At 41.7% G+C, this 288,358-nt stretch overlaps 8 protein-coding genes and 1 long non-coding RNA gene across 9 annotated transcripts; all 9 read left to right on the top strand.

The window, feature by feature from the left end:
* Positions 1 to 7,347: 7,347 nt before the first annotated feature.
* On the top strand, positions 7,348 to 43,043 carry LOC308292374 (1-phosphatidylinositol 4,5-bisphosphate phosphodiesterase gamma-2-like; the record flags this gene model as incomplete). Its single annotated transcript, XM_080734687.1, has 29 exons — positions 7,348 to 7,383; positions 9,021 to 9,122; positions 9,459 to 9,577; positions 9,804 to 9,889; positions 10,502 to 10,622; positions 10,849 to 11,017; positions 11,488 to 11,502; positions 11,862 to 11,945; positions 12,512 to 12,595; positions 15,140 to 15,288; positions 16,286 to 16,480; positions 16,958 to 17,080; positions 17,980 to 18,178; positions 19,918 to 20,033; positions 21,609 to 21,693; positions 21,841 to 21,956; positions 22,283 to 22,376; positions 22,586 to 22,664; positions 23,118 to 23,248; positions 23,675 to 23,734; positions 25,164 to 25,227; positions 25,368 to 25,574; positions 26,364 to 26,512; positions 26,701 to 26,848; positions 27,432 to 27,599; positions 28,875 to 29,056; positions 29,814 to 29,824; positions 40,482 to 40,617; positions 42,753 to 43,043. The coding sequence occupies exons 1-29, from the start codon at positions 7,363 to 7,365 to the stop codon at positions 43,041 to 43,043; spliced, it is 3,504 nt and encodes a 1,167-aa protein (XP_080590813.1). The 5' UTR covers positions 7,348 to 7,362.
* Positions 43,044 to 50,375: 7,332 nt separating this feature from the next.
* Positions 50,376 to 253,139, top strand: LOC308292373 (protein NLRC3-like; the record flags this gene model as incomplete). The annotated part of the gene is made up of 6 exons (XM_080734686.1): positions 50,376 to 50,462; positions 227,746 to 227,840; positions 228,308 to 229,990; positions 247,996 to 248,254; positions 252,098 to 252,274; positions 253,109 to 253,139. Exons 1-6 carry the CDS (start codon positions 50,398 to 50,400, stop codon positions 253,137 to 253,139), a joined length of 2,310 nt encoding a protein of 769 aa, XP_080590812.1. The 5' UTR covers positions 50,376 to 50,397.
* Positions 58,947 to 95,236, top strand: LOC308292270 (protein NLRC3-like; the record flags this gene model as incomplete). The annotated part of the gene is made up of 8 exons (XM_080734585.1): positions 58,947 to 58,957; positions 59,426 to 60,667; positions 60,812 to 61,240; positions 62,674 to 62,850; positions 63,888 to 64,046; positions 65,665 to 65,796; positions 92,870 to 92,909; positions 95,117 to 95,236. 8 exons carry the CDS (start codon positions 58,947 to 58,949, stop codon positions 95,234 to 95,236), a joined length of 2,310 nt encoding a protein of 769 aa, XP_080590711.1.
* LOC308292269 (protein NLRC3-like) lies at positions 95,549 to 136,589 on the top strand (the record flags this gene model as incomplete). Its single annotated transcript, XM_080734584.1, has 4 exons — positions 95,549 to 95,602; positions 121,299 to 121,494; positions 135,321 to 136,344; positions 136,562 to 136,589. 4 exons carry the CDS (start codon positions 95,549 to 95,551, stop codon positions 136,587 to 136,589), a joined length of 1,302 nt encoding a protein of 433 aa, XP_080590710.1.
* LOC308292268 (NLR family CARD domain-containing protein 3) lies at positions 136,646 to 140,366 on the top strand (the record flags this gene model as incomplete). Its single annotated transcript, XM_080734583.1, has 2 exons — positions 136,646 to 137,160; positions 140,186 to 140,366. 2 exons carry the CDS (start codon positions 136,646 to 136,648, stop codon positions 140,364 to 140,366), a joined length of 696 nt encoding a protein of 231 aa, XP_080590709.1.
* LOC308292267 (neoverrucotoxin subunit alpha-like) lies at positions 142,883 to 153,262 on the top strand (the record flags this gene model as incomplete). The annotated part of the gene is made up of 5 exons (XM_080734582.1): positions 142,883 to 142,892; positions 146,015 to 146,093; positions 147,009 to 147,055; positions 148,913 to 149,420; positions 152,977 to 153,262. 5 exons carry the CDS (start codon positions 142,883 to 142,885, stop codon positions 153,260 to 153,262), a joined length of 930 nt encoding a protein of 309 aa, XP_080590708.1.
* On the top strand, positions 182,857 to 196,766 carry LOC308292266 (collagenase 3-like; the record flags this gene model as incomplete). The annotated part of the gene is made up of 9 exons (XM_080734581.1): positions 182,857 to 182,950; positions 183,450 to 183,534; positions 184,582 to 184,656; positions 185,294 to 185,519; positions 186,657 to 186,879; positions 187,613 to 187,990; positions 188,383 to 188,769; positions 194,762 to 195,142; positions 196,372 to 196,766. 9 exons carry the CDS (start codon positions 182,857 to 182,859, stop codon positions 196,764 to 196,766), a joined length of 2,244 nt encoding a protein of 747 aa, XP_080590707.1.
* LOC308292756 lies at positions 243,683 to 247,940 on the top strand. Its single transcript, XR_013962430.1, has 3 exons — positions 243,683 to 243,803; positions 245,038 to 245,087; positions 247,768 to 247,940. It is a non-coding gene; the product is annotated as an uncharacterized lncRNA (long non-coding RNA).
* A 1,142-nt stretch (positions 253,140 to 254,281) lies between the features above and the next one.
* LOC308292372 (neoverrucotoxin subunit beta-like) lies at positions 254,282 to 256,899 on the top strand (the record flags this gene model as incomplete). The annotated part of the gene is made up of 2 exons (XM_080734685.1): positions 254,282 to 254,300; positions 256,301 to 256,899. The coding sequence occupies 2 exons, from the start codon at positions 254,282 to 254,284 to the stop codon at positions 256,897 to 256,899; spliced, it is 618 nt and encodes a 205-aa protein (XP_080590811.1).
* Between the last annotated feature and the right edge of the window lie 31,459 nt (positions 256,900 to 288,358).

Genomic DNA, 288,358 nt, shown 5'->3' with positions numbered 1-288,358 from the left:
TTCATCAGTGCATGAGGAGTGAGCAGGCCACTTCTTTTCACCTGACAGGGGGGAGCCCGGTTGGATGTAGTGCAGGGGTGGGCAACTTTGATAATGGCAAGGGCCACTATATTTCCACCTTCACTCCAGAGGGCCACATATACATACACAGTATATATACATATATACATATTGTCGTACTTTGTCATTCTAGTATCTCATGCAAAAGAAGCAAAAATAGCCGATCTACAAGCTCAAAAGCATCGCGCTGCGATGCGTTTTGAGCTTGTAGATCGACTATTTTTGCTTCTTTTGAATTGGAATCCTGAATTCTTTTTTGTTAATTTTGAATTGGAATCCTGAAATGTAACATTTGGATTTAATTTCAAATGCATTTAGTTATATAACTCATGTTAACTTTATGAACCTAAATACAAATACATTGGACATAAAGAAATACCTATACTATACTAATCATTAAGGTACTAATATAGACTGATGGAATTAAAGCAGGTCATGTTTGGAATTGTAGCTGAAATCAATAATATATCAGTATTCCGGTATTAACCTGCGGGCTGCATTAAGTGAAGGTGGGGGCCACATGTGGCCCCCGGGCCGCCAGTTGCCCATGTATGATGTAGTGCGTGGAAGGAACACGTTATTCCAACCAGTTCCTTTCCCCTCCATCAGGCTTTACTGCATGTTTTTTGTGAGGGTATCTACCCTATGAGACACAGGGAGAACATGCAAAATCCACACAGAAAGGCCCCTTTGCCAAACCCACCTAGGGTGTGGGCACTGATGACGCTGTGTAGAGAACACGCCCCCAGCGTCCCCGGTGGGCTGCTCCTGATACATGCGTTATCATGTGAACATACTACTCTACTGTACGTAAGAAAGAAGTAGGCCAGCATGCAGAAAGTTGTGATAGATTCATAATGAAACAGTTACAAACCCTACTGTCCCTCCGTCCGTCCGTCCGTCCGTCCGTCTGCCTGCCTGCAGCTACTTATGCCAAACTTTGCACACACACAGGCTGGCAAATCACAACATCCACCCCTGATTTTTCACATGGCCCTCTTCTAGCGCCACCATCAGGCCGATTTTTACGAAACACATTTTTGGACACCTACAGATTTTGGCCTAAAATCACGCAAAGCGGTTCACAGTATCTCTAAAGTCATGTCATCAACATGGATCTGTCCCATTTCCCATATTCCCTCCTGATTGGCTATACGGTCGCTTATCTCCCGATTAGGGAGTCTTACTGGTTAAATAGTTAAATAGTTTATATTTACTGTAGGCCTATATGACATAGAGTACTGCTTCTCTGTAATAAAACGCACAGGAAACGTTTCTATGGTGATGGCTGTGTGAGACGGATGTGGCCATGTGGGCTTGTGTGTGTGCGTGTGTGTTTGTGTGTGTACACATGCATTTCCTCCTCATTGTCTACCCCATGACCACAATCCAGCTGTCACATATTCTGAACGACTGCTACCGTATGTATAAGGGAATGTAGGCCTGTGTGTGTGTGTGTGTGTGTGTGTGTGTGTGTGTGTGTGTGTGTGTGTGTGTGCGTGCGTGCGTGCGTGCGTGCGTGCGTGCGTGCGTGCATGTGTGTGGCTGGCGTGGCTGATGTCCATGTGAAGCTTGAGGGTCTTTTTCACAAGAGACGAGAAGAGTATAACGCACAGCTGTATCGATACAGTGGCAGCAGGTGAGAATTTAAACCATTTAAAATATTCAGAATCATTATGTGTTTTATATTTGTGATGTGACAGCATTAAAATTGCTGTAATCCATACTCCCTTATAGTTTGGTAACAATTGAGTACCTGAGACAAAAAAACAGAATTTGTTTTTTTTTACTTTTCACTTTTAACTCATATAGGCCTATATTAGGAATTGTAAGACATAATACTTATGGAAAGTGGATGAAGCAATATTCAGCAGACAAAGGGAGCAGATAACATTAAAACAGACAATTGAACAAAATGAGTGGGGAGAGCATTAACAATTTAACAGATTAAAAATGACTAGTTTGTGGTTTACAGTCTGGTAAATCAAAATAATATCTATATTAAAAAAATAAGTGACTTAGACTGTTATTCGTCTCAGGTACTCAATTACTAAATCTGGTACTCTAGTTGGAGGTATACAGTAAGTACAGTCGGATACAGTGCTGTAATGTTATAATACCAATCTAATTTTTGTAAATTTTTACTTCCAAAATGCTAGAGTATGTTAAATTAAGAGCTGTTTATAACCACAATCTGGACATTGCTGTACATTTCAAGTTTACATTTTGTTTGGATTATCTGTCTGTTTTTTCTGTTTTATTTACTATTCTTTCAACTATTTGTTCATATACTGTACAGTACTTATTTGTGTTATGTCTTGTTCTATCTGTCTTTTTGTTTTATTATGACCTTGGTGGGGGGAGGGGGATGGGGGTGGGGAAATAATATGCTGAATACAGTATGCTGTACACAGCAGTGAATATACACAGGCAATACCTGCTGAAAAAGAAGTGGGGTAGGGGAGAACGGGGTAAGATGAACCTGTGGGTAAGATGAACCACCCCCTTTATCTTTAAAACTATACACATGAGTTGTCATTTGACCTTCAAAAAAGAACACACCCATCATGTCCACCTGGCTGTAGAGTTGACAGACATGGGCAAAGTGGCAAACATGTATTTCTACACAAAAAAGTGTACATTTTTTACTTTTATATAATGATTTTTATGTTAAAGCAAATGTACCCAGGTCTAAACGTATATACCATGCATGTTGTTGATATTCCAATTTATACAACTATGTGAATCATTAAATATCAGCCTGAAGCATTAAGCTAGCCAGGTTTTGTCAAAATGTTGGCCGTGGGGCAAGATGAACCAAATGCCTTGGGGTAAATTGAACTGTGAATCACCATTAATATTTTATTAGGTCTTTACTACTCAAATTATGCTGAATGATCTTTCATTTTGATGAATACACTCATTTGAGAGGTTTTCAATATTATGTTAATAATTGCAAACATTAAAAGGTTCTGAATAACACATTTTATTTAATTGGTTTTATATGTTTTCTTACGCTTTAAATAACCGTAAGAGTTCAAGTTTAAACTGTTAAAGTTAAGAATATCATGTGGGTCAACCCCTAACCTGGGGCAAGTTGAGCCAAATGACCACTTATTTTTAATAAGTCATATTTTTATGGTCCTTTATCATAGATGCTAACTCATAATTTCAAATGATAGAAGACATCCTGAAATATGTCTTGATGTTACTGCCATCTCACTTTTTCTTGCATGCTTCCACAGCAACTTAAGCAAAAAGTGGTTCATCTTACCCTGTTCTCCCCTATACAGCATATTCTTTCATAATTCAAAATATATCCACGGCTTTCCAACGCCCCATAGTGCATTGCGCAGACGTTGTACCGAGCTTCCGGCGCCGAAGCCGAGTGTGATTTACAAGCTCACAACGGGTTGCGTCTGCTGTTAAACCGGAAGTGTGGTCCAAATAATCTCCAGTAAACTCCCGCGGAAACAGGTGGATAGGGTTTAAAATAAAAGGTTAATCGTATTATACGTTAAGATATATGAAAGGGGAAAAGCACATTCCACTATCCATCTCTTTTTGCCTCCCTCCTTCTCATCATGTCTTACTCTTTCTGTCTTCATTCTTCAGTCCCCCCCTCTCTCCTGACCTCCTCCTCCTGATACAGCAGAGATGGAGGCTTATCGGGGCCAGCAGGAGAACCTGACAGAAGAAGACAAGAAGGCTGTGATCATGGAGTGCCTGGAGAAGGGTACTGTGGTAGCTTCACTCTAGAGAGTAACACACTCACGCTTTAGTGTCATTGGTTGTAGCTCCATCTACAGGCAATAATAATAATACAAAAATTGTGTTACACTACAGGTACTGGCATGACCGTGTTACACCAGAACAAGACAGAGTTTCTCAATGTGAAGGTGATCATGGAGACCAGACAGGTGGCCAGGAGACTCACCAAAGACAAGTTCCTAGTATTTAGTGAGTAAAATAAATGTTCACACATTATTGTGGGCATGAGAGAATGAAAAAAAATATTGATCTAATGAAAGTTACACAAACCCCAAGTGTTATCATAATTTAAAAATGTTAGATGTTTGCCCATATTGACATGCCCAAACTAGAAGCAGTGCTCTTCCGAGCACAGGTCTCTAAGTTATTGTGGCCTCCTGGTGGCGCTATAATTGGCCAATGTGAAAAGGGTGCCATTTCGTCTTCGGCCTTTCACGGCAATCGGACGCTGCATGCATGATTTTGTTCCAAAAATGTGTTTTACAAAAGTCTACATGCTGGTGGCGCTATAACATGCCAATGTGAAAAGGGTGGCAATTGTTCCTTGACCTAGTGGGAATGTGCTTGCAAAATCTTACGCAAATCGCAGGCAGCGTTCATGATTTGAGGCATTTTGTGGGACAGAGCAGAGGTTCTGAATTGGCATCCAGGGAGTGTGTGTGCAGAGTTTGGCAGCGACCAGACCGGGACCGGTTCACAGACGAAAGGACAGACACACGAACGGACATACATGGGGTGCAAAACATAGTCTCTTGTACCTTTACCATACCTTTCGGCCTGGTGGAGACAATAAACTAAAGGATAAGCAACGGCCTTTCTACATGGTAATTGGCAGAGCAGAGACTCTGTGCCCTTGGCTTTGCAGATACAAAATGTATTGTGTAAAAGACTTATTGTGTAAAAGAATATTCATTTACTAATGACCCGAATGCCCCTGCCCCAATTTAAAAAATCACTATAACGATAGAAAGCAACACTCATCTTTTAATTATTATTATTATTACAAACTAATAAAAGAACACTTGTAGTAAAAGAAAACTTCAACCCACTTTCTATTATTCTTCCATCATACTGGTATCTATCTAAAAAGTTATATTTAGATTAAATGTATCTTCTGTTTCAGTGGACGTGTTTGAGATCAGAGAGATTCGTCGAGGAAAGAACTCAAAAGACTTTCAAGACAACAAGGACGAATCCACCAAGGAATGGGATGAGAATACCTGTTTCACAATCCTCTATGGCTCAGAGTTTGTACTGAACACACTGAGTATTGCCGGTGGGTATACAGTACATACTGAATGTTCATTTATCCCTAGCTGTGATGTGATGTGATGTGATGTGATGTGATGTGTTGTGTTGTGTTGTGTTGTGTTGTGTTGTGTTGTGTTGTGTTGTGTTGTGTTGTGTTGTGTTGTGTTGTGATGTGATGCGTGAGGCTGTAGATTTGGGGGGGCGGGGGGTAGGTTGCCTTTATTTTTATAGCACAGTGAGTAAAGACAGGAGAGAGTCAGGGACTTGGGAATCGAATCGAAGGGCCATATTTGCCAGGCTGGCTTGAGGTGGAAATTTTTTGTCAAAATTCTATTTTTGCCATGGACATGAAGTTGTGAAGTTGTCTAGTGGACTCCTATGCCATAGTAAATCACTGTATATTCTAAATAAACCTGGAGACTGACATTTTGGGGTCTTGTGATGAAAATAGGAACATTATAATGTTATGTGAATACAAAATCTAGAATTTGCCAGAGAGGCCATATCTTGCCACGGACACACACAAGGACATGTCTTTTCTATTCATCAACATAGTATATAGGGCTTTACATTTTTACCAAACTAATATGATTTGAAATGCTTTTGAAACATCTATGGATTTTTGCAGCCGATTCGGTGCAGGATGCTGACACATGGGTGACAGGACTGGAGTTACTGAGACAAGAGACACTGGTGGCCCCTACTCCACACATCATAAAGAGGTACTCATGTAGCCTACACATAATGCTAATGAACATGCATGGATGCCTTTGTTATCTTGCAAAACACTTACAGTATTTCTGTACTTCTAGATGGTTGAGGAAACACATGTATTCTATCAGTAAGACCCAGAAGAACAGGTAGAGTACATTTTGTATAAGTCACAGCTTCACATATATTGTTTGTCTATATGGATCCGTATTCATAAGAGTAGAGCTTTTATTTTATCTTTATTGTCTATTTTTGCAATTTAAAAAAATCTTTGCATGGATAATAAAGTCACGGATGTTTGAATTTAATTTGAAAATCATCTTTCAGATCAATTTCACAAATCAGATTTTTTTGCCTATTCAAATTGGAATCAGATTGTTTTTGTTTGTTTTTTTCATTTTAAGTCTGAACAGCAAATCAAAATGTAATTATATTTCTCAGCCTTGTTCAGACTGCATAAAACCAGGAAATCATGGTGGATTTGGGCTGCCAGTCAATCCATATGAATCAAGCATGAATCAGGCCTCTGTCAAGTCTTCACTCTATCCTATTTAATCTCTGTTTATTCCTACTAGAGCCTACTAGAGAGAGTTATTAACAAAAACATTCTTTCCACCTGTCACTACAGCTTCAGCTCGAAGGAGCTGAAGTCACTGTTCCTTCAGCTTAACTACAAGGTTCCTAGTGTACCATCCCTCGAAGACAGGCTCCAGGTACTGTCTTCCTTTGTTTTCACCTCACTGAATTGTTCAGTTCAGACTCAGGGAGGCTTAATCATGGACAGATATTCCTCACCAAATAATATTATATAATTGGGAGTTAAGGTAGATGTCTCACATTGGTCAAATAATGCTCAATGAATCTATCGTAAACCTTTTTGGTTATGCTATGGTGTATGACAATTATTTAGTTTTCGCCCGGTTGCTTTCACAGGAAGTGGGAGCAACAAACGACACAATGGACATTGAGCAGTTTCATGAGTTGTACAACCTCATGATGTTTTCAGATCAGAAGAAAGTGAGTCAGCGCTGATGTTTTAAGAAAGCATTGAATATCTATTCCAATGCTTTTTATTGTAGAATTAATTGTTGTCATCATCATACATGCATCATTCTCCAATCTCAGATCCTGGAGGAATTCGAATTCATCAAGGGGTAAGCTTCTATTCTTTGAATTGTAGTTCATGTTTAATTAAAGATTAATTAATTAATTAAATAAAATAATTAAATTAAAGAATATTATTCTTTAATTGTCTCTGCCAGGCCAAAGCATGTCTATGTTTTCTTGCCCCTGTGTGTGTGTGTGTGTGTGTGTGTAGAGACTTGCATTGCATGTCTTAGCACCACCCCCAAGTCCTCAGCTTTCTGTCTATTAGTGTCCCGCACTCTAGCTTATAATTCGGTGGTGAATAATAATATTTATTTATCTTGAATTGGACATGTCCGTAGCATCTATTCTTGTGTGTCCGTGTGCTGTCACTGTGTATTGGATCTTCTGTCTTGCAGTAGCACAGATGATTCTGATTCCGAAGTTTATCCTGATTCCGAAGTGTTGCTCCATGACTTCCAAATGTTTCTCCGTCAGCAGGGGGTAAAGTAACCATTTATTCTGCTTTACCTTAAATATATCAATAGACACTGAAGTCGTCACTGCCGCTAGAGCAGGGGTAGGCAGCCCTAGGCACGGGTGCAAACATTGGAACAGCCAGGGGAGGGTGATCAACGGCACAGTGGCAGAAGTTTGACAGAGAGGATTTTTATTTTTAAAACAAATCTTTTTTTAAACTTGGTCAATTAAATGAAAGTTTGCTCGTTTATAGCAATTACATCTTGCACAAAATTCTAAATTCATTAAAACTCTGAACTCTGACTTGGGAGGGAGGGAGTCGGGGAGAGCAATATGGATTATTGCTCTGGGTCTAATGATCGTTACAACAATGTCCTGCCAATCAAAATATGTCAAAATATTTGTCATTAAAATGTATGTTGACATATGGCACACTGACACTCTAGAAAATAAAAACATGCCATTTCATTTCAAAAAGGTTGCTGACCCCTGCGCTAGAGGGTTCCCATTGTTATTTTTTGTGATCCCCATTGTGGAATCTTAGATTGGCTCTGTGTTCGAAAAGTAAACAAATCCCCCCGGCGATTGTATTCATATGGATATGAAGCATCGACTGAAAGAATAACACAATAAATGTTAGAAATTAGTCAAACAAAACCCAACGACTTTCCCATGAACGCAATAGGGTCATAGCCTGGTAAAAACCAGACCGCACAACACCACCCCCTGGCTGTAGTACGAAGTGTGTGAAAGAGGCTGGCCTGCCAGGCTAGTAGGGACAGGGATCTCAGCCCTGGAACTGTCCCAGAAAGTTTCTACTTTTAAGGCAGAATTAACTAAATTTTCTCCTGAAACGGGCTATAACAAATATGAATGGACATCATAAACAATGCAGAGCCACCCCAATGACAGAAATGCCTAGATGATTTGTTTATTTTTGAGTGATTTATGTAATCTAAGATTCCTCACTGGGGATTTCACACAAAAAATACGGAGGGATAGCACCGTCTAGTGTCAGTGATGTGCAAGATGTTCAATATATGAGTTCAATTTTTTTTAAATATGACACTATAAATAAGTACAGAGAGCAGTATTATTTATCATATTTACGGCAATATAGTAGGTATGTAATTGATAATATATTATGATCATATATTGGTCTTTTTGTGGCTGTGTATATGTATAAACATAATGTGTTTATTTATACATATAGCCACAAAAACACCAATATATGATATGATGACTTATATTATAAGTATACATTATTATCTTTGTAAAGATAATAAATATAGCCTGGAACCAGACCAATTCCCCTGGGCAAAAAAAAACTTGCCCTGCTGTGAGGAATTAGTATAAGCAACGCCAGGCTAGGCAAAATAAGCCATGGGCTCCAGCCTATACCTTTTTGCTCAAATTATGGGAAATTCGTATGAAAATGAAATGAATGTATTGTACATTTTCAAATATTGACCAAAACAAACTACTGAAATGAAGTGAAAGATTTCAGGACTTCGGTTAGTTGACCGGATTCCCAAGGACTGCCCCAGAATATGGGTGCCAGGGTTCAATTGGTTAGTGTAAAGATGCATTCTCATACTATTTTAGGAACATAAAGACACAATATCTCTCATTATTGTTTCCTTTCCTCTCTCATCCTTCAGGAGTCGTGGGCCAGAGATAAGAACAAAGTCAGAGAGCTGATGAAGACTTTCATAGACGACACCGTGAGGAAAACCAGTGGCCCCAGGTTCACTGTCAGTGAGGTGATGCTTTTTAGTTATGTTATGTTAAGAGCTTGTGTGTGTGTGTGTGTGTGTGTGTGTGTGTGTGTGTGTGTGTGTGTGTGTGTGTGTGTGTGTGTGTGTGTGTGTGTGTGTGTGACACTCATTCACTACTCATTCATTTTAAGCAATGAATGAGTAGTACCTGTTGGCAGTGTACATAAAAAGTATGATGCTAATTGGTATACAACTTTGTAGTCGTTTGTAATTAGCCACACACAGTTGAATGGATGTGCACGCACACACACGGGCATGAGCTCACTCACTCTGTCACTGTCAAAGTTGACTCCAGTCTTGTCTTCTCTGTATCACTCACAGTTTTTAAGTTTCCTGTTTTCCAAGGAGAACTCCATTTGGGACGAGAAGTTCTCAGAGACCAACCACCAGGACATGAACGATCCTCTGTCTCATTACTGGATAAACTCCTCGCACAACACGTCAGTACAGTGACACACACGCACACACGCACGCACACACACACACGCACGCACGCACGCACGCACGCACACACGCACGCACGCACACACAAACACACACACACACACACACACACACACACACACACACACACTAGATGCTTTCTCCGATTCACTCCATTCAGCTGACTTCTTTTTCACTTCACTCAAAAAATGATGTGTTCTCTGTGTTGATGTTGTCTTCAAGGTACCTGACAGGAGGTCAGCTTCGTAGCAAATCATCAACAGAAGCCTACATACGCTGCCTGCGCCTCGGGTGTCGCTGCGTTGAGTGTCAGTGGCATGGTCAAAATATCTCCTTGGAAATTATTTGTATTACTTTCCAATCAAACAGTTATACCATTACGTACCAAGTAAATATTGTTTGTTTTCCGCTTCAATCTGTAAGATGTATATGAGGTGTCCAGCCTTAATGGAAGGTCAGTTTGGGCAGCCGAGATCTTCCTAATTCAAAGAGTAAAATCAACATGAAGCTCACAATTTACTTCAATTTAATGCTGTATCGGTTTCATATTGTTATACCTTGACAAAATCTGATACGCCACTCCACGCCTCGCCACTAGGTACAAAATAATCTCCAACACAGTCACTCCACTTCTCAATTGGATTTATTTGCAAAGGTCAACATGACACGGATACAGGAAATCAAGTTGGCCAGCCTTCATTCAATCTTTATTTATTCTCGAAAAGACATGGAACTTTCGTGCCACACCAGAGAGTTTTAATCAGATCATGTTCATGTTTCTTACCATACACCAAACCAAATATCAAACCAATTATTTTTAAATGTATTTATGTCAGTATTTCTGCTACAGAATAATGTTTTATAAACAAGCCATCAGCAGAGCGCATGATTTGTAATAAGTACCCATTGTATAATTCCAGTGGACTGCTGGGATGGCCCTGGTGGGGAGCCAATCATCTATCACGGACGGACCATGACGACTAAAATCAAGTTTACAGACGTGGTCAAAGCCATCAAAAAGCATGCCTTCATCACCTCAAAGTTAGTGTCAGCATAAGCCTGTCTCAACTTCTGATATTGCACAATAACGCGCACACGCACGCGCGCACACACACACACACACACACACACACACACACACACACACACACACACACACACACACACACACACACACACACACACACACACACACACTAACCCTAACCCTAACCCTAACACACAGTTTTTTTTGTATTGGTTGTTCATTCTGTTTGTTATTCCACAGTTATCCAGTGATCCTGTCCATTGAGCAGCACTGCAACAAAGATCAGCAGATTAAAATGGCTGCTGTCTTTAAGGAGGTTTTCGATGACAAGCTGCTGACCAAACCTGTGGAAAAAAACGCTGAACAACTTCCGTCTCCAACACAACTCATGGGCAAGATTATCATCAAGGTACAGTTACTATGTTATGTCCGCGGGAGCAAAATCCAGAGGATGAGGGGAGTAAAGTAGACTAAACATAAATATTAATCAAGGGAAACATTCACTTTGGACAAAGTCTGAACGAGTAATACAAAGAAATGTGTTTTACATAAGTCTGCCTCCTGGTGGCACTATAAAAGGCAGATTTGAAAAATGCAGGGCAAAGGTTTTTCCTTGGCCTCTAGAGAGTGCACATACAACGTTGTACACTGATCGGTGGAGGAGTTATAGGTAAAAACACAAATCAGCCTTGTGTAAAAACACAAGGTTCGCTGACCTGGCATTGTGGCCTATAGATGGCAAGAGATACAAGAATACAACCAAATCATTTCTGTTCTCTTCTCTTCTCTTCTCTTCTCTTCTCTTCTCTTCTCTTCTCTTCTCTTCTATTCGATTATATTCGATTATATTCGATTGATGTTATTTTTCTTGTCTTGCAGCACAAGAAGCTAAAGGTAAGTCCAACAGTGAGGTGGCAGTGGTTCAGGCTCCTGATGAGCAGGTTGGTGTCTTGCATGGTTTCAACTGCTGTGAATGAATGGGTGAACGTGAAATACACTGTAGGCACTTTTACAGTAAATGCAATCCATTTACTGTAGTCCCGCTAGTCCCGCTGTCGTGGAAGGATAAAGCTTAGGCCTGTTCTGTTGTCAACACACGTCCTTCACAGAGTATAGTTCTACCGGACCACACATTCTGCTTTGCTCATTGCAAAAACTGAGCTTGTGAGATTTGGACTGGCTTTGCAACATTATGGTGTTTTTTCTTCTTCAATGAACTCGAGTATAGATTCTATTCTGTTGTTCTCTTGCAGCACAACACACAGACCATGGAGTCTGGGACATCAAGGGCTCTAGACAAACAGGGCTACCTGCATATCTGGGATCCCATAGACCAGGTACTATAAAGCAGTGGTTCCAAAACGTTTTAGCTGAAGACCCAAAAGAGAGATTTAGGGCAACAGTGCCAAGGTTTTTTCTTGAATTTTCTTTTTTTTTTCAATAAATAAAAATCACACCCAATGTGAAGTGAGCGGTGGTCGTGCTTGCATAACGTCTTCAGACTAGGATTTAGGTCTAGGATGTACAGGCTATGCTACACACACAAAATGCTATGGCAAAACGCTGAGGAAAAAGTGGCTACAGACACACGCACAGCCACTCTATGGAGCGGATTACCACCACTCAAAGATAGCCGCTCTACATATAAATGAATTGGCTATTAAATGTATTTTGTCATTTCCAATATATTAGGGGTAATAATCTCCTAATATATGATCCCCCCTCACAGCAGTACAGGCCCCTTTTGATCTGAAAACCCATGCGGAACAACAAATAAGGTCTAATTCCGTCCCTGTAATTGCCCGGGACCCAAACTGGTGTAAATAGCAGATCTAGAAGCGTTGCTTTGTGTCCTTTGAGTAAATGTTTCTGTATTTTAATCTCTGTTGTAATTTCTCTGCAGTGTTGGAACACACACTACTGTATGATCTCAAATGGAAAACTGTATTATGCAGAGGAGGAGGACAAACAGGAAGACCCCAGAGAGGTAAAACAGTGAGGGGAATGACTCATCTATCATCATATGTGATCAATTATCAATAGGCTCTATGCACAGCAGCCATTTTGGAGAGAAGTTGGATGGTCGTCTTACTTCCTTCAAAGGTGTTACCAATGATACTAATGAAGGCTCTGTTCCATTTCATGTAGCACAGTGGTTCTCAAACCTTTTACGGCTGCATTTGGTTCCATATTTGAAAACTCTCAAGAGTAACACCTTCAAAGGGGTCATTTGAAACCCCCAAGGAACCATGAGGGTCCTGGACCACACTTTGAGACCCACTGGTGTAGCAGAGTGTTTCTAGTGAGCCAACATGCACAATACCAGCACCCTGACTCTGTTTGACCAGAATGGAACAGAGCCTTCATTAGTATTATTGGCACCTCTGAAGTGAGAATTCCATCCAACTTCTCTCCAAAATGACTGCTGTGCATATAGCCTATTATCTTTTCATCACAGCAAATGTTATTATAAGTGTTATTATGCTCTCAGGAATTCAGAATAAAACAAACTCAGCTGTTTTCAGTGTTAGCTTCTGCTTGATGTTGGGTTTCTCTAGCCTGGAATGACCAGACCAATATCACTGCATACATATTAGTCTGGAACCTGCATTCCCAAGGGGCTAATTTAAAAAAAATGCCTCTGGTGATAAACCCGCCCCATATTTGCATACTGGACCCTGATCAGTGCCAATCACAACTTTGTGGGCAGGGAAATCCAGTCACATGAGTCTGTCTGGCCCCGCCAGGCTAAAAACCTTCTTCCACACAGCTGTTTTTCTCTCTTTCCCAAACCTGTTTTAACTTGTTATGAGCCGTAAGTCACAGTTAACTATGAAACCCGGCAGATCCTGTCCGTCCGTAGATGGGTAACGCTTCAATGTCTATATAGCTGACCTGTTGTGACATCACATACAGCCTGTTCTGCAATCATATATGGAGATCCCTGATGTCATCAATATTAAGCCCATATTTGGCAATGCCCATATATGGACGCTCCATATGGCCAATACTGAATTCATTTGCAAATCAAGACAGCTGACTATCATCACAGGATATCCATATATGAAGATCACAACACTGACCTCATCAAACCCTGGTTATCCATATATGGAGACGACTGGATCATCACCTAGATCTCCATATATGGAGCTGACCTACAACTGATTCCCAGATGATGCCCTGTTAGGGCAACCACACAAATAAAATCCCTTTTATGCCCACCAATATTAACCCCATATCTGGGAATGCCCATACACTAGAATCCCTTTTATGCCCATCAATATTAAGCCCATATCTGGAAATGCCCATATATGGACATATTGAGTCTAACCAATGGTGGTTAATGTGACACGAGTCACACTTGCAAATGAATTCTGTCCTTGTCCCTTTTATGCCCATATATGGAGATCCCTGTCCCGTTGTCATCAATATTAACAATTTTGCTGCCATTTTAAACATAGCTGTAGTAAGCAGCTGCCAAATTGTCCTTACCTTTTAACGTGGGCATGTGCACGCATAGTGCATGATCTGTGCACGAGTCATGTAGTAGACCGGTAGACAAGATGACAGCTTTCGAATTAAAAAAAATCCATTGGAATAGACAAATCCGTTGCCAGGCTGTTACTCCTGCTGTATCCGCCAGTGTTACATAAGAAAACATTGGAAACGGCCAGCTGTGCGCTATGGTAACACGTGGACACGTTTGCGCACATAGCAGACGATATGTGAGCGGATCATATGCCAGGCGGGCACAAGAATCAAACAGCTATCAAATAAAAATAAAAAAACGCGTGAAAAAAGACGATGAAATGACCGTGCTGCTCCTTCCTCTGTTTACAATGTAAACAGATGGGACGGAAGCTACGATTGGGCCTTGGACAGGATACGGAAACCTAGATCCGGTCAGAACCGGAAATACGGCAGGATACAGTAGGAGGCGGGCCTAAGACTCCGAAACGGCTATATACAGCGATCATACTTTTAATTGTTTCATAATGATTAAAGCTAATTACATTTCCGGGATCTACGGGCATCGCAGTGTGGTACAGCGGGAAATCAACGGTTTCGACGGGGATCGCGGGAAACGAGTTAAGCGCATATCTGTGAATGCCCATATTTGGCGATGCCCATATATGGACACTGAATGGACGCTTCATATATGGCCAAGACAGCTTTGCAAATAATGACTGCTGCACTATCATCACCTGGATCTTCATATATGAAAATCACAACACTGACCTCATCAAACCCTGGATATCCATACATGGAGATGACTGGACAGGTCAATATCTCTATATCTGACCTCACAGACTCCATATATGGATATAGCTTACCTGTTCTGACAGCTCAGCAGAAGGGTATACATGCCAACAGCGTGTTGGCACATGGGCACGTGCCCATGTGCACGCACTCATGTGTGCCACCTCTCGCCCTTAGGGCGTGTTACTGGTTATATTTCACTTTCTTTGTCTTTGCACCTCCTGTTCATATTCTGCCATTCTCCCCTCCCTGCCTCTCTTATAAATTTCAGCACCACCACTCGGAGCCATGGTTCCACGGCCGCGTACGAGAGGGCAGGCAGAGGGCTGAGAGGCTGCTCCATGAGTCTGGTGGCAGAGATGGAACCTTCTTGGTCCGAGAGAGTGACACATATGTCGGAGTCTACACTCTCTCCCTCTGGTACTAGTCCACTTGATTCTTATTAAAGGTCTTATGACATCAAATTGACTATTTTTTTCAGTTTTAACATTTTAATACACGTTTTAAGGACCAGGACTAAAGCCCTTTGCACACAGGCGCGTTTATCCGCACGGATAAAACGGACAATTTCATTTTTTTAAAAGAAAACAATGATTCTCTACGACCTCATGCACACCAGATCCGAATTAACCGTGCGACGAGTGGCTGCGGCCGTGCGTTTTTTTGCGATCGAACACAGTTCGATTCTTGCGGCCGATCTTGCACAATAAATCCAATGCGTTTTATTCAAGCAGCAAACGAAAAAAACACAACTGTCCTGTGTGCTAAAGAACTTTATTATTGGTAAAAGCAGCAGGTCATATTGCTTTAAGAGTGCAACTTGTCCTGAACATTTTAGTGCAAGCCATTCTAAATGTTTAACAAACTATTTTTAAGGCCAGTATTGCCAATACCGTTATGACAGGGGTCTTCAACGTTTTCAGGCCAAGGACCCCTTAGTTGAGAGAGAGATGAACCTGTTCATAGATTCCATACAGTTTTACCGTTTAATCATCAGTGTATTTTGGATTCATGTCAATTTGTGTTTTCAGATATTTAACCACTTGAACCGTCAATACTTAATGAACTTGACCTTTCACTCTGTACTTAGTCTGCTCTTTTCCCCCTCTACACCAAAGCTCTTTGCTGAAAATAGCCGATCTACAAGCTCACAACGCCTCGCGCTGCGAGGCGTTGTGAGCTTGTAGATCTGCTATTTTTGGCTAAAGTTCTCAGAATATGGACGCTAGTGTTCAAGTGGTTAATATAAAAAGGGTGAAAAAAAGTTTCTATCACTCAAAGAAAAGGACCCCCTGTAGTCACTCTGAGGACCCCCTAGGGGTCCCGGACCCCCTGTTGAAGACCCATGCGTTATGATGATTGATTAATTGTGAATCCCTACTAGTTCCATTTATACAGTATCTATTTATACATATAGGTGCAGTGGGCGTGTCCATCACATTCGTATTAACTCTGATTCAGAGGGTTACTACCTGTTGGATACACTCCACTACCCCGACATCTACACTCTGATCCAGCATCATCGAGACAGCCCCAGTAATATAATAGGGTCCGAACGGAATTTCACTCTCACAGATGCCATACTGCAGCCTGACCCACACCTGAAAGAGGGGTAAGTGTTAACAACACGCACGCACTGATCAATACCTCTACTCACACAGTCATATCTCCCAGCAGTGACACCGGCACATATGCACTCATAATCAACACATACAAACACACCCACAATGGCACAACGGATACAGTACAGTATGGACTAACTATCAGGGCCTTCTACCGAAGGACGATCGAGAGCCTGTGTTTCTTCTTAGAAATGTTTTTAGGGAAGTTATTTATGTATTGTTTATTTTTTATTTTTTATTGTGTATTACTTTGCGCAGCCCAACGAAATATTTTTCACAGTGCGTGTACCCGTCTTCATTGTGACAATAGATCTCTTGAATCTTCCACACATGTGTAGCCCCACTGTTAGTACCAGCCATGAACCAGCGACAACAGCCCTGCTAATCGGGCTCAGCCCTATTAGCACGACTGGTTGTGCGCTGGACTACAGGACTACAGACTCTGATATTATACCTGCGTTTTACAGTTGGTTCTACAGTAACCTGAGCAGAGATCTGGCAGAGCTATTCATAATGAAAATCCCCAGAGATGGAGCTTTCCTCATCAGACAGAGAGAGGGAGAGACAGACTCCTTCGCCATCACCTTCAGGTACAGTCAGTGGTATTATTATGACACAATACATTCAACCCTGAGAATCTTTTGAGTCTGTCAGTAGATTATTATTGAAGGCCTATTAACTGAAGGCCTATTCTATAGGGCTGTTCAAAACTAACTAACATCGCATTGAATTGCAGCACGTTGCAATGCAATGGTTACAGACCAGCTACTGCTCAAAATAATTAACTGTTGATCTGGAGGAGTAGTTCACCCCCAAAATGACTTTCTTTCTATTGATTACTCACGCCGTAGAGACTAGAGTTCAATAATGTGTATATATTTTTATGTTATTTTATTTGTCACATTCCTAAGACAATAATTTGATTAATTTACAATAAATGTACCCACATTGATTCCGGAAGGGAACCCAAATGCATTTGGGTCCCCATCCGGAATCGATGGGTGTAAATTTACTATATTCAATGTGTGTCTTAGGAATGCAACACATACAAAAATATATTATTGAACTCAAGTCTCCATGACGTGAGTAATCAATAGAAAAAATAAGTCATTTTGGGGGTGAACTACTCCTTTAATGTATGTTTTGTAATAATAATCAAAATCTACAAAGTAACTATAACTAAAGTTTTCAAATAATTGCTGTGGAGTAAAAGTTAAATATTTTGCTCTGAGATGTAGTGGAGTAAAAGTATAGAACATTGGAAATACTCCAGTAAAGTAGCCTATAAGTACCTAAAGATTGTACTGTACTTAAGTAAAGTAAACATACTTTGTTATTTTCCATCACTGTGTACCTATATAATGACATAGTGACATGCCCAAAATAGGTATGTCATGTCAGGATTAATGTGGCTAAATATCACAATTAGAATTGGACAACAAGTTTCTGCATTTGTTATACTTTTCCTCACTTGCTTGTTGTCCCTCAGAGGAGACTCTAAGGTGAAACACTGCCGCATCCAGAAAGAGGACTCCATTTACTGCAATTTAAGCATTTTCCGCCTGGGCTCCACCATGGAGTTTGACAGCCTGGTGGAGCTGGTCAACCATTTCAGGAAAAAGCCACTGTACCGCAAAACCAAACTACGTTACCCAGTCACCCCTGAGCTGGTGAAGCGCTTCAGCAAGGTAAGAGAGCATGCAGGTGTGCAGGGAATAGCTAGGCTAGTGACAATGGCCCTAAAAATCTGAGAAACCTCTACCGGAGAACACAACATAGTTATTTTCAACTCTAGGGTGGGGTGGAGATTGGTTTCCCTCAGCCAGGTTTGCTAAATAATTTGAGTTCTACTGAAGGCCCGCATTTCTCTCTGCACTATTGTTGAGGTTCCACAAAATGTCAAATTTTCTCAACTTGGGATATTTCATACATTTTAGGATCTTCTACTCAAGTGAATTTGTAAACATGCCCACCCTTGATAAGTGAACTGAAAATAAAACTAATCAGTGTGATATCATAGATTTGGGATGGTTTGAATTGAAATGTCCCCCATTTGGGACAGCATCCAGTATGTTTAGTGATATAGTATAACTCCATGAATATACAAGCTACCTTTACACAATTGGTATTAATTTGGTAGAACCACACCTTTCCAACAAGCCCCCATTATGTTGATATGGTTATCCATATGAGTCACTAGAAAGTAAAGCAAGCATTCTACATAGATTTACATTTCCGTATGTGTTCAAATGACTATATCTCCCATTTCAATTCAGATATTGACATTTGGTCTTTTCTAGACTGTAGTGGGATGTCCTGGCTTCCAACTATGCCAAGTTTCAAATCTCTCAGAGCTTCCATTGTGAATTCACATGAGTTTATATGCCTCAACCCCCAGACAGATAGGCTTTATTTTTTGTTTGGCGTGTATAACTTTATCAATTTCACCACTTTTGCAGTAAAATACTGTATTTTTACACTAAGCTCATGTACGGGAGACCTGAGAGATAATTATTTGGTCCTACCTCCGGTAGGACCAAAACTAAAGCACTAAACTAAAGCACTTTTTGACTGTTTGTTACTAGACTAGAAGATGACAGACAGTTAGACCTACCGGTACATACAGTACATACCCTCCTTTAATGATCCAGAGGGAAATTCAGTTGTTAGAGCAGCACCACAGTAAGGACGAAAGAAAATTTTTGGTAAGAATACAGAACAATATAACAATACCTCACAGAAAAGTACGAAAAATAGGATAATAACTTTCCCCTTGTTCTCCACACATCTGTGCCTGGGCTAGTCAGGTGTGCATAATTTGTGAGCCATCAGTTGATAGAAATAATAGAGCCAGAGGAGAGAGTGACTTAGTGAATGAGAGAGTAGTCTGCAATGTTTGCAGTGTGGCTGCTTGTTCTCCACAGGCTAATAAAACACTCAGTGTATGGAAGTGTCAAATGTTGCTGCTAACGTTTTAAACTAGCAGTTGTATATGTGAAATTAACAAAGGCTGAGCGACTACACAGGCTATTTCTTAGCTAAAAAGTATAAATAATTTATAAACAAGCCGCCAGATAGATACTTTGAGCCGCCTAGAGAAGCTGAGCTCTCGCTTATAACTTTGACATGCATATTTTATTGCAATTTGCTATAAAATGTATTCACTCCCATCTGCTGGTGTGTATTAATCAACATTAATCTGTCTCTATAGCTGAAGGACTGTGCTTCTATCTACAACCAAACATATGTGGCCCCCAATGAGACATCAATGGTATGTAGAGAACATAATACATATACTGTATGTATTCTCCTCTATGCTCTCCCTATATGATGATAGATGTGTGTGTGTGTGTGTGTGTGTGTGTGTGTGTGTGTGTGTGTGTGTGTGTGTGTGTGTGTGTGTGTGTGTGTGTGTGTGTTTTTCTAGCCTCCAAATACTTTCAGAGCCATGTACTCCTACGAGGCCAAGAGTCCAGATGATCTCAGCTTCAGGAAAGGAGATCTGCTACTCAACGTGTCCAAAGACACTGGATTTGAAGGATGGTGAGGCCATTCATACTGGCACAGTATTATAGTAAAGATCTATTAGAGACGTTTGATGACTGTCTCACGGTACTTATGCGTCATGACTGCCATTCATGGCACTTGCAGTGTTCGACCATTATGGCATTAGCCAGCGACTCATGAAAGTCGTCTATGACTTATCTATGATGTAAAACTCACAATTTGGACAATGTTTCAGCACAAACCTACAGTCTATAGTAGCCTAATTTTTTTTTAACCCTTTCCCCAAAATGTAGTTGTTACTGTATGTCAATTAATGGCGCTCAGTGCTTGCATCTGCTGTTGTACCCTTCTGGCTCACGTGCCAGTAAGAAGCCTTTGTCGAAATCACATATAGCCTTTATTCTACTTCTCCAGTTCAACATTCCCGTGCTGACAGGCCCAGCTCCCAGCCCGTAGGAGTACATGCACTGACAAATTTAACAGCACACCCGCACCCACACCCACTCAAACGACTGGCTTACACTTAAGGTTCCACATGGTTCAGTTTGAACTGTGAATATCGGCTTTCTGCTTTGATGCTCCAGTTTCAAGGAAAATCAATTTATGCCCCAAATCTCCCTACCTCGGTATGTTTTTAACTTACTGGTTTTCGGTTTGGGTCTCATTTTGTTATTTCTGTGTTTTATATACAGTACATAGTAGAAAACATTCTGAAGCACTTATGGCACTAGATATACCACATCATGAGTGACCTCCCTCACTTCTATGATGCAGCTAATACTGTCCTGGCTTCTCTCCCCGAACACAGGCCAGTTGTGTTTGTTCTGTAGCAATCTGCAGGGCCGCTGCAACCCATTGTGGTGCCCGACGCACAACTGGTCCGAGCAGAATCTAAGCCCGCCCTCTTATAGGCAGCTAGCCTGCTGTAGAGCCACGCCATGAATTATTTCTGCCTACATTGCTGTAGGCAGAAACCTCATATCTCCATACAGTATGTCGATTCCTATGCTTCCACCCACCACCCACGCCTCCCGTAAAATAATTAAAGGAGCTATAGTCAAATTTTTCTTGAAAAACCTGATGCTAAATTAAAAATAATGTTCGAAAATATGTGTTTCTGTTCAAATATGTTCACAAAAAGCGTTAAATTAATGATAAAATAATCATTTTGTCAATTGTCAGGCTTTGTTAGACCGACACTTTGTTTACATCCTATCAATCCATATAAAATAATAGACTAGGATGTAAACAAAGTGTCGGTCTGACAAAGGCCAAAATTATTATTTTATCATTATTTTACTCTTTTTTTGTGGACATTTTTGAACAGAAACACATGAAGCATATATTTTTTTATAAAATATTTTCGAAACATTATTTTTATTTTAGCGTCCGTTTTTCAAGAAAAAAGTTGACTATAGCTCCTTTAATGTCCTACTTCGCCTGTTTGCCCTAGTGTCACACAAAGGTAGCACAAATAGCCACCCTGCAAGCTCACAATGCACAACGTTGCAAACTTGTAGTTCTTCTACTTTCTTTCGCTTTTTGTTTTGTGTGTGATTATTGAATAAAACAAAATGTTGGCACTGTTCTCTGCTCTCCTACTCTCTGCAGGTGGAAAGGGGACTGTCAGGGAAAGCTGCAGCTGTTTTTCCCATCGAACCACGTTCAGGAAGTGTCCAACAATGAGACTAAAAAGGTATACATCAGAACTTAATTGATAGATTGATAAGAATATCCTCAACTAACGATGTCACATGAAAATATCGATGATATATGTTTTGTGTGTCTGTGTGCGTGCGTGCGTGCGTGCGTCTGTGTGTGCGTGTGTGTGTGCGTGTTGTAGCCTCGAATTACTGTCAGAGCCCTGGACTTCTACCAGGCAAAGGATCCAGATGAGCTCAGCTTCAGGAAAGGAGATCTGATACACAACGTATCCAAAGACACTGCATTTGACAGATGGTGAGGCCATGCACACTGTCATACACATGGCACAGTATTATAATTGTACCAAGATCTTTTAGAGATGTTTGCTGACTGTCTCATGATGATTGTGCATCATGACTGCCATTCATCGCAGCTTTACTGTGCAGTTATCGACAATTATGGAACTAGCGTTCGCTACTGCCATAATGGTTCGAACGTACTGTCGCTGTCATTGCCATATTATCTTGAAGCGAATTGCCCCTCGTGCACTTCATGAGTGACCGTTGTGATGTGCACTACTCAACATCTCTGCTTTTCTCCAGGATTCATCTCACTGTTCTCTACTCTCCTACAATCTGCAGGTGGAAAGGGGACTGTCACGGAAAGCTGCAGCTGATTTTTCCATCGAACCACGTAGAGGAAGTGTCCAACAATGCCATGCCTGAGACTCAACAGGTATACATTAGAACTTAATGGAGCTTCATTGATAGATTGATAAGAATGTATCTCCCTCACATAACTTTAACTACCTTCATACAACGATGTCGATGTCACATGAAAATATACGATCTACAATATGCATCGCGACCCGTTAAGCCTGTAGATCTGCTATTGGTTTTCCACTTTATTTATTTGATTGGGCTGTGTGCTGTGTAATGAAACAGGAAGATCACAACCCCTTGGGTGCAGACTGTCAAGGTGTGGTTGACATCACCCAGTGTAAGGTCCAACGTGTACCCAACGGTGAGTACTGTACATCTACTGTCTCAGTAGGTGAGGTATTCATCCCTCTGATCTGTTACCTCACACAGTGCAAATATTATCTTCTCTGGGTAACATACTGTCCTATAGCCCATGTCTATAATGCTTTATAAGTCAGAAAGAACCAAGTAGCACGCACATCTTTTGCCTGATGAAGACCCATATGGGGCCGAAACGTTGCTGAACAAATAAACTTACCTGGGAGCCCAAAACGGTGTGCGAGCCTCTCCTTCTCTTTCCTATAATGCTTTATAAACATGACCCTTAGGTGCATGTCTTGTATTGTGTGAAACAGATCGGAGGTCTGTGCGAATGATTCACACATGAACGTGCATTTGATTGTAATTTACCATTACAATCAAATGTAATCAAACCTTCCTGCCTTCCTTCCTTCCTTCCTTCCATTATTTTTCCCTCTTACTTCTCTCTCTCCAGTGAAGAAGGCCCATGTGATGACTGTACAGGACGTTCAGAATGACAGTCTGAAGTTTGACCTGGCAGCAGACTCAATGGAGGATTTTAATGAGTGGTTCCAGGTGGCCTGGTCCTATTCCTTCGACTCTCAGGCTAGTATCTTACATCCAGCCAGTGTTCATTTTGTCTAAAAGACTACAATATATATTTATATTTTGTCGATAAGAGTAGACTAAAACAATTTCGGAAGACTAAGACTAATACTATTCTATTATTCAAAAGACTCAAGACTAAATCTATAGAGACTACTAAGACTAATGGCTTTTATCTTTACATTTGAGAATGGCACTTATCTATCTAAGCCTAAATGGAGTGTTATTCAAATGATTAAGACTAAGACTAAATCTAAATTTGATGAAAAAAATAAAAAAAATAACACTGATTCTGAGACTCCTCAGAGACATTCAATCCCTCATATACTGTGCACTCATACATTATACTGTGCACACCCCCAGGCACAGGACTAATAGTTTTTGTATTATTTTCTTGTTTAATTGTTGTGCGTTTTGTTTTAACAGGACAAAGGGAGGAACACACTCCAGGATGACAGAGATGCTGAACTCAGTGAAAAATCAATGGTAAAGGAAAATCTCTCTTGTTCTCAACATAGCAGACAAAGTCATGCTTTTCTTTTACAAGATTTTCATAAACACGTCCCCTGGTGTGACTATTCTCATGGCAGCCCCCTGATCAGTGTTTGTGCAAAATTTGGTGCAGATCGAAGAAAAAGTGCACCTTGCAAGTCCTGAAGTTATGTTTTTTGACATCCAACCATTAGGCAATTTTAATATAGCATTATTGTGGTTCCCTCTTGGCAAGGGAAGCTGGGCTGGTAGGGAGATATTTGTCACTGCAAAATCGAAATAATTGGCTCTAAGCCACCACAGTCTCCTAAATCAGTGGTTCTCAACCTGTGGGTCGGGACCCCTAGGAGGGTCCCCAAATAATTTTGGGGGGTCCCCAGATGATTAACTTATTGAGAAACATTGTTTTCTCTCTCGACAGTAAACAAACCAACATGAAGTTTAAAGCTATACTGTGTAAGTTGCTAAACTAGTGGTCAGTAGCGGTATTGCTTTTTTTGGCCGTTTTTCGCCCGGAGTCGTCGCGGACCACCGCCACGGACCACCGGAGCGGCGCCGCAAACCACCGCGACGATACGAATCCGTAGAGGGGTAAAACGTAATTTTCTGGCCAGGATTTGGGGATTAAGAGGTTAAGAATCCTTCACCATGGTAAACACTGTAGCCGAGGGAAGCTACTTCCTGAGCCTGTGATTGGCCGGTAGTGTACCATGTGTTTATGATCCGCGATATGATTGGCCAACGTATACACAACGTATACAGATGATGCAGATGACGTCATTTTGCCGCAAAATTCTCCCCCCCTCACGGCTCATAGAAAACATATAAAGAGAAGGCTTTAGCGATTTAACAGTTAGGACAATTTTAAGATTTGTTTTATAAAAAAAGTTACATGGTATAACTTTAAGTGTATATATAATAAGGGTATCTGCATATTTCTAAAGTGACAATTTAAGGACTTTTCAATATCTCTAAAATGACAAGTAAAACATTGGCCAAATAGTCAAATATTAGAGGCAGAAATTGTGAAAATAGCGGATCTACATGCTCACAACGCCTCGAGGTGCTGTGATCTGCTATTTTCACAATAGAACCGTGTTATACAAAATGTAATGCCTCAACTCTAATGCTCGTCAGGGTCCCCAGTTAAAATATGATTATTTGGGGGGTCGCGACCTGAAAAGGTTGAGAACCACTGTCCTAAATCATGTTTTGGGGTGAGCATTCGATACAACTGCCAATCAAAGTCACTGTACTGGCCAATCAAGGCATATGGATGTGTGTACAACAATGAAAACTAATAACAGATTGATGGGGGGGGGGGGGGGGGGGTACTTTTGTAGACTGCTACATATGACTGCTACAGCTATGCTGTCAGAGTTATGCTGTAAGTAAGTGTTGGTTTTGTTCTGTCCAACTTCAGTGCAGTTCCAGTGATATGTCGGATCTGGTGGTCTATTGTCAGTCCCGCGGCAAAGAGAAGTTTGGTAAAGCTTTTGCACACGCACGCACGCACGCACGCACGCACGCACGCACGCACGCACGCACACACACACACACACAAATCATTCACAAAATACCCAATAACATAATCGCAAATAATACACGTGAATTGTCTCATCCATAGATAAAATGACCAGAGACACTCACAAAGAGGTCCGTTCTTTCGGGGAGAACAAGGTTCCGTTTCAGAGCCCAGGCTTCCTACAGTACAACCGTACAGGGCTGAGTAGGATCTACCCTAAAGGAGATCGTGTGGACTCCTCCAACTATGACCCTTACCCTATGTGGGCCGCTGGTTGCCACATGGTGGCGCTGAACTTCCAGACTGCAGGTCAGTCGACTGTTCACTTAAAGATGTGATGACACCCCCCGAAAATTTACATTATGAGACAGTAGGTCATGCTGTCTTTCTACAAGCGCTCTGAAAACGGAGCGAGTGACTGTGTAGTACTTCGTCCGTCCTACGGGACCGTGATCTACAAGCTCACAACGGGTTGCGTCCGCGATGCGTTGTGAGCTTGTAGCTGTAGCATGGCTATTTGTTTGTTGAAAATGTTTTTTTTGCGATAAATATGACATGAAGTTGCATCTCTTTATTTTTACACCTCTAAAGGCCAGTCTTAATTTTTGTCACAATTCACAATCTCACTGCAGTCAGCTTTCTCTGGGCGACAGACAGTAGAGGAGCTGCGTGACGTCATCAACAATATTAGCCAGACAGATTTTTTGCGTGTCATAACAGCTTTAAGCCTCATTTTATACTTTTCAAATCGGTTTCAAATCTACAAGCTCACAACGCATTGTCCTGATGCATTATGAGCTTGTACATTTTTTCTAAATTAAAAATGTCTTGTATTTACTCAAGGGCTTATGTGGAGAAAGGTCCCACATGTCCACATTTCTGAGCTATACTAGAGTCAACCTGAACAGAATTTACCTTTTGAATACAAAGCACCCAGTATTCAGCCCACTTTACAATGCAGGGTTTGGAGATCAATATGGTGACGCAACATGAACCAAAGATGTTCATACAATATTAGATCTGTCCTGTCAAAACTCATTGGATCGTAACTTTTGGGGTATTGGATAACAAATATAGGATCATTTGATGTTTGTCTAGACAAAGCCACCCAGCTGAACAGCGCCCTCTTCAGTCTGAATGAACGTACTGGATATGTTTTGCAACCGAAGTTGATGGATACAAAAGGCTACGACCCTAACCCCAACCCTCAGCACAAAAAGCTGGTCAAATACAACATGGTCGTCAGGGTAAGGTGCTGTTGTCATTAGGACCTTCTATCATCCACTTATCCTGCTGTAAATGTTACTCTAAAATTATAAGAGATAAAATTAGATCTGTTGACTTATGGTATAACCAAAACTAGGAACATATTGTCTGATTAAGAATAATTATGGACCTGCACCTTATTGTTTTGCTGTCTGCTGCCCCCTTGCAGGTGCTTGGAGCCCGGCACCTTCCTAAGCTAAACCGAAACATCACCTGCCCTTCTGTAGAGATTGAATTGTGTGGACACGGACAGACAGAGAAGAACTTCTTCAAGATCCACGAGGAGAGCAAAACCATCTTCAAGACTGCTGTCTTTCGTAAGTCAAATCTATGGTGATTCAGGATACACCATGTCAATACATCAGCATCACGCTCTGAATTTGACATGCTCCGCCGTGCGAAGGTGTTGTGTACAGAGAACGCAACCTGAACAGCAGACCTCCAAGCTCACACCGGTCGCATGCGCGACGCTATGTGAGCTTGCATGTCAGCTGTTCTCTGCGCACAATTCCGTTGCGGGGTGAAGTATACAAGTCTAGCCACAATAACACTGTCAACACCGGGCAAGCTGATAATGCTCCATGAAGCATGAAGCATCCTCCTTTCTACTTGTTTTAGAATGAAGCTGCTCTAATCTTAAAGATTTTTTTAAAATAGTTTTTCCCCTTTTTTTCCTGACTATATCTACTGCATAGTACTGTGTTCTATCAGTCTGTCATTCAATGTTATATGAGATACTTCAATGGTTTCCTATGGAAATAAGCTTAGTCTTTTCTAGGATCTCCTTTTAGTAGACCTTGTACCAGTGAACTGTACCGTCATGAAACTGTACTTTTTCCTATGCAAACTTCTAATAAAGTCTTCAGTCAATCAATCAAAAGGTTTTCTTGTGTTTCCCAGGTGATAACGGTCTGAATCCAGTGTGGGAGGCTCCTGCAGAGCCAGTGACCTTTGAAGTGTTTGAGCCAGAGCTGACCTTCCTACGTTTTTTGGTCAAAGAAGAGGATCTGTTCTTAGACCGCTACTTCCTCGCTCAGGCCACGTTTCCTTTTAGAGGCCTCCGCACAGGTAGAACACATTTTATGCACATAAAGCATGGAAGTGGTCGGGTCCTCTCCCGGGTCTACCCTCAGCAGCTGTTCACGGGAGGGACCGCCAAGTAGTGGTAACATCAGCGAGTAGTGCCTTCCGTCGCACACAGTGTCAGACAATGAAATAAAACCAGGGACATGCTGGGCCCCTGATTCAGTCCGGGAAAATGAGTTGTAGAGGCCCTCATTGCGCGCTATAGAGAGATCTCTCTCTATAGCGCTGCTGCTACTCAATGATTTGCCATTTCAGATCATGACAAGTGACAAGTGTCAAAGCCAGTGGGCCAATTACATGAGTTATATTTCGTCATTGTCGGGTGGAAACCTAGTATGTCCAAAACCATTTTAAAAATGATTTAAACTAGTGAAAACAGCTGATCTACCGGTACAAGCACACAACGCCTCGCACCGCGAGCCAACTTTATAACCGAAAATACCCGATTTCTTTCCTCAGGAGTATAATGAGGTGTCCCGTATTTGAAACTCTGGGAGTTGGCAACCCTAACCATAATTAACTGTAAAAGGTATTAAGATACTTGATGCAGGCGGATGAATATTTTTATCTGATGATAAAAAAACATGTAAGCAAGAAGCAGGAAGGGGATGGGTGTATCCTCTTCTCCCATGAGTTCAAGGAAGGTGCAGTCAGGCACATCTTGATAATGATAGCCACAGAAGTTACAATGCTCTATAATCTGCACTTACTACATTAATGCTCGTAGTTTGTGTGCTCGGGTTGGTTGTAGTTAGACAATTGCATCAAACCAGAAGGGCATGCCTCTCAGACTTACACACCTGTAAGGGTCGATTCATACTCCACTTTTAGAGCCTAATTTATTTATGTTCGGCTCTGTCTAAACTATGATATGGCGTCATTCAGAGGATCGGGGGCGGGTAACGTCATTAATTCGGCTCTGAATGACGCATCATAGTTTAGACTGAGCCGAACCGAAATAAATTATGCTCTAAAATTGGAGTATGAAACGACCGTAAGGGGCTATTTGGAACCCCCTCAAGGAACTGTGTAGCAGAGTGTTTCCAATGAGCTAACATGCACAATATCAGAACCCTGACTCTGTTTGACCAGAATGGAACCGACCCTTCATTAGTATCATTGGTAACACCTGTGAAGGAAGTAAGGAAGAGTCTAATAATGTATTTTTCCAATATGGCTGCTGTGCAGTCTTCTGTGTGTGCATGTGTGCTCAATGGTACAGTGTGTTTATTGCGTCGCATTACATGTTTTTGACAGGTTATCGCTCAGTGCCGCTGAAGAATGGCTACAGTGAAAGCTTAGAGCTGGCCTCTCTGTTGGTCCACATCCATATCAAGGACAACGCCATGGCAACGACCCCCGACCTTGACGCTGCACAGACTCAGACTCCTCCTACCAGTGCAGGAGTCCCGCCTCCAAAGTCCTGCAGGATAATAAAGGTATCCTTCTACCACTTTTTCGAGTCACGTGTTCAAATACTGGATTCTGATTGGCTAAATTCCGGAGGTTATCAGAGGACAACTGCCGCAAAGTTGTGTGTCCGAGATCAATGCGCCTCAGTGTACATCCGGGGACTTCAGGAGGTCCTTTCCCCCAACCAACAAATGACGGTGGCAACGGTCCTATGTTTACTAACGTGCATGCTATAGTCGCCGATTTATTTGGATCCAATGCAATCCGCCAACTTTAAAGCCCCTTTTCTCTGAACCTATGCCTTTCTGGAAGCGAACAGCCTCTATTTACGGCCGGAACGGTACTTCTAACTGACGTTAGCTTAGCTGTAAGCTAGACGCATGGATTAGTATGGAGTTGGCGCCATCTGTTGGTGAGTAGAAGATGTTGTTTGTGGAACTATCTGCTGTCTCGCGGAAGTTTTATAGGCAATAATGATTGTAACTTAAGATCCTTGCAAGTTACAACTATGTGTTTTCTTTCATGTATACGGGAAAAAGTGGTAGAAAAGCTATTTACCACTCGGGGTCGGACATTATGCTCTCATAATGTCCTGAGTGATGGTGTTATCGGACTCGGCTGCGCCTCGTCCGATAACACCATCACTGCGGACATTATGAGAGCATAATGTCCTCTCACTCGGGGTAAATTGCTTACATCTATGTATCTGTGTTCCAAAAACCTTAAGGGGAACTAGGCAAGTCTGTGTGTAAACAAACACATTCCCCCTCCCCTCTATGACAGGCATCAAACAGGTAGTTGTGTTTGATACTTCCATTGATAAGAGAGATCACTAACAAGCACTTGATATTTTTATGGCCCAATCAATAACCCTAGTGCACAACCTCTTTGCAGTTCAGAGGAAGCAATTAAGAGCTCTGGCCAGCTCCCCGACAAATACATACGTCCCTCCAAGGGAGAAATGCCAACATAAATAGTGGAACAGAACCAAAATACAGCCAGTGGGATGTGTCCTTCTGCAAGGAAACACAATAATATAGTGACCGATAAAGGGAAATGACTGCTAAAAAATGCATATACTAATATATTAAAAATATTTTAAAAAATAAAGTTACCTAGTTTCCCTTCATAAAATCTAAGTCATAATTATATGTTTTCTAGTGGGGCACGCAGACTACTGGTTTGATTTTTAGTACAACTTCAGCCCACTATTTGAGGATTTAGCATTGCGCAATTAAGGGGCATTCCCGTGGCCGAATTGCTATTTTGCGACACCAGCCTTATCCCTAAAACACCTGCGCCACCCCTTATGCATTGGTGTGGCTGGGGCGTTAAATTAATAAAACAAATCAGCGTGCCAGGTGCCTTTGCCTTTAAGAGGGAGCTGCATTATGCCTTGTGCCCAGCGCTAGCTTACGCTGTCTCGCTCTCTTTTTTTTTTTTTTCTGCCTTTATTGCTAGATTACAGTAGACCCTAGGAAATGGGGAGAGACACGCAGCAAAGGTCGTCGGGATCGAGAGTCGAACCCGCGACGCGCTGTCAGTCAGCCCAAGAGGGAGTCCGACAATGATTGCCTAAGAATACAATTATATTTGATTATTTGATTTGAGCAAACGCAGATGGCAACTTATTGTCACAAGGAATTACCAGTCACACTACAGTGAAATTGTAATGACCAACACATTTGCCTTTATTTCTATCTGCCTAACTCTACTCTCCTAACACTGCTGATTCACCCTGCCTTAATGCCTATCTTTCTAGCCTATCAGAATGCTTGGAACATTCAAAAATAACTTCTGCCTAAGACAAAAAGTTGACTTAAAAGCAATTTCTGCTTAAATCATTTTGGAATGGAACAAGCCTTCTGATATGCTGAGGACATAGGATGAGGGGAATATTAGGCACAATGAAGCAGCAGTATTAGGAGAGTGGAGTTATGCAGAAATGTCAATTCGGCCAAAAAAACTACTTGGGCATCTATGAAGCTAACAACATGTTACTGATTAGAGAATGGTATATTATTGTAATCCGTTCTTCATGTCCTGATTCCTGTGTGTGTGTGTGTGTGTGTGTGTGTGTGTGTGTGTGTGTGTGTGTGTGTGTGTGTGTGTGTGTGTGTGTGTGTGTGTGTGTGTGTGTGTGTGTGTGTGCGTGCGTGCGTGCGTGCGTGCGTGCGTGCGTGCGTGCGTGCGTGCGTGCGTGCGTGCGCGCGCGCTAGCCTCATAACAAGAAACCTTGTGAAATAAAATGTCGCCAACCAATCATCAAGGACGATGATACACGAAGGAAGAAGAAGAATACTATTGGAGCCCTGTATGACTACCAGGCCCTGGCACCAGATGAGCTCAGCTTCAGTGAAGGAGATCTGATATACAACGTGTTCAAAGAGAATGACATATGGTGAGGCCACACACACACACACACACACACACTCGGGACAGCTCCAATTCTTGGAAGCGAGTGTACAATTTCAATACAAATATTATAGTTTTATTTGCCCTCGGTATATTAAAGCTATACTGTGTAAGTTGCTAAACTATTTGTCAGTAGCGGTATTGCTTTTTTCGTCCGTTTTTCGCCCGGAGTCACCGCGGACCACCGCCGTTGACCACCGGAGCGGGGCCGCAAACCACCGCGACCGATACGAATCCGTAGAGGGGTAGAACGTAATTTTCTGACCAGGATTTGGGAAGTAAGTGGTTAAGAATCCTTCACCATCGTAAACACTGTTGCTGAGGGAGGCTACTTCCTGAAGAGACGGCAGACAAGCTGTGATTGGCCGGTAGTGTATCATGTGTGTCCCACTGAGCACGCCGTCTAAAAGTGGTCTAATAGACGTATAGATTTGGAAATTTATTAGTGGTCTAAACTTAGACTAGACGACTAATAGACTTCTAATAGTCGTCTAAATGTAGACCGTCTACATTTAGACGACTATTAGAAGTCTATTAGTCGTCTAGTCTAAGTTTAGACCACTAATAAATTTCCAAATCTATACGTCTATTAGACCACTTTTAGACGGCGTGCTCAGTGGGGTATGATCCGCGATGTGATTGGTCAACGTATACACAACGTATACAGATGATGCAGATGACGTAATTTTGCCGCGAAATTCTACCCCCCTCACGGCTCATAGAAAACATATAAAGAGAAGGCTTTAGAAGCTGAAAATAACGGAGTGGGTGTTCTAAAACTTTAGCGATTTAACAGTTAGGACAATTTTAAGATTTTTTTATAAAAAAAGTTACATAGTATAACTTTAAGTCTGGTGTCTTTGTGAGATGTCACAGTGGGGGCCACCTCTAGCCATAGCTCCACATCCAGACATAGATAATGTCATTGTTCACCATTTTTAGTGCTGTAAATTGAACAGGAAACGTGACCTGTAGCAACATGTTACACCAGTGGTTCTTAAACCTTTCAGCTTGTGACCCTAAAAGAGAAATTAGGCCTTTCAGGGAACCAAAACGAATGGAAACAGCAGATCAACATTACACAACATGTCGCTTCGCGCCACATTGTACCGCCTTGCGAACTTGTAGAACAGCTATTTTCACTACTTAATTAACATATTTTTTTTATTCATGGACTATCTTGGATTTGTTTTAAAATGCATACAATTCCATAATACAAAATATTGTCAGTGTCTGCCGCTAAGCAGCACATGCATGAGCGAGCTCGGCTTTCTTCCAGGATTCATCTCATTATTCTCTTCTCTCCGACGTTCTGCAGGTGGAAAGTGGACTGTCACGGAAAGCAGAAGATGTTTTTCCCAGCGAAAAACAAGGTGTACATTAGAACTGAAACCGCTTAAAGACCCTCCCCCCTCCTGTTCCATTGCCCTAGACTCCTGGAAGACGTATTGTTGATGTGAAGCGCAACACCTACCGCAGGCCGTGCTACTCATACGTTGAGTTGTTTTAGTTATTTTCACTATTTCAGAAATGTTTTGCCTATCTGTATATGCCTAATATACAGACGTCATGTTGAAGGTGGTCAAATAATTGCAGAACCAACCCAAAGTCTGTAGGGCTGGTCCTTCATAATTGGGCATCGGTTCCCAAAACAGTGATTTTGTTAGTGTCTATTCTCCCTTGAAGTCAATTCATTTCAATTCAATTCAAAGGAACTTTATAGGAGCTTTTTAGGAGCACACACCTGACAAAATACCATTATATTAAATATTGATGATGATAGTTAAATCAAATCGTTTAAATGCGTATGCATATGTATATGACTATGTTATGGTCAGACCGAAAGTACATAAGTCAATTGGTTAAAGTAACCATCAGGATTGTGCGTGTCTCTTTGAGGACTTTGGATGTACAGCAGTATATTTTATTTATATTTTTCTCTGGTGTTGACTGTGATGTGCTGTACCCAGAGTACTTTCTTTCTTTCCCTGTAAATCTGTATTCTTTAACTGCTGTGCTGTCCTTGGTGAGTGAATTCCCCTCGCGGCGGGATCAATAAAGGTCTCCCCTCTCTCTGCCACTGTCACTTGCTTTCGATCTTTGATTCTGGTGAATCTGGTCTACAGAGAATAATTTGTAAGAGATACCACTGCTAGTGCTGGGTACTAAAACTGATAAATGTGCATAGGCAGGTACATCTGGTATACATGTATTGGTAGTTGCAGACAGAAGGATAAATCAGGTTTGTCTCAGAATTAAGCAAGGAAACTAATTCAGTACAGTACATAACTTCCAATATCTGAAATAATATGTAGTGATAATAACGATGTCTGTTTAGCCTGTCATCTTTTCTTTATCATCTTTTTTATTAACTGAGTCTATAAACTGTGCTTGTGGTAACTTTTGTGTTGCATTGTTTCATTTGCTGATAGGTCAAGTGACATAATTATCATCTGAAATTCCAATATGTGGGATTTTTTCCCCCCAGGGCCTGATGTTGGACCCAGATTAAATTATCTCCAAAAGTCTAAATTATCTGTGTTTTAATAATTTACTGTAAATGCATAACAAGTAACCATTATTATTATTATTATCTACACTCCAAAAGGATATTGCATACTTTATAATATTTAGGCTACTCATTATTTGTCATTTATCAGATAAAATATGCCACGATTTGTACAATGTGTGTATTGCTCATGAAATTGTAAATCTGAATTTCTGCATGACTGTTACCAACAACAGCATTCATTATTCACAATCATTTAATATTTCCAACTAAATAACTTACACTGACCTGCCCCATCTCTTTGGCAATGACTCACACTAGGTGGCAGTGTTGTTCTATCTTCTAGTGAGCAAGATGGCCTTACAGAACAAGTAGTCCAGGCTAACTAGCTCATTTTTACCTAAAAGTAATTTTAACAGATTTGTTTCCCTTCACAGACCATTTCTATGAAGTCACCAGAATACTAAAAGTCATAATAGTTGCGGAAATGTTTAATTTGCATCAATCAAATTATTGTCAAAATTCCATGAAAAAAATGATGGTGAGTCAGAATTTGTTGTTAAAATTCATACCCATAATCCTGTTGTTCTGAATACCAACACACACTCGAGCCTCACCGGCTCTTCGTCTGATGAGGAAACTAATATTTTAAACTTTAGAGCTTGATCCAGACAGTGTGCAAACTCATTTTTTTTTTTACAGCAATTAAAGAGAATATCATTATTTTCAGGAATTGCTGTAAATTTGCTCTAAACAGCAAAGCCTCCTGGGCAGAAGACAGCAAAGTATTCTGGGTAAAGCATTTGTCTAGTTTTTAGGGGCATTTTCTAAGCTTCTGGGAGCCTAACCCTAACCCTAACCCTAACCCTAACCCTCCAAGTATTTGCCTAGGCAAGCTGACTGACATTATGTCAGAATTTGATTTGTCAGTATTTGAGCCTCAACCCTAACCCTAGCTGCTATCGCTAGGTTAGGGTTCAGCTCGCTCACCCCAGTGGTTGGAAAAGGAAAACTTCTATGAACTCTAACAGAGGTTGAGATTAGGACCACTCTTCTCTGTATTGTTTATAAGAATGTCACAGACATTGTTAAATCTGTGTTGTCCCAATTTTAACAATGTCAACATTCTGCAGAATCTGCACATACTATATATTTTATATATTTGATCATTCATTTACATGATATGAAACACATGTTGATGCTTTGATCATTCATTTACATTATATGAAACACATGTTGATGCTTTGATCATTCATTTACATTACATGGGGAGTCTTGGGGACATGTTTTAATTGGTGGTATTTTATATTCCATTTACAGAGTTCAGCAGGTGTGTTTTTAGGGCGGGGGAACTGTAGAGTAAAGGATAGGACAAGGATTCCCAAACTGTTTAGGCTGTGACTCTGTATGTTGGATTAATTACTGTTGAGTGAGAGAAAAAATAAATAAATGTTGAGCTACTTAAAGTAGTTCAACTCTACTCAGTGCGGTGCTTCTCAAACTGTGGTCCAGGGACCTCCAGGGTTCCTCCAGTGGGTTCTAAATGGACCCTTACAGGTCCATGTGTTTCCATTTATTCATTCTCCATAACCAACCGTCTCAGTTCAGTCAGGGTGTTTGCATGACTTTCATCATTGACTCATTATTGTTGTGGTAACTGAAGTGCAGTTACCCAATGTGAGCACAGGGTGGCATCTCAGTGCAGCATCATGTGGTAAAAAACAGACATTATAGACAATTCAAGTCAATTCAAGCCTGTCCATTACCATGTGTTATGCACGTGTCTGCTAGATGCATTTTCACGTGTGCAAGAAAATGCAAGTCACGTTGGGCTGGCAGACGGGACACGAGAGAGACGAGTGTCTGGCTCATGTCCTGGATGAAGTTCCTCTTCGTGAACGTAAGCACCTGGAGATGGAAGTGTCTTCATACTGTGGTTAGGGGGACTTCTTAACAGTCCTCAGCCTAATTTGGGCTTAAGAAAGGTGTTGCAAATGTTCCGTTCCAGTATGTTTCCATTCTACTGTTGAAAAGTGCATTGTCATTGTGAGAGAGGAAGTTTTCGAGTATAAAGACAGGTGGTTTGCCTGGCTTTGGCTTCTTCTCTTTTGGGGCGGATGGACGCGGTAGACCGTGGGAGACCCAACTTGCTCCTCCGGCTATATCCTTTGAAGAATTATCATAAGGGTATGAATTTGTAGGGGAGGTGTTAAGTGGATAGCCTTCACTTCCAGAGTACATTTTTTCAGCTGGAAAAGGCTTAGTTCTAAATGATGGGAGACCAAGTTTTAGTCGGAAATAAAATTCTAAAAGGAACGAGCGAGATAACACTTGGGAACCTTCTCTCTCGAATCTGTAGGATGATTTAACCTATAATGGGATAAATATTTTGTACTATACAATGTCTTTTTAAACCGGAAGAATCTTTTTGAAAACCCTTTTATGGAGAAATGAATTGAACTATCATCCACCGGAGAAGGCTTCTCCAAATCAACTACTTTTAGCCCCTGGGTAAGCAGGACACCAGCAGCTACACGCACTGACATCCAGAGTACAAACCTCATATAGGACCGATCACACGATAAACGTGTGCGAATGAGAATGTATTGTCGAATGGTGTAAGGAGATGCGGGTGTGCTTGAGTTAAAGAAGTGCATGAGTGTCGTTGGCAATGCAGATTATCATGAATTTTGATGATGTTACACTGTGCGGGGGCCGTCCTAGAGTAAGACGGCCGGCATCATATTGTGTGTCTCTCGTTAGTACATTTCTATGGTGTTGATCACAACGAGGGAATAATACAGGTTACCAATCTGGATAGTTGACCCAAAGGGCCTTAACCAAAGTGGGCTTAAAGGGTGGGTGCAGCTATCATTTGGTGGCCAGCGGGATGTAAGGAAGTTTAGTTCCCCTTCCTTCACGGAAGGTCAGAGCGCCTCTTTTCCTCTGCTCCCGCCGCAACAGGGGCAAACTCAAATGTGGTGAGGATAAGACTTTCTCATGGTTCTGCGGGTGGATTCCAGGCGTTCTTTTCTCTGTTAGGCCGACGGAGCCGCCCACCGGTGTAGATCCAAAATTGCCATAGGGGAACGGGCCATAAGTTGGCCTTTTCTGCCCTGCCACGGAGGACGTACAGTTTGGTAGACGCTTCTGTACTGATCCCGTAGTAAAAAGGCCCCTGAGATTTGGGGCCTCCTGTTAGCTGTTGGGGGTGCTTAATGTCCAATGATTTAACATATACTTTGGTTTCTCGCAATAAAACATGCATAGCCTACTGGCTGCTTTCAATCAATCAGTGAGGCACAGCCCTGTCTGTGTGTGTGCGTTGCGTAGACGCCACAGAACCTGCACAACTGTGCTGTGTTAACACTCAAATCAGGCTCCGTCACTTTGAAGTAGAGGACAAAACTAAAGTAAGATGCAGGATCTGGCTATGACCTACCACTCCACAACGAGCAACATGTCAGATCACTTGATAAAAGTAAGTTGGCTTAAGTCCCTTATGTAATGTCCATACTCCCAAAAGCGACGTGAAGCGGACGCTCACGTTTTGAGCTTGCAGATCGGAAATAAACCTATGCCATCAGGTTTCAAGCTCTCCTTTTCTCTTTCTCCCCGACGAGTGACGGGGTCTGTTTTGTAAAATCCAATCGCTGTCTCTCTGTCAGGCTCAGCGCAGCGTCTCGTGGATAGATGCATGCATGGAGGATGTTACACAGATATTGGTGTCAGGCAGAGCATACAGAAATGTGTGACCGGCGACCGCATCGCCTATACAGTAGTTGCATGGCTGTTACACACAGACATCGGAGTATGGGGCTTTAGCTTCTTAGTCAATAAACTTTACACCTGCTATAGGCCTACTTATTTTAGTATTTTGTTATTTGAATTCGCCTTATATTATTTAGTTACTTTATTTATTTTAGAGATATTATTTTGTTGTTGTTATTGCTGTATTATTCTGATTACTATTCTTATAATCACAATCCATCCAACAAGTTTTCCCATACATCTCCTCCATCTCTGCTGATCGTTGGTGACAGCATAGTCAAAAACATTCGCATTCCACACGCAATAACTCGCTGTTTCCCCGGAGCGACTGTTCCTTCACTTCTCGAGAAACTCCCAGCTGTTTTCAATGAACTCCCATTATCCATCACAACAGTCATAATCCACATAGGCACAAACGATGCAGCTCTCTGTACCTCTGAGCTGACCAAAGCGAACTTTTTGCGGCTCATTGACTTTTTAAACAGTTCCACAATGACTTATTTTATCTCTGGTCCAATCCCAACTTTTATTCCAAGCGACGACGAGCGTTTTAGCCGTATTGCCAGCCTGAACACCTGGCTCCTGAGGTTCTGCCGGGCCCACGATTTTAACTTCATTGACAATTTTAACCTGTTCTGGGGCCGTGCATTGCCTTTTAATCACGACGGTCTCCACTTAAACAGACTGGGAACCAAAATGTTAGCGGCCAACATTGTCCGTGTTGTTCAACACCACACTGCCCTGACCATAGATGCGTCCGGCAACTATTGACGTCCCCCTGGTCCCAGCTCCAAAATCATTGGTTCCACTCAGGATATTCCCCCCAACGAGCTTGGACCAAAATTTGCGCAATTTGCACTCGCCGCTTTTAACACTACTATAAACCCAGCATTTTACTCACCTCCTGTTTTTAATGTAATTAATGCACTTTATTCACCCCCTGGTTTTACTGTAATTAATGCATTTCCATCCCCTGTTTTTAATGGTCTTAACCCCCTTAATATTTCTTGTATTACTTTTAACAACATTATTCCTGTTATGATTACTTCATATCGTGCCAAACACAAATCGAAATGCTCCATAAACCCTTCCAACTTAATATCAATCAGACCTATTAAAACCCATTATAAATTGCCCCATTTCACTCCATCTGTCCCTAGCTCTGTTAACATGGGTCTTCTTAATATCAGATCTCTTAATGAGAAATCGACCATCTGTCAAGATTTCATTAAGTTGCATAACCTTGATTTCTTCTTCATCACTGAATCCTGGCTTAAAGTAGAGGACAACGTTCCTCTAATTGCCACTGCGCCCCCCAATTTTTCCTTTTTCAATCTGCCTAGAGGTGTGAAGAAGGGTGGTGGTGGACTAGCTGTCTTTTATAATAATGTTTTTAAATGTTCTCCTATAACTTTTGGCAATTTCACAACTTTTGAAGTTTTTAGCTTTTTAATTAATGGTAAAGATCCGGTACTGTGCGTTTTAATTTATAGACCCCCAAATGGAAATTCTGGTTTTATTACAGAATTCTCTGATTTTATATCCATTATCACTCAGCGTTTTCCAAATATTATATTGCTTGGAGACTACAATATTCATGTCTGCTGCCCCTCCCATCCTCTCTCTACTGCTTTCACAAATCTTATTGAATCATTTGACATCACCCAGTTTGTGAATCAACCCACTCACATTAAAGGTCATACACTTGACCTAGTGATGTCGTTAGGTCTCGCCATCCATAATCTGGAACTGTTCCATTTTACCATGTCCGACCACAAAGCTGTGGTTTTTAAAACTCCTCTCCCTTGTCCTACTCCTATATGCTCTGCTCCGGTGAGCGCTCGTATTTTTAACTCTAAGTCTGCCAGTGCTTTTAGTAGTGCTTTTACATCACTGCCCTCTACTCCTATTAGGCCTACTGAACAGCCCGACATTGATGAGTTGATCACTAATTTTAACAGTAACTGCACTTCTATACTAGATTCCATTGCTCCATTTAGAACTAGAACACCAAAGCTAAATACACAACCCTGGCTAACTGATCATACCCGTTCCCTCAGAAGAGAGTGTAGGCAAGCGGAACGCAGCTGGAGGGCAAACCACCTGCAACCATCTCTCTCTAGCCTCAAGGAGCTGATGGTGAGTTATCAGTTAGCTGTAAAACAAGCCAAATCCAGTTATTACTCTAACATCATATTGAACAATAGTAACAACCCCAGGACCTTATTCAAAATAATCAACTCTGTCATTTCACCCCCTGTTATTACAAATATTGATCCGTCCCCCGAAGATTTCCTAACATTTTTCATTAACAAGATTGACACAATTCGGCTCCATATTCCATCTTCTATTCCTGATAATTCAATCCCATCTGCCACTCCTTTTCCACTTAATCAGTTTGAACCCTCTACTGTCCCACTAATTATCAGCACAATCTTACAGATGAAATCCTCATCATCTCAACTAGATCTAATTCCCACATCTTTCCTTAAAGAGGTATCTAATTCACTTGCCCCCACTATCCTCTCTATAATAAACAGCTCCATAGTTTCTGGTTTCTTTCCCTCCTCATTTAAACATGCCCTAGTCCATCCCCTTCTTAAAAAACCCGGTCTTGACCCTCATCTTCCGTGCAGTTACCGACCCATCTCTAAATTATCCTTTCTGTCCAAACTATTAGAAAAAATTATTGTCACACAGCTCATTGATCACTTACAACACAATAATCTGTTTGAAACATTCCAATCTGGTTTCAGAGCCCTCCACAGCACTGAGACAGCACTAGTGAAAGTGACCAATGACCTCCTCATGACTCTAGATGGTGGTGACTCCTCCATCCTGGTCCTTTTGGATCTAAGTGCGGCTTTTGACACCGTGGATCATAATATTCTGGTACGACGTCTGGAGTCATGGGGGGGTCTTAGTGGTACTGCCCTTCAGCTGCTCCGTTCCTACCTCTCAGATAGAACTCTTTCCGTTGTCGTCAATAATGCCACTTCCTCATCAGCTCAGCTCACTTGTGGTGTCCCTCAAGGGTCCATTCTTGGACCTTTATTATTCTCTGTTTATATGCTACCCCTCGGTCACATCATTCGCAGACACAATATTTACTTTCACTGTTATGCTGATGACACCCAGCTCTATCTTCCACTCAAAACCTCTGACCCCAACTGTTTATCCTCCCTCAAAGCCTGCCTGACTGATATACACTCCTGGATGGCGCAAAACTTTTTACAGTTAAACTCAGACAAATCTGACATTATTCTTTTTGGTCCCCCCAGTTCTCACACTACCATCTTACACAGTTTAGGCCCCCTGGCAACCAACGTGACACCCATTGCAAGGAACCTGGGTGTCCAATTTGACTCAGAACTCCGTTTTGAAAACCAGGTAAAAAAGGTAGTACAAACTTGTTTTATTCACATTAGAAATATAAATAAAATTAAATCCTTCCTTTCAGCAAATAACCTTAAAACAGTCGTGAATGCCCTAGTGTATTCTCGCTTAGACTACTGTAATGCCCTATACTCTGGTCTCAATCAAGGTTTGCTACACCGGTTACAGCTGATACAAAATTCGGCAGCGAGACTTATCACTGGTACCAGGAGGTTTGATCACATAACTCCTGTTTTAGCTGCAATACACTGGTTGCCAGTCTCCTTCAGGATTGATTTTAAAATTTTACTTTTAACTTTTAAAGCTCTTAATGGCCTTGCTCCAAGCTATCTATGTGATCTAGTAGAACCATATGTGCCATCGCGTACCCTTAGATCAGCTGGTCGGGGTCTACTCAAGTAGAGCCATAAGGCTACCTTAGTGACCAGAGGAGATCGAGCCTTTATGGTAAAGGCTCCCAAACTCTGGAACAGCCTACCAGAAGTGCTCAGGTTGACCACCTCATTAACAACTTTTAAATCCCTTTTAAAAACCCATTTCTACCGTATGGCCTTTTTATCTCCTTGAGTTATATTGTTCTGTTATTCTGTTTTCACTGTTACTTTTTATTGTTGTTTTATCATTATTGTATTTCTGTTATGTAATTACTGTTTGAGTTTTTGATTGTTCAAGCACTTTGTAACTTTGTTTAGAAAAGTGCTATAGAAATAAAGCTTTATTATTATTATTATAAGGCCATGATAATAAACCTTGGTTTAAATAATGAGTTAATAATGAACAAAAGTCAAGAAGACATGCTATTTAAATGAGTGTTTCACCTCTGTTGTTTATACGCCATTGTAAAAGAAAGGGGTAAAAAAAAAACGAGAAAAGAAAACGGGGCCATTCGACTACCATTCGACTATCAACACAATGACTAAAATCATAGTCGACTATACAAATCCTTAGTCGGGGACAGCCCTACTCTTTAGTGACACACTGAGAGGGAGACAGTCCAAAGTGGCGTAAATATGGAGGTGCAGCTGGTGCGACCGCACCAGGGCCCAGGCACGCAGGGGCCCATGAAGGAGGAGAGAAAAAAATATAAAAAAAAAAATATGAAAAAAAAAAGAATTATGAAAGAAAATTATGAAAAAAAAAATGTGTGGGCCCGGGCCGGGGCCCCACCTGAGTGGGCCCCTGAGTGGGGTGGTGGTCGGTAAAGTAGTCTGAGAATGGGTTTAGGTAACTAGGCTAGGCCCTAGCTGGTGGAGTGCCGAGTGAATGATAATTTGTCCAATCATGCTTTGAGACCTGCCAGCTGTGTATCAATCAGTCAGGATGGTCGCGATGACATGACGTAAGTTGTTGTGGATGAAAGGCAGAAAAAAGGTTAGCAAGGCTAAGCAAGCATCATGTTTAGGAAAAACAAACACAAAAGCGGTTCTCAAAAGAGGACGGAAAGAGAGAAACGGGAAGAGATAAAAGCTAAAATGCCCAAATGTTTTTTACTGCCCAGGGCCAGGGGGCAGGTGATAGCTGTAGCACGTCTACAATTGAAGCAGCAGCCGCGACCCAAATGCAGCCGCTGAGACCCGCTTCTCCGGCCAGCAGTGAGAAAACTGTCTCCCATGGCTTGCCACCAGCTCCAGGTTTATCAGCTAGCTCTACAATTGAAGTGGCATCGATTCTACCGCCGCGTCCTGCTTCTCCGGGCGGCCAAGAGGAGACTGTCCCGCCGGAGGTCAGCGAGAGTGGCTTGCTGCCAGCTAGTTCCACAAGTGAAGCCGAAGTGGCATTGGCCCTACCCCCGCGTCCCATTTCCCCGGCCCCGCCACAGCTGCCTCAGGCTCAGAGGTCAGAGTCGGCGGACACTGGACCTGTTGCAGCAGGCTCTGACTCACAGTCACGGATGCCGACAGATAGAGGTCTCTATGACATGACTGATAAGGCTCCCGATGCCAAGACAAAAGGCTACATAATAGCCACTGGTTCATGTAGGCCAACTGGACCGTTCCCCAGAGACAAAAAGCAAGGAAACGGGTGCTTCTCTGAAAAGTACTACACCACCAATACCATGGCAGGTATCAAACTCCAGCGATCATGGCTGTGCTATTCACCCACATTAGACTGTGCATATTGTGAGCCGTGCTGGCTATTTGCGGACCGAGGCGCACCGTTCTATAGTGGTGGATGGGTCAGCGGAGTAAGAGATTGGCAACATCTGTCTAGGAATATTGACACACATTCATCATCGCAGATTCATACCGGGTCGTGTGCCGTTTATGAACAATGGAAAAGAAATGGTAGAATCGATGCAGATATGGAGAGAGATGTTAGAAATGCTGCCAATTACTGGAGACAGGTACTTGATCGTATTATCAATGTTACAATCACTCTGGCCACTTGTGATTTGGCTTTTAGAGGACACAGGGAGAGCATTGGACAGTATGACTCTAATAGCGGTAACTTTCTCAGTATTATAAACCTCTTGGCACGTTATGATCCTGTTCTGAAAGAACTTATTGAGCGGCCACAAGGTTCTGTTAAATACCTAAGTCCTGCTATTCAGAACGAAATCATCTTATTGCAAAACGGGTGCAGTGTGACATACAAGAGGAAATAAACAGTGCTCCTTTTTTCTCGGTTATTATGGACACCACCCAGGACATTTCTAAAAAAGACCAGCTGAGCCAGGTATACAGGTATGTAACAATTCAAAGGAATGAAAAGGGCATTGCCACAGATATCGTCATAAACGAAGCTTTTGTAGGTTTTGAGGAAACAGTGGACACAACAGCCGCGGAGCTGCAGAAGAAAATTCTAGAGAGCATACAGAGTAACGGATTTGATTTGAGCAAGTGTCGGGGGCAAGGATACGACGGCGCGGCTAACATGAGCGGAGTATATTCGGGTGTGCAGGCCAGGATCCGGGTGATCGAGCCGCTTGCCAAATATGTACACTGTGCTGCACACAATCTGAATTTAACACTGAACGATTCAGTAAAAGATATAACAGAGATGCGTACATTTTATGAAACTGTTGAGTGTCTTTATACTTTTTTCGGCCAAAGTATAAAGAGATGGTCGCTCCTTTCTAATATAGTTTCATCTGAACTCTCAGAGCATGCCAACGTTACTCTAAAACGCCTCGCTGCCTCTTTGAGCCCAGGTCAGGGCATGCATGCTGATAGATAGATTAGATATAAGTGTTGATATGGAGCTTTGGTTGTTGTCCATGGTACTGACAGGCTGGTTTACAGGATGAGTGTGTGTAAGTGATTACATGGTGACAATAGCGTGTGTGTGTGTGTGTGTGTGTGTGTGTGTGTGTGTGTGTGTGTGTGTGTGTGTGTGTGTGTGTGTGTGTGTGTGTGCGTGCTATTATAGGAAGCTGCTGGATTTGGAGGAGGCGGGTTGTTTCCTTTACCCATGATTGTTGTCTGCTGACAGATAGCAGACTGCTGTGTTCTGCCCTATACATTCACTTTGTAACTGGCTGTTCTCCTAATTATCTTACAGGCAATAACGAGACTGTGGTATAGAAGTGACTCCCCAACTTGTGAGCAGCGGCTGTGCATTGTGGAGGAAATCTAATCTAGGCATCATTTGGCAAAGGAGGAGAGTGGCTTCACTTCACATTTTTTAAGTTACATTTAGGAATAAATTAGTTCATTTTTTTATTTTTTTTTAGATCATTTTTAGTATGATCTCATCAGGGAATTATTGTTAATATCCTGCTCAATACTGAGTGTATTGATTTGTACTGATTGACTCTAGTGTAGTATAACACTCTGCTAAAGCTGTTTGGTACTCAATGATTGACTCTAGTGTAGTATAACACTCTGCTAAAGCTGTTTGGTACTCAATGCACTCTGTGTTTAACTGGGGCTGTTTGCATGCCTGCAGAGAGCTGTGTGTGTGTGTGTGTGTGTGTGTGTGTGTGTGTGTGTGTGTGTGTGTGTGTGTGTGCATGCGTGCGTGCGTGCGTGCGTGCGTGCGTGCGTGCGTGCGTGCGTGCGTGCGTGCGTGTGTGAGTGTGTGTACTTTCCCTCTGTCTCAGCTTTACCGCACGGTGAAAGCCGTTGCAAACAGGAAGTGGTAGAGTTTGTATCTTCTTTGCCTTTGAGGGGAAAATGGCAAATGATGCATTTATAAAGCGCCTTTATCAAGGCTCTTTACATAGATTGTACATTACATTCACCCATTCACACACACATTCATTACATTCACCCACCTGATAATTCAAGAATGAATACATTTATAAGATTTAGTCTAATAAGATTGGAAGTCAGATTGAATTATTGCATGTGTTTCGGCAGCACAAAGGTGGAGAGATCTTTAGATTTGCATCTCTTTGATCTCTCTCTCTCTCTCTCTCTCTCTCTCTCTCTCTCTCTCTCTCTCTCTCAGCGTCCTGGAGGCACTGCTAGCACCTGTTTAGAGGAAGCAGTGCACTTTATATTTTAGTTTTGTAGTCTTCAGTCATGTTGGGTTCAGACTAGAGGAATTAAACAGTGGAATGTCAGCAGTGTCCTAGACTGTGAGATTTCTACCTACAACACAACGTCACCGAATCTAAAAATCTGGGGTTCGGGAAAGCGGTGATCCACTCAACGTTGACCCGGGCCGTAAGAACAAGGCCCCGGTGCTGCTTTCAGGAGGTGTAGAGCTCAACCCGGGACCGTTCCCCACCGGGCAAACAGCGGCGGAAATGTTTCACGACGGTAAGGTTCGCTTTTTCACCTCCTCAGAGACCAAACTTGATGACTCATCAATAACAGACTCTGAGATTGACATAGAAAAATATTCAGTCATCAGAGGTGGTGTTTGCCCGTAATACATAAGAATGTCAAATGTATCACTAGTTTTTTTGACCTATGAATTGAATTTACACTCTAGTTTTTTTGACCTATGAATTGAATTTACACTTGGTGGTCTTTTCCTACTCAGCTAAAACCTGGTTGGTTTCCATAGTGAGTTAACAGTGTGATCCGGTCTAGAGCCCGCCTACTGTATCCTGTCTGTTGTTTGCACTCACACATGCATACATGCAGTGTTTCCTTTCCAGACCGGATCTGCAACATGCAAAGAGACTTTATTTTATATCCTCTATGGTGGAACTACTTCACCAGTTTACTGGAAACCACGTGGTTTAGAGGAGGATTGTGAAAGAGAAGTAGTTTTCAGTACTACTACTATTCTATACTAAAAGAAGTAAGGAGTCCGTGCTGGAGAACTGGTGATTTAATAAACTAAAATATATTCCACATAAATCATGTGAACAGCCAGGGTTCATCTTCAGTATGATCAGTAACAACAAAAAGTATCATTTCTCTGTCTCATGCGTGGCCTCACTCTCTCCACCTGAACATGAAGTAACAACAGCACCAAGCACATCCCATAATACTCCTCTGCAGCCCGCCAACTACTTAAAGACATATTTAAAGGCACATTCCCCTGGCCCTGTGTAGCATAGGGTTACAGTTCTAGGGTTTCAGTGTGGTTTCCTTTGAGTATTTAGTGTTTGTGAAATAAGTCAATTTACAATGAACAGTTTTAGGCTACTATAAAACTAATCTGATCAAGAAAATAATGGCTATTTTAATAAAGTGTTAAACCAGTCGACATCTCATTGCTGCAGTCCATAACTTAGTTTAGTGAATAAGACATTATTTTAACCATGGTAGAAGATGTTAATTAATAGTATTATTAACATGATATTCGTCTACCTCAGAGACCACTGCTGTTAGTCTCCCTGCTCCTCTGTTATTGCAGTCAAGTAGGACACCTGTTGTTTGACATGTGCTACTGCATGCATCTGCATCTACTGTAGTCTCAGCATTATGATGGTGATATTGTTGCCTCATAGCAGGTTCATAGTTAATATGTGAATGTAATCACATATATTACACAAATAGGCCTATTGATAATACAGAATGAAATTGAACATATTACTGACACTGTTCTAGAAACATGTTTTCTGCAAATATAAATTAATATTTTGTATTCTGAACTGTGTGTGTGTGTGTGTGTGTGTGTGTGTGTGTGTGTGTGTGTGTGTGTGTGTGTGTGTGTGTGTGTGTGTGTGTGTGTGTGTGTGTGTGTGTGTGTGCGTGTTAAAAGGCACTGGCTGAAAGGCCAAAAGATGCATCTCTAGCATGTTGTGTTTTCTGATTCTGTATTTTATTGACTGTAACCTTGACAGGTTTAATAAAGAGCAACATGGAGAGCAAGAAGGAGAAAGCTGACAAACATCACATCCACAGAGCAGAGTCTCCAACACCCAGCTGTGTGTCTGTGAAGAGTGACCGGTCTAAAGGAGAACCTCTTAACTTCAGTGGTGAACCTGGACCTCCACACACACAGTATGTCAATCCTCCTATACAATATACAACACTATAACATGACAAAGTGATCTCATGCATGTGCAAACTATGTAAGGATAATGTCTGGCTGCGCGGTCATTAGCCAGAAATAAAGGTCCTGACAGGCTGATAACCCCCGAGGCGAAGCGGTTCAACTGATCCTGATGGTAAACCCTGCACAAAAAGAAAGGAGACTTGACTTCAGTCCATTATATCTCCCCTTTGATAATACCAATTGGTATTGGGTTTTATATAATTCTTATCGTTGATTAGTCACCTTTACAACGAGGTACAGCTTGTAAGCATCGGGCATTCGTGGAATGAGCAACACAGCGTGTGGGTAGCGCCGACCCACGTTTTGCCAGAATGGCCCGTAATGGGGGGCCGCTCTCCATTCCGACATTGACTTCTAATCGTCTGAGTGGCAGCACTTCCATAGAGGTTAGGGTTAGGTATAGGGTTGGTGTCGGAATGGGGGGATGTCTGAATGGCAGCATGTCTGAATGGGGGGATGCACCCCCTGTAATGTTCTGTTGGTATTCACCTTTGTTGCTTGGAGCATTGAAGAGTGCACTCTCCCACGATAATAAGAACAAAGTAAAGAAATAAATAAACAAAATACCAATTGGTATTATTAAAGGAGAGATATAATGGACCTAAATCAAATCTCCTTACTTTTTGTGCACAATTTATATCGCACACTTTTGCTTGGGACCCCCCGGACCCCCCTCAAGGACCCCTGGGGGACCCCAACCCCCACTTTAAGAACCACTGATTTGTGTATAAAACTATCTAATATCTAAATGATAAGGGAATGATATCTATATATGCAACCAAATGAACCAACTTTGGAATATCTCTCTCTCTCTCTCTCTCTCTCTCTCTCTCTCTCTCTCTCTCTCTCCCCAACATCTTTCTTCTCCTTTTTATATATATATTTTTTTTTCCTTTTTTTTCAACATTGAAGAGCCAAAACAGATCTACTCTCTCATACTACTTACAAATAAAATGACATTTTCATTCACATGATAAATGTATAAACATTTGTATGATTCCAGAAGTCACAGAGCAGAGTCTCCAACACCCAGCTGTGTGTCTGTGAAGAGTGACCGGTCTAAAGGCATTCCTCCTAACTTCAGTGAACCTGGACCTCCACACACACAGTATGTCAATCCTCCTATATCAATATATAACACTATACAATATACATAACACTATAACACTATACAAGAAGAGAAGAGAAGAGAAGAGAAGAGAAGAGAAGAGAAGAGAAGAGAAGAGAAGAGAAAAGAAAGTGAATAATGGTCATCCTCTGTCTGCAACAGTGTTGGGAGTAACAAGTTACTTTTTTAGCAACAGAGTAACATACAGCGCCGGAGGAGACAGAAACGCCGCTGTAGGCAAGCACCGCTTGAGTGTCCTTCCTTCCTTCCTTCCTTCCGTATCCTTGTGACCGTCCGTATCCTCTGTGATGTCAGTGTGATGTCAGCGAGTTGTGACATCACTTCCTGTACAGGGTGGCTACACGAAATGTGGATAACACTATATATGGAGATAGTCCAGTCCATCATGTCATATGGGACTACCGTCATAGAAAGTAGCCATTGTTAGGCCGGAGTCATTGGCTGTCTAAACATGGAGATGTGGATAACACTATATATGGAGATAGTCTAGTCCAATATGTCATATGGGACTACCGTCATAGACAGTAGCCATTGTTAATCCGGAGTCAATGGCTGACTGTCTGTACAGGAAGTGATGTCACATGACATACTTTTTATGCCCATATATGAGTCCTAACATGGAGATGTGGATAACACTATATATGGAGATAGTCTAGTCCAATATGACATGATGGACTGGACTATCTTCATATATAGTGTTCTCCACATCTCCATGTTTAGGCCCTATCGCTCACACCCTAGGTGGGGTTGGCGATAGGGCCTTTCTGTGTGGAGTTTGCATGTTCTCCCCGTGTCTCCTAGGGTTGATACCCTCACAAAAACATGAACAAACTCCCCCCAGAATGATAACAACTAGAATCGTCAGAGAAACGCTGTGGTTGGCCAGATAGTCAAGAATTCGCATGTCACCCTGAGGTCGCATTCCACCCTCAGGTGTCTTACTAGTTCCTCTAACTCTGTGTGCCCTTCTCTGGTCCTGCCTGGTAGTGTATTCTCTCCAGCGCTGCTGTCATTGTCAACAGTTTCTTGAGCAGAACATGACGGTGGACACCGTGGACTCACAGCCTGATTATCTTTATAGTTAGTCTTTTTGACATGTTTGCTATTTATATTCATTCGCTATTACTACCTGTCAGTGCTTCGGCTGCTTCCTGTTTACTTTAGTTCAAACTTGGCGGTAGTTAAGTGGGTGTGTGTTTACCAGGGCAGGGCTGCTGCTTGGCCATTACGTGGGCGCCTCTCCCTCCCCCGAGGCGGCTTCAGAGGCAGTGATTGGCACATTTATTAGCTGCACGCAGGTTGGCCAACACTGACGCTGCCCGTTTTTCTTTTTTTTTTCCTTTCTTCCCTCCCTCGCTCGTCCCTCGCTCGCCCTCTCTCTCTCTCTCTCTCTCTCTCTCTCTCTCTTTTTTTTCCCCCGACGCATTTTCGCCACCTTTATAAAGTGCCACTCTAGGCAGCTGCCTAGTTCGCCTCTATATACGCGCCGGCCCTGGTAACATAACACGTTAGTTTTGCGATAGAGTAATTGCATACTAAGTTAACTAACTTAACCCTTTTTACTTTATATACTTAGTTACATTGAAGACCTACAATATATTTCCATGATCCTTCTGTTGCCACAAGGGAAAAGGAAAACAGAACAATTAAATTTGTCATTCTCATGATAAGTGGAAACTATTTTTTTGTATGATTCCAGAAGTGTTCACCACAGAGCAGAGTCTCCAACACCCAGCTGTGTGTCTATGAAGAGTGACCGGTCTAAAGGACATCCTCCTGATTTCAGTGAACCTGGACCTCCACACACACAGTATGTCAATCCTAAAAATATACACAACACCTCTAGAATAACATGGTTATGCAATCATTTGGCCAACGTTATTTTAAGGCTGAGATATTGCTACGACCCACACATCTATCAAACAAAATGGAAACAAATCAAAAGTCTAATCTATCTAAATCTATTTAATATTCAAATGGCATAGTGTGCCCACTTAATTATGTCTAGCCTGCCAAAGAAAACAACTGTCAGATTACAACTTTTAATTAACCAATCCAGTCTAAGCTTCACTAGACTGACTCATGGTTGTTTTTTGGATTGGTTGAAAAAAATATATTTGACTTGTTTATAAAGCTCTCAAAGGTCTTGCACCTTCGTACCTCCATGACTGTCTGACTAGATATGTTCCAAACCTTCACACCTCTATGACTGCCTGCCTAGATATGTTCCAATCCTTCATATCTCTATGACTGACTAGATATGTTCCAAACATTCACACCTCTATGACTGCCTAGATATGTTCCAAACCTCCCCTCAGGTCTTCTAGTGCCGATCTGAACCTTTTCATTCCCATGATAAATGTATAAACATTTGTATCATTCCAGAAGTCACAGAGCAGAGTCTCCAACACCCAGCTGTGTGTCTATGAAGAGTGATCGGTCTAAAGGATATCCTCCTGATTTCAGTGAACCTGGACCTCCACACACACAGTATGTCAATCCTCCTATACAATTTGTAATACTATACAAAAAACATAACACTATAACATAACACTATAACACTATAAAAGTAAAGAAAAGAAAAGAAAAGAAAGAAAAGAGAAGCAAAGAAAAGAGAAAAGAAAGTGAATAATGGTCAGTCTCTGTCTGCAGCAGTGTTAGGAGTAACAAGTTACAAGTAACGCTGTTACTATAATCACTTTTTTAGTAACAGAGTAACATAACATGTTAGTTTTGCAATAGAGTAATTGGATACAACTAACCTAACCCTTTTTACTTAACATACTTAGTTACATTGGATACCTACAGTACATTTTCATGTTCATTCTGTTGCCACAAGGGAAAAGGAAAACAGAACAATTGGCTTTTTCATTCTCATGATAAGTGGAAACTATTTTTTTGTGTGATTCCAGAAGTCTTCACCACAGAGCAGAGTCTCCAACACCCAGCTGTGTGTCTATGAAGAGTGACAATTCTAAAAGACTTCCTCCTGATTTCAGTGAACCTGGACCTCCACACACACTGTATGTCAATCCTAAAAATATACACAACACTAGAATAACATAGTTATGCAATCATTTGGCCAACGTTATTTGGTACATTAATGGTTATTAAGGCTGAGATATTGCTACGACCCACACGTCTATCTAACAAAATGGAAAACAAAACAAAGTCTAATCTATCTAAATCTATCCTATATTCAAATGGCATAGTGTGCCCACTTATTTCTAGCCTGCCAAATAAAACAACTGTCAGATAACTACTCCAGTCTAAGCTTCACTCGACATGCGGTGGTGTAAAGTAACGTTACGTTGCCTGCATTCTTCTTGACTCTTGTTACTTGTTTATTAAGCTCTCAAAGGTCTTGCACCTTCGTACCTCCATGACTGCCTGCCTAAATATGTTCCAAACCACCCCTCGGCTCTTCTAGTGCTGACCTGAACTTTTCCATTCACATGATAAATGTATAAACATGTGTATGATTCCAGAAGTCACAGAGCAGAGTCTCCAACACCCAGCTGTGTGTCTATGAAGAGTGACTGGTCTAAAGAATTAAATCCTCCTGTCTTCAGTGAACCTGGACCTCCACACACACAGTATGTCAATCCTCCTATACAATATATAACACTACTAGAATAACATACTTATGCAATCATTTGTCCAACGTCATTATTTAGTTCATTAATGGTTATTAAGGCTAAGATATTTAGGCTGATGTATAGATGTATGTATATGATGGTTATAGACACGTTTGTTTATCCAGAAACATATCTTTTATGGCTTTGTTTTATTTACGGTTTGGGAGATTCAAGGCCAACACAGCGGGGCGCACCGCGCTATTGATTATGCGGTGAAAGGCAAATCAAGCTTGTCGCTGACAGCTGCTGCTCTTCATATGTCCCGATTTTAATTTGTATTAGACAACTTACAAAACCAGCCAATGAATCACGTTTAGGTAATGTGATGTCCCGACATCACACACGCATGCATGCATGCATGCAGGGAGGGAGGGAAAGAGAAAGAAAGAGAGCGCTCTCGATAGTTAAATATATATAATAAAATAAGATCCATTTGAGAGAGAGAGAGAGAGAGAAAAAACAGCCTCGCCAAACGTTTGTCTGTAGAATGAAACCAAATGGACCCGTACGGTTCCATTTGGTTTCATTTGGCTCATTATATATGGTATATTGTATATATTATACTCAAGTCCTACAAATACCTCAAAACTGTAGGCCTACGTAACGTTACTTTACACCACCGCATGCCTGCATTCTCTATCGCAACGAAATGTGTGAACTTCTGCGTCTCTTTCTGCTTCTTCTGGAAAGGGAGAAATGGGAGAGAACGGTCTTTTCTGCCGATAAGTGCCGTCAGAGTGGTATAATTGTATTTTATTTCATAATTAGGAAACGTTTCAGAAGGGGAAAAAAACCGAGAACATATATCTTGAGTATTTAGGAAAAAGTCATGGAAGGGGAAATTTCTGAGACCTTCACAGGGAGAGTTATTGCACTTTGAAATCTCAAAATCGGCCTAAGGGACCGGTTAGTCACCAGTGTGTTAACCAGTCAACACAATTGACAAATGCACAAATTATATCTATGTTATTGCGACCGTAGGTCGCACTTACTACAGAAAGCTCCACCAGGTGTCCGTGCGTCAGTCAGTCAGTCAGTCAGTCAGTCCGTCCGTCACACGTCAGACGTCACACTTTTGCCCTGCTCATATCTCCGCAACCGTTGCCCCGATCCATGCCAGATTTTGCACACACACTCCTTACCTGCCAAACTACAACCTCCAAGGACCCCCAGAATTCCAGGGGGACCCCCAGGTCCCTGGGGGACCCCCAGGTGTAAAAAAAATACCAAATGTGCAAAAATGACCAAATGACCACCCCCACGGGGCTGCTCACGGGGAATTCCCGGGGACCACCCACTCCTGCTACTCCAGAACGGATGCAAAAGTGGTGGCGCCCCCAGTGGAGGACCCCCTCCACTGCAGCTCACATAAAATGCCCTAACTCGGCCTAGGAGCGTCCGGGAGAGCCGGGGCCGGTACCTATTCGTCCGCCAAGGCAACGCGGAGACCCCACCCCTCATTTCTCACATGGCCCTCTTCTAGCGAGACCTACGGTCGCTTATCTCCCGATTAGGGAGTCTTACTGGTATTTACAGTGATGGGCAGTAGCGAGCTACAAGTAGCGACGCCACATAGCTTAACTACATTTTTCAGTAGCGTCACGGTAGCGCCGATCCTTTTGAACCAAATAGCTTTTAGCGTAGCGTAGCTATTTTTAGACCCTAGTAGTGACGTAGCGTCCAACAAACGCTACACGTTACTATCCCGGCGAAAAATTACTGCTAAATAAAGTTTGTGAGGAAAAGAATTCCCAACAGATCCCCAAACATGTTGTCCTGCGCAGCGCTGCTTTCATTTCATTCAACGAACCTCCTCTGTGTGTTAGAGAAGCGACTAAAGTGAGGGATTTATGGCTCTTTGAAGTGAGCCCGAGCCAATGATCTGTCTCACTATGCGCTCTCTACTTCGCGCTCTCTACTGCGCGAACCGGATCCCATTGTTCACTTCAAAGAGCCGTTCAAAAGATTCGATTTGTTCACGGACGTCCCACCTCTACCCGCAGCGAAACAGGGAAGTGTTCAGAGAACGTCTGAATACAACTGAACTGACATACAAGCTCACATCGCGTTGCAAATGCTAACTGTGTGAGCTTGTAGATCTCGTGGGGTGGAGCATAATCTCCACCCCGCGAGTACTCAAGTACTCTACCCGAGTACTTGAGTAAGAGTACAGAGAGTACTCCTGTCACATTTACTCCTGTCCACACTAAAAGTAGCTCAGTCATAATGTTACAAGTAAGAGTAAAAAAAGACTTGCTTTTAAATGTACTTGAGTATTCAAGAGTACATACCGGTACATGCTTTTAAAAATAGGCTCCTTAAAGTACAAATAAAAGTAAAGGTACTCAAGTACATTTACTCAGTTACTGTCCACCGATCGACAGCAGACAAGTCAGTGCGCTATTTTGTCCACAGCTAACTAATGACAGTGAAGTGTCAATTTAAGGACCTTTTAGACATTTTTAATACCTAAAAAAATATATAAATACGACCAAAACTGCATCAGAAGTTATCAACTATAAAAACATGGTCAACATTGGCCAAATTGACAATATAGTAAAAGAGGCACAAATTGTGAAAATGGCAGATCTACAAGCTCGAAACACCTTGTTGTGTTCCGAAGGCGTTGTGAGCTTGTAGATCTGCTATTTTCACAATATTTATCGGTGGAACAGAGTGAAACTAAATGTAGGTCTAATGCCTCAACTCCTAATTCCAATTGCTTGTCAGGGTGGGGTCCCCAGTTCAAATAAGATTTTTTTTTTTTGGGGGGGGGGGGGGGGTCACAGCCTGAAAAGGTACTCATTTAATTTATAAACTAAATGAAAGGATGACACAAAAAGCCAGACATGAGAGCTTGTTTCCAGTTTTATAATAATCAATCGAACTGAGCATTTTTGCCTGCCTATTTGTTTGATGGAAGGTTGCACTTGATCATGAAGTTGATTAAAAAAAAAAAAAAAAAGTAGCTTTGTTGTAGAAATCTACTTTTGCTGTGTAGCTTGTAGCTTGCTTTGCTACATTTTCTGTGGGTAGCTTCGTTGTAGCTTAAGCTATATTTCATCAAGAGTAGCTTGTAGCTTAGCTTACTACATTTTCCAAGTAGCTTGCCCATCACTGGTTATTTATGAATGAAAGAGTTATGAATACAATAGTTCCATGACAGAGTGCAGATTATTATTATCAATGATGTTATATTTCATATTATAGTATATGTGCATGTTAACACATTGGCCGCCATTTTAACATTGACTGTATGGCTCTCCTGCCATTTTGTTTAATAAAAAAATGTATATATTTTTTTTATATTGACATTTTTCCTAAATTCTGTATTTTTTCGACAATGTCGTACAGTACCTGAAATGAAACAGGACAACCTCTTGTCTCACCAAAAAATAAAATAAATAAATAAAAAGCTTTTTTTCTATAGTTGCAGCCATCTCAAAATAGCCATTTTTGACCAAAATCCGGCTACAATTGAAAAAACTGGAGATATTGACCTTTTTGTGATCGATCGCTTTTCAAGTGGATAACTCACTTGATATTTGTCTTTATGGCTTCAGGCATTATCAGATAAGTGTACTAATGTAATTATGTAATAGGATTTCTTTTTTTTTTTTCTGTTTAGAAAAATGCAGAGAAACATATTTTTATTGGCTATGTCTGACCATACACTCAGCAATTTCACATACTGTTTTGCAGTATTTCTGTGAGTATTTATGTGAGCCCCCACTTGGGGGCGCTTTCTCTCTGTCTCTGTATGTCTGCTTTGGTCTCAGCTGGTTTTGGTTTTTTGTACAGGTGCACACACACAAATGACATCAAAGGGGGCATGAGTCTTTTTTCTAACATGTGCTAGAATGTGAAATAGCAGATCTACAAGCTCTACAAGCTCAACACATCGCTCTGTGACACATTGAGAGCTTGTAGAGCTTATAGATCTGCTATTTTCACATTCTAGGACATGTTAGAAAAATGTCTCCCCCTGCCCCTAAAAAATCCTCTGCACTGCCCTGCTCTTGAGCAGGGCAAAGAGCAGGGCAGACGCAGCGTCTTTGCTAACGAGGCTGTAGTTGATCGCTTGTTTTTTTTTTGGTGGAGCTTGGGCCACGGACCCCCACCTGGTTCCCTGAGAAGAAGTGTTGGCTGGAGACCAGGGGACCCCCTTTGTGAGACCCCATCGCCAGGCAGGGACCACTTGTCCCTGCAACTTACTGGATCGTGTGAACTTTATGTAACAAATGATCGGCTTATTGATTGATTTTACAACGTTATGTAACAGTTGATTATCGCACTGCTCTGCGGAGGTCGGCGAAGCGTTGGACCCGCGGACCCCCTATTAGAAAGGCGACCAGGGACCCCCGCCTTTGCAAAGGCGATCATGGCTTGTTTGTGGACTAAAGTTTGTGGACTAAATACCATTATAAAACTAATATTATAGCCTGGATATATGGATTATAAACCAGGGTGTGGATTCAAATCAACCATCATCATTATCAGGTATGTTTTAGAAGCATTTATATGGCGAATTGGCGATAATTGTGTGTTTTGTGTCTTGAGAGAGAGAGAGAGGCAGATCTCACTGATAACACTATTTTTTTTATGGGACTGAACGTAGCCTATATGTGCTGCTCAGGGGGTCCAACAGGCAGTGTTGTACCCGAACGCGTTCAAAGAACGATCGTTCATGAACACGTTCATATTTTGGGCGAACGTGAACTGAACGTAATTGTTTTCGCTTGATGAACGATATTGTCGAACGCGGTCATTCTGACGCCCGTGAACGACGTTCGTCGGCGTTCGTCGGCCGTTCATGCGGCGGTCCGCGCCTCCACGGTCGTCTGTCCTCTGCTCCTCTCGTCTCTCTTTTCATTCACATGCTCCAATAGTAGGCACTGCACGCAGCAGCACGCAGCACGGCAGCAGTGCCTACTGCATCTCGTGAACGTTCCGATATGCGGTGCTGTCTGCACTCTGCTGCTGCACTGTGAATCTCCTCCTCGTCTCGCAAGCCTGACTGACTATACTTTGTCCTATGTGTGTTGCACGGCGAAAATAGCTGATCTGCAAGCTCACAACGCGTCGCATCCACGAGACAACGTGAGCTTGTAGATCAGCTATTTTAACCAACGCGGAAACATGCTGTGCACGGTTTAGAAACGTCTGCCTTCTAGTGGGGTTCCTTGTACATGTCATTTTTTGTTTTTTTTCTAGTGAGGTTCCTTGTACATGTAATTTTTTGTTTTCATTTCAAATGTGTGTTAAAGTTTCTTTCACTTCCAATTCGTAGATTATGGTTTATAGAACAATTTTGGTTAGAGTGTCAAGACAGTAGATTGAAGAAAAATATATGTTTTGCCCTATTTCCAAAATGACCAAAATCGGAATTGTGTTTTTTGAACAATGTCTTAGTTTTCCCACAACTGCTGTGTAATATATATATTTTTTTATTGCTATATCAAGTCAATACTGTGTGGGGAATCAATTGGAGTCAAATATTTGTTTTGAATATTATGATATTTCACACAATGAGACAATAACATGGTTATTACATTCAGCCCTTCACAATAAGGGTGCAGGAAGACTGGGAACTAGGCAGTGGGCACATAAATATTGTGGGCACCTCAATGTTAAGTTGGATGAAATTATTGCTGTGTGTGGTTCTATATGGGCTGAGTCAATCATTTTGTCAAATAATAGCATGCAGCAACGTCTAAACATTTATATATATATAGACCTTTATATATATTTTTTTTCCTTTTTTTGAATAGCCAAAAGTATAAAAAAAATATGGTTAAAAAAAGAACTAAAAAAGAACTATGTAGTTCATTTTGGGGAACCATGAACTTTAGTTCATAATGGGGAATTATGAACTAAAAATGAACTAGTTCATTTTTGAAGTTCTGAACTTGAACTTGAACTAGTTCGTTTTTAAAGTGAACTTTCCCAACACTGCCAACAGGGACCACTGAAGACATACAGTGGTCCGTGACCAGCCAGCTAAGGGAAGCACACACACACACACACACACACACACACACACACACACACACACACACACACACACACACACACACACACACACACAGCTGTTCTCACACTTTTTTTTTCTTCTCTTTTTTTTCCGCCAGCCTTGTTTGCGCAAAATGCGTCACTGTGCCAGTTCACTGTGGGTTATGGGGAGATTTATACATTTGTATTGCAATTTATACATTATTACAGTCTTTTTTTCAAACACACTTACTTTGATGAGTGATATTGTTGGTTTCATGTATGAGAGAAGGCTAAAACGTTGTCACGAGCTGCAGAAGAGTGTAATTAAACATTACATTATATAAAAGCAAATTCTCGGGACTATCGGGCCTGGCGGGGAACGACATTGGGATTTTCTCGGGACTATCGGGGGAGGCGGTAAATGAGTTAAATACTATTATACAGTAATATAATGTCTTAATGTCTCCACAGAGAGAGGGAGAGGAGTGGCCGTGTTGTGACAGAGCAGGCGTCCAAGGGATCCAGAACCACACCTGGACTGAAGACACCCAGTCACACCAGCAGTGGACACAGTAAGACTGGACACAATGTACATTAATTAACACAGTTAATAACTGAAATGTTTGAAATGACAGAAGACATTGTCAGACTAAATGTCCACAATGTGTCATCAGTATCCATGTTTAAATAATGATGCTAAACATGTATCTACTCTGTATGAAAACCAGTGATCCGCTGTTGTTTCTTTTGCCTGTTTTTCTTAGTTTTGTTAACCCCTTATGTTGTTTAGTGGAGACCCTCAGGGCTCTATACTAGTGTATTTTCTTTTTGCCCTCGACATGAAATATCTTTGATGAAAATAGCAGATCTACAAGCGTACAGATCAGCTTGTAAGCTTGTAGATCTGCAATTTTCTGTCAAAGTTTTCCCCAGAATACAGAAGCTGGGGTTTAAGTGGTTAAATTAATGATTTGCATACACAGCTGTAAGGATGTAAAGTTATAAATTCAACTGAATGTTTAAAATGTCTTCATTGTCTTCTCATAGCAGGTGTCAGTCCACAGGAGGTTCTAAAGGTTTATAAGGTCGCTTTGAACCGTCTTGATCGTGTGACATACGTCACTGAAGTGCCCTCCCTCAGCAGCATCTACACAGAGCTCTACATCTCAGCGGGAGAGAGTGAAGGGGTTAATACCCAACATGAGGTCTGGCAGCTTGAGAAAGCTTCCAAGAAGAGGACCCTCCTTGACCAATCAATCAAATGCTGTGACATCTTTAAGCCCCTCCTCCTTGGCAGAGACAAACCCATCAGAAGAGGTCTGACCAAGGGCATCGCTGGCATTGGAAAAACATTCTCTGTGCGTAAGTTCACTCTGGACTGGGCAAGGGGTTTGGAAAATCAAGATGTCATTCTCCTGGTTCCCTTCTCATTCCGGGAGCTGAACTTGGTCAGAGATGAGCAGCACAGTCTTCTCTCACTGATCCATCGTTTCCACCCAGAATTAAAGAAGGTCACAGCAGAGCAGCTCGCTGTCTGGAAGGTTGGCTTCATCTTTGATGGTCTGCTGAAATTCGAGAACATTCGCATTGGTTCTTATGTCTTCCAAGAGAATGACATTGTTTCTGATGTCACAGTTACATCATCAGTGGGCTTGCTGTTGACAAACCTCATCGAGGGCAATCTGCTCCCCTCAGCCCTCCTCTGGATAACTATCAGACCTGCAGCAGCCAATCAGATCCCTCCTAGATGTTTTGAAATGGAGACAGAGGTACGGGGGTTTACAGACCCCCAGAAGGAGGAGTTCTTCAGGAAGAGATTCAGTGATGAGAAGCTGGCCAGCAAAATCATCTCACACATGAAGAGATCAAGGAGCCTCCACATCATGTGTCACATCCCAGTCTTCTGTTCGATCACCGCTACCGTTCTGGAGGACATGTTGAAGACAGACGAGACAGAACAGCTGCCCACGACCCAGACCCAGACTCAGATGTACAGTCACTTCCTCTCGGTCCAGACACAGAGGAAGTGGAAGAAGTATGATTACAGTCATGATGTGAATCAACAGCAGCTCATGGAGAAGGAGGGGGAGGTTCTCCTGAAGCTGGGCAGGCTGGCGTTTGAACATCTGGAGAAAGGCAGTGTCATGTTCTACCAAGAAGACCTGGAAGAGTGTGGCCTTGATGTGAAAGAAGCCTCGCTGTACTCAGGAGTGTGCACAGAGATCTTCAAAGAAGAGACTGTTCAATCTGAGAGAAAGGTCTACAGCTTTGTTCATCTGAGCATCCAGGAGTTTATGGCTGCAGTCTACCTGTTCCACTGTTTCACACAGAACATGAATGTACTGGAGACGTTCCTGGGAGAAGAAGACGAAAGGGAGAAGAGGCAACGGATGAGGAGGATGGGAGGAGGAGGAGGAGGAGAAGAAGAAGAAGAAGAAGAAGAAGAAGAAGAAGAATGGGATAAGTTCCGATGGAAAATGCTGGGAGCAGGAGAAGAGGAAATTACTCTGGAATACTTCCTGTACAGAGTCATGGTAAAATCCCAGCAGAGTAAAAATGGCCACCTGGACCTCTTTGTCCGCTTCCTTCATGGCCTCTTACTGGAGTCCAACCAGAGTCTGTTAGGAGGCCTACTGGTTCAGAAAGAGAACCGTCCAGAGACCATACAGAGAGTCATTAAGAACCTGAAGGAGATGACCACTGAAGATCAATCTCCCGAGAGAATGATCAACATCTTCCACTGTTTGATGGAAATGAACGACCACTCAGTACTTCAGGAGATCCAACAGTACCTGAAGTCAGGGGACAGTCTGTCTCCATCCCAGTGTTCAGCTCTGGCCGCCATGCTGCTGATGTCAGAGGAGGTTCTGGATGAGTTGGACCTGAACAAATACAACACATCAAAGGAGGGGCGAAGGAGACTGATCCCAGCTGTGAGGAACTGCAGAAAGGCTCGGTTAGTAGTCATGTGAATAGAAACATCCTAGAGTCAATCTACCATTACAGTTAATTAATAACACTATAATTAGAAACTAAGGTTGACACAAACGTTCCAATAATACTGACTGTGTAAAAGTGACTGGTGGTATTTTGTGTACGTACAAAGTCCACAATAAAGCAGAGTAAAAACTAGAAAAATTAAATTCATGGAAATTGCAAGTGTGGTTGCAGTGACACTGGTCACGAGGAATCCACTGGGAAATGAATTCCGTGATGTCATTTTTATTAGATAATGTGATGTCATGTATATTAGATACTGTGATGTCATTTATATTAGATACTGTGATGTCATGTGAAGCATGACCAAAAGCTTCACCTTTCTGTTGTTTAGCCGTCCAACCTGGATAACATTACTCAGAAAGTTTACAAAACACAGCTTCACTTTGCTGGGAAAACATTCTCTGAGTGAATACAATAGTGTGTTGTTATAGCAACCACACTAACTAAAATCCCTGCTGGTTGAACCCACCAGACCAGTGGTTTGAACCCACTGACACTCAGTAGTGGAACTTAAAATCTCAAAAAGGACCAGATCATTACTATTTTCAATGGGTCTCTTTCACTCAGCTCTTTACATTTCTGCTATATTCTTTACTATAGGTTTGCTTCTAAATAAAGAGCCACATCTGACAGGCTGTGAAAAAGCCTTGATTTGTGGATCTCAGGTTCATCAGATGAGGAATTCCACCAAATCAAATAGGCCTTCATGTGTTCATCATTTGCATTGTTCCCTGTTTAACGCCATAAAAGACAACCGGAATATCCAACGTTAAACCAGCTTACAAAAGCATAAGCTTACAATGCTTTGCATCACAACAACTTGACAGCTTGTAGATCTGCTTCATTTGGAAAGCGAGTCCCTCATACGATGTAAACAACAATAAGTAATATAAATAATAATAATAACAATAAATAATATATACGTAATAATATACATTTCCTGTTGATATCCCTAAAGATATGTTGTTTGGGTCCAAAGTGTTGTGCCTGGCGGCTGAATAAAATTGCCATTACCAATGCTGTAGTAAAGCTGAATATCTCTATGGACAACTTATAAACAATGTATGTGTCGGTGCTCCGCCTCGAAGCCAGATCAAAGCCTGCAGCTGTGGCCCAGCTTGAGGAGACAGGGATGAGAAATAGAGGGACTGAATGCTGGTCTCTAGCAGCTTGTTTGTAAAGCTTTCACACAGTATATGCAGTAAATATGCAATGTAGTTCAGTCTTCATTTCACACCTTTAACTGCTGGGTGAAATTTTTGATATAAAAATTGTTATCTTCCTCCGTATTCCACACTCTGCTCCACTAAATACTGTTTATTTAACTCCCATGACAGTGAACTGTGTATTATTTGTTTTGATAATCTCTTATTTAATCTGCATTTACAGACTTGTTGGCTATAACCTCAGAAAGAGAGAGGTTGAAGTTGTGGCTTCAGCTCTCAGCTCTAATCCTTCCCATTTGAGAGAATTGGACCTCAGTAAAAACGACCTGAACGACTCAGGACTAGTGGAGCTGCTCTGTGAAGGACTGAAGAGTCTGCACTGTAGACTGGAGATTCTACGGTAAGATACATTTACCTGATTTATTTTGATCACTTATGTTTTATTATGTACTGTATGAATATAATATGAATGCTGTGGTGAGAATGTATTAATCAGCTTGATATCATTGTAACCCAAGCCTTTGTACCTTAGTAGAATAGTTGATCTACAAGCTCACAACTCACTGAGGACGCAACACTTGTGAGCTTGTAGATCGGCTATTTTCGACGTGTTGTACAGATGTGCAATTTCACAACTTCACACATCCTGCCACTGGCAAGACAGTAGATTTTCAGGAAAATAGCAGTAAATACTGAAACAGCATATCTGTAGCTGTAGTTATCAAGCTTTACCGAGGTACGCAACAGATCAATGCATAATCAATGGCTTGCAGGCATGCAAACTTGTAGCTTTTCAGCGAAAATCGCCGTTTTGAATCCAAATTGGTCATTTGTGTGAATCGTGCAGATTCGTTAAAAAACAGTTTAGGGGGGTGGGGGGGTGTTGTATCGTCAGAGCAGCAGTGAGAAGAGGAGCGTTTATTTCTTTTTCTCTACTCCGTCCGTTTTTGGGAGCATCACTTGCATTTCCTGCTTCTGTCTCTTGTCTCTTCACATAACCTCCATATTGTAGCTTATGAAATGTTAGAATATTGGGGTAAATGCAAACTAACGTTGTGTCGGTGCGCCGCCTCGAAGCCAGATCAAAGCCTGCAGCTGTGGCCCAGCTTGAGGAGACAGGGATGAGAAATAGAGAGACTGAATGCTGGTCTCTAGCAGCTTGTTTGGAAAGCTTTTACACAGTTTAGGCAGTAAATATATGCAATGTAGTTCAGTCTTCATTTCACACCTTTAACTGCTGGGTGAAATATTTGATATCAAAATTATTATCTTCCTCCGTACAGTCATTCTGTGCTGTCAAGTAGTGTCGTCTATTCGCTCTGCTCCGCTAAATACTGTTTATGTCTGGATAACTAGATAGGAGATTTATTTAACTCCCATGACAGTGAACTATGTATACTGTGTTTTGATAATCTCTTATTTAATCTGCATGTACAGACTTGTTGGCTGTAGGCTCAGACAGACAGAGGTTGAAGTTGTGGCTTCAGCTCTCAGCTCTAATCCTTCCCATTTGAGAGAATTGGACCTCAGTGAAAACAACCTGAACGACTCAACTCTACTGCTCTTTGCTGGACTGAAGAGTCTGGAGATTCTACGGTAAGATACATTTACCTGATTAAATTTGATCACTTCTGTTTTATTATGTACTGTATTATATGAATGTAATATGAATGCTGTGGTGAGAGGTAATAAGCTTGATATCATGGTAACCCAAGCCTATGTGCCTGAGTAGACGTTAAAATGACCCCAAACATATTTGAAAGTGAAGGCTAATGTAAAGGCTACTTTGTCATGCAACAGGATTGCGCACCGTAAATAGCTGATCTACAAGCTCACAATGCAGCAAGGACACACTGCTTTTGAGCTTGTAGATCAGCTAGTTTAGACATGAAAACTGTTGTAGCTACGCCACATTTATCAAGCTTTACTGAGATACACAACAGATCAACAGATAAATAATATAGCCTGCTGCCTGCATCTACCTACTGTACCAATCAATTATCATTCTATTAGCCTAGGCTGAATGTTATAATATTGGGGGAAATGCAAACTAACGTTGTGTCGGTGCTCCGCCTCGAAGCCAGATCAAAGCCTGCAGCTGTGGCCCAGCTTGAGGAGACAGGGATGAGAAATAGAGAGACTGAATGCTGGTCTCTAGCAGCTTGTTTGTAAAGCTTTTACACAGTTTAGACAGTAAATATGCAATGTAGTTCAGTCTTCATTTCACACCTTTTACTGCTGGGTGAAATCTTTGATATCAATATTGTTATCATCCTCTGTACAGTCATTCTGTGCTGTCAAGTGGTGTCGTCTATTCCACACTCTGCTCCGCTAAATACTGTTTATGTCTGGGTAACTAGATAGGAGATCTTTTATTTAACTCTTCTCATCTTCTCATCTATTTCATCTGCATTTACAGACTTGTTGGCTGTGACCTCAGACAGACAGAGGTTGAAGTTGTGGCTTCAGCTCTCAGCTCTAATCCTTCCCATTTGAGAGAATTGGACCTCAGTAAAAACAACCTGAACGACTCAGGACTAGTGGAGCTGCTCTGTGAAGGACTGAAGAGTCTGAACTGTAGGCTGGAGATTCTACGGTAAGATACATTTACCTGATTTATATTGATCACTTCTGTTTTATCATGTACTGTAATATGTGAATATAATATGAATGCTGTGGTGAGAATGTATTAATAAGCTTGATATCATGGTAACCCAAGCCTATGTGTCTGAGTAGACGTTAAAATGACCCTAAACATGTTTGAAAGTGTAATATCCCTTTAAGGCAAATGTATAAGATACGTCATCATACAACAGGATTGCACATCTAAAATAGCTGATCTACAAGCTCACGGTGAGTTGAGGAAACAACACTTGTGAGCTTGTAGATCAGCTATTTTCAACATGTGACCCCAAGGGGGTCCCCAAATTATGTTGTGGGGTCCCCAGATGATTAGCTTAATGTGCAACATACAGTATAAGTCTATACAGGGTATATGCACATTTAAAGAGGTAAAATGTAATGGCTTATGTAATGACCATTTAAAAAACAAATGGCCAAATTGTCAAATATTACGGATGGAAAAGGCAAACAATGTCAAAATAGCAGATCTACAAGCTCACTGCGAGGCATTGTTCCAAGTGCTTCAGGGTGTAGGTCCCCAGTTCAAATATGATTATCAATCAATCAATCTGGTGTTTCATTCTTCATTCAGACTGGCTCACTGCTACTTGTCAGAGAGATGCTGTGAACTTCTGGTCTCAGCTGTAAGCTCTCATCCCTCCCTAAGAGAGCTGGACCTGAGCTCCAACATGATGGTGAATGTTCCAGTCCTGGAGAACTGCAAGTGAGTAGACTTGAGCTGTGTCCATGTTAGTGCACTGAATGTGCAGTGTTTCCCTCATGTGTCTCTGAACAGAATATTCACTCTGGTCACAAATAGATGTGTATGTATATAGTTGTGTATTTAGTAGAGGAGTCAAAGTTAATGCACATTCCTTTTAATAATTAATCTTCAAGCAAGAATTAGTCTACACCCATGTTGATAAGAGTATTTAAAAATGTAAAAAAGATCTGTTTAAAGTAGATTTAGAACACATACATTTTTTTGATTAATTTGTGATCAATCATAATCACAATCAAAATCACAATCTTGTGATTCATTGATTGATTGATTTAATATTTTATTAGATAAAAATGAAGAACAGTACAAGCGCAGTCAAAACAACAAAACGATAGTACCGCACAAGTCCAGTCAAACACCCTGCCTAAAAGGAACCCCAGAAAAGCCCTTGCGGTCTTGTTTCTGTTGGAGGTCTTGGTATTCAGATTAAATATGTTAATCAATTGACTTAGTATTTAGTATTCAGATTGAACAAAGATTCTCCTCACTAATGTTTCACTGGCCACCTATCCCATAATTCATTGCATTGAGAAAGATGGGAGGCAGTAGGAAATAAACTGATGATCATGCATTATTGTCATCTCCACATGTCAGTTTAATTAGTTCTGACATTCAGGAGAATAATTATGAATCTGTGTTTAACACATCTTTGATTTGCACAGTGTACAGTTTAGCAAAGTGTAAATGATCACTGAACTAGACTGCAGAGAGAACAGTTTAGTGCCTCAAAGAAACTAGAATATCAGCTAAACATTGAACCTACAGTAGCGTCTGTCTAAACAACATGCTATCTAAATAACATTCTGTACTGTATTTGTGGTAGAGAAATAACAAGACATATCCAAAATAAATCTGCATAGTAAAGTTGCATCAAGAAGGGATAAAAGGAGAGTGGAGTTCTCTAGAGGTTAAGGTGGAGTCTGAGGAGGAGATGAGATCCAAACTGGGCAGCAGTGAGTACTGTATGTCTGGATGGGCTGCAGGACCAAGATAATGATAGGAGAAACACTGTAGTGTCAGCTAGTGGAGACGTTGTGTTAGACACTGAGACATTGATGCATTGTTGTTCTACTTCCTGCAGAGTGAAACATGGAGGAGATCCTCAACTCATAACCAGATGTGAGTATCTGCCTGTCTGTGTCAATATTACACATTAACATTTTATACACTGTTGTATGCTTGGTTGGCTCCTCCCCAGATGCTGTTCTGAAAACTCTTCAGGAGAGCTTCCTGGGAATTCAGGTTTCTCTGCTCTTGGCCTGGTCCTTAACACCAGCAAGACTAAGTTTAATTCCATTATATGGACCAGAGGTAGATTGGCTATATTTCCAAAACAACCGATCTACAAGCTCACCATGCGTGGTGAGCTTTTAGATCGTCTATATTTGAAAGTTAGACAAAAATCACAGATCTAAAAGCTCAAAATGTGTAACATCCTGACGGGTTCTGAATTTGTAAAGTATGTTTGAAAAGTACTCAATCTACAAGCTCACAATGTGTAGCATTAAACATGTGAGCTTGAGGACAATTTATATTTCAAAAAGTATGTTGTGAACATTCTCTGTATGGCATGGTGGACTGTCTGACATCACACAGCACGCATCAGGAGAGCAACATTCCTGAAATATAAGAACACAGCAGACTCAGACAGTAGTGAAATATAAGAACACAGCAGACTCAGACAGTAGTGAAATATAAGAACACAGCAGACTCAGACAGTGAAATATAAGAACACAGTAGACTCAGACAGTAGTGAAATATAAGAACACAACAGACTCAGACAGTAGTGAAATATAAGAACACAGCAGACTCAGACAGTGAAATATAAGAACACAACAGACTCAGACAGTAGTGAAATATAAGAACACAGCAGACTCAGACAGTGAAATATAAGAACACAACAGACTCAGACAGTAGTGAAATATAAGAACCCAGCAGACTCAGACAGTAGTGAAATATAAGAACACAGCAGACTCAGACAGTGAAATATAAGAACACAGCAGACTCAGACAGTAGTGAAATATAAGAACACAGCAGACCCAGACAGTGAAATTTAAGAACACAGCAGACTCAGACAGTGAAATATAAGAACACAGCAGACTCAGACAGTAGTGAAATTTAAGAACACAGCAGACTCAGACAGTGAAATTTAAGAACACAGCAGACTCAGACAGTAGTGAAATTTAAGAACACAGCAGACTCAGACAGTAGTGAAATTTAAGAACACAGCAGACTCAGACAGTGAAATATAAGAACACAGCAGACTCAGACAGTGGTGAAATTTAAGAACACAGCAGACTCAGACAGTGAAATATAAGAACACAGCAGACTCAGACAGTGAAATATAAGAACACAGCAGACTCAGACAGTAGTGAAATTTAAGAACACAGCAGACTCAGACAGTAGTGAAATATAAGAACACAGCAGACTCAGACAGTAGTGCTGCAGTTCTTCATGAGTGACTGAAATGCCTCCCGAGATCAGTTCTATGGGACATGGTCTTATTTATCTGTGGTTTTATAAGATGTCATGTCAGCAGCAGCCTACATCTTGGCTACTGAGGTGGGCATAACAATTCTCCTTTTGCACAAAGTAGTGCATTGCAAGATAGAGGGCGCCAGATCCCTTTGAGTCACACCTTACCACTACTTCCTGTTCATCCACAGAGCTTTGATTCTAGTCGTTTTCTCCATTAGATTTCTTTTCACTTTTTTCAACTTTTATTACTTGGGGTGGTAAAAAGATGAGGCAGACAAATAAAATGTATTTTGACAAGTAATAAAAGTTGAAAAAAGTGAAAGGAAAGCATTTTAATCTAATGGAGAAAACAACTAGAATCAATGCTCTGTGGATGAACAGGAAGTAGTGGTAGGGTGTGACTCAAAGGGATCTGGCGCCCTCTATCTTGCAATGCACTACTTTGTGCAAAAGGAGAATGGGCCCGTGGAACGACCCCGAACGCATCCACCGACAGAGAACCTGTAGAAGACGCTATCACAGCGGTGGAAGTAGTCATCAAGGACGCGATCACAGCGGTGGCGATGTCTGTCAATCATTCCAAACCAGAAGCAGATGCTGTCATCGTCAGCGTTGAGAATGCGCACACATGCGCCAAAGAAACGCCGAAAAGGAGAGTGAATGACGACGACAAAGCCATAGAAATGGCGAGGGACTCTCTCATTTCTCCTATTCACTTCTTTTCCCTTCCATATTCCATATTCTCTTCTAACCCTATGCATATTAGGCCTAGACCGAATTGCACAAAAAGCTGCATGCAAATTGACATAACTAAATACATGCTTAAAAGCACGAAAAGACGAGCTCCACAACCACCACCGAACTATTCCAGAAATCAGATTGCGTGCTGCTGATTATGCCTGCAAATTGAAATAACAAAATGCAACATATTTAAAAAATGAGGGACTGATAGCTAGGATATTTTGGTTTAAACATGTAGCATTTTGTTTAATGTCAAAGTCTCTATAATGCCTTATTACGTCACAGCATCACCCTCTGTGAGTCACTGCTTCAATGCATATTCTCTCTCGGCCAGCTGTGGGTCTGGCAGCCTACAGGTGTCGTGAGGTCGCAGCTACAGTGTATATTGGAAGAGCTCAGACCAATCAGTCCTTTTGATGTCTTAAATGTACTGTAGACTTCTTCCTGTGTGATTTCCTATTTCCTGTCATTGCTTGTCAGATAACAGCTGTCTGTCTAGGCCATGTGATTTGTTTTATTCGTATGTAAAGCCAATGTATTCTTGAAGTTAAGGACAGAAACCTGCCTGTCGCACCGTGGAGGGGACAGGGCTCTGCTCATGGGCTCTCTATGCTGCGACTCTCTATACAGGCCTTTTGCTATGCTGTTTGTTACTGCCTTCTAAAATAAACACTTGGACATCTACACATCACCGTTCTGGAATCATATTCTTATTAGTTATAGTTTAGGATTTAGAGTGAAATTCTAACTTATCAGTCGCTGTTACAACATCTTATCTTTTCGACACCCGACTCTAACCCTCGCCCTAACCTTAACCTCCGTGGAGTGAGTCGCTAACCCTCCGGTCGAAATGATGGGCATTCGCAAAAGCGAGATTTCCCCGTATAAATTGGTCAAATTATGCTAAATAAAGTTGTTTTTCCTCTCCAAACGCTTGTCTCTCCTGCCGCCTATGCCCAGTGTATTTTCCACATTGATGTCATTTCAAATAAACTTCATGTAAACATATTTTCTCGCAGAATTAATGTCACTTCTCAACCTGGAGGCTTTAACACATCTTACTGTGTTGTCATCAGACACAGACCTGGTTGTGAGCTTGTAGATCTTACTGTGTTGTCATCAGGCACAGACCTGCTTGTGAGCTTGTAGATCTTACTGTGTTGTCGTCAGGCACAGACCTGCTTGTGAGCTTGTAGATCAGTTATTTTTTTCACTATTTTTAACCCCCAAAATGACTTTTTCTCTATTGATTAGTCACACCATGGAGACTTGAGTTCAATAATATTTTTTGTATTTGTTGCATTCCTAAGACAAAACATGTATTATAATAAATGTACCCCATTGATTCTGGATGGAGACTCAAATGCATTTGTGTGAGAACCAATGGGGGTACATTTATTTGACCCTTGACCCTAAGATCTGCTATTTTCAGAGACATTTCTTTTATTTCTACTGCATCTCTTCTCCACTAGTCCCTCCCTAACATTTTACTACTGCATCTCTTCTCCACTAGTCTCTCCCTAACATTTTACTACTGCATCTCTTCTCCACTAGTCCCTCCTAACATTTTACTACTGCATCTCTTCTCCACTAGTCTCTCCCTAACATTTTACTACTGCATCTCTTCTCCACTAGTCCCTCCTAACATTTTACTACTGCATCTCTTCTCCACTAGTCCCTCCTTAACATTTTACTACTGCATCTCTTCTCCACTAGTCCCTCCCTAACATTTTAGTCTAGTTTTTATTTGTTGACTAAATTGTCAATATATTTAGTTTTAGTTTTAGTCAGAGCTTAGTTTTTATTTAGTTTTCGTCAGTGAAAAAAAACGAGTCGATAAACATTTAGTCAACGAAATCAACACTAGAAGAAAGGTTACTAATACATGTGAGAGTGTGTGCGTGCATGTGTGTGAAAAAATAGCAGATAAACAAGCTCGTTGTGCCACGCTGCAAGCTTGTAGATCTGCTGTTTTAGAAAATTTGTGAACATTTGTGCAGGTATTTGAATATTTTTGACCCGATTCCATTCTAAACTGTTCTTCTAAATCAGTGGTTCTCGAACTTTTTCATGTCACGGACCCCCAAAATCACATGGCTTTGGCCGCGGACCCCCATCTCAAAATGTGTTGTTCCAGGGACCCCCGGAAGCAAAGTTGGCTTTGAAATATATACCATTCAAAGGTTTACACAAATGTTCATGCTTTTGCAAAAATAGCAGATCTACAAGCTCATGATCACTGGGTGCCAGAGTAGTGGACGGCGACATGCACCCGTCCGGGGACCCCACTGGGGTCCTTGGGGGCTTACCAAGGGGGGCCCCAGTAAACTAGTTCACGCCACATTTTATGCATTTTAACCATATTGATCTTTGTTACAGTACAGTACAGAAATTTTCGTCGCCACAGGTGGCAGTAGGTACCTCTGGCCACCCACCGGTCTCTCTGGAGATGGGTGTGTCTAAAAATAGGAGGCCGTCCTTTCAGCTTATCTTCTGCAATACAGTTAAGTGACACTAGATGGCATAGCAGAGCAATTAGTTTAACTATTTTGCTGGGGATTGAAATGAACTACAGAAGAGACTAGATACTAGAGAGTAATTATACTTTAAATGGTGTAAAAATACATTTTGGCATAGGACTTTTTCATTAAATGTTAATTAAATGTCTCATTTGTATTTGTAAGGGTCCATTTAAAAATAAACACTGGGTAATTTTTGTTCTACACAAATTCAAATCATTACCAATAATTTCATGAAGAAACTAAGATTTTATTATATTTTAACTCTTGCTTGGCAATGTAAAAATATGTTTTCTCATGTCAATAAGCCAATAAATCACCTTTGAATTGAAATTGAATTGTGTGCCATTACTTTTTGCATAGCTTTTCGGTGTAAGCCTTTCTCAGCGTGGGAGGAACTTATCAAGATAATATCAAATATAATAATAAAAGAAAGCTTTCAATTGTTTTGCTAATAGTCAGGGAATTTTAATAAAACCCTGGTAATAAATTCCTTACCAATTTACTGAAGTGATATCTTTCCTAATTAGTTTTTTGTCAGTGTTGTTGTTTTTCACTTTGTGAAAGGTGGTAGACTCCCCTTCCCCCTCTTCACACCTCATACAGACCGGGTCTCTCTTTGCATTGACCTATTTGCTTCAAAACATGGCGTGCTGTCTGTCAACAGTGTCAAACAACTGCACTGTTAAATGGCTATTTTACTTAAAAAGGCTCTTGTCTCACCCCAGATACCATGGTTGCATTTAGTCTTTGAGCACATACAGTTTCTTTATAAACTTTAAGGGATAACTTTACTTATAAAGTTATCTTTATACTCCTATTTTGGCTCAGTTTTGTGAGCTTGTAGATCAGCTGTTTTCACCAGTTTGTGTCCTGCATGGGAAATCATCTAATCAGAGTCAGTCAGAGTTAAGGGGAGACCTGGAAATTTGAAAGTTTGAGAAACACTGACATAGTTCATAAAAATGCAGTGCAAATAGGACTTAGTAGTACATTTTAGTATAGCCTCCTCATTGACCTCATATCACATTATTAAAGAAAACATTTGATAACCTTTCATTGAGTTCCTAAGATTATTTAGCCCATGTACCAGTATTACTATATTTTTCACGTGCCACTTGGGGAAATACTAAGCATCAAAACCTGCTGTAGTCACACCAGTAAATGCAAATACTTGGTAAAACAGGTTTCACTTATGTGCGGGGGAGAATTGGTTCACTGATTTGGCCTCATACCCAGTGGTGGAAAAAGTAATCACATTTTTTGTGGTGAGTGGGTTTTTCACAGAGAACACACCTAACCCTGTGCAGGGATAAAAGTATCAATACTGTAATGTAGAAATACTCTGTTAAAGTACATAATTCAAAAAGTATGAAAGTATTGGCATCAAAATACATTGTGAGCTTGTAGATAGGATGTGGTATTATAAAATGTGGAAATAATGTATTAATGTATGATTCACTACGAGCCGTGGGCCGGCAATTGTGCTTGCGTGAATTGAAAACAATCGGTTAGTCCAATATCTTCTTTTACGGAGATTGACGTTTAGTGAGCATGGAGTTGAGCAAGTAGATTTATCTCTCTGTTGCTTTGTTTGTGCATTCTAAAGTTGACAGAACTGGAAACAACAGATACATTCTGTATGTATTCACAGTCAGATAGCCATCTTCTCCTCTCTTTAAATAAATGCAAACAAGACATTCCCCTTATATTATCCTTTTGTTATTTATGCTATTCATCTGACACCTCACCTGGATGTGGTAGCATATACATTCAGTCTCTCTATCGATGGATGCATTGCCCTGCTTCATCTCTCTCTCAGCTAAGGGGTCCCTGCTTCATCTCTCTCTCAGCTAGGGGTCCTTGCTTTCTCTCTCTCTCAGCTAAGGGGTCCCTGCTACATCTCTCTCTCAGCTAAGGGGTCCCTGCTTCATCTCTCTCAGCTAAGGGGTCCCTGCTTTCTCATTGTCAAGTTGTAGATCTCCTGTTTTCACTAGTTTGGGTCCAGGGAAAACATCTAATTGTTCTTTTGGGTTTCAACCAAAAAGGTTTGGGAACCACTGTGCTAAACATGTACCCCCATAGGAGTCCTGGACCCTCTGTTGAAAACCCCTGGCTTAGGAAGCGAATGACCCCCTACCGGCCCTAGAGATAGCAACACTTTTATACTTTGACTAGTAAAAAGAGTAAATTCTGACCACTGCTCTACATCTGTGAGCCAATTGTAGTTTTACTTTAATTAGTTACTAGTTACTTTGCAGATATGGTTATATTGTGAAACATACATTAATCCACTATTTCCACATTTTAAGCCTAGGCTATTTCGAAATTGCCGATCTACAAGCTCACAATGCGTTGCGTTGGGACACATTTTGAACTTGTAGCTCTGCTTTTTTCAAACAATTTGTACTTTTACTTTTGGTACTTTAAGTATATTTTGAAGCCAATACTTTCATACTTTTGCTCAAGTACATTTTGAATTATGTACTTTAACAGAGTATTGCTACATTACAGTATTGATACTTTTACGTTTTCCACCACTGGGTATGAGGGCAAATCTATTTACTGCAGTGATTCAATCCCTCCCCCGCGCATAAGTGAAACCGGTTTTACCAAGTATTTGCATTTACTGGTGTGACTACAAGCAAGTCTTGACGCTTTGTATTTTCACAAGTGGCACATGAAACATCTGGTAGAATATAAATAATTTTAGGAGCACAATGAAACGTTATCAAATAATGTTTTCTTTAATCAAGTGATAAGAGGAGGCTATACAAAAAATGTATATTAAGTTTTTATTAACTATGTTCTACAGTAGTGCTTCTCAAAACTTCCAAATTTCAAGGTCTCTCTCCCCTTAACTCTGACTGTGTACAAATGACCACCCCCTAAATGAACCCACAGAGTCTCTGGAAATTAGACATTTTCCCAGGAAACAAACTGGTGAAAACAGCTGATCTACAAGCTCACAAAACTGAACCAAAATAGGAGTATAGGCTACGGTTGACCTGAAAGTTCTCTTAAAGTTTATAAAGAAAAGTGTATGTGCTCAGAGACTAAAAGCAAACATGATATCTGTGGTGAGACATGAGCCTTTTAAAGTGAAATAGACATTTAACAGTGTTGTTTGACACAGATAGACAGCATGTTGTGTTCTGAAGCAAATGAGTCAATGCAAAGAGAGAACCAGTCTGTATGAGGTGTGAAGAGGGGGAAGGGTAGTCTCCGGAGACACCTTAAGCTACTGTGGAATCATGTGGGGAAAAAAAGTTCAATAAGAAAAATACACTAATACAGGGGTCTTCAACGTTTTCAGATCAAGGACCCCTTAGTTGAGAGAGAGATGAAGCAGGGACCCCCACAACCTTTTGTACCTCAACCTCTGTGCTTACTGCTTAGTATGCTCTTTTTTCCCCTCCACACCTAAAGTATTTGCCGAAAATAGCCAATCTGCAAGCTCACAACACTTTGCAGTGTGAGGTGTTGTGAGCTTGTAGATCTGCTATTTTTTGAAAAATTGTGAAAATGAGTGCAAGTCTTTGAATATCTTTGACCCGATCTTTGACCCGACTTCTAAATCCTTCCTCTAAAATCGAAATCATGCTGTTCTCAAACCTTTTCATGTGAAGGACCCCCAAAATTACAGGTATTTGGCCACGGACCCCCCATCTCAAAATATGTTGTTCCAGGGACCCCCCAGAAGCAAATATTTGAGTTACAAATGTTCGCTTTTAAGTAGATATATTCAAAGACTTGCAAAAAAAATCATGATTTAAAAAAAATAGCAGATCTACATGTGAGCTTGTATATTTGCTATTTTTCAATAGTTAAAGCAGTCAATAATCCTAGGCCTAAATGGGTTAAACAAATAATTACAATTTGAGTGCAAAAATAACTCGAAAAGAAACTATTTACAAGCTCACAATGCAGGTAGAGATAACAAGTAACCAACAAGTAATAGACTCGAATAGTCGACTCATATTGAAGAATCGCCACCCCGTGGCTGAACAGCCACACTACACGTTGAAATAAAATATCACATTTCTAGGGGGCGCGGCTAAGAATTTGGAGGCGTGTTTGACAGAGGTACCTCTAGGTGGCGCGAGGTGTCTACTGGTGTCATTTTAGACTTGGCGACGCTAAATGTTGTACCCCACTGTAGCTATTCAAAAATACAGATCTACAAGCTCATAGGGCGTCATTTGGTCATTTGGTGCAAGAGTAGTTGGCGGGGATCCCTCCTGTGTCTGCGGACCCCCAGGGGTCACGGACTGTGAACTAGGGGGTCCCCAGTAAACTAGTTCACGCCACATTATGCACTTTAACCATACTGCTTTCTAATGGCTATACAAAAATACAGATCTACAAGCTCATAGGGCGTCATTTGGTCATTTGGTGCAAGAGTACTTTGCGGGGATCCCCCCTGCGTCCACGGACCGCCAGGGGTCATGGACTGAAACTAGTTTGTGCCACGTTGTATACTTTGAGCATATCTATTGGCTATTCTAAAAATATCAGATCTAAAAGCTCAAAGTGCGAGATTTGGTCACTGAGTGCCAGAGTAATGGGCGGCGACATCCACCTGTCCGGGGACCCCACAGGGGTCCTTGGGGGCTTACCAGGGGGTCCCCAGTAAACTAGATCACACCACATTTTATGCACTTTAACCATACTGCTTTCTATTGGCTATGCTAAAATAGCAGATCTACAAGCTCATAGGGCGTCATTTGGTCATTTGGTGCAAGAGTAGTTGGCGGGGATCCCTCCTGTGTCCGCGGACCCCCAGGGGTCACAGACTGTGCACCAGGGGGTCCCCAGTAAACTAGTTTGTGCAACATGTTATACTTTGAGCATTGTTCTCTATTGGCTATTCTAAAAATAGCAGATCTACAAACTCATAGTGTATCATTTGGTCACTGGGTGACAGACTAGGGTGCGAGGACCCCCATCCGTCCGCTTCACCCACAGGGGTCAAAATAGCAGACATACAAGCTCACAGCAATATTTTCATCCCATACTATAAATGTCTTCCAAATCAGTGCTTCTCAAACTGTTTCATGTCAAGGACCCACAAAATGACACGCGCTTGGCCAAGGACCCCGATCTACAAGCTCACCGCGCGGCACTCGGTGCCGCGCTGTGAGCTTGTAGATCTGCTATTTTTCAATACTTAAAGCATAAAATAACGGTTAAAGTGCTTCCATGTTTTATTTTAAGTGTGTGTCTGTGTGTGTGTGTGTGTGTGTGTGTGTGTGTGTGTGTGTGTGTGTGTGTGTGTGTGTGTGTGTGTGTGTGTGTGTGTGTGTGTGTGTGTGTGTGTGTTTTCTCATCAGATTTCCAGCGTCTCATTCTGGACAAAAACACAGCACACAGAGAACTCTCTCTGTCTGAGAACAACAGGAAGGTGACACGGGGAGAGGATCAATCATATCCTGAACATCGTGACAGGTTTGATGAATGGGAACAGGTTCTGTGTACAGAGGGTCTGACTGGACGCTCTTACTGGGAGGTAGAGTGCAGTGGAGGGGTTGGGATAGCAGTGACTTATAGAGGAATCAGCAGGAAAGGAAGTGGTGGTGACTGTTGGCTTGGACACAATAACATGTCCTGGAGACTGGACTGTGAAGGTCATAATGGTAACCGTTACAGAGTCACACACAATAATAAGCAGATTCCTGTCAGGCCCTCTAGGGGCTCCAACAGAGTAGCAGTGTTTGTGGACTGTCCTACTGGGACTCTGTCCTTCTACACAGTGTCCTCTGACTCACTGACACACCTGTGCACCTTCCACAACACATTCACTGAACCTCTCTATACTGGGTTCTGGTTATGGGGCTCCCCCTCCTCAGTGTGTCTGTGTGAGCAGTCTCTATGTGAGGGTGACATCAGGTCGCCATGGTTACTCAACAAGATTGAGTGAGTGCAGGTTGTCCTAGTGACTCATGGACTCAATATTTGGGCATGAGTGACTCACGGTGACATCACGGGGACATCATCATGATGATGTAATCAGCATCACAGTGACATCACACATTACAGCTCCTGTAGATTCAGTGTTTCTCTGACGTTGTCATGACAACACCCCCATGTGTTTGACCTTTGACCCCGGACCCCCATAAGACAAGATTTGTGTTGTTGAAAATGTTACAAATTATATGAAAGAAACACAAACATTTTACCTAAAATAGCAGATCTACAAGCTCACAGCTCGGCACTGAGTGCCGTGCTGTGAGCTTGTAGATCTGCTATTTTTTTTAATCGTAAACATTTGTGCAGGTATTAGAATATTTTTGACCCGATTCTTCTAAATCAGTAGTCCTCAAACCTTTTCTTGTCAAGGACCCCCAAAATTACATGGATTTGGCCAAGGACCCCCATGTCAAAATATGTTGTTCCAGGGACCCCTGGAAACAAAGTTGGCTTTGAAAAATACACCATTCAAAGGTTTGCAAAAAAGTTCATGCTTTAAAAAAAATAGCAGATCTACAAGCTCACAGCGCATCATTTGGTCATTGGGTGCCAGACTAGTGGGCGGCGACTTCCACCCGTCCGGAGACCCCACAGGGGTCCTTGGGGGCTTACCAGGGGGTCCCCAGTCAACTAGTTTGCGCCACATTTTATGAACTTTAACCATATTGCTCTCTATTGGCTATTCAAAAATACAGATCTAGAAGCTCATAGTCCGTCATTTGGTGCCAGAGTAGTTGGCAGGGATCCCCCCCACGTCCGCGGACCCCCAGGGGTAAAAGACTGTGCACCAGGGGGTCCCCAGTAAACTGATTTGTGACACATTTTATACCTTGAGCATTGTTCTCTAATGGGTATTCTAAAAATAGCAGATCTACAAGCTCATAGCGCATCATTTGGTCACTGGGTGCCAGACTAGTGGGCGGCAAACTCCACCCGTCCAGGGACCCCACAGGGGTCCTTGGAAGCTTACCAGGGGGTCCCCAGTAAACTAGTTCACGCCACATTATGCACTTTAACCATATTGTTCTCTATTGGCTATTCAAAAATAGCAGATCTACAAGCTCATAGTGTGTCATTTGGTCAATGGGTGCCAGACTAGGGTGCGAGGACCCCCATCCGTCCGCTTCACCCACAGGGGTCAAAACAGCAGACGTACAAGCTCACGGTACACTGCGAGCTTGTAGATCAGCTCTTTTTTTTAAATCCTGAAACGGTGTGAATATTTTCACCCCATTTTATAAACATCTTCCAAATCAGTGCTTCTCAAACTTTTTTCATTTCAAGGACCCCCAAAATGACCCGCATTTGGCCACGGACCCCCATCTACAAGCTCACAGCACGGCACCAAGTGCTGCGCTGTGAGCTTGAAGATCTGCTATTTTTTTTTAAATCGTGAACATTTGTGCAGGTCTTTGAATATTTTTGACCCAATTCTTCTAAATCAACTTTTTCTTGTCAAGGACGCATTTAGTCACAAAAAAAGTGAAACGTTCAGATGGGGGTCCCTGGTACAAATATGTTCAAATGGGGGTCCCTGGTCAAATGATTATTAATGTCAAACTATGGTATAAAATGAGTCATCACCACAGGGAGCTTTGGATCTTAGATTAGATCAGATAGAAGTGCACAAACCTCCACACATTTATAAATATGTATCATAAATACTGTACATCAATGATGACGATGTAAATATCAGTGTCATACTTGTGTCTCTTATGTAGATACAAACTCATATTTTATCTATATTCTATTTTTGATCTTTTCACACAACAGAGATAAAGTGTATATTTGATCATGTAATTGTCACAGTATCAATATTGTTTCTTGTATATAAACCTTTATACTGAACCACTTGAACCCCATGTACTTTATTGACTGGGGTTCCCCAGGGTTCTGTAATTGGTCCCCTGCTTTTCCCCACCTCTACACCAGATCTCTTGGGTGAAAATAGCAGATCTACAAGCTATCTAATAGCTAGGATCTAGGTCGTAAAGCAACACATTGTGAGCAGTGTTCATTTTCACAGCAGATTATGGTAATATTTTAGTCATTCTGTTTTTGGAGCTGTGTGCAGCTCCCTATACGTGGCTGTGTGGGTCTGTGTGTGTGTGTGTGTGTGTGTGTGTGTGTGTGTGTGTCTGTGTGTGTGTGTGTGTGTAGCCTGACTTCGGCGCATAACTAGTGCCGCACCATTTACGCCACTTGCGCAATATATACATCAAAATGTGCGGCTCGGCCGGGAATGGTGTTCTATTACCTTTCGTTCCGATCCGCCTTACCATGCCGACGTAATCGGCAAAAAACGACGCTTAATTGTCCCCATTGACTTATAATGGGACAATGCAAGAAATCACTTTCAAGTATTTTTCTCTCGTAAACCATAGGAGCTACAGTTTCAAACCTCGGAGAGGAGATTCATAATGATTTTAAGAATGAATCGAAAAATAATTACATCACTCGGCCTCATGGTGGCGCTATAACGGCCCACTTTACGTTTTGCCCCGTAACTCTTGAACCGTAGATCGGAAAATTTAAATTCTTTTTTCCCTGGATTCCTTGGGTCAAGACGCATCTCCCCATATAGGCCACGCCCATTTGCGCCAGGATAGATTTTCCGCCATCTTGAATTTTCTCCAAAACACACTTTTTGCTCCTTTTCCTACATATTTTCTTCAAATGTCACAAAAATCGGTACACATGATCTACACACACACACACACACACACACACACACACACACACACACACACACACACACACACACACACACACACACACACACACACAGCTCCACTTCACACGGGTGTTATTTTTTTTTATTTTTATTTTTTTAGTTGACTAAATGTCATAACATTTTAGTTGACTAAATCTACACTTTATTTAGTCGACTAAAATGTATTCTTGGAGGGCCGTGATGGTGTTGTAATGCCTGATTTATACTGAGCTCTGTGCCAGAAAATATCTGATCTACAAGCTCACAGCATGTCTGTGTAGCGTTGTTGTTAACTTGTAGATCGGCTATTTTCAGAGAGAGCTACACCCGAGCTCAACCAAACATAAAATGACTTGTCTTTTAGTTCTACTGGATCTCTTCTCCACCAGTCCCTCCCTGACATTTTAGTCTAGTTTTTATTTGTTGATGAAATTGTAAATATATTTTGTCAGAATGTTGTCAATCACTCTGGATTCAAACATCTACTGAATGTGTTGTTAATGAACTCAAATCAATCATTGTTTATTCATTGATTCATTATCAGATCATTGTTTCCTCACTCATTCTATTATTGTGCTTTCATTGAATATTAATGTGATGCTGTTCTCATTGTTCACATGTTATTGTATGATCATGTGTGGAAGTAATAATTGTTTAATAAATTGATTGTTGACAGTCTGTCGTTGTTCCTGTGTATTAATATTCATAGTGTTGTCATGACAACATGGCCACAGCTCATTGGTCATGTATAATAACTAGGTTGGATTTGTTTTTTCGTTTGTTTTTTGAAAACTTCTTCACTTCCAACACCGTATATACTTTGGATATTTGAAAATAGCAGATCTACAAGCTCACACCACTTGTAGATCTGCTATTTTCAAAAGATATCCATACATTTTTTGAAAACTTGTGAAATGACACACTTGTAATTGAGTGAAAACTGCTGTTTAGACGCCCTCTAGTGTCCGTTAGCAGAAGTACTTCATATGATGTCTGATCATGGATGTCATGTTGTTGTTTTTAGATTTTTAAATAGTTTTATTTTTACACTAGATTTAAATTCGTGGATGCACTGGCTGTCTGTGGCTCTGTTTTGGTCTTGTATGTATTGTATTGGTTTACTAATACGTTTAAGTAACTAAGTACATTTACTTAAGTACTGTGCTTAAGGATAATTATTAGGTATTTGTACTTTACTTGAGTATTTCCAACTTCCAACCGGCCTACTTTTACTTCTACTCCACAACATCTCAGACCCAAATATTGTACTTTTACTCCACTACATTTATATGAAAACTTTAGTTACTTTGTAGATTTGGATTATTATTATTACATCCATTGATAAGCACTTAATATTTAGTGTTCATATATTTTTGGAGATACAGGCCTTAAACAAGGAGCTCCAAACACTTTGTTGGGCTCAAAACAAAATGAGATCCAGGCTTTTTGCAATCAGAGCTCCGAACAAATCTCTCCTGAAACTCACAACCAGTGGTGGAAAAAGTAGAAAACTCACATTATTTACTTTAAGTAAAAATATCAATACCACAATGTAGACATAGAAACAGACTGTCAGTGATGCCAACATACATTAACAGTTTGCCAGCCAAAATAGAATGGTTGTTGGTAGATTAGCCGTTTATAAACATGAGCCCGCCACCACTCCTTCTTGGACCGCACCGTTGTTTTTTCTTTTTTCATTAGCTCACCGTGATTATCTGGATCTCCGTTGGGATAGAGTGGTAGTTTTGGCCGAGCATCGATCTCCCCGTGCGTTTCGCGTGCGCGATCCGTGCGCATAATAATCCATGCATATAATCCAAGAATGACTGAACAGTCGATGTGACCATTTTGGCTGGCTTAGCCCTTAGCACTCCAGCTATGCTAATGTTATCCTCCAGACAGTAAACAGACGGTGTCAAGGAAGCATGAAGAAGGAAAGGCAATGACGTCACCTCTGCTTCATGTCAGAGCAGCCATGAGCTATCGATGGACGAGCGGTGATTAGGGAAGGTTAGACGATCGCCGATTTTCGGATAAAAAACATTTATTTCATTTTTAATGGCCTAGTCCGGAAAAAGACAGCGCGGCTGAGACTCCTTGCTCAGATGTCCGGTATATTCCGGTTTTAATATTAAGGGGCTCCCCGTGGCTTGGAAAGGGTTAAGGAGCTCTTAATACATTAAAGGGATACTTCACTTTCCAAAAAAACTTTTGGTCATTTTATCATCTAATCAGGCTTTTATGAACACCCTGAACAGATTTATATATGTTTCATTCAATATTTAGATATTTGATGTAAATGTTATCATGAGGCTTAATTGATCCAGAGCCGCACCACATACACACCCATTGTAACTTTAAACTCCATTTTAACCATGCTAGATTCATCAAAAACACACATTATTTTTTTCTGTTGACTCATACTACCCTCCTAATACATTCGATAACGTTTTTCATTTATTTTTAATAATTCTTTGGGAAAATAGAACAAATGTAATACAACAATTAATTATTAAAAATAAATGAAAAAAAAAAGTCTGCCTGCTCACGTATTAGGAGGGTATTATGAATCTTTTTTTTTTTTTTTTTTTTTTTTTTTTATGAATCTAGCATGGTTAAAATGGAGTTTGAAGTTACAATGGGTGTGTATGTGGAGAGGCCATGGGCCTGGAGGGCCTGGTAACATTTAAATAAAATATCAAAATATTGAATGAAGCAAATTAAAATCTGTTTATGGTGTTCATAAAAGCCTGATCAGACGATAAAATGACCAAAAGTTTTTTTGAAAGTGGAATATCCCTTTAAATATGATTCTTTATTCATACTAAATTGAAACCATTTTATGTGTGTGTGTGTGTGTGTGTGTGTGTGTGTGTGTGTGTGTGTGTGTGTGTGTGTGTGTGTGTGTGTGTGTGTGTAAAAGTAAAAAGATGCAAATTGCAACTGTAGATCATTTTTCACATGTTGAATGTAGAGTTGCAACAGCAACCATTGCCAGCCCATGCATGTGTAGCACTGGCCCTTTAAGGGTAGTGCATATGAGGGGCAGCCATGTTTGAGGCCTCCTGTTTGGCCAGAAGCCATGAGACCACGGCAACAGCAATCAGGTAAATAAACATTCAACTTGCACTGTCAATTGTAACTTGTGTTGTGTTGTGCGATGGAGCCACGTTGGTGCGTGCTGCTTTAGCTGCAATATGCAAGGGATGGCCGGGCTTTGAGTTGTGTGTTAGCCTTACACATTAAGACATCTCCTAGTGAGACTTCTGCATTTGTTACCTTTACGACAATGCAGAAGTCTCTCTAGGAGATGTCTTAGGCGCACCACAGACATATGCGTGAAACATCTTCTCTGTATCGTCTGAGAATGGCCACTGGGGGCGCCGTCCTAATGCATTGTCAATGGAAGGTTGTTGGTGTTTTGTCGTTGCCGTGTCTCTTGGCCAAAAGACAGGCTGTGGTTGAGCTAGAGACACGGCAACGACAAAAAACCAAACAACCTTCCATTGACAATGCATTAGTACGGCGCCCCCAGTGGCCATTCTCAGACGATACGGAGAAGATGTTTCACGCATATGTGTGAGTCCAGCCTTAAAGGAGACATCCAGACCAAAACACATATAGGGTTAAATCTGCCTTTTATCATACCCCTTCATACCTGCTTTAGTCGATTTTTTTCATAGCTGCCCCTGTTGCTAGATTTCGGCTGCCCCTGTTGCTAGATTTCGCGGGCTCTCTCATAACTAACACAGTGGATTGTCCTTAGGCGAGTGGGGTTATTTCTTTAGCTTCAAAGTTAGTATTTTTTGATTTGATTGTGTTTACACAACATCCTGAGACCAACAAAACCGCTGTTTTGACCTCACAGGCACCCTTACTTGTCAAACAGACCCCTCCCTCCCCTCCCTTTCTTTAGCTTCAAAGTTAGTATTTTTTGATTTGATTGTGTTTACACAACATCCTGAGACCAACAAAACCGCTGTTTTGACCTCACAGGCACCCTTACTTGTCAAACAGACCCCTCCCTCCCCTCCCTTTCTAGCCTCTCCTCTTCCTGCTCTGGTGCAGAGCAGAAGCTGTTTGACAAGTAAGGGTGCCTGTGAGGTCAAAACAGCGGTTTGGTTGGTCTCAGGATGTTGTGTAAACACAATCCAATCAACAAATACTAACTTTGAAGCTAAAGAAATAACCGTACTAGCCTAAGGACAATCCACTGTGTTAGTTATGAGAGAGCCCACGAAATCTAGCAACAGGGGCAGCCGAAATCTAGCAACAGGGGCAACTATGAAAAAAATCGACTAAAGCAGGTATGAAGGGGTATTTAACCCTATATGTGTTTTGGTCTGGATGTCTCCTTTAATGTAAGGCTAAGCTGCGTGTCACGGCTGGACACTTCTACTGCTGCTGTTTTGTAATCTCTCATCACTCGCTGTCTGTGGCTGTAGTCTTCAGTGTCTCTTTCTCTGTGACCGTTGTCTGTGATTTGTTTCTGCTGTTGGTTGGTTTTGGTTGGGTTTGTTTGTTGTTGGTGCTGTGGGTTCTTGACGTGTGAGGTGTGTGCAGTGGTATAAAGTAACTAAGTACATTTACTTAAAAGTACTGTACTTTAGTACAATTGTGAGTTATTTGTTTTACTGCTACTTTACACCTCGGATCCAAATAGTGTAGGCTACTTTTACTCCACTAGTTATAGTTACTAGTTACTTTGCAGATATTTATTATGATATTATAAAACAAAGCACTCTTTAGCCCATTTTATGGGCAAATAGTAGATCTACAAGCTCGTAGATCTACTATTTAAATTTTTTATGCAAGCATATTGTAGCCTATAGGCTTATGTTTACCTTGTTGTCACTAGACCAATAAACCCTTTTGCAAATCCCGCCCCATTCTGCCCTGTTACTATGATGGGACATTAACCCTGGGCAGATTGTTTTTTATAGTGGAAGTGGATGGGTTTTTTTTTCCCTTCATAGCCTCATTACAGCTATATAAAGTACCAAAGGAAAAACACCTAGGTGATATTAATAAAAAGGGAAGACAAAGGTACAGTAGTTACATTGCAAAACAGGGGATTTACCCGAAAATATATGTTTTAATTTGTTTAATCCCAGTGGGACAGAATCCTCTTTGCAGATTCTTTTATAGTGGTAGTGGATGCGATTTTTTTTCCCTTCATAGCCTCATTACAGCTATATAAAGTACCACAAAAAACACATCTACGTGATATTAATAAAAAGGGAAGAAAAAGGTACAGTAATTACATAGCAAAACAGTAGTTTTCCCCCGAAAAATAAATGTTTTAATTAGTTTAATCCTCTGGATCAGAGATAGAAAGAGAAGCGCATTGCATCTTGGGTACTAGGAAGAGGACAGAGAGAATGTTTCTCCTCACATAATAGGCTGGCTTTTCGTAATTCTGCCCATTTAAATTATATGTACCCAATCGTGACTCTTAGACCATTGATAAGGTACATGTGAACTAGTTTGTTGAAGCTTATTCGTTATGATGAGCGAGATCGCTTGACGCTTGCCGTCGCTATCACCGTACCGGCCGATCTCCGTGTCGCGCACTGCGGACAGTTTTTGAAAGGCTGAAGCAACATTCTCCACTGCACAAACTCCACCCCCGATAGCAAAAAGTGAATGTTTTTTTCTGGTTGGCCAGTCAGGGAGTCTCAGGGACCAATCAGAAGGCTGACAAACGGTCTATTACAGAGCCATAAGGTGCTTGTATTTTTCTTATTGTATTTAATATTTGTGTTAATATTCACTTATTTTAAGATTACATTTCATACATTATATTCAATAAATAATGTTTAGTTTACATCTCCTTCTGTTCTGTATGTCTATTTACTCTGAAGATGGAGTCAAGATAACATTAGGTTTGGCTTACATGCAGTGATGCAGTATTAGTCAGTAGGATTTGCATTTTGCTTAAGCCATTTATGCCTAGAATAATGGAATGCTTTAGGTACTGAAAAATAGCGAGCTTGTAGATCTGCTATTTTAGAATTTTTCATTTTTTCTTTGAATATATCTTTTTTTAAAGCGAACATTTGTAACTCAAATATTTGCTTCTGGGGGGTACCTGGAACAACATCTTTTGAGATGGGGGTCTGCGGTCCAAATGCCTGTAATTTTGGTGGTCCTTGACGAGAAAAGATTTGAGAACCACTGATTTAGAGGAAGGATTTAGAAGTCGGGACAAAGATCGGGTCAAAGATATTCAAAGACTTGCACACATTTTCACGATTTTTAAGAAATAGCAGATCTACAAGCTCGCAGCGCGGCACTCGGTGCCGCGCTGTGAGCTTGTAGATCTGCTATTTTTCAATAGTGAAAGCATCAAATAATGGTTAAAGTGGTTAAAATCTAACGCGACGCAGAGAAGCTGTTTTGTTTAGATGCCAACTCTTATAAGTACAGTATATATACTTAGCACTACACCCCTGTGACTGTCATGACTACCCTACGCCACTGGACATCACAACAGTCTAATCCTAATGTTAATATTCCTCTAATTCTACCTTCAAACAACCCACGTCTGCACACCACCAATCAGAGGGCCCCAAAGCACAATGTCTTGCTTAGGACCCCACCAATCAGAGGGCCCCTTGCTTAGGACCCCACCAATCAGAGGGCCCCTTGCTTAGGACCCCTGTGGAGTCAGAACCTTGGTAAGAAAACCTGAAACACATGTTGATGCTTTGATCGTTCATTTACATTATATGAAACACATGTTGATGCTTTGATCGTTCATTTACATTATATGAAACACATGTTGATGCTTTGATCATTCATTTACATTACATGGCGACATGTTTTAATTGGTGGTATTTTATATTCCATTTCCAGAGTTCAGCAGGTGTGTTTTTAGGGCGGGGGAACTGAACACTGCTGGAGTCAGTAAAGGATAGGACAAGGGTTCCCAAACTGTTTGTTTAGGCCGTGACTCTGTATGTTGGATTAATTACTGTTGAGTGAGAAAAAAAAAGTTGAGCTACTTAAAGTAGCTCAACTCTACCTTTGAAATGAGCTCAGTGCGGTCCTTCTCAAACTGGGGTCCAGGGACCCCCAGGGTTCCTCCAGTGGGTTCTAAATGGACCCTTACAGGTCCATGTGTTTCCATTTATTCATTCTCCAGAACCAACCGTCTCAGTTCAGTCAGTGTGTTGGTGTTTGCATGACTTTCATCATTGACTGATTATTGTTGTGGTAACTGAAGTGCAGTTACCCGATGTGGCCACAGGGTGGCATCTCAGTGCAGCATCATGTGGTAAAAAACAGACAGTTATTGTAGAAGAGGCATTTTATCATCAGCAGTAATAACAGAGCGGTACAACATTTTCATTTGTATTTATTTTCTACTAAATAACTACTTTAGCATTGTTTTCATTGTTATTGTTGTTGCCTATATATTTAAAGATGGGTGCCATAGTTCTGTGCTTTTTTCTGTTTTGTATGTGTCTATGGAGTTAACATTACTCTTAACAGACCCCCAGATGTGGTTATAATATGTTTTGTATGTGTCTATGGAGTTAACATTACTTTAATAGAACCCCAGGTGTGGTTATAATATGTTTTGTATGTGTCTATGGAGTTAACATTACTCTTAACAGACCCCCAGGTGTGGTTATAATATGTTTTGTATGTGTCTATGGAGTTAACATTACTCTTAACAGACCCCCAGGTGTGGTTATAATATGTTTTGTATGTGTCTATGGAGGAAAACCCATTTCCTGCTATCCCCGTCGAAACCGGAGATTTCCCTCTGTACCGCGCTGACATGCCCGTAGATCCCGGAAATGTAATTAGCTTTAATCATTATGAATCAATTAAAAGTATGATTGCTCTTTATAGCCGATTCGGACTCTTTAGGCCTGCCTCCTAACTGTATCCGGCCGTATTTCCTGTTTTGACCGGATCTAGGTTTCCGTATCTGGTCTGAGGCCACGTCATAGCTCCGCTCCCATAGGTTTGTATTGTAAACAAAGGAAGGAGCTGCACGGCCATAACATAGTCTTTTTTCACACCGATTTTTTTATTTGGAAGCTGTTTGATTCTTTTACCCGCCTGGCATATGATCTGCGCACATATCGTCTGCTATGTGCGCGACGTGGACTCGCAGGAACGTTTTACACGGGTTTCTCTGTAAAAAGCGGCAGATACAGCCTGACAACGGATATTTCTTTTTCCAATGGGATTGTTTTTTTCGAAAGCTGTGGTCCGGTCTGCAACGCTGGTACATGTTACATGCACAGATCGTGCGCTTTGCGTGCACGTGCCCACGTTAAAAGGTAAGGACAATTTGGCAGTTGCTGAGTTCAGGCTATGTTTAAAATGGCAGAGAAAAAGCTAACATTACTCTAATAGAGAGAATAGAGGTGTGGCTATAATATGTTTTGTATGTGTCTATGGAGTTAACATTACTCTAACAGACCCCCAGGTGTGGTTATAATATGTTTTGTATGTGTCTATGGAGTTAACATTACTCTAATAGACCCCCAGGTGTGATTATAATTATGCAAATATGTCCCTGTTTATTTTTGGTTTCTTCCTGATAGCTGAAATCCTCAAAAGGACCAACCAAAGTACACCTCTTTAGTGACACACTGAGAGGGAGACAGTCCTTAAAGGTATATTCAGGACTTCGCTTTCATTCAAATAAAAATAAAATGTGTACATTTTCCACTAATGCACCTGACTATAATGTGCGCTGACCATATACGGACTTCCACCCTGTCCCCTGTTACGAGCATAGCTCGCTCGAAATTTTCCCGTTCGCCACAAAGATCTCCACCAATCAGGATAGAGTATGGCCTCAGTGCGCGTTCTAGTCTGTTCCTCTGCGCGTCCACCCTTAGTGAAGCGCGGGTGCACAGTTCCTCCATTCTGTAAACAATGGCACTGGAGCCACTACATTACATTCCGCGGCAGTTTTAACTGCTTTAACTTGCTATTTTTTAATTTACTCTTTCTATTTCAAGTCTCTGCTTGTATGTTTACTTTATTTCGCGTTTGTTTTTTATCGATTAGTGTCTTAGACAGTTTAACTTTTTACAAAGGGAAGAGTTTCAGGAAGCTGAATGTGGACAACAGGCTGAGAGATGCTGAACAAAGAAAGGAGGTAAATAAGAAATATTTTATAATTGTCAGAGTGCAGCAATCTATTTCCTAAGTAAACGTTTGTTAGGTGGGTTTGTCATTGGGATCTTTGAAGGGTTTGGGGCTATATTTCTTGTAAAAAGTTTCGTTTTAAAGTTAGCCACATTGTGGGTGAATCCGCCCTAAAAACAATACATTGATCTAATAAACAGGGGCCATTAAATGAGACATATGTCTTGTCTATAACTTGTAAATGATTTCAATGTCCACACAAAGGACAAATAGACTTTACTTGTAAGTTACTTCAGCCCATAGCTTCAGCCATGAATAAACACAACGTGAGTCACAACATACGGCTGACGTAAAACGCATCTACAGAACTACTTTTAGCATCGTAAGGTACATTCACAACATAGCCCATATTATCAAGTCATCCTATATTTTATACCTCTATGATATCAACGCTGCATTTGTTAGACCCACGCTTGCTATTCCAGAAAGATCTGAACGTTATTGGTGCATAGTGATGTTTGGAGGGGGTCGCTCAACACCTAGCTACTTACAGGAGGTCTATTGATATGCATAGGTACTGTGCAATGCTTGTTTCTTTGTTCAAACATCCCATTGTGATACTAAAGCCTTAGCGAGGTGCGAATTGGGGGGGTTTGCATGTCAATGCATACAAGTCTGTAACTCTGGACCCTGAAGGGTTCATTTGGTTCCATTTGTACACTGTCAGATATAAAGGGAGACCTTGAAATCTGCTTTGAGAAACACTGCACTAGGCCATTAGATCAATGTATTGTACTGTACTGTTTTATGACAAATTGTAAAATTTACTTTTGTGTCTATTTTAGTCTCACCAATCTAATCTAAGCATCATCTCCTTTATTTCTATACAGGCTGAAGAATTTGATGTCTGAAGAAGAGCAGCTGTACATCCGATCACACTACAATTATGACACCAATAAACGTTGAACATTTGAAAAATATATATGTATATATAATGAGGCAATCTATACACACAAATAGGGTAGGCTATTCTACAGTCTGGAAGATGCTAGACTCCACTCCACTTCCCATTTTCACCTGCAAACCGTTTCCTAAATAAACAAGTTTTGTCAACCTGAAACTTTTTTTTTTTATTACAAATGCCAGAAATGTTATGCAGCTAAACGATATGATATTGCATTTAAATGGGGTTTCATACCAAAATGCTTTAGTGTATGAAACAATACAATATAGCGTTTTCACAATGTTTACAACTTCCCATCATTGTAAGCTTTCAGAGGTCAGAACACATTCAAATAACTTACCACATACAAAAAACATTTACCATTGACTAGATCAAAATGAAATCGAGACATTACAGTTTATGTATATCAAAGCATCATTTTATTAATCATGTTTAGATCATGTCAGTCTTTCATGCAGATCATTAGTGATGGTAACGACTGCTCAGAAAATAAAAGCCTTTTAGTTAGCATTATGTATGCTTTCTTGTTGTGGTCTTCACGAGCGAAGATCAATCCAGATCAACAGTAACAGCGATGATGAAACAACGTACCTGTATGAAAAAAAGGGTAAAGAATGATTAGATTAGCAGTCATAATAAATGCCTCAGTCTATTGAATACTGCAGTGTTATTCATTTATCGTTAGACCCGCAGCATAGATCATTTAGCAGCTCCAAAATTATTAATCCAGATACAGGGTCGTCGTCATGTTGGCTTGTGTGGACATACTGTGTCAAAATATAGTTTTGCCCCAGACATAATTTACCAGACAGTATTATTTACCAGAGAGGCAGAGCGCTAGCCCTGAATGATCAAACAGGTCTGTAAATCAAAAGGACCGTAGTGTTCGGGTTAGTTATGATGGTCCAAATACAAGTTTTGAGTCTGCTAATCATTATGCTGATTGTAAACTACTGAACTAATAAAATGCCAGTGCCTGTCTCGTATAAATCAGTATCATACATATTCTAAAGCTGGAGAAGTAGGCCTACCGATACTCAGTAATTGTGTCTTGTGATCAAAATGAGAACATTATAATGGTGTAATAAAAAATATACATTTCCAAAGCTGTAAGGCCAGTAAGAGGACTATAACACGGCCGCATGCCAAGCGATACGGTAGCGTTAGTTAAATGTAATTGTTACATGTCTAAATATGTTTGCATTTGTAAATAAAGATGACTTTTTATTTCACTTACCGATTGGAATGTGTAGAGCTTAATCGATCCATGCTGTGTAGAGTAAAGATGTTAGTTTGTTTGTTTCAGTTTGTTTACATCTGGGCGCCATTACAGGAAACTGCTGGGCAAAGCGCGTTCTTGTGATGAGGCAAAAAACTCCTCTCCCGCGCCCTCTGCTGGAGAGGAGCCACATTTTCATTAAACCTGAATATGCCTTTAATTGGTCATTTGTGTGAATCGTGCAGATCCAATGAGAACATGTTTGGGGAGGGATCTATTTTTCTGAACCAATCAGATAGATAGATTAGATTAGATAGATAGTAGGCGCGATATAATTGATATGGCAATACATCGCGATTGTTTTTTCGTGTGTGTGTGCGCGTGTGTGCGTGTGCGTGTGCGTGTGCGTGCGTGCGTGCATGCGTGCGTGTGTGTGTGTGCGTGTGTGTGTGCATGTGTGCGTGATAACTTACGTCTCACACAAACACATAGAGCATGGGTGGTGTTACGTTGCAGCACACACTTGTGTTTGTCTTTCTCTCCTGATTTCCTCAAACCGGAGACACTCCTGTTTAGTTTAAATACATATCGTCTGTTCTGTTTAATTCACTATAGTCTAGTGCAGACAGTGGTTCTCAAATGTGGGTACGTGGGTGTACACCTAGGGGTACGCGGGGGTACTGCAGGGGGTATGTGAGAAAAACTAAGAAATGGCAATATGTATTTTATGGTCAATGACTTTATGTGAACCTGCTCATCTGTAACTTGTTAAACCAAATGACATCAATAACATGATTATACCACTACCACTGTCATTGAAAAGCAGTTATTTACCATTATGCTGTTGTATTTTGAACATAATGTCTTTGGAACTGGACTTTTCATGTAAATATTTCATAGCAAAATGCTGTAGTCAGGGGAACCACTGGTCTAGTGCAGTGGTTCTCACCCTGTGGGTCGGGGCATGAGGCGTTTTCACCCCTTCTTCCGGGTAGTAAAACGGTGACGTAGTGGGGCCTATGTGACGTGTTTTGCGTCATAGTTTGTGTTCATGGACGCACTGGGGCTCCAATTCATGAACGAGCACTTCCGGTATGAAGGCGCAGTCAATACAAAGAAGCCTAGATGCGCGTTCATGTTTCTGGCCCCAACTGCAGTACCTCAAAACGTCCATCATGTCCATGGTGCTTCAGAGCTCCCCCAAGGTTCTGGGGGCTTAAATGGAACCCTGAACCTTCTGCTTTGCATGTGGGCTCTCTGTTTCTACCCATTTATATATCACTGAGGAGGAGAGGAGAGGAGAGGAGAGGAGAGGAGAGGGTAATTGAGGTGAGAACAAGCATGGTGTCTTATCTTACCATGAGTCACACAATATGGTTAAACATTAACTGTGTGTGTGTGTGTGTGTGTGTGTGTGTGTGTGTGTGTGTGTGTGTGTGTGTGTGTGTGTGTGTGTGTGTTTTATGGCTGCAGGTCAATGTATACCACAGTACATTGAGTAGTAGTGCGTCCTCTAGGATTGAGAACAACACCCGTCAGTGAGTTGTTTCACCGTCAACTGAAGAGTCTGAACTCCATTTTGCGTCGCCTCGTTAAACGGATCAAAGCATAAAGATTATTGCAGGGTAAGTGATTTTAAACACTGTCTGGTGTTAAAGGGGTATTTCACCCCTAAAATTACCATTTTCCTATCGATTACTCACCCCATGGTGACTTGAATTCTTGGATTTATATATGTTGTATAATATGTTTTGTATGTGTCTATGGAGTTAACATTACTCTATTAGTCCCCAGGTGTGGTTATAATATGCAAATATGTCTTCCCTGTTTATGTTTGGTTTCTTCCTGATAGCTGAACGCAGGGGCGTCACAAGGCGGGTGGGGGGGGGGGGGGGGGGGGGGGGGGGTGGACTGAGTTACTAGGGCCCAAGGTGGAGGGGGCCTTAATTATTTTATACTTTAGCTATTGAAAAATAGCAGATATACAAGCTCACAGCGCAGCACTTGGTGCCGCGCTGTGAGCTTGTATATCTGCTATTTTCCAATAGCTAAAGCACAACATGTGAGTGAATCCTTGTACCCAGGGCCCAGAATTTGGTGTGACACCCCTGGCTGAAAGCCTCTGAGTCACAAGGCCCAATCAAAATACACCTCTTTAGTGACACACTGAGAGGGAGACAGTCCTTAAAGGAGACATCCAGACCAAAACACATATAGGGTTAAATCTGCCTTTTATCATACCCCTTCATACCTGCTTTGGTAAAAAAAAAATCATAGCTGCCCCTGTTGCTAGATTTCGGCTGCCCCTGTTGCTAGATTTCGGCTGTACTGTTGCTAGATTTCACAGGCTCTCTCATAACTAACACAGTGGATTGTCCTTAGGCTAGTGCGGTTATTTCTTTAGCTTCAAAGTTAGTATTTTTTTATTGGATTGTGTTTACACAACGTCCTGAGACCAACTAAACCGTTGTTTTGACCTCACAGGCACCCTTACTTGTCAAACGGCTTCTGCTCTGCACCAGAGCAGGGAGAGGAGAGCCTAGAAAGGGAGGGGAGGGAGGGGTCTGTTTGACAAGTAAGGGTGCCTGTGAGGTCAAAACAGCGGTTTGGTTGGTCTCAGGACGTTGTGTAACCACAATCCAATAGGGGGGGGGGGGGGGCTCTGAGGGCTGCTTGGTTCTGTCAGGGTTTTATAGGGAACTGGCTTTCGTGCCGTGACGTGCATCAGGGACTTGCTGGCCATTGGGAAAAGCAGGACAAATCCCTAAAAAAATTGGAAAAAATAAATAAATAAAATGTCAGCCGTCATTCCATTTTGGGGGCTGGGCACTGTGGGCAGTCAACAAAGTAAATCGTCACTGTCGGGTAGAAACCTTGTATCTCCAAGTTTCAAATTTGTAAAATTTTTCGCAACGCAAAGCCCTGCTTCATCATACAAGGCCGTGCACAAAAGTAGTGAAAACAGCAGATCTACAAGCACACAACGCCTCGCACCGCCTCGCATTTTAAAATGATAAATACAAAATAAACGGTTTTGGACATACAAGGTTTCCACCCAACAACGACGAAATATAACTCATGTTTTACTGGTTGTTGTCGGTTGTCAGGGAGATATCACAGCCAATCGGTTGACAGGCTCTGTCTCGCGTCCTGCAGGTTGCCGTGTTTGTGTGACAATTTAATATGAAAACAAAACTAAATGAATTGACCAAAACCCAGATCCCCTCCACCACTACACCCCATGCTGTGATTATTTAGGAGGATTCATCATGTAAGCAAACCTAGATTTTAGGTCTGTGATGGAAAGTGATTTGTAAAAAAAAGTGATTCTGTTAAAAAAAATAAAACATAAAACATTAAAAGCCTAGTGCGAGACCCCCCAGGCCTCCCAGGTGTGAGGTATAGATGATGCTGTGTGCGTCCAGGGCTGATCATTTGGGGTTGAACATGAGTTTGGCTTTGTACTGGTGTCACAGCCCCTGTAGTCGGCCTACTAGGGCCTGTGTGGTTGCTCTGTCTAACCTTTACTCCCACAGGTCCTGATTGCCAATCAGGTGCATTGGGAGCACCTGGCCAGTGTTCCCAGGGTGCTCTATAAAAGGCTGGGTGTGGCCACACTACCACACTACATCTTCCACACATCCACATACTGCTGACCCTACTGATTACACTGATTTACACATCCCATAAGTTTTGTTCATATTATTGTTTATAATGTAAATAAATATGTTTTGTACACTTTTAACAGCCGTGTCCCTCTCCATTTGTTATGGCCTAAGAGCCGTGGTCATAACATGGGGGCTCATCCAAAAAAAGAAAATGGAAATGATACGTTTTGGCCACATCTAAAGTTGTGGGCCCATTCGTATTGGGAATCTGTTTCGAAATCTGTGATTAACAAATGTTTGTTCCTGGCTTGCGTCGTCCCTTGTTGTCAGAAGGGTGTGTCCCCTTGGTTGATGGACGCGATGGACGTGAGGGACGTGATGGACGTGAAGGACATGAAATGTGAAGCGAGAAACGTGAAGCGAGAAGCGTGAAGGGTGAGGGGTGGGTAATTCCCTTGGTGACAACAGGTGGGAGATGTGCCGTTTGTTAAAAAATAGAACTAGTATTTTGCCATGACTTTTTGAGCAGGTAAAGTAAACTTCCTGTCTTGCTTTGAAGCCTGTTGACCGGCAGGGTTGTCATAGTCATAGGAGAAGGTGCACGGTAGTTAAAGTGTTTTGGTTGTACTTGTTAGTTCAGTTTTTGTTAAATATATAATGGTTTTGGGTTGTGCTGTAATTTAATTGGTATCACTGCAGTGTAGTGGTTAGCAGTCAGGATGGTTGTTAAAGGTGCGTTTTTTTCTTTTTTGTGTGGTGGTCCCCGCATAGGATTATAGTAGTATATTATAGTAGTATACGCTATTTTTGTTAAAGAAGTTCGCTTGGTGTTTTTGTTTTTTTTGTAAAATTAGGTGAGCATTTTTTTTTCAGTGTCACGCCGTTGTTGCCCATTTTCTTTGTGTAGTTCTGCTCTGTGTCAATATTGGCTAGTAGTAATGTTGGCATCAGTGGATAACGACTCCAGATCCAACAGCTGGCAGTAAAAACTGAGCTGGTTTGGCCATGATGGGGCATGTAAACAGTGGTTGGTAGCATGGTGGGTACACAGCAGTGGTGCAGAGGTGTATGCTTTTTGTAGGTGCAGCCAGTGAGTGGACATTATAGGGGCATCTGGGTGTTGGTCCACCTGACGGTGCGACCCTCCAGACGGTGCGACCCTCCTGACGAATGTGGTCCACCAGACGGAAGCTGGGAGGGGTTATGGGTGGCCGTAGTTCTGGCCCGTCTCAGAGAGGAGTAGGGTTGGGACTCGTTAGGATTTTAACGATTCCGAGTCCTTAGCGATTCCCTCTTAACGATTCCGGTTCCTAACGGTTCTCTTAACGGTTCCAATATATATATATTTTCATATTTTCTGACACTGACGCTTCTGTATGTCCTATAGAAAAATAAAACATGAACGATTGAGACCATTTAACAGTAGTTGTTTACATAAGCCTAATGGGCGTTCAAATAAATAATAATTTAGGTATAGTTGTTGTAATACAAATTTATATTGTAATATAATCACAGTTAAGGGTCAATTTGTTTCTTACCAATAGGGCTACCTTTGTGTAATTGAAAATGTAGATATATTCATGTGGTGTGGCGTGATGTGGTGTGGTACTAAAGCTGCAGTGGAAAAGGGGCTATTGTGAAGTCAGGTTTCTAAACGTCGCGCCCATCTGTATGTTTAAGGCTTTAAGCGTTGGTTAAAATAGCTGATCTACAAGCTCACGTTGTCTTGTGGATGCGACGTGTTGTGAGCTTGCAGATCAGCTATTTTCGGCATGCAACACAGCGAAGTAGTCAGGCTTTACTTGCGTTGCAACTTGCAAGACGTAACAAGGAAGAAGAGACGCACCCAGGCAGACGGCACAGAGGAGCGCCTCGGTCCGCTCACATATCAACTTTCGCGAGGTCTTCTGCAGCTGCGGGTGTTATTTGGAGCATAATGTGAAATGTGAATGAAAAGAAAGACGCGAGGACAGAAGACCGCGGACCGAACGAGCCGACGAGCGCCGCTCATGGACGTCAGAATGAACGCGCTTCCAGTGAGCTGAAGTAGCCTACAGCCAAACTTGGAAGACTTCTGTCTCTTCTGCACCATGCTGTTTGTTTATCACGCTGCTTGTTGGTGTGTTCAGTTGTCGTCGCTCTCACTCGCGCTGCTCAGTGACACGGACATTCCCAGCATTCTTTCTGTAGAGGTGGCCTGACGTCACCACAGCTGCTTGCAATGGAATGCACATTAAATGCGCGCTGATGAGACCCGTTAAGAGAATCGGACCGGCAAAAATGATTGACCCGGTTCTGGACCCGCTATCATGGAACCGGGTCCTAAAAAGAACCGGTTTCGGGTCCCAACCCTAGAGAGGAGGCGCTGAGGCGCATCGGTTGCAGGCTCGGTGCACTTCCCCCCAGCAGGCCCTGCTAAAATGGCTACACAGAAAGGCATACAAACCCTGTACCAGGGCATCACATTGATGCCACCATTAACCACCAAAGTCTATTTTAACGCTGGTATGCATATTGCTATATGGAGATGTATTGATCAGAGCATGAAGTAGGCCTACAAGGTTGTTAAAGTTACTGTTTCAAGCATATGATTTGGTGCCAGTGGCGTTTCGCTGAAATATTTGATTGGCTGAGAAAAGTGCTCACCAAAATATGTTATTTTCATTAGTTTTAGGTAAAGCAGCTGAGGTAGGGGGATCATCGCACCTGTAGGCGGACCTGTAGCAGCTGTCCTGGCTTTGGCAGGGTTTTAGAGAGAGCATTTGTTTTTTTGGTTAATGGTAATCTAAAAAGTCACTTGTCCTCAGTTTTGTCCTCATAGGTTTTCCCTTTCTGTCTGTATTGTTTGGTCCAGAATTGTTTCAGTACGAAGTTCTTGTGAGTTCCATGTATGGGAGCTGTAGTTATAATTGGTAATTTAAGGGCAGGAATTGTCTTCACCAGGCCGGTGCAGCTGGGAGGCAGTGTTGTATCTGCCAGGCTGCAGGTGGCTGGGAGGTGTAGATGTGGTTTTATCCTGTTAAGTTTGCGATTTGTCTTGCCAGTCCAGAATGGCTGGGAGACAGTGTTCGCTTGGTTTGGTTTATCATGTTCTAAGTTTGCGATTTGTCTCACCAGGCCGGAATGACTGGGGGACAGTGTTCACTTCCCCATGTCCTTCTGACATATGGGTCGGTTGGGATGGGGGGGTTAGGTTTGGGCAACGCTGGACCTATTGGTGTGGGGCTTTGTGCACACTCCCGGTGAGCTGGGAGGAGCCGCCACTCTGGGTTTTATTCAGGTTGGCCTAGCTGGTAAAATGTACTGAATGATTTGACTTTAGGTTATCTGGATCAGAAATTGTTTTGACGGGGTGACTTATGTTGTACAATGTGACATGTGTTTTGACCCATCTTGTGGTTCTGCCTATCTCACTGTTAATGGCTCTGTTCCTGTCCCTATCCTCTTAGATGCTTCAAGTAATTCCGGATGATCTTGTTTGCTGGGGATGGTGGGCTGGTATGCCATGTTCAGATTGGAGTGGTTAGAGTGACATTTATTTAAGTGGTATGGTACATTGTCAAAACATTGTTTGTGATATGCGTAGTGGTTTTGGGTATGCATATTGGCTATTATATGGGATACTTGGTGACTAATTGGTAGACTGAAATTAATTTCGGTTTGTGTCTTTACATTATAGGTAAAGTGTCTGATAGGTTCACATTTTGAAGAAAGTGTCTAGCTAAGGACAAAATGTTTAGTCCATTATGTTTTGATTCGCTGTTAGGTTCTCGGTCCCTTAAGGGTCCTCGTTTTGTAGGGGGAGGGTGTCACGGCCCCTGTCGGCCTACTAGGGCCTGTGTGGTTGCTCTGTCTAACCTTTACTCCCACAGGTCCTGATTGCCAATCAGGTGCATTGGGAGCACCTGGCCAGTGTTCCCAGGGTGCTCTATAAAAGGCTGGGTGTGGCCACACTCTCACTCTCTCTCTCCTGCCATGAGAGCAGCAGCACTTTTGGCTAACTAGCCTAGTTTTGGTTTGCACCATTCAACACCACCACACTACACCTTCCACACATCCACATACTGCTGACCCTACTGATTACACTGATTTACACATCCCATAAGTTTTGTTCATATTATTGTTTATAATGTAAATAAATATGTTTTGTACACTTTTAACAGCCGTGTCCCTCTCCATTTGTTATGGCCTAAGAGCCGTGGTCATAACACTGGTTAAGTGTGTGCTTCTAACTTGAACCTGTAATGAACAGATGAGTGAGGCATAATATAATAGTATAAATAAAGTGTGTGTACGTTACAAATATACAACAGATACAACAAAGGTTTACAAAGTTACAGAGAGAAAAGAAACACAAGTACCGTTGTGTACAGTAAAAAGAGCAAGGTACACCAGAAAAAGAGAAGAAGAAGAATATATACATAAAGTGTCAAAACAGTCAACGCTCATAAGTTTTAAGTCACACACAACTAGCTCACATGGTGTGCAGTGTTATTGTATGTGGGCTAAAGCCTGTAGCCAACATTGCATAAGCTGGCTAAGGAGGAGAGTGGCTTCACTTTAAGTTACATTTAGGAATAAATTAGCATCTGTAATTTTTAGTATGATCTCATCAGGGAACTAGAAAATATTGTTCCTTCGAAACAATTGTGGGCTCGCTTCAAGCCAGAAAACAATGGCTATAAAAGTACAAAATGTAAAGATCACAGGCAGTGCTCTCTTTGACGTTACTGACGTCAAAGATTGGTCCATTTTGTTCCAAAAATGTGTTGTGCAAAAGTTGACCCGCTGGTGGCGCTATAACAGGCCAATGTAAGAAGGGTGGTATCTGTTCCTTGACCTATTGGGAATGTGCTTGCAAGATTTCACGCACATTGCAGGCTGTGTTCATGATTTGAGGTGTTTTTGGCTTTGGCCACTTTATCGCTGCTTGCAGCTATATTTATTATTATTATTATTATTTTGTGTGTGCACTTCATAGGCATATTAGATAAAGGTCCTTAGATTGTGTGTAGAATGTTTCATGCAAATTGCTAAAAAAAATCCTAACGGGTTTAAGCGTTTCACAAACTGCTCAAAATGATATAGCACACCCCTTTGGTCAATTCTTCTGACCTTCGACAGAGACAGTCGCTTTTTCTCTCTCTCTCCCCCGGCCTACCCTGGCCCCGTTATCTCTATCTCCTCGGAGTCGAGATGGCGGGGCCTCCGATAATCTATCGCCTCCCCTCGGCTATATCTTGTGTCTCTTGTCCGCGTTTGCCTGCCTGCTCCTTGTGACTGCTCTGAGGGACCTGCCTGGCTATCGCTCTCTCTGCTATTCTGCACTTCGGAGCAAAGATGGAATTCATTAATTGGGGCCTGAGTGCGATCGATACCATATTCTCAACCAAGACATCGAATGATGGAGACTCACACTGTCCTGGCTCATCCTACCCAGCGGGATTTGTAAAAGATTCTTACGGGAAATGGCAACCACTATGCCTGTTTCCGTTAAGCATCGAAGATTCGGAAGACATAATTATATTTTGGAGCCTGGTGGCGGGTACCCTAATGCTTGGAACTGCAGCGGGGCTCGTATACCGAAAGATAAAGAAGATGGCAGGAGCTCAACAGAATGCCCAACGCCTGCCGGAGATGATAGCGGAGATCGGACGGGGTGTTCAGCTGATGTCGGGAAGGCTGGAGTTCATTGCAGCACGATTGGCTAAACCCTGAGACGGGTCGCACTGGGAAAGACTTTGAGGGGGGCTACAATCAAGCCGCCCCGAGCTAAAGTCTGTTTTCAAATGGATATGATTCGGACCCCCTGCCCGCAAACAATCAACCGAGAGCTGCGGTGGAGCAGAGGGGAGCTTGCTATGCTTTTCCCACGGAGCGTCCCCTGGAACTCACCCGCCCCAACCCCCCAACCCGTCCAGACCCCCCAACACCTGCGGGCAGCGCTGTCTCAACTTTCACACGGTGGGGGCTGCGTCGGCCCGTGGATTACACACACTCACACATTCATTGCCTGGCGCGCACAAGGGCATGGTGAACTCTCTCTGACTGTTGCTCGAACTTTCTCGAATTTATCGCATTCCAACGCGTGTTAAGTCAACAGCACGATACATCAAGAGACTCTATGTTCTGTGTGACCTTGTCAAACTGATAAACCCGACACAACATCTGTCTCTGATTTCCTCTGTCCCCTTTCCCTCCTGCAAGGCTTGAACATGTTTTGTCTAAGGAGTGTTTTTGCAAATGGTTATCCTGTTATGACTTATAATCAGAGCTCATGACCGTGATGAATATTTGATTTTTTTGACTCACCCTCATGTCCTTACCCCTCCCCTCCCCCCCCCCTCCTCTCCTGCTCTTTTTTCTTTTTTCCAGCCTTTTCTCTCTTCCCCTCCTGTGTGTTTGTTCGTCAACCTGTTTGTTTTGTTTTTGTCTTCATGTGGGGACTACGGATGAAATTTAGCATTCTTGCTAATTCCGGTGTATTTACATTGCATTCATGTAGTGTTCATTAATATGCATTGTCCCGTCTAAATAAATAAATACAATACAATACAATTGGAGTAAGATTGGTTTTAGTGATATTTGGACTAACACTCTACATCTTTGCCAAATGCCATGAACATGTTACTTTGCATGTATGATTTAGAGGCAGAAGAATAATTTGCATAAAACTGCAATATTCATTGAATTATTAAAAAAGCATGTTTAAATTAAAAAAAAAATCCCATCTGACAGATCTTTAGATATTGGTCCAAAGTTCATTTAAAAAAAGTTTTGTGGACGTGACGCGAAAATTCCAGAATAAAAGCGGGTTTAAGCGTTTTACAAACTGCTCAAAATGGCGGAGAATCTAATATACTTTAGCTATTGAAAAATAGCAGATATACAAGCTCACAGCGCAGCACTTGGTGCCGCGCTGTGAGCTTGTATATCTGCTATTTTCCAATAGCTAAAGCACAACATGTGAGTGAATCCTTGTACCCAGGGCCCAGAATTTGGTGTGACACCCCTGGCTGAAAGCCTCTGAGTCACAAGGCCCAATCAAAATACACCTCTTTAGTGACACACTGAGAGGGAGACAGTCCTTAAAGGAGACATCCAGACCAAAACACATATAGGGTTAAATCTGCCTTTTATCATACCCCTTCATACCTGCTTTGGTAAAAAAAAAATCATAGCTGCCCCTGTTGCTAGATTTCGGCTGCCCCTGTTGCTAGATTTCGGCTGTACTGTTGCTAGATTTCACAGGCTCTCTCATAACTAACACAGTGGATTGTCCTTAGGCTAGTGCGGTTATTTCTTTAGCTTCAAAGTTAGTATTTTTTTATTGGATTGTGTTTACACAACGCCCTGAGACCAACTAAACCGTTGTTTTGACCTCACAGGCACCCTTACTTGTCAAACGGCTTCTGCTCTGCACCAGAGCAGGGAGAGGAGAGCCTAGAAAGGGAGGGGAGGGAGGGGTCTGTTTGACAAGTAAGGGTGCCTGTGAGGTCAAAACAGCGGTTTGGTTGGTCTCAGGACGTTGTGTAACCACAATCCAATAGGGGGGGGGGGGGGCTCTGAGGGCTGCTTGGTTCTGTCAGGGTTTTATAGGGAACTGGCTTTTGTGCCGTGACGTGCATCAGGGACTTGCTGGCCATTGGGAAAAGCAGGACAAATCCCTAAAAAAATTGGAAAAAATAAATAAATAAAATGTCAGCCGTCATTCCATTTTGGGGGCTGGGCACTGTGGGCAGTCAACAAACCGCGAGGCGTTGTGTGCTTGTAGATCGGCTGTTTTCACTAGTTTAAATCATTTTTAAAATGATAAATACAAAATAAACGGTTTTGGACATACAAGGTTTCCACCCAACAACGACGAAATATAACTCATGTTTTACTGGTTGTTGTTGGTTGTCAGGGAGATATCACAGCCAATCGGTTGACAGGCTCTGTCTCGCGTCCTGCAGGTTGCCGTGTTTGTGTGACAATTTAATATGAAAACAAAACTAAATGAATTGACCAAAACCCAGATCCCCTCCACCACTACACCCCATGCTGTGATTATTTAGGAGGATTCATCATGTAAGCAAACCTAGATTTTAGGTCTGTGATGGAAAGTGATTTGTAAAAAAAAAAAAAACATAAAACATTAAAAGCCTAGTGCGAGACCCCCCAGGCCTCCCAGGTGTGAGGTATAGATGATGCTGTGTGCGTCCAGGGCTGATCATTTGCGGTTGAACATGAGTTTGGCTTTGTACTGGTGTCACAGCCCCTGTAGTCGGCCTACTAGGGCCTGTGTGGTTGCTCTGTCTAACCTTTACTCCCACAGGTCCTGATTGCCACACTACATCTTCCACACATCCACATACTGCTGACCCTACTGATTACACTGATTTACACATCCCATAAGTTTTGTTCATATTATTGTTTATAATGTAAATAAATATGTTTTGTACACTTTTAACAGCCGTGTCCCTCTCCATTTGTTATGGCCTAAGAGCCGTGGTCATAACATGGGGGCTCGTCCAAAAAAAGAAAATGGAAATGATACGTTTTGGCCACATCTAAAGTTGTGGGCCCATTCGTATTGGGAATCTGTTTCGAAATCTGTGATTAACAAATGTTTGTTACTGGCTTGCGTCGTCCCTTGTTGTCAGAAGGGTGTGTCCCCTTGGTTGATGGACGCGATGGACGTGAGGGACGTGATGGACGTGAAGGACATGAAATGTGAAGCGAGAAACGTGAAGCGAGAAGCGTGAAGGGTGAGGGGTGGGTAATTCCCTTGGTGACAACAGGTGGGAGATGTGCCGTTTGTTAAAAAATAGAACTAGTATTTTGCCATGACTTTTTGAGCAGGTAAAGTAAACTTCCTGTCTTGCTTTGAAGCCTGTTGACCGGCAGGGTTGTCATAGTCATAGGAGAAGGTGCACGGTAGTTAAAGTGTTTTGGTTGTACTTGTTAGTTCAGTTTTTGTTAAATATATAATGGTTTTGGGTTGTGCTGTAATTTAATTGGTATCACTGCAGTGTAGTGGTTAGCAGTCAGGATGGTTGTTAAAGGTGCGTTTTTTTCTTTTTTGTGTGGTGGTCCCCGCATAGGATTATAGTAGTATATTATAGTAGTATACGCTATTTTTGTTAAAGAAGTTCGCTTGGTGTTTTTTTTTTTTTTTGTAAAATTAGGTGAGCATTTTTTTTTCAGTGTCACGCCGTTGTTGCCCATTTTCTTTGTGTAGTTCTGCTCTGTGTCAATATTGGCTAGTAGTAATGTTGGCATCAGTGGATAACGACTCCAGATCCAACAGCTGGCAGTAAAAACTGAGCTGGTTTGGCCATGATGGGGCATGTAAACAGTGGTTGGTAGCATGGTGGGTACACAGCAGTGGTGCAGAGGTGTATGCTTTTTGTAGGTGCAGCCAGTGAGTGGACATTATAGGGGCATCTGGGTGTTGGTCCACCTGACGGTGCGACCCTCCAGACGGTGCGACCCTCCTGACGAATGTGGTCCACCAGACGGAAGCTGGGAGGGGTTATGGGTGGCCGTAGTTCTGGCCCGTCTCAGAGAGGAGTAGGGTTGGGACTCGTTAGGATTTTAACGATTCCGAGTCCTTAGCGATTCCCTCTTAACGATTCCGGTTCCTAACGGTTCTCTTAACGGTTCCAATATATATATATTTTCATATTTTCTGACACTGACGCTTCTGTATGTCCTATAGAAAAATAAAACATGAACGATTGAGACCATTTAACAGTAGTTGTTTACATAAGCCTAATGGGCGTTCAAATAAATAATAATTTAGGTATAGTTGTTGTAATACAAATTTATATTGTAATATAATCACAGTTAAGGGTCAATTTGTTTCTTACCAATAGGGCTACCTTTGTGTAATTGAAAATGTAGATATATTCATGTGGTGTGGTGTGATGTGGTGTGGTACTAAAGCTGCAGTGGAAAAGGGGCTATTGTGAAGTCAGGTTTCTAAACGTCGCGCCCATCTGTATGTTTAAGGCTTTAAGCGTTGGTTAAAATAGCTGATCTACAAGCTCACGTTGTCTTGTGGATGCGACGTGTTGTGAGCTTGCAGATCAGCTATTTTCGGCATGCAACACAGCGAAGTAGTCAGGCTTTACTTGCGTTGCAACTTGCAAGACGTAACAAGGAAGAAGAGACGCACCCAGGCAGACGGCACAGAGGAGCGCCTCGGTCCGCTCACATATCAACTTTCGCGAGGTCTTCTGCAGCTGCGGGTGTTATTTGGAGCATAATGTGAAATGTGAATGAAAAGAAAGACGCGAGGACAGAAGACCGCGGACCGAACGAGCCGACGAGCGCCGCTCATGGACGTCAGAATGAACGCGCTTCCAGTGAGCTGAAGTAGCCTACAGCCAAACTTGGAAGACTTCTGTCTCTTCTGCACCATGCTGTTTGTTTATCACGCTGCTTGTTGGTGTGTTCAGTTGTCGTCGCTCTCACTCGCGCTGCTCAGTGACACGGACATTCCCAGCATTCTTTCTGTAGAGGTGGCCTGACGTCACCACAGCTGCTTGCAATGGAATGCACATTAAATGCGCGCTGATGAGACCCGTTAAGAGAATCGGACCGGCAAAAATGATTGACCCGGTTCTGGACCCGCTATCATGGAACCGGGTCCTAAAAAGAACCGGTTTCGGGTCCCAACCCTAGAGAGGAGGCGCTGAGGCGCATCGGTTGCAGGCTCGGTGCACTTCCCCCCAGCAGGCCCTGCTAAAATGGCTACACAGAAAGGCATACAAACCCTGTACCAGGGCATCACATTGATGCCACCATTAACCACCAAAGTCTATTTTAACGCTGGTATGCATATTGCTATATGGAGATGTATTGATCAGAGCATGAAGTAGGCCTACAAGGTTGTTAAAGTTACTGTTTCAAGCATATGATTTGGTGCCAGTGGCGTTTCGCTGAAATATTTGATTGGCTGAGAAAAGTGCTCACCAAAATATGTTATTTTCATTAGTTTTAGGTAAAGCAGCTGAGGTAGGGGGATCATCGCACCTGTAGGCGGACCTGTAGCAGCTGTCCTGGCTTTGGCAGGGTTTTAGAGAGAGCATTTGTTTTTTTGGTTAATGGTAATCTAAAAAGTCACTTGTCCTCAGTTTTGTCCTCATAGGTTTTCCCTTTCTGTCTGTATTGTTTGGTCCAGAATTGTTTCAGTACGAAGTTCTTGTGAGTTCCATGTATGGGAGCTGTAGTTATAATTGGTAATTTAAGGGCAGGAATTGTCTTCACCAGGCCGGTGCAGCTGGGAGGCAGTGTTGTATCTGCCAGGCTGCAGGTGGCTGGGAGGTGTAGATGTGGTTTTATCCTGTTAAGTTTGCGATTTGTCTTGCCAGTCCAGAATGGCTGGGAGACAGTGTTCGCTTGGTTTGGTTTATCATGTTCTAAGTTCGCGATTTGTCTCACCAGGCCGGAATGACTGGGGGACAGTGTTCACTTCCCCATGTCCTTCTGACATATGGGTCGGTTGGGATGGGGGGGTTAGGTTTGGGCAACGCTGGACCTATTGGTGTGGGGCTTTGTGCACACTCCCGGTGAGCTGGGAGGAGCCGCCACTCTGGGTTTTATTCAGGTTGGCCTAGCTGGTAAAATGTACTGAATGATTTGACTTTAGGTTATCTGGATCAGAAATTGTTTTGACGGGGTGACTTATGTTGTACAATGTGACATGTGTTTTGACCCATCTTGTGGTTCTGCCTATCTCACTGTTAATGGCTCTGTTCCTGTCCCTATCCTCTTAGATGCTTCAAGTAATTCCGGATCTTGTTTGCTGGGGATGGTGGGCTGGTATGCCATGTTCAGATTGGAGTGGTTAGAGTGACATTTATTTAAGTGGTATGGTACATTGTCAAAACATTGTTTGTGATATGCGTAGTGGTTTTGGGTATGCATATTGGCTATTATATGGGATACTTGGTGACTAATTGGTAGACTGAAATTAATTTCGGTTTGTGTCTTTACATTATAGGTAAAGTGTCTGATAGGTTCACATTTTGAAGAAAGTGTCTAGCTAAGGACAAAATGTTTAGTCCATTATGTTTTGATTCGCTGTTAGGTTCTCGGTCCCTTAAGGGTCCTCGTTTTGTAGGGGGAGGGTGTCACGGCCCCTGTCGGCCTACTAGGGCCTGTGTGGTTGCTCTGTCTAACCTTTACTCCCACAGGTCCTGATTGCCAATCAGGTGCATTGGGAGCACCTGGCCAGTGTTCCCAGGGTGCTCTATAAAAGGCTGGGTGTGGCCACACTCTCACTCTCTCTCTCCTGCCATGAGAGCAGCAGCACTTTTGGCTAACTAGCCTAGTTTTGGTTTGCACCATTCAACACCACCACACTACATCTTCCACACATCCACATACTGCTGACCCTACTGATTACACTGATTTACACATCCCATAAGTTTTGTTCATATTATTGTTTATAATGTAAATAAATATGTTTTGTACACTTTTAACAGCCGTGTCCCTCTCCATTTGTTATGGCCTAAGAGCCGTGGTCATAACACTGGTTAAGTGTGTGCTTCTAACTTGAACCTGTAATGAACAGATGAGTGAGGCATAATATAATAGTATAAATAAAGTGTGTGCACGTTACAAATATACAACAGATACAACAAAGGTTTACAAAGTTACAGACAGAAAAGAAACACAAGTACCGTTGTGTACAGTAAAAAGAGCAAGGTACACCAGAAAAAGAGAAGAAGAAGAATATATACATAAAGTGTCAAAACAGTCAACGCTCATAAGTTTTAAGTCACACACAACTAGCTCACATGGTGTGCAGTGTTATTGTATGTGGGCTAAAGCCTGTAGCCAACATTGCATAAGCTGGCAAAGGAGGAGAGTGGCTTCACTTTAAGTTACATTTAGGAATAAATTAGCATCTGTAATTTTTAGTATGATCTCATCAGGGAACTAGAAAATATTGTTCCTTCGAAACAATTGTGGGCTCGCTTCAAGCCAGAAAACAATGGCTATAAAAGTACAAAATGTAAAGATCACAGGCAGTGCTCTCTTTGACGTTACTGACGTCAAAGATTGGTCCATTTTGTTCCAAAAATGTGTTGTGCAAAAGTTGACCCGCTGGTGGCGCTATAACAGGCCAATGTAAGAAGGGTGGTATCTGTTCCTTGACCTATTGGGAATGTGCTTGCAAGATTTCACGCACATTGCAGGCTGTGTTCATGATTTGAGGTGTTTTTGGCTTTGGCCACTTTATCGCTGCTTGCAGCTATATTTATTATTATTATTATTATTTTGTGTGTGCACTTCATAGGCATATTAGATAAAGGTCCTTAGATTGTGTGTAGAATGTTTCATGCAAATTGCTAAAAAAAATCCTAACGGGTTTAAGCGTTTCACAAACTGCTCAAAATGATATAGCACACCCCTTTGGTCAATTGGAGTAAGATTGGTTTTAGTGATATTTGGACTAACACTCTACATCTTTGCCAAATGCCATGAACATGTTACTTTGCATGTATGATTTAGAGGCAGAAGAATAATTTGCATAAAACTGCAATATTCATTGAATTATTAAAAAAGCATGTTTAAATTTTAAAAAAAATCCCATCTGACAGATCTTTAGATATTGGTCCAAAGTTCATTTAAAAAAAGTTTTGTGGACGTGACGCGAAAATTCCAGAATAAAAGCGGGTTTAAGCGTTTTACAAACTGCTCAAAATGGCGGAGAATCTAATATACTTTAGCTATTGAAAAATAGCAGATATACAAGCTCACAGCGCAGCACTTGGTGCCGCGCTGTGAGCTTGTATATCTGCTATTTTCCAATAGCTAAAGCACAACATGTGAGTGAATCCTTGTACCCAGGGCCCAGAATTTGGTGTGACACCCCTGGCTGAAAGCCTCTGAGTCACAAGGCCCAATCAAAATACACCTCTTTAGTGACACACTGAGAGGGAGACAGTCCTTAAAGGAGACATCCAGACCAAAACACATATAGGGTTAAATCTGCCTTTTATCATACCCCTTCATACCTGCTTTGGTAAAAAAAAAATCATAGCTGCCCCTGTTGCTAGATTTCGGCTGCCCCTGTTGCTAGATTTCGGCTGTACTGTTGCTAGATTTCACAGGCTCTCTCATAACTAACACAGTGGATTGTCCTTAGGCTAGTGCGGTTATTTCTTTAGCTTCAAAGTTAGTATTTTTTTATTGGATTGTGTTTACACAACGTCCTGAGACCAACTAAACCGTTGTTTTGACCTCACAGGCACCCTTACTTGTCAAACGGCTTCTGCTCTGCACCAGAGCAGGGAGAGGAGAGCCTAGAAAGGGAGGGGAGGGAGGGGTCTGTTTGACAAGTAAGGGTGCCTGTGAGGTCAAAACAGCGGTTTGGTTGGTCTCAGGACGTTGTGTAACCACAATCCAATAGGGGGGGGGGGGGGGGCTCTGAGGGCTGCTTGGTTCTGTCAGGGTTTTATAGGGAACTGGCTTTCGTGCCGTGACGTGCATCAGGGACTTGCTGGCCATTGGGAAAAGCAGGACAAATCCCTAAAAAAATTGGAAAAAATTAATAAATAAAATGTCAGCCGTCATTCCATTTTGGGGGCTGGGCACTGTGGGCAGTCAACAAAGTAAATCGTCACTGTCGGGTAGAAACCTTGTATCTCCAAGTTTCAAATTTGTAAAATTTTTCGCAACGCAAAGCCCTGCTTCATCATACAAGGCCGTGCACAAAAGTAGTGAAAACAGCAGATCTACAAGCACACAACGCCTCGCACCGCGAGGCGTTGTGTGCTTGTAGATCGGCTGTTTTCACTAGTTTAAATCATTTTTAAAATGATAAATACAAAATAAACGGTTTTGGACATACAAGGTTTCCACCCAACAACGACGAAATATAACTCATGTTTTACTGGTTGTTGTCGGTTGTCAGGGAGATATCACAGCCAATCGGTTGACAGGCTCTGTCTCGCGTCCTGCAGGTTGCCGTGTTTGTGTGACAATTTAATATGAAAACAAAACTAAATGAATTGACCAAAACCCAGATCCCCTCCACCACTACACCCCATGCTGTGATTATTTAGGAGGATTCATCATGTAAGCAAACCTAGATTTTAGGTCTGTGATGGAAAGTGATTTGTAAAAAAAAGTGATTCTGTTAAAAAAAACAAAACATAAAACATTAAAAGCCTAGTGCGAGACCCCCCAGGCCTCCCAGGTGTGAGGTATAGATGATGCTGTGTGCGTCCAGGGCTGATCATTTGGGGTTGAACATGAGTTTGGCTTTGTACTGGTGTCACAGCCCCTGTAGTCGGCCTACTAGGGCCTGTGTGGTTGCTCTGTCTAACCTTTACTCCCACAGGTCCTGATTGCCACACTACATCTTCCACACATCCACATACTGCTGACCCTACTGATTACACTGATTTACACATCCCATAAGTTTTGTTCATATTATTGTTTATAATGTAAATAAATATGTTTTGTACACTTTTAACAGCCGTGTCCCTCTCCATTTGTTATGGCCTAAGAGCCGTGGTCATAACATGGGGGCTCGTCCAAAAAAAGAAAATGGAAATGATACGTTTTGGCCACATCTAAAGTTGTGGGCCCATTCGTATTGGGAATCTGTTTCGAAATCTGTGATTAACAAATGTTTGTTCCTGGCTTGCGTCGTCCCTTGTTGTCAGAAGGGTGTGTCCTAGGGTGGATCTTAAATTACCTTTTTTAGATTTTCTTGAGTCTCACCCCCCAATTATGTTCCAACGTACAAAAAACTGCTTTGGTTAAAATTTGGTTGAATTTTGTACATTTTATTGGTCAAAATCGAATTGCACTGCAGGCACATTTAAGTTATACATTATACATTATTCTTATACTAAGCACAGCGATTATATTTTTTAAGCTTACAAATCTAAACACAAATCTGTTTGTCATATCAAACCAGAATTAATGTATTGTAGAAAATAGCAAAACAAAGAATGACAAATTGCTATTTTTCATTTAACGTGCACAATGACATGTCTTTATTGCACACTCTTCAATCATACTCACAACACACAACAAGCACACAGCCCCACTTCCTCGTTTACCCCCAAAACCCCCGAAAGTCACTGCAGTATAGCAATTCAGTAGTTACTGATCAATTAAAGTTTAATTACGGCTATCGGGATACTTGTGCCGATGGTTCTGCACATTTTGCAGCAAGTATTGGAGTTGGGACTCATCTTTAGTAATGAGACCACAATATTCTTGTATTAGGGCAACCCCACGCTCTGCATGATCATTGACAACATTCATCGCCTTCACTACAGCCAGAGCTTCTTGGTAGTCCACCCTGGGCTCCCACTCATCGGGATCAACGTCAAGGAAGTCATCTGGGAGATCCATCATTTTGAAAAGCACTTCAATGTTCTTCCTTGCAATTGTTCCAAGGTCAACAGTAATTATCTTCATATGCCCCTGTTCATGATCTTCATTTCCATCTTTCGTGGCTCTCACCATCAGCCTCTTCGTTTGCGCGCTCACTTGACTGTCAAACAATGCAAGTCCGACGATCTCTGGAGCCAAATACCATATGTGATTGGAAAACTTTTGAGAAGCAGCTTTAGACACCTCAGCATTTATTGATGAATATTCCAGGAACGATTTTAACAGCTGCCAAGTAATTTAGTGGAGCGCTGACAGCAACAGGTGCCATCATCCATGCCTTCACATAATTGCAAACTGCAAAAATGCACAAATCCATGCATGCTTTTTCTTCCCTGAAGGTCAGTTTGAATTGGCCATGAAACATCCAGATCTTCATACAATAATTAACCTTTGCCATCCAACGGGCATGATGGGCTCTGAACCGGGCAGCGAGGTATCCGGTTCAACAATAAATGCTGAGGTGTCTAAAGCTGCTTCTCAAAAGTTTTCCAGCTGCTTCTCAAAAGTTTTCCAATCACTTATGGTGAACAGGGGCATATGAAGAGAATTACTGTTGACCTTGAAACAATTGCAAGGAAGAACATTGAATTTTTTTTCCAAGGTGCTTTGAGAGGGAGCCCAGGGAGGACTACCAAGAAGCTCTGGCTATAGTGAAGGCGATGAATGTTGTCAATGATCATGCAGAGCGTGGGGTTGCCCTAATACAAGAATATTGTGGTCTCATTACTAAAGATGAGTCCCAACTCCAATACTTGCTGCAAATTGTGCAGGACTATCGGCACAAGTATCCCGATAGCCGTTAACAAACTTTAATTGATCAGTAACTACTGAATTGCTATACTGCAGTGACTTTCGGGGGTTTTGGGGGTAAACAAGGAAGTGGGGCTGTGTGCTTGTTGTGTGTTGTGAGTATGATTGAAGAGTGTGCAATAAAGACATGTCATTGTGCACATTAAATGAAAAATTGCAAATTGTCATTCTTTGCTTTGCTATTTCCAACAATACATTAATTCTGGTTTGACATATGACAAACATGTAATCAGATTTGTGTTTAGATTTGTAAGCTTAAAAAATATAATTTCTGTGCTTAGTATAAGAATAATGTGTAATGTATAACTTAAATGTGCCTGCAGTGCAATTCGATTTTGACCAATAAAATGTACAATCTTTGACTTGATTGAGCTACCTCTAAATATGCTTGAAATTCAACCAAATTTTAACCAAAGCAGTTTTTTGTACATTGGAACATAATTGGGGGGTGAGACTCAAGAAAATCAAAAAAAGGTAATTTAAGATCCACCCTAGTGTGTCCCCTTGGTTGATGGACGCGATGGACGTGAGGGACGTGATGGACGTGAAGGACATGAAATGTGAAGCGAGAAACGTGAAGCGAGAAGCGTGAAGGGTGAGGGGTGGGTAATTCCCTTGGTGACAACAGGTGGGAGATGTGCCGTTTGTTAAAAAATAGAACTAGTATTTTGCCATGACTTTTTGAGCAGGTAAAGTAAACTTCCTGTCTTGCTTTGAAGCCTGTTGACCGGCAGGGTTGTCATAGTCATAGGAGAAGGTGCACGGTAGTTAAAGTGTTTTGGTTGTACTTGTTAGTTCAGTTTTTGTTAAATATATAATGGTTTTGGGTTGTGCTGTAATTTAATTGGTATCACTGCAGTGTAGTGGTTAGCAGTCAGGATGGTTGTTAAAGGTGCGTTTTTTTCTTTTTTGTGTGGTGGTCCCCGCATAGGATTATAGTAGTATATTATAGTAGTATACGCTATTTTTGTTAAAGAAGTTCGCTTGGTGTTTTTGTTTTTTTTTGTAAAATTAGGTGAGCATTTTTTTTTCAGTGTCACGCCGTTGTTGCCCATTTTCTTTGTGTAGTTCTGCTCTGTGTCAATATTGGCTAGTAGTAATGTTGGCATCAGTGGATAACGACTCCAGATCCAACAGCTGGCAGTAAAAACTGAGCTGGTTTGGCCATGATGGGGCATGTAAACAGTGGTTGGTAGCATGGTGGGTACACAGCAGTGGTGCAGAGGTGTATGCTTTTTGTAGGTGCAGCCAGTGAGTGGACATTATAGGGGCATCTGGGTGTTGGTCCACCTGACGGTGCGACCCTCCAGACGGTGCGACCCTCCTGACGAATGTGGTCCACCAGACGGAAGCTGGGAGGGGTTATGGGTGGCCGTAGTTCTGGCCCGTCTCAGAGAGGAGTAGGGTTGGGACTCGTTAGGATTTTAACGATTCCGAGTCCTTAGCGATTCCCTCTTAACGATTCCGGTTCCTAACGGTTCTCTTAACGGTTCCAATATATATATATTTTCATATTTTCTGACACTGACGCTTCTGTATGTCCTATAGAAAAATAAAACATGAACGATTGAGACCATTTAACAGTAGTTGTTTACATAAGCCTAATGGGCGTTCAAATAAATAATAATTTAGGTATAGTTGTTGTAATACAAATTTATATTGTAATATAATCACAGTTAAGGGTCAATTTGTTTCTTACCAATAGGGCTACCTTTGTGTAATTGAAAATGTAGATATATTCATGTGGTGTGGTGTGATGTGGTGTGGTACTAAAGCTGCAGTGGAAAAGGGGCTATTGTGAAGTCAGGTTTCTAAACGTCGCGCCCATCTGTATGTTTAAGGCTTTAAGCGTTGGTTAAAATAGCTGATCTACAAGCTCACGTTGTCTTGTGGATGCGACGTGTTGTGAGCTTGCAGATCAGCTATTTTCGGCATGCAACACAGCGAAGTAGTCAGGCTTTACTTGCGTTGCAACTTGCAAGACGTAACAAGGAAGAAGAGACGCACCCAGGCAGACGGCACAGAGGAGCGCCTCGGTCCGCTCACATATCAACTTTCGCGAGGTCTTCTGCAGCTGCGGGTGTTATTTGGAGCATAATGTGAAATGTGAATGAAAAGAAAGACGCGAGGACAGAAGACCGCGGACCGAACGAGCCGACGAGCGCCGCTCATGGACGTCAGAATGAACGCGCTTCCAGTGAGCTGAAGTAGCCTACAGCCAAACTTGGAAGACTTCTGTCTCTTCTGCACCATGCTGTTTGTTTATCACGCTGCTTGTTGGTGTGTTCAGTTGTCGTCGCTCTCACTCGCGCTGCTCAGTGACACGGACATTCCCAGCATTCTTTCTGTAGAGGTGGCCTGACGTCACCACAGCTGCTTGCAATGGAATGCACATTAAATGCGCGCTGATGAGACCCGTTAAGAGAATCGGACCGGCAAAAATGATTGACCCGGTTCTGGACCCGCTATCATGGAACCGGGTCCTAAAAAGAACCGGTTTCGGGTCCCAACCCTAGAGAGGAGGCGCTGAGGCGCATCGGTTGCAGGCTCGGTGCACTTCCCCCCAGCAGGCCCTGCTAAAATGGCTACACAGAAAGGCATACAAACCCTGTACCAGGGCATCACATTGATGCCACCATTAACCACCAAAGTCTATTTTAACGCTGGTATGCATATTGCTATATGGAGATGTATTGATCAGAGCATGAAGTAGGCCTACAAGGTTGTTAAAGTTACTGTTTCAAGCATATGATTTGGTGCCAGTGGCGTTTCGCTGAAATATTTGATTGGCTGAGAAAAGTGCTCACCAAAATATGTTATTTTCATTAGTTTTAGGTAAAGCAGCTGAGGTAGGGGGATCATCGCACCTGTAGGCGGACCTGTAGCAGCTGTCCTGGCTTTGGCAGGGTTTTAGAGAGAGCATTTGTTTTTTTGGTTAATGGTAATCTAAAAAGTCACTTGTCCTCAGTTTTATTCCTCATAGGTTTTCCCTTTCTGTCTGTATTGTTTGGTCCAGAATTGTTTCAGTACGAAGTTCTTGTGAGTTCCATGTATGGGAGCTGTAGTTATAATTGGTAATTTAAGGGCAGGAATTGTCTTCACCAGGCCGGTGCAGCTGGGAGGCAGTGTTGTATCTGCCAGGCTGCAGGTGGCTGGGAGGTGTAGATGTGGTTTTATCCTGTTAAGTTTGCGATTTGTCTTGCCAGTCCAGAATGGCTGGGAGACAGTGTTCGCTTGGTTTGGTTTATCATGTTCTAAGTTTGCGATTTGTCTCACCAGGCCGGAATGACTGGGGGACAGTGTTCACTTCCCCATGTCCTTCTGACATATGGGTCGGTTGGGATGGGGGGGTTAGGTTTGGGCAACGCTGGACCTATTGGTGTGGGGCTTTGTGCACACTCCCGGTGAGCTGGGAGGAGCCGCCACTCTGGGTTTTATTCAGGTTGGCCTAGCTGGTAAAATGTACTGAATGATTTGACTTTAGGTTATCTGGATCAGAAATTGTTTTGACGGGGTGACTTATGTTGTACAATGTGACATGTGTTTTGACCCATCTTGTGGTTCTGCCTATCTCACTGTTAATGGCTCTGTTCCTGTCCCTATCCTCTTAGATGCTTCAAGTAATTCCGGATCTTGTTTGCTGGGGATGGTGGGCTGGTATGCCATGTTCAGATTGGAGTGGTTAGAGTGACATTTATTTAAGTGGTATGGTACATTGTCAAAACATTGTTTGTGATATGCGTAGTGGTTTTGGGTATGCATATTGGCTATTATATGGGATACTTGGTGACTAATTGGTAGACTGAAATTAATTTCGGTTTGTGTCTTTACATTATAGGTAAAGTGTCTGATAGGTTCACATTTTGAAGAAAGTGTCTAGCTAAGGACAAAATGTTTAGTCCATTATGTTTTGATTCGCTGTTAGGTTCTCGGTCCCTTAAGGGTCCTCGTTTTGTAGGGGGAGGGTGTCACGGCCCCTGTCGGCCTACTAGGGCCTGTGTGGTTGCTCTGTCTAACCTTTACTCCCACAGGTCCTGATTGCCAATCAGGTGCATTGGGAGCACCTGGCCAGTGTTCCCAGGGTGCTCTATAAAAGGCTGGGTGTGGCCACACTCTCACTCTCTCTCTCCTGCCATGAGAGCAGCAGCACTTTTGGCTAACTAGCCTAGTTTTGGTTTGCACCATTCAACACCACCACACTACATCTTCCACACATCCACATACTGCTGACCCTACTGATTACACTGATTTACACATCCCATAAGTTTTGTTCATATTATTGTTTATAATGTAAATAAATATGTTTTGTACACTTTTAACAGCCGTGTCCCTCTCCATTTGTTATGGCCTAAGAGCCGTGGTCATAACACTGGTTAAGTGTGTGCTTCTAACTTGAACCTGTAATGAACAGATGAGTGAGGCATAATATAATAGTATAAATAAAGTGTGTGTACGTTACAAATATACAACAGATACAACAAAGGTTTACAAAGTTACAGAGAGAAAAGAAACACAAGTACCGTTGTGTACAGTAAAAAGAGCAAGGTACACCAGAAAAAGAGAAGAAGAAGAATATATACATAAAGTGTCAAAACAGTCAACGCTCATAAGTTTTAAGTCACACACAACTAGCTCACATGGTGTACAGTGTTATTGTATGTGGGCTAAAGCCTGTAGCCAACATTGCATAAGCTGGCAAAGGAGGAGAGTGGCTTCACTTTAAGTTACATTTAGGAATAAATTAGCATCTGTAATTTTTAGTATGATCTCATCAGGGAACTAGAAAATATTGTTCCTTCGAAACAATTGTGGGCTCGCTTAAAGCCAGAAAACAATGGCTATAAAAGTACAAAATGTAAAGATCACAGGCAGTGCTCTCTTTGACGTTACTGACGTCAAAGATTGGTCCATTTTGTTCCAAAAATGTGTTGTGCAAAAGTTGACCCGCTGGTGGCGCTATAACAGGCCAATGTAAGAAGGGTGGTATCTGTTCCTTGACCTATTGGGAATGTGCTTGCAAGATTTCACGCACATTGCAGGCTGTGTTCATGATTTGAGGTGTTTTTGGCTTTGGCCACTTTATCGCTGCTTGCAGCTATATTTATTATTATTATTATTATTTTGTGTGTGCACTTCATAGGCATATTAGATAAAGGTCCTTAGATTGTGTGTAGAATGTTTCATGCAAATTGCTAAAAAAAAATCCTAACGGGTTTAAGCGTTTCACAAACTGCTCAAAATGATATAGCGCACCCATTTGGTCAATTGGAGTAAGATTGGTTTTAGTGATATTTGGACTAACACTCTACATCTTTGCCAAATGCCATGAACATGTTACTTTGCATGTATGATTTAGAGGCAGAAGAATAATTTGCATAAAACTGCAATATTCATTGAATTATTAAAAAAGCATGTTTAAATTTTAAAAAAAAAATCCCATCTGACAGATCTTTAGATATTGGTCCAAAGTTCATTTAAAAAAAGTTTTGTGGACGTGACGCGAAAATTCCAGAATAAAAGCGGGTTTAAGCGTTTTACAAACTGCTCAAAATGGCGGAGAATCTAAGGGCTGAGCTTACTCAACAAAGACACAGATGTCTTCCGCTTGAGTCAAAGCATGCGTGTAAGCAAGTTGCATGTCTTCAAACGAAACGAGGCATGACTTATGCCCGTTTAAAGTTTGAATTTTCAAACGCTTCGTATAGCGCCCCCCTTTGGCCGATTGGAATAAAATTGGTTTCCGTGATACTTTGACTAACCCTCTACATCTTTGCCAAATCCCATGAACGTGTAACTTTGCATGTATGATTTAGAGGCCGAAGAATAATTTGCATAAAACCGCAATATTGATTGAATTATTAAAAAAATATATTTCACTTTAAAAGAAATCCGACCAGACTAGTTTGACCGTATTGGTCCAAAGTTCATGTGAAAAAAGTGTCATGCGTGTAACGCGGAAATCCCAGGAGGAGATAGATTTTTACTGTTTTTCATATAATTCAAAATTTTGGGGGATCTAAAGGTCAGAGGTCAAAAGTTAGAGGGTAAAAGTTGTTCGACATGAGGAGACGCATACGTGTATACAGGTTTCATGGCTGTACGTATAACAGAGCATGAGCTATACCTGTTCAAAGTTCGCACTTTCGAAGGCTTCCTACAGCGCCACCATTTGGCCGATTGCTGTAAAAAATAATAGCACACTTCGCCACTGTAAGCTGAACACATTGATGTTTTTATTTTCATTTTCTGTCTAAGTATGTAGGAGTAGAAAGGAACCGAAGTTCCCGTCTACTGTTGATTGCCTGATAGATAAATAACGAGTCAATTTTGACAAGTGTGCCTGCAATGCACGACCTTGTGTAGTGGTTTGGACGGTGAGACCATCCGCCAAGTTGTCTGTGTTTCGTTGTGAGAGGGTCGGTCCCCGTGAAAAACGCGTTCCGGCACGAAACGGTTACGTTTCGCGCGTTTGTGACGCCCCCTAGGGGTCGAACTGGAAATGCTTTTGGGGATTCGTTGAGTATGCCACCCCCGACCTGTGGTTGAAATTCAGTGTTGACTCGACCTATTGTTTGTGATTTATGGCTATCGTTTGCGAAACGGGCCCCTCCCGCTAACTTTGGCAGCGCGTTACGAAGGTACGGTATGGACTATCGAAATATCCTTTGACTATGTTTATCGCATGGCTTCATAGATCACGTGTACCGGTTTTTAAGACATTTGAAGAAAATATGTAGGAAAAGGAGCAAAAAGTGTGTTTTGGAGAAAATTCAAGATGGCGGAAAATCTACCCATACGCAAATGGGCGTGGCCTATATGGGGAGATGCGTCATGACCCAAGGAATCCAGGGAAAAAATAATTTTAATTTTCCGACCTACGGTTCAACAGTTACAGGCCAAAACGTAAACTGGGCTGTTATAGTGCCACCATGAGGCCAAATGACACTATTATTTTTCATTTAATTCTTGAAATCATTATGAACCTCCTCTCCAAGTCTTGAAACTGTAGGCCCTATGGTTTGCGAGAGAAAAATAATTTAATGTGAGTTTTTGCGATTCCCATTATAAGTCAAAAGAGTTACAAGCCAAAACTTAAAGTCAGCCGTTATAGCGCCACCATGAGGTAGAGTGATGTAGTAATTTTTCAATTCATTCTTAAAATCATTATGAATCTCCTCTGCAAGGTTTGAAACTGTAGCCACTATGCTTTGCGAAAGAAAAATACTTGAATGTGAATTTTTGCTTTCTCCCATTATAAGTCAATGGGGACAATTACGTTTCGCGCGTTTGTGACGCCCCCTACAGGTCGAAGTGGAAATGCTTTTGGGGATTCGTTGAGTATGCCACCCCCGACCTGTGGTTGAAATTCGGTGTTGACTCGACCTATTGTTTGTGATTTATGGCTGTTGTTTGCGAAACGTGCCCCTCCCGCTAACTTTGGAAGCGCGTTACGAACGAACGGTACGAACTATCGAAATATCCTTTGACTATGTTTATCGCATGGCTTCATAGATCATGTGTACCGGTTTTTAAGACATTTGAAGAAAATATGTAGGAAAAGGAGCAAAAAGTGTGTTTTGGAGAAAATCCAAGATGGCGGAAAATCTATCCATACGCAAATGGGCGGGGCCTATATGGGGAGATGCGTCATGACCCAAGGAATCCAGGGAAAAAAATATTTTAATTTTCCGAGCGAGTATGTGGTGCAAAAACTGTGGGAGGAGTAGGCGGTCAAACTTTGGGGAAACGCCATGTCTGTCCGTCCGTCCGTCCGTCCGGCTTAAATATGAGCGAGAACAATAAGTGTCCCCATGCTATGCATAGGCACACTTAATGACAATATCTATAAAAGTGTGCTCGCCTTACAGGCGAGCCCACAATTAATGTTAATATCCTGCTCAATACTGAGCGTATAGATTTGTACTGATTGACCCTAGTGTAGTATAACACTCTGCTAAAGCTGTTTGGTACCAATGATTAACTCTAGTGTAGTATAACACTCTGCTAAAGCTGTTTGGTACTCAATGCACTCTGTGTTTAACTGGGGCTGTTTGCATGCCTGCAGAGAGCTGTGTGTGTGTGTGTGTGTGTGTGTGTGTGTGTGTGTGTGTGTGTGTGTGTGTGTGTGTGTGTGTGTGTGTGTGTGTGTGTGTGTGTGTGTGTGTGTGTGCGTGCGTGTGCTTCCCCTCTGTCTCGGCTTTACCGCACAGTAAGTGAAAACTGTTGCAAACAGGAAGTGGTAGAGTTTGTATCTTTGCCTTTGAGGGGAAAACGGCAAATGGTGCATTTATAAAGCACCTTTATCCAAGGCTCTTTACATAGATTGTACATTACATTCACCCATTCACACACACACATTCATTACATTCACCCACCTGATAATTCAAGAATGAATACATTTATAAGATTTAGTCTAATAAGATTGGAAGTCAGATTGAATTATTGCATGTGTTTCGGCAGCACAAAGGTGGAGAGATCTTTAGATTTGCATCTCTTTGATCTCTCTCTCTCTCTCTCTCTCTCTCTCTCTCTCTCTCTCTCTCTCTCTCTCTCTCTTTCTGTCTCTCTCTTACAGTAAATCACGTGACTTCAGTGGAAGTTGGCCGTTATTGAGTAGCAGCACTGCAACTTTAAATTTTGCGTCTTGTTGCGGCAGTTGAACTCGGTGGAAAGAGGAAACTCTCACACACAGACTGGATAGAAGAAAGAAAACAGGTCTTTATTAAACCATACAGAATATACGCGTCCTGGAGGCACTGCTAGCACCTGTTTAGAGGAAGCAGTGCACTTTATATTTTAGTTTTGTAGCCTTCAGTCATGTTGGGTTCAGAGAACTAGAGGAATTAAACAGTGGGATGTCAGAGTGTTTGGGTGGGCGGTGTCCTAGACTGTCAGAGATTTCTACCTACAACACAACGTCACCGAATCTAAACATCTGGGGTTCGGGAAAGCGGCGATCCACTCAACGTGGACATCAAACCCGGGCTGTAAGAACAAGGCCCCGCTGCTGCTTTCAGGAGACGTAGAGCTCAACCCGGGACCGTTCCCCACCGGGCAAACAACGGTGGAAATGTTTCACGACGGTAAGGTTCACTTTTTCACCTCCTCAGAAACCAAAGTTCATGACTCAATAACGGACTCTGAGATTGACATAGAAAACTATCAGTCATCAGAGGTGGTGTTTACCCGTAATACATAAGAATGTCAACTGTATCAGTCGTTCTGACCTATGAATTGAATTTACACTCGGCGGTCTTTTCCCACTCGGCTGAAAGCTGCTTGGTTTCCATAGTGAGTTAACAGTGTGATCCGGTCTAGAGCCCGCCTACTGTATCCTGTCGTTTGCACTCACACATGCATACACGCAGTGTTTCCTTTCCAGACCGGATCTGCAACATGCAAAGAGACTTTATTTTATATCCTCTATGGTGGAACTACTGCACCAGTTTACTGTAAACCACGTGGTTTAGAGGAAGATGGTCATGTGAAAAAGAAGTAGTTTTCAGTAGGGTGTGGTTTCTTTTGAGTATTTAGTGTTTGTGAATGTAATAAGTAAATTTACAAATAACAGTTTTAGGCTATAATAAAACTAATCTGATCATGAAAATAATGTCTATTTTAATAAAGGAATTGCTGAACCAGTGGACATCTCAAAGCTGCAGTTCATAACTTAGTTTAGTGAATAAAACATTATTTTAACCATGGTAGAGTATGTTAATTAATAGTATTATTAACATGATATTCCTCTACCTCAGAGAGACCACTGCTGTTAGTCTCCCTGCTCCTCTATTATTGCAGTCTAGTAGGACCCCTGTTGGTTGACATGAGCTACTGCATCTACTGTAGTTTCAACATTATGTTGGTGATATTGTTGCCTCATAGCAGGATCATAGTTAATATGTGAAGTTATTCACATATATTACGCATATATTGATAACTCTTCTAGAAACGTGTTGTCTGTAACTATAAAAGGTTTTTTTCTATATTCTATATTTTTCTAAGAGTCCAGGGAGGTGTCTGTATTAGAGATGGCAGCACCTTTGACCTTAGCCTAGAGGAAGCCTTTATGACCAAGGTCATTAAATATCAATCTCTGCTAAATACAGGGACGTGCTGGGCCCCTGATTCGGCCCGGGAAAAGGAGTTGGAGAGGCTCTCTTTGAGTGCGGCCGGGGGCTGTGCACCCGATGTTTCCGCCTTCCGGACAAGCTGCGAGGCCACAAATACTAACCGATGAACAGTTACTTTTAGGTCTCATCGTTGTTCGGGTATAAAGAGAGTCTAATGATGTTGTATGAGGACCATCTAGGAGTTGTCAAAGAAGCTAGGGAGTAGTGGGCTGGTATTCAGATGATAGACAAGCCAGTGGGGCCAATGTGATGGCTCTGTGGGCTGCTGCTACTCAAAGATTGGCCATTTCAGATTATGAGAGACAAGCCAGTGGGCCAATTACATGAGTTATATTTACTTTGAGGGCCGTCCATTTTTTTCTGGTCAGGCCGGGAATGGACTGGCCGTTCGGGAGTTGTCCCGCTTTTCCCAATGGCCTGCACGTCCCTGGCTAAATATCATCTCAGAGCTGATAGGTGCAGACTATCCATCCATCCATCCATCTTCAATCGCTTATCCGGAATCGGGTCGCGGGGGTAACAGTTCCAACTGAGACCTCCAGATTTCCTTGTCTTCATATTTGGCAACCTGGGACATACCGTTGAACATGATTAGTGGAGCTGCCTCTGGTGTTGTGATCGTGGACATCCTTGACCTTTAGGAAGTAGTTTGTCAGGTACATGGGTATCTTTGATGTGTAGTGTATCTTGTACACCAGGTCCATTAGTAGACTGGTCTTTAGGGTTTCAACAACTTGGGATTCCTGAAAAGAGGCAAAAAAGCTAGCAAAGTATTGTGCTGTGTCTGCCATAATTGTAAATGGCTGAAAGGCTAGAATAAAGGATTCTGATGGTTAATGCCATGCATCTCTAGCATGTTGTGTTTTCTGATGTATTTTATTGACTGTAACCTTGACAGGTTTAATAAAGAGCAACATGGAGAGCAAGAAGGAGGAACCTGTCAAACATCACATCCACAGAGCAGAGACTCCAACACCCAGCTGTGTGTCTGTGAAGAGTGACTGGCCTAAAGATTCTCCGCTTCTGTTCAGTGAACCTGGACCTGCACACACAGTATGTCAATCCTCCTGTACAACTCTTGAACTGTATTTCTAGTCCACTAACTCTACTGTTTATTATCATTAATGGTTATTATTTAGCCATTTATTCTGTTTTCTTATTGTTTTGTTCTGTATTATCTGCAATATTTTGAGGCGAAACAAAAAAAAATCCTTTAAGATTTACAATGAGACTTAAAAACAAATATTTAATAAATAAACGTCTTAATTTATATGAAATCCTAATTATAGAAACATTTATATCTTTCCAGAAGTCTTCACCACAGACCATGGTCTCCAACAGCCAGCTATGCTCAACCTGGACCTCCACACACACAGTATGTCAATCCTCCTATACATTACACAACACTATGAAACATAACGAACAGTACAGAGCTAGCTTGCTTTGGTACTGCAAAATTCAACACCAGAGCAAAAAAAAAAAAAACTTGTGGCCGGTGTGGAAGCTGGAAATTTGTGGCCGGTGTGGAAGCTTGCATTGACTTTATGAGGTTTTAAAAAAGCAAATTATTTGCTTCGCAAAATCGCCCTTGGTGTGTAAAGACCTTTAATGTGCCTTATTGTTTGTAAAATGTTACTGTTTCTATAATGTTAACATTTAGCTATTTTATTCTGTCTTCTTGTTACTGCAATGTTAAGAGGCAAAACTCAAAACATGTTCCCATTTATGTTTACAATGGTACTTAAAAATAGTAGAAAAACTAAAATAACAACATTGAATAAATGGACATTCATATGATAATTATAGAAACATTTTCCAGAAGTCTGTATTACAGACCAGAGACTCCAACAGTCAGCTATGTGTCTATGAAGAGTGACTGGTCTAGAAGAGAACCTCTTAACTTCAGTGATGAACCTGGACCTCCACACACAACGTACGTCAATCCTCCTATACAATATATAACACTATGAAGTATAACAGACAGTAGCGATACAGATATACAGTACAGTATATCAACCATGTTTGAAAATCATTGGGACGGCCTTGAATGTCTGAGAGCAAATCGAGAAGCTTAACTCATTCTGTGCCAATGACGGTTTATGACGGTTTTTGTGTTTTTTGTATAGAAAAAAAATCATTTTTTTTTTTCAAAATGACCTGAGATCAGAGAGATGCTTTTCTCTGTTTGTGTGTTCGCTCCCTCGTTTAGCTGATTGAGAAAATGTGTGTTCATGTGTGTTCATTCTAGTGGATGGACACTTTTTTTTCATTCAAACAGCTCTATCTCTGGAACCATTTGTCTGATTGACAACATTCTTTTTGCCACTGAATCACACCAACTGTGTCTGTTTCTTTTCATTGCATAGTAAAGAAAAACATACACAATCGTGGCACAGCTACCTTGGAGCCATTTTGGCATTTGGCACAGAATGAGTTTTTAAGATTGGATTTGTGAACCTCTCACGCTAGAGCAGTGGTTCTCAACCTGTGTGGTACATGAGCCCCCTCTGGTGGTACTCAAAGGAGTCTCCCAAAAATAAGAAAGAATACATAAGTGTAGTGAAATATTGATGTTATACTACAGGTAGTTGTTCTGACCAAGCAATGGGCTCTCCGGCCATGCTGAAATGAGGATGAAGACACACCTAGCCATTAATAAAGGATTAGAAATATCATCAGTTTGCACGGGAAGTTCACACATGTAGTTGCTAAATGTGTCTGATGACCCGGTCATCAAATGATTGGTTTAGGAATGCAACCAAAACAACTAAATGTCCATGAATTCAAGGAATAAATGGTCCTCCTGTGTTAACTGTGCATAACTGAATAGGATGTGGTGGGTCTATGCACCTGTATTTTAACATCAGTTATTATGGTGGTACTTGGAGAGAGACATATTTTCCAAGGTGGTGCTTTGCTTAGAAAGGTTGAAAACCACTGCACTAGAGGATAATCATGCTCTACATCTGTTCTTGATTTAGGCTGGGGAACAGAATACAACAATAATAGAATAACAATAACAAATATGAAACAACTTGTCCTCTTACATTCTTATGATAATTATAGAAACATTTATATATTTCCAGAAGTCTTCACCACAGAGCAGAGTCTTCAACAACCAGCTATGTGTCTATGAAGAGTGACGGGTCTAGAAGAGAACCTCTTAACTTCAGTGAACCTGGACCTCCACACACACAGTATGTCAATCCTCCTATACATTACACTACACTGTAAAGCTGCACTCACACTGCAAGATTTTAAAATCTCAAACGATTTGTATTTCTGGTAGCGTCACACACTACAGGAGTCAGAATCTTCCCCTGTTCTGATATGACTGCCTTGACCCGGCCATTGCCTTGTTTTCCACTCTTTGCTTCTACAATTTACAATTTAGGCATTTAGCAGACACTCTTAATCCAAAGCGATTTACAATTATGCAAGGACGGTGTGTCTTAAAATAACCATATTCCCAGATATTCTTTATAAACTGTAAAACTATATTCTGCACATCTTGCTAATCATGAGTTGATTCACTTGTCCGCCATCTGGATGTGAAAACACATGAGGACATCCTTGATTTCTAGGTTGGATAGAAGATAAGAGTCAGAGGTTTCTTACCTTGTAGGATGTGAACCAGTATTAGCATTGCTTTGTTAAAGGGATATTTCACTTTCAAAAACACTTTTGGTCATTTTATCGTCTGATCAGGCTTTTATGAACACCCTGAACAGTTTTGTGTTCTTAATGAATCTATCATGGTTAATAAAATGGAGTTTGAAGTTACAATGGGTGTGTATGTGGAGGGGCCCTGGATGGGCCCCGCCTGATAACATTTACATCAACTATCTAAATACTGAATCAAGCAAATAAAAAACTGTCGAGGGTGTTCATAAAAGCCTGATTAGATGATAAAATTACCAAAAGTGTTTTTGAAAGTTACATATCCCTTTAATCTATTATGTATCTCTCTATGTATATGTATATGTGTATGTATAACACTTTTGGAACAAATTGCAGCATTGTTTTTTCTCAATACAATTTAAAGTATAGTATATGAAAGAAAAATCAGATTTAAAAATAATTTAAAGGTAGCAGCTCTGTGTCATACTGTGCAGTAGGTAGAGATGTCAATCCATGGTTTGTAGTCCTTAGGGTGGTTGTGTTGCTACAAATCACAATCTGGTGTTCAGTGGTGAAGCTTCACTATACAGACTGACTGCTTGAAGCGACCTACGGTCGCTTATCTCCCGATTAGGGAGTCTTACTGGTGTATATGACCTATCTATGCAACACACTATGTTATATCTATCTATGTAAACACACTATGTTATATCTATCTATGTAACACACTATGTTATATCTATCTATGTAACACACTATGTTATATCTATCTATGTAACACACTAAGCTATATCTATCTGTTATATCTATCTAGGAAACCCCTTTTTATTGCTCTTTCTATTGTTATTGTTTTGTAGTTTTAGCTGTTGTCCAAAAAGTAATACACTTTCATACTAGATACAAATAAAACAACCTTTTCATTCACATGATAAATGTATAAACGTATGATTCCAGAAGTCACAGAGCAGAGTCTCCAACACCCAGCTGTGTGTCTATGAAGAGTGATTGGTCTAAAGATTATCCTCCCAACTTCAGTGATCAACCGAGACCTCCACACACACAGTACGTCAATTCTCCTGTACAATATCTAACACTATAACATGACCAGGGGCATCACAAAGGGGGTGGGGGGAGTTACTAGGGCCCAAGGTGGAGGCGCCTGGAATTATTTAATTTTTTAGCTATTGAAAAAATAGCAGATATACAAGCTCACAGCGCGGCACTGAGTGTAGGGGTGCTGATCACAGATATAAAAAGCTAGATGCCTCGTTCGCCTCTGCAGTTCATTGGAGCGACTGCAACAGTTGTAGTCCGGACTTCCTGGAAAAACCAAGGGATCGCTGTCAGTCAAAGTGACTACTGGCAAATCACATCGCGTTTTTTCCGGGACTTATCCAAGGACTACAATTCTCAGCTGTTCTTACAGGCTGCCTACGTAAAGACCCGCCCCCACCTGCCTCTGATTGGCCTAGCAACTTCCTATGTGTGACAAACGTGGAAGCGATGCACACAGATTCCCTTGGTCCCTCGATGCATTATGCACCAGTGCAGAAGGAGGTGTCTACCTTTCTATGTCTATGGTGCTGATCTCCATCACTGAGGCGATTCGATACGCATCTCGATACACTGCCAGCAATACGATATATTTGCGATACATTGAAATCCTGCCGATACGATGCATTACGAATCATACCTGACCCCGATACGATGCGATACGATTTACCGCTGTTCCGATACGATGCGATACACCCCTTTTCCTGATTTTATTGCGATTTGGACTTAACATCTGGTATACAATAACAATACCAGTGATTATCTAACATTTACATTTTAAGGACCATCATAACTCAGAGTACAAATGGAATCAAATGAACCTGTAACAAGATTGAAACTAAATGTAAAAATTACTGGCAGTCACAGCTGCAGTAGACGGTTCAAGACGCCTCGGAAACACAGGATAGAATAAAATACTACATGAAAAAACGATTCAGACATGCAGCAAACGATACATCACGATACGATACATCACGATACGATACATCACAATTTCAGATGTCAATTGTACCGATACACACTGAATGAACTGATTCACTCCTATCGCGCACATTTGTATAACGATTGCGATCCGTATCGATTAATCTCAGCATCCCTAACTGAGTGCCGTGCTGTGAGCTTGTAGATCTGCCATTTTTAAAAAGCTGTGAAAATGTGTGCAAATCTAAATATAAGTGAACATTTGTGACTCAAATTTTGCTTCTGAGGGGTCCCTGGAACAAATTAATTTGAGATGGGGGTCCGTGGCCAAATACATATCATTTTAGGTGTCCTTCATATGAAAAAGTTTGAGCACCACTGACATATCAGATCTACACGCTCTGCAGCGTGGCACTCGGTGCCGCGCTGTGAGCTTGTGTATCTGCTATTTTTCAATAGTTAAAGTACCCAGGGCCCAGAATTTGGTGTGACACCCCTGAACATGACAAAGTGATGCCATGCATGTTTAAACTACTACAAAACAATACATTAATAACAGTGTGTTCTCCCTGTTCAATCTGTATCTACTGTATATTATCAGTTAGTATGTGTGCAGTTTGTGAATGAAGTTGTACAAATCACAATGTGGTGTTCAGTGGTGAAGTTATATAGGTCATGTACACAAGCAAAACCCCCAAAATCACTGTTTCATTCACATGATAAATGTATACACGTTTGTATGATTACAGAAGTCACAGAGCAGAGTCTCCAACACCCAGCTGTGTGTCTATGAAGAGTGATTGGTCTAAAGATTATCCTCCCAACTTCAGTGATCAACCGAGACCTCCACACACACAGTATGTCAATCCTCCTGTACAATATCTAACACTATAACATGACCAGGGGCGTCACAAGGGGGGGAGTTACTAGGGCCCAAGGTGGAGGGGCCTGGAATTATTGTATACTTTAGTTATTGAAAAAATAGCAGATATACAAGCTCACAGCCCGGCACTGAGTGTAGGGGTGCTGATCACAGATATAAAAAGCTAGATGCCTCGTTCGCCTCTGCAGTTCATTGGAGCGACTGCAACAGTTGTAGTCCGGACTTCCTGGAAAAACCAAGGGATCGCTGTCAGTCAAGTGACTACTGGCAAATCACGTCGCGTTTTTTCCGGGACTTATCCAAGGACTACAATTCTCAGCTGTTCTTACAGGCTGCGTACGTAAAGACCCGCCCCCACCTGCCTCTGATTGGCCTAGCAACTTCCCTATGGGTGACAAACGTGGAAGCGATGCACACAAATTCCCTTGTTCCCTCGATGCATATGCGCCAGAGCTGATTTACCCCTGTTCCCGTTACGATGCGATACACCCCTTTTCCCAATTTTATTGCGATTTGGACTTAACATCACTACAATAACAATACCAGTGATTCTCTAACGTTTACATTTTAAGGACCATCATAACTCAGAGAGTATAAATGGAATCAAATGAAGCTGTAACAAGAGTAAAACTAAATGTCAAAATTACTGGCAGTCACAGCTGCAGTCGACGGTTCAAGATGCCTCGGAAACACAGGATAGAATGAAATACTATGTGAAAAACCCATTCAGACATGCAGCGAACGATACATCACAATACCATACATTACAATACGATACGATACGATACGATACATCACGATTTCAGATGTCAATTGTGCCAATACACACTGAATGAACTGATTCACTCCTATCGTGCACATTTGTATCGCGATTACGATCCGTATCGATTAATCTCAGCAACCCTAACCGAGTGCCGCACTGCGAGCTTGTAGATCTGCTATTTTTGAAAAGCTGTGAAAATGTGTGCAAATCTTTGAATATAAGTGAACATTTGTGACTCAAATTTTGCTTCTGCGGGGTCCCTGGAACAAAATAATTTGAGATGGGGGTCCGTGGCCAAATACATATCATTTTGGGGGTCCTTCACATGAAAAAGTTTGAGCACCACTGACATATCAGATCTACAAGCTCGCAGTGCGGCACTCGGTGCCGCGCTGTGAGCTTGTAGATCTGCTATTTTTCAATAGTTAAAGTACCCAGGGCCCAGAATTTGGTGCGACACCCCTGAACATGACCTAGTGATGTCATGCATGTTTAAACTACTATAAAACAATACATTAACAACAGTGTGTTCTCCCTGTTCAATCTGTATCAGTTACTATGTGTGCAGTTTGTGAATGAAGTTGTACAAATCACAATGTGGTTGAAGTTATACAGGTCATGTACACAAGCAAAACCCCCAAGAATTTCATTCACATGATAAATGTATACACGTTTGTATGATTCCAGAAGTCACAGAGCAGAGTCTCCAACACCCAGCTGTGTGTCTATGAAGAGTGATTGGTCTAAAGATTATCCTCCCAACTTCAGTGATCAACCGAGACCTCCACACACACAGTATGTCAATCCTCCTATACAATATATAACATTATAACATGATCTGTCTGCCTGGATGGACGTGTCTAATCTAGCAAGCTACTAGACAATTTTCTTGTACATTATGTTTATATTTTCATGGTGGCGATATACTAGCCCACTTTACATTTTGGCCTTTAAGTCTTGTGTCATCGGTCTTTGACCAAAATAAGTGGTACAAATCACTATCTATGTAACACACTATGGTGTATCTATATGTAATATCTATTTATGTAACACACTATTTTACATAGGTCATGTACACAAGCAAAACCACCAAAATAACTGTTTCATTCACATGGTAAATGTATAAACATTTGTATGATTCCAGAAGTCACAGAGCAGAGTCTCCAACACCCAGCTGTGTGTCTATGAAGAGTGACTGGTCTAAAGATATTCCCCCTGGCTTCAGTGATCAACCGAGACCTCCACACACACAGTATGTCAATCCTCCTATACAATATATAACACTATAACATGACCAGGGGCGTCACAAGGGGAGGGGGGGGGGGGAGTTACTAGGGCCCAAGGTGGAGGGGCCTGGAATTATTGTATACTTTAGTTATTGAAAAAATAGCAGATATACAAGCTCACAGCGCGGCACCAAGAGTAGGGGTGCTGATCACAGATATAAAAAGCTAGATGCCTCGTTCTCCTCTGCAGTTCATTGGAGCGACTGCAACAGTTGTAGCCCGGACTTCCTGGAAAAACCAAGGGATCGCTGTCAGTCAAGTGACTGACAAATCACAACAACTTCATTCATAAACTGCACACATAGTAACTGATAAAGATTGAACAGGGAGAACACACTGTTATTAATGTATTGTTTTATAGTAGTTTAAACATGCATGGCATCACTTTGTCATGTTCAGGGGTGTCGCACCAATGAACTGATTCACTCCTATCGTGCACATTTGTATCGCGATTATGATCTGTATCGATTAATCTCAGCATCCCTAACCGAGTGCCGCACAGCGAGCTTGTAGATCTGCTATTTTTGAAAAGCTGTGAAAATGTGTGCAAATCTTTGAATATAAGTGAACATTTGTGACTCAAATTTTGCTTCTGAGGGGTCCCTGGAACAAATTAATTTGAGACACGTATCATTTTGGGGGTCCTTCACATGAAAAAGTTTGAGCACCACTGACATAGCAGATCTACAAGCTCACAGTGTGGCACTCGGTGCCACGCTGTGAGCTTGTATATCTGCTATTTTTCAATAGTTAAAGTACCCAGGGCCCAGAATTTGGTGTGACAACCCTGAACATGACCTAGTGATGTCATGCATGTTTAAACTACAAAACAATACATTAATAACAGTGTGTCCTCCCTGTTCAATCTGTATCAGTTACTATGTGTACAGTTTGTGAATGAAGTTGTACAAATCACAATGTGGTGTTCAGTGGTGAAGTTATATAGGTCATGTACACAAGCAAAACCCCCAAAATCACTGTTTCATTCACATGATAAATGTATACACGTTTGTATGATTCCAGAAGTCACAGAGCAGAGTCTCCAACACCCAGCTGTGTGTCTATGAAGAGTGACTGGTCTAAAGATTATCCTCCCAACTTCAGTGATCAACCGAGACCTCCACACACACAGTATGTCAATCCTTCTATACAGTATATAACACTATAACATGACAAAGTGATCTGTCTGTCTGTCTGTCTGTCTGTCTGTCTGTCTGTCTGTCTGTCTGTCTGTCTGGATGGTGGATGGATGTGTCTATAGAGACACATTTCTTGTGCACACTGCCAATAGGCCAAGGAAGCCAATCCCTTCATTATATTTATATTTTAATGGTGGCGCTATACCAGCCCACTTATACGTCTTCAACCATCGGTCAAAGACTAAAACTGTATCCAACCCGGCCTGGTGGAGATATGCTCTCTGTTCTACTTATTCTCATGTCATTTTGGACAGTCATGGTGTCACATGTCATTTACATGTCATTTATATGTTCTGTTCCCAGTCTGGTTCTGTACAAACATTATGGACACAAGACATTAACTATCAGCATCCTTTATTGGAAACATTTCATCCCATTTGCACTGAGCCTATACAGTACACCAGGGGTCCTCAAATACAAATCTTGAAGGTCCAGAAATATTTTTTTGAAACAGGTCCGGGTCCGAAAAAAAAGGCGAAGGCGAAATAAGGCGGATACATTTATACAGTATGTACTGTATGTATGTATGTTTATTTTATAATCATTAGAATTGTTTATTTTAATTATTATTATTATTATTTGGAACTTTGGAAATCTCAGTTGGAACTGTTACCCCTGCTACCCGATGCTGGATAAGCGGTTGAAGATGGATGGATGTATGAATGGATAATTATTTATGCATGTAGAGTAGGCTACATTATTTACATTTATTGTGTAGCAATAAAACACTGGCTTATAGTTTAATTATTGGAAACTAAAGAGCATGAATGCAATATTAGGCTTGTCGTTCAGAATGGAAAATAAAGTGAAACTTAGCGTGAGGGGGAGAGGATTACTTGACATTCAGTTGACACACTACTGCACAAGCCAGACTGTGCTGGTTGCCTATGTCAAATGGCCAGTCAAATCAGGGTCAACGAGTCATAGTTATTAACCTAACACAGCCTAGGATAGCTGGCAATAATATGCGACGACACATCACATTGTTAAAGACGCATGATCACGCATCGCGAGTTTCGCGACCATTTCTCGTCTAATGCAAGCAGTTGGAGCCTTACATCGTGGATATTAATGTGTTGCTGTTGTCCTCTCCAATTGAACAGCCAAAGGTAGAAGATCTCTAAGTTATTAATCCAGTGGGAGCAATGGTTTCCAAGAGGTTTTAGCAACTTTTTCAGGCAGCGAGCGGCATGAGTGTGTGGAGAGGGGAGGGGAGGGGGGAGCAGCATGGAGAGCGCTGCTTCGGAGGGAAGGAAAACCTTTGATCTACAAGCCCACAGCACGTTGCACCCGCTACGCTTTGTGGGCTTGCAAATTGGCGTAGGGGTGTGTCTTGTGAGCCTGTGTATGTGTTTGAGCGAATGAGCACATACACACCCACGCACACACAAACACAAATCACACACAGTCAGTCCGATCGTCAGATACAACTGTGCGGAGATTTCTCAGAAATGTGCCGCGGTCCGGACGGAGGTGCGCCTGGGTCCGGACATGGACCGCGGTCCGCCTATTGAGGACCCCTGCAGTACACACACACACACACACACCCACACACACACACACACACACACACACACACACACACACACACACACGTGTGTACATTGCCAGATTTACACTGACTATTTTTTTAGGCCTGTTGTTTCCCCGCGCCCTGTGGTCGCTTCTCACCTTAAGGCGTCTTACTTGTAGATAGGCTAGTATTTTCCTGCACACGGATGAGTAATGGAATGATCGTTTAACGTTCACTGTTTTACTGAATATTATGAATGACTTCCATTTACATGATAAATGTATAAACATTTGTATGATTCCAGAAGTCACAGAGCAGAGTCTCCAACACCCAGCTGTGTGTCTATGAAGAGTGACTGGTCAATGGGACAACATCCTGCCTTCAGTGAACCTGGACCTCCACACACACAGTATGTCAATCCTCCTATACAATATATAACACTATAACATGACAATGTGATCTGTCTGACTGTCGTCATTATGGAAGCACATTTGGAAAGGGACCGTTTTGATGAAAAGGTCCATGAAAACAGGTTGCATGTTGACAATGTACAACTGGAGCGTTTGTTTGTATTATGCAAATCGGCTGCTGTTATTTTAGTTTGCACATTTATCACGACCGTAGGTCGCCTTTAGTATGAAATCAAGCATTCTTGGTGCAATTTTTATTTATATCAGTGCAACCTGATATAAATATCAGGGCGTGCTCTGCTGGCGCACAAGTAGGCCATACATGACCACCTCGACAGAGTGCAGTCTAGTTTTGGTCAAAGTTGATTCCATGCCAAAGCCCAACAGTCTGCTGTCACCCAGGTCCATGCCAGCTCCACATGGCCTGGCTGCCACCCAGCAGTCTGCCTGCATGCGCTGATGTGCGGAGGAGACAAGTCACACTTGCAAATTAATTCCGTCCTTGTCCCTTTTATGCCCATATATGGAGGTCCCTGATGTCATCAGTATTAATCCCATATATGGGAATGCCCATATATGGACGTATTGTGTCAGTTTCTTGTGGTCTTTGATGTCAGCCATCTCCATATTTGGGAAAATATGGCCACATTTTGTCCAACTTAAACAACCAACTTGGTCATTGTAAGTGCCAGCGCTCGCCCAGCAGTCTGCCATCACCCAGGCGGATGCGTGTACCTTAGGGTGAGGTCACTTCTCGGCCTTAGGGCGTCTTACTAGTATTACGTTCAGGGCCTTGGAGTGATATTGATATGTATTGATAAGTCATTGTTTATATTCATAAGTAAGTTGTCTATTCATCTCCACAGAGAGAGGAAGAGGAGTGGTTGTGTTGTGACAGAGCAGGCGTCCAAGAGATCCAGAACCACACCTGGACTGAAGACACCCAGTCACACCAGCAGTGGACACAGTAAGACTGGATATCATTTGCACTAATTACAAATTTCATATTAATAAATTGAATGCTTACATTTCAGAAATCATAGTCAGGCTAAATATTCATTTTATTATTATATAATTATATTAACCTGAATGTTTAAAACATGTATCTTTCGTATTTTCTCTCATTTCAGACGTCAGTCCGCAGGGTGACTTGAAGGATTATAAGGTCAGTTTGGAGAGTCTTGATGAAGTGAAAGACCACATGACGGAAGAGTCTGGAACCTCCCTCACCAGCACCTACACAGAGCTCTACATCTCACAGGGAGAGAGCGAAGGGGTAAATAGGCAACATGAGGTGATACAGCTTGAGACAGCTTCCAACATGACGACCTTCCATGACGAACCAATCAACTGCTGTGACATCTTTAAACCCCGCCCTGGCAGAGAGACACCCATCAGAAGAGTTCTGACCAAGGGCATCGCTGGCATTGGAAAAACATTCTCTGTGCGTAAGTTCATTCTGGACTGGGCAAGGGGTTTGGAAAATCAAGATATAGATCTCCTGATTCCCTTTTCATTCCGGGAGCTGAACTTGGTCAGAGATGAGCAGTACAGTCTTCTCTCACTGATCCATGATTTCCACCCAACTTTAAAGAAGGTCACAGCAGAACAGCTCGCTGTCTGGAAAGTTGGCTTCATCTTTGATGGTCTGGATGAAAGCAGGTCTTCATTCCATTTCCAAAAAAACATTGTTTCTGATGTCACAGTGACATCATCAATGGATGCTCTGTTGACAAACCTCATCGAGGGGAATCTGCTCCCCTCAGCCCTCCTCTGGATAACCACCAGACCTGCAGCAGCCAATCAGATCCCTCCTGAATATGTTGACCTGGTGACAGAAGTACGAGGCTTCACAGACCCCCAGAAGGAGACGTACTTCAGGAACAGATTCAGTGATGAGGAACAGACCAGCCCAGACCCCCAGAAGGAGGAGTCTTTAAAGAAAGGTGAAGAGAAGCTGGCCGACAGAATCCTCTCACACTTGAAGACATCAAGGACCCTCTACATCATGTGTCACATCCCACTCTTCTGTTGGATCATTGCTACCATTCTGTTGGACATGTTGATGACACACACGATAGGACAGCTGCCCAAGACCCTGACTGAGATGTGCTGCCACTTCCTGTTGGTTCAGACAAAGAGGAAGAAGCAGAAGTATGGTGAAACAGATGAGGTAAATCAACAGCACCTCACAGAGACTGACAGGGAAGTTCTTCTGAAGCTGGGAAGGCTGGCATTTGAACATCTGGAGAAAGGCAGCATCATGTTCTACCAAGAAGACCTGGAAGAGTGTGGTCTTGATGTGAAAGACGCCTCACTGTACTCAGGAGTGTGCACAAAGATCTTCAAAAGAGAGGGTGTGCTGTTCCAGAAAACGGTCTACAGCTTTGTTCATCTGATCATCCAGGAGTTTCTGGCTGCAGTCTACTTGTTCCACTGTTTCACACAGAAGAACATGAAGGTACTGAAGACATTCCTGGAAGACAATAAATACAAGAGTGACAGCTCCCTCTCAGACTTCCTGAAAGCTGCCAAGAAAAAATCCCTGAAGAGTAAAAATGGCCACCTGGACTTACTTGTTCGATTCCTTCATGGCCTTTCACTGGAGTCCAACCAGAGTCTGTTAGGAGGACTTTTGGGTCAGACAGAATTCAGTCCAGAAGAGATCCAGAAAGCCATCAAGAACCTGAAGAGGATGAACACTGATGATGCCTCCCCTGACAGATGTATCAACATCTTCCACTGTTTGATGGAGATGAACGACAACTCAGTACATCAGGAGATGCAAAAGTACCTGAAGTCAAAGAACGGATCAAAGAAGAAACTGACTGGGAGCCAATGTTCAGTTCTGGCCTTCATGCTGCAGATGTCTGAGGATGTTCTGGAAGAGTTTGACCTGAAGAAATACAACACAGCAGAGCAGTTTCGAAACAGACTGATCCCAGCTGTGAGGAACTGCAGAAAGGCGAGGTTAGTAGTCAAGTGAATAGAAACATCCTAGAGTCAATCTGCCATTACAGTTAACTTTTTAAACTATAAGGGTAGCAGTGGCTCAGGGGTAGAGAGACCGTTATTAGAACACAGAGGGTTCCCAGTTTGATCCCGGGCTTCCCCAGAGTTAGTGTCGAAGAGTCCTTGAGAAAGACTCTGAACCCCTATACTAGTTGCTCCCTATGAGCAGGTTGGTGCCTTGCATGGTTTCCTCCACCATCGGTGTATGAATGTGTGTGTGTCTGTGTGTTTGAATGGGTGAATGTAATGAATGTGTGTATGAATGGGTGAATGTAATGCACAATCTCTCTAAAATACCTTGGACCAAGGCACTATATAAATGCACCATTTACCATTTATAAAGATTTATTAGAATTTAGGGTAGATAAACGTTCCAATAATACTGTTAAACCCCCTTCTCCATGGTGAAAGCACTCTGTAGTACAAGTTCAAAGATGTCTCTTGTCAACTACAAGCTTACAATTTATTTTATATGGAAAGCCAGTCCCTCATGCGATGGATCAGTTGAGTGAGAATAAATGATTCTCTTAAGGTTTAATGCAATGTATAGGACACTGGAACACGGTTACCTGATAGATTATGATACTAGGATGTATAGGACACTGGAACACGGTTACCTGATAGATTATGATACTAGGATGTATAGGACACTGGAACACTGTTACCTGATAGATTATGATACTAGGATGTATAGGACACTGGAACACGGTTACCTGATAGATTATGATACTAGGATGTATAGGACACTGGAACACTGTTACCTGATAGATTATGATACTAGGATGTATAGGACACTGGAACACTGTTACCTGATAGATTATGATACTATAGGATGTATAGGACACTGGAACACTGTTACCTGATAGATTATGATACTATAGGATGTATAGGACACTGGAACACTGTTACCTGATAGATTATGATACTAGGATGTATAGGACACTGGAACACTGTTACCTGATAGATTATGATACTAGGATGTATAGGACACTGGAACACTGTTACCTGATATATTATGATACTAGGATGTATAGGACACTGGAACACTGTTACCTGATAGATTATGATACTAGGATGTATAGGACACTGGAACACTGTTACCTGATAGATTATGATACTATAGGATGTATAGGACACTGGAACACTGTTACCTGATAGATTATGATAGTGGGATGTATAGGACACTGGAACACTGTTACCTGATAGATTATGATACTATAGGATGTATAGGACACTGGAACACGGTTACCTGATAGATTATGATACTAGGATGTATAGGACACTGGAACACGGTTACCTGATAGATTATGATACTAGGATGTATAGGACACTGGAACACTGTTACCTGATAGATTATGATACTAGGATGTATAGGACACTGGAACACTGTTACCTGATATATTATGATACTAGGATGTATAGGACACTGGAACACTGTTACCTGATAGATTATGATACTAGGATGTATAGGACACTGGAACACTGTTACCTGATAGATTATGATACTAGGGTGTATAGGACACTGGAACACTGTTACCTGATAGATTATGATAGAGGGATGTATAGGACACTGGAACACTGTTACCTGATAGATTATGATACTGGGATGTATAGGACACTGGAACACTGTTACCTGATAGATTATGATACTAGGATGTATAGGACACTGGAACACTGTTACCTGATAGATTATGATACTAGGATGTATAGGACACTGGAACACTGTTACCTGATAGATTATGATAGAGGGATGTATAGGACACTGGAACACTGTTACCTGATAGATTATGATACTGGGATGTATAGGACACTGGGACACTGTTACCTGATAGATTATGATAGTAGGATGTATAGGACACTGGAACACTGTTACCTGATAGATTATGATAGTGGGATGTATCGGACACTGGAACACGGTTACCTGATAGATTATGATACTAGGGTGTATAGGACACTGGAACACTGTTACCTGATAGATTATGATACTAGGATGTATAGGACACTGGAACACTGTTACCTGATAGATTATGATACTAGGATGTATAGGACACTGGAACACTGTTGCCTGATAGATTATGATACTAGGATGTATAGGAGACTGGAACACTGTTACCTGATAGATTATGATACTAGGATGTATAGGACACTGGAACACTGTTACCTGATAGATTATGATAGAGGGATGTATAGGACACTGGAACACTGTTACCTGATAGATTATGATACTGGGATGTATAGGACACTGGAACACTGTTACCTGATAGATTATGATAGAGGGATGTATAGGAGACTGGAACACTGTTACCTGATAGATTATGATACTAGGATGTATAGGACACTGGAACACTGTTACCTGATAGATTATGATACTGGGATGTATAGGACACTGGAACACTGTTACCTGATAGATTATGATACCAGGATGTATAGGACACTGGAACACTGTTACCTGATAGATTATGATACTATAGGATGTATAGGACACTGGAACACTGTTGCCTGATAGATTATGATACTAGGATGTATAGGACACTGGAACACTGTTACCTGATAGATTATGATACTAGGATGTATAGGACACTGGAACACTGTTACCTGATAGATTATGATACTATAGTATGTATAGGACACTGGAACACTGTTACCTGATAGATTATGATACTATAGGATGTATAGGACACTGGAACACTGTTACCTGATAGATTATGGATTACTTTATATTCATCACCGAGAGGAAGGGAACATTTTAAAATAAAAGCTTATCCCAGAAAGAAATAATGGGTGTTTTAATGAATCTATCATGGTTAAAATGGAGTTTGAAGTTAAAATGGTGAAGGAAGACTGATAACATTTACATCAAATATCTAAATATTGAATCAAGCAAATTAAAAACTGTTCAGAGTGTTCATAAAAGCCTGATTAGATGATAAAATGACCAAAAGCTTTTTTGAAAGTGAAATGTCCCTTTAATCTGTATTTACAGACTTGTTGGCTGTGACCTCGGACAGACAGAGGTTGAAGTTGTGGCTTCAGCTCTCAGCTCTAATCCTTCCCATTTGAGAGAATTGGACCTCAGTAAAAACAACCTGCGGGACTCAAGACTAGTGGAGCTGCTCTGTGAAGGACTGAAGAGTCTGCACTGTAGGCTGGAGATTCTACGGTAAGATACATTACCCAATTTATTTTGATCACTTCTGTTTTATTATGTACTGTGTTATGTGAATATAATATGAATGCTGTGGTGAGAATGTATTAATAAGCTTGATATCATGGTAATCCAAAAAGCCTATGTGTCTGTGTAGACCTTACTGTACCAATCAATTATCGTTTGATTAGCCTATGCATGTGGTTCCAAACTGAGGGTCGGGAGCCCCAATGGGGTCCCCAGATGATTAGCTTAATGTCTACATAGTTGTTGTAAACAAACCAACATACATACATGTACACAGATTATCAGCACATTTCTAAAGGTACAATTCAATGACTTTTAAGACATTTTTTAAACCAAATTGGACAAATTGTCAAATATTACAGAAGAAAGGGGCAAAATTGTGAAAATAGCCGATATACAAGCTCATTGCGAGTTATTGTGAGTTTGTAGTTCAGCTATTTTCACAATAGGTATCTGTGGAACTTAGCCAAACTTAAAACAAAATGTTTGTCCAAGCTCCAGATTCAATCATTGTATTACATCTGCCACAGTTCACCAGGTGAGCTTCTTTACTCCGTTAAAGGGACATACAACACTAAAGTATATTTTTATGTTAATGATATACAGTTACAGAACAATAATACAAGACACTTCTAATATCCGTGCTTATGTTTGCTAAGATATTTGGAGTTGGCGTTTCCAATTTTCTGGGGTTGAAAAAAAATATATATTAGTAGCAAAAGGAAAAGAATTAAAATAAATATTACGTAGTCAGACTATATTTAATAGTCCCAACATTTATGGATGAGGAGTGGTTTCATCATTCTTATAACTCAACTGTCCAGCTGGTGGGAGCATCACTTGCATTTCCTGGTTTTGTCTCTTGTCTCTTCACATAACCTCCATATTGTAGCTTATGAAATGTTATAATATTGGGGGAAATGCAAACTAACGTTGTGTCGGTGCTTGTTTGTAACGCTTTTACAAAGTTTAGGCAGTAAATATACAATGTAGTTCAGTCTTCATTTCACACCTTTAACTGCTGGTTGAAAGCTTTAACATAAAAATTGTTATCTTCCTCCGTACAGTCATTCTGTGCTGTCAAGTGGTGTCGTCTATTCCACACTCTACTCCGCTAAATACTGTTTATGTCTGGATAACTAGATAGGAGATCTTTTATTTAACTTCCATGACAGTGAACTATGTATACTTTATGAATAATTTGTTTTGATAATCTCTTATTTAATCTGCACTTACAGACTTGTTGGCTGTAAACTCAGACAGACAGGGGTTGGAGTTGTGGCTTCAGCTCTCAGCTCTAATCCTTCCCATTTGAGAGAATTGGACCTCAGTGAAAACAACCTGAACGACTCAGGACTAGTGGAGCTGCTCTGTGAAGGACTGAAGAGTATGCACTGTAGACTGGAGATTCTACGGTAAGATACATTTACCCAATGCATCTGTTTTATTATGTGCTGTATTATGTGAATATAATATGAATGCTGTGGTGAGAATGTATTAATAAGCTTGATATCATGGTGACCCAAGCCTATGTGCCTGAGTAGAGATTGCACACCGAAAATAGCTGATCTACAAGATCACCGCGCGTTGAGGACGCAATGCTTGTGAGCTTGTAGATGTGCTATTTTCGATGTGTGACACTAAGGGGGTCCCCAACTTATTTTGTGCGGTCCCCAGATGATTAGCTTAATGTGCAACATACAGTATACGTGTATACAGGGTATCTGCACATTTATAGAGGTACAATTTAATGAATTAAGACCTTTAAAACCAAATTGTCAAATATTACGGAAGGAATAGGCAAACATTGTGAAAATAGACGATCTACAAGCTCACTGCGAGGCATTGTTCAAAGTGCTTGTCAGGGTGGGGGCCTCCAGTTCAAATATGATTATCAATCAATCAATCTGGTGTTTCATTCTTCATTCAGACTGGCTCACTGCTACTTGTCAGAGAGATGCTGTGAACTTCTGGTCTCAGCTGTAAGCTCTCATCCCTCCCTAAGAGAGCTGGACCTGAGCTCCAGCATGGTGAATGTTCCAGTCCTGGAGAACTGCAAGTGAGTAGACTTGAGCTGTGTCCATGTTATTGCACTGAATGTGCAGTGTTTCCCTCATGTGTCTCGGTGCAATTTGTTTTGATGTGCAATTAATGCACTGTGGTGTTTGAACTGTGGTCCATTCCAAACTCTGAGGTAAACATATTGTTGTAGTTTGATTAAACATAACATGCCACTGATAAAAAGGCTCATATAGCTTATTATCTCCCAAGTAAAGACACCTTCACAATAAAAGCCAGATCATTAGTAATCATTACTGCAATTTTAGTAAATAAATATGCCCATCTGTTATTTGTTGGGCTTGAGCTTTTTTCTCCCATTCAAACCTTTTGTTACTTGAAGATTCTGGACTGTAGTTGTCATTGTTCCAATAATAATTAACTTTAATTTGCATAAAGCAAGCATTTGTCTACTGATCATAATCATGTGATTAATTGTATTTAACAAAGATGAAGAACAGTAAAAGTGCAGTAAAAAAAAAATCCCTAAAAAGCCCTTGCTGTTTTGTTTCCGTTGGAGGTCTTGGTATTCAGATTTAAACATTTTAATCGATTGACAGCCCTAGTATTTGATTAATCAGATTGAACAAAATATGTTTTCCTCACTTAGAGTGAAACATGGAGGAGAAGATTGGCTTAATCCTCAACTCATTACCAGATGTGAGTATCTGTCTGTCTGTGTCAATATCACACATTAACATTTTATACACTGTTGTATGCTTGGTTGGCTCCTCCCCAGATGCTGTTCTGAAAATTCTTCAGGAGAGCTTCCAGGGAATTCAGGTTTCTCTGCTCTTGGCCTGGTCCTTAACACCAGCAAGACTAAGTTTAAACACACCACCAAATAACAGACTTAACAGTATAAATATGTTTTCTATTAAAGAATGCTCACATTTGACTGAGTTGACAAGCTCACCATGCGTTGGAGCTTTTAGATTGTCTATATTTGAAAGTTAGACAAAAATCGCAGATCTACAAGCTCAAAATGTGTAACATCCTGACAGGTTCTGAATTTGTAGTATGTATGTTTGAAAAGTACTCGATCTACAAGCTCAAAACGTGATGTAATTTGATGGACCTTGATGGTATCAAAATGGCAGATTTTACGCTTTGCTGCATGCTGAAAATAGCAGATCTACAAGCTCACAATGTGCCACAGCACAATGCGTTGTGAGCTTGTAGATCTGCTATTTTCAGCAACATTTCTTTTATTTCTACTGCATCTCTTCTCCACTAGTCCCTCCCTAACATTTTAGTCTAGTTTTTATTTGTTGACTAAATTGTCAATATATTTAGTTTTGTTTTAGTCAGAGTTTAGCTTTTATTTAGTTTTCGTCAGTGAAGTAAGCAAGTTGACAAACATTTAGTCAACAAAATCAACACTAGAAGAAAGGTTACTAATACGTGCGTGAGTCCATGTGTGGGGAAAAACAAGCTTGCGGTGCCATGCTGCGAGCTTGTGAATCTGCTATTTTTTTTAAGTCACGAATATTTGTGCAGGTCTTTGAATATTTTTCACCCGATTCCATTCTAAACCGTTCTTCTAAATCAGTGGTCCTCGAACCTTTTCATGTCAAGGACCCCCAAAATTACATGGATTTGGCCACGGACCCCCATCTCAAAATGTGTTGTTCCAGGGACCCCCGGAAGCAAAGTTGGCTTTGAAAAATATACCATTCAAAAGTTTACACAAATGTTCATGCTTTTAAAAAAATAGCAGATCTTCAAGCTCATAGCGCGTCATTTGGTCACTGGGTGCCAGAGTGGACGACGACTTCCACCCGTCCGGGGACCCCACAGGGGTCCTTGGGGGCTTACCAGGGGGTCCCCAGTAAACTAGTTCACGCCACATTATGCACTTTAACCTTATTGCTTTCTATTGGCTATTCAAAAATACAGATCTACAAGCTCATAGGGCGTCATTTGGTCAATTGGTGCCAGAGTAGTTGGCGGGGATCCCCCCTGTGTCCGCGGACCCCCAGGGGTCACAGACTGTGCACCAGGGGTCCCCAGTAAACTACTTTGTGTCACAGTTTATACTTAGAGCATTGTTCTCTATTGGCTATTCTAAAAATATCAGATCTACAAGCTCATAGCACGACATTTGGTCACTGAGTAATAGAGTAGTGGGCGGCGACATCCACCAGTCTGGGGACCCCATAGGGGTCCTTGGGGGCTTACCAGGGGCTCCCCAGTAAACTAGTTCACACCACATTTTTTGCACTTTAACCATATTAACTCATAATTCAACTATTTTGGCTATGCTAAAATAGCAGATCTACAAGCTCATAGTGTGTCATTTGGTCACTGGGTGTCAGACTAGGGTGCGAGGAACCCCATCCGTCCACTTCACCCACAGGTGTCAAAATAGCAGACGTACAAGCTCACAGCAATATTTTCATCCCATTCTATTAATGTCTTCCAAATCAGTGCTTCTCAAACTTTTTCATGTCAAGGACCCCCAAAATGACACACGTTTGGCCGCAGACCCCTATCTCAAAATATCTTGTTCCAGTCACAAATGTTTGCTTTTAAAAATATGTATTCAAATAAAATAAGAAATAGCAGACCTACAAGCTTGCAGCGTGGCACTCGGTGCCGCGCTGTGAGCTTGTAGATCAAGGTTCAAGGTTCAAGGTTGTACTTTATTGTTACGTCTTTTGTACAGGTACATAAGAGTAAAATTTGTTTTTGTTTGGCATCCTTCAGTCAATGCAGTCGTATATCAAAGAAGAAAAAAAACAATATAATAACATCAAACCACATCTAAAAATAATAATAATAATAATCTAAAAAGGAGTGCAAAATGCAAAAAGAGCAACAGGAAAAGAAAAGAGCATCCTCAGATGTACTTGTGCAAAAAGTTTGGCATATTCTATACGCCAACAGCATATTTTTCCAGTAGTTGCTACTGTACTGTACTTAACTTTTGTAAACATCTTCACAGAGTGTTCTATGTGCAACAGATTAATATATTCAACTTCACAGTATGCATTTATGTACAGTAGGTGCAATTCAGCTTCACAAGGAGGGAACGTAAGGGGTATGTACAGTAGGTGCAGTTCAACTTCACAAGGAGGGAACGTAAGGGGTTGGGGGCTGGGGGGGGGGGGGTGCTAGCGATTCCTTTTTCCCTGGATCTTTCTCGTTTTTGACAGTTCGTTCATGTGCCTGACTGTCCGTGGAAAGAAGCTCCTTTGCAGTCTGTTGCTGGTAGCTTTGAGACTGCGTAGACGTTTTCCATGAGGCAGCATCTTGAACAGACTGTGGTTGGGATGGTGAGAATCGTTCATGATTCCACAGGCTTTGTTGACACAGCGCTCATCGTACAAGGCTTGGATTGGGGGGAGATTGCATCCACTGATGCGTTCGGCTGTCCGCACAACCCTCTGCAGGGCCCTGCGATTGAGGTCAGTGCAGCTGCCATACCAGGCAGTGAAGCAGCCAGTCAAGATGCTCTCCGTGGTGCCCCTGTAGAAAGCCCGTAGGACTTTGGGACCCATCCCAGCTTTCTTCAGTTTCCTGAGGAAGTAGAGGCGCTGTTGGGCTTTCTTGACCACCTTTTCTGTCTGCACTGCCCAGGTCAGATCCTCAATGATGTGTACCCCCAGGAATTTGAACTCTTTGACTCTCTCCACTGCAGCACCCCCGATCTTGAGGGGTGAGTGGACTTTAGGAGGCCTCCTGTAGTCAAAGATAATCTCTTTTGTTTTCTCCACATTGAGAGATAGGTTGTTCTCTTGACACCATGCTTCCAGATTCTCCACTTCTCTCCTGTAGGCTGTTTCATCATCATTGGTGATCAGGCCTATGACTGTGGTGTCGTCCGCGAACTTGATCACTTGGTTGGAGCTGAACAGGGCCACGCAGTCGTGGGTGTACAGGGAGTAGAGGAGGGGGCTCAAAACGCATCCCTGGGGGGCACCTGTGCTGAGAGTCAGAGGGGCAGAGGTAATTTTTCCCATCTTCACCACTTGACGTCTTTGTGACAGAAAGTTGAGGATCCAGCCGCAAAGGCTTGAATTTAGACCCAGACTCTTCAACTTGGTGTCTAATTTGAGGGGAATTATGGTATTGAATGCTGAGCTGTAGTCAATAAACAGCATTCTCACATATGATTTTTTCTCCTCAAGGTGTGAGAGGGTCGTGTGTAGAGCTGTGGCAATGGCATCGTCTGTGGATCTGTTTTGACGATAGGCAAATTGCAGTGGGTCTAGTGTGGGTGGCAATTTGTCATAGATCATCTTCCTGACATGTTTTTCAAAGCATTTGCTCACTATTGGCGTGAGTGCAACCGGCCTCCAGTCATTCAGCCCAGTCACCTTGCCTTTCTTGGGAATCGGCACTATTATTGCCGATTTAAAGCAGGATGGGACTTTTTCCTCATGAAGGGACTGATTGAAGATGTCCGTGAACACACCAGCCAGTTGCGACGCACATGCTTTCAGGACACGGCCAGGGATCTGATCTGGGCCAGCAGCTTTTCGTGGATTAACACGGCGGAAGGAGAGACAAACATCCGCTTCTACAAGGGACATTGTGGTGATGCTCTCCCCAGTGTCACATTCTAACACAGAGGTGTGAAGGGCCTCTCCATTGTTGGGGTCCTGGAGAGTGCAGGGGGTAGGTGGGGGGGTGGGGGAGATAGCTGCTTGACTCTGTGCCTCAAAGCGGAAGTAGAATCTATTCAGCTCTTCAGGGAGTGAGGAGGAACTGTCCACTTGGGGGGAGGGGGGTTTAAAGTCAGTGAGAATTTTCAGTCCTTGCCACAAGTCTCTGCTGTTGTTTGATTCAGTGAAGTTCGACTCCACCTCTTTGGCATAATGCCTTTTAGCAGACCTCAGTGTTTTGCGAAGAGAATAATGTGTACGCTTAATTTCTCCTTCATCCCCAGATCTGAAAGCCTCGTCTCTCTCTTTAATGGCCAAGTGCACTGTACCATTTACCCAAGGCTTTTCGTTTGGGTAGACTTTAGTGGTTTTTGTTGGGACTACATCATCAATGCATTTCTTAATCACAGATAGCACAGTGTCAGCATATTCATCAATGTTGCCTCCTGCAGCCTCCTTAAAGATTGGCCAGTCCATCGATTCAAAACAGTCCTGTAACATAAAGTCAGACTCCTCTGACCAGAGCTGGACTGTTTTAATCACGGGAGGCGTCTGTTTGATCTTTTGTTTGTAGGCTGGCATGAGAAACACTGATGAATGATCTGATTTACCAAAAGCTGGGCGCACCAGTGATTTGTATGCATTTTTTATCGATGTGTAGCAGTGGTCCAGTGTTTTGTCAAGCCGAGTATTCACTGTAACATGCTGGTACATTTTTGGCATAACTTTCCTCAAAGATGCCTGGTTAAAATCACCCAAAACCACCAGTGACGCATGAGGATGACGATTTTCAGCATTGCATATAGCCGTGTATAGCTCTTTACACGCAAGCTATGTGTTAGCTTTAGGGTGAATGTACACAGCAAATAATATTACAGCTGAAAACTCTCTTGGCAAAAAGTATGGTCTACATAGCAGAGCAAGGAATTCAAGATCTGGGGAGCAAAACGACTGTAACTCGTGCACAGAGTTCTGATTACACCAATTGTCATTAATCATAAAACACACTCCCCCACCTTTGGATTTGTCCGTTATTCCATTATCTCTGTCCATACGAAACATGGAAAATCCGACGGGTGATGTTACCGAGTCGAGTGGCTTTAGGTGCGTTTCCGTCAAGCAAATCACGTTGCATTGTTTCGTTTCCTTGTATTTGATCCTAGCGCGGAGCAGATCCAGTTTGTTATCCAGGGAGTTAACGTTGGATAAAAGAATGCTGGGAAGAGGTGTTTTGTCTGGACGTCGGTCAAGACGCGTCTGTAAGCCGGCTCTCTTCCCCCGTCTTTTTTCCCATCTGCGCGCGCGTCTACGGGCCGTCGTTGCCTCGCAACCAGACGCTGTGGTCTGTGCGCGGTCCAGTGCTTTTTCCCTGTGCAAAAACTCCGGTTTTTGCTGCGCAATCCAGGAATCTCTTAGACTCAAAAGTGAGTCTCTGTCATAGCTTACTAAAGTAGCTGCAGTGAAGCTTATACAAATATATAAAATACATAAAATAAGTAAAAAACTGCATTGACTGTGAGGAGCGCAAGACGAAGCAGCCGTACGTGGCGCCATCTTGGATTATCTTGGATTATCTTGGAGTAGATCTGCTATTTTTTTTTTTTATATTTTTTTATATTTAACCCTACCCTAACCCTACCCTAACCCTAACCCTTTTTAGATATTTTTTCTGCTATTTCTTTTTTAGATCTGCTATTTTTCAATACTTATAGCATAAAATATTGGTTAAAGTGCTTCCATGTCTGATTTTAAGTATGTGTGTGCGTGCGTGCGTGCGTGCGTGCGTGCGTGCGTGCGTGCGTGCGTGTGTGTGTTGTGTGTCAGTTAGTGAATGATGTATTTAATGTTTACTGTGTTGTTTTCTCATCAGATTCCCAGCGTCTCACTCTGGACACAAACACAGCAAACATATACCTCTCTCTGTCTGAGAACAACAGGAAGGTGACACGTGAGGGGGAACAGAATCAATCATATCCTGAACATCCGGACAGGTTTGATAGACGGTCTCAGGTTCTGTGTACAGAGGGTCTGACTGGACGCTGTTACTGGGAGGTAGAGTGCAGTGGATACGTTGAGATAGCAGTCACTTATAGAGGAATCAGCAGGAAAGGAGGTGGTGAAGACTGTAGCCTTGGATGCAATAACATGTCCTGGAGACTGGACTATACTCATCGTGATGGTAACAGTAGTTACAGTGTCAGACACAATAATGAGCAGACTGTCCTCCCTGTCAAGTCCTCTTGGGGCTCCAACAGAGTAGCAGTTTTTGTGGACTGTCCTACTGGGACTCTGTCCTTCTACACAGTGTCCTCTGACTCACTGACACACCTGTACACCTTCCACAACACATTCACTGAACCTCTCTATGCTGGGTTCGGGTTAGGCTCCTCCTCCTCAGTGTGTCTGTGTGAGCAGAGATAGAGTCTCTATGTGAGGGTGACATCAGGTCGCCATGGTTACTCAACATGTTTGAGTGAGTGCAGGTTGTCATGGTGACTCATGGACTCCATATTTGGGCATGAGTGACTCACGGTGACGTAATCACGATGATGTAATCAGCATCACAGTGACATCACACATTCCAGCTCCTGTAGATTCAGTGTTTCTCTGACGTTGTCATGACAACACCCCCAAGTGTTTGACCTTTGACCCCGGACCCCCATAAGACAACATTTGTGTCGTTAAAAATGTTACAAATGATATAAAAGAAACACAAACATTTTCCCTAAAATAGCAGCTCTATAAAGCTTGTAGATCTGCTATTTTTGAAAAATCGTGAACATTTGTGCAGGTATTAGAATATTTTTTGACCCGATTCTATTCTAAACCGTTCTTCTAAATCAGAGGTCCTCAAACTTTTTCATGTCAAGGACCCCCAAAATTACATGTAATTGGTTGCGGACCCCCATCTCAAAATGCGTTGTTCCAGGGACCCCCAGAAGCAAAGTTTGCTTTGGAAAATATACATTCAAAGGTTTGTACAATGTTCATGGTTTAAAAAAATAGCAGATCTACAAGCTCATGGTGCGTATTTTGGTTGTTTCGTGTCAGAGTGGTGTTCGGTGACCTCCATGCGTCTGGGGACCCCACAAGGGTCATGGACTGCGTACCAGGGGGTCCCCAGTAAAAACAACATTTTAACCACTTTAAGATTATCGTTCGGGGGTGGGTGGGGGGTGGTGGCTGGCTATTAAAAAATACAGATCTACAAGCTCATGGCACGTCTTTTGTAGCCTGGCGTTGCTCATACTAATTCCTCACTGCGTGTCAGATATTACACAACACCACCACTACCAACAGGGGGTGGTGTTGTGCAGTCTGGTTTATTAACCAGGCTACGTCTTTTGGTTGTTTCGTGCCAGAGTGGTGTTCGGTGACCTCCATGCGTCTGGGGACCCCACAAGGTGAAGGGTCATGGACTGTGTACCAGGGGGTCCCCAGGAAAAGTAGTTAACATAGCATCACGATCATCTGAACCACTTTATCCATTTATATGTTGGCTATTCAAAAACAGCAGATCTACAAGTTCAAAACGCGTCGCAAAAAAAACGTGAAACGTTCAGATGGGGGTCCCTCGTACAAATATGTTCAAATGGGGGTCCCTGGTACAAATGTGTTCAAATGGGGGTCCCTGGTCAAATCCATGTTAATGTCAAACTCTATGGTATAAAATGAGTCATCACCACAGGGAGCTTTAGATCTTAGATTAGATCAGATAGAAGTGCACAAACCTCCACTCCACACATTTATAAATATGTATCATAAATACTGTCCATCAATGATGATGATGTAAATATCAGTGTCATACTTGTGTCTCTTATGTAGATACAAACTCATATTTTATGTATATTTTATTTTTGACATGTTTATACAATAGACAGAGATGAACTGTATATTTGTAATTTTCACAGTATCAATATTGTTTCTTGTGTATAAACCGTTATACTGAACCACTTGAACCCCATATACTTTATTGACTGGGGTTCCCCAGGGTTCTTTAATTGGTCCCCAACTTTTCCCTAATCTACACCAGATCTCTTGGGTGAAAATAGCAGATCTACAAGCTATCTAATAGCTAAGATCTACGTCACAAAGTGACATATTGTGAGCAGTGTTCATTTTGACACCAAATTATTGTCATATTTTAGTATTTTTTTCTAAATTTTAGTTTTCTAGTTTATTTGACTAAAATGACATAACATTGTAGTTCACTAAATCAACAGTTTGTCTGTGAACTTGTAGATCGGCTATTTTCAAAGAGAGCTACACCCGAGCTCAACCAAACATAAAATTACTTGTCTTTTACTTCTACTGGATCTCTTCTCCACCAGTCCCTCCCTGACATTTTAGTCTAGTTTTTATTTGTTGATGAAAATGTAAATATATTTTGTCAGAATGTTGTCAATCACTCTGGATTCAAACGTCTACTGAATGTGTTGTTAATGAACTCAAATCAATCATTGCTTATTCATTGATTCATTATCAGATCATTATTTCCTCACTCATTCCATTATTGTGCTTTCATTGAATATTAATGTGATGCTGTTCTCATTGTTCACATGTTATTGTATGATCATGTGTTGAAGTAATACTTGTTTAATAAATTGATTGTTGACAGTCTGTCGTTGTTCCTGTGTATTAATATTCATAGTGTTGTTATGACAACATGGCCACAGCTCATTGGTCATGTGTAATAACTAGGTTGGATCCGTTGGAAAAATGCCTTTTTGTTTGTTTGTTTTGAAAACTTTATACCAGTTACAGTTACCTTGTAGATTTTGATTATTATTACAAAACCTCTTCACTTTCAACACTTTATATACATTGGCTATTTGAAAATAGCAGATCTACAAGCTCACACCGCTTGTAGATCTGCTATTTTCAAAAGATATCCATACATTTTTGAAAACTTGTGAAATGAGACGTTCACTTGTAATTGAGTGAAAACTACTGTTTGGACGCCCTCTAGAGTCCGTTAGCAGAAGTACTTCATATGATGTCTGATCATGGATGTCATGTTGTTGTTTTTAGATGTTTGAATAGTTTTATTTTTACTCTAGATTTAAATTCATGGATGCACTGGCTGTCTGTGGCTCTGTTTTGGTCTCATATGTATTGCATTGTGTTTACTAATCATTTTAAGTAACTTAAAAGTAGTAAGTACATTTACTTAAGTACTGTGCTTAAGGATAATTATTAGGTAATTGTACTTTACTTGAGTATTTCCAATTTCCAACAGGCCTACTTTTACTTCTACTCCACAACATCCCAGACCCAAATATTGTACTTTTACTCCACTACATTTATATGGAAACTTTAGTTACTTTGTAGATTTGGATTATTATTACAAAACATTCATCTATTGATAAGCACTTAATATTTAGTGTTCATATATTTGTGGAAATACAGGCCTTAAACAAGGAGCTCCAAACACTTTGTTGGGCTCAAAACAAAACGAGATCCAGGCTTTTTGCAATCAGAGCTCCGAACAAATCTCTCCTGAAACTCACAACCAGTGGTGGAAAAAGTAGAAAACTCACATTATTTACTTGTTTACGTGTGTGTGTGTGTGTGTGTGTGTGTGTGTGTGTGTGTGTGTGTGTGTGTGTGTGTGTGTGTGTGTGTGTGTGTGTGTGTGTGTGTGTGTGCTAAGTAACGTAGTAACAGTAAAGAGACACAAATTGCAACTTTTATTATTTATCATGTTGAATATAGAGTTGCAACAGCAACCATTGCCAGCCCATGCATGTGTAGCACTGGCCCTTTAAGGGTAGTGCATATGAGGGGCAGCCATGTTTGAGGCCTCCTGTTTGGCCAGAAGCCTGATTTGAGTGTTTGCTGGAGGTGTGCAGCCTAGGCAGAGCCGCCGCTCCCTATACGCACACTACGCATTCTGCGTAAGGCCCCACCGCTCCCTATACGCACACTACGCAGTCTGCGTAAGGCCCCGCCGCTCCCTATACGCACACTACGCAGTCTGCGTAAGGCCCCGCCGCTCCCTATACGCACACTACGCAGTCTGCGTAAGGCCCCGCCGCTCCCTATACGCAAACTACGCAGTCTGCGTAAGGCCCCACCGCTCCATATACGCACACTACGCAGTCTGTGTAAGGCCCCGCCGCTCCCTATAAGCACACTACGCAGTCTGCGTAGGGCCCCGCAGACCAAAGAGGCCCCCACCGCCCCCCTCCTCTCTGCAGAAAAGAACGAACCGACCTGACTTTTCAAACCAGCGCTGCTGCCATCTTAGCCTGAATGAAACATCTCTGATTAACGCTGTGTAGCCAGGCTTAATCATGTCCCTGATTGGCTGTCACGGCTCTATGCTATCGTCCCATTGGCCAAAAAGAAACTAGAATTGAAATATTTCAATAATAAAGTTTTGTTGCTTGTCGCCGTATCTATCTATCTATAGAGAGGGAGAGAGAGAGGAAAGTACAGTAGTTTTGGAGAGAATATTTTAAACCCAATGAACTAGGATTGAGAAAAATGAAATATTTTTCACGCCCAAGCAGATTAAGGCTTGTTTCCATTGGGGTCCTTTGTACTCATGTGTGCCGTGTGCGCTTTTAAACTGTTACACCTTCATACAGGTGACCACTGAACTGAATTCATTCATTTAATTGCATTTCTGGTGTTGCATTTCTGGTGTCCTACCTCTGACAGTGTGCAAATGGAACCAAATGGACCCGTGGGCAGTATGGGGAAATGTTACCATTCTGAAGCCTCGCTCCACGTGGCGTTCCATTTCTCCCTGTGGCGTTCCATTTCTCGTGGCGTTCCAATTGTCCCAGTCGCGTTCCATTTCTGGCCCAACCAGCCTCGGTGCGTGTGGATGGGCGTATGGCATGAAAAATAGATTTGCTTTGATTAGACATTTCACGTTGAGAGTTTCTCACATTTTTGAATTCCTAGGCACAGAAAATTAGAGGCCATCACTGATAGTCAGTCAAATCTAAACCAGACAGGCCATCTTTCAAAAGGTGTCTGGAACTTTTTTGCAACACAATGGCCCCCCTGCCCTAGAAAGACAGAAGAGGTGTGAAAGACATCATCACACACATCAACCCACTCACCGATTTTATACAATTTTTAATGTGAAGTTATGCCACCTTTTAAATAGACGTTTTTTAGCACACAAGCTAACCCAGGCTAACAGATAGATTATATCACGGTTTCATTAAAACTGGAGCAAATGATCTAATTCCATGGTGGTTTTGCAGTCTAACCTTTAGCTACAGGACCATGACAACTTTGGTGGTTTTAATCCATTGTCCGATTTTGTCTTTGATGTTAAAAAGACGTCTTGAAAACATGACGGCCGTATGCTAACACGCTAGCTTAGTGCAGTTAGCCAAAGAGTTGTACACTATCATAACATCCATATTGATTTAAAACATCAATCCACTGTATTGCAACACACCATGACATCCTGATCTCATCACAACCTCGACTTGTCATCTAAGCCTTGCCAAATGGGAAATGTTAACTTTAACATGTTTAATCCACTCACCGATTTTATACAATTTTTTAATGTGAAGTTATGCCACCTTTTAAATAGACGTTTTTTAGCACACAAGCTAACCCAGGCTAACAGATAGATTATATCACGGTTTCATTCAAACTGGAGCAAATGATCTAATTCCATGGTGGTTTTGCAATCTAACCTCTAGCTACAGGACCATGACAACTTTGGTGGTTTTAATCCATTGGACGATTTTATGTATATATTTTTTATATTAAGCCTCCTCCTTTGTCTGGCCACAGAGCTAAGCAGCAGACCATTATCACCATAATAAACATATCAACCATTTCTCAAATGATCTCATCACAACCTCGACTTGTCATCTAAGCATTGCCAAATGGGACATGTTAACTTTAGCATGTTTAATAGAATACCAGTAGAGTCGCCGAAATGAAGCTCGCCGAGAAACGGGGGGTGCGCTCGGAAATGCACACCGGGTGGGGCAACGGTGCGCTTTTTCAGTCTGAACTCTGAAGGTAAACTTTCTGAAAAGCAGCAGTTGCTAACCTAACGTTGCTATTGATGTTTATAAACTAGGGTAAATTATAATAGAATATTAGAATATTAATACATGTTGATACTGAAGAAGGCATACTGTGATTGTGTGTCCTACTTTACATGTTTGTTGTTGCTAGCATTAACATTTATGATACTGTGAGATTAAGACTATATAGTAGAGTGTTAACACTGATGACGGCGTAGCCGAAACGCGTCTGTTTGTTTGCCTGCTGCTGCTGCTACTTCTACATTAAAAAGACTCTTAAACCTGATACTGTGAGTGCGGATTATAACTTGTCACTGAATTATACTTTGAATCTGCACCCGGAACCCCCTCAGACCACTTACTGAACTAGAGTTGAGCTGACCTGGCCCTGCTTGAAGATTAAGACTATAACCATAATTTACCCTAGTTTATAAACATCAATAGGTTAGCAACTGCTGCTTTTCAGAAAGTTTACCTTCAGAGTTCAGGCTGAAAAAGCGCACCGTTGCCACACCCGGTGTGCATTTCCGAACGCACCCCCCGTTTCTCGGCGAGCTTCATTTCGGCGACTCTACCTGTTACCTGTTTGATAAACTCACCGTTTTTTTTACAATTTTTAATGAGAAGTTTCCTCATCTGCTGCTATGAATCGCTCGCCTCTGCTCGCCTCTCCTCACTTCAGCCATTACTGAGTGTCCGGTGAAACTTGCTTGGAGCGTTAGTATAGAGAAAAAACGCGCTGTTGTTTCGAAAGACCATCAATTCGACCATCTGTAGTAAGTGTCGATACATGACTTGTGTCGAAACAGGGAAAAACGAGGGAGGGCTAGTGGGCAGTGGTGCTCGATTCCACATCTATGCTATGGCGAGGGCACTAAAATACGCTAAAATACGTGCAGACAGCCTGGCTCCGCCCGGCCAAATACCTTCCGACACATATATCGCCCTTCCCAAACCAAACAAGGGGGGCTACTTGGAGCGACTAGCAAAGGCCACTACAGGAGGAGCACCCGATTCGACATACTGTTGAAACTCAGGGGCGGGCCTCTATATGCAATACATGGAGGCAGCCTAGAGGCAGCCTAACGCCGCCCGCGTGGCCTAATCAGGGGACATTTATCACTTTCCCATGCCCACGTGACTTCCAAAGTGACATCCAAACCCTAGGTAAAGAGTTTTGTTTGTCAACAAAACTAAAAAGGAACCAACTTTTCTTGACTCGTGTCGTGCACTCTTTGGGAGTTTAAGCCCCCCCTTTCAGAAAGTGTTTGTTTACTTTCCGTTTGACAATGGAGCACGTTTATCTTCTGGACATGAGACTGTGGCAACAGCAATCAGGTACATAAACATTCAACTTGCACTGTCAATTGTAACTTGTGTTGTGTTGCATTGTGTTGTGCGATGGAGCCACGTTGGTGCGGGCTGCTTTAGCGGCGATATGCAAGGGATGGCCGGGCTTTGAGTTGTGTGTTAGCCTTACACATTAAGACATCTCCTAGTGAGACTTCTGCATTTGTTACCTTTACGGCAATGCGGAAGTCTCTCTATGGCGCACCACACACATATGCGTGAAACATCTTCTCCGTATCGTCTGAGAATGGCCACTGGGGGTGCCGTACTAATGCATTGTCAATGGAAGGTTGTTTGGTGTTTTGACGTTGCCGTGTCTCTTGGCCAAAAGACAGGCTGTGGTTGAGCTAGGCTGGGCTCACACATATGCGTGAAACATCTTCTCCGTATCGTCTGAGAATGGCCACTGGGGGCGCCGTACTAATGCATTGTCAATGGAAAGTTGTTTGTTTTTTTGTCGTTTTTGGCCAAGAGACACGGCAACGACAAAACACCAAACAACCTTCCATTGACAATGCATTAGTACGGCACCCCCAGTGGCCATTCTCAGACGATACGGAGAAGATGTTTCACGCATATGTGTGTGGCGCACACATATGTGACACTGTGCTAGCCCCACATTCTGTAGAAACAGAAACATTACTGGGGGAGCAGGGACCTGGAGAGATGGAGAGAACAAGTGGAGAGAAAACAAGGTTATTAGTGGCCAAGGCCACGAAGTGGCAAAAGGCCACTCATTGATATTGGACTTCATCATTACTATTATTCTTCCGCCACTTTTTCTCTAGCGGCTAGACCGTGCAGTCGCTTTTTACGAAACTCGGCAGTATGGCAGAGGACTATGCCAAACGGCTAAAACGCGAAGCTCGCAACAATTGGCCAAAGGGTGGCGCTGTAGGAAGCCTTTGAAGAATGCCAACTTTGAACTGGTGTAGCTCATGCCCTGTTTCAGGTACAGCAATGAAACCTGTATACACTTATGCGTCTCCTCATGCCGAACAACTTTTACGCTCTGACTTTTGACCTCTGACCTTTACTTCTCCCACAATTTTGAATTATATGAAAAACAGTCAAAATCTATCTCCTCCTGGGAGATAGCACGTAACGTGCGCAAAACTTTTTTTTACATGAACTTTGGAGCAATACGGTCAGATCTGTCTCGGCAGATTTCTTTTAAAGCGAAACATTATTTTTTAATAATTCACTCAATATTGCAGTTTTATGCAAATTATTCTTCTGCCTCTAAATCATACATGCAAAGTGACACGTTCATGGCATTTGGCAAATATGTAGAGGGTTAGTCCAAATATCACTGAAAGCAATCTTACTCCAATTGGCCAAAGGGGGGCGCTATACGAAGCGTTTGAAAACTCAAACTTTAAAGGGTCATAAGTCATGCCTCGTTTTGTTTGAAGACATGCAACTTGCTTACACGCGTGCCTTGACTCAAGCGGAAGACATCTGTGTCTTTGTTAAGTAAGCTCCGCCCTTAGATTTTCCGCCATTTTGAGCAGTTTGTAAAACACTTAAACCCACTTTTATTCCGGAACTTTCGCGTCACGTGCACGGAACTTTTTTTACATGAACTTTGGACCAATATCTAAAGATCTTTCAGATCGGATTTTTTTTAAATTGAAACATGCTTTTTTAATAATTCAATCAACATTGCAAGTTTTATGCAAATTATTCTTCTGCTTCTAAAACAAACATTTAAAGTAATATTTTCTCACTGTGCAGAGCTGTGTATAGCTCACCTGGTAAGGCCTTTGTCTATCATTCCAGAAGTCCCCTGTTCAAGCCTTACCTCATGCATTTAAAATACATTTTACAACATTTTGCCGTGAAAACCCTGGTACTGCAACTGAACATGGCAACCCGACCAAACATGGCAACCTTCTTAAGCAAGGGTATAAATAGTGGTTGAGTTGAGGCCACTTCCCCCCTCTCAAGCCGCATGGTGCTGGTGGTTGCTGCTACTCACTGCTACATTATGCAGCAGCTGCAGGTCTGTACACTGTTCATTATTCTAACAACTATTCCAATTTCTAACAGTTTCATTCATTATACTTACCCATACTATAATTTGGCTTTTAGATTTACCTCACCTGACCATACCTACCCGATCCACTCGATACACTAGCTGTGTGTGATGGAGGAACAATGTGACTTGGTAAGCTGACCATGTGCTCTGAAATGTTATGTTGTTTTTGGTTTTGGGATCTAAATGTTAAACGATTTCTTTTGGAATGTAATGCTTGTATGTTAGCTGCAACGTTGATTATTGAATTGATGTATTTTGAGTTTAATGCCAATGCCTAGTTGGGCAGATTAATGGAATTATTTTGTTTCAAGCCTGTAGTGCAGCAGATTATTTGAATTTGTTGTTTTTCTATTCATTTGGCCTTTTTCTTTGATCCGGGCCAGGTTTATTGCCTAGAACTGAATCTGAAAGATGGCGAGCCTGCAGAAAGACTGACACAATCCTGTCTGACCTATGGTTATGGGTAGGAAAAAGCAGCCGCAGTGACACTCATTCCTAGTTTGATTTGATTTTGAAGTAATGACTTTGAGTTTCTTTATAAAGTAATGATGTTTGAGTGCATTCATTTATTCATTTATTGTTTCAAACCATGCAGGGGAAGCTCAGCCTCACACCTGAAGCCCATCTGACAATCAGCTGACAATCAGTACCAGCTCCCAGATTGCTTCATTGAAGCCAAAGAAAGGCAGTGTAAGTGGGTTCATTATTCTGAACTGTGTGGAACGGGCAGATTGAACACCTCTTCTCTACCTTGTGGCTCACTGTAATTATTCTGAAGCTCACCTCATTTCTCTCTCCCTCCCCCACCTAGGCTGGCTGGGTTCCAACACCCCCCAATTGGAATCCATAGTCTGCTCTGCCCACAGGACAGCAGCCCCATGTGAGCCCCTAAAGTTCCAAGTTTTGACCCCCAGCCGCCTTCCCCTCAACGTTTTTCAATAAAAACAATTTAAGTTTAGTTAAGTCTGACTCTGCTAGCCACTTACAGAAAATAATGCTGCTATAATATTTTGCAATTGCAAATCCTTTGGGTAAATAAACTGAAATTCATACTATTGCATGACTATTTCTTTATCATGTTTCACAAGCATCTGGGTCTACAATGCCAGTGGTGTAAAAGTAACTGAGTACATTTACTCAAATACTATCCTTAGTATAATTTTGAGGTATTTTATACTTCACTTGTATAGTCTTACTTCTAGGCTACTCCAGTAAATGCTCGTGCGTTGCATTGCATTGTGAGCTTGTAGATCTGCTATTTTCAAAAAATGTCAAGTTGATGCCAATACCTTTGTACTTTTATTCAGTATTTATCTCTATATATTCATGTTATTCCTGGCACCGCCCCTGTTATCCTGTTCATATCCTGAAAGAGGCGGAGGCTGAAAAAGCTGTCCTGAAAAACATCATTTGATTTCCTGTTGTCCTTGCATTAAAGTGTCAGTAGTTGGCGTTCTGGGCTCTGAATGTACCTGGGTTGCCATGTCTGCTTATAATAAGCAATTTGTGTCTCGTTAAGATTTTTATTTATCCAGCCCCCACCATGCAGTTTTGTACAGTGAAACCCAAAATTCAAAAATGGCAAAAATAAACTTTGCCAACAATCTAAAAATAGAGAACTCGGGAACAGGAACAAAAGGCAAAACTCAAGAAAAAGGCAAAAATAACAAACACTGCACTAGGCTATGGGGCCCTTGCAACTCTCACTGAGATTTGTTCATCTCGCTCTGCTGAGCATAACAGAGTTGCCCTGGTTTGCAGCCTCCCTTTAAAGGAGTGGATCCTACCACTAACCTGGAAACCAATTACCTTGAAATGGCTGATATAGCAGCTTACAGTCTCTCTCTCTGAATACATTACCCTTTCAATAAATGTGAAAGTGTTTTACACTACATATTCAGGCTTGGAATTCATGTACAGAGCTGTTAGAAAAACTTTGCTCAATGTCTTTGTCTAACACCCCCCCTCCTCCACAGTATTGGCAACCTCCACCCCTATTTAAGTGGAGTGGTACAGCCCTGTTCTGTTTGACTTGCACTGTCACGACCTGGCCCGTAGGCAATGACTAATTGAGGAGGACACATGGTAGGGGTATAAATAATAATAATTTATTAACTAAAAGGGTTAACTCATATTTACAAGAGTATGAGGTGTGTAAGTCAGTAATCAGTAGTGTCAGCAATGCATGTATGTGTGGTAAGTATGATGTGGGGTGTTGTAAAGAGTGTAAACTCAAAGGAACTGAACAAACAAAGGGTGCTGTCGTCTGGGGAGGGAGAGAGAGACTGGCTTTCCACTCAGTCTTTTATGGGGAGCCAGGGCTCCCAATGCACCTAATCATCAGGCTCCATTGGCCGACACCCATAGGCTCTGTGGAAGAAGCACACATACAGTGATCCACCATACATAGGGCTACACGTGTGTGTGTGCGTGCGTGCGTGTGTGCAATGTCTTTAAGCAGATTGCATATGTCTATAGGGCACGGGCTGCCCCGTGACAAAGTGGTTCCCAAATCCTACAGTCTTTTGCATACATGTTGTGTAGAGGCCAATTTGTGCTTGTTGTGATGGTCTATATACAACGTGTACTATAGCCAACTATATAATAATAGACACAGGTACAAGATATAACTTTCAGCTTAACGCGGGAGCTCTTGTTTTATTCACTCTCTCTGTAGGAGTACCGGCGATCAACTGACATCCGGTCTAGTGCTTGTCACAATAAGGTGTCTCATAACGTGTATCTCCAACTTCACAATAAGAGCTTATGTTGTGATCAGTATCAAACATTACAGTGCTTTTACCTATAACCACCGATTAGTGTAAAACTTTGTATGCACACTTCCCAGAGGCCAAGGAAAAACCTGTGCCGTGCATTTTTCACATCTGCCATTTATAGCGCAACCAGAAGGCAGACTTACAGTATGTAAAACACATTCTTCGATATTACTCCTTCAAATTTTATCCGAAAATCACACAAATGTGTCCCCTCATGGTGTTTTGAGACACAACTCGGCGGTAATGGATTTCTACAATAGCACTAAATGCATTCGATTTTATTTTTTTGTCTTTTTCGTTTCTAGGCATAATAAAACAGTTTGAATGTTGATGAAGGTTTTAATAACAAGAGATAGGCGTTTTACATTCATACAGTCATCGTTTTATAGTCTTAAACATGGCTCTGTTTTAAGACATTTTCCGTAGTTATTTGGGGGTGGAACATTCCTCCGCATATTTACATAGAGTGCTTGCGATTGGCCTCGCCTATTGTTCTCCGGTGGTTCTCCCCACTGGCCGAGCACCGCCCATAAGCACACGTGTTTCTAAACAGTAAACACAACAGTATCAATGTATCTTCTTATAATGGCTAGTTTGCAACTCACTTTGTATCAGCACGCTTGCTTAAAGCTTTTAATGTACAGGACAGCCAGTAAACGGAGGCGAAAATCAGGCGATGCGCTGATTACAGCGCTCCCCGACGTAAAATAAAACAGTGACAGGGGAGAATCAGTGGTGGGTTACAATGCTGTGAATGTACCAGGAATACAACAGGACGCCTTGCCTAAATCACAGCGGCGGTGACTCTATCTCCGAGTCCTCCTGCAAGTTTTAGCGTGGTGAAAAGAGCTGATCTACAAGCTCACAACGTGTCTTGAATGCGACGTGTTGTATAGATCAACTAGTTTCAGAATGCAACATGTCGTACGGCGAAGTTAAAGTCCAGCTTCACTGAGTTGTAGAGGAGTCGCTTGCGATGAACATTTCTTTCTCTTTATCTTTCTCTCCCCCTCCCCCTCTCTCTTTCTTTGTCATGGCTCGGTGGGTTTAGCTCAAAGGATCCGGGGTTCAATTGGTTTAAAATCAACGCCAGATTAACTTTATTCTTATTATTGCATGCATTTCATACGGCCACACGCTGCAACTCTGTCCCTCCCTCCGTCTCCATCATGTTACAAAACATGTTGCGTCGCTACTCGAACTTCCCCGTGAGAGAGAGAGAGAGAGATGACGGGTGAATTAGAGCGACTGGTAAAGTGAGCATCACTTTGTAGAGAGAGAGAGAGAGAGAGAGAGAGAGAGAGAGAGAGAGAGAGAGAGAGAGAGAGAGAGAGAGAGAGAGAGAGAGAGAGAGAGAGAGTAGGGTAGCGCATTTTTGGGCAAAGAAATAAGAGAGTAGTGGTGGGAAAGTACTCAGATCTTTACTCAAGTAAAAGTATCAATACTATAATGCAGAAATATTTGTTACTAGTAAAAGTCTGTTATTCAGAATTTACTTGAGTAAAAGTATAAAAGTATTTCCATCAAAATGTACTTAAAGTACAAATAGTACTAGTAGCCTATTAATACATCATGAAGTAGCCATCTTTCATTTCAAATTGTTTTCAAAAAGTAGAAAATACTAATTTGAAAATAGCAGATCTACAAGCTCACAGTGTAGTAGAGTCTAAGTATTGGAAACTGGAAATACTCAAGTAAGAACAAATACTTAACCTCAAAATTATACTTAAGTAGATTTCTTAAGTACATTTACTTAATTACTTTATACCATTCATGAGTATTATTTGATCTACTGGCTTGAAGGCCTGTCTTGTAAAATTTCAAGTATTGACAGACAGTTGACAGCTAGTGGGGGAGTGGTTGGGGGAGTGGTTAGAGGTGGGGTTAACTACTATGTCACTCCCATTGTCTGGGGCCTGGAAAAGGTGTTAAAATGAGAAACCTTTGAAGGGCATTTTCTCTCCTTTGCTGTTTCTGGATCACCAAGATTCAAATGACCGTATCTTCTTCAAATATTATCCAATTTCAATTAATGATACATCATATGAAAGCTTACATTCTGTAGTTTCGTAAAATGTAAAAAGTAGAAAAATGACCATGGCCCCGTTGTGTCTCAAAACACCACGAGCGGTCACAAATCAGTACACAGTATCTCTACAGTGATGTGATCATGACGGATTTGTCCGATATCATATTCTATCTAATTGGCTAAAATTGAATTCCAAGGTTTGCAGGATTGCTCCTTTTTGAACAAATTGTCTCAAACGCAGCCTTCTATGTGTGTGAGATTTTGCACACACATTCCCACTAGGCCAAGGAACAGATGCCACCCTTCTCACATGTCACCAGTAGGCCAAAAAAAACACCTGACCTGTTCGGAAGAACACTGCTTCTAGTTTCTCTTTGATGTCTTCTTTGCTTTCCCTTGATGCTTTTGCCTTGGCCACTTTATCGCTGCTTGCAGCTATATTTCTTTTTAATTTTTTGCTTCAACTGATTAAATGAAATATAAAATGAGCTAATCTTTGTCTGATCAATGTAGTCTGTTGGAGACAATTCAGCTTAGGACATAGATATTAGATTGTAAGTGTTGTTCCCTCTGTTTACCTCCAATGAAGTGATGAGGAATGCTAGGATTCATGTTGGGTATCTGACAGCTGGTACTGTTGGTGTAGCAGTCATGTATGTGTCCATCCTGACCCACTGCTGTCACATTGTAAGCTGTGGCACTGGAGCTTCCTACCCAGGTCACATGGGCCGAGTTGGGACACGCCAGACTGGCACCAACGTTCTCTGGGGCACATGGAGCTGGCAAGAGACAAAGGTAAAACACAATGTTGACATGTTATATTAGCCTATATTCAGGGAATTCAATTAAATGTGAAAGGATAAATGACACACTTTTAGAGAATTAATTTGTCTTTTAGCCAAAACATAAATCACTCTTTAGCCCATTTTATGGGAAAATAGTAGATCTACAAGCTCGTAGATCTGCTATTTTACATTTTGATGCAACCATATTGTAGCCTATGTTTACCTTGTTGTCACTAGACGAATTACAGAACCATAAGGTGCTTGTATTTTCTTATTGTATGTAATATTTGTGTTAATATTCACATATTTTAAGATTACATTCCATACATTATATTCAATAAATAATGTTTAGTTTACATCAGGGGGTATGTGAGAAAAACTAAGAAATGGCAATATGTATTTTATGGTCAACGATAAAACATTGACAGACTTTGTGTGAAACTACTTATCTGTAAGTTGTTAAACCAAATGACATCAATGACATGACTCCTACCACTGTCATTGAATAGGAAGCATTGACTCCTACCACTGTCATTGAATAGGAAAGCATTGACTCCTACCACTGTCAGGTGGTAGGAAGCAGTTATTTACCATTATGCCGTTGTATTTAGAACATGTTGGCATTGGAACTGGACTTTTGATGTCATTATGTCATAGCAAAATGCTGTAGTCAGGGGAACCACTGGTCTAGTGCAGGTGTTCTCAACCTGTGGGTCGCCCACCAGGCTTTCTGAGGGAAAGCCTGGTGATCGTTAACAACGGGCGGTTTGATCCGGTCTAGGCGGAAACCACAAGCCGAAGAAGCAGCGTCGCGTTGTTTTGGTTCCGTTGGTTTGTTTCCCCAATCCCTATTAAAATGCTCGAGTAGCCTAGTGTAGTCTTGCCAGTCACTACGAGCTGGTCTAAAAGATGCATATCCCAGACACATTTTTCAAAAGCAAAACAACGCCGCATCAAGGAGATTATTAGGTAGGCCCCAAAAGTATGTCCTTGAGCGCAGGGGAATCATTTTGGGTTAAAACTGAATCCGGTTTGATAGTTCCGGCAAATTGTAGTCCTTTGAGTACTACAACATGACGTAAAGTGGTTTCCTCTTCCGACCAGATCAAACCTCGAAAAGTGAAGTGATCCCAGACTAATCTCTATGGGAGTAGAGCAACTACACTACTAACGTGGCAGACAGCATTATATCGGCTATTTAATTAATTCAACAATGAAACGACCCATCTGTTTAAAACATACATTAAGCCCTATATACATTTTGGCCATTTGAAAATAGACGATCTACAAGCTCACAATGTGTCTGCTATTAATAGAGTATTTCTATATTGGAGGATTGATTCTTTTTTAATTCATTTGAGTACTTTTTCAACCACTGCATATAGCTGCGGCAGACATACAGCACAACAGCGACTTCCCCCCAAATATGCGCTGCCCTGCGTTACTTCACAACGGGGCAAAATGCATGAGGGGCCAATATAATTTGTGATACAATCCGTGTGCAGGGATGCGCTTGCCATGAGCACGCGTATCAATATGACTTTGTGTACATGCCAGTGGAGAGACGGAGCTCTGTCTGTTGACAAAAGACGATACAAGCTTTAGAAACAGCTTGTTTTCATTGGATTCGGGAGCTATGACGTCATTGTATGCGACTATACTTTACTTTAGGAACAGTCTACGCATTACTTGTTACGTTATGCCTTAAGCAGTCGTGGTGCAACACCCGTTAGTAACTCACTTAGTTACAAACTAACTAGTAGTTACTAAGCCTCTAGTAAGGACTTTACTCCCTAACTTAGGGCAGAACTTACATTCTGGTGATGCAACCTTGTGTGTGTGTGTGTGTGTGTGTGTGTGTGTGTGTGTGTGTGTGTGTGCGTGTGTGCGTGCGTGCGTGCGTGCGTGCGTGCGTGTGTGGCCAAAAAAACTACTTGGGCAATTATTCCTGATTCCTGTGTGTGTGTGTGTGTGTGTGCGTGCGTGCGTGTGTGTTCTAGCCTCATAACAAGAAATCTTGTGAAATAAAATGTCTTTTTATTTAAAATTGTCTCTTATTTCCCTATTTTGCTGATAGGTCAAGTAACATAATTATCACCTGGAATGCTATGTGGGATTTTTATTTATTTAAACATATATGCTAGTGATACACGGCTGTTCCGACAGACTATGTACTGTACCCAACCCTAACCTCACACTAAATCCGCGCTACTCAACCCGCGGGCCGCGGGCCGCATGTGGCCCTTTCCGCATGCGGCCCTTTCCACATGTCTGCGTGGCCCGTCATGATCATACAAATAAAAATGAATTTTCGAAGCCTGTCAAAGGCGGTGATGTTTGAGCCTCGGTGCACTCCGTAGGTTAGGGATATGAGTCAGGAAGCGAATCGAATGCAGTCAACGCACATATCACAGCACTGACAGCAGTTTTATTTGTATTTGTTACAAAGAAAAAAGACTTCATTGAGTCATTGATTTGAATTGTTGCACTCGGAGCTTCATTGGCATGAGAAAACATACCTTTAAACATTGCCAAAGTTCACTAGCCTTGCATACCCAGACACTGTTGTGGATATTAGTCTAGTCCTTCTGAAGTGTTATTTATTTCCAAAGGGCGTTTACAAAAAGATTGAACCAGATCTGTTCATTTTCACTTCACATTTTGTGAATGAAGCCTAATTTGATCAAATGTGATAATTTCATCATTCCATCCATGATAATCTTTTGGTTCAATGAGGTTTGGCGTGGCTTAACACTCTAAAAACTGCTGGGTCAAAAACAACTCAACTTGGGTTATTTTTGATCCAACTCACGGGTCAAATAGGGACCGATGCCAGGTTTGGTTATTTTAACACAATAAATTTGGACTGTTGACCCATAATTTGGGTCAAATAAATAACCAAATTATTTGTTTAAAATGACCCAAGATTGTAGTCAATATAACCCAGGTTTTGGGTTGAGTGGGCTAAATGAATACAACCTACATATGCATGGTCTGGAGAATGACAATGCCAATATTATCTGACATTAACATAAAATCAGAAATGTTTCAGGGTTTCTTCTCAGATGATTTGTTCAAAGTTTAGTAAAATCAGCATAAAAGTGCATAATTAAATATATATGCAACAATGTTGATAAAACTATAATCAGAATAGTTTGGAGAAGATAAACAAAATAATCTCAAAACTACCATGAGTTCTTCTCTTTCAGACCAACTGGGGGAGGGAGCTCAACCCTAAGCTAGCAGCCAAGCACTTACGGTTAGGGTTTAGGCTCAAATACTGACAAATCAAATTCAGACATATGACAGTCAGCTTGCCAAGACAGACACATGGATATGCCATATTTAGCATTTTTAGCTCCCAACAGTTTAGAAAATGTCTCTGGAAACCTAGACAAATGCTTTTCCCAGCATGCTTTGCAAACAGGTTCATGGTGCCTGTCCCCTGATTGGCCCAAAGCTAGACCACTGACCCAAGTACTGTATATGGGTTACCACTAACCCCAAAAACGGGTCACCCCCAGATAAATATGACCTAACTCGAACAACCCAGGAATTGGGTCAAAATAATATCCCAATAACTCAAGGAAGGGTTGTGGCTCTGAGAAATGACCCAGAAATTTGACCTAACACAAATGACCCATGATTTGGGTCAAGAAATGACCCATGAGTTTTTAGTGGAAATGTGGTTTTCTTCTGTGTGTTTCCTTAATTATTAGACTTGTCATGAAGTGTGTTACAAAATCATTGTAAACGTCCAAAATGGGACCATCATTCTTTGCTTGCGGCCCTTTGACGTTTGGTATTTTGCTGAGTGGCCCCTGAGCCATCTTAAGTTGAGTAGCCCTGCACTAAACTAACATTACATAATATTTTAGCGTTCAATAATGGTCTTGATGGACTAATGGGTGGGCGCTTTTGTATCAATGCTAAGGTAAATGAGTTGGCAGTGGCACTATCTGACAAGACTGGCATGTGCAAAATCAAGTAAAGGGATGCAAGTCAGTTATCAAACCCAGAACCCTAAGATCATAAAGTGAGTGCTCTAAGTGCTCAGCCCTGCCCTACAGAACTCGCCTTCGGCTCGTTCCTGCAGCAAGACTGTCGTCCAAATAACCGTGATAATGCACACCCTCTCGTGTAATATTGCTTAAGTTTTAGACACTTGATATTCATTGTGTTTTCATCGTATGTGTCCGTGACCCACAAACACTGCTTACAGTTACACAGAGAACAACATACATAAACTAAGGGAGATGACAGGTTTCATGACAAAAAGTTGATAATACCCTGTTGGATCCAGATTCAATTATCTCTAAAAGTCTAAATGATCTGTGTTTACTGTAAATGCATACCAAGTTACCATTATTATCTACACTTCTATAGGATATTGCACACTTTATAATATTTTAGGCTACTTATTGTTTGGCATTTAATAGATAAAATATGCCATGATTTGTAAAATGTGTGTATTTCATGAAATTGTAAATCTGAATTTCTGCATGCCAACAACAGCATTCATTCTTCACAATCATTTAATATTTCCAACTAAATTACTTACACTGACCTGCCCCATCTCTTTGGCAATGACTCACACTAGGTGGCAGTGTTGTTCTATCTTCTAGACTAGTGAGCAAGTTGGCCTTACAGAACAAGTAGTCCAGGCTAACTAGCTCATTTTTACCTAAAAGTAATTTTAACAGATTTGTTTCCCTTCACAGACCATTTCTATGAAGTCACCAGAATACTAAAAGTCATAATAGTTGCGGAAATGTTTAATTTGCATCAATCAAATTATTGTCAAAATTCCATGAAAAAAATGATGGTGAGTCAGAATTTGCTGTTAAAATTCATACCCATAATCCTGTTGTTCTGAATACCAGCACACACTCGAGCCTCACCGGCTCTTCGTCTGATGAGGAATCTAATATTTTAAACTTTAGAGCTTGATCCAGACAGTGTGCAAACAGACTATATTGTTTTTGGATTCTGACCTCTGCCCGGCACCTTTAGTGAGTGGATGCTTTTTGTATTTGCTTCTAATACCAGTACACACACTCATCAGCTAGAGCAGTGGTTTTCATGTGGGTCCCCATGATTAACTTAATGTGCCACATTGTTTTCTCACTCAACAGTAAACAAGTAAGTAAGGGTAGAGGGTAAGGGTAGATAGTCCCCAGTTAAAATATGATTATTTTGGGGGTCGCGGCCTGAAAAGGTTGAGAACCACTGAGCTAGAGTAGTACCATCTGAAAACCAGCACACTCATCAACTACAGCAATAGTCAGGTGTGACCCCCGTTTTTATTTAGAAAAATACAATATATATACTATATATATATATATATATATATATATATATATATATATATATATATATATATATATATATATATATATATATACTGTGTATATATATACTGTGTATATATATATATATATATATATATATATATATATATATATATATATATATATATATATACACAGACACAAATATATAAAGTAGTTATTCTGAGATATAAAAAAGGAATCGCAACAACAAAACAATTTTGAGATTGGTTCACATTAAACAGAATACATTCAAATATTTTGTTCTTACGGACATATTATACGGACGTATTATATTCTGTATCAGTATAATTATTTCTTGACAAAGTATGTCTCCATTTAAAAAAATAAAAACAGGCACAAACAATACCCTTCTTTTCAACCTTGCTTTTCAGCTTCCTCATTCTACGGTAACACTTCAGTGATATGAACATTACCACAAATTAGAACACATTAGTGAAACACAATAACAGGACATGGACCCACACATAACAAGCAAGTGGGTTTTTGCATAAAACAACATGACATGTCCTCCATTACACAAAGTAAGAGCCATTGCGGAGCCTCCTCTCTTTTGGCTTCTTGAAAAGCAAATTAGGACCTGCCATGCGATCGAATTCCGGGGGTCACGGCTGGAGTACGGAGGTGAGGAAACAGAAATAACGAGTCTGACATGTATGCACAGTTCTACAGAGGTTGGGTTCAGAGGAACTGGAATAAGTACCAACGTCAGACGAGAGGAGAGGGATGGGACGATATGAACATTTCATATCACGATTATTGTGACCAAAGAAATTGCGATTTACGATATTGCAATAATCAAAATATCCCCAACATGGGGCAGAACACGCTCGCGTTGTGAGCTTGTAGATCTGCAATTTTGTCAATAAAAAAAGACTGTATCAAATATGTATATATTGTAGTCCACCAAATCGGATATGCAGCTCAGCAAATAAAAGGTAAATTGAGCCCAGTGCATGATGGAGGATGATATCACGATAAATGAAATTTCCACGATACGATTATCGTGAGTGTTTTTTATCCCGATAATGACGCTTATCGTCCCACCCCGAGTAAACTAAACAAAGGTACCGGTAACAACTGTATGGCATACGATTATTAAACCACGGCAGGTGAACAGTAAACACAAAAGCACCAGTGGGAAAATGACGTTTCCCGGGAAACATTATTGCGGCTGCCGTTGTCTTTGCATGTCAGGCCAGGCTTCTGCGCATGGGTTTGCACTATAGGTGCCTCCAAACACCACATCCTGTCCCGTCCCCTGCTGAGGGGGAGTGTGGACTGGGTACAATCCTCCAGTAGAGCTAAAACTCCAGTCAGGGTTCCCACACATTTTTACCAATTAATTTCCAAAACTTTTCCAAAACATTTCCAGAATATTTAACCCAATTTCCAGGACTATATAACAATAATTCAGCTCAATAACGAGTCGCTTACTCCTATGCGCAAAGCCCAAAGACAGGTAGTGTATGCCAGTGGTTCTCAACCTTTTCAGGCTGTGACCCCCGAAATAATCATATTTTAACTGGGGACCCGGCACCCTGATGAGCACTAAGTGTTGAGGAATTTTGTATAACACGTTTCTATTGTGAAAATAGCTGATCTACATGCTCACAACGCCTCGCGTTGCGAGGCGTTGTGAGCATGTAGAACGGCTATAACGGCATGTAGAACGGCTATTATCACAATTTCTGCCTCTAATATTTGACAATTTGGCCAATGTTTAATTTGTCATTTCAGAGGTTATTACAAAATCAATAACCAAAAACAATGCATAGCTATTTTTTCCAGGACCTTCCAGGACCCTTGATCAATTCCAGAACTTTTCCAGTAGCCTACTGGGAAAAATATTTTTCTAATTTCAAAATATTTCCAGGAATTTCATGACCGTGGGAACCCTGTCCAGTTTACATACTGTGAGGAGGACACAGGGTGCTGCTCTGGAGCTCGGGAAATACCCCCGGACGAATATCCATGTGTCAAATAAGAGTTCTGGGTGACTTGACCGTAAGGATAAACTGGGGTGCCATAGCCTGAAGCTGGCATGGATTCACTGGGGCTTACCGTTGATACAGTGGGCTGAGGTAAGCCAGAGTTGGAGATGGCCCTCTCTAGTTTCTTGGCTTGCACCAAAGACATTATCTGTCTAAAGCTGTTCAGGTCCATGGGTGTTATCGGTTCACTAGAGGGCAGTTCTTGGGCTTGTTTGGCACCAGACAGGGTGGCGTTAAGGTCCGTCTGTGACTCACGTCTGGCCGGTGAAGAACCTTTGAACCAAGGTTCGGTCGACAGCGGAGTAGATCCAGCTGAGTCTGGAATTGTTGGAGCGCGGTCATGGATGAAGTTATTGGCCGCTATTGTTTTAAGTGAGTTCAGGATCAGCTCTAATTGTGTCTCACGCTTCACTTGGGAAGGCTCACAGTGTGGCACTTGAGAAACCAGTGTTGTAGGCACTGATGTGGGTTCTACTTTCACTCTGGCCTCTTGGCTGAGGGGAGAGGGACAGTGAACGGCAGTCGATGAGACGTCAGAACAAGGACCCGAGCGGCCGTCACACGTGCCACTGCCATCGGGAGACTTTGAAATTCTTCTCCGTTTGACCGTCTCTCCATCTCCATTCGATGACACGTCATCCAAACCATGTTTCACTGCTTTGGTCATTTCTGGAGGGAGGGGGGAAAAGACAGATATATTAGGATACATACTAGACTATCACCCTCTACGTGTTTCCGACAATAAAGCCACTCCCAACCTATTTTTCGTCACTGTTGGGCAGAAACCTCGTATCTCCAAGTTTCAAATGTGTGTGTACATTTTTTTCTTAAAAAAATAAAAATAAATGTGTTCATCATACAAAAGTGTCGCACAAAAGTAGTGAAAACAGCAGATCTAAAAGAACACAAGACACTGTGTGCTTGTAGATTGCCTATTTTCACAATTTTAAATAGTTTTTAAAATAATAACGAAAACATGAAGGTTTTGGACATGCATAGTTTTCACTAGACAACGACTTTTTGGGAGGTTCTCACCTGGTGGTTGTTGGTCAGCAGGTGGACAGGAGGAGGTCTGTTGTCTCCAGATGTCCTCCAGTATGTTGATGCCTACAAACAATCAATACACTACAGTTACAACAGCACACATTCAAGGACCCGTACTGTAATGACACTGATGTGGTTCATTATAACTTCTTTACGCGAGAGAGAGAAAGATTGTGATTAAGGACTACCTTCATTGAATGATGCGGCTTTGACACGATCATATGAGTTCTTGTCAAGCAGTCTCACCTTGAGGTTGACAAAAGAAAACATTACAATAGTATAAGAAGAAAAATATAAACAAGTCCAGACTCGACTGCGAGTTTTAAAATCAAGCCGATTTTTAAATCAGACTACATCACAGTATTTTCAAGATGCCCTCAGTTGTCCTGAGCTCAGCATAATGTACTAGATTATCTCACAACAACCACGAGTAACCCCGCTGCATGTAGCTTAATAACAACAAGACCTCCACCAGAATTTCCAAATCGTCTCTCGGGTGGAAAACTCATATGTCCAAAAACGTTACTTTTCAGGATTCAAATTCCCCAAAAAGATCGACTACTTTTGCCCATTGCAGATGTGCTACTTTTGATGCTTTTGTGTGACACTGTGATATGAACAAGTAGGACATTACAATTACGAAAAAACACAACAAGTTAGATTATGGAGATAAGAGGTTTCTGCCAGACAGCAATTAACTGGTAATTTCAGCCGAAAATAGCGAGGGAAGCTTTTGAACCTGTAAAGTATTAATTCCATTACAGTTCCACCAACTGTAACACAGCGGTGAACCCGCTGCAGAGAGAGGTTAACGTCATGGTTTACCATAATAATGATCCAAATGATTACCTCAACATCGATTTTGTTAAACTGTTCCCGTTCCGTGACCATGTTGACGGCGAGCTCAAAGCCTTCCCTCTTGTGTTCCTCACTGAAGTCCTCCAGATTCCAGATTCCAGACATTATTTTGTGGTGCTTCTCCCACTGACAAAAACAAACATACAGAACATTTTCCATTATATTGGGGCACTTCTCGCAATGACCAAACAAACGAAACAGAACCCATTTCAAACCGTAGCTCAACACAACCACTGTTGTACTAGTCATATTTATCAGCGTTCAGGTCATTTGTGACACCATCACAAAATGCTATCCTATCCATTAACACCTGGGGTCGATCCTACACATTTCTTCTAATATAGACCCTAACAGTTTTCTGGTTGCAAAAGTATGTAGTCAATTAAATGTACTCAGACTTTAGAGCATGACATCATTTTAAGAGTTCCTCATGCATTTCCTCAAATGCAGAATACAAGGTGACAGCGTAACGGCACTTTGCCGTTTTTTGTTGATCGTTGTTGTCTAAACAGAGCCACTGTTTAGTTAGTAGAAGTTAACTGTCTGGCATGTGACAGAGCAGTAGTACTAGAGAGGCCACTGACCATATAGTTAAACTGGTGTTTGAAGCTGGTGATGTGTTTACAGATGTGTTGAAGCTGGACGTTCTGGTGGCAGCTACGACACATGTAGAATGGGAAGACCGTCTCTCTCTGAGATGTCTCTACACACTGACACTCCACTATCGAGCTCAGACCTGGGGAAAAGAACACACACATGGGCACACACATGCTCACATTATGACACATGCACTACACAACCAAACGTTGAGGCGAGGTGACCAAAGTCGTTAATCCTTTGGTAATGTTTCAGATTTACACTGAATATTTTTAATTATGTTTTATCCTCACGCCATGCGGTCGCTTCTCGCCCTTAAGGAATCTTACTTGTATTAATTGACTTTCACTTCCATTTATTTGTAGGATTAACTCAGTGCAGTGTATGTGTGTATTTTCTTTGGTGTGAAGCAGTTCATAGGTGAACTAACAAGGAAACCAGTTTACAATAAAGTTAGTCTCTATATAGCCATGGCAATCTTTATAATCTTCACCATTCTTAGAAATGTAGATCCTCAACTACAATGCATGCAACTTTCATAGGATTTGGCGTGGCCTTTGCCTCTTAACTTGGGACTTACTTAAGACTTACAATGTAATACTTACTTGATACTTGAATCTAAAATGTAACCTTCTTTGTTGACACGCTTGCAACCAAATCTCACCATCACACAGATTTTTCATTTGTGAAAACTCACTCACCCACGACTCGCTTTCTATCGGCTTCTGACACGGCTCTCAGGTAAAAGGGCAGACGGCTTGAAGTGATGTCTTGAGTTCCAGCAGAGCACTGGGGAGGCCAGGGTCGTGTGGCAGAACATTGAGGAGCTTCTTGCCTTGAACCAGGAGGTTCTTGGAGGTCCTTGGAGTCCTCAGGAATCCCTTCTTGCTTAATAGAGTCCTGAGCAGCCACTGGCTGTGTCCTGGAGTACTGAAGAGCCACTGGCTGTGTCCTGGGGTCCTGAGAACTCTCTAGCTTAACGTCACAGCTCTGTGGTCCGTCTGGCTGGGTGCCAGTGCGTAAGGTGTACATTGGTGAAGACTGTGAGCCAGTGGCCAGTGGGCTTTGATTTGTTTCATTACCTTTGGATGGAAAGATGGGAGATAATTGATGGTTGGTGGATGACTTTAAGCTTTTGGACGGCTACGGCAGATGACAAGGGTAACCGGAAATGATCAACGCCCAATAGATCAACCTGCCGCCGCAGCAGCCGTCTCTACAACGCCAGAAGGTCCCTTCCCACGTAGCGTCTACTACGTCTGCTGCGTAGACGCGTCGCCATGGTAACCAAAGAGTTCAGTAAAAGAGGTGGGACCCCGTCGCCGACGGCTGTTTGCTTAACGATTTGGACCGCTATACGGCAATTACGTCATAGCAGCCGTAGTCCCGCCTCGTGTTGCGGTTGTAGAAACGGGGAGCTTAAACTGCCTAATATGGGCTGACATCTATAAAGGCATCCTATGTTTATTAGCTATGCATTGATTGGCCACATAGTTCTGCAATACATGCTTTTCCCCCCCTCATCTTACTAGCTAGATATCTTATGTGTCAAGAAGCTGTAACTTTATTACAATTAGTCCAGAATTCCAGGTTTAAATCATCCTCGGTCATTACATGGAAGTGAATTGCCAATCCCAATAAATGTGTTTAGGTTTCTGTTGTTCATGCAGACATCAAGGAACCTTTGGGTTGTCATTCCATTCGTTTTGACAGTATATGGAACTGTTCCCAGGGGTGTTTCTGGGCCCTGGGTACAAGGATTCACTGTGGGCCCCCCATGAATATTCTTCATTGGGGGAGGGGGTTTAACCCAGTTTCCATGTCAGTGGTGCTCAAACTTTTTCATGTGAAGGACCCCCAAAATGATATGTATTTGACCACGGACCCCCATCTCAAAATATTACGTTCCAGGGATCCCCAGAAGCAAACATTGAGTTTCAAATGTTCGCTTAAAAATATATTCAAAGATTTGCACATTTTTTTTTTTTTTTTTTTATAATTTTTAACCCACGCCAACCCTATGAGACACGGGGAGAGCATGCAAACTCCACACAGAAAGGCCCTATCGCCGACCGCACCTAGGTTGTGGCCGCTGATGACGTGGAGGGAGAAACACGCCCCCAGCTCCCACAGCACACATTTTCACAACTTTTCAAAAATAGCAGATCTACAAGCTCACAGCGCGGCACTCAGTTTCTACGTGTCATCTTTTCGACACCCAAACCTAACCCTTACCCTAACCCTAACCTCCGTGGGGTGAGTCGCTAACCCTCCCGAAGCTCCGTTGTCGAAATGATGGTCGTTCGAAAGAGCGAGATTTCCCCCTGCATACAAACTGACTTTGTGTGGAGTATGGTTGATGCATTTATCATCAGGGTGAAGTGAAGGTGAAACAGTGTTTTTTATAGTTTGTGTTGCAATTCATTTGTTTTGGTTTCAAAATATATTTTTTTATAACTAAGGCAATGTCACTAATGTACATGTATGATGCTAATCATGCTATATATCGTCACTGTCTGGCCAAAACCTCTTAACTCCATTTTTGAGGTTTTTGACATAAATCAGGGCTATTGAACACCCTTTATGTCTGAGTGTTGGTTAAAATAATATTGAACCAATGAAAAGTAGTAAAAAGCCCTTCAATCAAAACCTCTTAACTCCACTTGAGCATTGAACATTTTGGAGTTAGGAGGTTTCGGCCGACAGCAGAGATATAATACTGCAACACTGCAATAAAAAGCGTAAAAAACATTTACTGTATACTAACCCACTGCAGGTCTATTTGTTGTGGATTTGGATCGCCTGGCGGATTCTGATGTTCCTACAGGGCTGCTCTTAAAGGTAGATGCAGGATGGGTTTTGGTGACAGTCACAGATAATTCTGTAACTTGTTGGTGGGTTGCAGTTTTCGAAATGGTTTCGGACGTTTCGGAGGTGACTTCGACCGTGGATGCATCTGCAGTATCGCAGGCCTCTGGTTCTGTGACAGTCGGGCTGAAGGTGGTGGCGGCAGCTTCACCCGAAGCTCTCGTAGGATCAGAAGCACCTTCAGTTTCAAAGTCCAGACTTTTCATAGATTCTGAGAAGGCCGGGGTAGTATTTGGTTTAGAGGTGGGTGTAGGTGTAGTTGGTTTGGCCATGGTCGTGGTGGATTTGAACATGGGTGGGGCTGACATGGGACGGATGTGTGCGATAGGTTTGGAGTTGGCTGTGGTCGACTTCAACATGGGTGGAGTTGAAATTGGGATGTGTGCAATACGTTTGGAGTTGGATTTGAACATCGGTGGAGACGCACAGGAGATGTGTGCTGTGGGTTTGGAGATGGTTGGAGTTGCACTGGAAATGGTGTGGGTCAGGTGGGCAGAATTGGAGATGGTGGATGTTGCACTGGAGATGGTTGTAGCATGAGATGGAGCTACAGGTCTGGATGTGATCGCAATAGTTTTGGAACCGATGGCAAGATTTGAGTTGTTTGCACGCACATCTGATGTTGTTGTACTTTTAGCATCAGTGTATGACTTTTCTGTGACAATGTTGACTTTGGAAACAGTTTGGGCTGTATCTCCCATTGGGCAGCTGTTGGACAGTTCTGTTAATTCAGCTAAAGACTTGGATACAACATTCATTTTACGAGAAGGATCCGTAGTTGTGCTTATGCCGTCTGCTTTCAAAATGGATTTGGCAGTAGCTTTCAGGGATTGTCTGCGTCTCATTTTACCCACTGCCTCTGGCCTGGAGTGTTCACTCCTTTGCCTTTTTCTGGCCGTCCTGCTCTTGGTTTCGGCATCAAGATCTCTCCTGACCCTTGGCGTGGTGTCCTTGCTAGTCGCACCCCTTTCTGTTCCAGCCTCTTCTGCCATGTCACCTTTGCAGCTTTCTTTGCCTTTTTCAGTCCTTTGTTCTTCTGTACTTAATTTCAGAGTCTCTCTGTCCACGTGTGTGTTTGTCTCCTGTGCCACATCACTCAAAGCCCCCGCTGTTTGGTTAATACCGCTTATGTCTCGTTCTTCTTTGGACCTCTTTTGGGATATCTTTCGGGACCTTTTTTGGGACCTCTTGTAACAGGCCGATCGTTGTCTTTTTGCCCTCATCTGCCTTGTGTTCGCTGCTGCTCCGCCCTTTCTCTGCCCTCTCGGTTTCGGAGCTGTCTCCTCCCCTCCCGACCCTTGACGTGACGTCCTCGCTAGTCGTGCCCCTTTCCGCTTCGCCCTCTTCTCCCGCATCACCCGTTCTTTTCCAGTGCTCCTGACCCTCAGAATGCTCCCTTTTCCCCGTTGACTTGGTAGCCGCCCCCATGTCCTGGTCTTTGTCAGTACCCGGCCTCTTCTTGACCCACTCTGGACATGTTTCAGAGTGGGTTTCTTTGCCCTTTTCTTTAGTTTTCTGGTACTTTGTTTTCTAGTCTCTATGTCCACACTGGTGGCTGTATCTGAGGTGTTCTGAGCGGGAAACTTCCCGTCGTGTTTATGGGAACGGAAGCCTCTCTCGGGCTTCTTGGTTATTTCAGGACATGTGTCACTTCCAAAGTCTTTGTTAATCTCCTTCTGAGTTTCTGTAGGAACTGAGAAAAAAAATCAGATTAGCTTTACGTTCTGTTTTTATCTTCCAAAGTAGCGATGGACATTTGGGTTTTACAATGTAATGCACATTGTAAAACGCTTTGGATAAAGGCGATATAAATGCACCATTTACCATTTATTCTATTTAACAGAACAGAACATTTGACTTACCCAGTTTCTCTCCCGTCTGTAGATCTGGGATAAGCTGCCCACGTCCCTCTCTCTTATTTATCCCTTTCAGCGTCTTGACAGCTGGAAAACATACAGTACGTATTTGTAGCTAAGACACCAACATCCATCATAAATTACAGTATATACAGTTCTGCAGTGGTGGAAAAAGTACTCGCATTTTTTACTTAAGTAAATGTATCAATACTGCAATGTAGAAATACTCTGTTACAAGCAAAAGTCAGAAATTCAAAATGTACTTGAGTAAAAGTATGAAAGTGTTGGCATCAAAATGTACTTAAAGTACCAAGTACAAAATGTTTGAAAATAGCAGATCTACAAGCTCACAACGTGTCGCAATGCGACACGTTGTGAGCTTGTAGATCGGCTATTTTCAAATAGCCACGGTATAAAATAGGGCTAAAGTGGTTCATGTATGCTTTATAATATATATTATATCTGCAAAGTAACTAACTAAAGTTTTCAAATAATTGTAGTGGAGTAAAAGTACAATATTTGGATCCAAGATGTAGTGGAGTAGAAGTAAAAGTATTGGAAATTGTAAATACTCAAGTAAAGTACAAATACTTCAAAATTGTACTTCAGTGCATGTACTTTGCTACTTTACACCACTGCTGTTCTGTGGGATAGTGCCACTGCTGAGAGACTCTATGGGATAGTGCCGACTCACACCATCGGACGGTTAGTTGCATTCACTTTAAAACTAAAAATGACAACAGCCATAGGCAGCACACCATAGTACTTTATTCTTTATAGAGTAACAATGTTTTAAACAGTTTTGGCGGCACACACTCGAGTCATGTCAAATCTCCTGGTTTCGTGTGCTTGCATTTTGATGCCAATACCGGTAATTTGATGACCATCAGTGGTTCCCTATGGAGACGCAAAGAACCTGCTGTGTTCCCTATGGAGACACAGAGTTTATTCAAATTATTGGCTTAGGAATGTGATAAAAAAAAGAATCCATGAATTCAATTCTCCATGGGATGGAAAAAAGGCATTTTGGGGGTCAACTATCGCTAATACTCCAATGTGTTCGTTTTGATTTCTCAAGGCAGTGATGCAGATCAAGATGTTGCAATAGTGCAAAAGGAGAGTCATGGTTGTGACATTGATAATGTCACGTGCACGGTGATGCAGGGACATGTGCACAGTGACAGCTCAACCCACACGTTCACAGCCGTGTGTCACAGGCTACTTTATTTTGAGTCACGATGGACGAAGAAAAAATTAAGAGGACAAACTCACGCAACTTTGAAAGCTGTTTCCTCGATTCTAATTCAACTGCAAAGCATGCAGTAAAGCAACTAATTACATTTACTCAGTGAGTGTGTGTCATTGGAGAGGAGAGGAGAGGAGAGGAGAGGAGAGGAGAGGAGAGGAGAGGAGATTCAAGAATGCAAAGAACGAACATTTTTCTTCATAGTTTTAGTCGACGAAATCAATTGATAGAAAAGTAGGCCTACTTTTTTGGGGGGTGAGCTACTCCTTTAAAAGAACACATATTAGTTACAGGTACAGTAAGCTACAAGCTAACAACAGCTAACAAGCCAACAATAGCCCAACGGCGTGAGTCATTATTTTGATCTCAGCTTTGGGGGAACTCCCACTGTTGTCAGCACTTTTTGTCAGCATCTTTGAACATTGCATAATATCTCACCACCTCTCATACAGTTGGGAGTACATCTTAATCATAATTAATTATGCAATCAAAATGTCCAAGTACACCATGTTCTTGCTATAAAAAAAGGCCTTAAATTGTCACTTTAGAAATGTGCAGATACGCTGTGTACACTTATACTGTATGTTGGTTGTTTACTGTTGAGTGAGAAAACTATGTTGCACATTAGGCTAATAATCTCGACGCCGTCAGGCATTCGATGCCTACTGTATGTGGCAATGCCTAAGTGGCCCTAACCTGGACCAGTATTGATACTTTTACTTAGGTAAAACATTTGAGTACTGTTTTCCACCACTGGGTGTGTTTCAGGATTCCTAAATCATGCCAACAAATAGAGAATGAGCCACTGATACAACAGCCCCGGGCAACACATTCCTCCTTCCCTTTCAACATTTAACCACTTACACCCTCCATACTTAGTAAACATCACCTTTGGCTCTGTACTTCAACCTGTGGGTCGGGACCCCCATGGGGGTCGCCAAATTATTTTGGGGGGTATTTGGACATTTCTAAAAGTAGCAATTTAATGCCTCTAAAATGACAAATTAAACATTGGCCAAATTGTCAAATATTAGAGATAGAACTTGTGAAAATAGCAGATCTAAGGTACATGCTCACAATGCCTCACAACGCGAGCCGTTGTGAGCATGTAGATCGGCTATTTATTATTATCGGAATGGAGTAGAATTCTCAAAAATTCAGATTTCTCCATGATCAGCTCCATTCCCATTGAAATGCATTGGCAGAATCCTCAATATCAGCTGGCAGCCACACGTTGGTGTGACCATACCCTTACTTTTACTTCACCACATCTGATCTCAGAGGCACATGTTGTTCTTTTACTATTTGAAAACGTTGGGGAAATGGGACCTTCTGCATAAGGGCACGATCACACCGCACTTTTATTTCATCTATGAGAGTGGATTCTGCCAATGCATTTCAATAGGAACAGAATGTTTTTTTCCCCCTAGAATAAAAGTGCACTTTTATTCTACTTATGACGCAAATTCTGCCAAATGCATTTCAATGGGAATTTGCGGATTTCTGCAAGAAACCACTCCATTCCCAAATGAAATGCATTGGCAGAACATCTGGGCGGTGTTACCATGCCCTCATTTACTTTTGCACTTTTCCTAATTTTGAATTCCGGACGAGTACTTGATACTTTTACTTAAGTAAAAAAGTATAGACATACTCCTTCCATCGCTGCTCTAAAGCAGTGGTTCTCAACCTTTTCAGGCCGCGACCCTCAAAATAAAGATATTTTAACTGGGGACCCCCCCTCCCCCCCCCCCCCCCCACCCTGACGAGCACTAAGAGTTGATGCATAACAACAACGGTTCTATTGTGAAAATAGCAGATCTACATGCTCACAACGCGAGGCGTTGTGAGCATGTAGATGTCTGCCATTTTCACAATTTGTGGCTCTAATATTCGACAATTTGGCCAATGTTTAATTTTTCACTTCAGAGGTATAACATTTTGTTGTGTTGTGCGGATAGTGGATACCCTCTATACACTTAAACTTTATGTTGGTTTGTTTACTGGTGAGTGAGAAAACAACATTGCACATTAAGTTAATCATCTGGGGACCCCCCAAAATAATGTGGGGACCCCCCTGGGGATCCCGACCCACAGGTTGAGAACCATGACTCTAAAGAATGAAAAGTTGATAGAACAGCCACAACACATTCCTCTTTCCTCCTTTTCCGACCCCCCCTTTACTGTAAGCGTTTACGCAACCTCCGTAAGCAGCACGCGGCCCAGGGGGAAATGACGCACACTCCTCACGCATACGAACGTGAGCCCTGGTGATATAAGGAGGTGTGTGAGCAGGTTCGAGAGTAGTCAGACCCTCTCCTCTGCAGCAAGGAGAAGGTTGCAGCTATAGGAGTATTGGAAACAAACTACTTGTGCTCAAATACTGTACTTACTTGAGTATTTTACTGTCGATACTTTGGCTGATACTCCACAACACCTCAAGGTAAATATTGTCTTTTTTATTTGACTCCTACAGTTATTTCGTAACTTTAGTTAATAGTTACTTTGTAGATTTGTATTATTATTTGTATTATTATTATTACCCTTACTATGATTATGATTTTATTTATCTGTTTTACATCCTATAGAGACGGGTCCAAACTATGGACCTAATGCGCTATGGGATCATTATTATTGTTACATACATTAACAAATTAAGCCATATTTTATGCAGTAGTTATTTGAAAATATCTGATCTAAAAACTTGTTGTCTTTTTACTTACTGGTATACTTTGATGCCAATACTCATACTCATGTTCATTTTGACTGCACATTTAGAGTTTTTGTTAGTCTTTTGAATAAAATTCCATTTAGTTTTAGTCATGTTGTCAAATGTTTTAGTTTTAGTCGACTATATTTAAGATTTCAGTCAAATCTACAGTTGATTTTCTGCAGTACAGTATCCCGTGTTTTATGATTTTTTTCTATCTACCAACATATTTTTAGAAATTAACACTGCCTGGCTGCCTCTGTGCTTCGTCAAACACAGGTGTGAGCTACAGTACCAGAATGGATCATGGAGCGATCGCTACTGTGGTGATGATGATGGCGTCTTCCTGGCTTTGCAGCGGTGCACCGACAGAACCGCCCACTGGGAATCAAGGTTATTATTACACTTTAGCATGTTCCACCCATTCGTTTGTATTTGTCGTTGTCGTTTTGACTTTTTGTTCTCAATTTCAGTTTTTAGTTTTGATTCGTTTTTAAGCCGAGTTTGCTAGCTCAGGTTTGTATGTTTGTATGTATGGCTTAGTTTTAGTTAAATTAGTATAGCGGTATTATTGTTCAGTTTCACTTTTTCCTCACACACTTTCTCAGGAGGCGAGATAGAACGACGCCGGACAGGTATAGCAAAAACAGCAGATCTACAAGCTCACAGTGCGTCGTGTCACAACATATTGTGAGCTTGTAGAGCTGCGATTATTGATATCTTTGAGGATTTTCGTCAAAGACTAAACATTTTCTCTGTGATTTTTTTTTGGTTTTACTAGTTTTGTAAACACCATACAGTTTCAGTTTTCAGTTTGTCATTGCTTTCTTTCTGAAAAGCTTTCTTTAAAAAAGAAAATCCAGTTTTCAATGTTTTGTTGTTTAAATTGTAGCGTCCAGCGACAGAGAGCGTGCGGAGGACTACCTCTCACAGTTTTACTACAACGCCCAGCCGCCCAGTTTCAACTCCAGCACCAGGCAAGTAGAGCTGCAACTAACTCCATTATTAGTGCAACTTTCTTCCATCCATCCATCCTTCTTTCTTTCTTTCTTTCATTCTTTCCAGATAAACTCTATTTTGCCGGCACGAACTTGGGCCATACTGTATGTTAAATTGACTGGCTTCTTCGGGACTTGCATTTTGCTAAAAGATACGTTATATTTGTAGCTTAATTTATATTTATCAATGAATTAATTTTCTCCCTTGACTTGAATTTGGGAAAATGCAAAAATGTAACTTTTCCCAAATATGGAGATGACTGACATCATAGATGTCTGGCGTCATAGACCACACGAGACTGACACAGTATGCCCATATATGGGCTTAATATTGATGACATCAGGGATCTCCATAAATGGGCAACAACGGAATTCATTCGCAAGTGTAACACGCGTCACAGCTCGGCCTGGTGGAGAAATAGAGCAGTGTTTCTCTAAGTGGATTTCAGGGAATCTGTAAGTTCCTTTATGGGGGTCTAAATTCACCTTTACAAGTCTGTAACTTTGTCAGTGTACAAATGGAGCTCCCTCAAGAAAGGGGGCAGTACTTTTCTCGAGGCAAATATTCTATTGAGACTATATATGTGAGGTGGAACCATGAGGTAAAGTGGTACTACAATTGGCTTGAATTGGATTGACTCTATGTGGTTCTCATCGTGGTACCATGCTAATCTTCTCTGCATCGTTCCAATTTTAGCCCAAAGACAGCCAAGTATACAGCGCCCCGTTGACTCTACATGGTTCTCATCGTATGCTAATCTTCTCTGTATCGTTTCAATTTTAGCCCACAGACAGCGCCCCGTTGCCAACAAAGGGCATTTTGGTATTGCATCTGAAATGGCTTGGAATTAGAGAAAGACAGAACATGACATTTAAATATCCGAGTGGTTGTTTAGGCTAAAACCTGTATAAAACCGTATTATGGACCAACATTTACATAAAACGTATATTTTGAAAAGCATGGTGGGGCCCCTTTAATAAAAAAATATGTTGTGTACTTTCATCCACCACTGTCCCTCCCGGCAGGCAGGCCACCATGCACTCCTTCGAGGAGACCCTGGAGAGCATGCAGCGCTTCTTCGGCCTGGAGGTGACGGGCCGGCCGGGCTTGCCTGACTGCGAGCGCCAGACATCTCACACTACGTTCACTACGTTTCACTCCGGGAGAGTCTGAGATTACCAGGGCAGATTATATTTCGGCGTGGGCGGGCTAAAGCCTATTGACGTCACACACACACACACACACACACACACACACACACACACATACACACACACACACGCCGCGCGACGTCGACGTGGCGTGACATTGCAAAAATACGTTATTTCTCATAACATATTATATGTCTGCATGTTTACGTTAGTGCAAAATGGTATTAAAACGTGAGGAAACGGCACTATTTCATAGTTTATTAAAATAATACGAGTCAAGTCTGACTCCGCCATGACAGTTTTCACGGACCAATCAGAGTCCACTAGACTCTCACGTGGGCAGAGGACACCAATCAGAGTCCACGAGCGAGTCTCACGTGAGCTCAAGAGCTCTGTTTGGAGGGGGCTGGGACCGGAGCGCAGGAGGGAGAAATCACCACGTGCCCCAAGCATACAACCCTGATTGGCCCATTCAAAGCGCCCGCTCTAAAGGCGCCTTCGAAATAGATTAAAATACGTGCAGCTTCAGTCCACACTACACACCACCCACCAGCAGGGGGGGGTGATGTGCGGACTGAAGTGTCAGGCTACGGCCGGGCGCCGCCACCCTGGAGGCCATGTCTCTGCCCCGCTGCGGCGTACCCGACGTGGACGACTACCAGCACTTCCCCGGGCGCCCGCGCTGGCGCCAGAAGGTCCTGACCTACAGGATCACGCTGTACACCGGCCAGCTGAGCAGGAGGGAGGTGGACGCCACCATCGCCCACGCCTTCAAGCTGTACAGCGACGTCATCCCGCTGGACTTCAAGCAGGTTAGAATTATTGAACGCTTTAACTGTTGGAAAATAGCAGATCTACAAGCTCGCAGCGCAGCACCAAGTGCCCCGCTGCGAGCTTGTAGATCTGCTATTTTTGAAAAAGTGGTGAAAATGTGTGCAAATCTTTGGATGTGTGTGTTTTTAAAGCGAACGTTTGTAACTCAGATTTTGCTTCTGGGGGGTCCCTGGAACTAGATATTTTGAGATGGGGGTCCGTGGCCAATTACATATCATTTTGGGGGTCCTTCACTGTAGTAGTCTCTCAAGGACAGACTAACTGTCGTTTTCTTTCCTGACATAGAAACATAGGTAAAAAAAACCTTAAAAAAAACCTTTGAAGGATTCAAAAGACACTTATAGAATCAGGTCAAAATTCTAATTTTCATGATTTAAAAAAAAAATAGCAGATCTACAAGCTTGCAGCGCCGCACTCGGTGCCACACTGTGAGCTTGTATATCTGCTATTTTTCAATAGTTAAAGCATAAAATAATAATACGCAATGATGCGTACCCGGTCTAAATGGGTTAAAGCAGTGATTCTCAACCTTTTCAGGCCGTGATCCCCAAAATACTCATATTTGAACTGGGGAACCCCCCCCAACCCTGACAAGCACTTGGCAGAGTATGGCTGATCTACAATGCCTCGTATTGTGAGGTGTTGTGAGCTTGTGGATGTTGGGGGTGTGTTCTCTCCTCTGCGTCATCAGTGCCCACACCCTAAGTGGGGTTGGCGAAATGACCTTTCTGTATGGAGTTTGCATGTTCTCCACGTGTCTCTTAGGGTAGATACCCTTACAAAAACATGCTGTAATCCTGGTCTCTATAATGCCTCCCCCTGGCCAGCCAGGGCGCCTGATGGAGGGGAAAGGAACTGGTTGGAATAACGTGTTCCTTCCACGCGCCATGTCCAACCGGGGAAGCTCCCCCTGTCAGGTGATAAGAAGCGGCCTGCTCACTCCTCATGCACTGAAGGAAGCATGAGCTCAGTTCGGGGTCCTCCCCAGGTGGGCAGAGGGAGAGCAGATCCCAGGATTACAGCTTAGGTAATTGCTGGCCTAAACATTTCACGATGACTGAAATATGACCAAATCTAAATTGAACATGAATCTATCCACCCGTCTATCTGTGTAGATCTACAGCGGTACAGCAGACATCATGCTGCTGTTCAAAGCCAGGCATCACGGGGACTTCTACCCGTTCGACGGGCCGGGCGGCGTGCTGGCCCACGCCAACGCCCCGGGGCCCGGCCAGGGCGGCGACACCCACTTCGACGAGGACGAGAGGTGGACGCTGGGCACCCAGAGGGGCATCAACCTGCTGCTGGTGGCCGCGCACGAGCTGGGACACGCCCTAGGTAAGGTTACTGAGAGGTGGATGTGTTGATTAACTACTGTCTGTAGCCACAGACATCTATGGTCTGTAGCCACAAGGTGTCACAAGTGAGTAGTTTCTAGAATCTATATGTTCGAAATGGCAAGAACAAAGACAGGAAGTCAGTTCATGTAGGCCTAGGGGCAGGGGTGTCGCACCAAATTCTGTGCCCTGGGTACAAGGATTCACCGCGGGCCCCCCATGAATGTTCTTCATGGGGGGAACTGGGAACGCATTATTACGCATTATTGTGTTCTTTAACTATCGAAAAATAGCAGATATACAAGCTCACAGCGCGGCACCGAGTGCCGCGCTGCGAGCTTGTAGATCTGCAATTTTTTTGAGTCTTTGAATATTTCAAATACTTCTAAGGTTTTTTGAAAAACCTATGTTTCTATGTCAGTGGCGCTCAAACCTTTTCATGTGAAGGACCCCCAAAATGATATGTATTTGGCCACGGACCCCCAACTCAAAATATTTAGTTCCAGGGACCCCCCCTAGAAGCAAAGTTTGAGTTAAAAATGTTCGCTTAAAAAAGACATATATTCAAATCATTTTCACTACTTTTCAAAAATAGCAGATCTACAAGCTCGCTGTGAGCTTGTACATCTGCTATTTTTCAATAGTTAAAGTATAAAATAATTAAGGCCCCTCTTGGGCCCTAGTAACTCAGTCCCACTAATTAAACTAATTACAAAACCTTTGACCCCTACTAGGCCTGAGCCACTCTGAGGACCGCTCGGCGCTGATGTTCCCCACCTACCGCTACGTCAACACGCGTGGCTACGCGCTGCCCGCCGACGAACGCCGAGGAGTGCAGGCCTTGTACGGCGTCCGGACTGCCCCCAGGCCCAAGCCTAAACCCACCCCCAAGCCTAAACCTAAGCCCGCCCCCCGGCCCGAGCCCGAGCCGCGCCCCCCGACCAGGTGCGACCGGGACCTGGTGTTCGACGCGGCCACCGCCATCCGCAACGAGCTGTACTTCTTCAAGAGCGCCCACTACTGGAAGAAGAACGGCAACGGCGTGACCATGAAGAGGATCAGCTCCACGTGGCCCGGGATCAACCGCGTCAGCGCCGCCTACGAACACAAAGGTACGACCTAGTGTTCGATTTGACAGCACTTCTTGACAGTGTTTTAGTCATAGTCTTTGAATAAAATGTCGTCAAATATGAAATGTTTTCGTTTTGGTCTAGTTTTAGGCTAAATATACGGCTGGTTTTGACGACAACAATGTATTTTGGCAGGCCTTGATGGCGTCGCAATGCCTGATTTTACTTTTGGTTGCTTATTTCAATTACTGTACGATTTTAGGTACTTTTACTTTACTTGAGAATGTTAATTTTTCAGATATGTTTACTAGGAAAAAGGTTAGGAGTGGTATTCCAAAATACCGTCCTTCTAATGTGTGGGGGGAGGTCGTGATTTTTCCGTAACGTTTTTCCATTGATTTTTCTATATATTTAATACTCCTATCCCCCTGCAGGCAAGGACACCGTCTTCTTCTTCCACGGCCGTCAGTACTGGGGGACGCGGGGCCCCACGGTGCTGCGGGGTTTCCCCAAGCCCCTCTCCGTGCTGGGCCTCCCTTCCTACGTCGAGGACGTAGACGCCGCCGTTCACGTGCCGTCCACGGGGAAGACCCTCTTCTTCTCCAAGAACCTGTACTGGAGCTTCGACGAGGCCTCGTTCACGATGGACCGCGGGTACCCCAGGTCCGTGTACAAGGACTTCCCGGGCATCGGCTACAGGGTGGATGCGGCGTTCCAGAACCACGGCTACTTGTACTTCTCCAACGGCGCCAGACAGAGCGAGTATCACTATGCGTCCCGACGCGTCAACAGAGTGCTGCTGAACTACGCCTGGCTGGACTGTTACTAAAAGGCAGGCACGTGCACACAGGGACATGCTGGGTCCCTGATTCAGCCCGGGAAAAAGAGTTGGAGAGGCCCTCATTTTGCGCTATAGAGAGATCTCTCTCTATAGCACTGCTGCTACTCAAAGATTTGTCATTTCAGATCATGACAAGTGACAAGCCAGTGGGCCAATTACATGAGTTATATTTTGTCATTGTCGGGTGGAAACCTTGTATGTCCAAAACCGTTTGTTTTGTATTTATCATTTTAAAAATGATTTAAACTAGTGAAAACAGCCTATCTACAAGCACACAACGCCAAGTGCGAGGCGTTGTGTGCTTGTAGATCTGCTGTTTTCACTACTTTTGTGCGACAGCCTTGAATGATGAAGCAGGGCTTTGCGAAAAAGAAATCTGCCCGACAGTGACGATTTACTTTGTTATTTTTCACCAAAAGGCCCTTTTAGAAATGTCAGCCCTTCCCTCTCTAACATTATCTGCACGTCCCTGCTAAAAGGGCACAGTAAAATCATGTGACTTTATAAAAGTAAGAATGTTTATCTGAGCCAGTCTGGCATCCTTTAACTTTGGAGCGCCGCTTTTTCCACCTCGCATGTGAACCTAGTTATATTTATAGCTGCCTAAACCAGTGTTTCTCAAACTTTTACATCTCAACGTCTCCCCTTAACTCAAATGGAACCAAATTTTACTTAAAGGATGACTTCACCACTGTTCAACCTATCTTCATATAATAGGTCATCACTAATGTTCGTGATAAAATAGCACCATTTTTTCTACTCAGTCTGGGTCTCATAGGAGAGCTGTGGGCAGGTCAGAAATCCATCCATCAGTGACATCATCAATGGGGAATCAATCCAAGCTAATAGAAAATGCAGGCTTTCTATTCCTGAAAAGTTGCAATGTTATAATGGAAGCCATTGTTCTCGCTATAATAATAATCTAGATATTCTTTTCAAAAATATTGTTTAAAAAAAATCTGTCAAACGATGATGTCACTGGTGGATGGATTTCTGACCCGCCCACAGCTCTCCTATGAGACCCAGACTGAGTAGAACTAGAGAAATTGCAATTTGGGAAATTGCGAGTGTGGTTGCCTTAAAAGTTACCTTACTCTTACATCACTATATATGGTGATAACTAAATAAAATAATTAATAAATACAATACTGTAGCTATTAAAATAAAAAATGTATGTGTATGGTCAAGTGGCCATAAATAAAAATGACTGTTCTTAAAAAAAGGTATTTAAATAAAAGTTCTTATATTTGTATTTTCTTATGAGATTGAAAAATAAAAAATCAATTTAAAGATTTTAAATAAAAAAATACAACTAATAATAATAAATAGTTATATACTCATTTTAAGGTTTTATCTGATGTCATTATGATGACAAAAATAACTCTTACATCACTATATATGGTGTTTCCCATTCAAAGTCAATTGGAAAGGTCAGCTACCTAAAAGTTACCTTACTATATATGGTGTTTCCCATTCAAAGTCAATGGGAAAGGTCAGATACCTAAAAGTTACTCACTATATATGGAGTTTCCCATTCAAGTCAATGAGACTAAGAGTTGTAAAAACTGCAAAATTCCCCAGAGTAATAATGTGGTTGCCCTGGCAACCACACTAATGAACATTAGTGAGGACCTATTATAAGAAGACAGGTTGGAAAGTGGTGAAGCCATCCTTTAAGTACAGTATTAAGTACATTACTTTTCGTCTTTTTGCCTTTCGAGAGTTCAGTTATATGAACCATTTATTTTGTATTTGTTTTTTTATCATGAATTGTATCAAACAGTACATTTTGAAGTTTTACATTTTGTTAGTAGTTTTGTTGCACTGTTGTTTTGTCCAGATGTTTTTTCTTTTTTTTTCTTCTTTTTTTTTGAGTGTTGAATGGATCACAACGCAACAGGCTTTTTGTGTCTCATCCATTTGGTGCGTTTTTAAATTGTTGTACCGTTGTACTACAACATCTCCAATCAATCAATCAATCAATCAATCAATCAATCAATCAATCAATCAATCAATCAATCAATCAATCAATCACTTCAGGTAATAACTACTGTATAATGCAGAAGTAGAGCTTATCGCTTCTGCTATCAGTTGTCAATGTACAATTTACAATGTTCAAATGTAATTAAAAAATGTGTCTAAAGCTTGCTGTTTGGTATCTATTAAAAGGGCTTTATTTTCTTAAACGTTGGCGTCTTTTTAATGTAATTCACACACAAGGCTGTATACATAAATGAAAGTGTCGGACTTGGGTCAGAGCGATCTGTAGATCAGGTCTGGACGACCTGATAACACATAGGATACCACCACTGGAAGTGATTCTTGTGATCAACATGCGCTGTGAAACGTAAGCCATTTACCATGAGATGGAGTGGGGTTGTTGGCTGATTTACCGCTGTTTCAGGGCACAAACCTCTAATGGTAAATTGCTTTTCTACCACTTCTACCATATAAATGTAAGAAAACACAGTTGTAACTTGCAAGGTTATTTAGTTATACAACTGCAACACAACAGTGGGCGGGGTCTATGAGCCAACTCAAGGTTGTTGACTGATTTACCACTGTTTTAAGCCAATCAGAATCCAGTATCTGAACATGTGACCACAAAAAGTGGTAGAAAATGGAATATGACATTCCCTTAAGATGCCAGAGGACGGGTGGCTTGTCACAGAAATGCACACAACTTCTGATCTTCTGAAACGTAAATCTACAACACTGTTTTGTGGACGCAGGAAGAAGGGATGAACTCACCATTTCCGTACGGTGGCCAGATGGGGCTGTGATATGTCACTTTCTGTAAGACAGAACATAAGACAGACAATAAGTGTACAGTATGTTGAAATGGAACAGATTTCTGCATTTATGCCATTTAGAACGGGTACACATTATTGCGTATTATTAATTTATGCTTTAACTATTGAAAAACAGCAGATATACAAGCCCACACAACGCGGCACCGAGTGCCGCGCTGCAAGCTTGTAGATCTGCTACTTTTTTTTTTTTATCGATCCGATAATCTTCTGAATCCTTCTAAGGTTTTTTGAAAAAATCTATGTTTCTATGTCAGCAACCTGGCCAGCCATCGTCAAAGAAAAGGTCATTTTCACTTAACTGGTACTCAGTTAGTCTGTTCTTGAGAGACTATGTCAGTGGTTCTCAAACGTTTTCATGTGAAGGACCCCCAAAATGATATGTACTTGGCCACGGACCCCCATCTCAAAATATTTAGTTCCAGGGACCACCCAGAAGAAAAAATTGAGTTACAAACGTTTGCTTTAAAAATACATATAGTCAAAGATTTGCACACATTTTCACAACTTAAAAAAAAAATAGCAGATCTACAAGCTCGCAGAGTGCCGCGCTGTGAGCTTGTAGATCTACTATTTTTCAGTAGTTAAAGCATTCAATAATCCCAGGCCTAAATGGGTTAATTTGCGATATCTACAGTGTACTGTACTTTGTGTGTAGTGTCTCAATGCATTGGTTGTGTGAGTCGACCACACATTTGTCAGGGACAGCACTGCATGCTACAGTATATATCACTTTTCCGCAAACAGTGGGTCGAGACCCATTTGTGGGTCGTGGTCGTGGACACATTTGTATGGGGTCCCTTAATGTTTTTATTTATTTATTTTTGAATTATTATTATTTAAAAACATAAAAGATTCCTACCAAAAAAGCTAAAATGTTCAACAAAAGAAATTCATTTTTACAGTAATTTCATGAGGAAATCAAAGAAAAATCTAAGACATTACGTAAATTGAAACAAATGTTTAAGAAGTAGATCAAATATATCTACAAGCTCACAATGCGGCGTGAAGCAAAAGTCAAATTTCTCTTTTGGGTCACAAGCTAAAAAGTTTGGGAACCACTGCTCTACATGATATCAAGTGTTTCTCATTTCTACGCCATGCATATGTCTAAGTGTTTTTGAATCAGGGATGAATGAAGCTGCAGGCAGGAGGCAAACGATATTGAGTAATTCTTTATTTAATTTGTTTAGGTTGTGGTAGCCAGCCAGGCTACACATTGAGGTGGGAGGATAATGGATAATTGGATAATTGATGCAATTGATGTGTGGGGTGGATTTAATTAATCATATCTACAGTACAGAGTGTTACCTGTATACGACCAGTGGGATGGATTTAATTAATCATATCTACAGTACAGAGTGTTACCTGTATACGACCAGTGGGGTGGATTTAATTAATCATATCTACAGTATAGAGTGTTACCTGTATACGACCAGTGGGATGGATTTAATTAATCATATCTACAGTACAGAGTGTTACCTGTATACGACCAGTGGGGTGGATTTAATTAATCATATCTACAGTATAGAGTGTTACCTGTATACGACCAGTGGGGTGGATTTAATTAATCATATCTACAGTACAGAGTGTTACCTGTATACGACCAGTGGGGTGGATTTAATTAATCATATCTACAGTATAGAGTGTTACCTGTATACGACCAGTGGGGTGGATTTAATTAATCATATCTACAGTATAGAGTGTTACCTGTATACGACCAGTGGGGTGGATTTCTGCAGCCTGCTTTGCCAAGTCCAGCAACTTCCAAACAGGGGTTTTCTTTGCTTCAGAATCCAGCGAGCCGGGGTGGGCTTTTTGCTGCACGCACGCACACGCACACGCACACGCACACGCACACGCACACACACACACAAGAAATGGCCCTCTTTTTGAGTAACAGACATCTATGGTCTGTAGCCACAAGGTGTCACAAGTGAGTAGTTTCTAGAATCTAGATATGTTGGCAAGAACAAGGACAGGAAGTCAGTTCATGTTAGCCTGCTTCCAGACCATAGACCCCGCCCACTCTCAGAGTGGACTCTTTCTCTGGTCTGGAGCTGAGTACATGAATCGGTTTTTATTTTCGGCTGCTCCAATGAGCGCGGGGGGTGGGGGTGGGTCTAACGAATATCCAATCCGCGCAGCAGTTGAAACGATTCAAACGAAGTTCACACACACAGGCAGGCTGATGAAGGCACACACACACACACACACACACACACACACACACACACACACACACACACACACACACACACACACACACACACACACACACACACACGCACTTATTTCAATTCACCAAGCTGTTAATGTTGATTACATGTTTCTGGTCTCAGTTCTGTGTGGAAGCAGTCACTGGCACAGACAGAGACACACACACACAATCACACACACACTCCGCGACCGTGCGTCGCGTCCACCGTGCGTCTCGATCACCGTGCATCGCGTTCACTCGCGCGCGGATGCGCGCGTGAAAAAAGTCCCTCCCCCGTAAATCGCTCAGAATAGGGCACAGTTTCAGACTAAAGCGTGAGCTGAGTCTGAAATCAGGCTAAGTTCATGTAGGCCTAGGGGCAGGGGTGTCGCACCAAATTCTGTGCCCTGGGTACAAGGATTCACTGCGCGCCCCCCATGAATGTTCTTCATGGGGGTAACTGGGAACGCATTATTACGCATTATTGTGTGCTTTAACTATCGAAAAATAGCAGATATACAAGCTCACAGCGCGGCACCGAGTGCCGCGCTGCGAGCTTGTAGATCTGCAATTTTTTTGAGTCTTTGAATATTTCAAATACTTCTAAGGTTTTTTGGAAAAACCTATGTTTCCATGTCAGTGGCGCTCAAACCTTTTCATGTGAAGGACCCCCAAAATGTTGCAAAATTATATGTATTTGGCCACGGACACCCAACTCAAAATATTTAGTTCCAGGGACCCCCCTAGAAGCAAAGTTTGAGTTAAAAATGTTCGCTTAAAAAATACATATATTCAAATCATTTTCACTACTTTTCAAAAATAGCAGATCTACAAGCTCGCTGTGAGCTTGTACATCTGCTATTTTTCAATAGTTAAAGTATAAAATAATGAAGGCCCCTCTTGGGCCCTAGTAACTCAGTCCCACTAATTAAACTAATTACAAAACCTTTGACCCCTACTAGGCCTGGGCCACTCTGAGGACCACTCGGCGCTGATGTTCCCCACCTACCGCTACGTCAACACGCGTGGCTACGCGCTGCCCGCCGACGACCGCCGAGGAGTGCAGGCCTTGTACGGCGTCCGGACCGCCCCCAGGCCTAAGCCTAAACCCACCCCCAAGCCTAAGCCTAAGCCCGCCCCCAAACCCCCCGAGCCCGAGCCGCGCCCCCCGACCAGGTGCGACCGGGACCTGGTGTTCGACGCGGCCACCGCCATCCGCAACGAGCTGTACTTCTTCAAGAGCGCCCACTACTGGAAGAAGAGCGGCAACGGCGTGACCATGACGAGGATCAGCTCCACGTGGCCCGGGATCAACCGCGTCAGCGCCGCCTACGAACACAAAGGTACGAACAGTGTTCGATTTGACAGCACTTCTTGACAGTGTTTTAGTCATAGTCTTTGAATAAAATGTCGTCAAATATTCTGAAATGTTTTCGTTTTGGTCTAGTTTTAGGCTAAATATACAGCTGGTTTTGACGACACCAATGTATTTTTGGCAGGCCTTGATGGCGTCGTAATGCCTGATTTTACACTTGGTTGCTTGCTGAAAGTCACTAATCAACGCTTTGTGGGCTTGTAGAGCTGTTATTTCAATTACTGTACGATTTTAGGTACTTTTACTTTACTTGAGTGTGTTAATTTCTCCGATATGTTTACAAGGGAAAAGGTTAGGAGTGGTATTCCAAAATAACCGATCTACAAGCATGTATGTAGATCGGCTAATAACGAAAGCACTTTATCTCAAGTAAAAAAATGTAAAGGGCCTTACATAAAAGAGTATTTCAATATGGTATTACTAATTGTACTTAAAAAATATTTTTTTCACTTTCGGACATGTTTGTAACTTCAAACTCCATTTTAACCATGATAGATTCATTGAACGCACCCGTCCTTGGTTCTAGCGAACAATACCGTCCTTCTAATGCGTGGGGGGAGGTCGTGATTTTTCCATAAAGTTTTTCCATTCATTTTTCTATATATTTAACCCATTCAGAACGGGTACACATATTGTGTATCTTTATTTTATGCTTTAACTAATGAAAAATAGCAGATATACAAGCTCACAGCGCAGCACTGAGTGCCGCGCTGCGAGCTTGTAGATCTGCTATTTTAGAAAAATCGGGAAAATTAGAATTTTGACCCGATTCTATAAGTGTCTTTTGAATCCTTCTAAGATTTTTTGAAAAACCTATGTTTCTATGTCAGCAATCTGGTCTTGTCAAAGAAAAGGTCCTTTTCATTTAAATGGAGCTCAGTTAGTCTGTTCTTGAGAGACTACTATGTCAGTGGTTCTCAAACCTTTTCATGTGAAGGACCCCCAAAATGATATGTATTTGGCCACGGACCCGCATCTCAAAATATTTAGTTCCAGGGACCACCCAGAAGCAAAATTTGAGTTACAAACGTTCGCTTTGAAAATACATACATTCAAAGATTTGCACACATTTTCCACGACTTTTTCAAAAAATAGCAGATCTACAAGCTCGCAGCGCGGCACTCGGTGCCGCGCTGTGAGCTTGTAGATCTGCTGTTTTTCACTGGTTAAAGCATTCCTACTCCTATCCCCCTGCAGGCAAGGACGCCGCCTTCTTCTTCCGCGGCCGTCAGTACTGGGGGACGCGGGGCCCCACAGTGCTGCGGGGTTTCCCCAAGCCCCTCTCCGTGCTGGGCCTCCCCTCCTACGTGGAGGACGTCGACGCCGCCGTTCACGTGCCGTCCACGGGGAAGACCCTCTTCTTCTCCAAGAACCTGTACTGGAGCTTCGACGAGGCCTCGTTCGCCATGGACCGCGGGTACCCCAGGTCCGTGTACAAGGACTTCCCGGGCATCGGGTACAGGGTGGACGCGGCGTTCCAGAACCACGGCTACTTGTACTTCTCCAACGGCGCCAGACAGAGCGAGTATCACTATGCGTCCCGACGCGTCAACAGAGTGCTGCTGAACTACGCCTGGCTGGACTGTTACTAAAAGGCAGGCACATGCACCTCCAGACAATGAAAGCATTTTTTACTATGGTTAAAGAAATGCAAATGCCCTCTTTCCCTGCTATACCTGAAGGCAGCATTCAAGAGAATTGCCTTCTCCAAACTCTCCTGAACTTGAATGCAGCATCTTATGTTGAAGGAATTAGCCAGTAGCTATGCCCCTCCCCTAAAAGCTTTTGTCCAATGCTAGCTTAGCAACCGGCAGCTTTCCAAAGTTATTCTAAGCTAGCATTGGACAAAAGCTTTTTTGGGAGGGGCATAGCTCCTGGCTAATTGCCTTGTCCAAACTCTCCTGTACTTGAATGCAGCATCTTATTATGAAAGAATTGCCCTCTCTGTGTAGAAATCCAGGCCCTTACGCCACATCTCCAGCTACTTGATTATGCTTAGTTTAGTGTGGTATCACACACCGAAAATAGCTTGGCGGTCTGCTATTTTCAATATTTTCACCAAAAGGCCCCTTTAGAAATGTCAGCCCCTCTAACATTCTCTGCACGTCCCTGCTAAAAGGGCATGTGACTTTATAAAAGTAAGAATGTTTATCTGAGCCAGTCTGGCATCCTTTACTTAGTTGGGAGCGCCGCTTTTTCCACCTCGCATGTGAACCTAGTTATATTTATAGCTGCCTAAACCAGTGTTTTTCAAACTTTTACATCTCAACGTCTCCCCTTAAGGGGAGACATGGCAGGTGAAAACATGTAAAAAATCAAAATGTAAAAACATGAGTTTTTTTACTATTTTGCTTCCTAAACATGCCTTCTTTCAAACAAATGCAAAATTAACGTTCAAAATACACATATAAATGTTCATTTCATACGTGAAAGTGCCGAGTTAACAGCATTTGTTTTCATACATATTTTACAAAATATAGATATATATAGACAATAAAAAATAAATAAAAGATGAATCAAAGAAACATGGCCCCCTCACGTATTAGGAGGACAGTATGAGTCACCAGAACCGAGGACAGGTGTTTTTGATGAATCTAACATGATTAAAATGGAGTTTGAAGTTACAATTGGTTTGTATAGGATGGGGGTGTGTCCAATCTTTAAAGGCTGTTTCCCAAAATGTGTTTTTCCTCATACTTAGGTACATAAATCTCCACTTCAGTTGCACCCACATACACCAAACCTTCCAGTTTTATTCTTATCTATATCCTGAAGATATTTACAGAGGGGTTTGTTGATATATCATTCATAGCCTGATTTACATCACATTTTATCACTAAAAACATGGCGAAAATGTGTTTTTAATGACTGTTGACACTATTTTATGATTTATGGAGTGATAAAAAGAGATATCTAAAATCCCCTCTGTAATTTGTTTTGTCTCTAATATGTCAAGAAAGGGAAACAATAGTTTTGAACCTGGCATTATCCAATCTTCAGATTTATGTACCTGAAAAGTATGCACATTGGGCATTATTAGCGCATATAGTGCCTCATTTGCATATCTAAACATATAATTTCAGAAAACTTGTAATTCAAAAATTCTTAGTCTTGATGTAAGTAATCAACTGCAAAAGTTTCATTGTTGTAGCTATTAGTTATTTTTTTTACCCTATTCACCTGTAGTGTCTCGCCTTAACTCAAATGGAACCAAATTTGACTTAAAGGACAACTTCAACACTTTTCAACCAGTCTTGATATTATAGGTCCTCACTAATGTTCATGATAAAATAGCACAATTTTTTTCTACTCAGTCTGGGTCTCATAGGAGAGCTGAGGGCAGATCAGAAATCCATCCACCAGTGACATCATCAATGGGGAATCCAAGCTATTAGAAAATGCAGGCTTTCTATTCCTGAAAGATTGCAATGTTATAATGTAAGCCATTGTGCTCGCTATAATGCAAATCTAAATATTCTTTTCAAAAATATTGTTTAAAAAAAATCTGTCAAACGATGATGTCACTGATGGATGGATTTCTGACCCGTCCACAGCTCTCCTATGAGACCCAGACTGAGTAATGAACATTACTGAGGACCTATTATAAGAAGACAGGTTGGAAAGTGGTGAAGTCCTCCTTTAAGTACAGTACTTAAGTAAATTACTTTTCGTCTTTTTGCCTTTCGAGAGTTCAGTTATATGAACCATTTATTTTGTATTTGTTTTTTATCATGAATTGTATCAAACAGTACATTTTGAAGTTTTACATTTTGTTAGTAGTTTTGTTGCACTGTTGTTTTGTCCAGATGTTTTTTTTTTTTTGTTTGTTGAATGGATCACAATGCAACAGGCTTTTTGTGTCTCATCCATTTGGTGCGTTTTTAAATTGTTGTACTGTTGTACTACAATATCAATCAATCAATCAATCAATCAATCACTTCAGGTAATAACTACTGTATAATGCAGAAGTAGAGCTTATCGCTTCTGCTATCAGTTGTCAATGTACAATTTACAATGTTCAAATGTAATTAAATTATGTGTCTAAAGCTTGCTGTTTGGTATCTATTAAAAGGGCTTTATTTTCTTAAATGTTGGCGTCTTTTTAATGTAATTCACACACACGGCTGTATACATAAATGAAAGTGTCGGACTTGGGTCAGAGCGATCTGTAGATCAGGTCTGGACGACCTGATAAAACATAGGATACCACCACTGGAAGTGAGCTCAATCTGTCTACAGATTCTATGTGACTTCAGTGCATTTGCACTTAGATTTATATGTGGTGAGATACAACCAGATAGCTGATTACTAATACTCTGGATGCATTTTGACAAACATGCTCTGTGAAACGTTAGCCATTTACCATGAGATGGAGTGCGTTGTTGGCTGATTTACCACTGTTTCAGGGCACGACCCTGGAATGGTAAATTGCTTTTCTACCACTTCTACCATATAAATGAAAGAAAACACAGTTGTAACTTGCAAGGTTATTTAGTTATACAACTGCAACACAACAGTGAGCGGGGTCCATGAGCCAACTCAAGGTTGTTGACTGATTTACCACTGTTTTAAGCCAATCAGAATCCAGTATCTGAACATGTGACCACAAAAAGTGGTAGAAAATGGAATATGTCATTCCCTTGTTGTACAAAAGATGCCAGAGGCCATGGCTTGTCACAGAAATGCACACAACTTCTGATCTTCTGAAACGTAAATCTACAACACTGTTTTGTGGACGCGGGAAGAAGAGATTAACTCACCATTTCCGTACGGTGGCCAGATGGGGCTGTGATACGTCACTTTCTGTAAGACAGAACATAAGAGAGACAATAAGTGTACAGTATGTTGAAATGGAACAGATTTCTGCATTTATGCCATTTAGAACGGGTACACATTATTGCGTATTATTAATTTATGCTTTAACTATTGGAAAACAGCAGATATACAAGCCCACACAACGCGGCACCGAGTGCCGCGCTGCGAGCTTGTAGATCTGCTACTTTTTTTTTTTATCGACCCGATTCTATAAGTGTCTTCTGAATCCTTCTAAGGTTTTTTGAAAAAATCTATGTTTCTATGTCAGCAACCTGGCCAGCCATCGTCAAAGAAAAGGTCATTTTCACTTAACTGGTACTCAGTTAGTCTGTTCTTGAGAGACTACTATGTCAGTGGTTCTCAAACGTTTTCATGTGAAGGACCCCCAAAATGATATGTACTTGGCCACGGACCCCATCTCAAAATATTTAGTTCCAGGGACCACCCAGAAGAAAAAATTGAGTTACAAACGTTTGCTTTAAAAATACATATAGTCAAAGATTTGCACACATTTTCACAACTTAAAAAAAATATATAGCAGATCTACAAGCTTGCAGAGTGCCGCGCTGTGAGCTTGTAGATCTACTATTTTTCAGTAGTTAAAGCATTCAATAATCCCAGGCCTAAATGGGTTAATTTGCGATATCTACAGTGTACTGTACTTTGTGTGTAGCGTCTCAATGCATTGGTTGTGTGAGTCGACCACACATTTGTCAGGGACAGCACTGCATGCTACAGTATATATCACTTTTCCGCAAACAGTGGGTCGAGACCCATTTGTGGGTCGTGGTCGTGGACACATTTGTATGGGTCCCTTAATGTTTTTAAAAAATGTATTTTAATTATTATTATTTAAAAACATAAAAAATTCCTACCAAAAAAGCTAAAATGTTCAACAAAAGAAATTCATTTTTCCAGTAATTTCATGAGGAAATCAAAGAAAAATCTAAGACATTACGTAAATTGAAACAAATGTTTAAGAAGCTCACAATGCGGCGTGAAGCAAAAGTCAAATTTCTCTTTTGGGTCACGAGCTAAAATGTTTGGGAACCACTGCTCTACATGATATCAAGTGTTTCTCATTTCTACACCATGCATATGTCTAAGTGTTTTTGAATCAGGGATGAATGAAGCTGCAGGCAGGAGGCAAACGATATTGAGTAATTCTTTATTTAATTTGTTGTTAGGTTGTGGTAGCCAGCCAGGCTACACATTGAGGTGGGAGGATAATGGGAATCCACTTTCAGCCCTGTGTGTTTGATGCAATTGATGTGTAGAATGTACCTGTATACGACCAGTGGGGTGGATTTAATTAATCATATCTACAGTATAGAGTGTTACCTGTATATGACCAGTGGGGTGGATTTAATTAATCATATCTACAGTACAGAGTGTTACCTGTATACGACCAGTGGGGTGGATTTAATTAATCATATGTACAGTATAGAGTGTTACCTGTATACGACCAGTGGGGTGGATTTAATTAATCATATCTACAGTATAGAGTGTTACCTGTATACGACCAGTGGGGTGGATTTAATTAATCATATCTACAGTATAGAGTGTTACCTGTATACGACCAGTGGGGTGGATTTAATTAATCATATCTACAGTATAGAGTGTTACCTGTATACGACCAGTGGGGTGGATTTAATTAATCATATCTACAGTATAGAGTGTTACCTGTATACGACCAGTGGGGTGGATTTAATTAATCATATCTACAGTATAGAGTGTTACCTGTATACGACCAGTGGGGTGGATTTAATTAATCATATCTACAGTACAGAGTGTTACCTGTATACAACCAGTGGGGTGGATTTAATTAATCATATCTACAGTATAGAGTGTTACCTGTATACGACCAGTGGGTGGATTTAATTAATCATATCTACAGTACAGAGTGTAGTACCTGTATACGACCAGTGGGGTGGATTTAATTAATCATATCTACAGTACAGAGTGTTACCTGTATACGACCAGTGGGGTGGATTTAATTAATCATATCTACAGTACAGAGTGTTACCTGTATACGACCAGTGGGGTGGATTTAATTAATCATATCTACAGTATAGAGTGTAGTACCTGTATACGACCAGTGGGGTGGATTTCTGCTGCCTGCTTTGCCAAGTCCAGCAACTTCCAAACAGGGGTTTTCTTTGCTTCAGAATCCAGCGAGCCGGGGTGGGCTTTTTGCTGCAACACGCACACGCACACGCACGCACGCACACACACACACACACACACACACACACACACACACACACACACACACACACACACACACACACACACACACACACACACACACACAAGAAATGGCCCTCTTTTTGAGTAAAGTGCTAGAAATGTCCCCATATAAACATCCTTCTTTGTGCATAATTGCATTGGAATCCTTCCAGATAACCTAAACAAACCAGATCATGGTGCCGTATGGCCCTCATAACTGGACGTAGAATTACTTTGAGACAATGGAAGTCAACCTGTTCGTGTGTCTTTAAAGACTGGATAGAAAATTGGTTCTTATGAAAGGTGGTATATAAGCGAAAAGGGCAACAAAAGTAATTTCTACAAATATGGGGCACTTTCCTCAAGTTGTGTAAAGGAGACAAGCAGGCACGTGCACAGATGTGCATAGATGTTATGTTATTGTTTAATTGATTAATTATGATGTCACTTAAGTTCAGGCCCAAGTTCAGGCCAAGGTGGCCAAAGTTATTTAGGGATGATGGGTAATCAGCGGCAGGTGTTGTCGTCTGGGACAAACTTTTATATTTTTATTATACCAAAGTATAGGACTGAAAGTATACTAATAAATAACGTTTATGCTGCAAATCTACTGGAAGGTTTGGACATCAGTTTATTGTCACACCACACGTCAGGACTTAGAGCCCTTTAGACGGCAACCAGCAGTAGAGCACCAAATATAGGATTTGGGCCCTACACTTTGAATATATATTTTTTTAAAGCGAACATTTGCAACTCAAATATTTGCTTCTGGGGGGTCCCTGGAACAACATATTTTGAGATGGGGGTCTGCGGTCCAAATACCTGTAATTTTGGGGGTCCTTGACATGAAAAAGTTTGACAACAGCTGATTTAGAGGAAGGATTTAGAAGTCGGGTCAAAGATCGGGTCACAGATATTCAAAGACTTCCACACATTTTCACAATAAAAAAAGCAGATCTACAAGCTTGCAGCGCGGCACCAAGTGTGAGCTTGTATATCTGCTATTTTTCAATAGTTAAAGGCATCAAATAATGGTTTAAGTGGTTAAAATCTAACGTGACGCGGAGAAGCTGTTTTGTTTAGATGCCAACTCTTATAAGTACAGTATATATACTTATACTTAACTCACAACGCCTCGCACTGCGAGGTGAAGTGCTTCTACATGTGAAGCTCAAAAGAACCTAGTTTATGACGGAGGACAATTTCACCATGAATTACAATCTCTGCCATACAATTATTGACAGTGTTTTTAATTAGAACGATTATCATCCTATCCCTAGTAGTGACAGGAGGATACAGTATATAATACAGTAGGGGTCTTCAATGTTTTCAGGCCAAGGACCCCTTAGCTGAGAGAGATGAAGCAGGGACCCCTTAGGAGAGAGAGAGATGAAGCAGGGACAAATTAGCCGAGAGAGAGATGAAGCAGGGACCCCTTAGCTGAGAGAGGGATGAAGCAGGGACCCCTTAGCTGAGAGAGGGATGAAGCAGGGACCCCTTAGCTGAGAGAGGGATGAAGCAGGGACCCCTTAGCTGAGAGAGAGATGAAGCAGGGACCCCCACTACATATTGTATAAAATTGTGTTGCAGATTATGTTCATAGATTTTTTAGACAGTTTAGAGTTGTTTGACAACACTGTCATCAAGCTTACAACGCCTCGCAGCGCGAGGCGTTGTAAGCTTGTAGATCTGCTCTCTTTGGCTAATGTTCCACTCAGAATAGGGATGCTAGGGTTCAAGTGGTTAATGTAAAAACACGATCCTATCACACAAAGATTTGGCAGGCTCCCTGTTGTAACTCTGAGGACCCCCTAGGGGTCCCGTACCCCCTGTTGAAGACCCCTGATGTACAGTATACGTATTGGCTCCCTGTACATTTTACAATTGATTTGAAGGTCCTTTTATTTGCTTTTAAATCTTTAAACAGGCTGCACCTCACTGAGCTGCTGTAACCATACTGTACACCCTAGCAGATCATTTACACTGTATTAATGTATGTTGAAACAAGGGTTGCAACACCAACCATTGGCAGCCAATGCACCCAAACAGTTTGTTGCTATCTGACTGTATTAAACCATGTCAAACTCACCAACATTACGGTTGTATATGTAACAAGGTTTTATTACCATCTGATTGTATTTAAAGGACAACATAGTTTTTTTGAACACAGGTTCATATTTTAGATTATAATTAGAGAAAAGAAAAGACGAGAGTTAAAAAGAAATCATTTACTGCTTTCTATAGTTTTAGAAATGTTAGTATTTAGATTTCAGTGGTTGGGGGCATGCGTACAATGGCTAAATATGTATTTTTTAGACACAATATGCCGGCAATTTCTTTGTTACTTTTTACACCAGCCCCCATAAGTCACATCTGCCCATGAAAGATTGCGGTGCATCTTGGGAATGGGCTTATTGTGTCTAGAAAATACAATAATTAGCCAAATCAAAATGGTTAAAATCACTAAAACGATAGAAAGAAGTAAATGAAAACATTTTAACACTCATCTTTTCTTTTCTCTTTGTTGTAAAAAAACAAACCTGTCCTTAAACAACGTCAAACTCACCAACATTACGGTTGTATATGTAACAAGGTTACTATTATAGTTTTATTTTCAGGGTTGAAATTCCACCAAATCCTACTTACTTTCAATGTTCTATTCCAACTGTGTAAATACCTGTACTGTCACTTTCAGACTCACTGCTTTTCAGCGCATGGATTCAATTCAATTTTCAATTCAAAGGGCTTTATTGGCATGAGAAAACATACGTTTACATTGCCAAAGCAGAAGTGTAGATAATACAATACAATACAATCAGAACAAAATATATACAGGCGAAAACAGTTTTCATGCATCACGGTAACGTGCAGGCAGAGCAGTGATATATACAATGGTTTTTAAGGTGGTTGGGTTCCATTTGATATCCTTCTCTTATCACAGCAGCTCACAAATCTTGCTGCTGTGTTTGCACATTGTTTTACTTCCCCCAGCAGGTATGGGAGTTTTTCATCATTGGTCATATTTTGAAACTCTCCTTGGGTGGTTATGATCTGTGGGAAGTATGTGTCTCTGATGTCTTGGTACAGCGGACAGGTGGTTAGAAAGTGTAGCTCAGTTTCCACTTCATTTTGTGTGCAGTGGGTGCAAAGTCTGTTTTCTCTAGGGAGCCAGGTATGCCTGTGACGTCCTTTCTCGATTGCAAGACTGTGCTCACTGAGTCTGTACCTAGTCAAGATCTTTCTTTGTTTTGGGTCGGCCACCTTGCTCAGGTATTCTGCCATGGTGTATTCTCTGTTTAGGGCCAAATAGCATTCTAGTTTGCTCTGCTCTTGGGTTGCTTCTCTCCAATGTGTCAGGTAGCTTTCTTTCTGCTGTTTTATATTTTTGGTTTAGTCCAGTGAATTGTCTGTCTGGTGGCTCTGCTTGTGTTTGTGTACAGAGTTCCCGGACCAGTTGGCTGAGGGGGCATCTCTCTAGGGTTTCTCTGTGTGTGAGTGCCTTGTTATGAAATGCATCTGGGTCACTTTCTTTTAAGTGGTTATAAAATTTGAATGCTCTCTTTTTTATTTTGATTATGAGAGGGTATCGTCCTAATTCTGCCCTGCACGCATTATTTGGTGTTTTCAGCTGAATTCTGAGAATTGATTTGCAGAATTCTGTGTGCAGGGTCTCTATTTGATGTTTGTCCCATTTTTCAAGGTCTTGGTTTGTGGCTGGTCCCCAGATCTCGCAACCATAGAGGGAAATTGGTTCTATCACAGAGTCCAGTATTTTTAGCCAGGTTTTTATTGGGATGTCTATTTTGATGTTCCTTTTGATGGCATAGAAAGCCCTTCTTGCCTTGTCTCTCAGGTCTTTTACAGCTTGGTTGAAGTTTCCTGTGCTGCTGATGTTTAGGCCAAGGTAGGTGTCGTTTTTTGTTTGTTCTAATGGGATTGTATTTAGAAAGAATTGCTGGTTTTGGCGGCTGGATCTCTTTTGAAATATCATGATTTTAGTTTTGGTTAAGTTTACTGTAAGGGCCCACGTCTGGGAGAATTTGTGCAGGAGATCGAGTTGCTGCTGCAGTCCTTCTTTGGTTGGAGACAGTAGCAGCAGGTCATCTGCAAAGAGCCTGGTGCTGCAGACTGTTCTAAAGTTTTTGCCAATTAATTTATATATATATTAAAGAGAGTTGGACTCAGGCTGCATCCCTGTCTAACTCCCCGACTTTGGGGGAAGAAGTCTCTGTGTTTTTCTCCTATTTTAACTGCGCATTCGTTGTTTGTGTACATTGATTTTATGATGTCATAGGTTTTTCCCCCGATACCGCTTTCCAACAGTTTGTACATCAGACCTTTGTGCCAGATTGAATCGAATGCTTTTTTGAAGTCAACAAAGCAGGAGAATAGTTTGCTTTTGTTTTTGTTTATTTGGTTGTCGATAAGGGTGTTGAGGGTGTAAATGTGGTCTGTTGTACGATAGTTTGTTAGGAAGCCAATTTGTGATATGCTCAGGACGTTGCTTTCTGTGAGGAAATGTAGAATTCTGTGATTGATGATCATGCAGAGAATTTTACAGAGGTTGCTGTTTACACAGATCCCACGGTAGTTATTTGGGTCATATTTGTCACCACTCTTATGGAGTGGTGTTATCAGCCCTTGGTTCCATAAGTTGGGGAAAATCCCAGAGCTGAGCAACGATATTAAGGAGTTTTAATATGGCCAGTTGAAATTTGAGGTCAGTGAATTTTATCATTTCATTAAGAATGCCATCAACACCACAGGCCTTCTTACTTTTTATTGTTTTTATTTTGTCTTGGAGTTCTTTTAGGGTGATTTGGGAATCTAATGGGTTCTGATAGTCTTTTATGGCTGACTCTAGGTTTTGCAGTTTATCTTGTATCTGTTTTTGTCTCCACCAGCCGAAGACATGGGGGAGAGTATGTTTTCCCCTCCGTCCGTCCGTGTGTCCGTCCGTCCGTCCGTGTGTCCGTGCGTGCGTCCTCGCAGTTTGTGTGCAGCTAATCTCAGTCGCCGTTGGCCCGGTCGCTGCCAAAGTGAGCACACACATTCCCTGGATGCCAATCTAGAACCTCTGCCCTAAATTTTTCAAATGGGCCTTTTCTAGCGCCACCTAGTGGCCGATGTTCGCAAAACACATTTCTGTGCACTACTCTTACAGATTTTGTCCAAAAATCCTACAAATCGGTAGGCAGTATCTCAACAGTCATGTGATCGACACGGATCTGTCCGATTTTGCATATTCCATCCTGATTGGCTAAGATTGGCTTCCAAAGTTTGTAGGATTGAGCCGTTTTGGACAAAATGCCTCAAATCACAAACGCAAAGTGCAATTATCATGAAATCGCGCACACACTTTCCCACTAGGCAGAGGAAGAAATACCACTTAAATCTTTTTTAATCAGCCTCATGGTGGCGCTATAACAGGCCGATTTGTGGTTTTACCTATAACTCCACCGATCAGTTTCAAACTTTGTAAGCGCACTCCCTAGAGGCTAAGGATAAACCTTTACCCTGCATTTTTCACATCAGCCTTTTATAGCGCCACCTTTGGGCCGACTTATGTAAAACACATTTTTGGATATTACTCCTTGAGATTTTATCCAAAAATCACGCAAATCGGTACACAGTATCTCTATAGTCATGTGATCAAGTCCGATCCGTCTGTATTTCATATTCCATCCTGATTGGCTAATATTGGCTTCCAAAGCTTGCAGGATTGCTCCGTTTTTGAACAAAATGCCTCAAATCATCAACGCAGCTTGCGATTACCGTGAAATTTGCCACACATATTACCACTAGGTCAAGGAACAAATGCTACCTTTTTCACATTGGCCTGTTATAGCGCCACCAGCAGGTAGACTTTGGCAAAACTCATTTTTGGAACACAATGCTTCAAATCATGCATGCGGCATCAGATTGCCATGAAAGATCTAAGGTGAAGAACATATGCCACCCTTTTTACATTGGCCTATTATACAGTAGCACCACCAGGACGCACGGCCTGGTGGAGACCTGTGCTCGGAAGAGCACTGCTTCTAGTTGCTCTTTGTTTTTCTCTATTGGGCCAAAGAGGCTGGAAAAGTGGTTCACCCATCTGTCTCCGTTTTGGATGGGCAGTTCGTCCTGTTTTAGTTTGTTAAGTTTATTCCAGTTTTCCCAGAAACTGTTTGTTTGTATGGAGTCCTCGATATCTTGTAGTTGGTTTCTGGTGTGTTGATCTCTCTTCTCTCTTACTGTATTCTTGTATTGTTTCAGTGTTTCTCCATATTGGAGACGTGTGTTCTGGTTGTCTGGGTCTCTGTGTTTTTGGTTTGATAGTTTCCTTAATTTACTCCTGAGATTCTTACAGTCGTTATCGTACCATTTATCGTTCTCGTGTTTTTTCCTGGCTCTCCTATTTGATACCTTTAGGCTTGCTAATGAAGCTGTAAGGTCAAATATATTATTTAGGTCGTCTACTGCCCTGTTTACACTTTCGTTGTTTTCTTGATAGGTTTTTCCTAGGAACTGATCTAGACGTGATTGGACTTGTTTTTGCCTAATAGCATTTTGGAATGCTTCTAAACTATTTTCCTTCCATTTGTAGAGTTTTCTTACATTGTGTAGTTTGTTTGGTTTTTGTTCTTCGTGGCTGTGGGTTGATCTGTTTAGGTAGGCTGTGGTTCTGTTGTGGTCTGACAGGGGAGTTTGTGGGCTGACTGTGAAAGCTCTGAGAGATGCCAGGTTTATGTCAGTGATAAAGTAATCTACAGTGCTGTTTCCCAGGGATGAGCTGTATGTATATCTGCCGAAGGAGTCCCCTCTGAGCCTACCATTAACTATGTACAGACCCAGTGAGTGACAGCAGCTGTGACCCATGTTTGTTTGTTACTTTATCGTGATTGTTTCTCGGGGGACATGTTGGGGAGCTGATATCCCCCCCCCCCCCCCCCCCCCCCCCTGGTAAGTGTTTGTTTCCCTGTGTGCTGAGGGTGTCAGGCTCTTGTCCCGTTCTGGCGTTAAGGTCTCCACAAACTATAATGTGACCTTGCGCCTGAAAATAGCTAATTTCCTCTTCTAGAGTGGAGAACATGTCTTCCTTAAAATAAAGGGATTCTATTGGGAGGATGTTTGTAGGTAGCACACAGAAATACATTTTTTTCAGTTGTGGTTAGTTCTTTGTTTATTTCTAGCCAGATAGAAAAAGCTCCAGTTTTGACTAGCTTAATTGAGTGGGTTAGTTTTGATTTGTACCATACTAGCATACCTCCAGAGTCTCTTCCCTGGGTGACCCCTGCTAGCTTTGTAGATGGTATCACAAGTTCTCTGTAGCCAATAGGACAGCCTGTGGGGCCGTCACCTCTGTGCCATGTCTCTTGTAGAACAATGATGTCCATGTTTGCAATTTCTTTGGAAAAGTCTGGGGTTCTGCTCTTGATGCCAAGGGCGCTCGACCTCAGTCCTTGTATATTCCAGGATGATATAGTGAGTGATTTGTACTCCATAGTTCACATTGTTAGATTCCCTGGGTGCTCTGCCAGTATGCGCAGAAGTCCTTCATCATCATCTGGTACATGTGTTCGGTGGGGGTGGGGATCTCTCTGGTCACTGCCTGTGAGAATAAGTGTGGGAAAGTGGGTGCATGAGTGAGTGGGAGGTCCATCAGTGGTGTGAATGGTGCATGAGTGGGGACGGCCATCCGGGGTGTGGGTGGTGGATGAGTGTGGATGGCCATCAGGGGTGTGGGGGGGGGCCATCCGAGGTGTGGGTGGGTTACCCTGGTGTGTGGCACGAGGTTGTTTGGGTGAAGCAGGAGAGAATCCGGAGGGTCTCCTGTGTTTGGGTCCAGTGGGTTGTCTGGGGCTACGGTTGAATACTATATTTCAGGCTCTTTGCGAAGGCTGGGACTTCATGCTCGTAGATGTGTACTGTGTCTTTTAGGCTTTTCCCAGTCAGCCTTGGGTGTTTCGCAAAGTTAACATTCTGCTTCGTTGCACAAATGTTGGAAATTCGTGTGTTGATTTCGTTGATGTAGTCAGGGTCGACATCTTTTCTGGGTAGCAGTGCAGAGATGACTACTTTTGCGTCTGGGAATGTTGAGGTGGCCTTCTCCATCATTCTCTTGGCCGACGCAACCATCTGGTAGTTTTCCTGCTTCCATATGTCATTTGTACCCGTGTGTATTATTATGTGACTGGGAGAACCCAGACAGTCCTTTGTCAGCTGCTCCATTGCCTTGCTGGTGTTGCTGCATCTGATCTGTTTGACTCTGTGCTTCGGGAAGAGCTTTTTTTCATCCACGTGTTTCCCATTTGAGTCCATCAGAAGTATGATTTCCGGGCTTTCTGGCTGGTTGTGTTCTGGATCTGGTAGAGGGGGAGGGTTGGGGTGAGGCCTCTTCAGGTTGGGAGGTTTCTAGGGAAGGTCCTTGACTTATAGGTCCTTCTGGCTGGTTGAGGTTTTCTGGGATGTTTTCTGTTGGCTCTACTCTTTCCTGTTGAGCGCTGGTTGGAAAACTTGTCTCAGCCTTGAGTTGTTCTATCTCTCTCCAGAGATGTCCTATATCCTTTTCTGACCTTATGTTTAGCTGTTCTCTGTCTTTTATCATACTGAGAGGAGGGTTTGTGTGTATAGCTGAAGCTGTGTACTTGGAGGACTGCATACTCACACAATGTGTGTATTTATTTTATGACTGTACAGCACCACCAAACCACTGCCAGTGAAACTGCAACCAGCAGCTACCTGTGGTCTGTGTCCCTCTTTCAACAACAACACCACCACAACAACAACAACAACACAACAACCAGCAGCTACCTGTGGTCTGTGTCCCTCTTTCAACACCACCACCAGGTATGATTATTGTTGTTGTAACTGAAGAGCAGTTACCCAATGTGGCCACAAGGTGGCATCTCAGTGCAGCATCATGTAGCAACAGACAGACAGTTATTGTAGGAGAGTCATATTTATCATCATTAGTAGTCATAACAGAGCAGTAGTACATGTATTTGTTTTGACTGAATATACAATATTTACTGTATAGGCCTACAATAGGTTAACATTATTGTTTTGCTGTATATGGCATAACAGTTCTAAACCATTGGTTCTCAAAGTGAGGTCCGGGGAAACCCAGGGGTCCTTGGGGGGGTTCCAGGGGGTCCCCAGGAAAAGTAGTTAACATAGCATCACAATCATGTGTATGTTGGCTTTTCAAAAATAGCAGATCTACAAGCTCACAGCTTGTACATGTATTGCATTTTCACAAAACTATGAATTCATTTGAAAATATATTTTCCCCCATACAAAAGTATATATTTATAATAATCACAAAGAACATAAAAAATAACATATTTTGAACACCTGTAAAACATTAAAATAATGGGGTAGGCTACTGCTGGCCAATCCTTTCCCTTTTGTCACTTTTTTTCAAGCTCTCACTAACATGCCACTGACACACACACACACACACACACACACACACACACACACACACACACACACACACACACACACACACACACACACACACACACACACACACACACACACACACACACACACACACACACACAGAGAGAGAGAGAGAGAGAGAGAGAGAGAGCTGGGTGTCCAGGTTCATCTCACAACTTAGTTTGATCTGTGGTTGAATGCTCAGTGACTCCTCCCACTGTACCCATAGACACTCTTATAGTGTTACTGTTAACACAGTCAACCATTTTGACACAACACCACAACTCAACACTATGGACTCCATTTGAACACAACACCACAACTCAACACTATGGACTCCATTTGAACACAACACCACAACTCAACACTATGGACTCCATTTGAACACAACACCACAACTCAACACTATGGACTCCATTTGAACACAACACCACAACTCAACACTATGGACTCCATTTTGACACCTTGGATTAAAACCTAAAGATTAATAAGTAAGTGTTTTTAATCACTTTACTAGAACTAATGTCTCCATAGTCTGGTATTAAATAATTGTTTGTAGGATGTTTATACGATGACTCAGTCATAAACATTGAACATACACACAATGATGTATCGCTTTTTAATGACGTATTGCCTCTCCCTCGCTTTCTTTCTGACTGTAGTCGCTCTCTCTCTCTCTCTCTCTCTCTCTCTCTCTCTCTCTCTCTCTCTCTCTCTCTCTCTCTCTAATGATATCAACACCAACATATTATTGTAACGTCTTGCGCAGCGAGCTGGAATCGAACCCCAGCCTCCAGCAGGTAACAATAGAGCTAGCCCCCTTTGGAGCAGCGAGTCAGGGCGGGGTGGTGGCAACACTCAGACAGAGCTGAACATACAGGGAGGGATTAACCCTTTGTGGTGTGGTGGTGTTTTCCATGTATTTCCATGTATTTCCTGTATTTTGACCAAAAGGGAGGCATTCCCGTATGGGACGTACGTCACTAGCCTTACATCGCACCTGCAGTGGCTTCCGCATTCTGGCTTTGGGACGAGCTGCATGGGGCATCTTATCGCTTATACAGACAGGTCGGGGGCATGGTCGGCAAAACTGCAATTGCGACTCTACACATGCACAAAAATGCGAAATATAGCACATCGCAGAAGTTCTGCAAGATGTATGCGACTTGTCCGGAAGCCTTGTTTAATGTATTAGTCCGTATTTTTAAATATAAATAGTTTTTACCAAGTGTACAGCTTTTCCTTGTTTGCTACAACGTTAGCTGCAACAGCGCCCGTTGGTGGCTGGAAGCATTATTGTGCATTCTTCCTTTTACACATGTCCTTGTATGAGCGAATGGGGGAATGGATGAACGTCACGTGATAAGTGCAGCCATCTTTAACCAAACCAGAGATGGTAGATTTGGAATCGACACACACTTGGTAAAAACTCGTTTTATTTAAAAATACGGACTAATACATTAAACAAGGCTTCCAGACAAGTCGCATAAACCTTGTAGAACTTGTCCGGAAGCTATATTTTGCATTTGTGCATGTGTAGAGCCGCAATAGCAGCTTTGCAGACCATACCCCCGACCTGTCTGTATAAGCGGTAAGATGCTTGTGCAGCCGTTAAAGCCACAATGCGGAAGCCACTGCAGGTTCGTCTTAATGTAAGGCTAGGACATCACATGACCCAGGTAAAGGGAAGATGCATATATTATGTTTTTCAGTGCGTCTGCCTGCGTGTTCAGTTGACAGGGCAGCACAGAGAGTGCACACTGGCATGCATGTGTGTGTGCATGTGCGACTGTGCGCGTGCGTGCGTGTGTGCGTGTGAGATTAGCTCAGGTGTGCAAGGCTGGCGGGCACATTGGTGTGTGTGTGTGTGTGTGTGTGTGTGTGTGTGTGTGTGTGTGTGTGTGTGTGTGTGTGTGTGTGTGTGTGTGTGTGTGTGTGTGTGTGTATGTGTAAAAATGTGCGCTGGTGGCTGTGAGAGAGGACAGAGAGGAAAATGCCCTCCTAAAAAAGAAAAGACTTTGTTCTGAAAAAAAACAGTGTAAAACCTGTTCACAGTCAGAATACAGTCTTCTGCAGCTTGTGTTGGAGGGTTAGTGATTGATTGATTGATTGATTGATTGATTGATTGATTGATTGATTGAATACTTTATTGCCAGTTTGCATAGTAAAAGGTACAGTTTAATGACAGTACAGTTCACTGGTACAAGGTCAACTAAAAGGATAAGCTCAGGGAAGCACATGGCTTGTTTACATTGAGACTCTTTTTTAAACTCAAATAACATTGAACAGCTAGAACACAGCACTATGCAGAAAAAAAGATGAAAGTCGTAAAAAAAACACAATGCAAAAATAAATGTTATTTACAATAGAAAGGTAATGGGAGGTAAATGTAAAAATAAATGGTATTTACAATAGAAAGGTAATGGGAGGTAAATGTAATAATAAATGGTATTTACAATAGAAAGGTAATGGGAGGTAAATGTAAAAATAAATGTTATTTACAATAGAAAGGTAATGGGAGGTAAATGCAAAAATAAATGGTATTTACAATAAAAAGGTAATGGGAGGTACATGTAAAAATAAATTGTATTTACAATAGAAAGGTAATGGGAGGTAAATATAAAAATAAATGGTATTTACAACCCGGTAAGGGTAGGCTAAGAACGTTAGAACTCCCTCTAACGTGTCATGATGTCAGATGGAGTTTTCTATCACTCATGGAGGAGAAAACAACCTAAAACATGCTGGCACACAACATAAACCCTAAACCTAAAACATGCTGACACACAACATAAACCCTAAACCTAAAACATGCTGGCACACAACATAAACCCTAAACCTAAAACATGCTGGCACACAACATAAACCCTAACCCTAACCCTAAAACATGCTGCCACAGACATGCAGTTCATAAAGTAAGAAGTAACATAAGTAACATAAGAACCTGTACATGCATTTGAAATTACATTAAACAAATACTTTTCAGGATTCTAACCAGTAAGACTCCCTAATCGGGAGATAAGCGACCGTTAATACAACCGACGAATCTCACTAAGTCTGACCTCACAAGCCCCATATTTGGACACGAACAACATATAACTCCATATATAGACATAGCTGCTGACATCAGTATGACATCACACTGCTGACATCAGTATGACATCACACCGTACACAAATGACCCTTATATAAGACCGGCATTATCTACCGACAGATTAGATGCAAGCAGGATCTCGACTCTGACACAACTCATCAGCTCATAAGCTGGTTCTCCCTCCATATATGGAGATAACCGACGAATCTCACTAAGTCTGACCTCACAATTTGGACACGAACAACATATAACTCCATATATAGAGACATAGCTGCTGACATCAGTATGACATCACACTGCTGACATCAGTATGACATCACACCGTACACAAACAAAGGTGTGACGTGTGACGTGTGACCGACGGACGGACGGACGGACGGACGGACGGACGGACGGACGGACGGCCGGTGGAGGTTTTGATACTAAACTGCGACCTAACGGTCGCAATTAAAGAAATGGCTAAAATAGCAGATCTACAAGCTTGTAGATCGTCTATTTTTGCTATTTTTGACTGTATATGCATTGTGGCCCTCTGGAGTGTGTGTGAAAATATAGTGGCCCTCTCCATCATCAAAGTTGCCCACCCCTGATATAGAAAAAACTATTGACCTTTAATGGAAAATAAAATAAAACTTGATCTCCTCCCATCCTCAAGGGGCATCGGTGGTTGGTTTGCAACTGAAAGGTTCCTGGTTCGATTCCCAAGACCGACCGACAGAAGTCTGGATGAGGAAGTGAAGGTCATCCACGGCACCCCTGAATTAAGCTGTACGTTTTTTGAATCTTGTATCATATTATATGCACATCTTTCCACCTGCAATACAGTAGTAAGCTATGTTACAGAGAAATATCAGTTTCCATCTGAACTGACTGGAAATAACTTTATACTTGACGTTTAACCACTTGAACCCCAGCATCCCTATTCTGGGAGGAAGGTTCACCAAAAATAGCAGATCTACAAGCTCACAACACCTCACAAGTTAGGGTAGATGGAAAAAGAACTCATCAAGTACAGTGCAAATGAATTCCAAATATTATCAAAGTATTCTGCGGCTCCCCTGGACTGGCATCACTGCACTCACTTTGGGAAACTAGTCTGTGTTGTAGTCACTCACAGACGGACGGTCGGTCGGTCGGTCGGTCGGTCGGTCGGTCGTCTAGAAGCCTTTCGAGATTTTCCAGCCAACAACTGTGTTCACAGAGATTCTATTCCATTTTCCAGCCAACAACTGTGTTGGATCATGGAACTGCATGTATGTGGGTATCCGTATCAGGTAACAATAGAAGGGTTTATGCCGGAGAGAGGGGGGGAGGGAGAGGGAGGGAGAGGGGAGTTCTACATGGATCATGCCTACACAAGTCACAGCATGGTAGAAACGTGTGAATGAATATCTGTGGTAGATGTAGCTCACTGTATATCATGTTTAAAAGAGGACATGTTTATTACAGTCAGAGATTTAAATGGACTGATTAGTTTGTAATGGTTTTATATAAGATATAACAAACAATACATCAACAAGACTTAACAAGCCACACATACTGTACACCAGACTATAATGCATGTAAAACAAGTAAACCTATCATACAAGAGTTGGACACATTCTATAAAGCTTGTATAAAGTGGAGATGACTGTGATGGGAACCAGATGTATTGGAATGTTCTGTTTGTTGCAACACAGCCTCTCCAAATGTATCAGTGATACAAGCTGAAATGGACTGACGGTTAATGCATCTCCATTCCTGTAGTTCATGGCAGACTGACAGACAGACAGACAGACAGACAGACAGACAGACAGACAGCCCTCGAGTCCTTGCTTCATTTGAACGCGTTCCTAAGTCAGTGAGTCACTAAAGGGAGCGGTTTGGAATTGAGCCAGAGACTGCACTGTGCTGCATGTATGGGCGGCAAGGGGTGCAATTAGGGACTGAGCATTGGTTAGACCTCCCGTTGGTCTGACCAGGTTAACGTTCACCAGGTTAGCATTCACCAAGGTCGGCAGGTTAGCATTCACCAGGTTAGCATTCACCAGTGTCGGCAGGTTAGCATTCACCAAGGTCGGCAGGTTAGCATTCACCAGTGTTAGTGTGGCATTGAGCTCATGAATGTACGTATGCCTTATTGTTCTTTGACTGGATCTTATTACTGTTGATGAGCGATGATGTATGGACAGTCTGTTACTGTTGATGTACTTAAAAGTACCAAAAGTAGTCATCATGCACATTGTGTCCCATTTCAATGTATTATTATTTTATTTTTAAAGATTTGTTTTGGGGCTTTTAAGCCTTTATTGACAGGACAGTAGACTGACAGGAAATGGGGAGAGAGATGGGGAGTGACATGCAGCAAAGGTCGTCTGCATCACGGGTCAATTGGACATACTTTAGTAAAGTTAAAGTATCTCAGAATTACACTATTTACTCAGTACAGTACTTGAGTAAATGTACTCAGGTGCTTTCCACCTCTGGAGTCAGTAACAGAAAACAGAAGTGTTTGTCAAACAAAGAAGTGGTTCAGCTGGTAGAACATGTCCTGCATGTCCTCAAGTGACCCGGATTAATTCAGAGCACCAGCAGCTCTGTCTCGGTTGAATAATGTGGCTTTGATCCTTACATTTTCCCAGTGAAACTCACAGTCTCACACCTTCCAACAAAGAAAACAATCAAATATTGCCATGGTGATTTGTTAAGGGACCATGTAAATGAGCATTAATGGCCACTGGGTGAACAGAGACGTTAATGTGCCACTATGGGCAACATGCATTTACCCAGTAAACGGCATGTGTGCTGCATGGGCATTTGTCTACATCATTGTAAATTTACAGTTGCAAACATTTAGAGAGCAGGTGTAATTTCCAGTATTCTGGTGGAGTTGGGGAGGTTGATGAAGCAAATGAACATTAATGGCTGTGGCTGCATATCAGTGGGGTGTGTGAGGGGTGGTCTTATGTAGGCCTTTGACACATGGGTTAGCCTACTGGCCACGCAAAAAGGGTGAAATCCCCCAAAAGCAGGAGAAATGGTAAATAAAAGGAGTCTCCTGCTAAATGCAGGAGAGTTGGCAGGTATGGACTTGTTTCACTGATAATAATCTAGTTTGTTTTCACTCACCTTCCCTGAGTGTAGAGGAGGCGGGGCAACAGCATGTACTGTAACAGTAGTCTATAAAAGAAACACAGTGTGTAGAAAGAAGGGAACCATTTTGATCCTGACACAATAAGTGAACTGAACATCTGGACAACATATTGGATTACAAAACACACTTGAAAAACCTAAACATGATATAAAGTAAGTGTTGTTGTTTTAATATCACTGCTAGTCTACAACCACTGGTTTTACACAGAAACACTTTCTACACTTATGGTTTCTAGTATTACTAATAATAATAGCTCTCTCTGTCTAGTCTGCCGTCTTTACTTGCTCTGTGGTTATGATTGACGTCACCAACAAAATATGTAGACAGAGCAGAACATTCTGAACATAATGATGTCTATTATTTAACGCTATAAGTGACTCGTTGATTTGGTATAATGATGTCATTTTATGACGGTTAGTTAAACCTGTGTCAGATTTCTACTCGTCGGTCTTTTCCCACTCGGCTGAAACCTGCTTGGTTTCCATTGTGAGTTAACAGTGTGATCCGGTCTAGAGCCCGCCTACTGTATCCTGTGGTGCAGTGTTTCCTTTCCAGACCGGATCTGCAACATGCAAAGAGACTTTATTTTATATACTCTATGGTGGAATTACTGCACCAGTTTACTGTAAACCACCTGGTTTAGAGGAAGATGCAAGAGAAGTAGTTTTCAGCAGGGTTTCAGTGTGGTTTCCTTTGAGTATTTACTGTTTGTGAATAAGTATTTTACAATGAACAGTTTACTATAAAAACTATTTGATCATTAAAAATATGTCTATTTTAAATATTTGAATAAAGTAACTTCTGAACCAGTGGGCATCTCAAAGCTGCAGTCCATAACTTAGTTTAGTGAATAAAACATTATTTTAACCATGGTAGAGTATGTTAATTAATAGTATTATTAACATGATATTCCAACATCTACCTCAGACCAGCTGTTAGTTCTGTTGTTGCAACATCTGTGTCTCTGTGGTCTAGTAGGACCCCTGTTGGTTGGCAAGAGCTACTGCATGCATCAGCATCTACTGTAGTCTCATCATGGTGATATTGTTGTTCATCTACTGTAGTCTCAGCACTATGATGGTGATATTGATAATATAGAATGAGATAAACAATATTACTGAAACGTGTTGTCTGCAACTATAAATGATTTGTATTTTTATTTTACTAACTGTGTGCTTGTGCCGCACTGGGCAAATGGCTGAAAGGCTACTATAAAGGATGCTGATGGTTAATGCCATGCATCTCTAACATGTTGTGTTTTCTGATGTATTTTATTGACTGTAACCTTGACAGGTTTAATAAAGAGCAACATGGAGAGCAAGAAGGAGGAAGCTGGCAAACACAGAGCAGAGTCTCCAACACCCAGCTGTGTGTCTGTGAAGAGTGACCAGTCTAAAGATTTTCCTCCCCACTTCAGTGAACCTGGACCTCCACACACACAGTATGTCAATCCTCCTGTACAATATATAACACTATAACATGACAAAGTGATCTCAATTGACTTCGATGTCTTTTTCATTCACATGATAAATGTATAAACATTTGTATGATTCCAGAAGTCACAGAGCAGAGTCTCCAACACCCAGCTGTGTGTCTATGAAGAGTGACCAGTCTAAAGATTTTCCTCCCCACTTCAGTGAACCTGGACCTCCACACACACAGTATGTCAATCCTCCTATACAATATATAGTCTACGTGGCAATTAGCCTTGCCATTGACTACTTAACAGACTGTAATATGTTTGCAGTGTTTCCCCATAAGTTTTTAACAGACATTATTTGAGTTTGAGAAGTTTAAGTGACAAGTTTGAATTGCACTGTATTGTTTGATTGTTACCAATAATGAATATGTGTTTGTATTGTGTTTGTATTGTGTTGTATAGTGTTTCATTGATTGCATTGACTCCTGAGTCAATGCTTAAGCACTCCTGTGCTCAATCACAACCTTTATAGGCTGAACTGCGGGAACTGTTGCCTAAAACTGGGACCCTGAAAAGCAATGCGCACGTTACTGCACACGCGTGTGCCCATTGTCTAACGTTCGTGCACACGCACATACGCACGGCAGGGTTGCAAACAGGCAGTGAGTGATTGACAAACAGCCTCAGCGTTGAATTCAGACACGCAATGAATTTGTTCATGTTTTCTGATTGGTTAGGTGAGCATGTTTTCATGAAAAGAACATGATAAATGTCTATGCAACCACTGAAAACAGCTACTATTATTTTAATTCTGGCGAAAACCAGGACAATTTTGTAGTGAATGTTGAAAACCGGGACATATGAGTGTTTTAGAGATATTTGTCGGGACACCGGGACACGCAGCTTGAAAACGGGACTGTCCCGGCCAAAACGGGTCACCCTGCCTAGGGTTTATGTAAAGTGTAAAATTGGGTTATAATTAAGGTGGTGTGGGTAATTCAATTATTGTAAAATGTGAGAATTTTATTGTCTCTGGACATGGAAAAGAGTCTGGTTTATACATAGTTGTGGAATCAACTCAGAATTGGTACAGTCCAGTGGGAGGGGGCTTAGACCTGCTACTACTCAGATCAGTTAATGTAGGACTGTGAGAGAGAGAGAACCTAATGCCAATTGCTGGCCAGTGATTTGTAAATAGTTTGAACTGTCTTATTTTGATCACTTTTACCTGAAAGGGACTCTGTCTTGCTATTTTTGAATATTTTGCCATTTTAGTATTTTCTTGAAGGTTTGAATTAAAGCTATACTGTGTAAGTTGCTCAACTAGTGGTCAGTAGCACTATAGCAAACCTCGGTCGCGTCCGCGTCTTTTGGCCGTTTTTCGCCACGGACACCCCCGCGTCTGCCTCCACCTCGCCGAGATCTATCTTTAGAGGGGTCCCTGGTTCCTGTGCGTTCAGGCATTCCGGAGAAACAGACTCCTTCACCCATGCTTCACCGTTCACCCGAGTATAGAGACACCCGGGAGACTACAAATATGGCCGCCCTAGCGACCCCACTTCAAGATGCGCTGTGATTGGCCGGCAGTGTATAACCCTCGCTGTGATTGGCCGGTAGTGTATGACGACGTCATTTTGCCGCGAAATTCTCCCCCCCTCACGGCTCATAGAAAACATATAAAGAGAAGGCTTTTGAAGCTGAAAATAACGGAGTGGGTGTTCTAAAACTTTAGCGATTTAACAGTTACGACAATTTTAAGATTTGTTTTATAAAAAAAGTTACATGGTATAACTTTAAGTGCCTTTTCGGCCGAACACTACCCTCACTCGGGCAGAGTGTGACAGTCTAACACTATAACATGACACAGTGATCTCATGCAAACTACTACAAAACAATACATTTTGCAGTTTTTCCTGTCATCATTGGAGAGCCAAAACCCCCCAAAACGACCTTTTAATTCTCATGATGAATGTATAAACATTTGTATGATTCCAGAAGTCACAGAGCAGAGTCTCCAACACCCAGCTGTGTGTCTGTGAAGAGTGACCAGTCTAAAGATTTTCCTCCCCACTTCAGTGAACCTGGACCTCCACACACACAGTATGTCAATCCTCCTGTACAATATATAACACTATAACATGACAAAGTGATCTCAATTGACTTCGATGTCTTTTTCATTCACATGATAAATGTATAAACATTTGTATGATTCCAGAAGTCACAGAGCAGAGTCTCCAACACCCAGCTGTGTGTCTATGAAGAGTGACCAGTCTAAAGATTTTCCTCCCCACTTCAGTGAACCTGGACCTCCACACACACAGTATGTCAATCCTCCTGTACAATATATAGTCTACGTGGCAATTAGCCTTGCCATTGACTACTTAACAGACTGTAATATGTTTGCAGTGTTTCCCCATAAGTTTTTAACAGACATTATTTGAGTTTGAGAAGTTTAAGTGACAAGTTTGAATTGCACTGTATTGTTTGATTGTTACCAATAATGAATATGTGTTTGTATTGATATGTTTCATTGATTGCATTGACTCCTGAGTCAATGCTTAAGCACTCCTGTGCTCAATCACAACCTTTATAGGCTGAACTGCGGGAACTGTTGCCTAAAACTGGGACCCTGAAAAGCAATGCGCACGTTACTGCACACGCGTGTGCCCATTGTCTAACGTTCGTGCACACGCACATACGCACGGCAGGGTTGCAAACAGGCAGTGAGTGATTGACAAACAGCCTCAGCGTTGAATTCAGACACGCAATGAATTTGTTCATGTTTTCTGATTGGTTAGGTGAGCATGTTTTCATGAAAAGAACATGATAAATGTCTATGCAACCACTGAAAACAGCTACTATTATTTTAATTCTGGCGAAAACCAGGACAATTTTGTAGTGAATGTTGAAAACCGGGACATATGAGTGTTTTAGAGATATTTGTCGGGACACCGGGACACGCAGCTTGAAAACGGGACTGTCCCGGGTAAAACGGGTCACCCTGCCTAGGGTTTATGTAAAGTGTAAAATTGGGTTATAATTATGGTGGTGTGGGTAATTCAATTATTGTAAAATGTGAGAATTTTATTGTCTCTGGACATGGAAAAGAGTCTGGTTTATACATAGTTGTGGAATCAACTCAGAATTGGTACAGTCCAGTGGGAGGGGGCTTAGACCTGCTACTACTCAGATCAGTTAATGTAGGACTGTGAGAGAGAGAGAACCTAATGCCAATTGCTGGCCAGTGATTTGTAGATAGTTTGAACTGTCTTATTTTGATCACTTTTACCTGAAAGGGACTCTGTCTTGCTATTTTTGAATATTTTGCCATTTTAGTATTTTCTTGAAGGTTTGAATTAAAGCTATACTGTGTAAGTTGCTCAACTAGTGGTCAGTAGCACTATAGCAAACCTCGGTCGCGTCCGCGTCTTTTGGCCGTTTTTCGCCACGGACACCCCCGCGTCTGCCTCCACCTCGCCGAGATCTATCTTTAGAGGGGTCCCTGGTTCCTGTGCGTTCAGGCATTCCGGAGAAACAGACTCCTTCACCCATGCTTCACCGTTCACCCGAGTATAGAGACACACGGGAGACTACAAATATGGCCGCCCTAGCGACCCCACTTCAAGATGCGCTGTGATTGGCCGGCAGTGTATAACCCTCGCTGTGATTGGCCGGTAGTGTATGACGACGTCATTTTGCCGCGAAATTCTCCCCCCCTCACGGCTCATAGAAAACATATAAAGAGAAGGCTTTTGAAGCTGAAAATAACGGAGTGGGTGTTCTAAAACTTTAGCGATTTAACAGTTACGACAATTTTAAGATTTGTTTTATAAAAAAAGTTACATGGTATAACTTTAAGTGCCTTTTCGGCCGAACACTACCCTCACTCGGGCAGAGTGTGACAGTCTAACACTATAACATGACACAGTGATCTCATGCAAACTACTACAAAACAATACATTTTGCAGTTTTTCCTGTCATCATTGGAGAGCCAAAACCCCCCAAAACGACCTTTTAATTCTCATGATGAATGTATAAACATTTGTATGATTCCAGAAGTCACAGAGCAGAGTCTCCAACACCCAGCTGTGTGTCTGTGAAGAGTGACCAGTCTAAAGATTTTCCTCCCCACTTCAGTGAACCTGGACCTCCACACACACAGTATGTCAATCCTCCTGTACAATATATAACACTATAACATGACAAAGTGATCTCAATTGACTTCGATGTCTTTTTCATTCACATGATAAATGTATAAACATTTGTATGATTCCAGAAGTCACAGAGCAGAGTCTCCAACACCCAGCTGTGTGTCTATGAAGAGTGACCAGTCTAAAGATTTTCCTCCCCACTTCAGTGAACCTGGACCTCCACACACACAGTATGTCAATCCTCCTATACAATATATAGTCTACATGGCAATTAGCCTTGCCATTGACTACTTAACAGACTGTAATATGTTTGCAGTGTTTCCCCATAAGTTTTTAACAGACATTATTTGAGTTTGAGAAGTTTAAGTGACAAGTTTGAATTGCACTGTATTGTTTGATTGTTACCAATAATGAATATGTGTTTGTATTGTGTTTGTATTGTGTTGTATAGTGTTTCATTGATTGCATTGACTCCTGAGTCAATGCTTAAGCACTCCTGTGCTCAATCACAACCTTTATAGGCTGAACTGCGGGAACTGTTGCCTAAAACTGGGACCCTGAAAAGCAATGCGCACGTTACTGCACACGCGTGTGCCCATTGTCTAACGTTCGTGCACACGCACATACGCACGGCAGGGTTGCAAACAGGCAGTGAGTGATTGACAAACAGCCTCAGCGTTGAATTCAGACACGCAATGAATTTGTTCATGTTTTCTGATTGGTTAGGTGAGCATGTTTTCATGAAAAGAACATGATAAATGTCTATGCAACCACTGAAAACAGCTACTATTATTTTAATTCTGGCGAAAACCAGGACAATTTTGTAGTAAATGTTGAAAACCGGGACATATGAGTTTTTTAGAGATATATGTCGGGACACCGGGACACGCAGCTTGAAAACGGGACTGTCCCGGCCAAAACGGGTCACCCTGCCTAGGGTTTATGTAAAGTGTAAAATTGGGTTATAATTATGGTGGTGTGGGTAATTCAATTATTGTAAAATGTGAGAATTTTATTGTCTCTGGACATGGAAAAGAGTCTGGTTTATACATAGTTGTGGAATCAACTCAGAATTGGTACAGTCCAGTGGGAGGGGGCTTAGACCTGCTACTACTCAGATCAGTTAATGTAGGACTGTGAGAGAGAGAGAACCTAATGCCAATTGCTGGCCAGTGATTTGTAAATAGTTTGAACTGTCTTATTTTGATCACTTTTACCTGAAAGGGACTCTGTCTTGCTATTTTTGAATATTTTGCCATTTTAGTATTTTCTTGAAGGTTTGAATTAAAGCTATACTGTGTAAGTTGCTCAACTAGTGGTCAGTAGCACTATAGCAAACCTCGGTCGCGTCCGCGTCTTTTGGCCGTTTTTCGCCACAGACACCCCCGCGTCTGCCTCCACCTCGCCGAGATCTATCTTTAGAGGGGTCCCTGGTTCCTGTGCGTTCAGGCATTCCGGAGAAACAGACTCCTTCACCCATGCTTCACCGTTCACCCGAGTATAGAGACACACGGGAGACTACAAATATGGCCGCCCTAGCGACCCCACTTCAAGATGCGCTGTGATTGGCCGGCAGTGTATAACCCTCGCTGTGATTGGCCGGTAGTGTATGACGACGTCATTTTGCCGCGAAATTCTCCCCCCCTCACGGCTCATAGAAAACATATAAAGAGAAGGCTTTTGAAGCTGAAAGTGGGTGTTCTAAAACTTTAGCGATTTAACAGTTACGACAATTTTAAGATTTGTTTTATAAAAAAAGTTACATGGTATAACTTTAAGTGCCTTTTCGGCCGAACACTACCCTCACTCGGGCAGAGTGTGACAGTCTAACACTATAACATGACACAGTGATCTCATGCAAACTACTACAAAACAATACATTTTGCAGTTTTTCCTGTCATCATTGGAGAGCCAAAACCCCCCAAAACAACCTTTTAATTCTCATGATAAATGTATAAACATTTGTATGATTCCAGAAGTCACAGAGCAGAGTCTCCAACACCCAGCTGTGTGTCTGTGAAGAGTGACGCGTCTAAAGGACAACCTACTGTCTTCAGTGAACCTGGATCTCCAGGTTCACTGACCTATCTATGGATTACACTATTTGTTACACAGGTCATTAACCTGTTTGACTTGCAGTGACTTTGACCCGTGCAAGGCTCCAATGAGTAAGAATTACCCTAATTAAAGTGAAAATCGATTTTACGATTTCTTCTTTTTTTAAATCGTCCAAAGGAAAAAACCCGGGTTTCGATTAAAAATCGATTAATCGAAAAACCCTACCTGCCGCCGTAGCAGCCGTCTGTACTACGCCAGAACGTCCCTTTCCACGTTGCGCCTAAAACTAAAACGTCTGCTCCATAGACGTGTCGCCATGGGAACCAAAGCGTTCAGTAAAAGAGGTGGGACCCTGTCGCCGACGGCCCTTTGCTTAACAATTTGGACCCCGTTTCCCCGTTACCCCGTTACCCCGTTTCCGCGCCTGCTATGACGCGATTGCGTCATAGCAGGCGCGGAAACGGGCTCCTTAAATTCCCCCAAATCGGCTGTGACAGGCAGATGTTGCTGGTTCACTGTGGTGTGGATATGACCCCTCATATCATTGAAAGTGGATTGACCAGGGCACTTGGAGGCACAGCAACAGTAGCTTGTAAAATTGGTTCCAAACAAGACCCAATTGGTTCTGAGATTTATTTCAAATGATGGACCGTGGAGTGGTCATTAAAAAAAAAAAATCAAACCTCGGTTCGAAGTGAAGCGGTGGACAGATAAAACCTCTATTCTGAATGTATTTTTCATCTGTTTTGATAATCTGCAATAGATACTGCATGTACAAGACAGATAAACCCTGAAGGCCAAATTATCATGTGAAGCTTGACCAATCCTCAAAGTATCCATTCATCTAACCGGGAGGGACACCACACATTTTGCTTTTTGAAAAAGCCTATTCATTCTGGACTGATATTTTACACGTACGGGACAGGAAAAACCTGTTCATTCTGGCCTGGAGTGACCATATATGGACATAAGGTAACATACTTTGTGTTTTTGAAAAACCCTGTTCATTCTGGACTGAGATCACCATATATGGTAATTAAACGGACATTCTGTGGGACAGGAAAAACCTGTTCATTCTGGCCTGGAGTGACCATATATGGACATAAGGTAACATACTTTGTGTTTTTGAAAAACCCTGTTCATTCTGGACTGACATCACCATATATGGTAATTAAACGGACATTCTGTTTTTGAAAAAGCCTGTTCATTCTGGACTGAAATTACCATATATGGGCGTGATACACACAAAGCCATTCATTGGAAGCGGTTTTCACCACTTCAAAAAGAAATGGAAAGATGCACCCAAACATGACTGGACCTGTGAGGGGAAAACAGTCGGCATCATTCACCTGATAAATGTATAAACATTTGTATGATTCCAGAAGTCACAGAGCAGAGTCTCCAACACCCAGCTGTGTGTCTATAAAGAGTGACTGGTCTAAAGATTTTCCTCCCCACTTCAGTGAACCTGGACCTCCACACACACAGTATGTCAATCCTCCTATACAATATATAACACTATAACATGACAAAGTGATCTCATGTATGTGTAAACTACAAAACAATACATTAATAACAGTGTGTCCTCCCTGTTGAATCTGTATCTATATTCAGTTACTATGTTTGCAGTTTGTGAATGAAGTTGTACGAATCACCATGTGGTGAAACTGCACTATATAGACTGACTGCTTGTGTACATGACCTATCTATGGATTACACTATGTTACACATGTCATGAAAACAAGCCAAAAAAAACATTTCATTCACATGATAAATGTACGTACACGTTTGTATGATTCCAGAAGTCACAGAGCAGAGTCTCCAACACCCAGCTGTGTGTCTGTGAAGAGTGACCAGTCTAAAGATTTTCCTCCCCACTTCAGTGAACCTGGACCTCCACACACACAGTATGTCAATCCTCCTATACAATATATAACATAACAATTTAGCACTACATAATATACACAATTGTGCACATGACATATGCAGTCCTTTTACAGATGACAGGTTTTGTCAAATAGATGGCTCACCTGTCAATAAGGATATAGCTTAACCAGTCGAAACAATAATTGACAAATGCACAAATGATATCTTTGTAATTTATGAATGAAAGATTTATGGACATACAATTGTTCTATGACAATAAGATTATTATTGTACATCAACACAATGCAGTGTGAACTTATCAATGTTTACTATTATAAAATAATATAATGTCTTAATGTCTCCACAGAGAGAGGGAGAGGAGTGGTTGTGTTGTGACAGAGCAGGCGTCCAAGAGATCCAGAACCACACCTGGACTGAAGACACCCAGTCACACCAGCAGTGGACACGGTAAGACTGGACACAATGTACATTAATTAACACAGTTAATAACTGAAATGTTTGAAATGACAGAAGACATTGTCAGACTAAATGTCCACAATGTGTCATCAGTATCTATGTTTAAATAATGATGCTAAACATGTATCAACTCTGTATGAAAACCAGTGATGCACTATTGTTTCTTTTACCTGTTTTTCTTATTTGTATTAACCACTTAAACCCCTTATGTTGTTTAGTGGAGACCCTCAGGGCTCTATACTAGTGTATTTTCTTTTTGCACTCAACATGAAATATCTTTGATGAAAATACAGATCAGCTTGTAAGCTTGTAGATCTGCTATTTTCTGTCAATGTTTCCCCCAGAATACAGAAGCTGGGGTTTAAGTGGTTAAATTAATGATTTGCATACACAGCTGTAAGGATGTACAGTTATACATTCAACTGAATGTTTAAAATGTCTTCATTGTCTTCTCATAGCAGGTGTCAGTCCACAGGAGGTTCTAAAGGTTTATAAGGTTGGTTTGAACCGTCTTGATCGTGTGACATACGTCACTGAAGTGCCCTCCCTCAGCAGCATCTACACAGAGCTCTACATCTCAGCGGGAGAGAGTGAAGGGGTTAATACCCAACATGAGGTCTGGCAGCTTGAGACAGCTTCCAAGAGGAAGACCCTTCATGACCAACCAATCAAATGCTGTGACATCTTTAAGCCCCTCCTCCTTGGCAGAGACAAACCCATCAGAAGAGTTCTGACCAAGGGCATCGCTGGCATTGGAAAAACATTCTCTGTGCGTAAGTTCACTCTGGACTGGGCAAGGGGTTTGGAAAATCAAGATGTCATTCTCCTGGTTCCCTTCTCATTCCGGGAGCTGAACTTGGTCAGAAATGAGCAGCACAGTCTTCTCTCACTGATCCATCGTTTCCACCCAGAATTAAAGAAGGTCACAGCAGAGCAGCTCGCTGTCTGGAAGGTTGGCTTCATCTTTGATGGTCTGGATGAAAGTAGGTTTACGCTGAAATTCGAGAACATTCGCATTGGTTCTCATGTCTTCCAAGAGAATGACATCGTTTCTGATGTCACAGTGACATCATCAGTAGACTTGCTGTTGACAAACCTCATCGAGGGGAATCTGCTCCCCTCAGCCCTCCTCTGGATAACTACCAGACCTGCAGCAGCCAATCAGATCCCTCCTGATTGTGTTGACATGGAGACAGAAGTACGAGGGTTTACGGACCCCCAGAAGGAGGAGTTCTTCACAAAGAGATTCAGTGATAAGAAGATGGCCGGCAAAATCATCTCACACATGAAGACATCAAGGAGCCTCCACATTATGTGTCACATCCCAGTCTTCTGTTCGATCACAGCTACCGTTCTGGAGGAAATGTTGAAGACAGACGAAACAGAACAGCTGCCCACGACCCAGACTGCAATGTACAGCCACTTCCTCTTGGTCCAGACAAAGCGAAAGAATCTGAAGTATGACGAGACACACGAGGCAAACACGATGCTCAAGACCCTGACTAAGATGCTAAACCACTTCCCGTTTGTCCAGACAAAGGAGAAGAAGCTCATGGAGAAGGACAGGGAGGTTCTTCTGAAGCTGGGCAAGCTGGCGTTTGAACATCTGGAGAAAGGCAGCGTCATGTTCTACCAAGAAGACCTGGAAGAGTGTGGCCTTGATGTGAAAGAAGCCTCGCTGTACTCAGGAGTGTGCACAGAGATCTTCAAAGAAGAGACTGTTCAATCTGAGAGAAAGGTCTACAGCTTTGTTCATCTGAGCATCCAGGAGTTTATGGCTGCAGTCTACCTGTTCCGCTGTTTCACACAGAAGAACATGAAGGTACTGGAGACATTCCTGGCAGAAGAAGATGAAAGGGAGAAGAGGCAACGGAGGAGAACGATGGTAGAAGAGCAATGGAGGAGAACGTTCGTAGAAGAAGAAGAAGAAGAGGGAATTACTCTGGAAGTCTTCCTGTACAGAGTCATGGTGAAATCCCAGAAGAGTAAAAATGGCCACCTGGACCTCTTTGTCCGCTTCCTTCATGGCCTCTTACTGGAGTCCAACCAGAGTCTGTTAGGAGGCCTACTGGTTCAGAAAGAGAACCGTCCAGAGACCATCCAGAGAGTCATTAACAACCTGAAGAAGATGACCACTGAAGATCACTCTCCTGAGAGAATGATCAACATCTTCCACTGTTTGATGGAAATGAACGACCACTCAGTACTTCAGGAGATCCAACAGTACCTGAAGTCAAGGGACAGACTGTCTCCATCCCACTGTTCAGCTCTGGCCGCCATGCTGCTGATGTCAGAGGAGGTTCTGGAAGAGTTGGACCTGGAGAAATACAACACATCAAAGAAGGGGCGATGGAGACTGATCCCAGCTGTGAGGAACTGCAGAAAGGCTCGGTTAGTAGTAATCATCCTAGAGTCAATCTGCCATTACAGTTAAGTTAACACTATAATTAGAAACTAAGGTTGACACAAACGTTCCAATAATACTGTCAGTGTAATAGTGACTCGTGGTATTTTGTGTACGTACAAAGTCCACAATAAAGCAGAGTAAAAACTAGAAAGATTAAATTCATGGAAATTGCAAGTGTGGTTGCAGTGACACGGGTCACGAGGAATCCACTGGGAAATAAATTATGTCATGTCATTTATATTAGATACTGTGACGTCATTTATAGATACTGTGATGTCATTTATATTAGATATTGTGATGTCATTTATATTAGATACTGTGATGTCAAGTGAAGCATGACCAAAAGCTTCACCTTTCTGTTGTTCAGTCGTCCAACCTGGATAACATTACTCAGAAAGTTTACAAAACACAGCTTCACTTTGCTGGGAAAACATTCTCTGAGTGAATACAATAGTGTGTTGCTATAGCAACCACATTAAACTAAGAGTGTAAAATCCCTGCTGGTTGAACCCACCAGACCAGTGGTTTGAACCCACTAACACTCAGTAGTGGAACCTAAATAAAAAATCATAGCCAGTGTGAAGTAGGCCTGTCCTCGACTCAGGATTTTTGAAGTCGACTTGAGTCGAGGGGTTCATTCCGACGCGTCGACGAATCGTTTTATAGTCTACTTTGTGTTAAAAAAAAAAAAAAAAAAGTGTTGCTTTAAACCACGTCAACATAATACAATAATACATTAAGATGAATTGAATACACTGTATTTTCGGTGATATCGGTGCACTAGCACAAATGTTATCTGCATAGCAGTGTACAACCATAGAGTTATAACACACCGTTAAAACAAATAAAACATCTCCGCTGTTTCAACTCTGCCCCGTCTCTCGGCAGCGTGCAGTATAGATGAGACATTCGCGAACGATTCCGCTCTCTTGAACGGCTCTTTTAAATGAACGATGGGATCCAGTCCGCAGTCGCGGGACACAGAGCACTGACAGAGTAATGAGTCAGTGTCGAGAACGGATTCATTTCAGAAACGGATCATAAACAGGCGGAGGCACAGCTCCCGCTAGAGCCAGCAGTGTGGACATGTCATGGACGCAAACACTGCGAAACACAATCATTCATCATGGATTACAACACTGGAACAATTCAGAAGCACTTTGATTAGAAAATGTAACTTGTAGCCTACACTTGTGTATGTTAATTTGACTTTAGAAGATTGTTTACTTCGTGGACGTGCGTTTGTGCTGTGGCAGGTTATTTAATATGGGATTTTGACAGCGTGCTTCCTCCTCTTAACGGAACACCGTCCCGGCTCCGAATATTTTAACGAAGCGGCGGTTCTGAACCGTTCTGGCCGTTCCGTCTCACTTTCACCCCTACGCTGGTGCTAGGGCTGTAATCTAGCCCTGTTTTAGGGATTCGAACTTCGGGGGGATTTTCCGAACGGACCATCGAACCTTCGATGGTTCGTTCGGTTCACCGAACCATCGAACGTACTGTACCTTTAACCAGCTAAAACAGTGTAGGAAATGTTTTAAATGCGCTGTTTTAACCATTGAAAACGCGTGGATGCGTGGCCGCATTAACACGTAGGCTAACACTTGGAAAATCCAACCCAATCGGAGAAAATGTTGCGCAGTTTGTTGACGAACAGGCTCAATAATAGCGGAGTTGTACGGATGATGATTAGACTTGATGCGTCGGAGCGCGCCGCGTTCGGGCTGAACTGGTCTCGATGTAACAACCCCAGAAATCGCATTATATAGATCCTTTAGGGGGTTGCAATGAAATCCATCTTTGCTCATGCTGCTTAGGATAAAGGCTGTTTAATATTTGGGTGCGTGGATGGGTGTTCGCTGTTCAGAGCACACACAAGTCTCTCTCTGCCCAGCTCAGAGTGCTGCCTCTCACTCTACTGTCTGTCATCAAGCGTGTGTCAGCGAGGCTGGTTCGCGGCCCCAAACAGGAGCGGAATTGGAGCGGAGGACGGTCCTTGATCGCTCCAAGCTGTTCTGGTGCATTTTATAACTACTTTAACGGTCACCATTAACTGTTAGTGTTTACCGGTAGGCCTAACTTATTTCGTATTTGGCTATCTCTACTACTGTGATATTCTGAATAGGCCTATCACATTCTGATAATTTTTTTTCGTGTAAAAAAAAGAAGAAAAAAAAAGAAAAAAACCTGAACCCATTAATTTCGATTGCCAACGTAACGAGCGAACGTTCGAATCCCCGAAGGTTCGCTTGCAGCCCTAGCTGGTGCGAGACAATAAATAACTGTTCGCCAATTGTTACTTCTCATTGGAAGTACATGACACCAGTCCAGCAGTGCACCGCAGTAGTAGGCTAACTGGTGATATAACAAATATATATATTTTCGCCTCGACTCAAACAATTGGCGTCGATTCCCGGGGCTTAAAACTTAGATTTTTAGAGGACAGGCCTAGTGTGAAGTGAGCGGTGCCTTTTAATTACAACGTCCATCCGTCCGGACAGACATACTCACAAAGCCAAAAGTAGGAGTAGTTAGCACCGCTCAAAAATGACCAGATCATTATTATTTTCCATGTGTGTCTTTCACTCAGCTCTTTACATTTCTGCTATATTCTTTCCTATAGGTTTGCTTCTAAATAAAGAGCCACGTCTGATTCATGACAGGCTGTGTAAAGCCTTGATTTGTGCATCTCAGGTTCATCAGATGATGAATTCCACCAAATTAAATGTGCCTTCATGTGTTCATCATTTGCATTGTTCCCTGTTTAACGCCATAAAAGACAACCTGAATATCCAACGTTAAACCAGCTTCACTGTGGTGAAAGCACTCTGTAGTTCAAAGGCATCAGATCTATAAGCTTACAATGCTTTGCATCACAACACCTTAACCGCTTGTAGATCTGCTTTATTTGGAAATCGAGTCCATCATGCAATGTCATGTAAACAACAATAAGCTTTGTGATGTGACAATAAATAATATTATATGGGTAATGATAATAATATACATTTCCTCTTAATATTCTTAAAGATAAGTTGTTTGGATCCAAAGTGTTGTGCCTGGCGGGTGAATAAAACTGCCATTACCAATGCTGTAGTAAAGCTGAATATCTCTATGGACAACTTATAAACAAACTATGTGTGTCGGTGCTCCGCCTCGAAGCCAGATCAAAGCCTGCAGCTGTGGCACAGCTTGAGGAGACAGGGATGAGAAATATAGAGACTGCAGCTTGTTTGTAAAGCTTTTACACAGTTTAGACAGTATATGCAATGTAGTTCAGTCTACATTTCACAGCTTTAACTGCTGGTTGTAATCTTTGATATAAAAAATTATATATTTTTCCGTAAAGTCATTCTGTGCTGTCAAGAGGTGTCGTCTATTCCAGGGGTTCCCAGGGCACCCCTACAAATACTTTTTTCATCCGAGGCACCCCTACATTATCTTAATGAATGTAGGGGTGCCTTTTCACTCCTTGCACCTTATATTTATGGCAAATTGTAGCGAGGAAAACATTGAGATAATGGCTATTTTGTTTAGAACTGACTGAAGATTCAAAATTCAAGTTTAAAATTATCCTAAATAGTTGTTTTTAAGTGTCCAAATAAATTCCAAATATTATCAAATTATCTCGCGGTACCCCTGGACTACAGTCACGGCACCCCAGGGTGCCCCGTCACCCACTTTGAAAACCCCTGGTCTATTCCACACTCTGCTCCGCTAAATACTGTTTATGTCTGGATAACTAGATAGGAGATATTTTATTTAACTCCCATGACAGTGAACTATGTACATACTTTGTTTTGATAATCTCTTATTTAATCTGCATTTACAGACTTGTTGGCTGTAACCTCAGACAGACAGAGGTTAAAGTTGTGGCTTCAGCTCTCAGCTCTAATCCTTCCCATTTGAGAGAATTGGACCTCAGTGAAAACGACCTGAACGACTCAGGATTAGTGGAGCTGCTCTGTGAAGGACTGAAGAGTCTGCACTGTAGGCTGGAGATTCTACGGTAAGATACATTTACCAGATTTAATGTGATCAATACTATTTTATTATGTACTGTATTGTGTGAATATAATATTAATGCTATGGTGAGAATGTATTAAGCTTGATATCATGGTAACCCAAGCCTATGTGCCCGAATAGACGTTAAAATTACCACAAACATGTTTGAAAGGGTAATATCCCTATAAGGCAAATTTATAGGCTACTTCATACTAGGGCATTCACCGAATATTCGAATATTCGAATATTCGAATACTAACGTCACTATTCGACTTGGTAAACTGAATTCGAAAATCGCTTATTTTTTTAAAATATTTTTTTTACTCTTTTTTTTTTTTTTTTAATTTCTTTTTTAAAAATTATTATCATTATTATTGTTTATTCATGGTTCATACAGCTTGGCTAGATAGGAAGTCATAAAAGATGATTTGTCAATGCCCCTGGTGGATGAATTGGTGCAGTCTATATACTGATGTCATGATGCTGATGTTGTGACCTCCCGACTTAATTTCGGTACTCAGCGGTGTCTTCTCATTCATTCATCCCGGCTTCACGTTCATATTCTCGGCTGTGAATCCAAGGAAACAGACGTCGTTTGAGTGGGAGACACGCCGACTTCCAAATGCTTGTGTGGCCGTGTATTGGGCATCAGAGAGCGGATACATATTCAGCTGGTGGACTGGGAGGCGCGCGCGCGAGACACACACACACACACACACACACACACACACACACACACACACACACACACACACACACACCTTTGCTGCGTGTATCGCTGCGGGAGAAAGCCTGCAGGCGAGGTTAATCGCTGCTAACGCATCGCCGACCGTTTTAAAGAGAAAAGAGGAGCTTAAACACAACTTTGCTAATTGCTAGTGTTCCGTGTTGATATGTTTTCATTTTCCACGACGAGTTGTGACTGCGTGATGACATGCAGCAAGGGAGGCGGCACGTCTATAATGTGAGCTTGTAGATTAAATGTTTTTGACAGAGCTCGAGCCAAGCGTTTGTGAGTGTGAGTGAGAGAGAAGAGACCCCGGCCCGCTGGTGCTGCTGCCTGCTGGAGCTGCTACTCACTGGACCTCCAGTCATTCAGTGTAGTCAGAATTATGTATCCGCCCTGCAATGCTCATTCATCGGCCACAAACGTCGTCATGCCACGGACCTCCAATATTTACAAGCGACTTGGGCACTAGCCGTTAAGAAAGTATGAATGAACTTCCCCCGAACCTAAATAATTTCGGGTCGGGGCGTCCTCCCGAACCGAAATTATAACGGTATGGATCGACCCTAACTGCCTGTTGATGATTATAGATTTGTTTGAACAGTCATTTTTTATTATTATTTCCACCAGCTCACGGTGCGAGCCGCGGCGTTGTGAGCTTGTAGATCTGCTGTTTTCACTAGTTTGGGTCCTGGGCGATTGTCTAATTTCTATTTTGGGTCACGGGCTAAACTGTTTGGTAATGTGAACCGCTGGGTTAAAGTCTTTTTATTTTAGAGCATGAAAGAGAAACTGATTAGAAACTGTTGCGCTGTGATGCAGGCAAACTATACAGCTGTCAAATGTACTGTTCCAGGGGAAGCACTGAGCGCACCCATACTTGCTGGTCGCTTAGTCCAATCAGGTCGCGGCTCATTTGTAAATGCCACGGTCAATAGCCAATCGTATTTCACTAACCTTCAGGTCTGTCCCGCCTCCAGTGGTTAACCCTCACTCGCATGTTGTGTTCAAGACTTGAAACAGCGCATCAATGATTGAGAGGCAGAGAATGACTCGTTTTTATTGGATGAAAAAATATATATATAATTCCCGTCGAATTCCGACTATTCGAATACTTTGAGGTCGAATAATTCGAATTCAAAAAATCACTATTCGTGAATGCCCTACTTCATACGGGATTGCGCATCGAAAAAGGCTGATCTACAAGCTCACAGCAGGTCGAGGACGCAATGCTTGTGAGCTGGAAATGAACGATAATATAAATAATAAGAAAATGTTTTTTGTTTGTGGTGATACTAACATTGATTTACTTTCTGAGAACAACACAACCACAGAGTTTATTAACTCTGTGTACAGTATGAGTTTGTATCCCACCATCATAAGACCAACTAGAATAACACCACATAGCGCTACATTAATTGATAATATATTTACTAACGTTATAGATAGAAAAATAATAAGTGGAATAATTATAAATGATGCAACTGACCACCTGCCAGTCTTTGCAGTCATTAAGGGCGGTATCAGGACCAACAAAGATGCAGAAGTACACATATTAAGTAGAAATAAAACACATGAGGCAATTATGTCTCTTAAAAAAGATTTAACAGAACAGGACTGGGAAAATGTATATGTAGAAGATGTGAATGTATCATAATTCTTTTTTATCCATATTAACTGCCCTCTACGATAAGAACTGCCCTCTAGTGAAGAAAACAATTAAACGGAAATTTAGTGAGAAACCGTGGATAACTAAAGGGATACAAAAAGCATGTAAGAAGAAGAACGCACTTTACAAAGAATTCCTAAAAAAGAGGACAACAGAGGCTGAACACAGTTATAAATTATATAAAAACAAACTTATAGGAATTATGAGAAGCAGTAAAAGAGCCTATTATAGTAAAGTACTGGAGGAAAACAAGAGTAATATTAGAAATACATGGAAGGTACTGAATGGCATTATAAAAAAAAGGTGCAGGTAAAGTAGGATATCCAAATTATTTTCGGACAATTAATAAAATAACTATTGATGAAATGAGTCAAGTGGCAGATGAATTTAATACATTCTTTGTTAATGTTGGTCCTGATTTGGCTAATAAGATTCCAAAGACTGGTTATGATAACAAGGTAGAAGGGAAAACTAAAAAGATGTCTAACTCTATGCTTTTGAAGGGAACAAATGAAAAAGAAATAATTGACATTGTCAACAATTGTAAGGCCAAGACATCCTTGGATTGTAATGGCATTGACATGGCATTTGTAAAGAGTATTGTTGAATGTGTGTCGAAACCTCTTGCATATATCTGTAACCAATCACTAAAAACAGGAATATTTCCTAACAAGATGAAGATTGCAAAATTTATACCTATATATAAGGCTGGCGATAAACATGAATTAACAAATTACAGACCAGTTTCCCTCCTTCCACAGTTTTCTAAAATACTGGAGAAAGTTTTTTACAAGAGGCTAGATGAGTTTATTTCCAAAAACAAAATATTATGTGAACAACAATACGGTTTTAGGGCTAATAGGACAACAACACACGCATTAATAGATTTTGTGGAAACAGTAACCAAGGCATTAGTAGATAAAGAGTATGCAATTGGAGTATTTCTAGACCTCAGTAAAGCTTTTGATACTGTAAATCATGACTTGTTAATAAAAAAATTAGAGAGGTGTGGAATTAGAGGGGTAGCGCTGGACTGGGTAAGTAGTTATTTGCATAGTAGAAACCAATATGTACAAATAAATGACTGTAAATCGCAGAATTTGACTGTTAAATATGGAGTTCCTCAGGGTTCTGTGTTGGGCCCTTTGCTCTTCATCTTGTACGTTAACGATCTATGTGAGGTTTCGGGACTAATGAAAACAATAGTCTTTGCAGATGATACAAACTTGATCTGTTGCGGAGAAAACTTGGAACAACTTCTGGATACAGTGGAGCAGGAACTGAAGACATTAAAGATTTGGTTTGATTCTAACGAATTAACGCTAAATTTAAGTAAAACAAAGTATATAATATTTGGTAATCGTAGAATAAATAATATAAAAAAACTAACAATAAATGAAATAGAAATTGAAGAAGTAACTGAGGTCAAATTTCTTGGAGTAATTATAGATAATAAAATATGCTGGAAGCCACATATAAATTATATAAAAACTAAAATAGCCAAGTCAATTGCAATATTATACAAGGTTAAAGATTATTTAAATAAAACTGCATTATATCTGTTATATTGTTCCTTTATACTACCATACATAACTTACTGTATGGAGGTGTGGGGAAACACATATATAACAAATACTTACTCAATATTTATACTTCAAAAAAGAGCTATACGAATTATAAATAAAACTAATTATAGAGAACCAACTAATAAACTCTTTATCCAATTAAAAACTCTAAAATTCAAAGATCTGGTTGACCTGAAAACAGCTCATATAATGTACAAAGCAGAAAATAAAACATTGCCGCACAACATCCAAAAGTTGTTCCAAGGGAGGGAGTGTCATTATGATTTGAGAGGTATATGTATGTTTGAACATCCATTTGTGAGGATCAATGCAAAACAACACTGTATATCAGCAAAAGGGGTTATTCTATGGAATAATCTAAGAGACGAACTGAAACAGTGTATCATGGAACAGGTTTAAGAAAATGTATAAAATAGACATAATAAATAGATATCAGTTAGAATAGAAATGTACAGCAGATCTGGTTCAGATCTGGATTGTTTTGACTAGTAAGCCTGATTGATTGTTTATTTTTGCTTTATTTTTTCTAATTCAAGTGTATAAACACTGGGGCGGAAAACCATAATACTAACAACTGTAAGATATTTATGTTAGAAAATGCAGGGGTAGGACTAGATAAGTTGCACAAACTTCTTCCTACTCCTTTTTCGAATATGGATTATAATTCAAGGAAGATATGAAATTTTGGGTGTTATTCTTTTTTATTTTTTAAAAAATCTAATTCTTCCTTTTATTTTATTTGTCTTTTTGAATATTTTAATTTGTTCGAAATAAATAAATAAATGAATGAAAAATGAAATGAAAAAGCTTGTAGATCGGCTATTTTCGATGTGTGACCCTAAGGGGGTCCCCGAATTAATTTGGGGAGTCCCCAGACGATTAGCTTATTGTGCAACAGTATACAGTAGGTTGCGTTTCAGTTTGTCCTTTTTCCTAAAGTCATGTTCCTCTGCCGTGTCTGCCGAAGATTTAGTTCCAAAATCAACCACCAGGTGGAGCAGTTGAGTAAGAGCAATGTTAATAGGGTCTGTAATTAGTTATTTTTTGTATTTATTTTCTGTGAGTTATTTTTGCTCTCAAATTGTAATTATTTGTTTTAATGTAAATACAATTGGCTTGCTTAAATTGAGATTGTTTGTGTATATTGTTGAAATCAGAGCCAAATTAATCCACAACCCCCCAAAATCAACTGAGCTTAAAATAAAGGGATGAGCCCTGGCCCCCAAATACCGTAAGTATTATATTATAATAACAGGGCTTTACACATAAATGATGTTGCATCAGTGGTGTAAAGTAACTAAGTATTTGTACTTAAGTACAATTTTGAGGTATCTGTACTTTACTTGAGTATTTCCAATTTCTAATACTTTTACTTCTACTCCACAACATATTGTACTTTTACTTTGCTACATGTTTTGAAAACCTTAGCTACTAGTTACTTTGCAGTATATACATTATAATATATATATAAAAAAAAACATATATTAACCACTTTGTCTTTAGCCTTATTTTATCCCTTGGCTATTTGAAAATAGCCGATCTACAAGCTCACAACGCGTCGCGATGCGACACATTGTAAGCTTGTAGATCTGCTATTTTCAAACATTTTTTACTTTTACTTTTGGCACTTTAAGTACATTTTGATGCCAATACTTTCATACTTTTACTCAAGTACATTTTGTAACGAAGTATTTCTATATTGCTGTATTGATACTTTTACTTAAAGGGATATAGCTTGATTGAATATTTAGATAGTTGATGTAAATGTTACCAGGCCCTCCAGGCACAGGGCCTCAGTCTGTGGCCACAGTCCTGGCCACCTTATAATGTAAGTATTATAGTAGTTCCATTTCCACAGACCACAAATATAAAATTAACAACACCAGGGCTTTACACATAAATGATGTTGCATTATAGTTAAAGTACCAAAAGTAAAATTAGGCAGGATGTCCCATTTCAAGTTTTCAAACATGGAAATTATTTGAAAATAGCCGATCTACAAGCTCACAATGCGCCGCTTTTGCAAAGCATTGTGAGCTTGCAGATCGGCTATTTTCAAATGGGCAAAATGTATAGGGCTGAAGAGATTAATGTAGGCCTATGTTTTATGATAATATTCTAAATCTACAAAGTAACTAGTAACTAAAGTTGTACAAATATAATAGAGTAAAAGTAAAAGTAGGTTACAATGTTTGCCTCTGACTGTACTTGAGTATTTCCAATTTCCTATACTTTTACTCCACTAAAGTACAAATACCTCAAAAATATACTTACTTATAAGTACAGTACTTAAGTGAATGTACGTAGTGCATACTTTACATCACCATGTGTCATTGTTTGTGATCTGACCAACCTGTGTGACACAGTGGCTCACCATGCAAGGCATTCGACTGGTGATCCATTTTGCATCTTGTTCGTGGGTTCGAATCTCACCGTAGCCACTATTCAGTGATTTTGTTGACTGAGGCTAAATTAGTTCAATACATTATAAACTGTTCCTATAGTCTCGAGTTTGATAGAGAAAGAGAATTGTGTCTATAATGTGTGTCTATAATGTTTCATGAAACATGATTATAGATGTTTATAATTGAGAACTGGCTGTGGGTCTAAAATGGATAATTATCAATTTGCTATTATATTATAAGTATTTCCATTTCCACAGACCACAAATAGAAAATAAACAACACCAGGGCCTTACAAGTAGAAGTCCTGTATTCATGTACCTAAAGTACCAAAAGTACTCATTATGCAGAATGGGTGATTTGAAGTTATCAAAATTGTATAAAAATCTTTTGAAAATAGACAACCTACAAGCTCACAACGCTGTGTGTAAGCTTGTAGATCTGCTATTTTCAAACATTTTGCACTTTACATTTTGAAGCCAACACATTCATACTTTTAGTCAAATACATTTTGAATTCTGGACTTTTACTTTCTATATTGCAGAATTGATACCTGCAAAATAGAAAGTCTCTCAGCTAAGGAAAGGGGACCGTGCTTCATCTCTCTCTCACCCCCAACCCCCCTCTATGTATGTATGACTCTCTGTATAAACTGTCTCGCATAGGGGGTTGTGTGGGTAATCCTTGGTTGGCTCTTGGAACCAAACAGGTCTATCCACTACCTTGCATATTGGGGGTTGGGGAACCTTTAGGCACATTGTTTATACAGCCAACTGAAAAGTCACTTACAGGTAGCTGCAACTACAAAAATAAAATCCAAAAGCCTATCCTTACCTCCCCATGACCTTTCTACTGTAATTATCATTTATTTTTTTGGCAGAAATACTGCCATGTAGATGTACTCTGTTACAAGTAGAAGTCCTGTATTCAAAATGTACTCAAGTAAAAGTACAAAAGTATTGGTCAAAATATACTTAAAGTATCAAAATTGCATAAAGATCTTTTGAAAATAGACGTAAATCGCTCTTGATTTAGAGTGTCTGCTAAATGCCTACATTTTGAATTGTTGTTTTTGACAAAAAATAAAAGTTTCAATTGAAGAAATTGCCTAATGTGCCTTATTCACAAGCATTACGATCCACTTTTGGAATGAAAACCAGGTTAAGCCTATAGTATACTGCAGGGGCCCTAGCTCCTCTGAGATGCAGTGGAGTAGAAGTTAAACATTTATAATCACGTACATGCATTATAGTTTCAAGTCAACCACCCTGGTTCTGTGACAGACCAGGGTGTACTGATCCCATCAGATCAGACTCACAATTGGATAACCGGTTTGGCTTGGCTAGGCTCACCTGAAAACAAAGGTCTTCACACCCCACCCCCCTACACACACACACACACACACACACACACACACACACACACACACACACACACACACACACACACACAAACCGAAGTGCCAATCAAGCTGTCACTCTGTCACTCTGTACTGGATAATGGTAAAAAGAAAAAAAAATCTTTCGTTTTCTGTGTAAAACAAATGCTTGAAATGGATTCAGAATCATGAAAAACCCTAGTTAGACCCCTCACACCCCTACTTAAAGAAGTCTCTTGGGTCAAAATGAACCATATGAAATGTAATCATCATGCGGTACATTTCTCTCTCAAAATAACAACCTTTCTAGTGTTATTTCTTATCCTAGTAAACATCATGGGTCTGTCTGACAGCGTCCTTGTTTAGCCGCCGCTGTGATTTAGGCAAGGCGAGACTACAGGAACAGTTTGATTGATTGATTGAAGAATTTATTAGAAGTTTGCAATAGAAAAAAGTACAGTTTCATGACAGTACAAATCACTGGTACAAGGTCAACTAAAAGGAGATCCTAGAAAGCCGAGGCTTATTTCCACAGGAACCACACTTTAAGTATCTCATATAAAAAACAGTTTATAATGTATTGAACTAATTTAGCCTCAGTCAACAAAATCACTGCATAGTGGCTATGGTGAGATTCGAACCCACGAACAAGATGCAAAATGGATCAAAAGTCAAATGCCTTGCATGGTGAGCCACTGAGACTGATATATCATACTGGCTTGACAGGTCAGAAAACAATGACAGATGGTGATGTAAAGTAACTAAGTACATTTACTTAAGTACTGTACTTATAAGTAAGTACAATTTTAAGGTATTTGTTCATTAGTGGAGTAAAAGTAATTGGAAATACTTAAGTACAGTCAGAGGCAAACATTTTAAATGTTTTACTCCACTAAACTTTTAGTTACTCCACTAGTAACTAAAGTTTTCACTATTGTAAAACTTTACTAGTTAACTTTGTAGATTTAGAATATTATCATAAAAAATAGACCAAACCAAAGTGTATTAAACAAAAAAATGAAGGGACCCATAAAAATGTGTCCATGACCCACACATTCAGATCGGTTAATTTCACTACTTCTTAAAAATGTTTTCTAATTCATGCAATTTATTTTATTTTTATTTAATTTCTTCATGAAGAATGGGACCCATATGTGTCTTGACCCACCCAAACATGAAAAGTGTTTGGGAAACAGTTTGATTAATTGAAGACCACTTCAGTATCTCATATACAGTACATAACATTGAAAGACAGACCAACAGAACATACTATAGGATAACAGGTTAGAAAGGAAAGGTTTTACATGGCGCAATACTGCCCCTAGTGGCCACCAGTGATAGCTGTGGGAGATGGGGGATGAGCGATGTCAATTGGGACAAAATGGATCGCAATCTACTGTATACAGGGTATTTGCACATTTATAAAGATACAATTTAATGACTCAAGACCTTTTTAAGACCAAATTAGCCAAATTGTCAAATATTGCGTAAGGAAGAGGCTTGTGAAAATAGCCGATCTACAAGCTCACTGTGATGCATTGTACCAAGTGCTTGTCAGGGTGGGCGTCCCCAGTTCAAATATGATTATCAATCAATCAATCAATCAATCAATCAATCAATCAATCAATCTGGTGTTTCATTCTTCATTCAGACTGACTCACTGCAACTTGTCAGAGAGATGCTGTGAACTTCTGGTCTCAGCTGTAAGCTCTCATCCCTCCCTAAGAGAGCTGGACCTGAGCTCCAACATGATGGTGAATGTTCCAGTCCTGGAGAACTGCAAGTGGGTAGACTTGAGCTGTGTCCATGTTAGTGCACTGAATGTGCAGTGTTTCCCTCATGTGTCTCTGAACAGAGTATTCACTCTGACACAAAGTCACAAATAGATGTGTACATATTTGTGTATTTAGTAGGGCTGTCAAAGTTAACTCGATAATAACGAGTTAGCGGCCATTCCTTTTAACGTGTGATTAGCGCACTGTGGTGTTTGAAACATGGTCCACTCCAAGCGCCGTGGTCCACTCCAAACGTGTTTGGTTAAACATAACATGAGGTAAACGTGTTGTAATTTGATTAAAAATAACGTGCCACGAAAACAAACTCGTAGCTTATTATCTCCAAAGTAAAGCCTTACTAAAGGGCTGTCCATGCTGTCTCCGACCACCAAACTTTTTGCAGCTTTCCCAACTCAGTCGGTGACAGTATGGACAGGCCTTTAGACTTTGTCGTAAGACGTGTTGTATGCCAAAACTAGCTGATCTGCAAGCATGCAAGGTGTGATTTTGCAGATTGGATATTTCCACTTGCAGGATGTGAGACGTTCAGAAACATTTGCCTTCACAATAAAAGCCTAATTGTTAGTAATCATTACTGCAATGTTACAGTTAGTACATCAATATGTCCTTCTCTTGGACTTGAGCTCTGATCCTTAGTGTTAGAAGGAGTTCTCCATAACTCACTTAGGAAAGTAGGCTTTCAACATCAGATCCGTCTTTGTTTTTTGTGAGTAGCTAAAGTCTTTTTTTTAAAGACTACATATGAGAGGCTGAGCAGGCTGGGCTACCGTGGCTGTGAGTGCAAGGGCTCATCGGTGACATAGCGTTAAGGATAACACCTTCTAACGCTATGGACCAGAGTTAGAGAATCTAGAATGTGTCCCTGCCATTATTTACACCCTGCAAAGTGTAAATAATAACTTAACTAGACTGCAGAGAGAATAGTTTAGTGCCTCAAAGAAACTAGTACTTGTGGTTGAGAAATAACAAGACATAGCCTATCCAAGATAAATCTGCATAGTAAAGTTGCATCAAGAAGGGATACAAGGAGAGTGGAGTTCTCTAGAGGTTAAGGTGGAGTCTGAGGAGGAGATGAGATCCAAACTGGGCAGCAGTGAGTACTGTATGTCTGGATGGGCTGCAGGACCAAGATAATGATAGGAGAAACACTGTAGTGTCAGCTAGTGGAGAAGTTGTGTTAGACACTGAGACATTGATGCATTGTTGTTCTACTTCCTGCAGAGTGAAACATGGAGGAGAAGATTGGCTTAATCCTCAACTCATTACCAGATGTGAGTATCTGTCACACCCACCAGTTCACCGGGTTTTCACCTTAGCACCACCCACCACCCACAAGTGTACCAGGTTTTCACCTTAGCACCACCCACCTGAACCAGTCCCTCCGCCTCCTACAACAAGACCACCCACCTTTCCTAATCCCTCCTCATTCTCATGACAGTACTGCCCATGGCTCTTCCCAGTTGTTTACACAATGCTCTAGAACAGTGATTGACCTGGGGTCTGGGGACCCCCAGGGGTCCTTGAGGGAGTTCCAAAGGGTCCACAGCTAAATTTGTTTAGTGTCAAAGTCAGTGTAACCAGTTGAAACCTATATACAGATTGGCTATTTGAAAATAGCAGATCTACAAGCTCATGTGACACGATTGTAGATCTGCTATTTTCAAATGCATAATTGGATTAATCTGGTTACACTGATTGCGACCGTCAGGTCGCAGTTACTATCAAAACCTCCACAAACTGTGAGTCCGTCCGTCAGTCAGTCCGTCAGTCAGTCCGTCCGTCCGTCCGTCCGTCAGTCAGTCTGTCTGTCACACGTCACATGTCACACTTTTGCCCTGCTCATATCTCCGCAACCGTTGCCCCGATCCATGCCAGATTTTGCACACACACTCCTTGCCTGCCTACAACCTCCAAGGACCTGGGGGACCCCCAGATGTAAAAAATGACCAAATGTGCAAAAATGACCAAATGACCACCCCAACGGGGCTGCTCACGGGGAATTCCCGGGGACCACCGACTCCTGGTGCTCCAGAACGGATGCAAAAGTGGTGGCGCCCCCAGTGGAGGACCCCCTGCCACTGCAGCGCACATAAAATGCCGTAACTCGGGCTAGGAGCGACCGGGAGAGCCGGGGCCGATACCTATTCGTCCACCTCGGCGGCGCGGAGACCCCACCCCTCATTTCTCACACCCCTCATTTCTCTTCTAGCGCCACCATGTGGCGGATTCTTGCAAAACACATTTTTGGACACTGCTCCTACAATTTTTGCCCTAAAATCACTTAAATCGGTACACAGTATGTCTACACTCATGTCATCAACATGGATCTGTCCCATATAGCGCCACCTTCAGGCCGATTTTTTAAAACACATTTTTGGACACTGCTCCTACAATTTTTGCCCTAAAATCACGCAAATCGCTACACAGTATGTCTACACCCATCTCATCAACATGGATCTGTCCCATATAGCGCCACCTTCAGGCCGATTTTTTCAAACACATTTTTGGACACTGCTCCTACAGATTTTGCCCTAAAATCACACAAATCACTACACACTATGTCTACACTCAGCGCCACCATCAGGCCGATTTTTTTCAACCACATTTTTGGACACTGCTCCTACACATTTTGCCCTAAAATCATGCTGCGACCTGACGGTCGCTTATCTCCCGATTAGGGAGTCTTACTGGTTTAGCTATTCACTGTTTTCAATTCATCTTGGGGATTCTTACCCCTTTTCCTTACAACTCTACATTTTAATTTGGTTTTAGTTTACATGAAAAGGTTTAAGAACAAGGTTTGATATATGGCACTCAATCAACACCTACAACTTCTAGACTATGGGATATAGGCTTTAAAAACTGTGCTCCCATTTTGTACATTCATTGGAGCCATCTCCACCATTCTATTTTCTCAAAAGTATATTTATTTTCACCTAGGAGTACTTCATGTCCATAGCTGATAAGTGTTGCGTGTATAGGCAATTCAAAAACACGTCAACTGGCTCTAGCCTCTATCTATGCCCACACAGTGTGACTCGAGTGGGCCCCGCGTCGGGTCGGCAATGTCCAATTTTCTTATTCTTATGAAAAATGTAGCAAATCCCAAGTTTACTTGTGTTGGGCTAAGATAGTGAAGCAGTGATCATCGAAAAAAATAAAAATAAACTACACACGCGAAGGGGGAGAGGGCTGAGGGAATCAACCTGTCTTTATAAATACAATTCAACCATTGATCTCATTTGTCAGTGTCAACTGGTAAAGTGTGACATGTTTGATAGCTGTCAGCAGCATCTGGGCAGCACAGGGCACAGAGCAACCTGGAGTTTCCCTGCCCACAAAGGTTGTACTAATTTAATGAAATGATGATGAGGGGAGGTGCGTGGGTGGGTTCGATTATATTGCATTAGTTAATCGCTCTTTTTGGATTGGCACTTTTGACCCCCAAGTTTTCATCCTCCAGGAAGAAACCCAAATACAAAGGGAATACATCATTGCTCATAACAACCACACCAGGGGGTCTAATGAAGTACTGTTAACCTCCTAGACTCATGAAAACCAGAAAAAGTACAAAACTATGGCACCACCTCTTTAACATTTCATAAACTATTGCAGGGATCTTCAACATTTTCAGGCCAAGGGCCCCTTAGTTGAGAGAGAGAGATACAAAACAGGGACCCCCACAACCTTAGATTCCATATAGTTTCCATAAGTGTATTTTGGATTTGTGTACATTTGAGTGTTCAGATATTTAATCACTTGAACTGTCAATACTTAATAAACTTGACATTTGACCTACTGTGTGTGTGTGTGTGTGTGTGTGTGTGTGTGTGTGTGTGTGTGTGTGTGTGTGTGTGTGTGTGTGTGTGTGTGTGTGTGTGTGTGTGTGTGTGTGTGTGTGTGCGCGCGTGCGTGCGTGTACGTGTGTGTGGGCCTGTGTTTTCTCATCAGATTTAACAGGGAGGAACATGAAGGTCCTGGAGGCATTCTTGGGAGATACTGTATATTCCCTCTCTGACTTCCCAAAAGCTGCTATGGAGAGTAACCTCTTTGTCCGCTTCCTTCATGGCCTCTCTGTGGAGTCAACCCGGAGTCTGTTGAGAAGCCTATTGGAACAGACAAAGAGCAGTCCATGGGAGATCCAGAAAGCCACCAACAACCTGAGGGAGTTGTTAAAAGATGTCTCTCCTGATAGATGTGTCAATATCTTCCACTTTTTGATGGAGATGAACGACCACTCATTACCTCAGGAGATCCAACAGTACCTGAAGTCAGAGAACAGAACAGAGAAACTGTCTGAGACCCTGTGTTCAGCTCTGGCCGTCATGATGCAGACATCAGAGGAGGTTCTGGATGAGTTGGACCTGGACAAATACAACACATCAGAGGAGGGGCGAAGGAGACTGATCCCAGCTGTGAGGAACTGCAGGAAGGCTCGGTTAGTAGTCATGTAGTCTCGCGTGGCCAGACTGTTGACTCCCACGATTTGCAAATGCTCCCGTCATACAGTCTGGGGGCGAAGGAGGTCTTTGGATGAGTGGAAGTGAAGCCTCCTCCACACTTTCGCAAATCACAACCTCCACCCCTCATTTCTCACATGCGCCTCTTCTAGCGCCACCATGAGGTTGCCAACCTGGCGATCACTTATCTCCCGATTAGAGAGTCTTACTGGTTTTATATAGTGTATACTAGTAAGACACCTGAGGGTGGAATGCGACCTCAGGGTGACATGCGACCTCGCCCTAAAGGGCTAAAGTCGCGCCAATTCTTGACTATCTGGCCAACCACAGCGTTTCTCTGACGATTCTAGTTGTTATCATTCTGGGGGGAGTTTGTTCATGTTTTTGTGAGGGTATCAACCCTAGGAGACACGAGGAGAACATGCAAACTCCACACAGAAAGGCCCTATCGCCAACCCCACCTAGGGTGTGAGCGATGGGGCCTAAACATGGAGATGTGGAGAACACTATATATGAAGATAGTCCAGTCCATCATGTCATAAGGGACTACCGTCATAGACAGTAGCCATTGTTAGGCCGGAGTCAATGGCTGTCTGTCTGACTGTCTGTACAGGAAGTGAAGTCACATGACATACTTTTTATGCCCATATATGAGTCATTCTGTACCACATCTCCATGTTTAGGCCAAACAGGTTTGCTCCATTTCTCCATGTATAGGTCCAAATGACCTCGCCCTAAAGGGCGAGGTCGCGCCAAATCTTGACCATCTGGCCAACCACAGCGTTTCTCTGACGATTCTAGTTGTTGTCATTCTGGGGGGAGTTTGTTCATGTTTTTGTGAGGGTATCAACCCTAGGAGATATGGGGAGAACATGCAAACTCCACACAGAAAGGCCCTATCGCTCACACCCTAGGTTGGGTTGGCGATAGGGCCTTTCTGTGTGGAGTTTGCCTAAACATGGAGATGTGGTACAGAAGGACTCATATATGGGCATAAAAAGTATGTCATGTGACATCACTTCCTGTACAGACAGTCAGACAGACAGCCATTGACTCCGACCTAACAATAGCTACTGTCTATGACGGTAGTTCCATATGACATATTGGACTAGACTATCTCCATATATAGTGTTATCCACACCTCCATGTTAGGACTCATATATGGGCATAAAAAGTATGTCATGTGACATCACTTCCTGTACAGACAGTCAGCCATTGACTCCGGATTAACAATGGCTACTGTCTATGACGGTAGTCCCATATGACATATTGGACTAGACTATCTCCATATATAGTGTTATCCACATCTCCATGTTTAGACAGCCAATGACTCCGGCCTAACAATGGCTACTTTCTATGACGGTAGTCCCATATGACATGATGGACTGGACTATCTCCATATATAGTGTTATCCACATTTCGTGTAGCCGCCCTGTACAGGAAGTGATGTCACAACTCGCTGACATCACACTGACATCACAGAGGATACGGACGGTCACGAGGATACGGAAGGAAGGAAGGACACTCAAGTGACACGGTTCTTCAGAGTATATGCGACCTTCGGTCGCAATAAAACGATTCGTCAACGACTCGCATTAACCCCCCCCCCCCCCCCCCCCCCGACTTGAAGACAGCCCTAATTTAGTTTTTGTCATAGTCAGCTGAAAAGTTACTCACTTTCTTTTAGTCTGGTTTTATTTTACTAAATACCATAAAACCAGTAAGACCGTAGGTCGCTTATCTCCACAAATAGGGCAAAAATGTGTTTTTCCTTAAATCATGCTGTGTAGTGATTTTCGTGATTTTAGGGCAAAATCTGTAGGAGTTACGGCATTTTATGTGAGCTGCAGTGGAGGGGGTCCTCCACTGGGGGCGCCACCACTTTTGCATCCGTTCTGGAGCACCAGGAGTGGGTGGTCCCCAGGAATTCCCCGTGAGCAGCCCCGTTGGGGTGGTCATTTGGTCATTTTTGCACATTTGTTCATTTTTTACATCTGGGGGTCCCCCAGGGACCTGGGGGTCCCTGGAGCTCCGGGGGTCCTTGGAGGTTGTAGTTTGGCAGGCAAGGAGTGTGTGTGCAAAATCTGGCATGGATCGGGGCAACGGTTGTGCAGATAGGAGCAGGGCAAAATTAGACCTGGGGGTCCCCCAGGGACCTGGGGGTCCCTGGAGCTGCGGGGGTCCTTGGAGGTAGTAGTTTGGCAGGTCAGGAGTGTGTGTGCAAGATTTGGCGTGGATGGGGGCAACGGTTGTGGAGATATGAGCAGGGCAAAAGTGTGACGTGTGACTGACGCACGGACAGCCGGTGGAGGTTTTGATAGTAAATGCGACCTACGGTCGCAACTATAGTTGACTAAATCTACAGTTGATTTAGTCGACTAAATTGCTTTTTGGCGGGCCGTGATAGTGTTGAAATTTTTACTCCCCTTTGTGCTGAAAATAACAGATCTACAAGCTCACAACATGTCGAAGCACCACAAGTTGAGAGCATGTAGATCTGCTACTTTCTGAGAGAGTGACATCTGCACACAAGTAAACAAAAAAGGACTTGTCTTTTAGTCCTGGATCTCTTCTCTACTAGTCCCTGCCTAACAGTTTTGTTGAGGAAATAGTAAGTATATTTAGTCATAGTCAGGGGCGTCAATTGGGTATGGCAGGGTATGCAGCTGCCATACCCTGGTTCCAGGGGGGAAAATAAGTTACTTTTAAATATAAATCCATGAATGTCTCTTTGTCTATCTGCGCAGTAAAATAACGACAAATGCAGAATTTAACAAAATGGTCACTTTAACAAGGTATTATAATTATATTCTCCACACTTGTAGACTATTCTTATCAGCTTGACAGAATGGTATATTCCCAGGTTCCGCAGGTCAGCTGCACAGGAGCAATACATTATTTAATTGTGGCACGTTTACTAACATGCTTAGTTTAGCTGCACTTGAACAACCATTCCAGGCTGCCATATCCAGCCCAAGAATCCGTAGAAAGAAACCTGTGTAAAAAACTGACAAAACTCGTTTTTTCTTTCTTTTTTCCTGCGAGGCGTTGTAAGCATGTAGATCTGCTATTTTCACAATAGAACCGTGTTATACAAAATGTAATGCCTCTTTTCCATGACGACTCCCATCTTTGCCATACCCTAGCTTTTGCTGAACTGATGCCACTGGTCATAGTTTTAGTCATCATATCTTAGTTTTTATTTAGTTTTGTCAGTGAGAAAAGGTAGTTGTCAGTTTTATTTTTATTTGTTTATTTGTGGTGTTAAAAAAGAAAAAAAAGTAAAAAAAACTATTTGCACCTCATTGGATATTTGCTATCTCTGTACCTGTGATGCTCTGTGTGGGAGCGTCACTGGTATTTCCTGGTTCTGTCTCTTGTCTCTTCACATAACCTCCATATTGTAGCTTATGAAATGTTATAATATTGGGGGAAATGAAAACTAACGTTGTGTCGGTGCTCCGCCTCGAAGCCAGATCAAAGCCTGCAGCTGTGGCCCAGCTTGAGTAGACAGGGATGAGAAATAGAGAGACTGAATGCTGGTCTCTAGCAGCTTGTTTGGAAAGCTTTTAGACAGTTTAGGCAGTAAATATGCAATGTAGTTCAGTCTTCATTTCACACCTTTAACTGATGTGTGAAATTGTTACCTTCCTCCATACAGTCATTCTGTGCTGTCAAGTGGTGTTGTCTATTCCACACTCTGCTCTGCTAAATACTGTTTATGTCTGTATAACTAGATAGAAGATATTTTATTTAACTCCCATGACAGTGAACTATGTATCATTTGTTTTGATAATCTCTTATTTAATCTGCATTTACAGACTTGTTGGCTGTAACCTCAGACAGACAGAGGTTGAAGTTGTGGCTTCAGCTCTCAGCTCTAATCCTTCCCATTTGAGAGAATTGGACCTCAGTGAAAACAACCTGAACGACTCAGGACTAGTGGAGCTGCTCTGTGAAGGACTGAAGAGTCTGCACTGTAGGCTGGAGTTTCTACGGTAAGTTTACCCAGTTTATTTTGCTGTTTTATTATGTACTTTATTATATGAATATAATTTGAATGCTATGGTGAGACTGTATTCATAATCTTGATATCATGGTAACCCAAGCCTATGTGACTAGTAGATTGTTAAAATAACCCCAAACATGTCTGAAAGTGTAATATCCCTTTAAGGCAAATGTGTAGGCTACTTCTTCATACAACGGGATTACACAATGTTCATAACACGCTGAAAATAGCTGATCTACAAGATCACAGCGCATCGAGGACGCAATGCTTGTGAGCTTGTAGATCTGCTATTTTCGACGTGTGACCCTCAGGGGGTCCCTAAATTATTTTTGGGATCCCCAGATGATTAGCTTAATGTGCAACATACAATATGTGAATACAGGGTACCTGCACATTTATAAAGGTAGAATTGAATGACCTAAGACCTTTTTCAAACCAAATTGTCAAATATTACGGAAGGAATAGGCAAATGTTGTGAAAATAGCCGATCTACAAGCTCACAGTGAGGCATTGTTCCAGTGCTTGTCAGGGTGGGGGTCCCCAGTTCAAATATGATTATCAATCAATCAATCAATCAATCAATCAATCAATCAATCAATCTGATGTTTCATTCTTCATTCAGACTGGCTCACTGCTACTTGTCAGAGAGATGCTGTAAACTTCTGGTCGCAGCTGTAAGCTCTCATCCCTCCCTAAGAGAGCTGGACCTGAGCTCCAACATGGTGAATGTTCCAGTCCTGGAGAACTGCAAGTGAGTAGACTTGAGCTGTGTCCATGTTAGTGCACTGAATGTGCAGTGTTTCCCTCATGTGTCTCTGAACAGAGTATTCACTCTGACACAAAGTCACACATAGATGTGTACTTAGTGTATTTGTGTATTTAGTAGGGCTGTCAAAGTTAACGCGATAATAAAGAGTTGATGCACATTCCTTTTAATGGCACAATTTGTTTTGATGTGCAATTAATGCACTGTGGTGTTTGAACCGGGGTCCATTCCAAACTCTGAGGTAAACGTATTGTTGTAGTTTGATTAAACATAACATGTAGTTTGATTAAACATAACATGCCACTGAAAAAGGCTCATATAGCTTATTATCTCCCAAGTAAAGACACCTTCACAATAAAAGCCAGATCATTAGTTATCATTACTGCAATGTTAGTAAATAAATATGCCCATCTGTTATTTGTTGGTCTTGAGTTTATCATTTCAGCTTTTTTCTCCCATTCACACCTTTTGTTACTTGAAGATTCTGGACTGTAGTTGTCATTGTTCCAATAACAATTAACTTTAATTTGCATAAAGCAAGCATTTGTCTACTGCCATGTTGATCATAATCATGTGATTAATTGTATTTAACATGAAGAACAGTAAAAGTGCAGTAAAAATAAAATAGTACAGCCCAGTAGGAACAAAAAAAGCCCTTGCGGTCTTGTTTCCGTTGGAGATCTTGGTATTCAGATTAAATATTTTAATTGATTGACAGCCCTAGTATTTGATTAATCAGATTGAACAAAATATGTTTTTCCTCACTTAGAGTGAAACATGGAGGAGAAGATTGGCTTAATCCTCAACTCATTACCAGATGTGAGTATCTGTCTCTCTGTGTCAATATCACACATTAACATTTTATACACTGTTGTATGCTTGGTTGGCTCCTCCCCAGATGCTGTTCTGAAAACTCTTCAGGAGAGCTTCCAGGGAATTCAGGTTTCTCTGCTCTTGGCCTGGTCCTTAACACCAGCAAGACTAAGTTTAAACACACCACCAAATAACAGGCTAATAAAACATGTTTTCTATTAAAGAATGCTCACATTTGACTGAGTTGACATGTTGATGCTGGAATCCAGGATGGCAGAGATTCCATTATATGGACCAGAGGGCTTGTAGATTGGATATATTTCCAAAACAACCGATCTACAAGCTCACCATCGTTGTGAGCTTTTAGATTGTCTATATTTGAAATATAGACAGAAATCACAGATCTACAAGCTCAACATGTGTAACATCCTGACGGGTTCTGACTTTTTAAAGTATGTTTGAAAAGTACTCGATCTACAAGCTCACAATGTGATTTTGATGGACCTTGATGGTATCATAATGGCTGATTTTACGCTTTGCTGCATGCTGAAAATAGCAGATCTACAAGATCACAATGTGCCACAGCGTGACGCGTTGTAAGCTTGTAGATCTGCTATTTTCAGCAAAATGTATTTTATTTCATTCATTCATTCATTTTATGTACTTTAACTTTATTGCTCTCTATTGGCTATTCAAAAATACAGATCTACAAGCTGATAGGGCATCATTTGGTGCCAGAGTAGTTGGCGGGGATCCCCCCTGCGTCCGCGGACCCCCAGGGGTCACAGGCTGTGCACCAGGGGGTACTTTGAGCATATTGTTCTCTATTGGCTATTCAAAAAATAGCAGATCTACAAGCTCATAGCACGTAATTTGGTCACTGGGTGCCAGACTAGTGGGCGGCGACCTCCACCCGTCCAGGGACCCCACAGGGGTCCTTGGGGGCTTACCAGGGGGTCCCCAGTAAACTAGTTCACACCACATTTCATGCACTTTAACCATACTGCTCTCTTTTGGCTATGCTAAAATAGCAGATCTACAAGCTCATAGTGAGTAATTTAGTCCTTTGGTGTCAGAGTAGTTGGCGGGGATCCCCCACACGTCCACGGACCCCCAGGGGTCACGGACTGTGCACCAGGGGGTCCCCAGTAAACTAGTTCATGCCACATTTGATATTTTGAGCATATTGTTCTCTATTGGCTATTATAAAAATAGCAGATCTACAAGCTCACAGCGAGTCATTTGGTCACTGGGTGCCAGACTAGTGGGCGGCGACTTCCACCTGTCCGGGGACCCCACAGGGGTCCTTGGTGGCTTACCAGGGGGTCCCCAGTAAACTAGTTCACACCACATTTTATGCACTTTAACCCATTTAGGCCTAACCTATAGAATAGGGCTAAATCAGAAATTAGCCTACAAAACAAATATGTTGCTACATACTGTACATGTACTGTAAGCCCCTCCCAAACAGCAAAATGTGTTCCCGGCCTGAATGGGTTAACCATACTGCTCTCTTTTGCCTATGTTAAAATAGCAGATCTACAAGCTCATAGTGCGTAATTTTGTCATTTGGTGCCAGAGTAGTTGGCGGGGATCCCCCCTGCATCCGTGGACCCCCAGGGGTCACGGTCTGTGTACCAAGGGGTCCCCAGTAAACTAGTTTGTGCCACATTTTATACTTTTGTATTGTTCTCTATTGGCTATTCTAAAAATATCAGATCTACAAGCTCATAGCGCATCATTTGGTCACTGGGTGCCAGAGTAGTGGGCGGCGACATCCACCTGTCCGGGGACCCCACAGGGGTCCTTTGGGGGCTTACCAGGGGGTCCGCAGTAAACGAGTTCACACCACATTATGTACTTAAACCATACTGCTTTCTATTGGCTATTCAAAAATACAGAACTACAAGCTCATAGTGAATCATGTGGTCACTGGGTGTCAGACTAGGGTGCGAGGACCCCCATCTGTCCCCTTCACCCACAAAATAGCAGACGTACAAGCTCACAGCAATATTTTCATCCCATTCTATAAATGTCTTCCAAATCAGTGCTTCTCAAACTGTTTCATGTCAAAGACCCCCAAAATGACACACGTTTGGCCGCGGACCCCCATCTCAAAATATCTTGTTCCAGTCACAAAATGTTTTAAAAATATGTATTCAAATACAATAAGAAATAGCAGACCTACAAGCTCACAGCATAGCACTCGGTGCCGCGCTGTGAGCTTGTAGATCTGCTTTTTTCCAATAGTTAAAGCATAAAATAATGGTTAAAGTGCTTCCATGTTTTATTTCAAGTGTGTGTGTGTGTGTGTGTGTGTGTGTGTGTGTGTGTGTGTGTGTGTGTGTGTGTGTGTGTGTGTGTGTGTGTGTGTGTTTGTTGTGTATCAGTCAGTGAATGATGTATTTAATGTTTACTGTGTTGTTTTCTCATCAGATTCCCATCGTCTCACTCTGGACACAAACACAGCATACAGATACCTCTCTCTGTCTGAGAACAACAGGAAGGTGACACTGCAGGGACGGGATCAATCATATCCTGGACGGGATCAATCATATCCTGGACAGGACCAATCATATCCTGAACATCCTGACAGGTTTGATGTATATGCTCAGGTTCTGTGTACAGAGGGTCTGACTGGACGCTGTTACTGGGAGGTAGAGTGCAGTGGAAGGGTTGAGATAGCAGTGACTTATAGAGGAATCAGCAGGAAAGGAGATGGTGATGACTGTAGGCTTGGATACAATAACATGTCCTGGAGTCTGGTCTGTGATGGTCATGAGGGTAACAGTTACTGTGTCAGTCACAATAATAAGCAGACTGTCCTCCCTGTCAGGGCCTCTAGGGGCTCCAACAGAGTAGCAGTGTTTGTGGACTGTGCTACTGGGACTCTGTCCTTCTACACAGTGTCCTCTGACTCACTGACACACGTCTATACCTTTCACAACACATTCACTGAACCCCTCTATGCTGGGTTCAGGTTATGGAGGTCCTCCGCCTCCTCCTCCTCAGTGTGTCTGTTTGAGCAGAGATAGAGTCTCTATGTGAGGGTGACATCAGGTCGCCATGGTTACTCAATAATGTTTGAGTGAGTGCAGATTGTCATGGTGACTCATGGACTCCATATTTGGGCATGAGTGACTCACAATGACATCATAATGATGATGTAATCAGCTGCACAGTGACATCACACATTACAGCTCCTGTAGATTCAGTTTTTCTCTGACGTTGTCATGACAACACCCCCATGTGTTTGACCTTTGACCCCGGACCCCCATAAGACAAGATTTGTGTTGTTAAAAATGTTACAAATGATATAAAAGAAACACAAACATTTCCCTAAAATAGAAGATCTACAAGCTCACAGCTCGGCACTGAGTGCCGCGCTGTGAGCTTGTAGATCTGCTATTTTTTTTTTATCATAAACATTTGTGCAGGTATTAGAATATTTTTGACCCGATTCTTCTAAATCAGTGGTCCTCAAACTTTTTCTTGTCAAGGACCCCCAAAATTACATGGATTTGGCCATGGTCCCCCATCTCAAAATATGTTGTTCCAGGGACCCCTGGAAACAAAGTTGGCTTTGAAAATTACACCATTCAAAGGTTTGTACAAAAGTTCATGCTTTTAAAAAAATAGCAGATCTACAAGCTCATAGTGTGTCATTTGGTCAATGGGTGCCAGACTAGGGTGCAAGGACACCGATCCGTCCGCTTCACCCACAGGGGTCAAAACAGCAGACGTACAAGCTCACGGTACACTGCGAGCTTGTAGATCAGCTTTTTTTTAAATCCTGAAAAGGTGTGAATATTTTCATTTTATAAATATCTTCCAAATCAGTGCTTCTCAAACTTTTTCATTTCAAGGACCCCCAAAATGACACGCATTTGGCCACGGACCCCCATCTACAAGCTCACAGCACGGCACCAAGTGCCGCGATGTGAGCTTGAAGATCTGCTATTTTTGAAAAATCGTGAACATTTGTGCAGGTCTTTGAATATTTTTGACCCAATTCTTCTAAATCAGTGGTGCTCAAACTTTTTCTTGTCAAGGACGCATTAAGTCACAAAAAAAGTGAAACGTTCAGATGGGGGTCCCTGGTACAAATATGTTCAAATGGGGGTCCCTGGTCAAATCCATATTAAAGTCAAACTATGGTATAAAATGAGTCATCACCACAGGGAGCTTTAGATCTTAGATTAGATCAGATAGAATAGAAGTGCACAAACCTCCACTCCACACATTTATAAATATGTATCATAAATACTGTCCATCAATGATGATGATGTAAATATCAGTGTCATACTTGTGTCTCTTATGTAGATACAAACTCATATTTTATGTATATTCTATTTTTGATCTTTTTTCACACAACAGAGATAAAGTGTATTTGATCATGTAATTGTCACAGTATCAATATTGTTTCTTGTATATAAACCTTTATACTGAACCACTTGAACCCCATATACTTTATTGACTGGGGTTCCCCAGGGTTCTGTAATTGGTCCCCTGCTTTTCCCCCCACCTCTACACCAGATCTCTTGTGTGTAAATAGCAGATCTACAAGCTATCTAATAGCTAAGATCTACGTCACAAAGTAACACATTGTGAGCAGTGTTCATTTTGACAGCAAATAATTCTGTCATCTATTGTGTTTCTAGTTTTAGTTGACTAAATGTCATAATATTTTAGTTGACTAAATCTACAGTTTATTTAGTCGACTAAAATGTATTCTTGGAGGGTCGTGATTGTGTTGTAATGCCTGATTTATACTGAGCTCTGTGCCAGAAAATAGCTGATCTACAAGCTGATCTCAAGTCTTTTACGCGTTGTGAACTTGTAGATCGGCTATTTTCAGAGAGAGCTACACCCGAGCTCAACCAAACATAAAATGACTTGTCTTTTAGTTCTACTGGATCTCTTCTCCACCAGTCCCTCCCTGACATTTTAGTCTAGTTTTTATTTGTTGATGAAATTGTAAATATATTTTGTCAGATTGTTGTCAATCACTCTGGATTCAAACATCTACTGAATGTGTTGTTAATGAACTCAAATCAATCATTGTTTATTCATTGATTCATTATCAGATCATTATTTCCTCACTCATTCCATTATTGTGCTTTCATTGAATATTAATGTGATGCTGTTCTCATTGTTCACATGTTATTGTATGATCATGTGTAGAAGTAATAATTGTTTAATAAATTGATTGTTGACAGTCTGTCGTTGTTCCTGTGTATTAATATTCATAGTGTTGTCATGACAACATGGCCACAGCTCATTGGTCATGTATAATAACTAGGTTGGATCCGTTGGAAAAATGCCTTTTTGTTTGTTTGTTTGTTTGTTTTGAAAACTTTATACCAGTTACAGTTACCTTGTAGATGTTGACTATTATTACAAAACATCTTCACTTTCAACACTTTATAAACATTGGATATTTGAAAATGGCAGATCTACAAGCTCACACCACTTCTAGATCTGCTATTTTCAAAAGATATCCATACATTTTTGAAAACTTGTGAAATGAGACGTTCACTTGTAATTGAGTGAAAACTGCTGTTTGGACGCCCTCTAGTGTCCGTTAGCAGAAGTACTTCATATGATGTCTGATCATGGATGTCATGTTGTTGTTTTTAGATGTTTAAATAGTTTTATTTTTTACACTAGATTTAAATTCATGGATGCACTGGCTGTCTGTGGCTCTGTTTTGGTCTCATATGTATTGCATTGTGTTTACTAATCATTTTAAGTAACTAAGTACATTTACTTAAGTACTGTGCTCAAGGATAATTATTAGGTATTTGTACTTTACTTGAGTATTTCCAATTTCCAACAGGCCTACTTTTACTTCTACTCCACAACATCTCAGACCCAAATATTGTACTTTTACTCCACTACATTTATATGTAAACTTTAGTTACTTTGTAGATTTGGATTATTATTACAAAGCATCCATCCATTGATAAGCACTTAATATTTAGTGTTGATATATTTGTGGAGATACAGGCCTTAAACAAGGAGCTCCAAACACTTTGTTGGGCTCAAAACAAAATGAGATCCAGGCTTTTTGCAATCAGAGCTCCGAACAAATCTCTCCTGAAACTCACAACCAGTGGTGGAAAAAGTAGAAAACTCACATTATTTACTTTAAGTAAAAATATCAATACCACAATGTAGACATAGAAACAGACTGTCAGTGATGCCAACATACATTAAGGAGCTCTTAATACGTTAAAGGGATACTTCACTTTCATAAAAGCTTTTGGTCATTTTATCATCTACAGTAATCAGGCTTTTATGAACACCCTGAACAGATTTTAATATGCTTCATTCAATATTTAGATATTTGATGTAAATGTTATCAGGAGGCTTGATCCAGAGCCGCTCCACATACACACCCATTGTAACTTCAAACTCCATTTTAACCATGCTAGATTCATCAAAAACACACATTATTTTTTCTGTTGACTCATACTACCCTCCTAATACATTCGATAATGTTTTTCATTTATTTTTAATAATTCTTTGGGAAAATGGAAAAAATGTAATACACCAATTAATTATTAACTTTCCCACTGCCAGATTATTTATTTATTTATTGGGTCTGGTGCCATCAAAAAGCGGCTTACCTTTGCGACGTTATAGTAGATAGACAGACAGACATTTTTTTTTTTTTTTTTATTTTTTTGGGTTGTGCAATAGTGCACTTTGGTCTGCCAGGCAGCAGAGGGCGGCGTCATGCGAGAATGAATGTGAATTTGCCTGTTATGTGTTGAAGAAGAAGAAGACCAGTCACTGGCCATAGAGCCTTACAGCCGGAGGAAATCAACAAGGAAGTGAATTGTTCTCCGTTGATCTAACGCATAATGGATTTTTTACACCATCACCGCGGAAAATGTGTTTACAGTAGACGGCCGCGCGACCCCTCATCAGCTTACAGTCATCAGACGAACGAACCGAACGAGCGCCGTATTGGCGGAGAGGTCTTGCGCAATCGGGCGAACGTGAACGTTCAAAGCGGTGGGAGAGTTAAAAATAATTGGAGGGTCTGGTAACATTTACATCAAATATCAAAATATTGAATGAAGCAAATTAAAATCTGTTCATGGTGTTCATAAAAGCCTGATCAGATGATAAAATGACCAAAAGTTTTTTTTTTTTTTTAAAGTGGAATATCCCTTTAAATATTATTCTTTATTCATACTAAATTGAAACCATTTTATTTGTGTGTGTGTGTGTGTGTGTGCGTGCGTGCGTGCGTGCGTGCATGCGTGCGTACTATTAGGTTGGAACTATTGCTGTATTGACTTTGACCTCTAAGGACCTTCCAGGGAGAGTGCTCATGTGCGTCTTGCGGTGACACGCTGCCTAGTTTCTTCTGCTCTGAGCTGTTTCTGTTTCTGTTTTTTTCGCACTGTTTTTCGACATTGCACTATTAGGTTGTGTTGGTAGTTTCTGAGTATTTGTCTTGTTTAACATGACAGTGAGATACTTGTTGCACTAACTAGCATTGACTGCTTTGGTCTCTTTTTTGTAAGACACTTTATGTATATATACTTATATTTAATTCGCCCCCTCTATTGATGCACCTTCTCTTTTGGGTACTGTACTGCTCTTGTTTTTTTTACTCTTATCTATCTTTTCCTACTTCTCTGTAACTTTGTAAATAACTGTATACTGCTGTGCTACAACTGGACAACTGAATTTCCCCCTTGGGATAATAAAGGTGTCTATCTATCTATTTGTGTGCGCGTGCGTGTGTGTGTAAAAGTAACACAGTAACAGTAAAAAAAGATGCAAATTGCAACAGTAGATCATTTTTCTAACCCATGTTGAATCTAGAGTTGCAACAGCAACCATTGCCAGCCCATGTGTAGCACTGGCCCTTTAAGGGGAGTGCATATGAGGGGCAGCCATGTTTGAGGCCTCCTGTTTGGCCAGAAGCCATGAGACTGCGGCAACAGCAATCAGGTAAATAAACATTCAACTTGCACTGTCAATTGGAACTTGTGTTGTGTTGTGCGATGGAGCCACGTTGGTGCGTGCTGCTTTAGCGGCGATATGCAAGGGATGGCCGGGCTTTGAGTTGTGTGTTAGCCTTACACATTAAGACATCTCCTAGTGAGACTTCTGCATTTGTTACCTTTACGACAATGCGGAAGTCTCTCTAGGAGATGTCTCAGGCTGGACTCACACATATGCGTGAAACATCATCTCCGTATCGTCTGAGAATGGCCACTGGGGGCGCCGTACTAATGCATTGTCAATGGAAGGTTGTTTAGTGTTTTGTCGTTGCCGTGTCTCAAGCTCAACCGCAGCCTGTCTTTTGGCCAAGAGACACGGCAACGACAAAACACCAAACAACCTTCCATTGACAATGCATTAGTATGGCGTCCCCAGTGGCCATTCTCAGACGATACGGAGAAGATGTTTCACGCAAATGTCTGTACGGCGCCTGAGTCCAGCCTAAGACATCTCCTAGTGAGACTTCTGCATTTGTTACCTTTACGACAATGTGGAAGTCTCTCTAGGAGATGTCTTAATGTAAGGCTAAGCTGCGTGTCACGGCTGGACACTTCTACTGCTGCTGTTTTGTAATCTCTCATCACTCGCTGTCTGTGGCTGTAGTCTTCAGTGCTCTCTTTCTCTGTGACCGTTGTCTGTGATTTGTTTCTGCTGTTGTCTGGTTTTGGTTGGGTTTGTTTGTTGTTGGTGCTGTGGGTTCTTGACTTGTGAGGTGTGTGCAGTGGTATAAAGTAACTGAGTACATTTACTTAAAGGTACTGTACTTTAGTACAATTGTTGAGTTATTTGTTTTACTGCTACTTTACATCTCGGATCCAAATATTGTAGGCTACTTTTACTCCACTAGTTATAGTTACTGGTTACTTTGCAGGTATTCATTATGATATTATAAAACATAAACCACTCTTTAGCCCATTGAATGGGAAAATAGTAGATCTACAAGCTCGTAGATCTGCTATTTTACATTTTGATGCAACCATATTGCAGCCTATAGGCTTATGTTTACCTTGTTGTCACTAGACTAATTACAGAGCCATAAGGTGGGGACTCCCAAAATAAACATATTTGAACTGGGGACCCCCACCCTGACAAGCACTTGGAATTACCGGTAGTTGGACTCTAGCCGCAAATTGAAACACTAGAAATTCAGTTCAGGTGATTATTTTGTCTAAGTGCTGGAGTTTGGAAGCGCTCGTGGGAAGTCACTCAGCGGTCTAGTGTACCAGCTGGTTCTAAATGTCACATAGCCTAATGCAGGTGTTCTCAAACTTTTTTGGCTCGGGGCACCCCTATAAATATTTTTTTCATCCGAGGCACCCCTACATTATTATATTCCTAATTATCACTCCCAGCACCTATATTTATAGCATATTTTAGCGATTATGTTGCAAGGAAAGCGAGATAGTAGCCATTTTGGTTAGAACTGACTGAAAATAACTTTGTACTTCAAGTTTAAAATGATACTAAATGTATTTTTAAATGTCCAAATAAATTTCAAATATTATCAAATTATCTCGCGGCACCCCTGGACTGCCGTCGCGGCACCCCAGGGTGCCCGGTCACCCACTTTGAAAGCCCCTGGCCTAATGCAGGAGGCAGCGGGACATGATGTTATAGAAGACGAGCGTTTCCGAAGTTCAAGACTTAGAAAAAAAACATGTCTTCTCGGATTTATACGGTATATAACTCATAACAATTCAACGGTGAATTTTTATGAAACAAACACTTTGCAGATAGTAAGAGCATTATGCAAGCTTTCCATAGCCGCAATATTGGTGAGTTTGACGTTGTTTAATAAAATCAGAAAGCAAAAAATAAAAAAATAAAAAAATAAACGTTTTGATGCATTGGCTGCCTATGGGAGGTATTGCAACCCTAGATTCATCCGATTATAAAAAAAAATAGTGTTGCAATTTGCGGCTAGTTGGATATATTGTGAAAATAGCCGATCTACAAGCTCACAACGCCTCGCAGTGCGAGGCGTGGTTCTACATGTGAAGCTCAACAGAAGTTTTAATTCATCCTAGTTCATGACTGAGGACAATCTCACCATTAATTAATATCTCTGCCAAACGATTATTGTAAGTGTTTTTAATTATAACGATTATGTCCCATTCCTAGTAGTGACAGGATACAGTATACATGTACAGTATACGTACTGGCTTCCTGTCCATTTTACAATTGATTGGTTTTATTTGCTTTTAAATCTTTAAAGTGCGGGTGCCATGATTTATTCCCCCTCTAAAACATGATTATCAACTATTATGATTATACTAGGAGGAAGATTTTTTTTCCCAAAAAGTGTACAGAAAGAGTTAAAATTATGTTTTCATGTGGCCACACCCCCAATTCATTAAGTATGCCTGGTTGTCATGGTGGGTGGTGACCCAGCTGAAGTTAGCCACACCCCACAGTGTTGGGTGAATGGTAATTAGGGGAGGAGTTGATTGTGTGATGTAATAAGTATGGGTGTGTGATGTAATAAATAAGGATGCCACCTGCTGACCCAGCAGGTGGCATCCTCCAGCTAAAAACCCAAATAAAAAGAGAATGCATAATTGCTCATAACAACCACACCAGGGGGTCTAATGAAGTTCTGTCAACCTCGACACATGAAAACCAGAAAAAGTACAAAACTATGGCACCGCCTCTTTAAATGGGCTCCACTGTAACCTCTCTGAGGTCCTGGAACCATACTGTACACCTTAGCCACAAATTGCAACTATATATTTATTTTTATGTTTATGTACAGTATATATGTTGAAACAAGGGTTACAACACCAACCATTGGCATCCAATGCATCCAAACACGTTATTGCAGTCTTAAACAACGTCAAACTCACCCACATTACGGTTGAATATTTAACAAGGTTTCTATTGCTATAGTTTTATTTTCAGGGTTGAATTTCCACCAAATCCTACTTACTTTCTAATGTTCTATTCCAGCTGTGTAAATACCTGTACTGTCACTTTAAGACTCACTGCTTTTCAGTGCATGGATTCACTGAGAGGAGGGTTTGTGTGTAGCTGAACCTGTGTACTTGGAGGACTGCATACTCACACAGTGTGTGTATTTATTTTATGACTGAACAGCGCCACCAAACCACTGCCAGTGAAACTGCAACCAGCAGCTACCTGTGGTCTGTGTCCCTCTTTCAACACCACCACCACAACACAACAACCAGCAGCTACCTGTGGTCTGTGTCCCTCTTTCAACACCACCACCACAACACAACAACCAGCAGCTACCTGTGGTCTGTGTCCCTCTTTCAACACCACCACCACAACACAACAACCAGCAGCAACCTGTGGTCTGTGTCCCTCTTTCAACACCACCACCACAACACAACAACCAGCAGCTACCTGTGGTCTGTGACCCTCTTTCAACACCACCACAACACAACAACCAGCAGCTACCTGTGGTCTGTGTCCCTCTTTCAACACCACCACCACAACACAACAACCAGCAGCTACCTTAGCCCTAGAATGTCTCCAATGTTCGGTCGATTGACACGCCGTGAATCCCTCAAATCTGGAGCCATAGAACGCTCCCATAGCGTGGCGGTTAGCAACTAATCTGCGCGGCCCTAAAGTGCTGCGCGCTACTTGTGTACTCACCCAATAATTAATTCCTCAGCCTGGGAGAAAGATATTGTCCTGTAGTGTCATATCCATTTGAAAGTTCTGGCTGGAAACGTGTACTTCATAAGATATCTCCACTTATCACGAGCCAACACGGACGACTTACACGACCGGGCGAGAGGCCCGGAATGACTGCTGGACTGAATATATGGGAACATCCGCTGATCGTCACAAACGTCATCACAAATTGACAGGTGCGCTGACATTTGATCATGGGCACCAATTGAGACGTGCCACTGGTGGTTTTGCGTAAGCCGAGTTAATAAAACAAGCACCCCATTCACAGGCAACCCCTCTCACAATAAACGCTCCTCAGACCGGGCTATTGTGTGTCTGTCGTGTGCATTTATTAAAATAAAACATTTAGAAGTTATAGAACTTTATTTTTCACATCCAAATATCATTTCACATCATGGCACTCACAGATGAAGATTTTGAAAATTTGCTTTTGAGTATTAATTTTCCTTTTCAATTAAAAAACGAACAAAAGCTTATAATTAAATCTTTGTTAAAGGGTCAGGATGTTTTGGCCATTTTACCCACTGGATTTGGGAAAAGTGCCTGTTTTGGGCTTGTTGGTCAATTAATGGACAAGGTAGGTTTAGCCTATAACATACAATTATGAGTGAGTCATTTTAACTGGTATCAACATATAATCTAAACTATGCAACATCTAAAAGCTACATCCAGGTAGTGAGCACTACATGCTCATTATAAGCCCTCTTAAGGCACTGATGTCAGATCAGGTGACACATTGGACAGAGCTTGGGGTTCCAGCTGCAGCCATCCATAGTGACATCCCACAAGACATCAAACTTCGTGAGTAAACTATACAACCTTTATGCCTCTGTTCTAATACGGATTGATTGATGTACTAATGGAAATTACTAATTTTGTCACAGAGATTCTTGCTGGAAACATAAAGATGCTTTTCATCTCCCCTGAGAGCATGTTTGTGGACCCTTGGTGGGACTGGTTGAAGAGCAAAAGAAAACAAATATGTCTTGTCACTGTAGATGAGGCTCACTGCATCACTTTATGGTATAGTGCAATATGCTTAATATACCGTAATCTTTTTCACTTCTGATCAAGTAATGAAATAAGTAAACAAAAACAAACAAATGCCACAAAATCATTTTAATTTCAATAAAGATATTCCACATTGAGTGGCTAATTTTCACATACGGTAGCCCACATTGTTTAGGCTATTTGACAGATGAATAACAAAATAATGTACTAACATCCTTACTGTGGAATCTTTTTTTGTTATTTGATATTTTTAGGGGAGACACATTTAGAGAGGCATATTTGAGAGTGCCAGAGGTCACAAGTATCCTCAAATGCCCTGTGTTGATGCTTACCGCCACTGCCACACAGGAGATGGCTGATGACATCATCCATCGGATGCATGTTGAGAAGGAATCGGTGCTAACTGTATCAGTCAGCTGTAACAGGTATATCTAGTTAATTGTGTTTCCCATAGGTAATAGGATCACTACATAAAGTATAATTTACAACACACAGTAAGTAAGTAGCCTTGGGAAGCAACGGTTTCTGAGCCATGTGGTCAGGAGCCTATCTCCTATTTATGTAGCGTGATCCAGCTTGTACAAATATACATCCCCTGGACATGACGCTAGTATGACACTGGGACTTACCCCTAATCCACCCCGTAGTGCTTAGTGCCTAGCAGGGAGTACCAGGGTACCATTTTTATAGTCTTTGGTATGACTCGGCCAGGGATTTAACCCCAACCTGCCAATCTCAGGGCGGACACATTCTTACAAGGCCACTGACCTGCAACACACAATATATACAATGTCATTTTCATCATAGCCTACAATATTATGACAATTCTTTTCCAGGCCAAACATCCATATAACTGTCCAGGGAACCACTGGTACAAACATAGCTGCAGAGGTTGGATGGCTGGTGCAGGATTTTTATACTGTCAATTGAGATTTAGTGTCTAGATTGGTTCTGAAGATGATATATGACTACAAAGTATATTTCCTTATGTCTTACAGATCCATGTCAAAATTGACACAAGCCTTTGGCATGTTTAAGGGAGAGCCTTGGCAGTGCTATGTGTCATATTGATGAAAAAAAAAAAGAAACACATCTCCTAGTGGATATGTTTCATAGCCACACATCCCCTAGAAAAAAGGAAGAAATCCTTGCCACATTTGCCACACAAAAGAGCCCCTTAAGATGTGTGCTGGCCACTGTAGCATTTGGGTTAGGGGTTGATATAGGGGATGTGAGGCATGTGTTGTCCACTGGGGGCCATCTAATGACCTCCTGTCATACTGGCAGGAGGTAGGAAGGTGTGCACCAGATGGTTTGCCAGGAAAAGCACACATGTACGTCTACCCAGGGTCAGTGATTAAGGGCCACATAAAGCCTTGTATGCTGTCCCTGGTGGATCAGTACAGGCAGAAACGCTGTCTCCGTAAGAGGGTCCTTGACCATCTTTTTATCAAGGGCACAAACAAGTCAGTTACACATGATGTGTGCATGATGCCAGGCTGCTGCAGTGTGTGTGACAATATAGAAACAGTGACAGACACAGAGAAAATGGTTCATTAAACCCAATTCCAAAGCTCTACAAGGCATGTTTTCTGTTTTTTTTTTTTTATCTGGTTAAGAATATTTTCCATCAAGAAATTAAACTGTTAACGGTCTATTTTTTTGTTTTGTTTGTTTGTGGTTGGTTGGTTATTCACATTACTTATGGATACAGTAAGTATCATACTCACGTTACACGTAATTCTTCTGGTCCCACAGATCAATTTCAAATGCCAGGCGTTTTATAGATTTCCCCAGTTTCTCTGGCTTTGTGATGGACGGTGGGTACGTGAATGTATCGTAGCCCTTGTGGTGTCGTCCCGGTATAAAAGAGAATAGGGCATCCTCTCTATATTCCTCAACAAAGGTAACAATGTCTGATTTAATGCATGGAGAGTTGTTACTGTGGGAGGAAGAGAACTGGCCTATGCCCGAGGACAGGAACAATTGTTCGACGGCTTTCCCAAATGGCCCAGACATTTCTGCACACCTTGCCACCTGCTCAGCAGTATAGCGGCCCGGGTCCACTTGAGAGTTTCTGAGAGAAAAAAGCAACAACATCATTGTAAGTTGGCTGTGTACTTTATAATCTGTTAACTGGCAAAGAGCACTATGTTAATAGATACCTTTGAATTCATTGTTCATAAATTCATTAACCAGGTCTAAGGGGATATTCTTCCCAGGCCCACCACTTAGGTTGGCCACTCTGCCCCCACACCATCTCCATGGCAAGCCGATCGGGCAAATAACCCTCAATTCCTAATGGACAACATAAACCAAGGCATAACAAATTGTAAAGACATTAACCACTATAGATGTTAATTGCATCATACTGCAATCACATTGTTACCAATGATCATTATACCAGTTAGCATTCTGTGGCCAAGTATGAAGTACTTGTGATGTTTTTTTTGCCAGAATGACAGAAGGTCATGCTTCCAGAGTTGCATCAAAGCTGGTCCATCACCCTCTCGGACACAATCCTGCCTGGCCATGTGGCAAAGGCCCCTCCACATCAGTGCCTTGGTATAGGTCAGAACTTTGTCCTGACCTTGATGTGCGCACTCTGGTGAGCAGTACCATTCACCTTTTAGTGGAAATGCAAAAGATTAGTCCAAGTAAGACACATAATATTTTGTATTAAGATCATAATGTCAGTAAGTGGTTTCATTGAGGATGAACCTCTATAGAGGTCAAGCAATAGACACAGTTAATACACTATAATACCCTCAGTTTTCTTCCGCTCCTCAGGCCTCAAACAGCGGATGTGGTACCACTCATTGTGGAGGCATTGGTCTCGGAGATGGCACTGTACCATGGTGCCTCCTTTTTTATGGCATGTGCAGTATATGTAGTCTACACTGTCCTCACATATGGAACTACAGAACCAATCCCCTTCTGGCGCAGACGGCAGATCAGTACAGGCCAAGTGGGTCCATATGTGAGGACAGTTGTAGTTGCAGCACAGTAGCATTTCTCCGCCTTTCTCTGTTGAGGAAACGGAACAGGCTTGTTCAATCACACACAACTTGTCTCACATCTGAAGTAGCTGTCTTTAATATAATGCAGGGGTCCTCAAATACAAATCTTGAAGGTCCACAAATATTTTTTGGAAACCGGTCTGGGTCCGGGGAAAAAATAAAATAATAAACATACATATCCGCTTATTTTTATGTCGGTCAATCTTATATAGTAGGCAAAGATACAAAAAAGTACCAACCAGGGGTTGACACTATGGTCTCAGAGGCACTTGCCCGTCTGGCAATTACAGGTCATGTTCTACTTGCCCTCAGGTCATGGCCACTTGCCCTCATAATCGTACATCTTACATTAGGGATACCTTTCTTATATTATTTTACATTTGCTAATATGTTAGTTTGTTGATGCAGTAATGGTCTTTTTCCGTTTCTTTCTTTATTAAAAGGGTCTTTAAATTATAACTTCACTGTCATAGCTGGCCTGGCCTGGGGACTGAGTCCTCCAAAATCATTTGGGGACCTCACTTCACTTGACTAAAGAACAACAACAACCCATTCAAAGGAAAACAGTAGTAAATCAATGTGGAGCAGAGATATTTTGCACTAGTGTTAGTTGCTCTGGTTTCTTTTAACAAACTGGGATAATCTTCGAATAATTTATGCTTGTGTCGCAATGTGAATATCGATCTGAAAACAAGTTGTTGCGCGTCGGTGACGATTGACGAAACGGCTCGTGGCTCACTCCTGTACTGTACCGAGTACTGCGTGCAGCTCGCCATGCAGAAAGAGAGGTGGCCGTCACGGGCCGTGGCGCGTCGCGAAAAAAACTCTCCGGAGAGAAGATTACAATCCCGCAAACGTATTCACGTTGATGTTGATGTGCGTGAATGAAACCCACTGATTTATAACTAGTTGCACTGTTGCAGGGTGCAGCTAGAGCTAGCTGCTAGCTGCCAGCTCTGAAAGCTTCCACGCACGGTCTGTGGTAACAGCCTGTCAGCGCATCGTTGTCATAGAGATGACAGCCCATAATAATATGTAACCCGGCATCAGCTAATCAGCGCGTCGTTGTCTCTCTCTCTCACACGTGCACACACACAGTATCAGAGCGCATGCAATGAAGTGAACGAGAAGTGGAAACGAGGAGATATTTTTCGATTTTTTTTTTTTTTTTTTTTTTTTTTTTTACTATAATTCGTCCTGGGTCCGGTCGGCGGTGCCTCGCGGTCCGGACATGGACCGCGGTCCGCCTATTGAGGACCCCTGATATAATGTGTATTATTCACATTTATCTTCACCATGTGTGGCCTTTGTCTATGTACAACAAAGTGCACCAACAACGTAAAAGAGCCTCCAAATGAGACTTTCCAGTTTGGCAAGCCACGATTTGACCACAATTGCACTTTTGGTGATTAAATGTTCTTTACCTTCCTGGCAATGACAGAAAGGATAGGTCTGTTGGTTGCCACTATCTTTTTGGGCAATTGCTGCCACCAGCTCAATCTCCTCCTGTTTAGGTGCCAACCAACAGAACTCCACCACCTTTTCTGCGAGGTCATGGAGCCATTGTAGTTGGTCAGCAGCCAGGTCAAAATCTGGGACATTGGCATCTGCCCGTTCAATGCCCAGTAAACTGCCTGCATAAGCTGTAATGTAGGCAGAGCAACTGAACTGAAAATGAAAGAGATGAATTATTAAAACCTACCAGCTGACAATACAGTACATACAAGCATATTTATTTAATAGGAGATCTTACCACCATCATGTCTGCATCATGTTGGAAGTTTTTCTTCACCTCCTTTTTTAATGACCTGTGGTCAAAAGCAATCTTGAGCTGAGCAAGTGTGCCCCGTGCTGCCATGCTTTTGTCAGAGTACAGAAGGTCAAAATCATCCTGTAGAAGAAAATGACAGAAGCATATTCTACATGTGATACAAACTAGATGTGATAACATGGATGGTAATACTTGAAAATAACATTTGATCTACCTGCAGAAGGAGCATTTCTTTGTGAAAGTCTTGAGGAGCTTCAACAAGCCCCTCAAGCCTTTCTACTGGGGTGTTATGGGTGACCCTTGTGTGGTGGGCTTCTGTCATGTGTTCGATGCTCAAGCCATCCCCACAGCAGAGCACAGGGAATGGCTTGCCATCTATGATGGGGACATGCTTGTGTAAGGCATCCATCATTTCGATAACCCCAGGAAGAGAGCTGGGATTTGTCTCTATGACACCCAGGTTCACCTAGAGGTGGAATTAATGGAACATTTCATCATATCATTTCAAGAATGGTCTTTTATCTTCCAATTATATAGTGAAATAATGTGAGTGACGTTGCTTACTAGTTAACTTTTTTGGAACATCTCATGTCGATATAAATGGTCAATGTGGCGATTGACCAACTTTTGGACAGGCTGCAAGGCTGACAGGTTGTCTGCCACCACACGCATGACCAAGATGGTCATCCTCTGTTTGATGGCACTGTAATCCTACAAGCAACAGATTATTAGCAGACCCAAATTCACGTGAATTGTTAACAATAGAATGATTAAGATTTATATTTAACATATCTGCCAAGATAAAATATATGACTTATTCCAGGGACCTACCTCCTTCGATGGTAAGATGTGGTAGGGGGACACTTCCATTGCCTTCATTCCAGATCCAGTTAACTGGCTGAAAGACACCTTGTTCAGGTGGGCAAATGAAAGCGCCCATAGGAGGACCTTATTGCCTGGGCTGTCCCTTCTGTGGTGCTTTTCTTGCACATATATCTGCAATGAATTATCATATTATTCTTGTAATTTCTTGATGGATAATTATATTGTCTTATTATGCAGCACTTAGTTAAGCTATATGTCTGAACAATGAATTGGAAGCATAACTGTAACATTCACCTGAACATTGTCCCAAGTCAGGGAAAATGACAGCACTTTCTCAGCTGAAGGATCTTGTGTCTGAAAGTGGAAAAATAGTTCCAATCCTGAACACACATATACTGTGTGTGTGTGTGTGTGTGTGTGTGTGTGTGTGTGTGTGTGTGTGTGTGTGTGTGTGTGTGTGTGTGTGTGTGTGTGTGTGTGTGTGTGTGTGTGTGTGTGTGTGTGTGTGTATATATATATATATATATATTCGCAGATCATCGATGAGGCGCCTAGATGCTGGTTTGGACTGGCAGACACCCAGGGAGTTGAGGGTTTGAAATACTTTCCCTGGGCACCCCTGTTTCCACATCGATAATGCTATGCAGCCCTGAACAAAGACAACCTTTGGAACAAAAGTGTTTATTTGCTTTTATGCATCAATGAAAACGTACAAACATCTTGTCGGCAAATAAACGAAAGTGAACCTTTGACATGCATGCTGTGTTTTGCATGATTGCAAGTGCCATGCCTTTCCTCTTGTTCACAAAGGCCTCAGCTTCCTCCTCTGTTTGAATACTGAAACAATAGAAATGTCTGGAATTAAGGGATGCTTCATATTTTGATTCACCCTGGGTGCATTTTCTACTTATCAACCAACGATGGAAGGGTTGGAAATAGCACAAGGGTTCCACATATTGTAACTATATTTTATGGTAGTAATTATATTGTGAATGAAATGATTCTGTTGCTACATGTATATGTTGTATCATACCGTCTACATCTAAGGCGTCCAACAGATCTGTGGGACCTGATGCTTTCAGGGGAAGGAAACATGCAATTAACCCTGCAAGGCCCAGCGTTGCTTTTTGGCAACGTTTTTTAAATCATTTTTTAAAAAATGTTATAGTTAGTTTTCCTGTTCTTTTTTCACATTAACATCACCATTAAATCCTATTGTTTAGTGTTACAATGCCATTGGCCACGATATTTGCATATAAATACCCCCCACAGAGACTGACATTCACACCTCCCAGAGAAGTTGAAATTCCAGCGTCTGGACGAACAACATCTCACTTTTTAACTGAAGCTATTCCTCACTAAAACATAAGTAAAGTGCCTGTAATATTTTTTTTCGTGATCATTAGAATGTCTAGAACACGTGCATATGTTAATATTCTGAAAAATATCCCCAAAATGCTAATTAGAGCATGATTTATGATTTATGATTTATCGCTATAAAACCTTACAAAAACATTATTAATTTTTTAACATTACATTTTCCTGTGATTAGGCCTGCTACAACACCATCTGATTTTTTTATTTTTTTTTGACCGGTAGAAATTAATTCGGGCCTTGCAGGGTTAAGGCACGTGTTTGTAACAGGGGCCTTTATGGAAAGCCCCCCCATTGTGTCCTCCCAGGAGAACGTTTCACCCCATTGTGTCCTCCCAGGAGAACGTTTCACCCCATTGTGTCCTCCCAGGAGAACGTTTCACCACATTGTGTCCTCCCAGGAGAACGTTTCACCCCATTGTGTCCTCCCAGGAGAACGTTTCACCCCATTGTGTCCTCCCAGGAGAACGTTTCACCCCATTGTGTCCTCCCAGGAGAACGTTTCACCCCATTGTGTCCTCCCAGGAGAACGTTTCACCCCATTGTGTCCTCCCAGGAGAACGTTTCACCCCATTGTGTCCTCCCAGGAGAACGTTTCACCCCATTGTGTCCTCCCAGGAGAACGTTTCACCCCATTGTGTCCTCCCAGGAGAACGTTTCACCACATTGTGTCCTCCCAGGAGAACGTTTTGGTTTTCTCTGAAAACCAAACAAGATTGAAAATAAGATAATATCACAGATAGAAATGTATTTGCTTCAGACATTTTAGTAGAGCTCTTTGTGAATAAATATGAACGACATAGATAATGTGACCCAAAACAGATCAATTGGTAAAAGTAAATAGGATTAATTACCTCTTGGCTAAGTGCCTTGCAAACCACCTGCAGCATGGACTTTCTGGCCATGGTGGTAAAGAAAGCCTTCATTGCTTTTAAGTATTGGCGATGTTTTAAATAGGCAATGGCTTGGCCAACGGTAGTTTCTTTTCCTGTTTTAATAGACACTCTCCGTTGCTTTAGGGGCCGGACAGTAGTAGAGGTGCCAGAAGACCCAGTGTCTGGGTTTGAAGGATGGTTTCTTTTTCTCCCTGGGCCCTTTGGAACAGTGTTCCTCCTTAACTGGCGTTCACATGTATAACATATGAATGTGTGGCTCACTGGATCCAGATCTGGAAAAACTATTCCCACAGTCCTTGGACTGGCAATGGATTCTAAATGTGTCCTTTTGAACCCCTTTCTTTTCTTTAGAACTGTTGTGTTGCAAATGCAACATTCAGCTGCACTCATTTTCACAAATAAGGATTGTACACCTGTATAATACAGGTGTACACCTCTAAAACTGAGGTAGTTAAAAGTAAAAAACAATATAATAATAATAATAATAATGACAAAAAATAAGTATAATATATATAAGTTGTATATACAAATCTACATAGACTTGATTTTTCAATCTCTTAGTTAGCTTTTTAGTTTCTGGATGACCAAACCTTTCTCAGTTCTCAACAGACGCCAAAGTGCGCTTGGGATGCGAGAGAGGTTGCCTGTGAATGGGGTGCTTGTTTTATCAACTCGGCTTACGCAAAACCACCAGTGGCACGTCTCAATTGGTGCCCATGATCAAATGTCAGCGCACCTGTCAATTTGTGATGACGTTTGTGACGATCAGCGGATGTTCCCATATATTCAGTCCAGCAGTCATTCCGGGCCCCTCGCCCGGTCGTGTAAGTCGTCCGTGTTGGCTCGTGATAAGTGGAGATATCTTACGAAGTACACGTTTTCAGCCAGAACTTTCAAATGAATATGACACTACAGGACAATATCTTTCTCCCAGGCTGAGGAATTAATTATTGGGTGAGTACACAAGAAGCGTGCAGCACTTTAGGGCCGCGCAGATTAGTTGCTAACCGCCGCGCTATGGGAGCGTTCTATGGCTCCAGATTTGAGGGATTCACGGAGTGTCAATCGACCGAACATTGGAGACATTCTAGGGCTACAGCTACCTGTGTTCTGTGTCCCTCTTTCAACACCACCACCACAACACAACAACCAGCAGCTACCTGTGGTCTGTGTCCCTCTTTCAACACCACCACCACAACACAACAACCAGCAGCTACCTGTGGTCTGTGACCCTCTTTCAACACCACCACCACAACACAACAACCAGCAGCTACCTGTGGTCTGTGTCCCTCTTTCAACACCACCACCACAACACAACAACCAGCAGCTACCTGTGGTCTGTGACCCTCTTTCAACACCACCACCACAACACAACAACCAGCAGCTACCTGTGGTCTGTGTCCCTCTTTCAACACCACCATCACAACACAACAACCAGCAGCTACCTGTGGTCTGTGTCCCTCTTTCAACACCACCACCACAACACAAGGTACCCGTTACATACAGGGTATAGAAAGCTTGAATTATCCTTTCTATCTGCAAAGTGTTTGTTTAATAAAAATCCGCCGTAGACATGTTATGACTGAGCTACTTTCTGTAAAGAAATTCCCTGTAGGTGATTATGTTTCTTCATATTTTTTTCGAAGTGTTGGAGTTTGGAAGCACTCGTTTTCGATAACACGTCCCGCTGCCTCCTGCATCATATGACATTTAGAACCAACTGCAAATTGCAATCTAGGGTTGCAATACCTCCCATAGGGATAGGATCAATGCATGAAAACGTTTTCTTTTTTCTTTTTTTTTTTTGCTATTTGTATTAAACAATGTCAAACTCAGTGATATTGTGGCTCTATGGAAAGCTTGAATAATCCTCTTTCTATCTGCAAAGTGTTAGTTTCAGAAAAAATCCACCATAGAGAGTTACTTTATGTCAAATCCGAGCAGACTTCGTAAGCGCTCGTCTTCTATAACGCCCTGTCCCTGCCTCCTGCATCATGTGACATTTAGAACCAGGTGGTACACATGCAGGACCGTTGAGTGATTTCCTACGAGCGCTTCCAAACTCCAACACTTAGAAAAATATTCACCTGCATGGAATTTCTTGACAGAAAGAAGCTCATGATCCTCACCACTCTCCTCAGTGCAACCACACTTGAATTAGAATTACACCTTTCTAGTTCCACATTTAACCTAAAGTGTTTTTTACACCCAAAGAACAATGATCACATTAGAAGTCCTGGAAACATAAAGAAAGCATGGCTTCCACTTTTACTAAACACTTAAAGTAGCTCAACTCTACCTTTGAAATGAGCTCAGTGCGGTGCTTCTCAAACTGGGGTCCAGGGACCCCCAGGGTTCCTCCAGTGGGTTCTAAATGGACCCTTACAGTTCCATGTGTTTCCATTTATTCATTCTCCAGAACCAACCGTCTCAGTTCAGTCAGTGTGTTGGTGTTTGCATGACTTTCATCATTGACTGATTATTGTTGTGGTAACTGAAGTGCAGTTACCCAATGTGGCCACAGGGTGGCATCTCAGTGCAGAATCATAATTATAGCAAAAAAGAGTCGGTTAATGTAGAAGAGGTATATTAGGTCTGGGGACCCCAGGGGTCCCCAGGTCCTGTGTGTGTAGTGAATGGGTGAATGTAGTGAATGGGTGAATGTAGTGTGTGTGTGTGTGTGTGTGTGTGTGTGTGTGTGTGTGTGTGTGTGTGTGTGTGTGTGTGTGTGTGTGTGTGTGTGTGTGTGTGTGTGTGTGTGTGTGTGTGTGTGTGTGTGTGTGTGTGTGTGAGAGAGAATGGGTGAATGTTCAAGGTTCAAGGTTGTACTTTATTGTTACGTCTTTTGTACAGGTACATAAGAGTAACATTTGTTTTTGTTTGGCATCCTTCAGACAATGCAGTCGTATAAACAATGTAATAACAACAAACCACATCTAAAAATAATAATCTAAAAAGGTGTAAATTAATAAATTCAGTGTTTAATTCATGGTGACCTCTATGACCTTAGAGCTTCAGTCTTTAATTCATGGTGACCTCTGACCTCTATGACCTTAGAGCTTCAGTCTTTAATTCATGATGACCTCTATGACCTTAGAGCTTCAGTCTTTAATTCATGGTGACCTCTATGACCTTAGAGCTTCAGTCTTTAATTCATGGTGACCTCTATGACCTTAGAGCTTCAGTCTTTAATTCATGATGACCTCTATGACCTTAGAGCTTCAGTCTTTAATTCATGATGACCTCTATGACCTTAGAGCTTCAGTCTTTAATTCATGATGACCTCTATGACCTTAGAGCTTCAGTCTTTAATTCATGGTGACCTCTATGACCTTAGAGCTTCAGTCTTTAATTCATGGTGACCTCTATGACCTTAGAGCTTCAGTCTTTAATTCATGGTGACCTCTATGACCTTAGAGCTTCAGTCTTTAATTCATGGTGACCTCTATGACCTTAGAGCTTCAGTCTTTAATTCATGGTGACCTCTATGACCTTAGAGCTTCAGTCTTTAATTCATGGTGACCTCTATGACAGTTAGAGCTTCAGTATTTAACCCTTTTAGTGCTCCAGACATGAACGGGTTAAATGTCCAGCGTGCCTCTCGCAGGCTCCATACGCAGCCGTTATCTTATTTTGAAGGCCAGAAGTCCATTGCGTAAACACTTCCGGGTTGACGTCATGACGTCATTCAACGGGAGCCATCGTCACCCCATGCCGTTGCTAAAATGGCCGATCGTTGCATTTGTTATTATGTTATTGTAGCGAGAATCTAATGCCATCCTTGGCTTCAAAAGTGTTTTTTGGAGAAAATGGACATTAAAGATGAGATCGGCCGTCGGCCTCCATGTTATGGGATTACTATTTTGTGCACGTGAATCCGTGATGATGATGAATCGGCGAGGCCGATCGTGCCAGGACTTTCCAACGGACAGTAGGGTAGGAGAACCGGCGTTACTCTATATACAGTATTTTACGCGAGTATACTCGGGATCGGCACTCTAAATACTTGAGTATTTTTCACGAGTATACTCGGGATCGGCTACAAATGAGTTAATTCATGATGACATCACAGTGACAGTAGCAGGGCTTGGAATGGAACCCTGAACCTTCTGCTTTGCACGTGGGCTCTCTGTTTCTACCCATCTAAATATCAGAGAGGAGAGGCGAGGAGAGGAGAGGAGAGACGAGGCGAGGCGAGGCGAGGAGAGGAGACTGCAGGTGAGAACAAGCATGGTGTCTTATCTTACCATGAGTCACACAATATGGTTACACATTAACCTTGTGTGTGTGTGTGTGTGTGTGTGTGTGTGTGTGTGTGTGTGTGTGTGTGTGTGTGTGTGTGTGTGTGTGTGTGTGTGTGTGTGTTATGGTGCAGGTCAATGTACCACAGTGTTTCATAATGGGGTGGGGCAGTCCGTCCTCTATAGGATTGAGAACAACACGTCAGTGAGTCGTTTCACCTTCAACTGAAGAGTCTGGACTCCATTTAGTTTGTTTCACCTTCAACTGAAGAGTCTGGACTCCATTTTGCGTCGCCTCGTCAAACGGATCAACGCGTAAAGATTAATGCAGGGTAAGTGACTTTAAACACTGTCTGGTGTTAAGGTGTTGCACACTGCTGCGTTTTTCGTTGCGAAATGCGTTTTTCAGGGCAAGGACAGAGAGAGAGATAGAGAGAGCAAGGGACCGAGTGGTGCGCGAAACGGGCGGCAGTGTGCAAACGTGACTGACATAACGTGAGGTAGATTTTTTATTTGCGGGCTCCGAAATTCACTCCGATATTCGGCCCAAAAAACGCAGCAGTGTGCAACCAGCTTTAAAGGGGTTTTTCACCACTAAATGTACATTGTTCCTATCGATTACTCACCCTATGGAGACTTGAATTCCTGGATTGTGTGTGTGTGCGTGTGCGTGCGTGCGTGCGTGCGTGCGTGCGTGCGCGCATGCGTGCGCGCGCGTGTGTGTGTGTGTGTGTGCACCAGGACGACAAAGTCAAGGCCCGCCCAGCTCTGTCTCAGATTGGCTTACCATGATATCTGACCCTACTGTAGACCTTAACCAATCATCAATCCTCTTGTCTACACCTAAACCAATCAGAGGTATCATGTCTCTGCTACTTTAAAGGCTTGCTGTGCTGAGGTTTGAGTGACGGGACAACCTCTTTCCCAGGTGTTTCACCCAGGTGGGTGTGGTTAAACCTAACCCTAACCTCAAAACCACACCCACCTGGATGAAACACCTGGGACAGAGGGATTCTCTCAGAGTGACAGTAGATCACTGGATGATTGTGGCAATTCACCCTTTGTCAAGTCCCGCCCGTTGTCCCGCCCCTCTTCACAACCATTGGTTGCTGTGTCTTGGTGGGACATTCGGTGGGACACTCCATCCACTACCATTGTAATTCAGTTGCTTCGAATTGTTATTCTGTGTATTCAATTCTCATTTCAAACTTGGTTTCAGTGAAATGGAGCTGCTCAGTGGCAGTATAGTGACTCAGCATGTTTTAAATGTTTTTATTTCTCCAAAAATTATGTCCAGTTGTGTAATAGGCTCTATGCATACGCCATTTTGTTCTACTTCCGGGTGTCTTTTGACTTCCTTCACGTTACTGATGATACTAATGAAGGGTCTGTTTGATTTATTGTACAGTGGTTCTTTAATTTCAAGGACCCCCATAACTCTGTACAAATGGAATCAACAAATGGAATCAAATAGGTCAAATAGGTCAGGTCCATTTGCTTCCATTTGTACACTGTCAGAGTTACACACCTGTATGGGGACATTTGGAACCCACTCAAGAACACTTTGAGACCCACTGGTGTAGCAGAGTGTTTCCAGTGAGCCAACATGCACAACAGCAGCACCCTGACTCTGTTTGAGCAGAATGGAACAGAGCCTTCATTAGTATCATCGGTAACACTGACTCTGTTTGACCAGAATGGAACAGAGCCTTCATTAGTATCATCAGTAACACTGACTCTGTTTGAGCAGAATGGAACAGAGCCTTCATTAGTATCATCGGTAACACTGACTCTGTTTGAGCAGAATGGAACAGAGCCTTCATTAGTATCATTGGTAACACTGACACTGTTTGAGCAGAATGGAACAGAGCCTTCATTAGTATCATTGGTAACACTGACTATGTTTGAGCAGAATGGAACAGAGCCTTCATCAGTATCATTGGTAACACTGGCTCTGTTTGAGCAGAATGGAACAGAGCCTTCATCAGTATCATTGGTAACGCTGACTCTGTTTGAGCAGAATGGAACAGAGCCTTCATCAGTATCATTGGTAACGCTGACTCTGTTTGAGCAGAATGGAACAGAGCCTTCATTAGTATCATCAGTAACACCTGTGAAGGAAGTCTAAAGACACCCGGAAGTAGAACAAAATGGCGTATATGCATAGAGCCTATTCACCTTGCCACTGACATACCTTTAAGAGTCTTAAGTGTTGCTGGTGTTTCCCCATCATTTTAAACTGTAGAATTATTTCACAGCACGGGTTAAAGTCACTATTAACCCTGCAAGACCCGAATTAATTTCTACTGGCCAATTTTTTTTTAATCAGAGGGTAAGTCCTAATCACAGGAAAATGTAATTTAAAAAATATATATAATGTTTTTGTAAGGTTTTACAGCCATACATCATAAATCATAAAGCATGCTCTAATTTGCATTTTGGGGATATTTTTCACTTTTAGTGCCACCCGTGGCTTTTAGTGCCACCCGTTCACCACTAGAGGGTGCCCCAGGTGCCAGAGATAATCCCATAGAGATATGCTGGTATATGCAGAAGCCCTGCAGCCATGACTTGCCTGGACACTTTCCTTTGTGCATGTACAGGAAGAGGATGAAGTTAGCTTGAAGTTAGCTATTGGCTACCAAGCATTTTAGAAGCCTTATTTTCGTCAACTTAGCCATGATTAACCCTTGCACACCTCATGCATGGGAAAAAAACAGAGAAGAATGAGCTCTAAAAAATCCAATGCAATCCTGGATTGCATTGGGGTGGATTTGTGCAGTTTGTTCACAGCTTTCAAACAAAAAAAACGATTGGAAATCCGTTCAGGCATTCTTGAGAATGCCTGAACGGAAACATTTTTTTTTTTTTTTTTTTTTTTTTTTAAACCGAATTTATTCGGTTTTGGCATTCCTTAATACGTTTTAAAAAACCGAACTTTTTCGGTTTTGGCACTTAATGAGTTAACATATGCACGTGTTCTAGACACTCTAATGATCACAAAAAAAATATTACAGGCATTTTACTTATGTTTTAGTGAGGAATAGCTTCAGTTAAAAAGTGAGATGTTGTTCGTCCAGACTCTGAAATTTCAACTTCTCTGGGGCTGGACTCACACATTTCCGTGAAACATCGTCTGAGAATGGCCACTGGGGGCGCTGTACTAATGCATTGTCAATGCAAGGTTGGTTTTTTGTCGTTAGCTCAACCACAGCCTGTCTTTTGGCCAAGAGACACTGCAACGACAAAACACCAAACAACCTTCCATTGACAATGCATTAGTACGGCGCCCCCCAGTGGCCATTCTCAGACGATAAGGAGAAGATGTTCACGCATATGTCTGTGGCGGTGTGAATGTCAGTCTCTATTTATATACAAATATTGTGGCCAATGGCATTGTAATACTAAACAATAGGATGTTAATGTGAAAAAAGAACAGGAAAACTAATTATAACATTTAAAAAAAAATGATTTAAAAAATGTTGCCAAAAAGCAACGCTGGGCCTTGCAGGGTTAAGTTGCAGAGTTTGTTTGTTTGTATTGATATTGTTGCATTGATTATATTGACTCCATTGTAGGGAGTGTTCATGCACACCTGTGCTCAACTAGACCTGACCTGATTACCTGAAAGCTAACCATACTGTGGGTTTGGTTAACGTGGGGAAACTGGGTCCTCTAACTCATATAGTAGAATAACGGCAGATATATTACAGAGTACAATGGCGGAAGGTCCGGAGCCGAAATCCGTCGCTGATTTCTCATCATCACGGCTCCACGAGCACAAAATAGTCATCCCATAACATTGAGGTGGACGGGGGATCTCATCTTTAATGTCCATTATCTCAAAACTACACTTTAGAAGCGAAGATGGAGGCAGATGCTCGCTTATAAAGCACATGGAGAAAAGCTCCGAGCCGATCCGCCATGACTCCACGTAAACAACGATCGGTTCCGGCGCAGGACGCGATGACGTCAGACCGGAAGTGTTTACGCTGTGGACTTCTGGCCTTCAAAATAAGATAACGGGAGTGAATGCAGCCTGAAGGTGGCTTCGTGGACTTTATAATCCGTTAATTTCAGGAGCACTAAATGAGCTAATAGGATATGAGTAAGTATTTGAGATGTGGTGAATTTGACAAGAGCATGATGAGTATTCAAATGTGTTTATGAATTGTATTGTCTCTGGACATGGAGAGACTCTAGTAGATATCCTGGAATCGATTTCAGAATTGGTACGGTCCAGTGGGAGGGGCTTAGCCTTTAACACTCAGGACGCCACCATTCACTTACGCTTTATTTTGAAGAGCCCCGGAAGCTCCGTGCGTGTGCACGTGGGTGTACACTGACGATCCAAGATGGACGTCTGTTTGTTTACAAACGGTCGCGAAAACTAAAATCCTAACCGGGGCCGACCATCACGGCATAGTGTCGCCGTGAAGACAAGCTGATCTCGGCCTCCTCGGCGTTATTTGCACCTTATTTCGAGATAAAGCCGTTTTTATGTTTCAGTATAGAATAGGAGTCAATGGATAATGGCCGCTCTCGGTTGCTTCTGGCTGCGTTGCGTCATGACGTATGCAGTTTTTTCTTTCACCAGCACCCGTAGCAAGCGTCTGAGATGCGGGTTACCATGGAAACCTTATCTTGTCTGTGAACGTGTTTGGCTACCGAGAGCAGCCAAACTGTTAAGAGGGAGACCTGCCATTTTCTCAGCCGTCAGTAGCCCCGTTTATATGGACACTTCTAATCGTATTAAAACAAGACTTTAGATAAACCTGATCTAATTCTCCATGTATACACAATACACCTAAATAAACCCCATCAAAACCAACCCGATTTTAATTCTGATCGGATGCAGAGGGGTTGTCTAGACCTTTTTACGACCCGATCAAAAGGAAAATCCTTCCATGTATACACCTAACCCAATTAGAATCGCGATCGGGGACGGAAGAACGCTGCTCTGTTTGGTTCCATGATTGGTCGCGATCAAGGAATCAACGCTCGACCGCATGGGCTTTTCAAGGGATACGTGAAGGAGCTTTTAGCCAGCTTCAATTATCCTGGCTCACTAAAGCTGCTGCTTCTCAGCCTGGCTTGGCGTTAGTGGAACGGAATAAACCAGGATAAACGGAGGAGGCTTTGGCAAACCTGGATTAGGCTTAGATCCTGGATTAACTAAACCTCTGTTAGTGAAACAGGCCCCTGGCCACTAACTAATTGTCTTCTTCTTGCGATCATAAATAGGCTAAGAAACCACCAGCAAAATATCCTATAGTCCTATCCTTCATCAGATAAATAATATTTAAAGGGGACTGGGGTAAGGGGCATAGGTAAGGGGATATAAGAAAGAGTCCATTTAGAAGTATTTAACTATACAGACGTTTTGTTATTATCGTGAATGCCCACGAATGTCCAGGAAGCCTGTTATGTTCTATGGGCCGTCGGGCGCAAATATGGATTGTTTAGCCTATAAGTGATTCATGTGATGATTATAAAAATGATAATATAGGCGTAATACATGTAAACAGAACAACGCACATCCCCAATAATCTAATTGGGGATGTGCAGCTTATTTTTTCACTTTGGTGGGGCTGTGCATTTGCATTAGGCTCCATTATTATTGTTATTATTATTAATGGATACAGGGAAATGCGATCTATTTAATCATTTGCGTCACAATCCGATTTAAAAGTGGGCACATGTAAACACCAGATCGGATTGATCTCACCCCATGTAAACACTTGATCCAATACCTTCAATCGGGTTTATTTTGATCAGATTCAGATTGGAATGAAGCTGTCCATTACCTGAACACCAAGGTGAATAAATCACATGTTTTTTTATTTATTTTTATTTTTTTGGAACAAAGACTCTGCCTCTCTACTTCAATATTTTGCTATTTGAGCTGATTTTGAGTATTGTTGAGGTTCAAATCAAGTGCCTTTCGGCCTACGCTATCTTCACTCTATGCAGAGTGTGACAGTGATCATCATTATAATCCTCTGAGGCCTGCTTCAACCTGAGTAATTAATTGTAACAGCTGTTGTTGAGTTGCACCAGTAATTAGTTACAGTAGTAATTAATTGTAACAGCTGTTGTTGAGTTGCACCAGTAATTAGTTACAGTAGTTACCATAAAGGTTCAAGGGGCCTCCACCTTTGGCCCCAGGGAGGTGAAGGGAGAGGAGAGTCAGCATGGTGTCTGTCACATCTAACCAGTCACACAATGTGCTTAAACATTGACCTGCTGTGTGTGTGTGTGTGTGTGTGTGTGTGTGTGTGTGTGTGTGTGTGTGTGTGTGTGTGTGTGTGTGTGTGTGTGTGTGTGTGTGTGTGTGTGTGTGTGTGTGTGTGTGTGTGTGTGTGTGTGTGTGTGTGTGATATAGCCTGCACCTTTGACCCTCGGAGGCCTTTATGATCAAGGTAATTAAATACCAACCTCTGCTACACACCATCTCAGAGCTGGGTTAGAGGAGCAGGGAGTGTGTTGCTGTTACTACATGTCATCTTTTAGACACCCGACTCTAACCCTCACCCTAACCTTAACCTCTAACCCTCACCCTAACCTTAACCTCCATGGAGTGAGTCTCTAACCCTCACCCTAACCTTAACCTCCATGGAGTGAGTCTCTAACCCTCACCCTAACCTTAACCTCCGTGGAGTGAGTCTCTAACCCTCACCCTAACCTTAACCTCCATGGAGTGAGTCTCTAACCCTCACCCTAACCTTAACCTCCGTGGAGTGAGTCTCTAACCCTCACCCTAACCTTAACCTCCATGGAGTGAGTCTCTAACCCTCACCCTAACCTTAACCTCCATGGAGTGAGTCGCTAACCCTCCGGTCGAAATGATGGGCGTTCGCAAAAGCGAGATTTCCCCAGAGGTGCAGACTATTACATTTATATTTGCAGCCTTGGACATTATACCACACATGACGGACTGGGTGTGTGCGAGATCATGAAGCCTTGTAAACGGAGCCTTGTAAAAGAATGTGATAAGGATGAATGATAAGTTGTGACCCTGACATTTATCTCAGTGTGAGTCACTCAGTCTCCACAGCAGTTTACTGTAAACCATGTGAACCACAGCACAGGAAGTTGGTTGTTTGCTGCTTTAAGTTCCTCTCTCAAAGCCGGTAAGATGTCCGCCAGTGGCGTAGACAGAATTGAACCACCGACTAGGCCTGCGCCCATCTGGGTGGGCACAGGTGTGCATGTTTTTTGGGTCGGGTTTCTTTGCATGATTAAATAATGAATTATTGATTGTTTTTGCCTTCAATTTCATTACAAATACAATTAAACCAATCACTCATTCAGTTAATAATACCTACTATGAACAGAAAGAATGGATAGTGTCAGTTCCTTGCGTTAATTCTGCTGAATTGTCTATTCAAAGAAATGATTTGCAATGTGTGGCATGCCATTTGATCAGTTCCATTCATTACACAGAGAATACAGACTTGATTAGGGTACAATTACAAATTCTCTCTATAATAAGTAACTGTAGATGATAGTTATATCCATCAAGGCTTTATAAAGCCAATCAAAGCTCAGAGCTTCCTTTGAGAATCAAATGTCGGGAAATAGACATGCAGATCTATGATTGAATCCAATTTTAATGCAGACATTGCGTCCACATGATGATGTTATGTTATTTTAGTTGTTGTAAGGATGCGACTATTATCAAAATGACTTAATATAATATAAAATATGTATATATAATCTTTTTTTTTTCTTTGATTTCTTTTTTTTGGTGGGCACACAAACAAAATGGGTGAGCCTAACCCTAGTCAGGCCTACCCGTGGCTCCGCCCCTGATGTCCGCCTTGTGAAGATGGTTTCTGGGAGAGTATTTGTTGCAGGTCGTTCAGTCCAAGTGTATAAAAAAAGCAGCTGGGTTTAGCACCGTTGGTCCCACCAGTTTAACATTCACCAGGTTAGCATTCACCAGCGTTAGTTTTACCGAGGTTAGGTTAAGGGTTAAGGTTAGGTTTAGGTGTATCTCCGTCCCCCAGACTTTCGTCACTCCGCGCAGCCAATCACAAGCTTCCGCTGCCTTAACCCAGTTGCTTTTTTGATACAGTCGGACTGAAAGACCTGCAAAAAACACTCTCCTTGTGGTCTCTGCGACCGCGTTTTTCCCGGTGAACCTGAGCGCAACGGTGGGGGCGTGGGAGTGTGGGGAACACACACCACTGACGATTGCCGATGATGGAGTATAATATAGATTTAAGTATTGAGAGGCACTCTTGCCGATTTCGAAGAGAAGAGACTCGTCGCCAATTGCAAGATATTTAAAAGTTATTTGGGGCCATGATGATAACCCCTTCTTCCCATTATTAGACTAAGGATTTATATTGTCTGTGTTATTGTTTACAACCACAATTATGCACGTGTGGCAAGATTGCTGTTACACTAGTTTTACTAGTAGCCTATGTAGGCCTAGAAGCCCTTTCAGAAGTTAATTTAATGTTTTCCATTTAATGATTTCCTTTATCCTCATCAAATCTTGCGCTAATGCACACAACTGTTTTCACCAGGTTTTCAGGCCTAGTTGGCTTTTCAGAAGTTAATTTAATGTTTTCCTTTTAATGATTTCCTTTATCGTCATTGTGCACCAATGCACGCAACTGTTTTCGCCATGTTTAAGGTCTTATTTTAGTTGTTTCTCATAAGCCCATCCTTGCCCATCGGCCCCCACCGTTGTGCTTAGGTTCACCGGGAAAACCGCGGTCACACCAATAAACTGCAGCGGTGGAGGAGGAATCTAGCTTTTTATATCTGTGACTTCAACCCCATTAGAGACCCTGTTCTGGAGGGGAGACGTGAGGCGTTGTGACACATTGTGAGCTTGTAGATCAACCCCATTAGAGACCCTGTTCTGGAGGGGAGACGTGAGGCGTTGTGACACATTGTGAGCTTGTAGATCGGCTATTTTTGGGCACAGCGATTTGAGGGGAAAGAAGCGGTCCAAGTACAGAGCCTGTGTGTGTGTGTGTGTGTGTGTGTGTGTGTGTGTGTGTGTGTGTGTGTGTGTCTGTGTCTGTGTCTGTGTCTGTGTCTGTGTCTGTGTCTGGGTGTGGGTGTGGGGGTGTGGTTGTGGGTGTGTTGTCTTTATTGATAGATCAGTGAAGACAGACAGGACAGTGGGAGAGTGAGACAGGGAGGGACACACAGCAAAGGTGGTCAGGAATGGGACTCGAACCTGTGGCGTGCTGTCAGGCAACCAGGCAACACCGTTAGGCCAACGATCCGGGCCGAGCCAGGTGTGTTTTACTAGGGCGCCCTACTAGTAAGGTAAAGTTAGACGAAAGTTAAACCAATCTCGGAACTAAATCTAAATCAATATCTTTCTTCACAAATGTGTTCATAAAGGTGTCAACTATCACCTCTGAACTTTCTCAATCACAACTCCCTTGGGGGACTTTGTGGGAGCCAATCAAAGTTGGGGGTATCCCGTGGGCCTGGGATTAAAGGGGGAACAAATAAAAATAATTGCCAATATGAGCGTATGAGGTGTGTAATTAGGGTATTTTGGGGCTGCTGAATCCATTCTGGCCATTAGTTATCAGTAAAAGTGACTCCTTGGCCATAAAATAGGCCTCAACAAACTACCTTTTTGTGTCCACGAGACATAATATTGGCAATAAAAAAAATGGTTGGAGTAGGGT

Source organism: Nannobrachium achirus, assembly GCF_963921795.1.
Source record: "Nannobrachium achirus genome assembly, chromosome: 10".
NCBI lineage: Eukaryota > Metazoa > Chordata > Actinopteri > Myctophiformes > Myctophidae > Nannobrachium > Nannobrachium achirus.
This window is presented reverse-complemented; position numbering and strand designations above follow the sequence as displayed.